This window comes from Alligator mississippiensis, chromosome 4, assembly GCF_030867095.1.
Source record: "Alligator mississippiensis isolate rAllMis1 chromosome 4, rAllMis1, whole genome shotgun sequence".
Taxonomy (NCBI): Eukaryota; Metazoa; Chordata; order Crocodylia; family Alligatoridae; genus Alligator; species Alligator mississippiensis.
In genome coordinates this window covers 99,330,039-99,613,382 of record NC_081827.1, presented here as the reverse complement: position 1 = coordinate 99,613,382, position 283,344 = coordinate 99,330,039, and the positions used below count along the sequence as shown (strand labels likewise).

Here is a 283,344-nt window from a genome sequence, read left to right as displayed (position 1 = left end):
GGTGTGATGTGAATCTGTGGTGTGTATGTCTGTGGTGGATATATGTGTGCTTTGAGTGTGTAGCATGTATCTTTGTCATGTTGTTTCTGTATTTGAGAAGGGACTGTGTGCTCTGTCAATAGGAGCATTTCACCAGGACACTGGTGCACTGTACTTGCAAAGCATTCCTGGTGTGGACATAGCTACATGGGCACAGCAGTGCTGGCACACTAAAACCACAAGCAAGGCAAGCTATTCCAGTAGAAACACAGCTTTGCCAGTATACCTCCAACCACAGTAGGGGCTCCCGCTAGCACAGGGAGCATGCCTTTCTCATTCCTGGCCAAAACAGCTGAGGTCCTTTACATGCCACCAGAAAGTGAGGCTTCCAGAAAAACAACTAATTATGAGGGCTGCCAACATTGTGTGACCAGGACAAGGTCCAAACACTCTTGGTTTTCAGAGATTCATAGTCACCCTGCCCAAAGGTTTTGTGAACTGGTCCAAGGGTTTCCTCATAAGGAAAAGGATGACAGTTTCCTTGGCCCCATCACAGGCCAGACCATGGGAGCTCTGTCTATTTATCAGGCCATGAAGTTCCTGTGAACTCATTTTTATGGGCTTTAGAATCCCAGAGCTAGGGCTGTCTTGCAGCAGTGAGACATGGGGGTTCAGAGCTCATGTCCCTGTGACCTCTGTAGGAAGAGTGCTCCATAGGACATCTCTAGCCCTTGGGATTGCCAAGAAAAACTGAAAATGTGACCAGAGTGCAGCAACAAGGCTCCAAAGGGAGAAAAGAAATAAAACAAACCCCAAATGATTTTTTTTTCTTTCTAAATCTCATAATTTGAACCTCATCTCTCTATTTCTTCAGGCCTGAGTCATCATTTTGAAGTGCTAGGGGTCGGCAATGCTGGTGTAGCGAGTTGTGTGTTGCTGTTTGCCCCAGTGTAGCCCTCTGCACACATCTGCCTCTCTGTCTTTCCATTTGCACTGCATTGTGCATTTGCATTGCATTTTATAGGTATACCTGTATAGGAGCATAGTGACATTTTCCTAACTGTATATTTGTACATGCTCCTGTGCCTCTATCCTAGCTCTGTATATGTATACAGGTATAGCCTGGTACAAATGTGCAAACCAACCTGGTGGCATCTCCATACCTGTGCATTCAGATTACAGAGCTTTGTTCACATCTAGGGGTATGTGCCTAGCACCACATTTGCATGTGCAGCTCCTTGCATACTTCCTTATTTCTGTGTATGCAGAATCTTCAGGGTGCCCACATGTCTACACACGAAGTCACAGAGCAAAGCCTGTGTCTGCACAGTCAATACCTTTTCTCCGGTGTACACTGCTAAACGGCCTCTCTTCCCTGTGCCCACATCCCCTATCTGAATACATCCTGGATTTCTGTGTCCTCACACAAGAGTCCTTCCTTCTCGGTCCATTTGTTGTTTCCAGTACAGTGCCCCAGTGACAGGCACCAGCATCTGAAAACTGTAATAAAAACCAGGTCAATACTGGCCTTCATTTATGCCCTCAAGGGATAAAAAAATTAAATGAAGACTTCATTAATTAGCAGCTGGGAGGGGACGATGGGAGAGAGGGGGGAGGTAGGGGCAGAGACATATATATGGATCAACAACTGAGACTGCATGTCAAGCCAGCGATGAGAAAAACCATGGGGCACAGTGGTCTGTGTGCTGCTACACACATGTACTAATGTGTCTTTCCAATCAGACATATGGACGCCTCAGTACCAACATAGTTAGGGGGAGATGAAGAACCCCTTACACCTTTCTTCCTCCTCCTCTTGCTCTGGTGCAGCTCTCACCAACACTCTTCTTACCTGCTTTCCCTTTCTTCTCCCCTCCTCTGCTCCCAACTTCTCTCCCTTCCTCTTCCTTATTCCCTCACCCCTTGTTCCCTCTCTTCTCATTCACTTCCTCCTTCTCCTACTCCTGCTTTGCATCTCCTATTCTTATTCCCTCCTTTACTTTCCATTCTTCCTTCCCTTCTCTCTGACCTTCATCTCTTGTAGTACTCACAAAATAATGCCATGAGACATGTGGATTTCGCTTCTGTTTCGTTGCAGGTGCTTCAGGAGACGGAGTAAGACATCATTCCCTCATGTAGGAGGGGCTGTGGTCCCATGCAGTTCAGTTGTTCAGAACCAAAAGCAGCTTTTTGAGCAATCTGATTTTTTTTTTTATCTACAGTTGTGGAGGATCATCCCCACCACCTCTGTTTCCTGGAGGAAAAGAACCTCCATGCTCCCCTTTTGGTTACACCTCACCCTAACTGGCAGCAAATGCACTCGCTTATTACAACTCTGGCTCAAGCTTTCTCTCTCTCCCCAAATTTTATTCACACACTTTTGGGCATGTATTTGCAGCTGTTAATAAAAACTATAACTAGATAATTGCAGTAACACCCCCCCCCACCCCCACCCATATTAAGAATATCTGTTAGGTACTTGATATTTAGAGTCCTTGGTCAGGCAAAACTCTCAGTGACTTCCATGAGAATTTTACCAGAGCAGAGACTAAGCTGAACTGAAGTATAATGACTCCAAGACTCAACAGTGAGAAGTGGAACATACATGCTTAGGGGCTAGGAAACTTTAGTGATTGTTTAGACCCTCATAATTATGAAGGGGAGCATTTTCCTGGCTTAAATAAATAAATAATTTCTGCACCAGCATAAATAAATCACTGGGTGGTAGGAGTGAAATGACTTCCAAGGCAAAACCGCCTTTAAGCCTTGCCTTCACAACAAATAAAAAGTGCATGCTTAACCTGCTAGTCAGTTTAGTTAACCTGAGTTAGTGAGTTAACTCAGGCTAACTAATTTGAGGTCAAATACCAGTAAAACAAGGCAGCTTGTAGTTTCTACATGAGGTAGGTGATCAAATTAAGAATTAATTTATTAAAATGATTGACTTCCTTGCCTTTGCTAGGAGTTTACATCAAGTTAGTTAACCCACGTACAGACACCGGTGCTAACTCCGGATTGCACCTTCCCATAGTAGTGTAGTCAAGGCCTCAAGACAGTTTGCTTGCTCACTCTTCTAATCTTATTCCTGCTCAAGTCACTGCCAAAACTCCTGTTGTCCTTCAGAGGAGCAGGACTGGCCTCCAGATGGGGACAGCTGACACTTCGTTTACAACATTTCCTAAAGCAAACAGCATGGAGCAATTCTTTATGGTTGGCTGTATCTCCACCCCACCCCTTTCAAATGCAACTTGTCTTCTTGCACTGCAAACTCTTTGGGGCAGGGGCTATCTTTGTATGGGTCTTCTCAGAGGATAATATAATATAGTCCTGAACCTGACTGGAAAGTCTGAGCAGTTCAGAAATATAAATGCCAGAGGATAGCAATAATAACCAGTCACCACACACCACGGCAGCCCTGGGGTCTCTCTCTTGTTTGCAGACCTCCCCCTGGGATATTATACTTTATTAAAAATAAATAGTTACAAATTCAATTTTACAGCTGATGATGGAGGGAGGATGGAGGTGGTGGAAGGAATTTGTAGCAGAACAGCTGCCCTGGCAGGCTGGTTGTCTGTCCTTTGGGGGCTGCCCCCAGTCCTGCACACACCCAGGGCTCTGTCTTTTCTATAGATGCCTCTGGAAAGAGGCAGGAATAGCTTTAAAAAAAGGACCACAGAATGGGTACGTGGACTCAGCCTGCCTCTGGGGGTGACGGATGCCAAGAACCAGAGAAAGAGAGAGTGAGAGAGAGTAACAGGGTTCTTGTCTCCTGGTCTGGCATTTTAAATGGAAGAATACGGATTTTGGTTCTTGATTTGTTTTATGTACAAAAAAAGTCATGTGCAACAAGCAATAAACATGCAAATAAACCCCACCCCAGATCCTTTCTGCCCTCCCTCAGTGAGCCTCAAACTCTTCTGTCCATGACAATTTGGTTGGCATTTATAACCTACATTCCCTCTGGCAACAATCTTGGCCCTTTTGGTGCCTATTAGCATTCCCCATGCTCACAGATGAATGGAAAGTCTGTCACTCCCTCAGCTGCAGAGACAAATGTTTTAAGTCCAAGTCTGTCTTCTCCTGTTTCCAGCCCTGCACACAGGTAGGGTTTATGGAGGGCATACCCTCAACGATAGCTCTCTAGGTAAAGGTTTGCAACACACACTGCTCTCCCACCTTCTTGCACAAAGCCTGTCCCAGGGTGGGTGGTACCCACTGGAGTGGTGAGCACATCAGAGCAGCTCTGTACCTGTATATGCTCAAGGGCTGAGAGGCAGTCAAAGGAGGCTTTCTGGGGACTTTTCCAACTAAGCACTGATGCAGAAGAGAGAAGGAGATGGTGGGTGAGAGATGTGGGATGGAAAGGCAGAAGGAGTTAGATGGCCGACTCTCTGCGGTATGAGATGGCGTCTAAGGGAATGGTAGCCTGTAGCCGTTCCAGATCCAAATGGCTACCAAATTCCATTATCTGGATGACTCCTCCATCCTCTTTGGTGCTTCCTCCTAACCCTGCCCCCACTTCCACCTCATCATCATCCTCGTCTTCCTCTTGGCTGACAAGGGCCAACTCATTCTCATAGCAGAAGGCACTAGGAGGTGGGGGAGAAGGTAAGATGGTGATCTTGCTCTCCTGCAGCTCCCGGGCTGAGCAGCAAGGGGTACCGGCTACCTCATAGGTCTTGTGGAAGCGTGAATAGTCCACCTTATAGTGGTTTTTCTCCTCAAAAACCACAGGCTCAAAACGATGGCCCCAGAGGATCTCACTGGCCAGGTAGGAGCTGCGAGCCTGGGTAGTCATGGCTGTGGCCTCCACCATCCCCTCCAGGATGACAACAATCTCAAAGTCCTCTGACTCCAGCTCTTCCTTCCCAATTCCATAGAGTGGGCTCTCCTCATCAATCTCATGGACGATGATAATGGGGGACACCAAGAATATGCGGTCAAGGCCTACATCATAACCCACGTTGAGGTCCCGCTGGTCCAGTGGTAGGTACTCACCTTCCTCTGTCATGTAGGGCTTGATCAGCTGGGCTCGGACATGGGCCTCTACAATGTGGCTCCTCCGCAAGTTTCCCACTCGCCACATGAGGCACAGTTTGCCATCGCGCACAGAGATAACAGCATGGTGACTGAAAAGGAGGGTCTGGGCTCGTTTCTTGGGCCGTGCCATCTTGGCCATGATGGTGCCAATCATGAAAGAGTCGATGACACATCCCACAATGGATTGGATCACTACTGCCATGATGGCCAGTGGGCACTCCTCAGTCACACAGCGAAAGCCGTACCCAATGGTGGTCTGTGTCTCCACTGAGAAAAGGAAGGCTCCTAAGAAGCCATTGACATGCATGATGCACGGCTTTAGACTGGTGGGACCACCTCCCACGCTAGGGGCATCCAGGTCCCCATGGAAGAAAGCAATGCACCAGAAGAGGAAGCCAAAGAATAGCCAGGAAACCAAGAAGGTCGCTGAGAAAATCATAAGCATGTAGCGCCAGCGTGTGTCTACACATGTGGTGAAGATGTCGGCCATGTAGCGCTGGGACTTGTTGCTCAAGTTGGCAAAATAGACGTTGCATTGGCCATTCTTCTTCACAAAGCGATTGCGGCGTTTCCGTCGGGGGGCATGGCCCTGTCCATTCCTGCTGTGTCCGTTCATGCTGCTCAGGGCAGAGACCTTGTGTCCATCTTCTTCAGTGGAGACAATGCTGTACCTGTAAGAGAAAACAAACGAATTCAGTGAAAAGGAAAAGAGACCTGGGCACTTAGAGGGTCAGTGGCTGCTTCAGGAGGAAGCTCGCACCTCTTGAGGCTTTACGGGCACTGACTCAGCACTGCTGTGAAGAAGCTGGAGTTGTGGCTTACTGAGCTCTTGCCAAGTGGCGCACTGAGGTAGCACACGCTGCCAGCATCCTGGGTCTGGAACTATCAGGATGCTGCTATGTGGGAGCTCAGCATATGGTAGAGCTGGCAGGGCACCACTGTTAGGAAGTTAGCAATGCTGGGTTCCTCAGTTGCTGCTACCATGACACTGCCCTGGGTCCCTGCTGCAACACTTGAAGAGATTTGCTCCAAGAAACCTCATCCTCCCTCAAAGTCAAGACAGGGCACAGACATGAGGAACCTTACAGCACTGAACTTGCAGCCAGTCTTAGCTCTCAGGGAGACACCCAAAGCCCTGAGTCCTGATTTACACTGTGAAGCAGCAGACTGAGATAGCTGGGAAGGCTAAAAGCCAGTGCCTAGGATCTTGCAGCATTTTGGCCTTGAATTACATAAAGCTGGAAGTTTCTATTTTCTGTTCTATTCTCCTTACTGATCTCATTGTGCATCTGTGACAATGTTTATACACTTCCTGAGTTCAGGACAATTCCGTTGCCACAGCAACAAGAGTGGCTCCCAGCATCCTGTATCCAGAGCCAAAGGTGTAATTTAGAGATCAACAGCCAAAATGCTGGCAGATTCCCTGCAAGAAACTCCCTCTCTCCAAGAGCTGCTTGCCCAGCCCTCGTACTCTCCTCCTCCTCAGAACATTCCAACTTCTTGCCTTCCCCCTGCCAGGAAGAAAGCTGCTCCTAAGAGGTCACACAAGGCTCTGTATGAAGTCACAGTTATTCCCTGATGACTTAATTACAGCAGACACTCTGACCAGTGACATAATTAAGATGACACACTTTCTGCAGGAAGAGAGTCCTGGAGGGGGATTCTCCTCACCTAATTTCCAACCCATTTTGTTCAAGGACCCTCTTTGCAGGGCAGTGACCTGTGCCCCCACAAGCCACAAGCCAAGGTTGGGACACTGCCTGAAGTTCTCCCACACAGACCTCTTGACCCTGTTTTCAATTGCTCTTGACCCTCTCCATGGGTTGAACATGGGGGTTCCTTCAGAGCTTCCTCACAATCATCTCCAAAATCCTTCATCCTCCTCATTCTACTTGGAAAAGGGAATTTGAGGAACAGGTAAGGTTGGGATTTTATCTCCTGATGTTATGGGGTCTTGCAGTGCTTCAGAAATCTATTAGTTATCTCCCCTCCTGCTGGGACCACTGACTCAGCACTGCACCTTCCTTTCATCTGCTTCCTCCTCCCTCCCAGCTGCTGACCCTGCTGAGAACTGGCAGTTCCTCACATACAGGTGGTACATGCCTGATACATTGGGTGGCAGCAGCAGAACTCAGAGTCTTGGATCCTAAACTCAGAATAGAAAAGTGGAGCAGGAATGTCCTGCCAGCTGGTGACACTGCAAGGCAGGGTTTTTGAGGGTCATGGAGACACACAAAGCAGAGTTAGGTAGAAGGGGATGGGCCAGAATCCCAGTGGCAATGACAGCCCTTAATAAGGGGTCACTCACCTGTTAACTCGGACGCTGCCCATGGCTTTTTTTATCATCGGGGTACCTCAGCTCACTGGGGGTAGTGGGAGTTGTACACGTGTGGCGTCTCACACAGAGGAGCTCACACGGGAACAGGTGGCTCTGGGGTTCACCCCTGCTGGGCTCTGGCACCCCCCATACCTGAGACAGCTTCTGGGCATGCACACTAGAAGCAAACAGAAGAAAGAAACACAAAGGAAAATCCTGTCAGTGCAACAACCAAGGGGACAGGTCCCAGGCCAGGAGAAGGGAGTATGGAAATCCCAGCTCTTTGTGGCCACTGCAGAAGGGGACCTCACCGTCTTGGTGTGTTGCCAAGCACTGGCCCAGATACACACTAGGTATGAAGGGAACAAGGGTACACATACAGTAGAGCAGTTCTCAACCTCCACTATCCTTGCAACTGTACCCCAGACTCCCACTATATTTAGCTATAGAGGAAGGGGCAGGTGGGGTCAGAAAGCCCAGTGGGAGGACCCACCATTTAGTACATTTGTAAGGCACCTAGCATTAGGCACGAAAATAACATAAAAGCTTACATTGAGACTAGAGATCAGCCAGTCTAAATACATCACAAACAAGGGCTAAAGGAGCTTGGGCAGACACAGTATCCTTCAGGAAAACCACCCAGCCAACCCAAGGAAAGAACACTCTCCAGTGACCACAGAACTCCTAAATCCTGCCCCCTGATCCTGCCGCACAACAGGGAAGAAAAGTGGTGAATACATACAAAAAAAGAAAAGTGACAAAAAGGAAGGGCCCAGAAAGAACCAGGGAGAAGCCTGCTAGAATAAACAGACCTTGCAACATGCCGCCAGATCTGCCAAGGAGGGATTCTGCCGGACAACCTGCAGAAGAGGTTTCAATGGACTGAGAAAGTTATGCCCCTGACCTGGTCTTGAGTGAACCGGAGGACCAAGAAACTGTAGGATCAAGAGCCGACTTGCCCTGGCTGACCGGAGCAGCTGAGAAAGGACATGCAGGAAGGGGTGATGACTCATAGATTATGAAGGGCTTTGTATACCAATACTAATCCTAAACTGTATTCTTTGGATTACAGGCAGCCAATGCAAATTGCCGAGTGCAGGCACAATGAACTGATTCCCTCATTCCCAGCCTAAGGAGCAAGTGAACAACTGTTGCAGCCTCCAGGTTAAATACAAGAAAACCCCAGTTAAGAGCACCTTAAAGTGCTCTTAGAGTTGGATGTGCCAATGGCACAGAGGAGGCCATGGGAGATGATGTGTCAAGGTCGACATCTGAGAGAAATAGTTGCATTCTCTCAGATAAGCTGGGGTAACAGCCAGATGTGTTCCTCATTGCAAAATGACGCTCCAGGCTGCCAAGGTTGAGTCCATGTTCTCGCTAAATTATGGTGGTCATGTTACCAGATTAGCACACACAGAAAAACAACAAGCGGGGTCTTCAAAATGCCACCTCCTACTGACAAACCTCACCTGTCTCTTGCCTCTACTTCCTGCCTAACACATGCTCTAAAACATAGCATGCAAATATTTGTGAATTACATTTGTGATTCAGTGATATTTGTGATTGTGAAACATACCATGCAGATATTTGTGAATTATAGAGAAAATGTGTCTGCTTTTCGTCATTGTAAAATGGCAGTTATGTTAAGCACAAGAGGTTGCTCATAAAGCTGGGCTATTCGGAACAAGGAATGCGGCTAAATGTCCTGCTTATAAGAAGGAGGAGGTAGCATAATAGAGTCATAGCAAATGAGCGTTGAAAAGGACCTGAGGAGATCATCTAGTTCAACCCCCTGCTCAGAGCAGGACTAGCCCCAACTATATCATCCCAGCCAAGGCTTTGTCTAGCCAGGTCTTAAAAACCTTCAAAGATAAGATTTCACAACCTCTCTGGGTAACCTATTCCAGTGCTTTACCAGTTGCTTTTGTGAGGTTCATTTAACCCTGAAGGTTAGTGTACATGAAAGATAAGTAAGGCAATATTAATCTTATGGAAATGGATTGTTCCTGGAATAAGGAACCATTACATTGTTTCCAGAAATTACTTAAAAAGCAAACATAGTTAGAAGATGATTGGATAAGGTTTATCCCACAAATACAGGCGGATCCAGGATTTTTTAATGGTAAAGACAAGATATTGCCTATAATTCCTCTTAGTTCCCTTGAGAACAACCACACCCAATCTCATTGGAGACAGCAGTTTCTCCACCCTCCCCTGGTGGCCAAATTGCTACTGAAAAAGATCTAAAAAAGTAGGCAAGGCCTTACAGGTAAAAATGTAATTATGCAGCTGCTTATGTTGCAGCAGACCTATGGCTGGTAACCTAAGACCAAGGAAACAAAAGAGAAAGGCTAAGGGATGCACAGGAATGATTTCCCCTCTTGTCCCTTGATGTGGTCTCTCCGGAACAGGCTGACGCATATGGGCATGAGGGAAGCTTGGACTTATGTCTTATGTTGCACCTGTTATTTGGCAAGTCAGAAAGCATGAGAGATTCAAAGTTAAGGCTAGTGCAGCTAGTAGCCCCCTTCTTAAGAGAGCAGAGCTGCTGCCAGAGCCCGATCACAACACTTTCCCTTTCTACAAGGGGGCAAAAACAGGAAGGAAGCCATTCACAATAGCGGCAGAAAGAAAGGGACAGGACAGTGCCTCAGCTCACATCTGGGTTTTTAACAGTTTTATAATTAAACATTTTCACAAAGCTGATTGAAGAGGCCCCTCTCTTCCCTGGCTCCATGCGTGGAGAGAGGAACCTTTTGCATCTAAGGGGCCAGACTGTGGTTAACTAAGTTGGAGGGAAGAAGCAGGAGGTCATGAATAACCTTGTACTAAAGCACCCAGGATTCTTGTTCCTTACATCTTTTGAGCCATCAAGGAGGGGACACAGAAAACAAGTGAGATGTGAAGAGCACTGTGTCTCAACCATGACCTGCACTGGCCAGCCCTACCCAGTAAGGAGTATAGACAGATCCTGTTAAAAAAATAACACAGCCCTTTCTGGTTTCTTCCCAGCTCTTATAAATGAAATCTGTCAAGTCAACACCTGGAGGGACTCCTGATGGTACACAGCTTCTGTGCAAAGCCTTCCCAGTGGAAACTGTGTCTGGTAGCCCAAAGCCAAAAAGCACTCAGACACAGGCTGTCTGGGGAGGACATGGCAAACTTACTGGTTGTCCATGTCTCTAGGACTGCACCTTTGAAGCAGAGCACCAGAGGCTAATACTGCATTAGTACACAAAATTCATATTTAATGACAATAAAAGGACTTCTTTGAAGGGGTAATGGTTGTGTATTGGAAAACAAGCAACGTTTCAGCAAATGAAAGCAAGTTTTAAGTGCTGATTCAAGGATGGGAGCAGTTGCTTCAGTCTATCTAGTCATTGTTGGGGAGCCACCTGACTGCTGTTTCATAGATCATCTTCCTTGTTCACTTCTGAAATTTTGTCAATGGATTTAAGGAGATCAGCAACAAGATGCAGCAGTTCTGCTCCAGAGACCAGCTGCTTGATTGATAGGTTGGCACCGACAATAATCCTGCGGAGATTCTGCAGGGCAACTTTTATGTTTTGTTTCACAGCCCCCAGGTCAGCAGACTGGTCCGCTCTCAGGTTTTCATTCTCCACCTTGCAAAACTCCAGCTCACTTTGGAGAAAGGACATTTCCTGCCTCAGCTTTCCAGCGTTACTTTCTGCCCTCAAAGCCCGTTGCGTCATCAACTGAAGGTTATGTTCTGCCTGATGTAGTATGGATTCCAATCCCCGAGCCTCTTTATCTTCCTTGATTGCAGTAGCTCTCAGTCTCCTCTCCAGGCTTTTCACCATATGTGTCTGACTTTCTGAGAAATTCTGGATACTTTTGATCTTTCTTCTGAGCATGGAATTTTCCTCTTGGAGTTCTTGGTAGCTCAGCTGCAGAGACGGATATTCCCTGTCTCCTATGGATTCTTCATGAAGAGCACAGTTTTCAGGTGCCTTTTCATGAGCTGTGTATGCAATACAAGGGTCACTGGCATGGGCCCATGGAACAAATACCTCATTTCCTGATGTTCTGGATGTGTTTTGATGCAAAGAATCATATGGGCTACACGCTGCCCCACTGGTAACCCTGGGCATATGGCCTTTTTCACGCCCAGGGCAATAGTAGCTCCTGCCCCAGCTCTCCTCCTCCTCATCTGCTAAGTGGTCAGCCACCACTGGGTCTTTGTAAAATGGTTCTTGAAGGTCCAAGGACTCCTCTTCAAAGTCTAGGCAGTGTCTGGCCAGTCTCCTCATGTACATTCCACTTTTCCCTTCCTCATCTTTTGCTACATAGCAATTCTTGGCTTTTTCAAACCCCTTTAAGGAAAATGGAGTGGGTTCATCTGTATCTTCCATGTGATCATCACTCAAGCTACTGTGGCTCTTGCCCTGGCCTGGAGGAGGTGTGGGGTGATGGATGTAACTGGATAAGGATTCTTCGCCATCCTCCTCATCCAGGTCTGGGGACTGTGGACAATCTCTCTCCGTCGTCTCTGAGGTGAGAAGTGGTCGTGGCATTTTTGAGGTGCTGCTGGCACTGGCAGAAATATTGGTTCCCAAATTAGCTCCAGCATAGGTCACATCCTGTCTGTGACAAGCTTGCTGACCCTGCCCACTGTTGCACCAGTCTCTGAAATAACCTGTTTGGCCTCAGCACTCTTCAGTGTGTGATGGTGGTTTACAGAAAAATCTGTACTTTAATCACCTGCATGTATGTATGCATGTCTGCATCCTTAAAAATGGAGGCAGAAATTACCTGGGTCTATGATGTCATTGGATGACTACATTTCATGCTGTGACTTCATAGCTAGAGAAGAGAGAAATGGCCAGAATAACATTTTTCACCCAATGAGCCTGAAGCATCCAAACAACTTGTGTCAAACTGGAAAGGGATCTTGGAGTCATTATTGACTCCAAGATGAACATGAGCCTCCAATGCCAGACCGCAGCCAGCAAAGCCCGCCATACCTTGTCATGCATCCAAAGGTGCATCTCAAGCCAGTCCAGAGGGGTGATACTCCCCCCCTATGCAACTTTGGTCAGGCTGCAGTTGGAGTACTGCATCCAGTACTGGGCGCTTCAAAAGGGATATGGCCAGCCTGGAGAGGGTTCAGTGAAGGGTCACCCACTTGGTGAGAGGGCAGCAGGACAGGCCCTACAAGGAGAGACTGAAGGACCTGAACCTGTTCAGCCTCAGCAAGAGGAGGCTGAGGGGGGACCTGGTGGCTGCCTACAAACTCATCAGGGGAGATCAACAGCAAATAGGTAGAGCCCTTTTCTCCCCAGCACCACCTGGGGTGACGAGGAACAATGGTAATAAACTGATGGAGAATAGGTTTAGGTTAGAGATTAGAAGGCAATATTTTACAGTTAGGGTGGCCAAAATCTGGAACCAACTTCCCAGGGAAGTGGTCCTCGCCCCTACCTTGGGCAAATTCAAGAGGAGGTTGGATGATCACCTGTCTGGGGTCTTGTGGCAGGGGGTCAGGCTAGATGATCTGTTCAGGTCCCTCCTGACCCTAGCTGCTATGAAACTATGAAACTATGAAACCTACAACAGGTCAAGTCCCCTCTGGTTTCCCAAGCTCACCCCTGGGCTTCAATGTCAGTTTCAGCACTAATGTTAAAGTTCGTTAATAGTCTTGATATGCAAATGTATGCATATGAAGCACACTGAAGAATTCCGCTTGATTGACTAACTAGGCTTATTAAAAGCTTAACCAGGCTGGTCTCGGGGCTGCATGCTTCACAGAAGGAGAGTTCATGACCCAGGAGCAGTCATGGGAGAAGGAGACTTGGAGTAAAGAGAGATGGGCCAACAGATGTCACAGCACAGAGACCAAGGCAAGGCAGGATTTAAAGTAGAAGACTCCAGGCAGAGGGGTCATGACCAGTGAACAGTTGGCAAAACCAAGGGTGGCCAGGCCAGAAGGATTTCATGGCAGGAAGATAAAGGGCTCAGAGTCTGGGTTTAGGGGTAGTAGCACTTAAACTGCTGAGTTTGGCATGTTCATGGAATAAAGGGAGAGGAACATGGCACGAGAAGATTAGGGGCAAGGAGAGAATTTGATTTTGGTTTTAATTAAACATGTGCCCTATCGAAATATGGTGATTTTAAACCTTCAGTTATAGGAAAGGTAACCTCAAGGAAATTGCAAATGACTCATCAGAAACTTCACAGGCAATGGGGCGTCAGAGTTTTGCTCTCAGGATTACCAGAATGTCATCGGAAACCCTCTCTGTGCATTCCCTGTTACCTGTCTCCATGGTTGAAACACTGGATTTGCCCAAAGATGGAATTCACTATCCTATTGGGATAAAGAGGAAGCAGAGGGAAATCGTGGGTCCTTTACTGAAATCATGGGTCCCTTACTGAATGGAGGAGGCAATCTAGTGATGGATGATGCAGAAAAGGCTGATGTACTCAATGCCATTTTTACCTCGGTCTCCAAAGGCAAGGTCGGCTCCCAGACTGCTGCACCTGGCAGCACAGTTTGGGGAGAAAGTGAGCAGCCAACAGTGGTGAAAGAACAGGTTAGGGACTTGATGTTTATAAATCCATGGGGCTAGATGGGATGTACCCAAGGGTGCAGAGGGAATTAGCCAATGTGATTACAGAGCCACTGGCCATTGTCTTTGAAAACTTGTGGTGATCAGGAGAGGTCCTGGATGATTGGAAAAGGGGAAATATAGTGCCCATCTTTAAGAAAGGGAAGAAGGAGGATCCAAGGAACTGCAGACCAGTCAGCCTCACCTCATTCCCTGGAAAAATCATGAAGCAGGTCCTCAAGGAATCCATAAGCACCTGGAGGACAAAAAGGAGATTATGAATAGTCATGCCTGACCAACCTGATTGCCTTCTATGATGAGATGATTGGCTCTGTGGATGCAGGGAGAGCAGTGGATGTGATATACCTTGACCTTAGCAAAGCTTTTGATACCATCTCCCACAACATTCTTGCAAGCAAGCTAAGGAGGGATGCACTGGATGAATGGACTGTAAGGTGGATAGAAAACTGACTGGATCATTGGGCTCAAAGCGTAGTAATCAATGGCTCAATCTCTAGTTGGCAGCCAGTATCAAGTGGAGTGCCCCAGGGGGTTGGTCCTGGGGCTTGTTTTGTTCAATAGCTTCATCAATGACCTGGAAGATGGGATAGAGTACACCCTCAGCAACTTTGCAGATGACACCAAGCTGGGGAAAGTACTAGATACACTGGAGGGTAGAGCTAGGATTCAGAGAGACTTTGACAAGTTGGAGGAGTGGACCAAAATAATTCTAATGAGGTTCAATAAGGATAAATGCAAAGTCCTGCACTAAAGACGGAACAATCCCATGCACCACTACAGGCTGGGGACCAACTGGCTAAGCAGCAACTCTGCAGAAAAGCACCTGGGGGTTATAGTGGACAATAAGCTGAATATGAGCCAACAGTGTGCTGTTGATGCCAAGAAGGTTAACGGCATACTGGGCTGCATTGGTAGGAGCATTGCCAGGAGATTGAGGAAAGTGATTATTCCCCTCTATTCAGCACTAGTGAGGCCACATCTGGAGTATTGTGTCTAGTTTTGGGCCCCCCACTACAAAAAGGATGTGGACAAATTGGAGAGAGTCCAACAGATGGCAACAAAAATGGTGAGGGGGCTGTGGGATATGACTTATAAGGAAACACTGAGGGAACTGGGCTTGTTTAGTCTAGAGAAAAGAAAACCGAGGGGGGACTTAATAGCAGCCTTCAACTACCTGAAGGAGGGTTTGAAAGAGGATGGAGCTAGACTGTTCTCAGTGGTGGCAGATGTCAGAACAAGGAGCAACAGTCAAGTTGCAGCAAGGGAAGTTTAGGTTAGATATTAGGAAAAACTTTCTCACTAGGAGGGTAGTAAAGCACTGGAACAGGTTACCCAGAGAGGCTGTGGAATCTCCATCTTTGATGGTTTTTAAGACCCAGCTCAACAAAGCCTTGGCTGCAATGATCTAGTTGGGTCTGGTCCTGATTTGAGCAGGGGGTTGGACAATATAGCCTCCTGAGGCCCCTTCCAACCCTAATTTCCTATGATTCTATAACTGATCTAAATACAGTTGTGGTGATGCTTCCTCTAAGGGAGAAGAGAAAGGGGCTCAGACTCCACAGGAGAACCAAGGAAAGACCAAGGTGAAAGGCTCTGGAACAGCCTCCCCAACTGCCAGGGCCAAGCCCAGAGCAGTGGTGCGGCAGAGTCTGATTCAGTGCCCTCCTGATTGGCAAAGGGAAGCATTAGTAATGCTCAGAGCCAGAAAACCTAGAGTTACACCAATCAGGAGACAAACTAAAATAAACCTATATGCCATTTTCACCCTGACAGGCTTCCACAAATCTCTCTTACAGTCTGAAAGAGATGGGAACATGCAGGGAGAACAGCTAAGGGGTGGGGTCAGTCATCACACTGTGTCCAATTTGCTCGTAAACGAATGTGGCTTCAAAGTATGTCATACCCCAAGCCCTATTGCGACCACTGCAGAGATCTCTCATAGACTGATTTCCACTGCAAAACCCCACCTGAGCCAAGCCACTTCCATCGTAATTCCCTAGGCCTTAGCAGGTGTATTATTTATTTGTATTCCAGTTGTATTTATGGGTTTCAAAGGAATTCAGGGCTGCATTGTACTGGACACTGAACAAACATGTATTGAAAGTCCCTGGCAGTTCAGAGGGAGAAGGCAAAAAAAAGGTAAAAGGGGAAACAATAGCACAGAGAAATAAAGTGACTTGCCCAGTGTTATCCAACCGGTCCGTGCCACAGCCGTGAACAGGACCCAGGTCTCCTGACTCCTAGGTCTGTGCCTTTTCCATCGAACCAAACTTCCTCTACATGTATGAAATCTCCCAACACACTCTTGTACTTCCTTCTTCACCATCACCAAAGTGTGGGTATGAGCAACCTATTGTGGACAATCACACCCAGCACAGGTGCAAGTAAACTGGAAAGGAAAGGTCGGAACAGTTCCATAGGGAAATCATACTGTGTGTTTCATTACTAGTGCTTTATCAATAGGCAGAAGCACTGAACAACACAGTTATCCCTGGTTTGGAGGCTTAGTAGCCAGCTGACAGTGTATCTATCGCACAACAGTGAAGAAGAAGAGATGTTGGTTGAGGACACAGAAATAAACTCCTCGCTCATATGAAAAGTGGCAAGGATTTTTACTGCTCCTGCACAGGGGACAGGACCTCCTTTTCAAGGTCCCATGTAAAACTCCCCCGCACAGTATATTTACCACAGAAGGCTGCCAGCAGGGGTTCAGAGCAGTGGCTGTGAAAGAATTGAGGTGACTCATACCTGATGCTCATGAGTGAGATGGAGGCCCACGCTCTCCTAGGCCCACATACATCTCTGCTAATGGAAGCTCATACCAAGCCTCTGAGGTTGACCACAGTCCAAAACCCTATGTTGGACATCACTTTTTTAGCAAATTCTTGTTGAACTGTGTATGGACCCCCAGCCCCTAAAAGCAAGAGCCTCGACCACATGAGCTGCTGAAATAAGCCCAACTACAGCTAACCCACTGACCTTTTTGGGGGGTAGGGACATGCAGTGGGGGGGGGGGGGGGCACATCAATAAAAACCTTATGCAGTGTGGGGCGGGGGCGGGTATCTCACTCTCCTATTACTAAAGCCATCCTTTCCATCCATAATTTCCTTCATAATCTGAATCCATAGATTCATAGATTCATAGATGTTAGGGTCGGAAGGGACCTCAATAGATCATCGAGTCCAACCTCCTGCATATGCAGGAAAGAGTGCTGGGTCTAGATGACCCCAGCTAGATACTTATCTAACCTCCTCTTGAAGACCCCCAGGGTAGGGGAGAGCACCACCTCCCTTGGGAGCCCGTTCCAGACCTTGGCCACTCGAACTGTGAAGAAGTTCTTCCTAATGTCCTGTCTAATCCCTTCATCCCCTCCAACCCCACAACTCATTTTCTCCCTCCTGGACCTTATGTTTGGTAGTACCAATAACACTATAATGAATGAATCCGTGGCTCACCAAGGCCCTCCTGGTTGTTATAACACCACCTCTTAGCTGCATCTGGGTGAGCAAACTTCATACCCATAATTCACCACCATCATCCCTTAGTGCTTCCCTCACCAGAGGGCAATAACACTACAGCAATAGTAGTAGCATTAATGTACACAGTTAAATCCAATCCCATCTGTGCCCCATACAACACTGTCCTTCTACCTCTCCTGCTGCAGTGGGAGCTGTACTGGTGGTGAACTCTGGGGATGATGTTCACTCACATAGAAAAGCCTGGGGGCTATTGGACCATCCCGGAAATGGTGGGGCTGGAACTTCAGAACTACATATAAAACTCAAAGCCATCCTCCCTCTAATGCCCCAGGCTCCTGGTATGTGCCCATGCATGTATAGACTACAGCAGGCTGTAATGGTGGTAACTGATTTGTATTACAGTGACATCCAGAGGCTCCAAACAGGATGAGGGCTCCCCTGTGCCAGGTGCTGTACAAACACATATGAAGACACAGCCTTGGTGCCAAAGAGCTTGCAGCCTAAGAAGGAAAGTGACATATGGAAGGTGAGGGGAAGAAGCTGTAATCAACTATATACCATTTTTATATACACACTTATGCCTTTTCCTTCAATAAGTATAAATAGATCAAGTGAGTGCCAGCAATCCCCATCTGCCCCACAAGACTGAGTCACTGACCGATTTCTTCAGGCATTCCATTCTGTAGCACCCAGATAAGGTTTTTATTGATGTGCCTTTGCCTGGTTTATATTTTGGGACAGGTTGAAGTTGGGGGGGGACTTTTTTTTCTTTGAAGCCCTGGAGCTGGGGCTGGGTAAGATGAACACAAAACAAAATGATTTGAAGTTAAACCATTTCAGTGTGTGTGACTCAGAGCTATTCATAGCTCCCTGAAGCCAGCTGCAGCAACAGAACCAGAAGGATTCTGCCCGTATTATTATTCCAATTACCATCTGAATTAAAAGTTTGAACAGTGATCAGCCCACATACTGAAGGGAGGGGGAAGGAGAGAGAGAGGGAGCAAGAGAGAGTAAAAGAGAGAAAGAAAACAGATTAAAATGGGATGTACACAAAGGTCCCCTGGATGACAAAGTCAGAGGGGAAGATGCACGATGATGCAGGCATCTCAGCCACCTCTGGCTTCTGCTGGCTCCCACGCCTCCCCTCCCCAACACACGCAGCCCCTGTCAACTGATGTGTCTTTTGCATGGTTCACGTAAAGATCACTGCAAGGGAACTGTATGCATCCCCCAGAACTCCCTTCATCTCTGCTCTGAGAGGAGAGGGACTATGCAGGAGAGCATAGGGGCTGAGGGAGGGCCTGAGACAGGTATTAAAGCTGGTATTAGCATTTTTAAGTTCTTCAGAAATGGAAAGAGAGAGAGAAAAGGGAAAGAGAAAAAGGAGTACAGCTGGGAAGGGCAGAGATTGACAATGTTTGGATGACAGAGATAGGGAAAAGACATGATTTCTGTTCTCTTATTCAGAGCCAGAAGCAGTTTCCAGAGGGGTCACTGGGAGATTTTCCACTGGCATTGCTAGACAGTGGACCAGGTCCCCAGTGCACAGTGTTCATGTCATTAACGAGTTCCACCTAGGAGCATCCTGAAGATGGCAACAAGGGACAAACTGCCCAAGGACATCACCCAGGCCATCAGTCAGGTCCAGAAGATGGGCAGGAAAAATCATGATAGCTTTAAAAATACCTTTAGGATCCTCCGTATTTGCTGACTGGTTTCTGAGCTCTTAGGAGGCACTCAAATCACTATGTCAAGCTTTTTGCCACAACCATGGTCACTAGAAACCTGAGTCTGTCACCTGATCACTTGACTCCAGGAGCTGGGACTTAATTGCAAGACTCATAATAAAAACTGCTACCCTACCCTCCCAACCTGGCTCAGACAGAGACAACTAACTGCTGCTCAGTGGTACCATCAGATCCACAGAAGTCCCTGCAAGCAAGAGAAGGTTTTGGCCCAATGTATGGTACCTTGGTTTGATTACTGCTTCACCCATAAAACAGAATTCAGGTTTTGGTGGTGGAAAATGTGACTGAGACCTTTTAAGAAGGTGGTGTGGCCTAAAACAATTCCTTTATTTCATTCTTCCCCACCCTCTATCCTTAAAGCAGATTAAAAATGGAATGTCATGCTGTTCAAGAGAACTATAACACACACCAACTCTGCTCCACACATAAAGGAGCACAGAAGAGACTGGTCACCTGTATCACAGTAAAGCCCAGAGGCACTGGTTTCTTGGTGCCAGGTGCTCTGCAGACATGTACCAGAGACTATAAATGGAATAGAAGACTCAATTGTAATAGGGACATCAGGCTGATAAAGAATATGAAGAAGTAGAACCACCTCAGAAGTAAATCAGAAGAAATCCATCAGCTTCAATTAAGCTCTGCCTGTTTACATCAAGTGAAGGACTTGACTCTATCCTTAATATATCCAGAAGCTTTCAGCAGGCTGGTCTCTGCTTGACTCTAGAAATTCCTATTTCTGTAGACCTAGCCTCTTGAAACTTAACTCATTCATTGTGGCCCACTACATTGAAATTCCCATGGTGACCTTTCCATAAAAACCTGTTACCAGGTGACCCTTTATTTGCATCTTCAGAGTGGTTATGTCAAGTACAAGGCTCCAGTTTGAAGTAACAAAGGTCATCTAAGGTAATCATGTCTAGTCAATGTAATTTTGGAGGGTATGCAAGTGCCTACTGTCTTTTCTGTTGAGTTGTGCAGCTGTGTGTTTAAGCACACTTGCAGTTATATGTAGCTGTACAGATGCATTTGGGCTCTGTCGGGGCTCAGGAGATTGCCATTTCACTGTGCCCCTCACCTGCTGGCTGACCTTCAGCCAATCACTTTATTCCCCTGTTTCTCCACCACTCTTTTTCCATCCTGTCAGCACAATCTGAAAACCCTTTGGGGTAGGGGTTGTCTCTCCCTTAGTGTGAACTGCACCAGGACCTGCCACAACAGAGCCCTGGTAACAGATCATTCAAAATTATAAATAATATTTTTGGGTTATTAACTAACTATTGCACTTTTAGACCTCCGCTGCAGTCTGAGAGAGGAGGCTTTCTCTCCAGGCTGTCTGCTATTATACTAGGGTGTATTAGATATCAGCCTAGTATGACAGAAACTACTGGCAAAAAGGAGCGTAAGGAAAGCAGGCTCCCCCAATGCATGGCCACCTGCACTTCCATTTAGAAACAGGTACTAGTATCATTGTGGAACTTGTGAGATGAATATAACCTCTCCCGCACACTGTAGTGCTTGCAACTGGGAAACAGGAAAGTTACTTCAGTCAATTTTCAGCATGCATGAAACAAAAAATCAGAAGCAGTGTCACTAGGAGGCTGCAAAACCACACATTTCTGAAGAAAGGATCCATGATTAGAAACCACTGGACCCCTAGTGACCACAGGTTGCTTAGTTTAGTTAAGCAAATACAACCCAATAGTGTCACAACACAGAAGAGCTGCAGTTTGCTGAAGACAAAACACATCAGTCATACCCTTTAATGTAACATAAAGCATGTGCCCTAGCTGAGGGGATGTGGCAGCTATCATTGTGTCCTTCTCCCCTTACTGATCCACCCTGGACATGCAGCTGCCTGTGAGGTTGAATGCAGCAGACACACAGGTTGAGTGCAACCAGCCCTACAGAGCAAAGGCATCATTAAGATCTCTGTGACAGTGAGTCCAGGCACGCTCAGGCACAGCATCATTAATACTGTAAGTGCTCCACTGTTATAAAAAGCACAGAGCCACAATGTTTGCACACATTCTTCTTGTACACCTATGATTTACCCACTGTGTTCTGGGTTATTATCATCTCTCCTGTGATTCTGGACCACATTCATATTTCCAGCATGCTTATTGCCTGCCTACCTACATCTGCCAAAAGGCTCACCTGCTACTACTTCTGTTAGGCATAATGCTTGAGGTGACTGCTATGTTTGCAGGGAAAAAGATACATGTTGGGGCTTCACAAGCCTTTTGGGAGGATGCCAGGAGGTCACAGGGACATAGGATCTCCTAGGCCATCAAGTCTCCAGCAATTAAAGGTAGCAGCATGCTCTCATCCTGTTCATGATCTTACTAAGCTCTGAAAACATGTCAGAAAACACTGTCCTGTCATAAAAGACACCATCCAACCTCACAAAAACCACATCCTTGCACAGGTGCTCACATGATAAGCTCATGACAGGGCAATTTTTCCTCCAACGTTGGAGACACTTTTGAAGCCTCTGTCTCTGTAATATTCTCCTTTACTCCAGCTGGGATGATCAAAGGGGCACCAGAAATACTGGTGTCTGTTGGATGAAGGAAAAAGGGGAAAGGACCCAGAGGGCTTGATCAACTGCCAAAGCAAGGGTTGTGGCAGTTTGTAACATAACCAAATTCAGAACTGCTTGGTCATTGCCAAACGCAGTTTCAGAAGTGGCCTCTCTATGTCATTATTTGTGGAAAAGGATCAACACCAAAAAGAAAAGCATTTGATTAGGTGAACTTGAGTTCATGAAAGCTTATGCTCTCTATAGATCTTATCTAGTTACTCTATAAGGTGCATCTACTCTGCCTTCAAACAAAACTCCTGCCACTGATCTCATCTGCGTGTGTGTGCACACACACATGCATGCGCACACACACATGTATGTGGAGGGTCAGGGACATAAAAACATAAGAATTGACATTTATTGGGTCAGGCCATCTAGCCCTGCATCCTGTCACAGAGTGTGGGACAGTGAACAGGGTACGACCAGGATTTTTTCCACTGCTCCTCTCTTACTTTCAGCCTCCAGAATTTAAGGTCCAGGTCTAGGAAGTTCTAATTCAGAGGTTGCATCCCTAACTCCTGTGCTCAATAGCTACTGATCCCCCTTTCCTCCAAGAATTTGTCTAATCCCTTTTTGTAATGACACTTGCAATGGCCCTGAGAAGGAATGGGAGAAAGTGTGGAAGAGGTAAGCAGGGAAAAGAGAAAGAAAAAAAAAAAGAAAGACAGAGGGGTGGACTGGGCTGTCAGATTCCACACAGGGGGCATGAGAGAATGCAGAGAGAGATGAGATATCTGCATAACTTCCCTCCTGCATCCATCTGACCTTTCCAGCATCAGAGCTGAGCAAACATCACAACATCCATGGGATTGTACATGAGGAGCCTGGCTACCTGTCGCCTCTGTACTGCCTCCCATTTTCAGTGGGAATTTCATACAGAGGAGGAAGAGAAGTTGTCTTCTTCATGCCTCCACAGAGCTACTGTGTCTCTTGAGATGTTTCAGGAGAAATGCTGCCACAGAATTAAAGTGGAAGTCCAGATTCACAGCAGCAAGTCCTCACCTGGTGTCAGCTGCTAGTGCAGAGCTGCCCTGTTCTGCAGGCATGGAGAATGTGCTTTCTAAACACTGGGACTGTTCAGCTTGTGTGCCGGAGTCACTGCCCCTCTGCCTTTTGCTGCCCTTCTCCCTTCTTTCAGCCCTCTTGGAACTGACGATGATGACAATGCCTTTTCAAATTAGTGTTATTCCAAACTACAGACTATATTGCAGTAATCCCTGGCAGCTCCAGTTAGGGTCAGGGTATTGCCACACGAGGTACTATATAACCACAACATACATACACCATCTACTCCAGGGACCCTGCAGCCCTATAAGTTTCTCATCAGATTAAGTTGTTTTGTCAAATCCAAAACATGTTGCAGAGACAAGCTGATGCCAAAAAGGTTTTCAGCAGGAAGATAGGAGGGTTTCTGAAGTGCAGGCCTGTTTGGTCATTTCTGATGAGGCAGAGAGGGGAGATTTAACTCCATAAGAAGCAATGGCAAACTCCCATTTGAGTTCAGTGTGGTCAGGATTTCACCCATAGAGCTAAGGCCAGAAATAACTGCAGTGATCATCTCTGACCCTAGAATTTCAGCCAGTGACAGGACCAATAACTTATAGTTGAACTAAAGCATACCTGTTGATTTGAAGTGGTGGAGAAGCCCCTATATGCCTGGTAAGATATTTCACTAGTTAATTACAGTCTCTGGTTAAAAAATGTGTCTTGCTTCTGTTTTGAATTTGTCTAGCTCTAACACCCAGCTGTTGGATTTGCTGTGTTTGTGTGTGCTAGGTTAAAAAGCCCTCCAACACTGATAAGCATGCACTAGCCATGCTTTCAGATGATACTAACTCAACCTGCTGTCAGACAATTTTGCAGTGCTATGAAGGATGGCAAGATTGATTCAATCAACTTTTACCATTCACAGAAAATCAGTGTTAGTAGGAGGCTGGGATGCTACATATTTATGAATAAGGGATTGATTGTCAGGACACAAGTAGTCAACTATTGATCACAAGCTGCTCTGTTCAATTAAACCTGCGCAACTAAATCATGTCACAACACCAAAAAGTTGAAACTAGCTGAATGCCAATGATTATTAACTAATCTAGACCACATATGCAGTCTAGCCCCTGAGCATAGGGTTCACAGTCAGGTATCAATTACAGCTTCCTTCTTCTTTTTCCTAGTAGTTTCCACATACCACCACTGAACTATAGCTGTCTGATGTGGTATGCAACAAGCACTCTGTACCTGTAACCCTGTTCAACAGAGCCATAGATGGAAAGCAAGAAATCATTTCTCCAAGTGAAGCTGTAGGGGTCTGGAGGGGGAAATTTGTAGTAGTTTAACAAAAAAGTTAGCTGGCTTGAGAGTGGATCTGCACAGGGTGCATAGCAGGAGGGAGCTCCCAGGATGGGATACTGTAGGAGCTGTGGGCTAAAACTAAGGATCCTGGACAGGGCAGTTGGAGAACCTGGTGACAAAACAAAGCTGAGGTGCATTATCAAATGGGGTGAGGGGGCAGTGGGGTGCACTCCCTGTGCCATTAACCCCTTGCTTTCTTGAGCACTGCAGCACCTCTCCAATTCTAAAAGAATGTTTTCATTTTTAGAAGTGCTGTTTTTCTTGCAAACTCATTCTTGGCTGTCACAGGTGGGGCTTGGGGCCTGTGCCAGTCTCAAAATTGAAACAACAGATTGTTCCAGTCAATTCTGGCACCCAGAAGAGAGAGGAGAGGGTGGGGGAAAGGGTGGAAAAAGAAAAAGGTAGAAACAGGAGAAGGAGAGAGAACTCCACTCCCTCCTCACCAGATCAACTCCCTCCTACTTGGCCTTTGCATCCCCTTCCTCTCCATCTCCTCCCCTTCCTCCTCATCTCTCATCCCCACCAGGAATACTTTTTCTGTAATGTATGTGTTCTTCCTATAGTTATTATCATTGTCAACAGCTACAAACAATAGGTCACATGTTCTGATGATTCATTCCTTCTGGAGGCGCCATTTCCACTCACTCATCAACAAAGGGGGCACAATTCAATTCCTTCTTGACACCTAAACTCAGCCATAGGACCCTGCCCTCCCCAGCCCACCACTCCCTGAGGAACAGTTTTTACAGCCCAGATCCTCATATCCCAATGGACTTCAAAAGATCAGATCTCCCTATCCTTTGTTCACTGTTACCACACACAGTTCCCTTACCATGTCCCCCAGGTCCTCTTGCTTCCAACATACTGGCATGATGAGTTAGTCACTATAACTGATGGAAACAAAAAGAGTCTAATGCCTGTGTCTGTACAGCACAGTGCATCCCGGTCCATATCTGTGGCTCCTAGATGTTACACTAATCTGTTATTATTATTATTAATTATTATTATTATTATTATAAAAATAAGACTACACTAACCCTTTAGACAGGAAGTTAAGGAACAGAGGTTTGCACAAGTGCTGGATGAGAGGAATGGATCCTTGGCTGAAAATTCCTGACTGTCCACCCTTGGCTTCTTCTTGCTGCAAGCAGGGATCTTGTCAGTAGGGAGTTTAAGAACCCAAGAACCTACAAAGCGCCATACCGGGTCAGACCAATGGTACTTTTAGGCCACTATCCTGTTTCTGACAGTGGCAAGTAGAAGAAGAAGAGTATATGAATGGGGCATGTCTAGAGCAATGCATTCCCTGTCATACCCTCTCTGGCAACCATACTGGATGGAAGGGAGCTACATACTTAAGGACTCTATTAGCCTGTTGAGGATCATTTTCAAGATTCTGTCTCAGTCACACCCCTTCTGCATGAACAAACTGCCCCTCTTTCTGTGTGCATGAGCTCAGACAAGTGCATCTAACCTTTCTCTCATTCACTCTGGAAAACAATAGAGATGGCTAATGGACACAAAGGGCAGTTGAGTATCACCATTGCCGTTCCTGGATGTTTTCGGGAACTGGCCCTGATTCTCTCCATCTCAGACCACATGGGACACCCATTTTTACATCCATTATAGACTGTTGCCTCCCCCCCCCCACCATCCATGGATTGATGTCCATTTGAGAGAGCAAGAGCACAACCCATTTTGGTCACACAACCAAAAATTAACCAGTGAGAATTTAAGAACAAATTCTGTCTACATTGCACCTTGTACCAGAGTGGTGTTTGATGGCATGAGCAAATCCTAGATGGAAACTATTCTGTTTCCTTCCTCTTATTGAAGCAAGGACTCTTCTGGATTGGAGGCATCAGTTTCACTCCACTGTTGGCTTGACCACCAACAGAGCTGCACCCCAAAGATTACAAGATGGTGGCTTTGCCAGCTGTATGCCACCCACTTCAACATATATTTACAGCCACATATTGCTCTTATGCAAGAAGTTGCACTGGAGTCACTGTAAACTCACTAATGTCAATGGAACTGCTCAGCGAGGTAAGGTTAGTGAGATTTGTCTCTATAGCAGCTGGTCTCTGCACAGGTTTTGTACCACTACATCTATATCCATTGCAAAACTGATTGTTGGGTCAGTGCAATCTTTACCGTGGAAGCAGCTGTTCCAAGTGACACTGAACCTATTTGGTAAACTTACAGGAATAAGCCTTTTTATATGCATATACCTGCATCCTAACTAGTGGGGGTTGTACTGCTTTAACAGTTTCTACACAGACACAGCTATAGCAACACTAAACCAGTCCATGGGACAGCCCTTGGATGGCTCCCCTTCTGCCTGGGACCATGAACTAACAACGCTTCCTGGGGATGTTAAAATGGACAGATCTAATGAGCTTGGTCACATCTTATCACCACCATGTAGGGTGGGGTGATACAGTCTCTGGCGATGGGATACTTCAGCCTCCTTGCAGAGAGAGCCCCACAATGCAGATGTGCCTTCCTTCATGTGCAAGAGGCATTTCCAGGGTCAGAGTGACACCCAGGAGTGCACATCTGACCTGCCCCTTCCACTCTTTCACACTGAGGGGTGCATTACATAAGCACACAGAGGAAGGAGCCCATGCAAAGATTTTCCCTGGTATTTGGCTCCTGAGCTCTGTTGAAGAAATGCAAGAGCCTGAAGCCTGAGGATACATTTCTGCCAGTGAGATCAGCTAAACAGACAATCAATGACCTAGAAGGGGTTGAACAGAGGGGAGAGGGGCATTGATTGCCGATTCTGACAGGCTCCGCACAGAGGGAGAACTAACGTGTCTGTCTCAAGCCCTGATGTGCCCAAGCCTTCGAGAATGGGCGCAAGGTTTTCAACTCCTTCATCCTTTCTAGACTTGGTGAGGAAAGTGGGTTGGAAAGGCACGCATCAAGAGGGGCTGGTGTGAGCTGCTGGGGGAGATAGAAGATGAGGAGGAAACAAAAACCAGCCACAAAAAGAGCAGAAGCTGACCAAATACTTGAAACTAAAAAAATAAAGAAAAGTTACACAAAAGTAACTGAAGACAGCATGCCAGGGCAAAAGGAGGAAAGTTTGTAGCTTTACAAATGTGTGTGTGTGTGTGTGTGTGTGTGTGTGTGTGTGTGTGTGTGTGTGTGTGAGATTGCAATTTTTCATAAATACACATACACATATATACACTTTTCTATATATATGTATACATACATGTGTATACACACACTTTATTACTCACAAGTGCAGGCACATACACACATATAGGCATGCGTCTATCTAAATGCAGCCATTCAAATACAGTTTTCAAAGCAAATTAATTTGAAATTATGCATTATTATTGCCACAGCAAACACATCATCATTGTCATCATAAAACACCTTCCCTTACCTTAACCCTGTTTGCAGTGACTCCCTGTTTGAGTCCTGAAGAGCCAAAATCAGGAGAAAGGAAAAGAGGGAGATTTCTCCATCCCAACATGAAATCAGTCAGCTCTCCTGGCTCTCAGGAGCCTGGGGTGTCTCTCTCCTCTTTTAAGTCTCTTTCCGTCCTCTCTCTCGGCTATTTTTTCAAGCAGCTACTTCTTCCTCCTCCTGAGAATAGTCTCTGGCTTGCTCTTTTCCTAACTTTCCCTCATTCATCTCAGTCTCCCCCTCTTTGTCTCTGTATCTCCCTCTTTTTAGCATTTTTTGTGTTCAGGAGTTTCCATCCTTCAGGAGCTTTTGTCTATGTTTGCAGCTCGGAGATGAGTTATTGGACCGGTTTCTCCCTTCTGCTTGTTTCTCCCCCTCTCTTTCTTTATTTGTCTGTGCCTGTTCTTTCCCCTCCTCCCTCAGTTTGTCTGTATTTCACAATTTCTCTGGTGTTTCTATCACTCTTTCTTCCATTCTCTGTCTTCCTCTCTCTTCCCCTTCCTCTCCCTCTCTCCCTCTGCGATCACTGTGCAGTCTGTAGCTAAGAAGTCAGTAACTCTGTGGTAGAATCCAACAGCTTTCCCCTACTTTAGCCCATCCTTGCATGTGATCTCAGATACACACTGCAGATGCAGCAATGGGGAGATGAGTGTGCAACCAAAAGCAATGGAAACGGGAACGTATGCAGCTGGCGCTCTGACACCCCAGGCATGATCGCATGGAGAATGGTGGCCAGCAGAGGCTTGCCACGCAGTCCGTTCCAGGAAGTGCGGCAATCCTGGTCCATTTTTTTCCTCCTCCCGGGTACTGCACCCAAAGTCCCCTCCTGGGAGGTACAGACATCCGCCTCTAATTCACTAACCACCACACTTTTCCAGAACCTTCTCCACAGGTGCCATGTGATGTCACCATCTTAGTTTTGTCCTCACTGGATTTGAAGTAGCCCTCAACGTGAGGGTGGCCCTGCTATCCGTTTCCAAAGGGTGTCTTTCTCAGGTGCCACCTACGAGCCCCGAACAAAAAAAATGCATGGAGTTATTTCAAGGCCTCGAGAGATGCTGTTGAACTGACCCGCTGCGAGATGCAGCCAGGACACCTCTCTCCTGGTGTCATTTCCTTGTAGTGTCTTAGTTATTTTTAACAGGTCTATTTCTTCAGCAAGAACAGGGTTTTCTGTGAGAGGGAAGCACAGTGGGCTGCCCTAGTTTGGTATCAGAACAAGGTTTCAAGTAGCAAGACTCCCATTAACAATTGGGACAGAGAAGTTCCTGACCACTTTGGTAGGGTGTCAAGTAGCAAAGCAACAGGTCCTCTATCCAACTCACTCTGTGGACATATTTAGACCCTTGTGTGAGACCTCTCTCACCCCATCCTGAGAAGGAAGCTAGCTACTTCTGCACTTTGCATGCACTGAAAGGGGAGTTCGTGTGGTGTAGCTTGTGCACTGTAAATTCACACCAAAGCACAGGTTCCCTGGATAGATTGGCCTGTGATGCTTGCTAGGTACTGACCACTGGGGTGTCCAGGGCCCTGTCCTTGGGAGGTTATGGTCCTCATTGAGCCAATGGTTCCCAAACCTTTTCACAACATGGGTCACATCCTAATAAAGAAGATGTGCTGATGACCACCGACATTCCTCAGTCACAGAGCCCAGACCAGCACCCCTCCAATGATGATCAAAGAACATCTCTGTGACATGCATAGCAATCATGTATCTGGAAAAGTCACATCAGGAAAGCATGGGGGGGTAGCTTCTTTCAGCGTGCCAATGAAGAGAATAACTAGCACCATGCGACCACACAACCCACCAGCAAGTGCTCCACAGAGCACAGCTCAAGAAGTACTCAGGTAGGAGACCTGCAAGCAATCTCAGGTGCTGCAGAAAGTGGTATTCAGTGTGGGGCACCTTCCCCTCTGAGTCAGTACCAAAACGCTCCCAGTAGAGTGCTGAGAGGATGCCATACAGCTGTAAGCATTATCTCCCCCATGAGACCCAATATAAAGCTGGGACCCTGGTTATCTGTGATCAGAAAGGTCCCATGATGCTTCTCCTAAAGCTCCAGGTGATGTGTTGGCCAACTTCCAGTCCATGTAACTGTATATTGCCACTTATTGTTCCCTCCAGAGTTTCAGTTCCAGAGGGCAGCTTCTTCCGTCAGCAAATGGTTGTGTTGTTACGCACTGCTCCATCTCAAAGACAGCATCATGCCAGCACCACCGAGGACGGCATACAAGGTACCTTGGGATTCTTCAAGAAATTCATGGCCGAATTTAAAGGTGCACTGTGGCTCCTTTAATCTTGCAGGTTTCCCCACGCCCTCCTCCCCCCCCCCCCCCCCCCCACTCACTCCTGATAATCAGGGAGGCGAAAGCTGCGGTTTTAAATATGGTGCTGTTTTTGCCTCTTGCAACTGACTGGCTGAGAGACCTGGGATGGCCCTACTGTTTGCTGCTGACTGGTGGGGAGGCAAAAATGGTGCCAAGTTTAATACCATGGTTTTAGCTTCTCTGCTGATCAGGAGGGAGCGGCAGGGTCCTCCAATAATCAGCAGTTGGGAGGGGGGAGGAAGGCAAGGGGCGAGGTGTGCATGGGGGTATATGCAAGATTAAAGGAGCTGCCATGCATTCCACTTCCACCATGAATGAGGTAGGTCCCTATTCAAGAGGAAAGGTGCTAGCAAATAAAGGGCAAGGCCATTTTGATGACCAAGGCCTGCCTTTTCTCATAACGACTCTTTATTGGAGGGTGCCTCAGCCATGCTGCTCAGGTCCCTTCCGACGCTACCACCTATGAAACTATGCTTCCCTCATACAAAACCAGCCCTTCTGATGAGAAACAAAGGCCATGCAGAAAGCAAGGCACTGAAGTGGACTGAAGACACATGGGCTCTTTTCTTGACTCTGCCAGTGATTTCCCACGAGGGTCTCTTCATCCCTTTCGGCCACAGGTCCCCATCTGTAATGCGAGAACATTTCCTAACCTCACTGAAATGTCCAGAGAATAAACTCAGGAGGTTACTACAGTAGTGGGTAGGCAAAGAAATACTCATGTAGAATGAGAGGGCACCATTGTCTAGGGGAGGAGGGTTACAGGGGACTATGAGTCTACTCCTCCGCCTCCCTGCACATGACTCACCCCAAAATCCCGATTGGGAATGATGGGTAAAGAAGAAACTGGCCACAGGGAGATAACTCTCCTCTCTCGTCGTTCCAACAAATGGCTAGATATGCCTCCTGTACAACACAGGTACCATTCTCCCTAGACTTCTCATGATGGGACAGAGACTCTCAACAGGAGGGGATGTTGTGTGCGTGTTTTCTTTTGAGAACATGAAACCATAGTCATGCCTCTATTTAGATACTTGACTTCCCTCTCACCGTCTGTCCGTCTCCAGCCAAGGTCAGCTGTACCCAAGTTGCCCGTTGTAAGTTGGCTGGTTAAGGCAGCAGGATGGCTAACAACTCCCCACCCCCGCCACTCTCCACCAGCCGCTTCTTTAATAAGCAGCATAGAATATTTTAGCACCTATGGAAAAACCACCACAGACGGTGGTGGCAGCCGTTGCTAGGGAGACGCTCCCAAAAATAGCCCCAATCCGCCAACCTTTCCTGCTGCTGCTGTGGGGATGGGGGAAGCGAAGGGAGGGAGGAGAGGTAGGAGCTCCCTGGAACGTGAGCTAACTCACGCCCTGTCCCAAGCTGAAGTTAACAGCCATTTGTGTGAAATGGCCTCTGAGTCTGGGTGCCCAAGCTCAACATACCATGGCCCAAATTGTCAGAGGTGCCATCTGAAGTCAATAGGAGCTGTGGGTGTCCTGCACCCATAAAAAACCTACGTCTTGAGTTGAACACCCAAAATTTTGGCCTCCAACAGCAGCAGGCTGGCCTGTCCGAGTGGCCCGCTCCATGCTGAGAAGATTCTTCATCATGCTTCCCTCTCCTCTGCCCATAGGCTCTCCTGCTCTGGCCTGTTCTCTCAGAACATGTCATGGCAGTGCCAGTGGTCTCCCAGAATTGGAGCATGGCATTTTCTGGGGCAATGGCAGTCTGGGGGGATGGAGGCATCCAGAACAGGATAGGGGAGAAAGGAAAAGGTGCCCAAAAGCTCTGAGTTCTCATCTCCACTCACTCCACTAGTGCGTGGATAACACTGTCTTTGCTCAGTACCAGCTGAAATCAGCTCCTGCTCCAGAAAGCGGTGATACATGAGGTCCACACCTATCACATACCCAAGCTGCATCCTGCCTCACTCTCCACTCCCTCTAGTTGGAGAGCAGGTCAACCAGCTCAGTCATCCTGCTGCAGCAAGTGAAAAAGCTCCCTTCAGGCTTAGATCAGCATCGGTCAGCATGCGATGATAACAACAGCCTGGTATGTGCTGATCTGCTCGCTGGGGTCTGAATCTGGAGAAGGTAGGAGCTTTTTTTTTTTTTACTTGAATTTGTATTTGAGGCCAAATTAGCCAAAACTAATTCCAAACCCAAGAGTCCAGAACCAGAAGTGGCCCTACTGCCGGCAAACATCCTCCACCCGCACCTGGGGCTTCAGCTGTTTCCAAAACCTTTGGCAGGCATCCTACTTGCAGGCCAAAGCCCGGAGGCTTGGGGTTCGGACTTTTGCTTGCCCTTAGCCATAAGGCCCTCGGAGCAAGCAAGGGAGGAGACTCCCATTTCCATAAACTGGGCTTAAGGCCGCTGCACCTCGGTGGGTACCGAACCATGCCAGAAGAGCAGTTCTCCTGCAAAGCGGTTCAGGAAAACTGTCTTCTTGGACACATCTACCCTGGGTCCTCCACGCTCTAGTGTCTGTAGGCTTAGGAAATGGGTGGCATGGGGCAGCATGTTAGTGCAAACTCGTTTCAAAAGGGGCGACTCCCCTTGGCTGGCTCAGGTGTTCACAGTGGAGTCCGAAAGGATTGGCAGGTCCCATTTCTCCCCGTCTTAAAGCGGATCAGCTTCAGCAGGCCCTATGCGCTTCTTTCAGCTCTGGGAGCTCTGGGTGAGAAGGTCTTCCCAACTGCTCAGCCAACACATGGGAGGAGCTTTCCAGCGACTGCCTAGGATGGACTGGGCTTCATTTTGTGCACACGAAGTTGCAGCCCACAGGAAAATGGAAGTCACTGGCTTAGTGGGCAGATGTCACCTCCCTGACAGTCCCACACAGGCAGCAGGGTGCTCACTGGGGAAGGCCCAGCAGTCTTGTCAGGACTGTGTGACAGAAAACATGTTTTAGGTGACAAGACTAGACAGTCACCTTGTTGGGGTCACCTGAGCCCCAGCTGACTTTCCTGCTTGGTGCAGGGGGCTGGACCCAATGTTCTTCCGAGGTCCCTTCCAGCCCTACAATCTCCAAATCTCTGAATCTACGAGATGTTTCTTCGCCTCCCATGACCCTGCATTACCTCACAAAATGGTGGAGGGAGGGAAAGGGCCTGTGGTGGAAAATTGGTCTTGTCAAAGTTACTGCTGCCTACCCTTGGGGAGGGGAAAAGGCCCCTAAAACCAGGAAATGGAGAGAAAATAAAATTTAATTTAAAAAAGAAACCAATTCCTGTTTTTATTGCCAAATCCCAGCTCCCTCTCCTCCTTGTCACCCTGGTGACATTGCTTGCAGTCACCATGGAAACCTGAGGCATGGAGAGAGAGCATCACAGAGAAAGACAGTGGCAGTGTCTTGGATTATTCTGGGAGGCAGGGAGACACCTGGTGTGAGGCTTTTTATTTTGTGGCAGGGAAGGAGGTAGGGAGGAGAGGAGGGTTATTTTTACTTGTTCCCACTTCGTGTGCCAGTTTTCTTTTTTAAGTGTTCCAAGTTTGGATGCCTCTTCCCCCTCCTTGAGGCCGCTCTCTTCGCCCACCTCCTCCCTCAGCCTTCTTGGTGGCACTGCGCTCTCACATCAGACAGTCACAGAGCTTCCACTGCTCATTTCCCAACCTGCCCCCTTACATCAAGTCCCAACTGGTGACAGGAGAGAGATGCTACCACCACCCTGAAGGTTTCTCTCCTCACTTGCCCCCGAGCAAGTTGTTGGCATCCCTGCCATAACTCCAGTCTGAGATTTGGATGTCCACTTGGGGCCACCTCCATGAAATTCCTCTTACTGTAACTCCCCCGCCAGCCCCAAATGGGCAGCAAAGCACCACAGAGGAATAGGAGTCAGACTGAGGGAGGCAGATCCGTGCCAGATCTTGTGAAGACAGAAGTTAGAAAGAATAAGCCTCTCTGTAGAGGAACAGGTGTTTGCAAAGATTCATGGATTCATAGATTGTACAGGGCTGGAAGGGACCTCACAGATCATCGGGTCCAGCCCCCTGCTCTAGGCAGGAAGACAACTGGGGTCAAGCAACACCCCAGCGAGGTGACCATTCAATCTCCTCTTGAAAACCTCCAGGGTAGGTGACTGCACCACCTCTGGAGGGAGTTTATTCCACAGTCTGGACACCCTGACTGTGAAGGAGTTTTTTCTGGTATTAAGCCTGAAGAGCATCAATGAGGAGGAGAGAAGCTCCCATCATTTTTTAAATCAAGAAGACTAATTCGGTTTAGAAACTCAGGAAGTGACAGGTCAGGGCTAAGGTGAAAATGGCACTCCATCATGAGAACAGGACAATTAATCACTATCCCACTGTCTGTGTCCAAGTTAACTGAATTAAAGGCAACTCTGAGCACCTTTCATGGCTTCAGCTACCAGGTTTACCTCTAAAAGAAGAGCTCCCCTCCACTTCCCAATGAGGCTGCTTTCTACTACAAGTAGGTGCTAATGGTTGATTCCATCTGAACTTGGAGTCTCTTGCTCTGGCTTTCGGAGGAAATGCAAGTTTGAAGGTGGAGGTGGCAAATGCATAGATTTCTGAGGCTGGATCAGCATTGGACATGCATAGGTACAATTTAACTAGCTGGAGGTGATATAAGGCATGTCAGGTCAATGCATCATAAGGACCCAGGAACAATGGAAAGCTGAATCAGACCCTGAAACTGCATAAGGTTTAGAGTAGACCATCAGAGAGGCCAAGCATTCTCCATTGAATGGGTAGGTCACCTATTTAGCCAGCTTCCCTCTTTCAATCAACACTGCTTCCATCTTAGATGAGTCAGTCTTCATTCAGCTGTCCCTCAGCTGGGTCCTGCTTCACTCAAGCACTGACCACCCTGGAAACTGAGGTGGGTGCATTTGTTAAGGTCATAAGCTAGGTACTGTCCATGTGCTGATGGCGAATTAATCTGTAGTGTCTTCCTACAACCTCACTTGGTACCTTCACTGGGCAATGAGTGAGAGGGCAACAAGAGAGATTCCAGGCAAAAACGGCTGCTATGAGAAGTTTCTCTCAAGCTTATCTGAAAAGAACAGGCATAGCTGCTGAGACAGTTTGCATGCACTGCTCGGGTGCCCCATTAACGGACAGCACTTTATGCTTCAACGTAGGACAGGTTACTGAAAGCTCTAGCAGAAGTAGCCAGAATGCACAGCCTCCATCTATCGCCACAGCCAAGGGATCTATCCACATTGAACATGCAGCCTCCTGAAACAGCTGAGACTAACGCTGAGGTGGGTAGATGCTGCTGGAGATTTTCTACCACATCTTTCTCAATGACTTTTCTTTGGGAAGAAGAATGCAAATCCAAGCAGTATTTTCAGAGATGCCTGGTGCTATGTGTTTGTTCCTTCAGCCAAAGAAGGTTGTTATGTGCTTCAGGGCAGCCACCAAGCCTTTCCCAGAGTGATTTCACAGGTCATCTCTGAAAACAGTGGGGTCCAATATTCTGTTGCTCAACAGTGGATAAAAAGTTAAGTCACCTATTATGATGCCATCTAGGGACTGGTGGGTCTCATTGCTTCCTTGTGATTCCTTCCTTCACCCAGTCTTCCCACTGCCCTGCTGATTCACTCTTTCACAAAAGACAATATGGTTGTATCATGCCCCTCTGTACCTATTTGTGTCTTTCAAAGCTGGGAAAAGAAGATCAGAGAGCAAGGCTGAGAAATGCAGAAAAGTAGCAGTGCTGCGGATCTCACTCTGGAGAACGAAGGTTGGGGGCTCAGCTCACAACTCTTACAGTGCAGCTGCTTAGCTTAGGGAAAGGAAAACAATTCTCCAGGTTGGGCAGGTTGGTGGCACGCCTTTCTCCCAGGAGAAGGGAAAACTGGGACTGTCTGAATGTAGGAGGGGAAGTTATGTAGGTGAGGGAACCGTTGGGTTACATAGGGAAAAGGGGTTATTATATTATATGGGAGAGATGGGTGCTTAAGAGGGCGGTGAGAGCTGTTAAGTCATAGAGGGGACCTGACGATTTCCTCATTGATAACTCCCTTAGGCACCCATGGAGGATTTCTTGGCTACTCAGAAGGTAAGAGCACCTGACAATCTCTTCCTTTGCTAATTTATGGCCATCTCACTCTTTTCTGGATGATGCAATGAAAAGGAAGGGAAAGGGAACCCTGGCCTAGCAGATGCATGAAAGGCATCAGGAAATGAGGAAATGATCAGGGGATTATAGAGAGAGGCAGCAATAAATAATTACAGCAACCTGTCATGGATGCTAATGTTGTCCTGTCCCAGTCACTCTCCCTACACCAGCTGAGGAAACAAAACTGAGCAAGGCAAAATGCAGGGTGTTTCAGGGCCCCTTCTCTGAGAGCAACCTCTGCTAGACTGGGGAAGAGTTCGCCAAGGAACGTGGTGCAAACTCCACCTCTGGAGTCACTGAACATAGGTCTGAACAAAGCCACAGGGAATACAATGCAGGGAGGCAAACTTGCACAGCTCAGACCAAGACAGGCAGCTGAGGTGACTGAACCAGACTTTTTGTCTCTAAAGGGTCCACTTCTGACGCTGCCAGCACTGTGATCCCTCATCCTGACAAAGTTTGATTATTTCCATCTGTCTTTTCCCCTTTAAGGATATTTTCTGTTGTAATTTGAGAAGACCAAAGGGGGAAAAAAAGGCAAATAGCTCAGTTATTCCCGCCTCCTCCTCTTCCCTCCCTCACCCTCCCCATCCAGACAGGAGCCACGTCACCCATTGCCTGTAGTGGAATAGCTAAAGCGAGCTTGGACTAGGGCTTTCTGGGGGATAAGACCCTACTTTGGACTGGAATAGATCTTCCTGGGAGGGGAGGGAGGGCAGAGATTCCCTTTAGGAACTGCAGGGAGAGAAGAGGCTAGGTAGGAAGCGGGTTTGATAAAATAGACATTAAATATAGCAGGAGGAAGGAAGCACATCCTGGGAGAGAGAGCTGTGCTGGATAAAGTTTTAGCACTAGGCAAGAGAGTTATACTTCATCTCTGCCAGAAGACAGAAAAGAGACCTCAGACTTTGAGAGAAAGAAGGTTTAATTAGGAGGCAGAGTCAGGGGCAAAGAAAGATCCACTGTGGTTTTAACAAGTGAAAGAGAAAATTGGTTAGGAGAAAGCAGGGCAGTCCCCCAGCCTTCCCTGACATTCAGAATTAAACTTTGACAAGTTTTTGGGACAATGAATGTCTTCCGGATCCTGGGAGACATCTCCCATTTGCTGGCTATCATCATATTACTGGTCAAGATCTGGAAATCTAAGTCCTGTGCTGGTGAGTCTTCCCCACTTCCCCACCCCACCCGCAGTCTTTTTTTTAGTGTACTTGGGAAGGAGAGTCCCAGTTGGCACCCTTGGTCTCAAGAGCCATTGAGGGAAATACTCTGTGGAGATTTGGGGGCCTTGGAGAGACATTGCTGCTACCAGGGCTGATAGCAATCTGTTCAAACTTTGCCTGACCATTCCTTTACTGGGTTCCTGAAAAGAATTAAATGCAGCCCTCTCCTCTTTTCTTCTCCCTCTCTCCCTGACTGGAATCTCTCTGCTCTTTCCCCACCATTCCCCTTCTCTGCTGATGCACCTTATTTTATTGGTGGGTGGGTCTCCCTTAGGAGCTTTCCACTCTTAGCAGACCTAACTCAACCCAGCATTATTTCCTGGGGCAGACCCAGACACAGGTATGGGCAAACCAGGCGGCTGCCCAGGGCCTAGACAGAAAGGGGGCCTGAAAATGAAAAAAAAAAATTTACAATTGCATAACAAAATTTTAATAGTGCACATATACCTATACCTAATCCTGTGTTTTTATTTCCACAAATTTGGTTTATATGTATATATGGGTTTTTTTTCCCCATTGCCCGATTATTATCATCATTATCTCTGGTGAGGGGGGGCCCAATACTTAAAGTTCACCCTGGGCTGCCAGGAGTCCAGGTACAGCACTGTTCTGGGGAGGTGGGAAGGGTGGTGGAAAAGGAAGGGATGTGTGTGGAAGAAAGGTGTAGCAATGTGGCAAAACATATTTACTCTTAGCACAGGTGCTTAACTTGGTGATAGCACTAGCTGAATTGTGGAGGAGCTGGGTGTGTGTGCAGGCCTTTCTTCTCTTCTCTGCCTATTAGGCTGTAGAAACATTTCCAGGCAAGAGAGAGAGAGAGAGAGAGAGAGAGAGAGAGAGGCATTGTCGCTAAAGGGCGGCTCAATTCCAGAAGGGTAACACTGCAGGCAGCTGATAACTTCCCCTCCCACTACACCTCCCTACTGCTTGAGTTTGTTTGTTGACCAGACAAGAGAGAGGAAGCTGTAACAATGTTCTGCATCTTCCACCTCAGCATCTGAAAGCACTTTGCAAGCCTTAATTTAGCCTCAGCACCCCGTGAGGTGCTTTTTACCCTCATTTCACAGATGAGGAAACTGGGGGCCTGGTGAGGCATGATACACAGAAACGGTTTGCTCCAGGGAGATGAGTTGAATCAGGAATAGAACTCAGAACTAATGTCCATTCCCACATGCCAAGTGCTAAGCTATGCAAGCTACGGAAAGGTCCCCCCTGCCCCTGCCAAGCTGCTCTCTGCAAGAAAACATGATTGCTTATTTGCAGAGGGGTTATTTTTAGAGTTTATGCTTTAATTTTCTAATAGACTTTAGGACTGCTGAGATTAAATGAATTTAAAGCCCTGCAAACTGGTGCCTTATCATCACCAGCATTTCAAAGCAGGGTCATCATAGGCAGAAAGAAAGTGGGTTTCCCTCCATTCCACCCTCTTCATCAGCCTCTTTCAAATTGGATACCAAGCTCACTCCCCGTTTGTGGGCTGCTCTGTGATCTCTCTGGTGAGGGAGGTGCCACATCATCATTGCCAAAAAGACATTGGGAGAAAGAGGAACAGCAATTTGGGGCAGACAGGGCCTAAATTGGCCACAAAAAGTGAATTTCCTTGTCACTATAGGGGTGTTCCCTCCAAGTCAAGCCTGCTGCTGTGCATGCCGGGCCTGCAGGCACCAAGGCTGTCATATAGCAAGGTTTACAAATGTCCAGTACACTCAGTACAATCAGACAAATAGGTTTAAAGATACAGGCTCTGTCACTCCTCCCCTCATCTGCCATCCCTACACATTTTTTCTCCAGTGGTACTATGCACTTTAGTCCCCAGGCTACTTTGCTCTAGCAATGATCTACCTCCAGTTCAGGAAAGACACATGTCAGAGTGAAGTGATCAGTTACTGGATCAGACTGGGCTTAGCTGGAGATGTGTTCCATCCCATCAGTTTTAGAATGATTTCACTCAGAAAATGAAGATGCGTGTCTGTCAGAAGATTAACGGCAACAGATATTTTTCATCCAAATCAATTCTACATGTGCTTAGTGAACTAATTTTGATTGTGTATACAAGCAATATCCCAAGAGCCACTAGGGCACTAGGTAAGAGTCCCATTTATTCTCCCAAAACTGCTGTTGTCCCACTTTACACTCAAAAAGTAGTACCAGCTTAGGATTTTGAAGGATTTATTTTGTCCTGGAGCCAGTTCTTCGCTGGAGAAGGTATCCTTCCAGCAAGAGGATAGGGTGGGTGCACAAGGAGTGGAATTTCAATGGTGATGATGCAGAGGATGAGCTTTGAATACCTTTTCTCTCACGTCTGTCATCTCCCCTGCCACGCAGGTATCTCCGGGAAGAGCCAGATCCTTTTTGCTCTTGTCTTCACAACCCGTTATCTTGACCTATTCACCACCTTCATCTCAATTTACAACACCGTCATGAAGGTAAGGTTGTGTCAGGAATGCCACTGCAAGTGACTGCTTTAGCTCCTTTGTGGAGTTACCTGACAGGAATAAAGGAGAGATTTTTATTGAATCAGTGCTTCCATTTTTGGGAGAAGGGGGTGATTCCATCTTCTTTACCTCCACTTTCTACAAGGCTCCAAAGTTACACTGGACTACCATTTACACCAAGAGGGCCCAGCTAAGGTTCCCTTGGAGACCCTGGTCTCCCACTGACCAGACACACTAAGGAACAGCCTGCTCACCACAAGGGCTGAGCAAGTTGCTTCTATAGTATTGCTAGTACCACTGAGACCAGGAGCAGAAGAGTGGGACTCAAGCCTGGATGGTAAAAGTATTAACACCTCGAGCCACCAGGCCAGCACCTCCTGTAGGGCTTTATTTAGCTAGAACAAACCTGGATCTCCTACACACCAGTACCAAGCAATAACCCCTTGAGTCACTGGCTCAGCCACTGCAACACCTCTAGCACCAGGAGGGAGAAGAGATCGTCATGGAATCCATCCAAGGTCTTCAACAAGCTGGTGCAGAACCATAATCCCTAGCACCTTGCCTCCAACCAGCATCAGCACTGCCTTAAAAGCAGGTCTTGACAGCAGGTGTTACTGTTAGCACTACCTTAAAAGCAGGTCATGATGGAGGTGAGCATGCAGCAAGTCAGTTCCCCATGAAGTGGGGAAGGCACAATGGAATATGAGAAAAATATTTTGTTCCTCTGCCTACCTCCACAGGTCATTTTTCTGCTGTGTGCCTATATCACCGTGTACATGATCTATGGAAAGTTCCGTAAAACATCTGACAGCGAGAACGACTCCTTCCGTCTGGAATTCCTCTTGGTCCCCGTCACAGGCCTGTCGTTCCTGGAGAACCACAGCTTCACTGCTTTGGAGGTATGGAAAACAAAAAGGTGGAGGGGCAGGGGAGGGAGGGAGGGGAGAGGATTAGATAGTGCCCACTTGGTGGAGGCTTAATATCCTCAAAAGAGGATGGAAGAAAAGTTCTTAAAGCAAACCTTGTGAAGGAGAGGCCCAGATGGGCAGCTTTTGAAGGTAGATGCTTGTCTCTACTTCACAAAGAGCAGGGTAGGCTTCTGCTGACTTACGTCAATCTTCACTCAGAATGGCTACACCTGTAGGTTTGTGCAGCACAGCTCCAGCTGCATCCATAACCTTCTGTCCAGAGGGCACTAATGGGGATACCAGTCCATCCCAACACCGACAGTGGTTTATTGACCACAGTCAACCACTTCTAGTCCCAAGGAATTGGAACAGCAGCTGCACTTGCTTTCAGCAGGACTTGTTTTATTAGCCAGAAGACCTGTAAAGACAGTTGCAGCTTTTTTTTATGTAAATTCTTCCCTTTCCCATCCCAAACAGAAGTCTAACCGACTCAGAACCATTGCCAGGGGCACAGGGCCACAGCCTACATGCACCCTCCTAAGTACCATCACCCTCCTCCTGCCCCTTTCCATCCCACTGCTTGTTTCATGCCCCTGCTAGATCTAGTCTTAAGATAGGATGCAGGTGCCTATGGGCAAGGATGGTTCATACAACAGCCCACATAAAGAGCTGCAATTTCTGAATGAAAATGTTGAAGGCTCCTGGAAATTAATGCTATTCTTCTAAACCTGGAGTGTCAAACTCATCTGGCCCCATAGGCAAGAGAAAGGTCACTGGATTTGGTCTGTAGGCTGAACTGAGTCCAACTCTCTGCGCAGTGCCCGGTCTAGCCTGTGCACCACAAGCACCAGCCCTGGGGCTTGCTGGACACAGCGCGTGGGCTGGACCCAGTTCTGCAGACAGCACCAGGGATCCATATGAGGCACTGCATGCAGCCCATGCTCTGGAGCCCCTGTGCCATGGGTAGCGCTGGATCCAGCTTGCGTTCACAGGCAGCACATACCATGTGCCAGCCCCAATTGCCATGTGTACACAGTGCCAGGGCCAGAGCCTGTGCATGGGATTGGTTCAATAACCCATAGGTCGTATTATAAAGCATCATGGGCCCAATCCAGCCTGTGGGCCAGATCCAGCCTGAAGGCCATATATTTGACACCTCTATTCTAAACCATTTGTCTTTTCTCATAGATCCTCTGGACCTTCTCCATCTACCTGGAATCAGTTGCTATCCTTCCACAGCTCTTCATGATCAGTAAGACAGGAGAGGCAGAGACCATTACAACTCACTACCTCTTCTTTCTGGGTCTCTACCGTGCTCTCTACATCGCAAATTGGATCTGGCGCTACCACACTGAGAACTTCTACGACCAGATCGCTGTGGTTTCTGGGGTGGTACAAACCATCTTCTACTGTGATTTCTTCTATCTTTATGTCACCAAAGGTAGGTAGGGAGCAGAGAGAGGGAGGGTGGGACCTGGAAGAGAGGTATAATCTACTCAGCAACAAAAATAGTCTATGGGAGGGAGGGGTACATGTGATTTTTTTTTATTTTTTTTTTTTAACAGACCTTAGAACAAGTTATGTTGTAGCAGGTTGTATGGGTCTTTACCCTTCTGCATAGCTGCAACTCAAACAGCTATTATGATGCATAAAAACACTGGAGAGAAAGTTACGGTTGTAAAGTCAGACAAGGTTCCCTGGGTGAATTTGATATCTTTTATTAGACTAACCCAAATAGTTGGAGAATAGTTATTAAGCAAGCTTTCGGGTTCAAAAACCCTTTGTCAGGCTAAGGAAGTTTCAGCAGTTGGTGTGCTCTCTTCCTGGATGGAATGAAAAGTAAATAAGCCAGAGGCTGGGCTGGGGAGTCAGTTGCTTATGGCTTCTTTACTTTTCATTCCATCCAGGAAGAGCACACACCAACTGCTGCAGCTTCCTTAGCCTGACGAAGGGTTTTTGAACCCGAAAGCTTGCTTAATAACTATTCTCCAACTATTTGGGTTAGTCTAATAAAAGATATCAAATTCACCCAGGAAACCTTGTCTGCCTATGTCCTTAGACCAACACAGCTACAACCTAAACCCCTGCAAGGTTGTAAAATCAAGCATTCAGGTTCAGAAATTCCAGAAGTGCTGCTGTCTGCGCAGCCCAGCCTGCTGGCGTAAAAGCATTACATGAACACAAGCTATTTTTTTCCACTGGTCCCTTCATCATTCTATGCACAGGAGGAATAGTGCTCACCAAGCAGCTGTTTGCTATTTTATCTTCCTCATTCAGTATGGGGCCCCAAGCTTTTACTGCATACTATGTAAATCCCATTCTAAATACAGAGTTAATGCCCTCATGGGTTTTTCTGTGGCTCTTATCCAAGGGCTCCACAGCCATTATCAACACCTCTACAAGGTAGGGATTTTCTTAATTTCAAATGTAGGGAAAATGAAATTTAGAAATGAAAGCCAAAATTGTCAAAACTGCCTACTGATTTCACATTCACACTTTAACATGCCCCTGGCCTAATTTTTTAAAAGAAACACTTCATTTTTAGTGTTTCATATGTTCAGAGAACAGCCAATGCTGCTGTGGATGCTTGGGGGCATTAGCTGTATTTGGTTATAGCTATGGGTACTTGGTATTTCTGCAAATCAAACCCCAGGGTCACAGGCTGGGCAGAAAGTAAGGAACACAATTAGCCAAAAATCACTGAAAAGCATAGTTTAAGTGACTTGCTTTGCCCCTCATAGGAATTCTCTGGCAGAATGTAATCCAATTTTCCAGGTGTTACTTAACTACACGTATCTCAAGACCCTCTTTTCTCTTGCTTTCCCCAGCCTCATTCACCACACTTTCCACATTCTGCAAGAGGCACAGGATTTTACAGCCTCTTCCAGAATACCATCCTGAATCACATATAAAAGCAGGTCCACCCTCAGGCAAGAGTGCAAGGGGAAAACTCATATAAAAGCTATTGTAGTGCACATTGTATAGGCACTGGCAATTAGGACATTACTTAACTTTTGAGTCTTTGAATTTGCAACCTTAAAAATGTTTGGGTTTGTTGTTAGTTTTGTTTATTAATGTTTGTAATTTCATAGGCTTTGAAAATAGCCAACTGAAAAAAAAAAAAATCATATGATCCTCAGCATCAGCCATTGGCTTGAAACTATTAAGTCCACAGCACAGGCTTCTGCTGCTGTAGCTAAGGAAGTAATCTGATAGCAACAGCAACATATCATCCTCTGTGCAGACCAGCCACTAGAGGGGATAGCAGATACTTTGCCAGTGACTTGTGCAGCTACACAGCAATACAGGCTGGAGCAGTGGTGTTTGTGATTCAGAAGTGACAGATTTGCTCCTAGACTCTGGAGAGAAACATGCCCAGTGGCTTTAGATCCTTTCCTCTCTTGTCACTCACAGCCTGTCTATTCCACACTACAACCCATCTCTGCTTCTCCCCCCTTTCGTCCCCAACTCTCTACTCAAGAATTCCCCTCCCCCCCTCACCTCTGCAAACTAATCAAATTTTCTCTTTCCATGGTACCTAACCAGCAGCAGGGGCACCATTAGTAGCATATGGAAGTGTCATTTCAGCTCCTGTTCCCCAGGAGGGGGAAATGGCCCCAGGCTTGCAGGAAAAACCATGCTCAGGTCCTGCAGCCTGGAGCCAGAGCACACATGTCTTTGAATTGCAACTGCTGAACATGGCTCTACTTGGGGTGCTGACAAGTAATGTTTTATCACACAATCAGCCCCTTGAAAGCACTCTAAATCTGCAGAGTGCTTTAAAAAAAAGTGCCTGATCACACAACAAATTAACCATCATATAAATGAGGGTTCAGATGAAGGCACTCCAAAGCATCTTCATTAACTTCTGTCAGTCTGTGTAGGAGTCTGTAAGATTGGAGGGGAAGGAAGCTGTGAGCTGGGGTTTGTGCGGCCTGTGCTGGAGGGGGAAGCAGGTGGATTGGCAGCCCCTCACCCAGGCAGGGAGCTCCAATCCACCTCCCCCCCTCCCCCCCACAGGCTGGTCAAACTCCAGCCCACAGCTCCTTCTCCCTTCCCTTCTCCCCCTCCCATCCTGCAGACAGCACTGGGGGACGGAGCCCTCTGGGAGAGAGGCTGCAGACTAACAGCCTCTCTGCCTCTACCAAACAGCAAAAAAAGGGGGGGGGAGCACTAAGTCATGGCACTTTCTGTAAAGCGCTACTAGTTACAGTGGGGAGCTAAATGTCTCGCAGCACCCTTTGAGAATACAGACTCCAAGTTCCAGGGACTCAATACAGCCAATTTTAGGCAGACTTTCATACAACAATGCCACTACCACATACACACCAAATTCCAAGCCCCAAAAAATCCATGGAAATGCTATACTTTTTCAAGGAAGTTGCACTGTATAATTTTAAACGTGCATTTTCCCTTAATCTTACTCTCAAACAGTCAATTAAATGACACTTCACAAGGTGTCAGCCTGAGGGGGATGCACAAGCAATTTCAGTTTGAAGAATTAAACTTCAGAAAGTGTTTAAGACCCTGAAAACAGGGTCTTCTAATGGAAAAATAAGTGAAGCAACTTTAATGTGTCACTACCAGTTCTCTTTAGAATGTATGCTATCATAACATTGCTGGCCACTAGAAGACAACCAAGTGAGGCCAATGTTGTTGAATCCAGATTTAAAAAATACCCACAATACAAAGTTTGTGTTATAAATTTACAGAAGCATTCATTTGTGTAAACATTAAGAAGTTATTCTCCATCTATATAAAATGTCTGAGCTGCTGTCAGGTTTGACTAGAGCCTACACACTGCATGGCTGAATGCAATTCTGAAGAAATTAGGGATTTAAGAGCCTACACATGACTGTGAATCACTATCCAAGTCTGGATAATTCACAAACTCTCCTGGTTCATGAGTTAATCTGAAGTTTATAAAGCCTCTTTCCCCAAAAGCAGTTTTGCAGTTGCTGGCTCCAACCAAAACAGTTGAATAGGAATGATTCCCTCTTCGCAAACTCATCAGTTTTGCACATATAAACACACTAAACCTATGCACTGCTTTCTCAAGCCATTTCAAGCAGTACCAAAGTTCTTGGTAATACAGCTTGGCACTTCCACTCCGATCCTCTTAGCTGATGTTAGGTTTGCTCTCCTGGCCTTTCTAGCAAGCAGAACAAGTTGACAAGAACATGCATATACCAGAACATTTTAAAATAACCATCTAATTTCTAGCAACCTTCTGCCACCATTTCTTGTCACTCCCTGTAGTTCTGCAAGCTGCCAACCTTAACAGTTATCTTGGACCTTAAGTGGCAGGGTGTGGGGACTTGCAGAAGTGAGCAAGTTGCCCCAACATCCATTCATTCTCTTTTCTTCTTTGTACAGTCCTGAAGGGAAAGAAGCTAAGTCTTCCAATGCCAGTCTGAAGACACTGCCATTATGCATGAAGCTCCTGCAGATGCAGCATCAGGATGACAGCTATTCTTTTCTGCCCCTTATTGGATTTAAAAACAAACAAACAAACAAAAAAACCACACACAAAAAAAAAAAAAGGCTCAGCTACAAATCTCCATCCAGTATCAGGAAAACAAGAGGCTTGGATAGCAAAGATTTTATTTTCTTCATGATTTTCCTCTCAAATGTTTTTTTGAGGGTTTGTTTTTTTGTTTGTTTTGGGTTGGTTTTTTTGCTTAAGTGAATTTATGCTGATAAATGGTACTGGCTATTGACTAAGTCCTCTCTTCTCACAGTAGGTGTAGCAGTGCAAGCTCTCTCCCTTCCAGCTCCTATTTTCAAAGTCTGAATTAAGGGATCACCTCAAAGGATGAGGCAAGATTTGTCTTCACATCCATTCAGTATTCTTTGTTTAAAGACTGCCAACAGGAATGCAGTTGGGTGACATAGGGGTGTTTGCTAACAACTAAACAAAGAATACCAATCTATTTCACAGCTGGTCCTGGGCAACAAGTGATAGATTGACTTTACAATTAATACCATATAAATAGATATGAACTGGCAACCCAAGAGGTGGGAGTCACCAGTTCTCATGTTACCTAAGGCCTATAATATTAAGGGAATCTCTTGGTTTCAAACTCCAAGGATGACCACTGAGGACCTTTCAGTACTGGAAGTACTCAAACATTCCTCTCCGTTCAGTGTCTTCCAATGATAATAAGTTTCTGATGTTTTACAGAGAGTAAGCATTTTTTATCAAGTTATACTAGCTTACTGACAAGTGCTACCCTAGACTGCATCTTTTATACAAATTGGGGAGGGAATGGAAAATGGGGGCGAAGACAGTTTGCACTGTGTAAATAAAGACAAGTTCAAAATTTTATTGACAACAGTGTTTTTATTTATACCTACAAAAGAAAACAAGATGGTATCAAAAGGACAATTTACAAACTTAGAAGAGTAACATAGCTCTTAGTATCCTGTGTCTGAACACCACAGATCTATGAATCTCTCAATTCAAGTCTTCGTTAATACAACAGGAATGTGTTCAGAGACCAGCAAGGGTGTGAAACAGAGCACTGATCCCACACAAAAGCCACTTAGCCTTCTGTTGTCGAGAGAAGTCCACACAGTACATTGTTTCAGGAAGTGGGAGGGGAGGAGAGATGCCCAACTCATTTGACACTCCCACAAACATTTACAGATTGAAAACAATGCCAACTATAGTAGACAATAATGTTGTCACAAGGGCTCTTTAGCTGGTACATGGAACAGAGCAATAAGCACCAGGTGGGACAGGGGGCAGCAGCACGTGCCACTGTGTATAAAACAATCAGGTTAGCACTCAAGGTTGGCCATGAGACTCTGGACTGCAGTTGACCTCAAGTTACGTTAAAACACTGCAAGATTTAGCATAATTGTTTTACACCTGCGCAAGTCCCTGAAGGAAGTGAAAGCTATAGCAGACCACAAGGCAGTCCTGGCAGTCCGGAGAGCCTTTTAAAGCCAGGTGAGCAGTACATCCCATCCCCAAGTCCCTCCATGCCCATAGATACATTTCTGCATCTAACTCACAAATGAAAAAATAGCTCCACACTTGCTAGTGGGGGAGGCAAAAGACAGACCAGTCAGTGCTTGAACAATGAAGAATTCCTTTCTGGCCTTCATTTTAAGACAAGCGCCAAATTTCTTTGCCAAACCAGTAATTTTATTTTTTTTTAAATAACAACCTTGGTTTATTTTAAGGAAATCAGAAGATGGGTTGAGGGGGACTTATGAGGTCTAACAGTCCACTCCACACTCTCCCCTCGGATTGTGCCAATAACCTACCTGTACGCTCCACACAAACAAATTACTAGTTCCCCCCAATTATACTGGGGGGGGGGGAGGGGGCAGAGAAGGGGGAAGCACAAGGGGGAGCAGGGGAGAAGAAAAAAAAAAAAAAGAAGAGGGGAAGGAAGGGAGGGAAGCAAGGGGAAGGACTAAGAAAAAGGTTTTCTTTATAAAAGCAAGCTCTTTCCCTGGACTATACAAATTCCTCTGCCACAAGAGGGTTGGTCTGCCTTTGTTTGTCCATCCTGAACAACTGCAACAAGACAAAAAAGCACTAACTCTTGTGTGCCCTGCAAATCAGGACATGTATCTGATGTTCCACAATGTTATTCAAAACACAAGAGCAGCCAACTCATGATCTACTATATTCCTCAACTGTCTGCTAACGGAAGTTACACAGTCGACGACACTTTGCTACTAAAGGGAAAACCCTCAAACCTACCTTAGCCTGTAGAATAAACAGGATTGAATTAAAATATTTATAAAAGTTCCACTCTTCTCTACCATTTTCTAGAATGCTACCTACCTGCAAGAGCTGAGCTCAAAGGTTCTGCTGGACTAGGGAAATGCACTCAAAAGCCAAGACAAGCACTGATCAGACCAGTAATGAAGGAAATGCAGCTTCAGAATCAGAACATCCTAACCAGCTCTCCCCATCTTACAAGGGGATTTTCCAGCTAGTCCCCACCCCTATCTCCCTTAAGCTTTAAGTGAGAAAACCCTAACGTCACTCAGCACAGCAGCACTCTGCACCTGCCTCATGGCCAGAGGTGTCTTGGGACATACAGGCAAGACAGGCTGATCATCTTGATTCTTATCAGTATTTCTGTCATCTGATAAGCTCTTCCTTCAGTTAACCCAGCAACAGGAATATGGGGGCAGAGACTGATATAAGAGGTCTATAACCAATTTAATCCCTGCAATGTAATCAACATAAGGAAATAACTTCTTCAATGAGTTTTTGGTTTCTGACACTTGGGACTTTACTCTCCAGACCCTACCACATGCTGCCAGTATCAGTGAAGCTACTTCAGGCACTACAGAAACACGAATCAGAACATGGAGTTCACACTTAACCCACAGAGCAATTCAGAATGCCTCCAAGCTGAGCCAAACAAGCAGTCTTCCTGCAGAAATCCACCCAAACCAGGGTAAAAGCATCATAATTCAGCTGTTTTAAAAATGAAAAGGTGAAACCCTCCCAAGGGGAGGGAAAGAGCACTGTTTCCTTGAATTTACATTAAAGGTAGTACTTTTGGCTCCCCAAAAATTCTCCACCTCTTGATACCTCCTGAAATGAAATGAGCACATTATAGCACAGAGGCTTCCTCCCAGTTAGAGTGTGTTTTCATACGCAAGCCTCAGACACCAAGAAGATTGGGCTGGGACTTATCTGCCTTTTACCCATATTCTTCAGAGGGGTGAAAAAACTGAAAAGAAAAATTGTCTCAATTTCTTCAACATGCAAGACAAAAAAATTAAAATAATAAAAAAAAAAATCAATTTTCCAGTCAACTGTATATAGATTTTTTTTTTTTTTTTTTTTTTTTAAAGAAAAGAAAAGAAAAAAGACAACAGCAAGATCAGTCATGTGGACCAGGGGTCATGTTTTGGTGGGCAGGAGGATTGCAGATAGTGAATTCTAAATCTAACCTGCATGGGATAAACACCACAATGGGAGAAAGAAAGAAAGAAAAGGTTCCTTTAAATGTAAGAAGTTTACACTGGTCACCTGCAGTGAGCAGTCTCATTTGCGTGTAGGAGGAGGGGGTGGGGGAGGTGGCGGATACTGGTAGGTGGCAGTCTGTCCCATGTAGCCTATCATGTTAGTGCCTGGAGGCTGAGGAAACTGTTGTGACATGAGAGGCTGAGGCTGCTGGCCTGACCGACCTATCCCTGCATATTGCTGTTGAGTTGAGCTTTGTGAGGTTCTCCCGGCAGCAGCAGCAACGGCAGCAGCAGCAGCTGTAGTGGTGGCGCTATAGCCACTAGCAGCACTGTATTCTGCAGTGCCATAACCACTTGTGCCATAGGCGGCAGCAGCTGCTCCATAGCTCCCTTGGGTGTAGCCATACTGGCTCTGGGCTGCCCCAAATGCAGAATTTGGGCTTCCATAGGCACTACCATAGGTCTTGTTTGCTCCATTGGTGTAACTGTCACTACGTTCACGGTCTCTGAAGCTGCCAGAGTCTCTCCGGCCTTCTTTTACTCCCCGGAGCCTCCGGTCACACTCCTCCTGGTACATCAAATTAGGGTTGTTGGAGGAACTGGTGGTACGGTAACGAGACCGACCTCCTGTGGGTGGAAATGAAGTTCAGTGCTGTGCTTAACTCGGTTACAAAAGGTCTCCAAAATCCTGTTTTTTTTACACAAACTGCTCTCCCACCCACCTATACCATTCCACAACAGGGCCAGAAGTCACGGCACAAAATTCTTTACCAAGTCATTATTCCTACACAAGTTTGTCTATGGCTCCCTTTTTCTTCATTGAAGCTCAAATTCTGTACCCTGGACTACCTTATAAATAGAGCAAAACAGGAAAGAAAAAGAAACACAGAAGAAATACAGCACTGACTTGAAATTCACTGGGCCAAAAGTTTGTTTCCTTGCAGACTAGAAGCTAAAACTCTCTGGAAAAAGGCCAAGTGTAACACACTGCTACCTAGAATTCTGCTAGGCAAGAAACAGGAGGACAGTGCTGCTGGAGACTCTCATCAGGAAAAATAATCTGAAATTAAAGCACTGAATCTCCTTCAGTTGGTTAAATGGACTCTAGAATGAATGTATGCTCAAGATTAGCAATACATATTTTATATTCAGCCTATCTGTAGAAGAGTAAAATGGCAGGAGTTTGACATTGATTTATTCTGCTCAGGTTCTTTCCAACTTCCCTCCATGCTGTGGGACCTATTCTTTCTACACCCTTTCAACATCCATTTACCTCCACCACCTCCTCCTCCTCTGTGGTCCACAAGCTGCATCAGTTTTGGATTGATGGCCTGGTTAGCTTCCTCCAACACTTTGATCAGCTCCCTGGCTTGTTTCAGGTTCCCTGGTGTGAAGAATGTGTAGGCAGTACCCTTGTTGGTGCTACGGGCAGTACGGCCAATTCGGTGCACATAATCCTCAGAGCTGTTTGGATAGTCGTAGTTTATCACAAACTTTACGTCTTCCACATCTTGTGAGTTTCCCAGTTGGCGAAGCACAGTGAAGGGGTGGGGTTGAGGAAGGGAAGAAGAAGAGAAGGACGTGCCAACGAAAGGTGGGGAGCACGAATGCAGGTGACAGTAATAAGAAGAAAAAAGTCAAAGTTAGTAATTGCATGTAATAAAGATAAGACAGACTCATCCCAAAAGAGTATATAGTCTGAATGCTAGACATGCTTGAGCAGAGAAAAATGCCCTGAAAACTGATTGCAAATCTTAAAGCATGTTTCCCTCCATTCAAATCTATCCTCCACTTACTGAATCCTCTTATCACGAGGGGTTCTTGCACACTGCCAGTTTTGAAACGGCAAACTGAATTTCACTCTTTCTGTAACAAGATTAGCTGCAGCAAGTGAAACGCCACCTCTGTTGTGGACTCAGCAAGTTAGAGTGGAGGAGGGAGAGATCTGCCATAGCGAGACTTTTACTCTGTTGGGAGAAGTCCAGGAAAGACTAACAGTAATTAACTCACTTACCTTCAAATTAAACACAAGGGAATTAAAAATCTGTCTTAATTTTACTTTACAGAGTTTTTAAATTTTACTTTATACTGCATAATCTCTACAAAACTCAGCAACACTTTCCCTTCTCTTGACATTTAAGCAATTCCTGACATGAAATAGTATTCACATTCTGCCAATTTAAAAAAAAAAAAAAAAAAATGCAGACCACAACTAAAACTTCTTAACCTGCCTTCTTAGTTATTATAACACATTGCACTAACATTTCACCAGCTTACTCCTGACAAACTTAGGGGTTTTGATAATCTCCCACTTCAGTCTAACATTTAAAGCTTTTAGATATTCTGCTTAAGTGCTCAAAATTGCAAGTTGTACTATACACAAAAATGCTCTTAAACCTTAGCAGAGATTAAAATCTTGCTTTTCCAACAATAAATTTTTCCTTAAGTGTATGGGACAAACTAAGTAAATGTTAGTGTAATGCTTTAATTAAAATATCTTTAGTAACATACGCAATATTAAAAGAAGCACAGTATCACAGTAAGAGTCCTAACAGCTCACAAAAAAAAAATCTGCATTTTAAGAAGAATATTTAGAAAATATCCAAGATAAAACACAGATTTTTGTGATGTTGTTGTTCTTGTTAAAAGAGAGAAACATTCTCTGTTTTTTACCAGACCGATGCACACTCCCTCCTCCTGTGGGAAACCGCTGCAGCCGATCCCGTCTCTTTGCCTTTTATTTTTGGCGGCCTCCTTTCGAAAACTCCGCCTTCTGACACGGGACCACTGGAGCGCGGGGAGCATGCATCAAGGGTCCATGGCAGCGAGAAGTCCCCACACACGCTCGCTCTGTGAACTGGCTTAGACGCTTCTCTGTTGCCCCATTTGGTTGTGAAGCGCCGGAGAACCTGGGTTCAGGTAAAAGTTTCAGGTCCTCCAACGCTTTCTGTGCCCCACCAGGGGTTAATATGGGCAATTGTCAAAAAAATGAAGGTACAAAAAAATGACATCCAAAGGGTCAGACTGCATCTATTGCCCAGACTGCATCAATTTCAAAGAGGGGCTAAGGGGTGAAAATAAAAATGAGTGTCGTGTCAAGGGGGACTTTATGTCTGTTTCTTATTACAGCAAGGGTGGGAGGGGGGCTCCTCAGTCTTTGCTGACTCCCAAGTCCTGAATCACACCAAAAAAAAGGAAGTGAAAAGGCAGATTTCACAGGGGGCTGCGCGAGTCTCCAGCTAGGGTCCTTGGCACAAAGATTTTTTTGAAAGGGGAAAATATAAGTTAAGAGATAGGTAAATATGAGACATCTTCACAGCCAGGGTTTAACTAGAGTCTGACAAGCAGCAGGCTATATGATCCTTTTCCAATCCCATTCTGTACATCCATTAGCAGCAGAGAGTGGATTACCACAGGGGTTACAAGAAAGTGCTTTCCTGAAAGAAAGCACGGGGAACTGTAGCTAACAGCATAGATGCTAATGACTTGGTTTGATTTGAGGGGGGTGGAGATGGGATGGGAAGGAGAAGTAAAAGGCAGGAAGTGTCTTCCAGACTACGTGGGGTCCTGTGTATGCACATAAGTGGCTGAAGAAAGACCAGAGCAAGTTCTTTCCAGTCTGCCATGCTCCAATGTATTTGTGAACAGTCACAATTTTCCTGCACTTTTAGAAGATAGTGTAGCAGGATCAAGAACTGAAACTGTAACAGCTATTTGGACAGCTGCTCAGGCAGGGCCCTTTGTTAGACCACCAAACCACTTTACAGAACAGACCAAGTCTCTGATCATTACTTGGGCGGGAAATAACTAGCAAACATGCTGTCTATGGAGCTGCTTCGACCATCAATGTAGATATGCCCCCGACCCTGCACTGAGAATGATCTGCAGCTGATATCAAAGCTTCTGTTAAAGAAAACAAAACAAAACAAATTCAATGTTTTTACTTTAGCAGAGTGAAGTGTAACCAAAAAAGTAATTAAAAAAAAAAAAAAAAAAAAAAAAAAATCAGTGCAGAGGGAGGACATCTCCTTCAGGGAATCATTACAAAGAGATTATGGGACTCAGAACTTACCTGGAAGGAGTTTTTTTATGAAAACCTCGTTCCATTGGGAAGAAGGAAAGCCCTGGTGACTCAGCCAAAAAGCGCGCACCCCTGTTTTATGTTATTTAGGTAGAGCCTTCACTTTCCAGGATCTTGGAGGAAGTCGTCCAGGAGTTTGCCACTTCAGTGACTTTAAAGCAGCAAACTCAGGGCCCCAATATGAGCAGAGATGTTCAGTAACAAGAAACAGACTCTGGTACCCTTCCCCCACAGCTTGAAGTGGGTGAGGAGCAGTGGGGAAACTGTTTTCTGAGGTGGTAACCAATTGAGTAGTTTTGGGAGAGCATTTTTTGGGGTGGGGGGGGAAAGATGGGGGGTTCTGTTTTAAATGTCTAGGCAAGATGCACAAAGAAGCTACCAGCACATAGCAAGCCTGTTTAAAAAACAAAAAAAATGCTGCTACAGAAAGCAGCTCTTAAAAAAAAATAAAATAAAAAAAAAAAAAAATAAAAAAAAAAAAAATTGTGTTTCAGGCCTCAGTCCCTTCTCCCAACAGGCCCAAGCTCTAACTGCACAGGTCCAGACATGACCCTAGAGGGCAGAGACTGAAGTCCATCCAATCACCTCTCAGAGGAAGTGTTGGACAATTTTTTTGGTGGGGAGGGGAAGAAGGGGTGAAGGTTATGTGAATAAAAGCTACCAAGACTAATATTGGTACGTCCACACTTAAATGGCACTGAGATGCACAGCACACAGCCACCCTTTAAGCATATGAAAAAATGGAGGGGGTTACATAATTTACACTCTTCAGTAATCTGAAAACTTTTTTCAGTACTACTGGATTGATTATACTCATAAAGCTTTTTACATAAAGTCTGCCATAATGAATCAGACTACTCTGGCATCAACTCTAGTATACCTCATGAGTTTGGAGAGTGTAAAACTGAAGAACTGCTTTAAAAGTATTTCTAAATTTATACATTTGCCAAATGCAAGGGAAAACGAATGTTTAAGCATCTTTCATGTTACAAATATGCTCATTAAAAAGGGGGTGTTTTAGCTCATGCATCCAGACATTTCATTTCCATATCAATGAAATAAAACTATGGAATTCTGATCCCATGCGTGCTTGGCTAGGATATGTAGTAAAAGGCTCAATATCACTTCAGTGGTCCTGCCTAGGAGGAACACAGAATAAGAATGGCTAAATGCATAAACAAAAAGTCTGGAGCAGTGCTTTCCCAGACGAGAGCGTCTATGATGGGCACATTGTGTCTATGTAGAGAACTGCCTACACATGAGCAATATGTTGAAAATAAAGAATGATCTGATGTTGAACTGCTCTCCCATATATGTTTTCTCTAGTGCATCTTTCTCAAACCCCCCATAAATTGGGAGCAATCCAGCCCTACTATCCAGCCACAAAAAACTGGATTTGGGAAGGAGGTGGGTGTGGTGAAAAGATTGGGTTGCATAATTGGACGTCTCTTCTCCCTCTTGGCGATCGATTAGTCATGCCTAGGCCTTGCTGCAGACCAAAGCCTGTTCATTAGGAGCAGGAAGAGACTTTGAATATGAAAGAAAAAAAAAAGATTAACGTTAAAAAAGGCATTTCACATGTGGGGGAAAATCACGCTTTGAATTTAAGAAAATACATGTTTCAGTCCAAAGAAGAAAAAATATGGAGCAGCAGGCAAGAGAAGCCTGTTTGTACAAACCTAGACCACGGGATGCAACATCTGTAGCAATGAGGATGGGAGCCTTTCCAGAACGGAATTCTGCAAGGTAAGAGTCCACTATGAAGTAAGATTAAGAGTCACACGAAGATAAATCCATAGACTCTAGCAAGAAGTGCCATCTTTCCAAAACCCAAAATTTGGCTAAGTTTTTGACAGGAAAAACATAATCCACAAGACTGCATGGAATTTGTCACATCTTTTCTGAAGGTTTCTACTTCATTTCCCATGAAAAAGGCTTCAGTACCGAAGTGATCAAATACAAAAGCCGAGTTGGTTAGAATAAACTAGATATGGGGTTGGCAACCCCCTGCACATGTGTTGAGCAACAGCATGGCACGAGGCCATTTTGCTTAGCATGCCACAGCTGGCCTGGGTGCTGGGCAGCTGCCACCAGCCACAGAGCCTGGACTGCTCACAGCAGGTAGCAGGGAGGCTGCAAGCCCTGCTGCAAGCAGCCTGGGCTTCATGGCAGGCAGCCAGGAACCAGTGCACCAGGGTCTGGAGCCTCAGCCCGGATCCATGGCCAGCAGTGACTGCATGTGCACCTCAGGGTGCATGGCGGGGAAGGGGTCTCAGGCAGCACAGCCCCAGCCCCTTCCCCATTGTGAGTCCCGAGGCATGTGTGCAGCTGCCACCATGGAGCGGGGCCATTTCTCTGGACCCAGGTGCAGCTATCTGCAACCTGCCCGCCACCTGCTGCAAGCAGCCCAGACTGTGTGGCTGGTGACCCAAGATGCACGTGTAGCTGCCACACAGCAGGGATGGGGCCGGGGCAGCACAGCACCAGGCCCCTTCCTTGCCATGTTCTGAGGCACATGCACAGCCACTAACAGTAACAAGCAGAGCCAGGGCTCTAGTCCCCGGTGCAGCCACTTGCAGGCTCGCAGCTGTTTGCTGCAATGAGCCCAGGCTCCGTGGCAGGCAGCAGGAGCCTGCCCAGAGCCCAGGCTACTTGCAATAGGCAGCAGCAAGTCTGTAAGTGGCTGCACCAGGGTCCAGAGCCCCAGTCCACCTTGCTGCCAGCAGTGGCCGCACACGTGCTTCCGGGAGCATGGTGGGGAAGGGGCCATGGCTGTGCTGCCTCAACAAGGTCCAGGCCCCTTGCGACTCCCTCGCCATCCGCCCCAGCACGCTAACATCTTCCAAGTCCAGGTTGTGGGGGGTTTTTGGCGCTCGGCCCAAAAATGCTGCTGACCCCTGAACTATACTAAGATGTGCAATAGTTCCAAATGCCCACTTCCCAAACTTGGACTTACCATTAAGCACCCAATCTCTTTCTGGCTGACTCTTGTCTCCATGGATACACATAGCTGGCCAACTGTCAAGTGAGAGATGCGCATGATTTTAGACAGCAAATGCATATACTAGATATAAAACACGAAATTTTATTGTTTAGAGGGAAGTGGGCATGTATTAAAAGCATTCCAAGCACCACACACTGCATTCCTTCCCTCTTCCTTTTCTTTTCTCTAGAAAGTAAACTTGTTGAGAAGGCTCCAACTCCATACAATTTGGGAGAATCTGGCAAGTTTTGGGTCACTTCAGAATTAGCTTTTAATGTAACAATATCAGTTTTATTGACAGGGCTCTTTTACACTATTAGTCCTAACTGGATGCTGTACTGCACATGGAAGATGCTGTCCCAAATCCAGACCAACATACTACCCTTTCTGAGCCAGCGTTTCATAGATTCATAGATTGCAAGGGGCTGGAAGGGACCTCACAAGATCATCAGGTCCAGCCCCCCTACACTAGGCAGGAACAACTGTGGTCAGGTGACCCTAGCGAGGAGACTGGACAGTCTCCTCTTGAAGATTTCCAGGATAGGTGATATGACAGAACCTTTCTGGAATCTCAATACTAATCTGGCTAAGGAACTGAAGGAACAGATCACTAAGTCTAGTAATAAACTCCCCCAGTGAGTGCCATTTTGAGTTTCTCCATGAGAATTAAGAACTAAGATGCAAGAAAATAGTTACCCATCTCTACGCATTCTTCGAGTGAGGTCATCACATCTTCTCTTGGTCTCCACAAAGATTATAGTCTTGTTTTCTTTCTCTGCCATGATTTCTTCCATCAACTGTATTAGTCTAAAAGAGAAGAAAGAGCTATGATGTATGAACAGTAATAAAAAAGTAAGTTTGCAGCTTATTGAAAGAATTCATATAATAAACTACTATTTAAAAAAACTGATTCAGTACCAATTATGCAGAATTAAATTATTGTAGTTTTTCCAATAACATTGTTAAGTACTATATAAGCAATTGTGTGATTATGGGGCTAAACTGTTTAAATTCTGGAGGTTAAATAAGTGACACAGACGCTGGTTAATTGCTCTGAACCAATTATTTTTAAGACATATTTCTGTACAATAAAGATTTTATATTCCCAGCCCTGCAGGAAGATTAGAATAGTAGAACAATGCCCATACTTGTGGTCCTTTTCACTCTCCATGCATACATCCACTATCTGCAGGATGTTGTGGTTGGCACTCAGTTCCAGATTGCCCACATTTATCTGAACATATTCTCGCAGAAAATCTTCGGCAAGCTGACGCACTTCCTTTGGCCAGGTAGCACTCCACATCAGAGTCTGTCTGTCAGGCTAAGAGAAAAAAAATAAAAGGATGTTATTTGGACATCATATTTTGAAAAGAAATTTGAAGAAAATGGTACTTCAAAGATGTCACACCCTTATCTGGTCAACAATTTTACGAATCTGAGGTTCAAAGCCCATGTCCAACATTCTGTCTGCTTCATCCAACACTAAGTAGGTACATCGACGAAGGTTGGTTTTTCCTGCTTCCAGGAAGTCAATCAAGCGGCCAGGTGTGGCAATGCAGATCTCAACACCTTCAAATACACAACAAGGGGAAGAAGTAAGAGGTAAAATATTGAACATGTAATGAAGCACTATCAAAATAAATAATCATCAAGAACAACTTCATTAAAAAGTCATCTGCTCTCAGATGGCAAAACTGAGTCACTACTTTTTCACTAGCAATCCTAGATATCCCCTAATAAATAGTTGCATTACCCATTCCAAATTACTGTTATGGTACTAGAACCTTGAATACAGTAGTCCAGGAAATGAACACCTACTGTCAGAAAGCAGGGGAAGACAGATGGTTTAAGGACTCAACCACAGCAGAGAGGGTAAAAAAACAAAACAAAACAAAAAACCACACCTTAAACTTCTAGCTGAGCTCCACCCTGTGCATCTGACTGCTACATATAAAGAGTTCTATATCAAAAGAGGGAAAGCATGGATAAATAATGAATTTATACTAGTTGGAGACCACATCGGTACACATACCCCGATCTTCAGTAACTACTGTGTGTACACACAACTTTGTGGCAAGTGGACCCTAAATCACAATGACTTTGTTCCATTTCATTCAGGAGTAAGTTTTCCCAGTTTCCACTTAGCAAGATAGCAGCGGACACTTGAAAGATACCACAGAACAGCTAGAAGTCTTCTTTGACCTTATTCGTCTGTCCGTACCCTAAGAAGTTAGACAAAGTATGAGCTAAACTGCCAAGAGCACAGGAAGCCATATTTCTACTCAACAGCTACTAGGTAAGTCAAAGCTTTCACTTTCTTAGCTGGCTCAAGATAAGGAAAAGAATATTGCTTCAGTTAGGCAATTACTGTGCGACTACCTGCTACTGTAAGAGATGGCATACAAATCTGGATAGAATGGTGATTCTTATGTTCCTTCCACCAATTTCTAGTTGAGTCTCACAGCTGAACTTGAGAGGCATAGTTGTACCCACATAAAAGCAGCATATAAACAGGAGAAGAAAAGATTCTCTAACATACTCCATATCCAACAGCTTGAGTAAGGTATTCCCTTCTTTCCAAAAGCTGCCAGCAGCTGCCTGAATCTGCTAGTTTGGGGCCCTAAACTGAATTCTTAGGGCAGCTTACAAAACAGGGTTAAAAACAACCATCCCCCATACACAACTTACTGCATCTAGAATGTAATATTTCTATCAGGTGTCCCAAAACCAAAAGGTCAGGGAGATTTTTTCAGCTGCATCTTTGAACACGTGCTGATATTAAACAGTCCTCCATAGCAAGGTAAAGCGCTTATAAGAATTCCAGAAAAAGGTTTGCTGCTAGAAACAGTTTTCCCCTTTCCCCAGACTCTCCATATCTGAGAGGCTTTACAGTTCTTATCAACTATTTACAAAGAGCAGGACAATTTACCAAATTTACTCAAATAACAAGACGAGGCACCCCCCCCCCAAACAGTATGGAGGGCATGGTTAAAACTTACATTCATGTACAAAAAAGTCTCAATAAATATACTGTCTATTATTAAACCACTGCCAAAAGCAGCATGTGCTCAATAATGGAAACAAACTATGAAGCTGATCAAATGCTAGCCAACATTTGAGTACAAGTATAAAACACATGGCCCACATTGAGCAAACACACTCTTAAATTAAATTGCGTGTCCCAGGCCAAGTTAGCCAAATCAGTTTTGAATTCTATCAGCTGAGCAGAGCTCAGTTATTTAAGTCTGTGTGGAGCTACCATTAGCAAGTATCCTACCTCTCAGATTCTTCAGATACTCCCAAATCCATGGCAGGCATCTTACATGTAAGCCGTAACCCTGGAGGCCTTGGGGTTCAGATGCCCCCTAGACTCGCTTGCCCCTAGCTAAGAGGTCATAACAGCAAGCTAGAGGGAGAACCCAAGAGCAATCCTCCATTGCCATCAATGGTGAAGCAGAGATTCTCCTTTTGGGAGGCTATAGTGAAGTCTCGCAGGAACACCTGCCTGCAGTGCAACGGACAGGCCTCCACCCTCAACTATGCCAAGTCATTCAAGGCTGGGAATAAGAGGATCTCCCCTGCCAGTTGCACAAAACCACTTATGTGGTATCTCCCCTGCCAGGTAAGATGAGAACCTACCACAAGAACAGGTAAGTGCAGCTCATCTGAATAAGATCTATGGTAGTGCACGCTGCGCTCATTCATGGTGAGCCGCTACAGTGACTACTTTTCAACTTCCTCTTCATTTCTACAGCCAATTTGTGCCTTTCTTTCCCATTTCTAATGATTCCCCTTTTTCCACCAACCTTCAGTGTCTGGCAAACACCAAATGGGGCCCCCCAAGCAGTTCATTCAGAATCCCTCCGTCACCCCCGTCTCTCAGCCTATTGCATACAATTAGTGTGGCCCTGCTACACACCAGGTTGCTTTGCACCTAAACTACATATACATTTTTGGAGGATCCCAGAACTTGTGCATGACAAGAAAACCCAGTTCCAGTCATGAATGGGGGTTAATTAGAACATGGCTGCTTTGGGTGGGAGGGGGGTGACGCGCGCACGTGCACACACACATGTACATGCTGAGCTATGGGGTCACAACAGCTTGAAACACTACTGACTAAGTAAATCATGAACAGGGATCCAGGTTTTCCTTTTCCCACAGAAAAAAAAACAGTAAACCACGGATTCCCTGCTTTTAACGGAGAAAATGCAGATCTCCCCCTTTAGCACAAAAATCCGCAGAATCTCCACTTTTGCAAAGAGCTCTTGCAGGCTGGCACAGTTTCAGCTTACAAGAGCTGATTGCAGAAAGGGCGGGAAACCCCCAGCCGTACCTGGAGAGGGAAGGAGAGGGGGAAGGGCAGGGCCTGAGCCTCTGAATCAGCCAGGGCTGGGCTTAGACTCGCCCTTCGCCCCTGAAGGTAAGTGGAGCTGAGGGAATGGCGATGCACTGGGCACCGTCAGCCCCAGATGACACAGCGCAGTGTAAGGAGCAGGATTGGGGGGGCAAGGGCAGGGGTGTCCCTCTGCGGACCACGGTGGTAGGCCACAGGGTAAAGCAGTGGTGGTGCAGTGGTGGCCATTGCATGTGGGCTGCACACATGCTGCCTGGCCGGTAGGGGGTGGCTCGCATGCAGCAGCCACCCTGCAGCTAGCCACATGGGTCCATGGGGGTGAGGGATGGTGGCTGTGGTGGCTGTGTGCAGAGCAGGGCTGGGGCTCACACACAGCAGCTGCCACTGCTGTCACTTGCCTGTGGAGCCATGCCTGCGGAGATGTGCGGCCAGCCACAGGGCTGCAGTGGTTGTGCAGTGGCAGCCACCACATACAAGAGCCCCCCCTCCCCCATCTGCATGCATGGCTCCTTAGAAAAGTGGCAACGGCAACGCAGGATGGTGGTGATGGCGCCTGCGTGCCACATGGCCAGCCAGCAGGGGCGAGGGGGTTTCCTCACACAGTGGCTGCCACCACCTCGCACCACTGCTGCCACTTCTCTGCAGAGCTATGCCCATGGGCCGGGGGAGGGCAGCGCCGGGCCTGGCATTGCCCACCTCCCTGGAGAACATGTCCAAACTTCCTTGGACACTAAGAAAGCAACAAGACTCCAAAAAAACAAAGAAATGCAGCCAAGACTCCTGAGAAAACTCTAGCCAAGAACCCTTCAAAAAGTCCAGCAAAGTCACCTCAAAGAAGTCCTTTCAAATCAATACGATTGCTATTTACAGTACAAATCCATTAATGTTCCTATATTACTCATCTATAATTGACTGAGTACAAAATTCTGGGTTATTTTTGGTGAAAATAGGGTATCAGGCATTGGTTCAGAACCCCATCCCGCTTTTATAACATTGTTTCCTATGGAAAAATTGGTTTGGAGTTACGATGTTTCAACTCAAGCCTGCGTTTTCAGGAACCAATTGGGTCATAAGTCTGAGGACTGCCTGTATTTGGAGCGCAGGGCACATTTTAACATTCTGGGTGCGTGGTTTGCGGCACCACAACGAGGTTTGCGGTGCCACAACCCATACGGACCTACATGTCTGGACACGGCCAGGGAAAGCAGGATCTGACAGTAAGACAGGGGGGTGGGGTAGGCTGCAGGGAACAGATGGCAAGGTAGCCACCTGACACCCTCCCTCCAGATTAATCTTCTCTGCTGTAGCAGTGGGAAGGGGACAAATTCAAGGTGCACCTCCAATAATTAGATTCCATGCCTGGAAAACTAACAATTTTATGTTTTCCATATATATATAGGGGTGCACTGATGGAGATTTTGGGGGGCAATACCAATAGCCGATTTTTAAGGAGGCTTAATTGGCCAATACTGATCTGATTTTTGATACCAGCTGCACACAGCAGCTGTAAGTCCATTGTGGTAAAGGGGGCGAGGGGAAGGAAGGGGTGCTGGGGAGGCACGTCAACGCATTCTGCTGTGAGGGAGGAGTAGGGCAGGGACAGACTGCCCAGCCGGGGTGGGACACAGGACAGAGCGCTTGTCCAAGAGTTGGGGAGGGGGAGGAAAGATCTGCATGGGGCAAGGTGGGCAGGCTGCAGCTGTGGGCTGGAGCCGGGGCTGCACTGGGCTCCTCTCGGCAGGTGCTGGGCTCAGGGCAGGCAGCGGTGGTGCTGGGAGGGGGCCTATGGCAAAATCTGGGATGGCTGCAGCTCCCTTTAGCCTCCCTCCTAGCGCCACCACCTGCCCTGAGCCCAGCCCCTGCTGAGAAGAGCCCAGTGCAGCCCCAGCTCCCCCCCACCCATGCTCCTTCCTTACCCCCTCCCCTTGCATCATAATGGATCTACCTGCTATAGACAGCTCTCCAAGCTGTCAGGCTCTGATCCTTGCTGCCTACGTGCTGAGTTGCGGCTGCACACATGCACGAGCATTTACCGGCCAAACTATGGGCTGCATCAGGTCAATTTCTGATACAGCCAATTTTCTTTATATTAGTGCCAATCTGATATTGGACCGATGTATTGGTGCACCTCTATATAGACTCTAATTATTGGTGGGTCATATTTGAGCAAAAATGGTAAGAGGAGGGGGGGAACAGGGGAATCACGTTTTACAATACCTTCCAACCATATGCTACAGTTCTGGAAGATAAGATGTCTATTTTGTAGAACCTTGACTGTGTACACAGAGCACCAAGTTAAGACCCCACAGATCAGCATGTGTAATCTCAACTTCAAATTCCTGCTCCTCTGAGTGCACTGTAATTTTCTTCAGGAAAAAGCTGCCCTGTTGACTTCCAGGATACTTTATCCACTGAACTACTGAATTTTTCAATAATGTTTTCCCCCAGCAGCAAAACACTGTATGAAGAGAAACATGGATTTCCTGATAAGATGCATGTAATTTAGGTGTGAAAGGCTTTCAGAACGTACTTTATTCATGCCATGCATTACATTAAAGTTCCTTGGTTTGGGCTATTGTACTTTAACACTGTACTTTTTAACATATAAACATGAACTTGGCCTTGGATATGAATGATAAGTCATTTGAGCACTTATTTTTATTACCCATGCAAAATTGTGAATCCCTCAATACAGTAAGCCTACCTCTGAACCCTTCTTAAGGGACTGCAATAGCTGCAAGAGATGGAACAGGCAATAGTACACAGGAAGAAAAGCTTCCTGTAAAGCTATACTCTAGCTTTTCTTTAAAGCTATAAATAAAAAGAATTTGAAGTATATTAAGAGACTTTTAAAACAAGATTCTGCTGTAACAGAAATGGGGGTTTACTATTTGTATACCTATGAAGGCAAAATGCTTAAAGTTCAAACTGTGGGGGTGGAGATGTAGACATCACTGAAAGGAAGCAGGCAGGCAAGCAAGGGGGGCAGGCTGCTTACGCCACTGCAGTGGTGGTGGGACAAATATAAATAAGACAGCAAACATGGTATTGTACCCACATACCAAGCAGAGGTGAAAGTTACACTAAATTACTGTAGGTAGGTCAATACTCACCCTTTGCCTCTTTTCCTAGTGACTTTAAACAACAAGAAGAACAAGACTGAGATTCTATAATCACCTTAATGCCAACTTTTGAAATACAAGGGATATTTAAAGAAGCGAGAACACTATTACCTCTCTCCAAGTCTCTGATCTGGGGACCTTTGGGTGCTCCTCCATATACGCAAGTACTCTTCAGTCTTGAGCATTTGCCATAATCATCAGCTACCTGCTGCACTTGTTGTGCCAGCTCTCGTGTAGGAGCTAAAACTAAACACTGTGAAAGAAATGAATCCAGGATAGAGCTTATTAGCCTGTTAACACTCTACTGCCTGAAAAACACTGCACTACATCAAACTTGCAACATAACAAATTTCCACGGGTACAAGACATGGGCTGCCCACACTGTCCCAACAAACAGTTCTCCGCTTCTTTTCTATGCCATATTCATGAAAATGCATCTGTAAGTTTCCAGATAGAAAACTGAGTAACACTTACAATTGGACCATCTCCCCTCTCCAAATATGGCTGGTGGTTGATGTGAACAATTGCAGGTAACAAATACTGAAACAGAAGAAAAAGGTTTTTGAGTTAAAATGAAACAAAATTTCAATTATATCAGGTCAATGATTACAATCTTGGATCAAGAGAAGGACACATTTATAAAGCCTTATATCTTTGCTAAAGCAGCCAATATCCCATACATCAGAACAGGCAAGACACCTCTACTCAACACAATACAGTTTTCAAATTTGGATGACCACATCTAGGCATCTAAGAAAACAAACCAATTTTAAAAAAGTATTAAGCATTAGAAAACAGATAAGATCAGGCTTGCAAAGTATACTCATATGCTACTTGCTTCTTAAGTCTTTACTCCATAATAAAACAAGTATTTTTAAAACATTACCTCACTCTTTGCACTTGTCTAAATGGCAAGGCAAGAGCAACCACAAACCAAACAGAAATTCAAATAAAGCAATAGAGAGTGTAAAACATACCGCCAATGTTTTCCCAGAGCCTGTTTGAGCAATGCCCACCATGTCACGACCACTGAGGGCCAGTGGGAAACCCTGGCATTGAATCGGGGTGGGTTCTGAAAAGTTCTGATCAATCAAGACATCCATTACATACTCTGCAATTTAAAGAGACAGTGAAGGCAAACTACTTAAATAAGAACAGAAGAAATCAAATCTGAAGACAGATGCAGGGGAAGTTGGCCTAAACAACCTGGACTGAGAATAATTTCAGGTTTCTCACTTTTAAGTCTCAGTGACAACAAGTCAACATCTCTCTTAAAAGTTTACTTTTCCAATTAAACTGTACAAGGCTACATGTAGATCTGAAAAAACTCCTCCTAAAACTAAACAGGCTTGATTAGCAACATGTCTTCCCAGGACTTCCTCCCTTTCCCAAACAGAACTATTAGTATCTTGAACAACAGAATACTTACGTGGGAAGTTACACTGGTGGAAGGCAAACACAGGCTTGGGGCAGGCTTCTGCCCCCCTAATTGTAATCTCCTTCTTCCTTCGCAGCTCTTCAACCTCAAACTATTTATGGAAACAAACAAAAAAACCCAACCAAGTGATGAGCAACAACTTGGTGCAGATGCTTCTGATAGCAATTGTCAAGAGACTCCCTAACAGTTTCGCTGACAACTTGGTTTCAGAGGTCTCAGTCATTAGGTAAAGAGGGACAATGGAATAGATTACTGACTAAGGATGGGAAGGAGGCAGGGTAGCCCCTCCCCTTATATTAATGCAATTAAATTGGGAGCTAAATGCAGAACCCCATGCTGTAGATCATAATCTAGAACTGCTATGCAAGGAGCACTTATGAATAATTTTCCTGTCAAAAAGTGTTGAACAATATAGAAGTGATGCATTAAAGTTATAGGAGACATCTTTTCAGTTTCTAGAACAGAACCAGAGGACTGGGGAAAGGGAAAAACCAAAAACAAATGCACCAAAAACAGGAAGATGGGATTAAAATATTACCACAGGACAACAATATGTTATAACTACCTTTTTTTTTTTTTTTTCCTAATTACTCATCCACTAGCAGCAGTGGATTGGGCTGTTTCAGCAAGTTTTCCCTTAACTTTCCAGCTTGCCTCAAATACTATTCCAGGAAAGTTTCTGAACAATGCAGTTTACAACGATGAAACATGCCATATGTGTAACTCTGAAAGTAACTGAACAAGTAACCAAAAGAAATACTTCTGTATCTAACATACATTCATAACAGGCTGTGGAGAGGGAAAATGCAATTATCCCAATAAGTTTTGGAAACTGTTACCACCTTTAAAAGTTTCTCCCGGTGTACCAAAAATGAAAAGAACAGAAAAAAAAAGAAAAAACTTACTGCAGTGAGCCTGGCCACTTCTGGATGTTCCACATAAAAGTTCTTCTCAAACTTGGGCAACTCACTGAGGTCCCACTTCTTTTTACGGAGACGCTCTCCTGGATTACCAAATTTCTTTGGAGAAAGAAACCTGAAGGGAGGGGCAGGGAACAACCAATTATTAAAAAAAAAAGCAAGTTACAAATGAAGTTCACTTCTCTTGTATTTTCAGATCTCAAACGCTTTCAAAACTATTCTTCAATTAAGCTCCTGATTTACAAACAGGAAGACCATCCCAGGAAAACCCCCAGCTGCAGGGGGGAAGGGGGGGGGGGAGGGAAGGGGGCTGTTACAATCACATGATGCTACTACCCCCAAACCAAGGTAAATACATGATGCTACCCCCAAACCAAGGTAAATCTACCCTAATCTAATAAATTTTACTCTAGATCCAATCCAGTGTAATTCCTTCCTAAGACAGCTCTTATCTTCAGGCTCCTGACTAGAGCAGTGTTTCTTAACCAGGGGCCCATGGCACCCTTGAGTGCCATAAGAGCCTCTGAAGTGTGCTACCAGGACAGATAAAATAGGCAAAATAAGCACAGGCTCTGGTTAGGAGATCAGTGTAGGCTCTTTCCTTCCAAACATTCCTCCTTACCCCACTCACAGAAGTGCAGGCCAGACCTGCCAGCTGCTTCTACTCCTCCCAAGCCCTTCTTTAAGCAGGTAAGCACGGTTATAAATAATCTTTTGGAATGCTCAAATAATCTTTTTTCTGCTCAAGTCACAAAAGTTATGGAAGGATATCTTGAGTCTATAAAAAGGTTGAGAACCACTGGCCTAAATGTTTTCTGTCTCAAGACAATTCTGTTAGCATATGCATGACATTTGTTTTAGTTCAGGGGTGACCAACCTGAAGCACATGTGACACAAGTGGCAAGGGCAGTCTCTGTATGTGCCTCACAGTAGACCAGGGAGAGGACATGCAGCACAGCAGCAAATAAGACAGAAAGTGCAGGAGACTGGACAGGGGAAGAGAATTAAACTGGCACTCAGGAAAGGCACAAAGCTAATTTGTAGCATGTCTGCAAAAAGGTTGGATGCCACTGTTTTACACACAAGATTTCGTAAAGTTTCTTCAAAGCTTGTTCCATCAGTGCAGAGCATGCCACAAGACCCACCTGATAATCAATTCAATACAAAAATAATGAGTTTGTTTCCCACCTGTTCCTTCCTTCTTAAGATGTACTTGCCAGGCAGTCAACAAATAGAAGACAATGGAATGCAATGTGCAAATCGGAAGCAAACAGGTCTCAAAATTATGGCATTTTCTCTTGGTAGAATTGTATTAGTTACAAAGCAGCTAGAACCTTCCCTGGGGCCAGAGTAGAAAGATCTGGACACTGGAAATTGGGCCCTGTCTCTTGGATCAGGGGTTAACAACAGTCTGCAGGCTGGATCTGACTCTCAAAGGTCTTACCCACTCCACAGGGACAGGGATCTGCTATCTTGCCCTGCAACACTTACCCTTGCTGCAAATGGGAGAGCTGGGGCAGGAAGGGGTAGGCCTGCAGCCCAGGAAGAGACAAAAGTTTGCTAACTCATCTTAAACGTTTCTACTGACCATTTCAAGAAAAATTGTGCAAGAACATGTCTAGCAGAGACATTCAGAAATTAGTACCTCTTACTTTCTACTTAAGTCTTAGTTTTAGGAAGCAGGGGATTCATATAAATATACAAAGTAATTTCTTAAGAGAAAATGTGAGCTGTTGCAACAACTGCTGGGAGTGAGTGAAGACTACAGCACTGACTGACAGTACCTACTCTAAACGCTGACTTAATAATACAGCTTCAAAATTGTTTTTAAAACAGTTACTGGTTTAATTACTCTGACAGATCTATGTAGAAGCTGCCATTCTAAATACTGTCAGTTGAAATTTCACCCTAAATCTAGGATTAGTTTTTTAAAAAGGGCATTTTTAAAACCCGCAACCAAGAAAAGCATTCGATTTGTTTACACTGCTCATAAAAGGACAAGATTGCTACAGTGCTTGCCCATAAACATAGCACCACCCTTGTGCATGAGTGCCTACAACTGAAAATCTAAAAATTAAAAACTAACAACTGAAATGAAGCGAGTTTTTTTTTTTATGTTGTCCAAGTTCACTGAAATGTAAAGTTAACAGCAGAGTAAAAAATCTCATTTTTAAAAAACAATCCTAGTTATCTGTAACACTTCAAATGGGCTTCCATGCTGATATTAACTAGGTGTGCCCTCAAACTTTCCCAACCCAAGGTACAGGGTAGGATTCAAAGAAGAAAGCAGAACCTATTGTCTGACTGGAAAAGGAATTATACTGCTAAATGTCAAATCTAATTCACTACTACTCTTGAGAGGAGTTAATCCACTTTTCATCCAGGGTAAACATTAAAAAAAAACCCAAAAACAAAACAAAATACAATTTGCATTTTTGACAGCCCCTTTCACTTTAAACAAAAATATGGCTTACTTCTTAGTCCCATTCTGTATCAGCTCATCAACATGACAGCTTCTAATTGTTCTATAATTTTTAACAAAAGATTCTAAAAGTAATTTACAACTAATAAATTATTATTTTTGTATTTTATTATTAGTGACTTTTTCTTTGGGCCAAGATCTGAAGCCAGTCCAAGTTACTATTTACAGAAGTATTCCAGAAGCCCTGGATCTGTCTCTGATTGACAATGTGAGTTAAGGGCATGACGTTCCAAATGCTTATGGCACTTTAGTAACTTTACTGACATGGATAGCCCCAGGGAGGTCAAAACTACTTACAAAACAACAGTAAGCAAAGGCAAAAAAAATTGTGACTAAAGTATTTGGTTATTAACATCTGCTAATGACCACCCAAAGGGAATATATACAAAATTATGCTATACCATATTTATATGCACCCCACAAACCTTTCCCCCAAAGATAAGCCCTGCAAAATTGGGCTGTATGTCTTAAGCAAGGAAGCTGATTTTCTGTCTAGAACAGCACAGTAGCATTTCTAGTCAGGTAGTTCTGAGGGAGTCAACTGACTTAGTGGCCCATTATAATATACTTGATTCCTACTAACTGCTCTTCACCCAACAGGTGTTAACAACCCTCTTTCCTTTCTCCATGGTCTTAGATATTCCACTATTTATCTGGGCTTATTTAGTCTAGAGAAGAAGAGAGTGAAAGGAGACATAACAGCAGTCTTCAACTACCCGAACCGGGAGGCTACTGTTCCAAGTGGTGGCAGATGACAGAACAAAGGAGCAACAGTCTTAAGTTGCAGCAAGGCAAGTTTAAGTTGGATATTAGGAAGAATTCTCTCACTAGGAGGGGAGTAAAATACTGGAACAGGTTACCCAGAGAGGTGGTGCAAGCTCTATCCTTGGGGGGTTTTCAAAACCCAGATAGACAAAGCCTTGGTTGAGATGATCTAGTTGGGGCTAGTCCTGCTTTTAGCAGGGGGTTAGACTAGATGACCTCCTGAGGCCCTTCCCAACCCTAATTTTCTATGATTCTGTGATGTGTTATGTTGCAACTACAAATTATGTTTAAGATTTTCAATTTGAATTATACCAGTATAAAGCTAGATTAGGGTGACCAAGATATGGTCTGCATACCACAAGGCTCCTCACAGGTCCATACATTTGGTGGAAGAGCAAGCAGTGGCAGAGCAAACCACAGCGGCAATTAATGCTGCTGCCTTGCCACTCGCAAATTTCCAGACCTGTGGGGAGTCCCAAGAGTCAGATCTGGAGTGCAGAGTGGTATCATTAGTGTGTGTGTGTGGGAGGCGGCAGCTGAGCGGAGCCGGGCCAGGTCAAGCCCCGCCCAGGCCCCTACTTCGCCCAGCCCCCCAGGGAGCCACGCGACCGGAGCCACACGAACAGGCTGCACAAACAGGCACGCTTCTCTGCCGGCGCGTGAGTTAGCGTGGAGTTCGCACGGGAGGGCTGCGGGAGGGCGCCAGACCCTGCCTGCGCACCCCCCAGGGTAGACAGTCCCAGCTGTAGCCAGCCTACCAGAGGCATGACACAGATGGGCATGCGCCGCACCCCGAGGGTCCCCTCGGGCTCCGCGGCCCCCCCCTCTGGCACCTCAGAGACGGCCACCCAGACGGAGCCCCTGGTTCCGGGCTCCACGCAGACAGAGCCCCTGGCTCTCGGCTGCGGGGGCTGCCTGTCCCTTTTTCAGGCTCTGGGGCCTGGGAGCATGGCGACCTCCCCTTGCGGGGTCTGCTCCCTTTTGGGGTCTCTGGCACGCCAGCTGGAGGAGCTCCAGGCCACAGTCCACAGACTGCGTGCCATCAGGGACTGCGAGCAGGAGATAGACTCCTACTGCCAGGCCCTTCTCCCCCGGGAGGCAGAGGGTAGATCACAGTCTCCCTCCAGGCCAGAGGAGGACTCTGGGACCTCCTGCTGTGTCCCGCCAGGGGCATGGATCAAGGTGGTCAAGGGCCCTAAGGCCTGCAGCACCAAGGCCCCTCCCCCGCCAGAACTGAGCAACAGGTATGCACCTCCTGCTGCCCCAGCAGAGCCTGCTGAGTTGCCGGCCCCCACAGGCAACATGGGCCTAACTGCAACTCCCGCCCCTGCTCTCCCCAAGACAAAACGTAAGGTGTTTGTTGTGGGAGACTCCCTCCTGAGGGGGACGGAGGGGCCAGTCTGCCACCCTGACCCCTTAGCCCGGCAAGTCTGCTGCTTCCCAGGGGCCCGCATCCGGGACATTGCGGAGAGGATCCCCAAGCTCCTCAAACCCACAGACCACTATCCCATGCTCCTTATTCATGTGGGCACCAATGACACGGCTCGGAGCACTCCCAGCCAGGTCATGAGGCGCTACAGGGACTTGGGAGCGGGGCTTAAAGGTCTGGGGGCACAGGTGGTGTTCTCGTCGATCCTCCCAGTCTCAGGCTATGGGCTGAGAAGGGACAGGAGGATCTATGTGGTCAACCAAAGACTGCGGCGCTGGTGTCGTCAGGAAGGCTTTGGCTTTCATGACCACAGCCCGTTCTTTGGCGAGAGAGGCAGCGAGCTGCTGGGAAGAGATGGTCTCCACCTCTCTCCCCTAGGGAGGAGGCTCTTCTCAGCCAGACTGGCTGACCTGCTCCACCGGGCTTTAAACTAAGCCCGCTGGGGGACGGGGGGACTACCGCCACTGCTGGCCCACTAATCAATCCTTTCAAAGCCAGCGGATCACGGCACTCAAGGGAGCCCACCCCAGCCCCAGCCCTGGTAAAATCTGTGGGCAAGGAAGGAGCCCCCCAGGGGGCGCTTGCCTGCCTGTACACAAATGCCAGGAGCTTGGGGAATAAGCAGGAGAAGCTCATCCTCCTGCTCAGTGCAAACAATCACGATGTCATAGGGATCACGGAGACCTGGTGGGACTCCACCCATGACTGGACCACGGGGATAGATGGCTATACCCTGTACAGGAGGGATCGTGTAGAGAAAAGGGGCGGCGGTGTAGCTCTCTATGTTAAGGAAAGCTACGCGTCCCTGCAAGCCAATATTGGCGACCAGGGTGGACGGCTGGAGACCCTCTGGGTTAAAATCCGTGGGGAACACGGCACAGGGGACACAATGGTGGGAGTCTATTACAGACGTCCCACCCAAAGTCCTGAGCTAGACCAGGAGTTTGCCCAGGAACTGGCTGAGGCAGCTTGCTCCAGGACCATGGTTGTCATGGGTGACTTCAATTACCTGGACATCTCGTGGGAGGATCGCTCAGCAAAATCTGAGCGGTCGCAGAGCTTCCTCTCGTGCGTGGATGACCTCTACCTGACTCAAGAAGTCTATGGCCCAATGAGAGGCAAAGCGCTGCTCGACCTGGTGCTGGCTACTGGGGATGACCTAGTTGGCGACCTAGTGATCGATGGGAAGCTGGGTGACAGCGACCACGAGCTGATCGCCTTCACCATCCGCCGAAAAGCTGGCAAGTCAGTCAGCAACACGCAAGTCCTTGACTTCAGGAAAGCCGACTTTGACAAGCTCAGGAGGCTTGTCAGTGAGGCCCTAAGGGACTGTGACCACAGGGAGAGGGGAGTTCAAGAAGAGTGGTTGCTCCTCAAGGGAGCGATCCTCAATGCACAAACTAAGTCTATTCCATCTCGGAGGAAAGGCAGCAAGAGGGCACAGCAGCCCCCCTGGCTCTCCAGGGACCTAGCAGACCTCCTGAGGCTAAAAAGAAAGGCCTCCAAGGAGGATTATTCTGCACTGGTCCGGTCCTGTAGGGAGCAGACCAGGAAAGCCAAGGCTGCAACTGAACTCCAGCTAGCTTTGAGCATCAAGGACAATAAAAAGTCCTTTTTCAGATATGTGGGGAGCCGGAGGGAAAGCAGGGGCAACGTTGGACCCCTGCTGAACCAGATGGGGCAACTGACAACTGACGCCCAGGAAAAAGCCAACCTATTAAATAGGTACTTTGCGTCGGTCTTTCATCAGCCCCATGGGACGCCCGTGCCCGCTACAGGGCCAGGAAGTCCAGGTGAGGGTGATCCCCTGCCCTCCATTAATGCTGACTTTGTGAAGGAACATCTTGAGAAGCTGGATACCTTCAAGTCAGCCGGCCCTGACAATCTTCACCCCAGGGTACTCAAGGAGCTGGCGAGCTTCATAGCCCAGCCTCTAGCGCGGATCTTTGAAAACTCTTGGCGCTCTGGTGTAGTGCCCGAAGACTGGAAGAAGGCCAACGTGGTGCCTATCTTCAAGAAAGGGAGGAAAGTGGATCCGGCTAACTATAGGCCCATCAGCCTGACTTCTATCCCAGGGAAGATCTTAGAAAAGTTTATTAAGGAGGCCACCTTAATGGACTGGCCGACGCCAACATCTTAAGGGATAGCCAGCACGGGTTCGTTGCGGGTAGGTCTTGCTTGACCAATCTCATTTCCTTCTACGACCAGGTGACCTATCACCTGGACAAGGGAGATGAGATTGATGTCATATATCTTGACTTCAAAAAAGCCTTCGATCTGGTGTCCCATGATCGTCTCTTGGAGAAACTGGCCAATTGTCGCCTTGGGTCCCCCACGATCCACTGGCTGGAAAACTGGCTCCGGGGTCGGACCCAGAGGGTAGTAATTGATGGAAGTCACTCATCGTGGTGTCCTGTGACCAGTGGGGTCCCCCAGGGCTCTGTCCTTGGACCCATACTGTTCAACATCTTCATTAATGATGTGGACACTGGAGTCAGAAGCGGACTGGCCAAGTTCGCAGATGACACCAAACTTTGGGGCAAAGCATCCACGCCAGAAGACAGGCGGATGATCCAGGCTGACCTGGACAGGCTCAGCAAGTGGGCAGATGAGAATCTGATGGCGTTCAACACCGATAAATGCAAGGTTCTCCACCTTGGGAAAAAAAACCCACAGCATCCTTATAGGCTCGGCAGTGCTATGTTGGTTAGCACTATGGAAGAAAGAGACTTGGGGGTCATCACTGACCACAAGATGAACATGAGCCTGCAATGCGATGCTGCGGCTAGTAAAGCGACCAAAACGCTGGCTTGCATCCATAGATGCTTCTCAAGCAAACCCCAGAACGTCATTCTCCCCCTGTACTCGGCCTTAGTGAGGCCGCAGCTGGAGTACTGCGTCCAGTTTTGGGCTCCACAATTCAAAAAGGATGTGGAGAAGCTTGAGAGAGTCCAGAGAAGAGCCACGCGCATGATCAGAGGTCAGGGAAGCAGACCCTACGATGACAGGCTGAGAGCCCTGGGGCTCTTTAGCCTGGAAAAGCGCAGGCTCAGGGGTGATCTGATGGCCACCTACAAGTTTATCAGGGGTGACCACCAGTATCTAGGGGAACGTTTGTTCACCAGAGCGCCCCAAGGGATGACGAGGATGAATGGTCACAAACTACTACAAGATCATTTCAGGCTGGACATAAGGAAGAATTTCTTTACTGTCCGAGCCCCCAAGGTCTGGAACAGCCTGCCACCGGAGGTTGTTCAAGCGCCTTCATTGAACACCTTCAAGATGAAACTGGATGCTTATCTTGCTGGGATCCTATGACCCCAGCTGACGTCCTGCCCTTTGGGCGGGGGGCTAGACTCGATGATCTTCCAAGGTCCCTTCCAGCCCTAATGCCTATGAAACCTATGAATCATCTGGCCTGCACAGCTGCTGCTGTGGCTTCAGGAGCCATAGTTATCAAGACTACTGCCACCAAATTCAACTCCTCAGGCCAGATGATGCAGCTCCATGCTCCTGATGCTACCCATGGACTGGCTCCATGACACTCACCTGGCCCACAGGACCAGACGTGTTGGACATTTGCCTGGAGTACTTCTACTGATTAGCATAGATTTATTCCACATTTTTACTAGTTCAATAGTAACACTACTGACTGATATTAAATATTCAGCTATCATGTCAACCACTGTAGTGAAGCCACCTCTAAGACAAAATTAAATAACAGATTATTTAGTGCCAAAGCAGCACAGCATCACTTCCAAACCTAAAAAGTCACCTAGTTTGTTCAAGATGGGAAGTAAGGAAGACTTGCATAGCCAGCTGACCATACAAGGGGAATTGACAGCAAGCAAAATGTACCATCCAGCTGAAATCTGGCCACCCTGCTGGGGGAAATGCCTGTTATCTTTCAAACCTCTTGTGCCATCTTGATGACAGCAAACCATTAAAAATGGCTTTGCATCTTAAAAGATGAAGTTCATAAAGATACATCACTGAAATACTTTTTGTTATTACAACACATGGCAAAATAAGTGGATTACTCTGAATGAAATCAGGGTTAATATACACTGTGTGTGAATGGAACCCTAAAAAGAGGGCAGGGGCAAGTAGTTCTCCCTTTCTGATTCTGCACTTTTCACAGTCTTTTAAACTGCTTGCATTCAAAATAAGAGAGGTGCAGAACATTTTAGTTAAATAAAAATAACCTTTTCTTTGATTACTCCACTCATCTAACATTTATTGAAGTAAAGCGTTTCAATATCAGTCTAATACCCAAAAAGTACAGAAGAGTCTAGATTAGTGAGTCCTATGCCTACAATGGCTTAAAAATAAATCTCGTAAGTAGAATTCTTAAAAATAAATACCTATTTAGAATCAAGAAAAAAAATTAACCCCAAATAAGAGGTTACAAATGGAAATACATCAAAATGGGGTGTATTAAGGATACAGACTCTGGCCCTTTAAGTACAATTCTGCACACTACTATTCACTCAACTCCAAAAAAGAGCAAGGCCTCCACTATCAACAACTTGCAGATGTGTTTACCCCAATGTCCTTGCCTTGAACCAGCTGGAAAGCTCAGAGTGGAAAAACACTGAGGCCTGCTTCTCTGTCAAGTAACTAAAAGGATCTTTTCATTTCTGAAGATGTGTGTGGAGAATGTAAACATAAAATGAGAGTGCAGCTCTGTGCTCCCCCTACTCTTCTGAGGGAGATAACATTAATAAGCACTTCAATGTACACAAGAAAAAAAAATCCCCTGAATCTCACCAAGGCAGGAGGAGAAAGTAAACGCAAGTGTAGCAAGCAGGCCATTCATTTCCTTCTTACCAATCTACACCCCCCTCCCCGCCCCCCCCAGTCTTCAGTTTTCAAGGAAGGAAAAATAAAGGTGTTTCCTCATTTCTCAGAAGCCAAGTTCTTATATGCCATTTAAACTTATTTTATGTGCAGTTTTAACTTTCTGTGGAGATTTACAGTAGAACCACTGTCCTGCTTCAATTCCCTTCCCTTCCCCAGGTAATTCGGGTTTGTTCGCACATTTCCTATCAAGTATTTTGGAGGTACCAGATTGTTGTGAATAATCACGAGACCAACTCTCCTCACACTGAGCTGGGTCCCAGGAGAAGCGAGACCTGGGGAGCTGCACGAGAAGGGGATCAAAATGTTTTGTGGCCTTTGCAGAGAAGATCCTGGTTGCCGAAAGAGATGCAGGCTGGAGACTGAACCGGGAGCTACTCCCCACGTCTAGGAGAGTCCCTACAACCTACCACAGTCGCAGACAGGGTCACCCAGCAGGGCTTGGTCGGGCCGCCCCACATGACCCTCTCGGAGCACTTCCCCAGAGGCGGGGGCTCCCTGGGGCACCCAGGCGTTGCCATGCGGAGCGAGGCCAGGGCCGAAGGCTGCAGCCCCCCCCCCCAAGGCGAGGGGACCCGGGGGGAGGACACCAGGCCGGGGGGGGGGGGGGGGACTCCCCGCTAGCGGGCCCCGATGGGGGAGGGGAAGAAACTCACCCTCCGCGGTCACGGTCGCGGCCGCGGTCCCCAAAGCTGCGCATGGAGTCCATGGTGCCGGGGGGAGCGGGGCTGAGCGCGCGAGGGGAGGGCGGCGCGGCGGGCGGCGACGGCTGCTGTATCCCGGCGGCGGGGCGGCAGCCGCCTGGCTTCCCGAGGGGGGAAGAGCGGCTTCGCAGCAAGAGAATGACCCTGCCGGGACCGGCTGGCGAGGGCCGCGGAAGGCTCGGGGCACGGCGGGGCCCGCTGGGCGCGGACACCGAGCGTCTTCCTTCTCCGGACTCCCGGCACAAAATGGCCGCCGCCACTCCAGCCCGCTCAGCTTACGTTAAGGGCGGCCCGAACATTACGTAGGCTACGTGTCCGAGGAGCAGCGCCTATTCTCGAATTCCGAGTACGCAGGCGGCCCCTTGCGAATAAGCGGGCCAGAACAACAGGCCCCTTAAGAAAGTGACGTAGGGTTCTCCGGCGGAGTGAGAGCCTCGCGTAGGAAGGTAACGTTCTCCCTATTCCTAAAAGTCGGCTACGCAAAGTGCCAATCGCACAACCTAGCTATGAAGCAGGGAGACGGCTCTGGCCGAGCGGCACGTTACGTAAGGACGAGGCGTACGAAGATTGTGTAGCGGCCGCTGGCTCTGAGTTGGAGGTGCTGCGGGAAGGAAGTGCCGTCCATTTTGCGTAAAATTTTTCAGCGGGTCTCGCTCAGCCGGCAACGGAGCGGGGCAGGAGGGAAAGGGCAGTAAAACCACGTACAGGGTGCAGCGTATCGTGGTTGAAGAATAAGGCCCTTTGCCTTAGCGGGCTGCAGCTTCAGGAGGCCGCATTGCACTGCGGAGACAATAACCCGTGTCTGCTGCGGCTGGAGCTGCGGCGCTTGGTGGGGGTCTCCCTGTGCGGCTTTCTTCTGCAGCCGGAAGACCGTCCCCTGCCCAGTGTCACAGCCCGCCCCGAGCTCGGCGTGTCTGCCCAGCAGGCAGGGCCTTGCGCGAGCCTGCACTTCTGGCCTGCAGGCCTCCCAGGAGCGATCGTGGTGCAGTGCGGGGGGCAGCCATGACGCTCGCTCTTCCCCTGCTTCCAGGAAATGGAAAGCAGACAGAGATTCTGCCGGACTAAATGAATGTGCCTCTGTGCAGGCCCGGCAGTTCTCCGAATCGTTCGCGACAACCTGGGCAAAAGCTACGTGAAGTGATAATGTGCAGGGCACTGTTAGACTGCCCAGATGTTTCTCCGTGCCATGCTCTGCAATATGCTAGGACCGAGTCTCCAGGGTTGAGTGGAGGAGCCCCCTCCTATTGCGGCACCAGTAGCATATACACTGTTCAAGGGCCGTTTTAAAATTAGCTCTCCCCCCCCATCCCATAATTCCAAGTGGCCCCATAATTAGATTATACTAATTGTTAGGGTTTTCTGGTTTCCAAACTGAATTTATTTGCCCTCTATACCTATTTGCTCTTGTACCAAGGCTGCCCTTTAGTTTAAAGTGTTTCCCTACCTGCCCCCTTATCATGTATTTATACAGATTAAACAAATCCTTTCAGCCTCCATTTTGCTAAAATAAACGATCCAAGTTATTTTAGTCTCTGCTAGAACTGGCTCTACTTAAAAGTGTTCTGTTGCATCTAACTGGTTTATGTTTTAAAAGAGATTAGTCAGATAATGTTTTGAAGTGTTAAACCTAGTAATAGTGATTGGTTAAATGCTGCTTTCAGTCATAGATGTGTAATTCCACTGAAATCAATAGGATTTCATAGGTTTGTAACTGAAATTAATGTTGCTTACAGTATTGGATTTCTCTGATTCTTGTAGCTTCACAAAGCCCAATGCTCTCTTGGCCGTAGCAAGTAGAAGTTGTGAAGCCCGGCAGGTGTGTGAGAGTTGGGGGAACTGGAAGGAGTAATATCAGCTCTGCAGTTTCATATCAACCACAGAAAAAAACACTTTTTTAAGGCATGGTGGAGCGCTAGGAGACATCTGCTCTTTGCAGCCTTGTTGCCCCACAACATATCCAGAGTGAGTTTCTTGTCCTTTGCAGAAGTCTTTGCCCGCTCACAGAAGGGAGGATCTGGCCTACACAAATACTACGCCCTTACTTTTGTAAAAGCTGACAAAAGATGTTGCAAACAAATACAATAGAACTTCAGTTATCCCAAATGATTAGTGTCACTATAATTCTGGATAATCAGTTTTCCTAGATGGGGGTGTCAAACTCAACAGGCAGCGTGGGCTGGATGAGTGGCATGGGGCTGGTCCACCTGCAGGATTGGACCCGTGAACTCCCCTCACCCCCATACTAGACCAGTACCCACGGTGTCTGTTCTAGGATCTGCGCTGCACACGGTGGCCCCTCCCCCGGGCATTGGTCTGGAATCTGTACCACACGTGGTATCTGGTCCAGTTGGTCCACAATCCATGCTGTACGCGGTGCCCACACCACTGGTCTAGGACTGCACTGTGTGTGGTGCATATCCTGGACTGGCTGGGGAAGACACAAGGCAGTGGGAGAGGAAGGGAACCTGTGTGGCACAGTACTGGATGAGCTGGGGCTGGCACCAGGTATAGCGCAGATCCTGAAGCCAGCATGGTATGTGGTGCGCATCCCAGGCCTTATGTGCAGGGCCGGTCTGGCATGCACTATATGGGTTAATTTGGACACAGGAGCAGCACTGGAAGCTGGATGATGGAGTTCTGCAGGCCAGATGCAGCCAGGTAGCCTTATCTTTTGGCCCCTGTCCTAGATAATCAAACACCACAATATGAAGTGCACTTTAATTACTGTTCTGTGTAGTAAGCTAAAAAAAAAAATCAAGGAATGAACGTATGGTATTATGTAATGCTTAAAGATCTCAGAACATTAGTTAGTAAACAATACACAGTTGTCTCACCGACAAGCAAGCCAACTGTGGACTGGTGGTTTTGTTAATACAACACTTTCTAGTTAACTGACTTCCCAAATAGTTGATGCTCCACTGAAATCATTTTATTCAATAGTCAGGTATTCCTCAAGACTAAAAATGGGCCTACCTCCTATTTGACAACTAATTGAACTATGATTAAATCTGAGAGCGATTTTGAAGATTATTCCCTGACCCATCCATAAAACAGTGGGAAATACACTTTTCTCGTGTATTAAAGCTTATTTTATTGCTTGTTTATGTGCTACATAGGTGAGTGGCCTGCCTGGTATTTAAATTCATGCTAGACCAGGTTACATTTATTAAATTCTTGATTGATCATCAGTATTTGTATATGATGTCAAGATCTTATATTTTGTCCACTTTGTGATCAAACTGTGTAGCTAAGGGGTTCTCAAATGTTTTCTGGTTGAGTCCACATTTTAATAGAGAAGTTATCTAAACTATCTGCAATGTTATACTCAAAGGGATGCCTCTTTGGCATTAAGCTGGGGCTTCTTTTATCCTGTGTTTTAGGATGTGTGTTGTCATCTACTGGTCACATGATGCTGGCAGCCTTCCCTGAACTGCATTTAAAGAATTCAAACCATACATTATATATATTTCTAATGTTCCTTTCCTAAAAAGAAGTAATTGTTCGTGTTGCCACATAGGTATTATGTAACTGTGAATGGGAAGAGAAATGGTTTATAAAATAATCTCTCTCTTTTCACTCTGAAAAAGTCAGGAAACGACTGACTGAGCAAGTCATGAAAAGGGTATGCCTTATTTTTTCTCTAGATCTGACTTAACTTTTTAAAAAGTTTTGTTTCTTGCCTCAAAATAATTGATGACTATGACCTATCACAAGGTAAATACTATAGTGAAGAGGACGCACTGTAGTCTCACTGCGAAGCAAATACATTGAAGTCAACATCAAGAAAGAGTAGTCAACCACAATGAGTTCCTTGCAGTAAGACTAAAGTGATTTGTCATCTCTGTGCTTTTGCCTTATGATAGCACTTGTACTTCAATTACTCTGTTAAAAATGCACCTTTTTAGCGGTGAACAGAAACCCTCAAGCCAGGCGCTAAAGTTGGCTTCCCATTCGGCTCTTTTTTTGGCTGCAAAGAGGGTTTGCTATTAGGTGCTAAAAATCCCTCAAAGTGTTAAACATGGACTGTTTCTTTAATTTACACATTTTGTTTTCTGCTTATTTATTTGAAATATTGGGCTACATCCTGTTTAGTTTGCCCACTGAAGTTCTCACAACAAAGTTAATAGGCCAGTTCAGGTGATCAGGTTTTGACTTAAAGTATATGTATTGCACACAAGCATAGGGAAGAGATGTTCTAATTTGGTATTTTCCATTAACATGAAAATACATAACATTGTTAAATATTCTAAAACAGAATTAAATACAAATAAATCACTAATTAATCAAGATTAAAATTTCTAAAAATTGTCTTCAAGTAACTATCATTCTTCTATTCTCAATGAGATCTAGCAAGTTCCTGTATTCCTGTTGCTGTCTACTACATTTCCCCTCTATGTATTAACCACTCATTTTTTTAAACCATGTTTGTTTCAATGCTGTTTTATTCCATGCTGTGTACACCCTATCTCACAGACATTCTCTTTCCAAGAAACTATGAAAGGTCCCATTAAGCCCATAAGATAAAACAGCTTTACTTCTCACAAACCCTAAAGAAGACATTTCTTGAACGAGTCACAAGTTTCTTTGCTTTGTAAATTTCTGAGTGCTGCAAATTTCATTTAAAAAAAAGAAATAACATGAACCAGTTCCTGTTTAGATCATTGAAATATGATCTTCTAATAACTTTCTAGTGTGCTCCCAATTCTAAATATCCAAAACTGAGCCTGAAAAATACAAAGTAATCAGGGAGTCAGTAACCTTGGATACTTTGGCTTTATCTGGGCGGTTTTCAGATGGAGATTTTTGCCAGGTTTCTGCTTATTCTTTGGCATCCCCAATTCCTCCAGTAGTTATGGCAAACGTGGCTTCATTTTCAGGCATCTCAGGGCTGGTGGGTAAAATAAGCAAGGAAGTGTCTCTCTTCTCTGTTTCAAAATGCAGTCCCCAAAATGTTATCAGCACAAACAAGCTAAAATATTCATCAAAGCCCTTGTGCCCACTTGTACATTGTAGACATTTTCTGTCAGGATCAGTAACCAAAAAGTGTGAAAACCTCCTTATGAACAAGATAAACCCAAGGCCTGCATACTAGTTAATTCCTCCTTAAGCCCTTCACAAATAAAGACTAATAACTGTCACAAAAAATGCAGAGCATGATTTAGGTTTCCTGTTTGGAGGTGGAAGGGTGGAAAGGGAGGTGGTTGGTTAAGAGACATGTCACAACCATAGAATCTGGCTATCTAGGTTTTCATCCATGTATTCTATTTTTGCCACACCCCTGATTCCAGGAATATCACCTGGAAATCCCTTTGCTGTTCTGCTAAAGCGAATTAGTCCTTATCTATTCTTTCTGTAGATTTATATAAGCTGTTAATATAAATCTTGATCCATGGAAGCTCCTCTTATTCCAGCCTTGGATATTTCCTGGGAACAGACCAGCAATTATACCAATTTGGAAGTCTACTTAAGACAAATATATGGTAGAAATTATGCTAACTGAAATTCCAGTTTCATTTGCTTGTGAGAAAGTTTAAAATTAGACTGCCTGGTTAATTAATTTGTCTTTCTTTTTTCTCAAAATATAATCCAAAAACACGTTTAATTTGAAATTCAACTATCAGCTCTGAGGCTGTCACGTCCCAGGAGCATGGACTTTGTCTCCCATTAATTGTCCACATAACACAGGTCCTCTCCACAAAGAGGTAATTTACCTGTCATATATCTTGGCAATGCGCAGCTCCCCCCTCCCCTTCCGTAAACTGATCCTTGTGGTTGAAGCATGGGCCAAGATGTGGCCACCAATGGGCTTTTTAGGGTCTGCCTGAAAACTAAATTCAGAAAAAATGATTAAGTGTCTCTATGAATTCCATGGAATAACTACTATAATTGTCAGACAATGTGTGATAGTCTCAGGTAAATAGATGTATTACAAAGGATTTAGCTAAGTTTTTGTTACACGTATGCCTTTAAGTAGGATTGTCAAAGTGCTCAGTGTTAGTCTAATTATTACTGCTCCCATGGACTTTAACAGGATCAGAGTTAGGTCACTGCTGAACATTTTAAAATCGCCACCCTTCATCTTTGCCTATAAACTACTAAAAATGTTGGTCAGCACTTTTAACATGGCTTATTTAGTTAAATCTGTAAAAATGTGTATCTACCCTGACTTCTGTCTTAAATTCAAGCCAGTAAAAGGAGCCATCGACAACAAGCAGAAAATGAATGGCCATAGAGTCATATGAATGTATGAGGGCTAACCGCACTAGGAGGGGCAGTGATAACCCAGACCTAATCCTATTTAAAAATAAAAATTGTATTTTGACACGTGTGCTTGTCCTTCCCCATGCAACCCCAATTTCCATTTCCATTAAGTATACAATATGAAAGGGGCAGTGTAAAAGAAAAAGAGGAGGGTAAGTGACTTACGTCATAGTTGCCCCTGGATCTGCAGTCATCTGATTGGTCACAAACACAGCCACATTATATTCTACAACAAAGGACAAGAGAAAGGGGAAGATATCCAATTGGAATTCAAACATATATTGCAAAAATGGCACAAAAGAAGTTATTGCTTGCTAAACAGTTCTAGGGCTTCACAAACAAGAGAGTGTCTCTCTGTCTCTCTTCTGGTATGAATTACTTAGGAATAGAATTTTCAAAAGTGATCACTGCTGGGCTTTGTTCCCATTTAACTTCAGTAATAGCAGAGGTAAGTTAATGCTGAGCAGTAGGGCTGTGCAAAGCTTTGGTCCCTGATTTCAATTTGGCGGAGATTAGACCCAATTTGGTGGCTGAATCTCCGAATCTGAATCGAATCAGGAGACCCTTTAATCTCTCGATTTGGAGAGATTCCGAAAGATTCGGCGATTCGGATATAGACACAGCTTTAAATGTTTTTTCTACCTACCTCAGGGTAGCAGGCGGCTTGTGAATGCTGCAATGCTGGGGCGGATGCAGCGTCCCACAGGAACACGGGGGGCTCCCCAGCACATTTGGCAGCAGACCTGGAAGTGGACCAGAAGCACTTCCGGTCTACTTCTGGGTTTGCTGGGGAGCTCACTGGGGGGACCCCCCCACACTGCCCTGGCTTGGCGACTGGTGGGTCTGGGGGGACACCCAGGGCCAACTGCCAAGCTGGAGAGGTGGGGGGGCTCCCCAGCATGCTCCCCAACAGACCCGGAAGTGGACCAGAAATATTTCCGGTCCACTTCCAGGTTCACTGCCAAACACAAAAGGGGACCCCCATGCTCCTGTGGGATGCTTCATGCACACCAGCATCGCAGCATGCACAAGCTGCACTGGTACATCAACGTATGTAAAAAACATTTAAAGCTATGTCTAGGGCTGAATTGCAGATTCTCCAAATAAGCATCGAGTCTTCAGGTTCAGCCAAATCGAATCAGGGACAGCGATCCGAATCAACAAATCAAATCACTGTTGCCAATTCAGGCTGAATCCGAATCGAATACAATCCACTTCGCACACACCTACTGAGCAGTTTTGAAAATCCAATTTTAGAAGGTTTTTTTCTTTTTTTTATTTTGCAGGAAGAACACTTCTACAGGAAGAATTTACTGTTCTGAATCACTCCAAAGAGAGGAAAGAATGTATCCTGCTACTTATCCAGTCATAATCCCTCATGACATTTTATAGTGCTAAGAGAATGCGAAGCTGAACAAGCTACTTTACTTCTCTGGGCCTCTGGTTTACCTCCTACTTTCATCTTGTCTATTTAGAATATAAACTCTTTAGAGCAGAAGCTGTCTCTTACTATGTATTTACAAAGTGCCCCAGTTCTTTCAGTTTGGGCTTCTAGACACTGCTGTAAAACAAATAATAATTCTGAGAAACCTCTACATTTTGAAGAATCCTGGAGAGTTTTATACTGGTCAATTTGAAGTTAAATGATTTAGAGGTATAATTTTCTGGTGGTGGGTGATATAAGGCAATGAAGGATTTGCTGTATTTGATAAATACATTGGAGATATTTGGTGGTAGTGTTAGGCAGTAACTAGCAACTGCCTTTTTAGTAGCTTCCATAGATTTTCACTCTTTTTTGCAAAGTCTTCCTTACCCTCTGAGATTTTCTGGAGCCTTGATAACATCTGAGCAAGTTTCTGTTGCCGTTCAGCCAACTCCCCACGGCCACTAAAATCCACACGGAAGAGTGCCATAATGGAGTCAATGATCTGCATTATAATGATACAAAACGAATAAGTATATTATGAGCAAATAGGGCAAACTATTCTGAAAGCACAAGGCTGATGCAGAAAGTAAAATAATTAAGGGCTTATACCAATAGCTTGAAGATGCCAGCTTCCTCATGGAACTTTGCTGCTACATAGTCAAGCAATTCCATCTGATGTTCACCTAGTGGAGTGTATAGTTGGAGAATGAAACTGGGATCAGAAAGCATCAGAGGGTTGAAGCAGATAGAAGGCTAGGTTTTTCCCATCACATGTTGTTAATATAGTGTTAGTTCCTATGCAATTGCTTTGTGATATCTTTATGCCAGAAAAAATAGTCTAGATTTTGTTATAACAGCATAAATGTGTTTTGCTAACTGAATTGTTTTGGTTAGCTATTTTTGCCAGTGTAAGCTATATGTACACTAGCAAGTCTTGCTGGTAGAATTATATGAGTAAAGCCATATCACTTCTATTCATATTGAGTAAGTGTATAATGGCTTAAGTGCCTAACACAATTTCAGTCCCAATTTCTTTGCCACTTGGCAAATATGCCATTGTTTAAATGCATAGATACTCTCTGACTACTTTCTAACTTGTATATTTCCCTTAAATTATATATACGGGCAACTGTCAATTCTCTGGATCGCTGGGTAAGAGGTCTAGTCAGATGTCTGATTAATCCACTTGTGGCTGACAAGCCCAATTCAAAAGTGACACAACTTGTTACAAGTTTCACAGATCCATATGTTGTCTGAGTTGGAGTCCAAGTTTACAACATGCTGCTTCCTTCTTTCTTGCTTTTCTTCCATCCTCTGGATCAAAGCCACTTCATGTTGATCTGTACACAATTCCAGATGTTCCTTCCAGATTGGATGGGATTCTGCCTACTCCTTTCAGCTTTTCATTGATGTTGAACAACTTCATATAATTTTTGCACATGTCATGGTAGTGCCATAAGGGGCGACCCTGCTTTCTAGAGCTGTCCTAAATCTCTCTGTATGAAATACTCTTGGGGATACAGTCTCCTCCCATTCTCCTAATATGGCCAAGCCATTGCAACCTCCTCTTCTCAATAGTGGTTTCTAAGTGTGTCAGTCCTACATACTCTAGCACCTGTGTTTGGCATTTTGTCTTTCTACTTTATTTGTTTCCCCTTAAATTAGTGATTAATGAAACTGATTAGGAGAATCAATTTCAAGACTTTTAAACCAGCCTTAATCATTTCTGTTGCTAGGTTGGTATTAAGTACATAAGGTTTCTGAAATGGTAACAAGCCTTAATAAGATGTGAAAAAGTTAGTGCAGACCTTGTTAATGAGCACTGTTTACACTAAATGTAGGTAAGTGCATGCTTTAGATAAGGATATCGCTTATTTTCAGTTCCTGGGCTATATACTCATGCAGAATATAAACTGTACCAACAATTTTTTTTTCTGAATATGGTATTAGCTTAACTATTAAGATGATGGAAGCAAGTCAGGAAACTGAGAGTGTATATAAGCAGGGTCCCATGTATTCCATGATTCTGTGGCTTCAAAATGTTTAGTGTCCACTCACTACTTATAGAATTGTCCATCAAAAAGCTCTGTATGGCTCAAGGCAATGCCATGCTGAGACATACCGCACCCTCCAGCTCCCAAATAGAAAGTAGTGTCATTGCCTTAGTGCAGTGATGTTTATGTACCAATAAAGTCAGTCTTATAGAACATCACTCAGCAGAGCTTTTTGGATCACATGTGCCACACATGCAGCAGCACTACTTCTGGTTCAGAATCTACCTGGGTTGGAGTAAGCATGCCATATCTCAGCCTAACAGCAACATGCTTAGCATGGCACTCCCTGGCACAATATAGAATTCTCAGTTTTCATTCTTGAAACATTAAATTTTGCAGTTTGTAGACAGCTTGAAGTGATATTTCTGAGATGTGTGAACTGCCTCATTCATAAAGGGGGTGCTGTGAAAGTTAAGATGATAGATGAAATGTCACCATTGTTTACTGCATCACCACCAATAATTTTTATAGCAATATCAAATTAATGTGTTTATCTCACAAACCCTAAAGGCTTCTCTGGCATCTGTGAGTTCCACCTACCACCTACTCAACTATCAAAACCTTTAATTTTCTCATAATAATTTATAGAGTGCAATTATGCAAGACAGGTTTTGATGCAGATTTTAAATTGAAGGACAACATACAATGAATTGAATTGAACATAAAATTAAGTAACACAAGGAACATTGTATTAAGCACATTATTAATCTCCATAATTAATTCAGGGAAAAAACCCTTCACTTATAAATTTACCCGACGCTGCACCACAGTTTTCAATCTGCTGTTCCATAGTGCTTCAGGCTATAAAGAGCTCACCTCAGAATGAGTGAAGCCTTGTCTATAAGGTTCCTATTCACAATAAAAAATCACCTATTTTTACTGTTGGCCTATACTGAAGCACTCATGACTAGTCTTCATAGGTACCAGTGTGCTATTTCCCATAGTGTTTCAAAGCAGTCACGTTCAGATGATACGGTGATACTCAGATATCAAATAGAATTTACTTTGCATTGTTGGAATTTAATTTATAAAACATTACTGACCAGGAAATACTGTCCTGAGAAGATCTGCTACAGAAGACAATCACACAGAAAAATGGAAGCAAGCTTCCAACCTTTGCCCCAGTCTCAGAAAATTTTAGTGATCATGAGTGGGAAGTCTCAGTAAATAAACTGAGAACTACAGAAAAAAATAGGCTTCTGTGCCTATTCCAATGATGATCTTACTGGTATATGCACGAGCATACAGCACATTGTCAAGAACTGCATCATGGTTCACACTGAAACGATCAGCAATGTCACGAAGACGATCTGGACGGCTACAGTATGTCACAGTTAAGGATTCTATTTGAATAAACAATGCAAATCATGATATTTAAGTTTGAATTTAGTATGGAAACTACATTAATATCTATTTTCTTCCCAGACAAGGCCCCATAATCTCTGCTTCCACTTGAATAAAAGCACAAATCGCAGCTCAGGGCAATGTTATTTTTTATGATATAGACATATGGCTCCTAGGGACTGGAAAGAAAGCCAAAAATAATTTTACACTGTTCATCAAATAGATAACAAGTGGTGATAACAAGGTAATAACAGCAGGGATTACTACTTACCTGGAACCTAGTGTTAAATATGAAAAACTTTTATTATAGTTGTTGTAGAGATGGGCATACTAGAAATACAGAGAAGATGTAACTAGATTTGTATTGTGCCTTCAACCCAAAATTGGGATGGATTATTACTAATGACTGAGAGATAAGAGGCACTGCATAAGAACTTCCGTACCTGGAACTATTCAGCCTTCTTGCCTTACTTATTCATAATAACAGTAAATTATACTGCTTTATTTTTTCTCATGATGCCATAGGTCAAGTTCAATAGACAACTCCATACCTTTATTCATGCAGTGCTTTTCAGTGTGTTTTACCTGTCTTGTCAGACAAAATGTAAAGAGATTATGGGGGCGTTATGCTTACTGCAAAATGCATCACTATGCCATGCCATCAAACTTGCAACTTGCTTCATTAAAAAGATACAAAGTGTTTTCAGTATCAATGAAGATAATCTTCCCTCCTGTGTAGCCATCTGCTCCTGGAAGCTGAGCTGTCACTGGAATGCATCATAAAGAAAGGATCAAACTGAACAGAAGGGGGGAAAGTCTCTCCCACTCTTCCAGCTCTCTCTACTACTATTTGTAATAAGTGGCAATGATCCACCATTTTGTATACAACAAACAAATGATCTGATACCAACAGCTAATGTTGCATTTATAGCAAGGCTGATTTCTCTCTCCAGCTGGCTTGAGAAGATTCCAAAGTAACTTTTCTCTACAGGAGGCCATCCTAAATCAGAGGTGTCCAAATGCTGTGACACTGAGTACCAACACTAAATTTGCATAATTGCTATTAAAGCACTACATGTAAATAACTAGTACAGGTTTCCCTGGCTTTATGCAGGTTCTGAATGTGCAAATTTGCTCTTATACAAAGACCCTTTTTATACCAAAAATTCATTATAGGCAAGGTAAATTCACTCTTATGCGATTGGTGTGGTGGAAGCCCACAGTCAGCTGCTTTGTGCAGTGCATTGCATGAGTGATGCACACCAAAATATAGTCTCCTGTGTGAATCTGTGTTCCTCGTTCATTGTCTGAGACACATGTTTCTGTAGCTGCTATCCCCATTATGATAGTGTCCTGTGCTTTTGTGTACTGTCTCTGTTGGTGAGTACCAAAATTGTCTTGTAAAAGTGGTAGAAATGGGCCTGGGGGTCAGTACAGAAAAGGTCTTGGAACGTATCCCTATTTGTTACATTGTAAAGTGGGTTCCCTTTATGCAAATTTGAGTTATGCGCCGTTTTCCATGGACACACATACAGCATAAAACGAGGGAAACCTGTAATAAGTAATGTGCAGAGATACCTTGGACTTCTGGGTGAATGTAATGGTCTTAACCGATATGGTTTTTAACTAATAGGACTTTTCCATCTTTCTGTACTATGTTATCATACTTTATTAATCTTGCAAGAAAGATACATATCCAACAGATAATGATCTTTTCAATTTCCCATCAATGAATAAATTCATATGATTAGCTCTGTCCATATACTGCATGCACAGGATATTGCTCTGCTGACCAAATTTGGCTCTCCAGCTCTAATTTGCACACTCCTAAACAATACAGAAAACTCCCCATTTTTGAAGAAACAACCTCAACATATATCATAATAGGTCAGACAACACAGATGTTAAATCTCCACAATATCTGGTAATGAAATCCCAGTACAGATAACAGCCCTTGAAACAAAATTAATAATAAATAACAATCCATTAAAAAAAATCTATTCAGAATTCACTTGAGCAGAGCTCAGTAGTCAAGTTCCAAATGTCAGCTGAGCAGGACTCAGTCATTCAAGTCTGTGAGACTTCACCACCCGGCAAGTATCCTTCCTCCCAGACCCATCAGTCTGAGACTTCAGATACTCCCCAAGTCCATGGCAGGCATCCTAAGTGCAAGATTGCTGATGGTTTTCCCAGGGTGAAGCCTGCTCACTGCACTCCTGGTGTGCCAATTAGGCCTGTACGAAGCGGCAAGTATTGGATTCGGATTCAGCTGATTTGGAGGGACAGTGATTCAATTCAGCGATTTGAGTCACTGTCCCTGTTCGATTTGGCCAAATCGGATTCCGAGATTCAGCACCGATCTGGAGATTCAGTCATAGACTATAATGGGGAATCACTAAAATACCTATAACTTTGTAATTCTGTTGCTGATTCAGGTGAAAACAGCAGGGATGGTAACCCCTTCTGAGGGCATAAAGCCTTCCATGTTTCAAGGAGCAGGGGGTTCTGTGAAAGTGCCCCTCAAACTGTTGAAAGCAAAACTTGTATCACCTGTGTGTGTTAAGGCAAAGCGGGATGAAGGCAGCGGGTACGGTAGCCCCTTCTGAGGGCATGAAGCACACACATCAACTGCAAATGCTTCCTCAGCCTGACAAAGGGTTTTTAAACCCAAAAGCTTGCTAAGATATATTTCTCCAGCTATTCAGTTGGTCTAATAAAAGATATCATATTGTCGCAAAGAACCTTGTCTGCCTTGTGTGCGTTAAGGCAGAGCAGGATGAATGCAGCAGGGCTGGTAACCTGTAACAGCGGGCCTTCCCAGTGCCAGTTAGATCCTGGCCCGCCCACCTGTTTCTGGGCCAACTGCCCACCCCTCTTTCACCTGCTACGCCTTGATGGAAAACTGATTCAGATGTTAACCAGGCAGAAGGGTGCCCATTTAGGCCCCTGATATCTAGGGCTGACATCCATTCCTTAGCTTTATACCTTCCCTACACTGTAGCCCATGCCTCACAGATTCCATCCTTCACCCCCTCCAGCTGTGGTCCCCTCTCTGGGAACTTTGGCTCCCCCTTAGGCCCTGACCCTGCCTTCAGGCCACTCAGAATCCCGAGCCTCTTGTTCTGGACATTCCTTGCAGTGGGCCCCTGGCCCTTCTCCCCCCCTCTTCGGGTCCTGGCTGCAGCATGGATCAGTCAAGGGTACCTCAGGTCAGATCTGAGCCGCCTGCCTGTTCTCAACCTCACAACTCCACTGCAACCAGTAAGCCTCAGGCCTCTCAAAGATCTTACAGGTCTGGGCTTTACCCAGCCAGGACTGTGAGTGCATGCGGTGACTGGAAGTTATCAGGTGCCCCTAACCACCTTTCACCAGGGAGGTTCATGGTCCTGGCATTTCCTAGGGCTGCCACGCCACTGGCAGTCCCATCAGTTCTCCCTACCCTGGCAGGATGCAGTTTTAGGTCATGCCCAGGACCTGGGGCCTCCACCTTCCCCATAGCCCAAGCTCATATCTCCAAGTTTGTCCTGACATGGGAGCTCAGCAGGGAGATGTTCTTCCTCTGCTGGCTGGTGATAAACTAAACTGCCTCCAGCTCTGAGGCAGGGCATTAAATGGTTTGGAAAGCAACTAAAAAAAGGAAGTAGACGCGGAGTGAGGAGGCTGGCACTCACTCCGTCTGCATGTGGAGCTTATGGAATCCCAGCAGCAGGAGGTTCACCTTCAGGAACACCAGCTGCTCCGCCAAACCAGGATCCAAGGAGGTGTGGTGGGGTGTCACAACATCACCAGCCATGCTGAACACCCTCTCACTTGGAACACTGGTTGGTGGACAGTTGTTCCCGGGCAACTGTAGCCAGATCCTGCCACACCTGGCTGCAGGTTGCCCAATAGGCCAAGGGGTCACAGTGCAGTGGCTCCACATCCTTGGTGAGATAGGTAGCCACTGAGGCCTCCATGCTACCTGCCTGAAGGTGGGGTCTGGTTCCTCTGCACCCCAACACTGAAGCCATGCCCTTGGCCCACATTGGCAGCGGCTGTGGTGGAGGAGATTGGCTGGTGCTTGGAGTGCTGGCAGGGGAAAGTGGATTCCCCTCTTCCATGTTCCCCTGCCTCTGCCCTTCTGCCTCCCTGACTCTGTTCACTAGCACCTCTGTCCAATGATCAAGGGTTTTGCTGCTGCAGATGCTCCCCTTCACCCTCGGGTCGCACATGCCCACCAGCATGTGGGCCGTACTGGACTGCAACAGATCCAGCCGTTTCTTGATGCCCTGCTTCAGCCGCTTCATCGGTGCCTGCACCTCTGGGGGAAGTGGCTTGCCCCAGCCAGGAACATTGATCCCCTGGAAGTTCTCCATTTGATTCTCAAGCTCCTTCACTATGGGGATCACCTGGCTAAGGAGGACATTGCCAGCACTGAGGCTCTCGGAGGCCTCAAGGAACAGCTTGAGAACCACCAAGATCTGGGAGATGGTATCACACTCTGTTTTGTTAAGGGGACCGCTGATCTCAATGTCCCTGACAAGGCCATCTCATGGATTGCCTTCTATCGCTTGACCAGCCTTTCGAGCATTGGGTATGTAGAGTTCCACCGAGTCTCCACATCCTGCATGATTTGTGCTGTGGGATGCTCAGCTCTGCCTCTTTGTCCTGCAGCATCTTGCCCCCCTTGATGCTCCAGTGAAAGTAGCCCACCACCTTCCTGCATTTTGAAATGAGCTGGCTGGTAGTGACAGCACCATCACCAGAAGCCCTGTCCCCCTCCAAGGTGTCCCTGACTATGAGGTGGAACTTGTGTGCCACACTGTGGATGCCAACAAAGTTGGCATCATGCACCGCCTTCACCATATTGGCCCTGTTGTTGATGACCACGAACCCATGGGTGAGCTCGCACTGCCCAACGAGCCACCCCTGCACCATGTGGTTCATGGCCACCATGATCTTCCTTGCCGTATGGGACTCATCCATCACTTCCGCTTGAAGGAGAGCCCACCGACGGCCTGACTGATCGCACCAGTGCCCTGTGAAGGAGAGATAGGCATGATCTCCACTCCAGCTGCTCCAGATGTCCAAGGTGAAGTGCAAAGCTACCTGCAGCCCTGCCTTCCACAGCTCCTCCCCCAAGTACTCCCTGCATGCCTCATACAAGGAGGGCAGCACCATGCTGAAGGTGGTGCATGAGGGTACTTGGTAGGATGGGGCCATGAGCCGCCTGAACAAAGGACAAGGGCTGGCCATCCAGAGCAAGCATCTCCCCAATGCTTTGGGTGACCTCGCTCACCTTGAGAAAGTGCTTCCCTTTGTCTCCACCTTTCCCCCACTGGTCCAGGGTGGTCTGCCTCTGCTGCTTGGGGACAGGAGCTTTGGAGTGAGAGGGGGACTTATTTTTGGGCACACTCCCACTGGTGCCAGGCTGAGGAGGAACAAGGGCAAGGGGGTGCTGCCTCCTGAGATGCAGCAGCATCGCTGTGGTAGTGAAGTGTTTCTCGTCCTTGCCTTGGCTGATTGGCTTTCGGCAGTGCTGGCAGGTAGCATACCTGAGATCATCTGCCACCTCAAAATGATCCCATGCTAAACTACCCACCTGCTTCTGGGTTGCGGGTGAGGATCCTGCCTTATCCCCCTCCTCACCAGGCAGAGGCACAACAACAGGAGGAGCTGAGCCACCTGCCCCCACAATCTTCTCTGAAGTTCCTTCCAGAAGAGACCTGCCTCTAAGGGAACTTTGAGGGGTGTGGAGCACAAACTCAGATTCCCCCTCCTTCCCCAGAATTTCCTTTGCTATAGCACTCAGCTCTGCTGCTTCCAGATCCAGCTCCTCTTCTGGCACTGGAAGGCTTATGCTGGGAACTGAAATTGGGGTGAAGACTGTCATGCTGGTGCTGGTGTTTATTGCTAGTGTTAGTGAAGGTGGTGTAGGTGCAGACACTGCTCCCACCTCCTTGCTCCCACTAGCAACAGAAGACTCATTGCTGTCAGGAAAGAAGGTGTGTCTATGTTTGGGTCTGGGGGGCGGAACTTACAGCTCTCCCTCTGCCCCCTCCCCCTCCCCGCCAGAAAACCTGGCACCTGCCTTTCCAGCATGCTTCATAAAGCTTGGTGTGCTGCAAAATGTGTATGTGTCTGTAATATATGTTGTGATTTTCTGCATTGCACAATGATGACACTGTCAGGGAAAACACAGAAGAAGAGAGACTAGCTTGCTACCAAGAGACTAGATAGCAAGCCAGAGCCTTTCAGATGCTGCTGGTCCAAGAAAGACAGATTACAAAAGGCACAGATCACTTCAGACACAGCCTTATACTTTGTTTCTATGTCCCTCCCCCAGAGCACTGTGATTGGAAGGGAATTCAGGGAAAGATCACAGTCACTGACCAGCTACAGATGTCAATATCAAAGCAGTCTTCCCCCCACCCCCAGCTCCTCTCCCTCCCTCTTCTCAGTTTCTGTTTCCTGCATGTCTGCCTTCCGAATCTCTGAATCTTTCCAAATCTTTCCCAAATTGATTTGGACCTTTTAATAGGTCTCCCAATTTGATTCAGATTCGGAGATTCGGTTGCCTAGTGCACACCTCTGTACGCTTCGATTGTGTGATAATAGGAAACTGCATGTATGCTTTCCCCTGCCTTGCTCCGTGGCCTTTTGGCTAGGAGCAAACAAGACTAGGGGGCATCTGAACCCCAGAGCCTCCAGCCCATAACTATTAACAACTTAAAAAAATATTAACATTTTGTTTCCAGGGTCAAATCAGTTCTGAATTAAGTTCCAAATTTCATCTGAGCAGCGTTCAATCATTCAAGTCTGTGTGGCACTACCACCAGCAAGTATTCTACCCCCCAGACTAGCCAAATCAGTTTCGAATTCCATCAACTGAGCAGAACTTGATTGTTCAAGCTACCACTGGTAGGTAACCTCCGTCCCAGACTCTTCAGCCTGGGACTTCAGATACTTCCAAATCCATGGCAGGTCAGATACCCCTCTAGTCTCGCTTACCCCTACCACTAGATACTTGTGCTGTGATAGCACTAACCACCCAGGATTGTACTTGGCACCACACAGTTATAGTGATGAAAATCTTAATTAATGCTGAGTTAGCATTGCACAGTGATGTATCATGCCAAAATGTTATGGCCCAGCAAAAAATCAAACTTCTGAAAACTAGGATAAATAGAATTAAAATATATGAACACAGAATCAATTCTGTGCTCTTTGAGTGATGCACCAATCCAAGCAGAGCACACAAACTTCCACTCTGTCTTTCCAAACAGAGCATCTCATTCAGTGCAAGGGCATGTGAGTATTGTAGGGCGATGTCTACCACTTCCTGTTTGCTGAGGCAAAACTCGTGCTTAAGCATGCTGCATCAAACAGGAGCTACTTACATCTGTTCTACCTCAGAAAACATACAGCTGCTATTCCACAGTTGTTACATTTTACAACTTCCATCATTTTACAGCCCCTACATCCTTACCTACAGGATTACATCCAATACTGTATTTTCACTTACCTATCATGAAACCCACAGTACCCCTTCACATCTCATCTCATTGCTGGTCATCCCTACACCAGGAAGACTGATGTACTCTAGTAATGAAACCACCTGCACTCAGAACTCATCACTGAAACAAGACATATTGGATCCCTACAGGTAAATATTAAGGCTGTGCAAAGCTTCAGGTGCTGATTTGATTCAGAGATTTGGCCCAATTTGGTGGCCGAATCTCTGAATCTGAATCAAATCAGGAGACCAATTAAAAGGTCCGAATCGATTCAGAAAAGATTCGGAGAGCTTTGGAGATTCGGGCAGTCCCTGCTCGCTGCAGCAGGGAACTGTACCTGGACTCCATGCCAGTAAGTAGGGGGTGGGGGAGTAGGGGCTGGAGTAGGGGGAACGGAACCATGGGGGGACCCCTGCCAGGCCCCATCCCCTGCCTGCTCCCCCAGCCACCTCCATGGCTGTCCTGCTCAGCACCAGCTCCCGGTTCTTTAAATAAAAGCCCGAACTCGGTGGCTGTTACTGGGTGAGGGGGCAATCCCTGCTACCCCATGCCACATGGGGGGCTCTGCTACAAGCCCCCTGACCCTGGCCTACTCTCCCAGCCCCACCCCACCCCATGGCTGCCCTGCACACCCCAGCTTCTGGCCCTTTAAAAAAACCCAAAAAAATCCAGACTCACCGGCTGCTGCAGCAGCCTCAGCGCTTCTGGAGGCTCGTGACAGAGCACCCCAGGCAGCGTAGGGCAGTGGGAATCACATACCCCCTCCCCCTGCCTTGCAGAAGCTGGTGAGTCGAGCCTTTTTTTTTCTTTTTTGCAAAGGGTTGGGAGCTGGAATGGGTGGGGCAGCCATGGTGGGGGCTGGGAGGGCAGGCAGAGGTCGGGGAGCTCATGACAGAGCCTTCCACGTGGCATGGGGTAGTGGGGGCAGCAGGGATCGCCCCCCTACCTGGCACCAGCCAGTGTGTGTGGGCTTTTTTTTAAAGGGCTGGGTGAGTGAGCTGGGCAGCCTTTGAGAGCAGACAGGGGATGGGGCTGATTCGGAGATTCAGCCAATTCGGCTGAGGTCAAATCTTTGAATCAGATTCAGCCGAAGCAATTCAGGACAGTGATTCGAATCACCAGATCTAATCACTGTCCCCCGAAACGGCCAAATCTGAATCTGAAGAGAATACTAGCTGCTTCGCACAAGCCTAAGTAAATATGATTCTTTCCCTTGATTAGACATATGGGAGATGTACTGAGAGAGGCAAAAACCCTTTCTTGAGGAGCAGGGCCTCTCCAGTTGTGTCATCTCACTATCACAGCTCTGCTAAACTCCAGTTACTCTGTCCCTCATTTAATAGAGATACATATGGCACACTTAACTTGGTTGCACGCAGATAACTCTCTGCATGCAAGTATGGAGGGAGTCAGAGTTAAGATTGCAGCGATCTTAACTCTATCTTTCCTGTTTTTCGGGAATTTGTGATGGTAATTATGTATTTATTAGTTCATCTCTATTTCAGCTGGGAACTCTGTCTCCACAGCATTTTGAATTTATGTGAACAGCTAATGCCATCAACAAGTTCTGAAATCTAAAATAATAGCAAAATAAGAAACAACTTTCCTATTCATCTTTATATGAATTAATAGATATAATAGTAATTTAAATCTACATTTCTAGAGATATGTCATACTTCCACTTTCCTGGGACAGGCTGTTTCTCTCATATATCCTAAAGACTTATTTACAGTCTTGTGTTAGTTCCTAAATACTATTTACTAGCTTGGCACAATTCTCCTTTTAAAGATCAAAGCCTGAGATTTCCATAAAGCTCTTAGCTGAATGAGGTTACATAGGAATAAAATTATCAATATTAAGACTGTGTACCTACCACATAGAGTGTGGGAAAGTTGGGTTTTACCTGTTCGGAATTCTGTTAAAGATTAAAACAAAAAAGGGAGAAAAGGTTTTTGCGGTTTGCCAAATCCTAAGTTATTGCAATAAGAATGCTCTCTCATTTATAAAACTTCAATCATCCACGTGGGTTTTTCTGTTTTTCAGCCCCAACTCATAATTCATATAATGCACATATAATACCTATATGAAAAGTGGGTGTTGGAGATATTGCACTGTGAAAAGTGTTATACCTGAGAGATTTTAAACTGAGCTCACATCTATTTGTCTACAGTGGCTGCCATCCTTGTTGAGTTAAATATACTAGGACGTTGGACTAGATGACATAGGGACAGACATTCAAAAAGCCTGAGCTTGATTCAGTCTTTGCAGGATAGTCTAACTTGACTAGGCTGAACTGGTTTGAAACTGGACATTCTCTCTGGACTGAGGAAATTCAGGCACATGCTTGCAGTGGCTCAGGCTAGAAGCTGGGGAGCACTAGAGCAGCCCTCCCTTCCCTTCTGCAGGGAGCTGAGCTGAGTGGGGGCATGGCCAGGCACCAGGACTTTTTCATTAGGGATGTCTGCCTACACGGTCGCAGGCTTTTCCCCACTGGCTACTCAAGGAACGGGAGTGTTGCCAGCCCCCAGCCCCAGGCTAACACTCTGAGGCAAAGTGGGGTGAGCAGTGCATGCATCTGTTAATTATACAGAGCTTTTCAGTCTCCCTCCCTGCTTTGTCATACTGTCTGCAGCAAACTGACAGGCAAGCAAGCAAGCGAGCCAAGGGGCTGCTAATAGCTTTTATCACTCAATTAGCAAAACAATAGCCTCTCTCCACATTACTTCAAATTTCTTAAACAGCTTACTGGCTGACCTGTTGATTAGCTCCAAAAGCCCTAAGCGATCACTGTTCTGTTTGCCTGTCCCAGTGAAACTGGAGAGAAAGACGCACACAGACAACTCTCAGCATTAGCTAGCATACCACATGCTGGCTACGGTCCATGCTGTGGCAGAGAGGAGGAAGGGATTTCTGCTTAAGCAGCAAATGGTGAGAGGGTGGGGAGAGCAGGGCACAGGGAAGCCAGCAAACCCTGCTATGCCTGCACATCTGTGCCAAGCTCCAGCCAGAGAGTGAAGGGGAGGGGCCAGCCCTGTTGTGGAGCAGAGAGCCCTGCCCAGCCCAGAGAGCATGCCAGGATGCTGAGGGACTCTGATTTAACTTAAACCAGCAAGGGGTCTGAGACAGACATTACATAAACCGGTGTGAACCAAATCAGTTAAGTCTGATTTGGTTAAGTCTACACTTAACCGGGTTTATCTCAGACCGGTTTCAGCCATTTTCAAACTGGTTTATGTGCACTGAACATCTGTTCTGTTACAGGTTTAAACCAGTTTCTGATCACTTAAAAATGGTTTATATGTAATGTCTGTCCCTAGCCCTGCAGGTCCCTTCCAAACCTACTTCTCTATGACAGTTATGGACAAGTGCTGATTTTATTATTTGAGAGTTTTGGATTAATTCCACTGACCAGACCCATCAGTGTGGTAACACTATTCAGTAAATGAATTCCAATAAAAGAAGCTGTGACAGAAATCCCACATCTCACTTCTTTTGCATTCAAAGCAGTATGCCACTACAAAACTGTATCACTATAATTTACTCCAAAGGAGAGAAAATTATTTTAAAATGGTATTCTAAATTCCTAAAAATTAGAAGTGAGACTTAAGGGAAGGTGTGACACTTTAAATTCATTTTAGCAAGATGTCAAGTTGACCAGGATGCTTTAATTAATTATGTCTAGAGAAATCTCACTGTATCAAATTATTCAAGCCTCATAAACACTTTCAAAAGGGACGACTACATATCATTTGATAAATGTGGTCATTGGTGTTTAGGTGTTTGGCCCCAACATATTATCTTTTACTGTAATAATAACTTATTTGTGATTTCTAAACCTTATATGAGGGTTACTGAATGATTTACCCACATCTTGTTGTTTGTATGCTAGCATCAAATGACACAAATCCTATATCTGGGTAGCCATGCTAAAAGGTTTATTGCTATATCTTGTATGCTATTCCTGTAGTAATGCTAGTGAATACAGAGGTGGGTGCAAACAGCTCTTTGAGTCACAATAGTGCACTCCTGTTGTAGACTGAATTTTGTTTTGGTTATTTTCTGAGAATATGCATATACACAGTATGTACAAGTAGCAAAATCCTCCATGAAGTTTTGTCTCATTAGTGGTAAGAAATGAAGAGCACAGTGGAAACATGTTTTCTGACTAATACTTAGTTACAGTATATTACTGTTATTAGTATATATTACTGAATATTAGTATACTCTAGTGGTAGAATATACTAAACCAGCTGGCCTCTAATTGTGAGAGCTGCCCAGCTCAGTCCTCATCTGTCAAAACTGAAAAAGAACAAGGTTAGAACGCTCATAAAGATGGGTCTTTTTTGCTAACATTTACTTTGAAAGGAACTGTCCATTACACTTGAGCCAGAACCACCATATTTACAGATACTGTGATAAGAGTTCAGAACAAGTAAATTAGATTGAAACATGTGCTGTGGCTCTCTATTGATAATTCACTCCATAAAGCAGTTTAGTATGGTTTACTCACCACCAAAGGCCTCTGTGATAGCCATGCTTTCAATCCCACCACCCAGCAGTTTGCTGGAGAGAGAGAGAAAGTTAAAAGGCAGTTAGGCTCACAAGTGAGAGTAATGAGGAAGGCAATCTTTTGTCCAAAGGGCCCTGCACTTAACGCATGAAGTAGCAGACCAAAATATGAGGGCACTAGATGGCCCTTGATGTATAGGAGTTCACTTTATCTCATTTTTTCCCTTGCACAGGTAGGTGCTCAGGAGGAAGTTTGTAAAAAGTGGTCATTTGGGAGAGAAATGAGAGGAAAATGTATCTGGGAAGATAAGATTTAATAACCAGTAACTGTGGGATTACTTTGAAACTTAATCTATTTATTTATCCAATTTTTCTACTCCTTTTCTGCAAACATTAAGTATTTTTATCTGTCATTGAGTGCACCATAACTTTGTCCTCAACAAAAAGAGTCAGTAAGACCTTAGTAACAAGTAACTTTTAAAAGCAGGACATAATACATTGATTCAAGTGGTTGGCCAAAATTCAGGGCTCTGCTGGTATTCTCCAGTAGGTGGAGATGTTGAAGTAGTCAGGTATCTTTGATACAATCCTGGTTATTTACAACAAGTGTACAAAACTTGGTTTTCCTCAACACAGGAGGTAGAGTAGTTTCTTTGGTCACAGCTTCAAGTTTCTTTCAGACAACACTGGACTCAAAGCTCTCTTAACATTTTTTCTCAGGGCTATGATCAGTGCTTGTTCTGGTTGTGGCTGGAGCTTCTTACCCTGCAGATCTTGTTTTCTCTGGTGTTTCTCTTCCTTCTCATTCTACAAATACACTCTAGCAGTTTCATATGCACTTTTGTTATGAGTAGTGATGTGCATACATTTTGGACAAAGATCCTTACTGTATCATTAAGGAGCTCATTTGTTTCTCACACCTCTCTTTTAGAGGAAGGATAGGAGTTACCTCCATCAGCTTCAGTAATATTTCATCAAACCCACAAGTACTTTGCCAAGCCAAGGAGAAATGCATATTCTGCACCACTAAACTTGAGACAAGTACAATGTGCACTAGTCAACACCCTACTTCCTCTTTGTTCCTTCTGTAGATGCTTGAAGCAGCAGCCCCTGTAATTAGGAGCATGCAGGGATTTTAATTGTACATTGCACTTGTGCAAAGAATACAAAAGAAGACAGCCTTTTGTGTTCTCTCTGCACAAACCAAATAGCCTATTCCTAATGAAGAACGTCTTGCTTTTAAAAGCTTATCTAACTCTCTTCCAGCTACAGTTGGTCCAATAAAAGATATTGCCCTAAGAAATCCTTACCTCACCAAATGTTTGAGAAATAGTTCTACTTCTGAGTAGGGTTTTGCTGGTGAACCATAATGCCATCTTGCACACAGGCCTGCATCATTTCTGGAAAGGTGACTTAACAAAATTCCCCTCACAATTCTATTCTCTTAGGATGTTCCAGAACAACTGAACAGGTCTGATTTTGGATAGTAGACTTTCTTCATTCCCAGAATTGAAACTTCAGGATTTCATCATCACCAAAGTGACGTGTTTCCCTGGTATAGCATGGTGCTATAATGACGTAGAGGCTAAAAACAACCATGTGCTTCTTGCACAGCATAGTAATGGCTGGTACTGCACCATCATTTAGTACTTCCAAAAGGAAGTACCAAATGACAATGCGGTAATAATGGGGCTATAGGGGCACATGTAGACACACCCAAATGGTAGCAAAAATGGAGGCTGTCAGATAAGTGGGAATCAGGCTTTTAATAATTGTGCCATTGTGCCTTGCTCAGCTAAAGGTTAGGTGACTGACTTCCACTTGCTTTCTTGAAGGTAATCTCACTGAGCATCTATACACGATCAGCAAGGCTGCTCCAATGTGCTGTAATTGCAGTGCATCGGAGCAGACTCAATTAATCGAGTTTGCTGGTACAAGGTAATTACCACGCTCCAGCAATCTCCAGCCTCTTGTGTAACAGCATCCTCGTGCTTAAAAATGGTGGTGGGGGCACTTTATCTAAAGTTCATTCAACAAGCTTAAGATAAAGCACCCCCGCTGCCATTTTTAAGTGCAGGTATGCTGATACATGAGATGCTCCAGGCACTTTAATTAGAGGATAGGTATGGATTAGATAGAGGCTATACAGATGTATAGTTGAAGAACTCCAAATTCCACTCCATTTTAGAACCATTCAGATTCATAGCACTTCAGTGTATGCACCCTGCCAGAGATCCCCAATAATTCACCCTGCCACAGATCTTCAAAACTGTTGTGACAGCATGCAAAAGTGGTGTTATCCAGTCAGGGGATGCAGTAGGGGTTATTCGGACCCTCAATATCCCCAGTCATGTCAGGCCAGGCCTTTCTTGGTCTGCTGTCTGGTACTATGTAAACCAGTACAGCCTGTTCCATGGTCGGGTTGTCGGCAACTAAACTGGTGCCCCCACCTGGGCTAGCCTGGGTGAGGAGTGTGTGTGGACACCCAGCAGGACTAAAAGGGTAGATGAGCTCCCTGTGAGCCAATGGCCATCCATACCCAGAGAGGAGATGGGCACTGCCAGGTCACCTTTCCCAAAGAATCACCAATGATATAAAGCAACTCAACTAACCTCATACCAGATCAGTCGAGGCCCAGGTCTACAACAACTGCATCCAAACACAGGGTGGAGTCGAGTAAGGTTGTTACAACATCTAAGGTGCCCCAATGGTTGAAGCGGCCTAGGGACTGACTTGACTCGACTATTCCTAGTTCTTGGAGTGGGGTGGGGTGGGCAAAAGTGGTTGGACAAACAATGCTCTCTTGTGCGCTCAGTGATCCTCAGTAGCCAAAGTGGCAAGCAAGAAATCCTTCTCTTAGGGCAGGAATCCCCGAATGCCTCTTGGCCTCTGTTCTCATAGACAGAGAACAGAAGCCAAGAGGCATTTGCTCTTGGGAAACCAGAGGCCAAGAAGCAGGCAGGGATTCATGTTCTCTAGCACAGGAAAGTGTTCACTGGCTGACTGCCCTGGTCCCTCCATGTTTGTGGGGGCAGGAGGCAGGGGGAACAGACTACTGTGGGACGCCAGGGGACTCAGCAGCCCTCTGCTGTGCTCTGTGGGCTCTATGGATTTTTCAAGAAGCAGTTCCAAAGAAAGTGCTTCAAAGATGTTCCTCCTTTCTTGAGGACTGTTTTAAGCACTTCTTTGACCATGCACATCTGCACACTTCCAGTTTAGAGCACTACAAATGTTGTGTCTGTTCAAGGCCAGAAAAGATACACATACTCAAAATCTTGGCTCCCAGTGGTGATGTGAAATACCATCTTCCGCTTCTCACTGTATTCAAAGGCAGTCAGGAATCCCGGTTCCTAGGGAACACCAAAGGAAATACAAAGGGATTATTTAGTTTGACCTGAACCTCAAGGAAAAATGCAATATCTTCAGTCAGTTCTCTCTCTCCTGCTGACCTCACTTACCTTACTGAACATACCAGGGGTCACCACACTTTGGCTGCTGGTGACTACAATGTAGTATCTCTGACCTTAGACTAATGGGCACAATCATATTAGTAAAATTGTTTAATGCCTGCAAAGGATTCCTTGAAGGGACATTCTCCAAAGGATCTTAAGAGTGGCATTCTAAGTTGAAACTGTTAGGAGTCTGATTTGCTTACAATAAGCTTGTTGGCTGCTTCTTTGATCTTATCCACTTTGGCCTCTGAAAGCCCTTTCACATTGCACAATGCCCGCCTGGTTGTCATCTGGATCCCTTTGATAGTGCAGATTCCCACTGATTTCAGTTTTTTAATATCAGCTACATTCTGTGAAGAAAATTTACATTCTGTCAACACTATCTCATGAAATGTATCTCTAGGAAGTAAAAGTTCCTGAAGCTCAGTTACACTGTACATCCACATGTATACTTATATTTATGGATGGATCTAGGATTTTGAAAATGGGGTTGTAGATGTTGTAGTACATCATTCCTTATAACACAAGATACATTTTTCTCCAGGTAAGAAGAAACTAGAAGCTTTACTGATATGCTGGAGGCCTAGGGCTGTATTATTCTGTTTAAAATTGAAGCAAAAACAAATATAACTTTTTTGGAATGAGTTAAAAACAGGGATGTGAAATAGGAGCTACATTATTGGAGAGTGGGATGAAGAGTTTAAGAGGAGTCAGGTAGGTTTTAATGAGCCATAAATTCAATTGATGCTCTCACTGCTGCCTGAACAGAAATGCTGCTGCCACTGCCAGGCAGCTGGTTTTAAACTTTGGGTGAAGTAGGAATCAAAGCAGGTTGCAACTGCACCAGCTCCCACCTCCTCCTGGATCCACCCCTCCATATATTTATAGATTCAGAGATTCAGAGATGTAGGGTCAGAGGGGACCTGAGCAAATCATCAAGTCTGACCCCTGTCCTGGGCAGGAATGAATACTGGGCTCATATGACCCCTACTAAGTTTAAGCTCATATGACCCCGGCTAGATAGTTATCAAGCCTCCTTTTAAAGACCCCTAAGGTAGGAGCCAGCACCACTTCCCTTGGAAGCTGGTTCCAGATCCTGGCCGTCCTGACTGTGAAGAAGTGCCTCCTGGTGTCTAGCATGAACCTACTCTCAGTCAACTTGTGCCATTATTCCTTGTTACTCCGGGAGGCGCTTGGGGAAACAGGGTCTCACCCATTCCTCTCTGGTCCCCCCTGGTAAATTTATAGACAGCCAGTAGATCCCTTCTCAGCTTTCTCTTGTGAAGGCTGAACAGGTTCAGATCCCTAAGCCTCTCCTCGTAGGGTCTGCCTGCTGCCCCCTGATCATGTGAGTGGTCCTCCTCTGGACCCTCTTGATGCTGGCCACATCCCTCCTGAAGTGCAGCACCGAGAGCTGGACACAGTACTCCAACTGTGGCCTGACCAGTGTCGCATAGAGGGGGAGGATCACCTCCTTGGACCTGCTTGTGATGCATCTGTGGATACATGCCAAGATGCAGTTAGCCTTACTGAAAGCATCCTCACATTGGCGGCCCATGTTAATTTTAGAATCAATAATGACTCCAAGATCTCTTTCTGCCACTGTGCTTTCAAGAAGGGAGTTCCCCAACCTATAGCTATGCTGCTGATTCTTCCTGCCCAAGTGCAGTACCCTGCACTTGTCAGTATTGAATCCAATCCTATTCACATTCGCCCACCTCTGTAACCTGTCCAGGTCCAGTTGTATCCTGTCCCTCCCTTCTAGCGTGCCCACCTCGCCCCAAATCTTGGTGTTGTCAGCAAATTTGAACAGGGTGCTTTTCACCCCCTCATCCAAGTCACTGATAAAGAAATTGAACAGTATGGGCCCAAGGACCGAGCCCTGGGGACTCCACTGCCCACCTTCCTCCAGGTCGAATCTACCACCCATCCACCACCACTCTCTGGGTGTGGCCCCCTAGCCAATTTTCCCTAAGAAAAAAGTAAATGCAATTGTTTTATTGCTTCTATATGTTCCATGTATATCCAAAGGAGAATATGTCTGGCACATTGCCAGATATTATGGCTAGGTGGAATGAATTAACTGTTTCTGAAAATTTAACAGAACAATGGCTGTGCAATAGATTACTTAGAAGAAAACAGCATGGACAGATCTATTGAATGCTGTTTCAAGCTATCACGTCCAGCCAAGATCCTTTTTGTGGTAAAATCATGATCTGGATTTGTTGTCCAGTTATGTACAGGGTTATGGGTACAACTAGCATTCAAAAGAATAATGAAGAAATTAATCATTTCCATGGGACATTTATATCTTCTCCTGTAATACGTCTTGTTAGCATTATTGTGACAAAGATAAGTGTGAGACAAAACCAGTTACAATTACAAATGTATTCATACTCCCAAAGGGGCATAATAAACTCTAATTTAATATAAGTCACTGAGGGGGTTTTATCCATTGTGAGAGAAGAATAGGCTTCAACAAATATAATTTTACCAGCTCAGACAAGGTTCCTTGGGTGAATTCGATATCTTTTATTAGACCAACCCAAATAGTTGGAGAATAGTTATTAAGCAAGCTTTCGGGTTCAAAAACCCTTCGTCAGGCTAAGGAAGTTTCAGCAGTTGGTGTGTGCTCTTCCTGGATGGAATGAAAAGTAAAGAAGCCAGAAGCAACTGACTCCCCAGCCCAGCCTCTGGCTTATTTACTTTTCATTCCATCCAGGAAGAGCACACACCAACTGCTGAAACTTCCTTAGCCTGACGAAGGGTTTTTGAACCCGAAAGCTTGCTTAATAACTATTCTCCAACTATTTGGGTTGGTCTAATAAAAGATATCAAATTCACCCAAGGAACCTTGTCTGCCTATGTCCTTAGACCAACATGGCTACAACCTACACCCATTTTACCAGCTCCACATTTTGATCATGCCTCCTCTGCACTTTCTCCCTTTCTAGTGCATCCAACCTATGATACCTGTCTTAATTTTCAATGCCCTTCACAACCTAGCTCCTCTCCCCTCCTATCAACTCTCTAGCCATATATAGGTTGACAGTAGCCTCCAATCAGACCATGATCTCAGCCTCTATTACCTACTTGTTGAATTTTCAAATAAGAACTTTTTGCTTTCTTACATGTTGCCCTTCACTCTTGGGTGGAGTTCCCTTATACTTTTCACAAGGAAACCACATCATCCTTCTTCAAATCCCTCCTTAAAACTCCTTTGATATGATGCCTACAAAATTTGGCAGTGTTTTTGCTGCAGATGTTCTGAGACCACTGCCTGATGACTAATATTGTCTCACTGTTTCCTTGTCCTCCCGTATCTGTCTGTATCCATCTGCTGCCTGTTATTTTAGACTTAGATTTTAAGTTCTTAGGGGAAGAGACAATCTTTTTGTATTATGTTTAATATAACATTTGAGGTCCTTGTCCCTGACTAGGGGCTTGTTTGTAGATGCTACAAAAATACAAAGAAGTAATTATGATGATTTATTGGGGGATATTTCAGAAAGAAGAAAATAATTTCCCCGATTTCTAAGGCATATCTCCCTCCCGCACTTCACCAGCATTCCAAGAATAGCATAACAAAAAGCCTCATCATATATTATGTGAGGGGCCTCAGGAAACATTGGAATAATTATAAATAATGACTGGCTGGTGCAGAACGTAATCTATCACAAGATTTTCCAAAGCTGAGCAGGTTTTAAGAACTGTTGGCATAAAGAACTTCTGCAAATTGTCACTTTATTTAGGTGCCCATCTGGGAGCTGGTTCTTTTGAAAATCTGGACTTTTATATCCAAACCAGCAAAGACAAAACTTGTCCCCAACACATTTCTTCCTCAGTAGCTGTCATGGGGAGGAACTTAAAGTATTAATGTCATTAAGGATAAATGCTGTTGAAAGCACCCCTAAAATAACCTTACCTGGACAGTTCTGCATGGTAGGGCTATTACTTATACTTACAATTCCATGCTTCTGTAACAGGTCAATATCTTGAAAAAAGGATTCCTAAAGCAGGCAGAGAAGGGGGGAAAGCAGAATCTTAAGATAGAATTCTTGTAACTACCTCTATATTACTTTTGCTAACTGCCTAATTCAGTAGTAAGTGTCAGTTTTAAATCCTTAGCAAAGAGTGAGTCAAGAAGTTTTAGGCATGTCCTATTACCTGTGTAGACAATCGAGATACAGTAACAGAGGTTGTTTATAGACATGCTGAGGGTTCGGGGGTGTGCTTTAATTAGAGTAGCTCCAAGGGCACCTATACACATGCAGAGAGGCTGCTCCAATGCGCTGTAATTACAGCATGTCAGAGCAGACTTGTTTAATCGAGTCTGCAGGAGTGTGGCAATTACCATACTCCAACAGACTCCAGCATCACATGTATCAGTATCCCTATGCTGAAAAATGGCAGTGGGGGCGCTTTTAGTTAAAGCTTGTTCAACGAGCTTTATTTAAAGTGACCCTGCCACCATTTTTCAGCTCAGGTATGCTGATACATGTGATGCTGGAGTATGCTGAAGCACAGTAATTACCACGCTCCAGCAGACTTGGTTAATCAAGTCTTCTATGAAATAATTACAGTGCATCAGAGCAGCCTCTCTGCACATATATAGGTGCCTAGAGTGGTTATGGTGTTTTGCTACAGATCCGGAGGCATGGAATTTAAACCTTGCTTCAGATTTACGCTGAAGTTTACCTCCAGCTGTACATGACTAGTATACATGGTTCTTTGGGACAGAGTTAAAGGCAGACACATGTGATTTTAGCTAAATCACTTCTTCCTTGTGTGCCTTAACCTCACAGGCTTGATGGGGTGCAAGGTTCAGGTTTGACTTTTGCTTCATACTGTGTAACCAGCTAGATCAGAAATTCTCAATCAGGGTTTTATAAAATCTTTTCAAGTGTGCCATGGAATGCTGCTTAATTATTAGCACTATTAGGTATGGAAACACCAACATATGATCCACAAGATAAGCCCAGAGATTTCAAATAAGAATCCATAGTTTCAAAAACATACTGAAACATTCATAATGTTTGAGTTCTTTGCAACAAAAGAATTGCTCTCTTATTTTTCTGTAATCAAGAAATGAGTGAAAGCCAGGAGCTTGCATTTTCTGAGGAGTGCCTTGAGTCTTAACAGGTGGGCCCTTAAATCTAAAATAGGGTGAGAACCACTGATCTAGATAAAAAAAACCCTGAATCATGCTCAGGAACCCTACTAAGAAAACCTGTATTGTGTTTCTCTTCTTCTCTACTATGTTTCAGGTTGATGACTTCTTAATGTAAGATAAAAGGTTTCGTAATCCTCTTACATTTGCTATAAAATAGTAAACAGTGTATCAATTATAATAATGACCAGCCTATATAATTAATCTCTGTATGTGCTTCAAGAGGTTAATAGAAAATAAGGACCAAGATAGGGATAAGATTGATAAGAAAGTAAGGAAATGAGGTTTCCTTTGCTTTCAATTGTAATAACATTTTCAATACCAATTACATGTCTTTGGTGATTGCTCCCCTGCACCAAGGATATTCTGCTGAACTACATACCATTCTGTGTGATGCCCTTTGCCAGCATTTGTTATGTTATACATATTTTATGCTATTTATAAATACCTCATCATCCTGGTATCCTGGTTCTTCCTGTACCACCTGATCTTCCATGGCTTTCATAGCGAAAAAGCAATCAGTAAGGCTTAGTCAGTACTGAAAAAAGCAAACAAATACAGTATTATGGTGGAAACAGGTAAAGCGATTATTTATTTATTTATTAATATATTTTATTGATAAGCTGTCCTCCCCAAAAAGGCTGAGTGGCTTACAATAAAAACAAGGTAAATTATAAAAGCAAATAATATTAAGATAAACTAGTAAGTAATAAAACAACTCTCTAAACAAAACCCAGAACTGTACCCCAAAATTTAACCTGCTAAGAGTCTGCCAAAAGAAGGTTTTATGGATTATATGGTTATACTTTTAAAACATATCCTCTCCTAGCAATGCAGCTTCTCAAATCTAAATTCAGATTCTAAGATTGGTCCTTCATTGCCTGAGTTAATAGGGGCTGGATGTGTTGCAGTAGTACTTGGCACCCAAATAAATGATAGTACCTGTTGTGTTATTTTGAGATCACCCACTCTTGCCAGAATGATTTTTAGCAGGTTCCAAATAGACCTCATCCCTTGCAAGGGACATGGATCCAGATTTGAGTTTGGCCTGGGAAAAACTTAAATTATAAATTGAATTTGTTCTGATAGAAATGTAAAAATGAATCATTAGAGTAAGGTGTTATCTTCTATTAGCAATCCAATTCTCTGTCAGTAAAAAGTATGAATATTTTAAGAAAAGCTGATAACAATGAAATAATGACAAGAAAAAGAATGTATGCTTGGAAAAAATATCCTAATTAGGCTATTTGAATTTTTACATAAAAGACTATTTCTACTGTGTGTGGATCTAATGACTTCAGCCATAAGATTGATATTCACTTATAGCCTATTCTTCATATTTCTGGAAGAAGTTCTCCTTGCTACCAACCTAGCAGATCTGGAAAAAGTAAAGTCAGTGACAGGACTTTCCAGATCAACCTAAAGAGACTTTAACAATCTTGTCATGCCAAATATTGGAAGAAGACAAAAACAAAGGTACGAAATATTAGGGATGTTACAACCTCCTTCCCCACTTTTTTTTTTTAAGAATTAATTTCTTCTCTGTCCTGAAATGCATGATTCTGCATTTGTTGCATAACCAAAAAGTCCAAAGACTCCCTTTTGGCCACATGTTATTCTATAGGGAAGAAAAAGCAGGGAGAGCCAGGGCAATGTTTTTGCTCCAGTGGGAGATGTGGAACTATTCTGCACCCTTCAAAATCATATAGCAACGTTCATATTCCCCCTTTTCACTAAGGAGCCTTTCACTGCTCCTAATGAGGCAACATAAAGCTTCACCACACCATACTAGTTATCCCTAAAATTTTAAACAGAGCAACTCCACACATTAGACACAAAATGCATCCTGCTAGCTAATTTATTTTAAGGTGTATCTTTTCTTAAACGTGCATGATATGGGTTGTTTGCTTGGTAAACTGAGATCAGGAGAGTTCCAGGATTAGGGAGCAAAACAGAAATAAATAGAGAGGAAGGTGGGAGCAGACAAAAGCCTGAGACAGCACGTAGGTAAGTGCACAGGTGGGTAGTTTTGAGAAGAAACATGAATGCATGGGTATTACCACTGCTGATTGCCCCACACTTCACAGGATGTCTTCAGTGTATTTATTTATGTCTATATTTGATTTATATGCCACCCTTCCCAACAAAGGCTCACAGTGACTCATAACAAGAGATCAGAATAACTTAAAAACAGGAGAACAAGAGGGCAAAACCAATTTAAAAGGGAATTAAAACAACAGAACTCCTCCCCGCCCCCAACCTCTTGTCCTAGTGTTGTTTGGTGAATGCATGCCCAAACAGAAATGAAGGGGCACATCCCATATTTCCCACTTAGATGCAGGAAAGTATGGCATTATTTACTTATCGGTGTGAGAAAGACTGGCTTAAATACATAAATTGTGCTTGATGCCACAACTGCGATTAAAGCAGATAGAAATGTTGCCTCTCTTTTTTTTTGACAGCAGGGTCAGGCCCCTGGGGACCTTCCTCCTCTGGGTTGCCTTGAGATTTATGGTGATTGATTCACAGGGGAATGGAGGATGATGAATCTTTCCTTGGGCAGGGCAGCTTGCTTGGCTCTTATTTTCCGGAAGAGAGGGTAGATATGCACCACTGTAGACATCCTTAAATAAGATACATAGAGCACATACTTTGGTGAACCCACATTACCCTTCATTGGGAGCTATGAACATCTCATAAGGGAACATTTGGTTCACCAAAGCTTGTGCTCTGGAGATGCCTCTTACTGAGTTAGTCTGTAGGTAGGTGTGCACACCTACACTGCCCGCTGACTGACTGCAACCTAACACGCTGAACTACCTCCCTCTTGTTTTCCAGTCACGCCGCCACGGGCTGCCATTGACTTCCGTGTCTAACTGTCCACAAGCCCCAATTCCCGTTTAAAACAAGGGGCATCAGTGACCGACGCCTGCTCTACAACCCCGAGGTGGCACGTGCCTCTTGCTTCCCTCAGTCAGGGACGCCACCCCGCAAAGCCCAGAGCCTGGTCACGTGACTCGGAGCCGAGCCCAGCCCCCTCCCTGACCGTTGATTCGTTTTATTTCAACTGCGAAGACAAACTGAGAACCCTTTTCCCGCCAAGAAAAAAAACCCACGAAAAATCGCCTAGTCGGCGATTTACGGCCACTGCCTCCCGCCCTCGAGCCAAGGGGCGGAGCCACAATGCCGCGCGGGCTCTGCCCCGCCCCACCCCCTGCGCGCGCAGCCCACCCCTGCCTCCGCCCCCCACTTGTGTCAGTGAGCGGGCGTTGGTTTTTCCCCGTGTGGCGCATTCCCTGCTGGAGCCTCTCCTGCATCTCATTAAGGCGCGTGGCTGGCTCCTGTTGAGGGAGGAGGGTTGTCGTCCCTTCCACGTTATGCACGTGTAGAAGAGCCCTGTCAGACCTTGCTTCAGAGAGTGAAACAGACAGCCGGTAGTCAAAACTGCAGGGACCTCACCATTGAAAGACCCCATCTGATCTTTGCATTTCCAAGAAAGGCCAAGGCATGGCAGGAGGGTACCTCAGGGGCTAACAGAGACCTGGTGGGATTCATCCCACGACTGGGCGGTACATATTGAGGGCTATAGATTGTACAGAAAGGACAGGTCGGGGAAGAAAGGGGGGGGGGTTGCACTTTATGTCAGTGAGCAATATACATCAGCCCTCATCAAGACAGAATCCAAGGTTGAGGAAGTAGAAGGATTGTGGGTTAGGCTACATGGGGGGCAAGGAGAAAGGGATTTGGTGGTAGGGGTCTGCTACAGACCCCCACACCAAGGGGAAGAAATAGATGCGGGGCTCCTGAGGCAACTCTCGGAGACCATAAAAGCTAAAGAGGCGGTAGTCATGGGGGACCTAAACTACCCCGACATCTGCTGGGAGACACAGACAGCAAAGTCCCACCGCTCACGCAGGTTTCTAACCTGTATACAGGACCTCCACCTGACACAGGAGGTGCATGGTCCCACTAGGGGGAATGCCATACTGGATCTGGTATTGGCAACGGGATGACATGATAGGGGACCTCCAGATCGGTAGCCATTTGGGAGACAGTGATCACCTAATAATAGAATTCAACATAAGACGTCGAGTGGGTAAGGTAACTAGTAGGGTGAAAGTGCTAGACTTTAGGAAAGCTGATCTCAATGCACTCAGGCGATTAGTCAAGGACGCACTGCAGAGTAGGAGCTTTGAAGGGATGGGAGCCCAAGAAGGGTGGCTGTGCCTTAAGGAAACGATCCTTTGGGCACAAAGCAAGACGATCCCCGAGTGAGGCAAAAAAGGGAAAGGGGCCAGGAGGCTTCCATGGCTGACCAGAGAAATCCAGGGCAGCCTAAGGGCCAAAAGGGGAGCACATAAAAAGTGGAAACAGGGTGAGATCACTAAAGATGAATATACCTCCTCTGCTCGTGCTTGTAGGGAGGCAGTTAGGCGGGCCAAAGCTACCATGGAGCTGAGGATGGCAACCCAAGTAAAAGACAACAAGAAATTGTTTTTTAGATATATTGGGAGTAAAAGGAAGGCCCAGGGAGGAATAGGACCACTGCTAAATGGGCAGAAACAATTGGTGACAGACAGGGGGGACAAGGCTGAACTCCTCAACGAGTTCTTTGCCTCAGTGTTCCTAAGTGAGGGGCACGACAAGTGTCTCACTGGGGTTGTAGAGAGGCAGCAGCAAGGCGCCAGACTTCCATACGTAGACCCTGAGATGGTGCAGAGTCACTTGGAAGAACTGGATGCCTTTAAGTCGGCAGGCCCGGGTGAGCTCCATCCGAGGGTGCTGAAGGCACTGGCCGACATCATTGCAGAGCCACTGGCGGGAATATTCGAACGCTCGTGGCGCACGGGCCAAGTCCCAGAGGACTGGAAAAGGGCTAACGTGGTCACCATTTTCAAAAAGGGGAGGAAGGAGGACCCGGGCAACTATAGGCCAGTCAGTCTCACCTCCATCCTTGGTAAAGTCTTTGAAAAAATTATCAAGGCTCACATTTGTGAGAGCCTGGCAGGGCAAATTATGCTGAGGGGAAACCAGCACGGGTTTGTGGTGGGCAGATCGTGCCTGACTAATCTAGTCTCTTTCTATGACCAGGTTACGAAACGCCTGGACACAGGAGGAGGGGTGGATGTCGTATACTTAGACTTCAGGAAGGCCTTCGATACGGTATCCCACCCCATACTGGTGAACAAGTTAAGAGGCTGTGATGTGGATGACTACACAGTCCGGTGGGTGGCGAATTGGCTAGAGGGTCGCACCCAAAGAGTCGTGGTGGATGGGTCGGTCTCGACCTGGAAGGGTGTGGGCAGTGGGGTCCTGCAGGGCTCAGTCCTTGGACCGATACTCTTTAATGTCTTCATCAGTGACTTGGACGAGGGAGTCAAATGTACTCTGTCCAAGTTTGCAGATGACACAAAGCTATGGGGAGAAGTGGACACGCCGGAGGGCAGGGAACAGCTGCAGGCAGACCTGGATAGGTTGGACAAGTGGGCAGAAAACAACAGGATGCAGTTCAACAAGGAGAAATGCAAAGTGCTGCACCTAGGGAGGAAAAATGTCCAGCACACCTACAGCCTAGGGAATGACCTGCTGGGTGGCACAGGGGTGGAAAGGGATCTTGGAGTCCTAGTGGACTCCAAGATGAACATGAGCCGGCAGTGTGACGAAGCCATCAGAAAAGCCAATGGCGCTTTATCGTGCATCAGCAGATGCATGACGAATAGGTCCAGGGAGGTGATACTTCCCCTCTATAGGGCGCTGGTCAGACCACAGTTGGAGTACTGCGTGCAATTCTGGGCACCGCACTTCAAGAAGGATGCAGATAACCTGGAGAGGGTCCAGAGAAGGGCCACTCGTATGGTTAAGGGCCTGCAGACCAAGCCCTACGAGGAGAGACTAGAGAAACTGGACCTTTTCAGCCTCCGCAAGAGAAGGTTGAGAGGCGACCTGGTGGCTGCCTTTAAGTTCATCACGGGGGCACAGAAGGGAATTGGTGAGTATTTATTCACCAAGGCGCCCCCGGGGGTTTCAAGAAACAATGGCCACAAGCTAGCAGAGAGCAGATTTAGATTGGACATTAGGAAGAACTTCTTCACAGTTCGAGTGGCCAAGGTCTGGAACGGGCTCCCAAGGGAGGTGGTGCTCTCCCCTACCCTGGGGGTCTTCAAGAGGAGGTTAGATAAGTATCTAGCTGGGGTCATCTAGACCCAGCACTCTTTCCTGCTTATGCAGGGGGTCGGTCTCGATGATCTATTGAGGTCCCTTCCGACCCTAACATCTATGAATCTATGAATCTTAGAGCAGTGATTCTCAGCTCCAGGGCACCCCGGGGTGCCTCGAAGTCCTTGTAAGGGTGCTGCAAGAGTGTTGCACTGTGGTAGCACTGTTGGGTGTGCACACACACCTGATTCACAAAATAAGCCCAGAGATTTCAAAAAGGAATCCATAATCTTAAAAGCAGCCTGACCCCTTATGATCTTCATGAGGTCTTTGCAGCAGTAGATTTGCTCTTTTTTTCTGTCATCAAAAAATGAGCAAAAACGAAGAGCTGGAGGAATGCCTTGAGTATAACAAGGGGTGACCGCCTTGAGCCTGTAAAGGTTGAAAACTACTGTCTTAAGGGCGTGTGTAGACGAAACGGCGGCCCTAAACTGAAGCGGTGGGTTTTTTCAAACAGTGCCCTTAATTTAGTGCCCTTTAAACACTTGTGTTGCGCACACACTGATTTAGCTGCTTCTTTGGTAGCGGGGAGGGGAGGGTGAGCTGCCGGCAGGCAGAGCAGTCCCTGGGCTGCAGGAGGGGGCTGACGTTGCCCTTTATAGTAGCAGCGCCCTCCCCACCATGGCCCCTGCCTGCAGGCACTCAGCTAGGGCAGCTCAGGCAAGCAAGCAGGCTCCAGGAGGGGGGGAAAAAAAGATCAGGCTCGCCACTTTCCTTGGGCGGAACCTGTCTTCCCAAGCTGCTGCCGGGCTGCCTGCAGGACATCCTGCAGAGCTGCACGGAGCCCAGTGCTTCGCTCCTTTGCTGTAGGGGCAGCCGACTAAAACTCAGGCCTCAAGTCATTTAAGGCACGTTACATGGCCGAATTTCCTACAGTGGCTGGAATTAATGCACAATATGCCGCCAATGCATACAAATACCGATACAAAGCAGTGCGAAAGCATTTAGCCGGCTTTAAAGTGTCATGTACACGTGCCCGTCGTTTCATCTACACACAGCCTAAGTGCGTCTACATGTTGCCTTATGTCGCTGTAGCAACGCGTTATGGCGATGTTGCGATCATGCGAGTCTCCACATGATCAGCAGCTACTCTGCTATAGCAGCGCACTCCCCCATTTTAGCCCGCTTTTGCAGTGCTGTAGTGGTGAAAAATAACCGCACAGTGTACAGCACAGTACAAGTAGTTACTGCATTATTCTTTAGTACTTCCAAGAGCAAGCACTAAAGCATGGCACAGTAACAACAACAAAGGTGACATGTAGACACCCCCCCCGGAACTAACTGGTTCAGAGACATGAGCTTTTATAGATAGCAACCTGTTTCTCTGACAAAGCAGGTTGTTGCCTAGCAAACCTCATACCTTACCTCTCTGTTAGTCTTGAAGGTAGATAGATCCTGCCCTGCCTTTTGCCCAACTTCAGATTAACACAGCTAACTGCCTTCCCATTTACAGGAAAGAAATGGATTAGTCCCATTTCATCCTATATGAAGAAGTAAGTGTTATAAAAAAAAGCCAAGGGAGGATCTGACATCAGGCCAATTATATAGGAAAGTCAAGAGAAGTGAAAGACAAACAAGAAAGAAAGGAAATACCCCTGAAACAAGAAGAGGGATTAATATAGCCAAGCCTGGATATACCTAGATGTTAAAAGTACGAACACTATTCCGATCAGAAGTAATTTGTTCAATAACATGAAAGGGCTCATTTGGAACCAGATGAGACAACCATTCAGATTAAGCTAATTGGGAAATGGCCACATTTAAAGAAAGTCATGGAAATGCTAGTGCAGAATTGTATGCCTTGCACTAGTTAGCGCAGATTCAACTCCTTGGGCAAATCTCATGAAAACATGCTCCTATATATGGTCTATGGACAAGGCTGCAAATAGATTTTATAAGACCACTGCCAGAAACAGTGCTGTTTAATACATTCTGTTTAGTTATTATAGATTGTTTACCAGGCAGCTAGAAGTGCTGCCCTGAAGGGAAAACACAGCTAGGAACTTGCTAAGGCACTGGTCGACAAGATTTTTCAAGATAGTGGAGTTCTTGAAGAAAAAGAGTCAGACTACTAAATCCCACATTTGATTAATGAAGCATTAAAAATAAATTTAAAGGAAACTCGATTTCAGTAGAAACTCCATATAGACCAGAGTTCAGCAATGTTTTTGAACAGAGTGCCAAAAACACCCGCAACCTCGACTTGTAAGATGTTGGCATGCCTGGGGCGGATGGGGGGGAGCCATGAGGTGCCCAATCCTTGTTGAGGCAGTGCAGCCCTTCCCCCTTCCCTGCCATCTGCCCTGAGACACATGTGGCAAGCACAATGCCCTTGAATGCCACACTCTGGCACCCATGCCGGGGGTTGCCTACCCCTGATATAGACCTTAGTCTCTTGAGATAAAAAGAGCCTGATACCTTTTACATAAGCCTGCCAGGATTCAGGTGATTTAGAGGGGTATATATGTAATTTAGAAATAAATGTAATATTTACCCCAATAATCAAAAGGGAATGAAATAGTATGTATTTAATGAAAACTGTGAGTATTTTTTTGGTTATAGAAACAAAACAGTGGGTTACCAAAAATTATAAACAATAGTATCAAATATTGCTGCTAGATTATGGCCAAGCTAAAAGGTGTATACCTGTGACTCGCCTTTACTGTTGATATTGTGGATGTTATTAAAAATTTACTTATTAGGGTAAAATACAAACTTGAAATGCTAACTATATAGTCTATGCTGGAATCAATATATAATGCTTTGATGTAATGAATGACAAATGACATTAACTGAAATAATGACGTATAAAAATAATATCAAATTGCAGTGGACAGTGTGATTGTGATTAAATCTTTAATTTATAATGTGTCCTTTGATACAGATATAAATATAAGATTTAGTGATAAAGATGTAGATTTACACAAAATGATTAAAATTAGTATTCAATAACGGTTTTTCTTCTTGTGTCCTTCTCTTAAACTAGACGTTTTTCCAGAATCATGTAAAAGTGATAGCTGTTTCCGTTGCTGCAGCAATGTCCTGCTTTGTGCAGGTCTCACCAAGGAGTTGGCAAATGATCATGTGCTCCATAGTCTGCACTTCACCACAATCATATATATTCATGTCATTAGAGTAGTCCCATTTGGTCATGTTTGCTTTTGATCTTCCAGTTTGCACGCACAGGAGATTCAGGCATCGCCATGTTGGCTAGTCTAGATCCACCCCTCTTGGGAAGGTCCTCCTCGAGTTCCAGGTCCATTTCAGAGCACCTGCTTGCACATAATTTTTCCTAAGTTCAGTCGCGTCTTGTCAGCCATCATATCCAACAATGCAACACTGGTCACAAAACTCTTTCATGTTTTAAGCCATTTAGTTATTTCTGTGTGACCATACAGTGGATGCGTGAGGTCTTCTATCTGCTGTAATCTTTCTTTTTGGCTCGCTACTTTTCTTCTGATATCAGATGGTGCAATGCCAGCCAGTAAGTACAGACTATCCTTTGGTGTTGGCTTTAGACATCCTGTTATTTCACAACAGCTGTTGTTTAGAACTGGGTCTATTTTCTTGGCATGAACTGATTATTTCTATACTGGACATGTGTACTCTGTAGGGGAGTAACACAAGGCAATAGCAGTGCTTCATAATGTAGCTGGTGACAAACTTTAAAAGTATGATGTTGCAGGCACTGATTTTTCCTTTCGTCTTCTCTACATGTGTTTTGAAGGTAAGTGTTCAGTCCAATGTAATCCATGAGCACACAAGGTTCAAGTGATTAGTCAGTGGGATTTAATTCCAGATGACGTTTAATTTCTGCTTGGTGTCTCAATGGTGTAGGTGACAAGCTGTGACCTGCATCTTGATTGGGTTGGCATGACTGGTTCTTACTGTGATCTGGGAGGTTGCTCAGTGTGCATGTCAGTCTGTTCTCAACAGTGGCAAAGTCCTTCTCTTGCGATGTGATATATAGATCTGCAGCATATATGAAGCTTCTCATATTACTTTGTATGGGTTGGTGTGACAGGGGGCCTTCCCAGGGCCGGTTAGATGTTGGCCTACCCACCTGTTTCTGGGCTAACCGCCTGCCTCTCTCGCCTGCCACACCTTTATGGTAAATGATTATGATGTTACTCAGGCAGGAGACTGCCCATTTAAGACCCCGATGACTAGGGGTGATGTCCCCAGCTCCAAATCTTCCCCTACACTGGGGTCCATGGTTCGCAGATGGCATCCCAGGCAGCTAAGCTCACCTATACCCTTCTCCCTCTCTGGCTGTGGTCCCCTCTCTGGGACCTTTGGCTCCCACTTAGGCCCTGGTCCTACCTTCAGGCCAGTCAGAATCCCGAGCCTCTTGCTCTGAATATCCCTCACAGTGGGCCCCTGGCTCTTTGACCCCACTTGGGTCCTGGCCCCAGCATTAGCCAGTCGAGGGTCCATTCAGTCAGGTCTGCGCCACTTGCCTTCTCTCTCTTACAACTCCACTGGATCACAAGAACCTCAGGCCTCTCAAAAATCTCACAAGCCTCGGCTTTCCCTAGCCAGGACTGTGCAGGGGCTGGAGGTTATCAGGCACCCCCTACCCGCCTTTCACCAGGGAGGTTCACAGTGCTGGCATTTCCTGGGGCTGATGCACCACCAGCAGTCCCACCAGGCCTCCTTACCTTGGGAGGGTGCAGTTTTAGGTCATGCCCAAGACCTGGGGCCTCCTCCATCCCCATAGCCCCAGCCCATATATCTCCAAGCTGTTCCTGACACAAGGAGGGAGATGTTCTTCCCCTGCTGGTTGGTTTCAAACAGCTCTCTCCGCACAGAGAGCTGGGCATTAAGTGGCCACCCCCATAAGACACCTGCCATCTCCCTGTCCTAGCCCTTAAAGTGGCAGATACCCACAGTGCCGTGCCACAGTTGGTTGTTATATATGTTAAAAAGGATCAGTGCTAGCACGCTATCCTGGGAGGCCATTTTGTTGTTGTTTCCAGCACAGTTCTACCTAAAAATGTTTATTCTCTAAGTGTTGTTTGGAGACTCCAAGAGCCAATTAGAGCTGCACTCAATTAGCCTAATTAGCCTCAAACCTCTGAATTAGGAGGTGGGCACGATCATCGCACTCAGAGTATTCACAGATCTATCACTGCACTGCTCTGAGCTAACTGGCAAACTTACATAGATTAACTATTGAGACTCTGATATTAACTGAAACAAATGCATGGTTTATTAACTAACTGAACAAAACTAACAGACAACATCACACTGGAATTACCATATACAAATATTTACTTACAAATTTTTAAGATTTTGTTGTCACTTACAATCCCAAACCCAGGAATTGGGTAGTACTTACAATAGAGGGTGGCAGCCGCTCAAACCGAGGGAGAAAGATTCTCAGGAGCCAACTGACTTCAGCTCTCTTTATGCAGTGATGGAGACTTGAAGGTCACACAGCTCAGCTGGTTGCAACGGAACTCAGGCACTCAGCTCAAAGCACGACCACACTGCAAAGGACTGCAGGCTCAACTGGCCAGGTCGGACTTAGGTCCCTCAAGCAGCTCCTCAATTTCTACATATTAGGCTCATGCTCTCCATACCCTTCATGCTCTCTTCATTTATACCTCACTCAGGTTCCTGAACACTCAGGTAAGTGACACCTCACTCGTATGTGCTAATGGACACATCCTTGCACCTTCTTCTCAGTTACACATGCATTCACACCATAGGTCAGGAGTTCAGAGTTTCCAGAACTTGCTAGGTTCACTGAGCCTGTGCCAGTGACCTACTTACAGCAGAGGGGATCACACAGAGGGCAGCATACGCACAACTTATATCACACTCATTCGTGGTCACATGAGGTCAACTTAAATTATGCAACTGGCATAATTTAACATAATTGTTACAGTCTACTCTGAGGCAAGGCAGGAGATATCAAATCTCAATTTACCAAAGAGATCAGATGAGCGGCACTAGGCAGTAGTCATGTGTGATATTGTAGACTTTGGCAGGCAGGTTTTGGTGGTTGACTGTTATATGCTGCTAACAGGTCTACAAACATAGCACCTGTTATCACCCCTTTCTCAAATCCATCTTCTATATGTTGCATGATTAGTATTTGGCTAGTGCAGGACTTGCCTACTCTAAATCCAGCAAATATAGTAATATAACCAAGATGTTTGCTAAAGTAACATCTAATGAGAAATTAAGAACTAAATGGACCTCATGCTAAAGGTCCACCTAGCCTAGCATCCCAGGTTGCCTTCAGATCTGTTCAAGGGTGCCACAGAGTGCCACGTAATGTTAGCACTGTTGGGTATGCAAACATAATTCACAATATAAGCCCAGAGATTTCACATAGGAATCCATAGTGTCAAGAACATTCTAATCAACCTGATTGCCTTCTACAATGAGATGACTGGCTCTGTGGATGTGGGGAGACCAGTGGATGTGGTGTACCTTGATTTTTAGCAAGGCTTTTGATACGGTCTTCCACAGCATTCTTGCAAGCAAGCTAAGGAAGTATGGATTGGATGAATGGTCTGTAAGGTGAATAGAAAGCTGGCTGGATAGTCAGGCTCAACAGGAAGTGATCAATGGTTTGTTGTCTAGTTGGCAGCCGGTATCAAGTGGAATGCCTTGGGTTGGTCCTGAGGCCAATTTTGTTCAATACTTTCATCAATAACCTGGATGATCGGATGGAATACACCCTCAGCAAGTCTGCAGATGACACCAAGCTGGAGGAGTAGTAGACACACAGGAGGTTAGGGTTAGGGTTAGGATTCGGAGAGACCTCAACAAATTGGAGGACTGGACCAAAAGAAGTCTCATGAGGTTCAATAAGGACAAGTGCAAAGTTGCAGGACCTTATCCTGAAGCATTTAGAATGGAACAATCCCATGCACCAGTACAGGCTGAAAACCAGCTGGCTAAGTAGCAGCTCTGCAGAAAGGAACCTGAGGGTTACAGTGGACAATAAGCTGAATATGATCCAACAGTGTGTCCTTGTTGCCAAAAAGGCTAACAGCATATTGAGATACATTATTAGGAGCATTGCCAGCAGATAGAAGGAAGTGATTATTCCCCCTCTGTTTAGCACTGCTGAGACCACATCTGGAGTACCGTGTTCAGTTTTGAGCTCCCCATTACAGAAAGAATATAGACAAATTGAAGAGTCCAATGGAGGGCAATGCAAATGGTTAGGTGGCTGGGAGAAATGACTTCTGAGGAGAGGCTGGGGAAACTGGGCTTACTGGCTACTTGTACGTTAAAAAAAAACAAACAGCACTTTGCTTTAACTCTGTATGTTCCCATGCCAAGCCCAGCACATGCCCAGAAGAGGCAGTGCCTTAGCTGGACCCAGCTCACCTGATATCTGCATAGATTGGGCTTTTTAGTGGAGCTTTTTTGGCACTTCTTTCTAATAGCTGATTGAATCGGCTTTAGCTGAAAATGTCAAAAAGCCCTGATGAAGCGCCTGATCTATACAGATGCTGCAGAGCCAGGTTGAAGTAATGTGCTGCTGCTTGTAGTGAAGTGTGGTTTTTTGGCTTTTTTTGTTTTTCTAATGTCTGCAAGCAGCCATTTAGTCTGGAGAAGAGAAGACCAAGCGGGGATTTAATAGAAGCCTTTTTCTACCTGAAGGGGGGTTCCAAATAGGATGGAGCTAGACCAGGGGTGGGCAAAATGCGACCCGTAGGCTGGATGTGGCCAACCAGACCATTCCATCTGGCCCGTGGGGCCCCTAAAAATTTTAGAAAATTAATATTTGTCTGCCCCTGGGCTGCCTGTCATACGGCCTTCAATGGCTTGCCAAAACTCAGTAAGTGGCCCACCACCTGCAATAATTGCCCGCCCCTGAGCCACACTGTTCTCAGTGTGGCAGATAATAGAATAAGAAACAATGCTCTCAAGTTGCAGCAAGGGAAGTTTAGGTTAGATATTAGGACAAACTTTCTCACTATGAGAGTAGTAAAGCACTGGAACAGGTTACCCAGAGAGCTTGAAGAATCTCCACCCTTGGAGATTTTTAAGACCCAGCTAGACAAAGCCTTGGCTGCAATGATCTAGTCAGGGGATGGTCCTGCTTTGAGCAGGGGGTTGGACTAGATGACCTCTGAGGTCCCTTCTAACCTTAATTTTCTATGATTAATTCCAGGCCATAAAGGAAACCAGTATCTAAACCAGTCACATGGTCAATCTATCAGCTCACCTTGCCTCTTCACGTCCCATAAGTCTCTACAAAGCTTGGAATCTTCTATTTCTAATACAATATATAAATAAAATTGACTTAAGTTCAGCATCAATAATACAATAAATATAGCCTTTCTCTAATGACATGCTATTTCCCCCCTATGATTAAAGAGAAGGTATAGCCATGTATCAGGGATTCCTGCTTTATTTATAGTGAGATTTTCAAATCCACTTAAATGACTATGGCTCACATCTTAATGAGTTTTCCCAGGTACTTCTGAAAATCCTATCCTCAGTTCTTGGAATGCATTTAGGCTCATTTTATACTGACCAGCTCAGAAAATAAAACACAGAACGATATATCCTTCCACCTCAGTGGAAAAGTTGGAGTGCTCACAGCAGGTTTGAAATTGAGCCAGATATTTAGATACTTACATACTGGCTTGATATCCTAAGGCCTTGTCTCCACAGGGAAACTGTCTAACATTACTGCAGAACAACCTGTCCCACAACAGTGAGTACAGAATAGCTCCCACATAGACAGTCTGTTCCAAAATAAAAATGACTTCATTCTCGAATGTCAGTTTTGGGAGTACCCTTTTAATCCAGAATAGCATTCAGTTACACCAGAATAGCTATTCCCATCAATTCACCCTATGTAGACAACACTTAACATTAGCTTCCTAGTTTCAGAAGTCCTTGCTTCTGTTTTTTCCTATTTAGAGACAGATTGATGAATGGACATAGCTGGAAAGAGTGCTACCCATCCTGAAGTGCAGTTAGGATACATAACACATTCCACCTGATAGCTCCAGAATGCTATCCACACACTAGGCTTCACAATACCCCTGTCCAATGGATAAACATATTGTCTTGATTTCACAGATGGGATAACCAAGACAGGGCTGGATTCATACTAGGTTTCACCAGAAGAGAAAACTAGCAAACTTCCTTCCATCTTGGAAAGTCTCCAGCTGGCCAGTGTTGCTTCAACCATAGGTGTAGTTGGCAAGGAGAGGCAATGAATCTAAGCTGCATAGCCTAGGATTAAATGAGTTCAAATAAAACAAGACAACTCAAACCTCTGCAATAAAAACAAATTTTAAAAAGAGGCAGCTGGCTTTTTTCATCACCACGTATCACTTTCATTCAGTTCTTACTCAATACACATTTTATGAGATTTTTTCCAGTCTAGGTTTATAGACCAAAGAAGTTATAACTCAAACATTTACACTCTCCAAGTGCTTCTGTGAACTGAATCGACATTTTTTTCAGGTTTGACTGTTTTTAATCCGTGGCAAAAGCTCTGATGTTTAGGGTCGACTGCCCAAAGCATACTGTATTAGGATGCAGCAGAGTTGCAAACAGACATTTATGCTCAATAAATTTTAGGAGGATAACATTCTTTTTTGCTTAGGGTACAGTTTAATTTAAGGCTGGTCCTGAGTGATGACATTTCTTGATGCACCCAAAGTCTTGTCAGAACTGCAAAGTACATCTAGGTGAGGGGGCAGCAGTTGGTTCAGTGTCTTCATCTTTCCTTTTTCCAAGAGCAATTGCTTCTCTTTCCTGTGGAGTTGTGGAGGCAAGGAAAAGCAGGAAAAGTAATAGAAATCATTCAAAAACGTTTAAAGTATTATTACACACATAAAATATTTCTTAAATCATCTACAGCAGGCACCTAAAGCCCCCAGCCCCCTGTGCTGGATCTGGATCACTGGGCTCTTCGCAGGCCAAATTTAGATGTGGTGGTGGCAATGGGGTAAGCAGAAGAAGCAGTGGTCACAAGGGTTAATGCAGCTGTTGCTTGCCCATGCTACAGACAACCATCCCCAAAAGGGCTCCATACCCAGGAGTTTGGAAGTGGACTCTGCCCCTGAATTCCAGGTCACCTTAGAAGCCCTGTAGACCAGACTGGCTCTGTGGGCCAAATCTGGTCTGCAGGCCCTATATCTGACACCCCTGACCTAAAGCAGTCAAAGGAAAAATCCAGCAGTGGATTCTGTATCACTTTAGAATAAATTCTTCTCAGCTAATATACAAGTTCACAAATCTTGGTAGCACTCAGTGCTCCCTCCCACTGTTTTAATTATGCTGTTCTCTTGACCAGAATTCATGATCACCATAATCCCTGCATCCAAAACTGTTCTGAAATGAGCATTGGTTCAGATTTTACCCTAAGCTATGCTACATGCTTTTGCCTTATGGGAATAATTAACTAATGTTACACCACAAATTATCTCCCTATTTTGCCCACATCCACAACTCCTTCAGAATCAATGTTAGCTAATAGGTTTCACCTACAGCAGGCTCAAAGAAATCACCAGTTGGATTCTGCACATCAAAATATGCTAAAAATGAAACTGAACACTTAATTTTGTACCTGAGGAATTCTTGCTTTTCCTTCTGCTGCTGCTTGTCAAAATCCCTCATTTCCCTGCAGTGTCGCTGGTACATGTTTTTGAAAGTGCTTTCTAGTTGGCGGAGATGATGAAAACTCTGTTGGATTATATCTGCATAAGTTGGAGAAGACTCTGTGATTTTAAATGTAAAAGAAATACACGGTGTCTTCTCTTTTCCATCCTCTTTGCTAAAAGGTATCATGAGGGGAGGCTGCAGGTCAGATTGCAAGGACTGGCAGCCCTCTGCATATGGGGGAGGTACTCACAGTTGGAAAAGAAGAAGCTATTTGAGATCAGGATTGGGATGCATGGACAGAGCTGTAGGTGTGTGTGTGGCAGGGAGGGCAGTGGTCAAGGCTGGAAAGCTGCATTGTTAGGACATGGATGCATGGCTGAGGCTCTGAATATGTTCTACCTCTCTCTACCTATTGCACCCAGAACCTGAACTTTCATGAGAACAAGAATTCCCTGATAGAAAAATGCTTTATTTTCAGCCTCCCCAAATTCATGCCATTCATTCGTCTATTATGAAAGGATTTTGGTTCACCCTATATTCTAGTGCTCCCTCTTACCACATCTGTTTTCTTAAACTTCCCATTTTGTTAGTGGGAATCTAACACTCTAACCCTATTCTGTGACAGGCAACTCCTTTAAGAGTTGTCACCATTGCAGTGACATCCATCCAATATGTGGGAAAACTGCCAACATGTCTCTTCAACCTAGCCACACAGCACAAAACATCACCTGTAGCAGTCTGGTCCCCAGCAGCCTGAAACCATTCTTAACTTAAGGTTCAGTTCTGCAATTGAACAAAGTTCTGCAGCCATGCAGATTAAACCAGGAATCCACAGACTTAGGAGGGAGGGTGAACAAAGAAATGCCTACAAAAGATATTGCAAACAGAAGCAAGGGAATACAATTGGTTTACAAAAAGAGATTGGGGGAAAAAAAAACACTAAATGTATAACTTGGCTAGGCACCAACAAGCAGCATGAGAAGCAAATGTGTTTCAGTTGCAAGTATATGACGAATGCAAATACTGAACAATTCTCTCTGTCATTGTATGACCAACAAAGACAGAGACAGGGGTGATACAATAAGAGGAGTAAATTGGGGATGGCTCTTGGGAAACTCTTCCCAACTAAAACATCAGTTTGTGGAATAGTTTTCTATGGGAAACTGGTGGAAGCCTAACACTGTAAGACACCTGCTGAGAACCAAGATGGACAAAGTATTCAGATAACAGACTGCAAAGAATAATTCTGTGTTGGTGAATAGGCAGGCTTTTCCCTTCTCTAATTTCTCTGAACTGTTCATAAGGATATGGTATAGGCTTGTAGATCTCCCTCCTGTGAATCAGGATATCCTGTCCAGCCTGTGGTTCAGCCTTGTAGCTCTGGAGGAAGTGCTGAATTAGTGCGCTGTGCCCATTGATGTTAAAAAGATGCCAAGTGAATTCAGGGCCCCGACAAGCTGGGTGTGACTGGGGGAGAGAAATACAAAAAGAGAAGAGGTTAATACCAAAAAGGAGTCCAAAAAATAAAGTAAATTATTGCCTCTAATGGTTCATAACCTGGGTGAAAGATGAGTAATTTCTAAATGCTTAACAACTGGAAACACTATGATAACTTATAATAACTAGCAGCAAGGAATTCCATCTCCTGTGGACTATTTTAATAGGTGGTTGTGAATGAAGTAATTCTTCATATTTAATAACTGATGTTATCTCAAAATAAAATACAAACAAATATGTATTAGGTAGAAGTTTGTTTATAATACTGCACAGCTCAGATACAGCATTATGGGACATGTGTATGTCATACAAATAGGACCAGATAGAAAAGATTGTTTTCTACTTTTAGAAAGCACAGAACAATCATCTTAGTCCAAAAAAACCCCCGCTAATTGAATGTACGCTATACTTCTGTTAGTGAGACTGCACAATGCATTTTGAGCTTAATTTCTCTTAAAAAAACGTATTGCCCCAATTCTTGGCTGAATTCTGAATGCTTGTCCTGTTCCACTGACACCAAACAAACCTAACACTAGAGTAGCCAACCCAAGGATGATCATTCTTGCAAAAGGGAGTTAGGGCAGGGGGAGACTACAGAACTTATGTAATAGCTCCTCCAATGCCCACCCTTCATTGCAGCCGATGCAGGGTGCATACTCCAATAATCCATCTACTCCTTAGCATCACTATTGGCAGCTAGCTTAATTTAGAACAGTCCTCAGGGACTGGCTCAGTGTACATGCAAACCAGCACCAAACAAATGGAAAGATGACGTAACAGCATACACTTTTCACTATACACACTTGCATGTGGCCCTAGGCTGTTCTGGGCACTTCTAGGCTACAATCAAAGTTTGGAGCCCAGTGCTCAGTGCATTTTGATTTAGTATACATTAAAATTTTTTTTTAGATATGACAGTGCAAAAACTCACCAATTTTCTTGAGTTTTAACACAAACTAGATGCTAGATTGTTTACAGCTTATTGTATGCTAAATTGAGGAGGGTGGTACCATCATATGTTGTAATTTAGCAACCTCAGTAAAACTCTGTTCTGTAGAGAAATGCAGTGTAAGTTATATTTGCAGGAGGGAGCATTTAAATCTCTCTCTCATGTTATGCAAACTGAGAAATATAAACTTGTCTATAAAATGGAGGGATTCTGGATTAGTTATTTAGGCACAGTTATTCAAAACTTGGGACTACGCAAACACACTCATTTCAGGAAAAGGATGTCCAAACCTGTTATTCAGGAATAGCTACTATACTTTAAATTCATCCTCCATTTTAATCCATAAAGTGTAATGAGCCCTATACAGCATTGCTTTCTTGCTCTTTGTTTGTACCGTCTACAAGATTTTCATCTGTTTTTTTAAATTGACCATTTTGCTGAATGAGATTAATGGCTGCCATCAAGTGTGTATTTATAGGTCAATCTCAGACCTGGTTAAAAATCTGTGGGAATAGTAGACACCTTTCCTGCAGGTAAATGGAAGGAGTAATTACCTGTAAATAATCTGTATGTATATTGAGCCCAGGGGTACTTAACCCCTGGCTCATGGGCCAGATCTGGCCCATGGAGCCATGCCATCTGGCCCATAGGTCTCCCCAGGGATCTGGAAATTTGGTGGTAGAGGAGTGGTAGCAATTAACACTGCCAAATTTCCAAGCCCTGCATGGCTGGGTTGGGCCAGCACTGTGTGCCAGATCAGGCCTAAAGACCAGATCCAGCCCATGGACCAATTTAGCATTGCTAATCTGACCCACAGAGCAAAAAGATTGGGCACAACTGATTTTGTCAAAACAAGAAACACCCACCAATCAAAGTAATGAGCAGCACAGGAAAGCCAATCAGAAGCTAAGACACTGAGCCAAGGGCCGATTGTAAATGCAAGGTATAGGACTCTGGTTGTAGCTGTGTGTGAGAGCAAGCGGCTAGGGAGAACAGCAGCGTAGGGGTGCACCGATAGAGATTTTGGGGGCTGATACCAATAGCCGATTTTTAAGGAGGCATATTGGCTGATACTGATCCAATTTCCGAAACAGCTATGTGCAGCTGGTAAGTCCTTTGTAGTGGAAGGGGAGATGGGAAGGAAGGGACATAGGGGGGCAAATAAACACCCCCCACAGTGAGGGAAGGAAGGAGTGGGGCAGGGGTAGACACTGCCCAGTCAGGGTGGGGCAGGATGTGGGACGGAGCCATGGCTCATCTGGAGGACGCAGAGGGCACAGGGGGAGGGGGGTGGTATGTGTCCCCAGTTCTGTGAGAGGCAGGGTGGGTGGGCTGCAGCTGTGGGATGGAGCTGGGGCTGCGCCAGGCTCTTCTCAGCAGGGGCTGAGCTTGGGGCAGGTGGCGCTGGAAGGCGGGGCTACAGCCCCCACTGTAGCCCCATTCCTAGCATTGCCACTGCCTACTCCAAACCCAGTCCCCACAGAGAAGAACCCAGTGCAGCCCCAGCTCCAGCCTACAGCTGCTGCCCACCCACCCTGCCTTGCGTAGATCCAGGGGCACACGCACCCGCCCCCCGTGCCCTCCCGGGGTGTGCGCAGCTGCAGGAGCCACCCCCCCTGTGCCCCCCAGATGAGCTATGGCTCCATCCTGTGCCCTGCCCTGCCCCACCCTGGCTGAGCAGTGTCTACCCCTGCTCCACTCCCTCCCTCCCTCACCATGGCGGGTGTTGATCTGCCCCCTCACGCCCCTTCCTTCCCCCATCCCTGTCCACTACAACAGACTTCCCAGCTGCATGCAGCTCTCCAGGCTGCCAGGCTGTGCTCCTTGCTGCCTGCGTGCTGCGCTGCGGATGCATGCACACATGGGCATTTATCAGCCAAATTATCATCCGCATCAGGCCGATTTCCGATACAGCCAATTTTCTTTATATCGGTGCCGATTTGATATCGAATCAATGTATCAGTGCACCTCTAAAGCAGTGTTAAGGAGGAGGAGAGGTAAGGAACCCCAGTGTCAAAACCTCTTTTGACTACATTTCTTGCTGGAAAGACAGTCTTGTATTTCTGAACAAGGAAACTGCCTCCCATTTGTTTCCCTGGACATTGAAAAAAGACTTTGTGAACACTTTGTTTAAACAAAATGTCAATGCCGAAACTCTTGGCTCTATAGTCACTCTCCTCTACTAATGGAAACAACCCTGCAAACCCCAAATACTGGCTGACCACTTGGTCAAAGAAGAGGGAATATTACTCTGCCTTCTTCACAGGTAGACAATCTGGAGCTGACACACAATCCACAGTGGATATATGACTAATTAAAAATGCTGTATTGTATCATCAAATTTCTGGATCTATGGGGAGCCCCACAGACTGGACGATGTGATCCCACAGACTAGATTCAGCCCACTGGCTGGAGATTGAGCACCACTGAAATGCAGTCAGTAGAAGACTTGAAACCTCTGGATTATTCTACAATTCACTGGTCACAAACAGGATGTACTAGTAGTGTAATTAAGGGTTGGGGGAGGAAGCCAACTGGGGCAGCAGCTGTAGATGCTGCCTTTATTGCAGGAAGGGTGCAAAAGCAGCTGTTGCTACAACTGGCACAGCTGCCCCAGGTGCCCTGCTACACCTCTGGGATGTGCTGTTTACAAGCTTTTTCATATTTGCATTGTGGTATGCTCATCAACAGATCAGAGACAGTGCTAACAAAAACATCTTTAGAGCTTTATCTTGAGAAAAACCTAAACAAAAGAATTTATTGTGGTAGGTGCCAATCAGGCATTTGTATTGCATCTCTATGTAACTGGCAGGTCTGGAAAATTCTAAGTTACATGGTGCTCTCAATTAGCAGGAGTATTTCTTTCTAATTGGTTATGTCATAGTGCTGCAAACATCATTCTTTTATACAGTTTTCCACCCTTAGCTTTGGCCTGCTGCTTCAGCAAGTGAGCTTATGTCCAAACCACAGAAAGAATCGTGTTTAATTTGTTTTCCACACACTTGTCAGGCTGATGGCCAGAAAAGATCAGGAACAGCTTTTTGTACAATTCATATAACTCTCAGACCTCAACAGCCTCACAAAGTTTACACTGATTTTCTTTAATTCTCAGTGGATAGGTAGAGTAGCATGATTGTAAAATTTATTTACCGATTCTGCTACCTCCAGGTTTTAACTTTACAACAATGACTCACCCGAGAAGAACATTCTTTAATTTTGTAGCTTTAAACCACGTGTGATAATTCATTGATGGTTATTTTTCTCCCTTTCTTTTTAAAAGTACCTTGCATTGCCAAGTCTGCCTATTTCTTAAAACCTCCAGTCTGTATATGATGAAAACTGTTATATTCTTGTCATTTATTAATTTCATGGTTATGCATGACATTAATTGGCTTTTTAAATTCACAGGCCAAATCAGCCTCTCAGATGCAAATGCACAATTCCTATAGATTTCGATATGCCCCAGTACTTTCTATCTGATGTTTTGTTCTGTTCCTTTATCCATGGTCTGTATCCATTATCACTTTTTCTAGGATAAGGTCTGAATGGCACCTGGCTGCTGTAGTTGCTACATAGGCTGTAGCAGATGGATGGGTCAGGCGGGCTAAGAATACATTTCTCAGACTGCCCCTTTACATAGGAAAATGAATATGCAACAGCCACAAGGGGATTCCAGGCCCAGTTCCCCAACAGAAGATATTTCAAATCAGTATGTATTGGAAATCGGCCTGATGCGGACGATAATTTGGCCGATAAATGCCCGTGTGTGCGTACAGCCATAGCGCAGCATGCAGGCTGTGAGGAGCACAGCCCGGCAGCCTGGAGAGCTGCCTGTCAGAACACTTGGGAGGAACAACAGAGTGGTCTCAAACCAAATAAAGGCAGATGTTACTTGTGAGGCATCTGCAAGTCAGATTAAGAATTTGAACTACCTGCTGGCTGCTGTCTGAGTAGAGACATCCATGTGTCTGAAGAGGAGCAGGAAGTACCACAGAAAAGGACAGGGAAGGAAGCTGCAAATGCAACTGGACAAATGTGAATGGGAGTCTGGAGAGAGAGCTACTCGTTTGTATGCCAATGTAAACAGCAAGGAAACCACCTCCTGTTGTTTAATCCCTCCTGTACTTAGGGAAAGAGGAATTTTTACATTCTTAATAAATAAACAAGACTGCATTGAAGGAATGCTTGACTCTACCATCCATTTCTTCTCCTCATTCCTCTCCTCTATGCAACCCAAGCTGGCTACTTGGGTTAACAGGGGTAATATGCAAAACAAAATACATCCCCAAGATATAAGAGGTTGCCAGTTTAGTGAGGAAGGAAAAGTGTTTGACATAAGAAATTTCCACTGAGAAAGTGATGATGAGACCCTTTCAAGGAAAATGCGGAACAACTGATGTCAGCATTATCCTGACCCAAACAGGAAAGACAGAAAATAAATCCAGACTGCCATAATGTGAAAGTGAGGCTCCCAAATAATATAAATGTGTTGAGAGCTTGATTAAGCTCTGCAGTAGTACTCCTCCTAGAAGAGGGTACTAAAGGAGAAAATAAAAGGCTTGCCATCCACTCTTTGGTTGCTATACAGATTATAGAGGCAGGATATGTGGAAGTGAACTGGGAAGCAAGTCTTAGTCCATGTTAACTAATGCAAGATACCCACATCACCACTATTACATAAATAAAGCAGCTGGTGAGGACCCCCCAGATTTCTTTCTGGAATTAAGAGGGCATTTTGGCATCAGCAACATGGATTAGGTTGTATTTCAGCAAGTTCTGCGCTGTACATGAGGTGAGGAAAACTATCACAACTTTTCCCACTCCCTCCTCACATGCTATATCACCTCTTTCTGAAGCGAAGTGATCTTTGGCCGTCTTGTCTCCAGCACATGTTGGGTCTGCTTCAAACCACTTTCTTCATGATTCTTTTTAAACTGCAGATCACATGGCAGGGCCCTGCCACCTGGGACAAGACACAAACACCAGTTGTCTTTGTCTCGTATCTCCTTACCATTTGACACAATACTTCTTGATCAGCATAGTATGGAAACAGCACCACACAAAAGGAAACAGTGGCGCAAAAGAGGGTAATAGATTCTGCCACTTTATTGAAGCAGATATCTATTACTTCTGTGGAGTTTTCCCTGCTCAGCCAGACCTGTGCCCCAGTCTGGCTGGGCAGGGAAAAAGTGCGACACATTACAGAACAGCTGGTCTGCTTCATTCAGCAATGACTATTTCTAACCAGAGACAGACAACACTGTTTCAGTAAAAATAATAGGAGGCAGCGGCAACACACTAACAAACTTAATCCTTCAAGAAGCAACTGCATGTGTTCAGCCACCAAGAAACCCTCAAAAACCACAAAACAAAACAAAACAAAAACAAACACAACCTGTTACACATGAGCACTTCCAATTTATTAGGTCAACTAATGTCAATGGGATTTTCTCTCTCACTTGTAATGTATGTTCACCATAAGACACCTATTACATGAGACTCACGAGACAGGGAGTCCCTAGAAATTCTAAACAAAACAGGGAAGGTTTCTCCTTACCTCCCAATTCCTTACCTTTCAAGGACATAGATCCACGTATAGCTTCCCTGGATTCAAGGTGTAGGCTTCTTTGACCAGGCTGGCACTTGTTGACAACTTGTATCAAAGGGTTGGGCTTCACAACAAAGAGAAGGCAGAAAAAATTATCAATGGAGATGTATACCACGGTGGTAGAATTAATGTTAGAATTCTCTCTGTCGTCTTAACCTCCTGAACCTTTTTGTTCACCCCCAACCAAAATATTACTGCCTCTAGTGTGAAATGCAGCAGACGTTTGTACAAGGAAAACTGGACAGCAGAGTCACAGGAAAAGAAATGAAAACCAACTCTTTAATTGGAAGTGGCAGAGAAATTTTAGGTTGTTAGGATGTAGTTGTGGAAATTGGAAAATAGGTAAGACAAAGCTAAAGCTGCTATGGATAAGGAAAAGTGACTGAGACCATCCATAAAATGCCCTAGCCACCCCTGAAGCCATCAGCCTTCTTCTGAGGAAAGCCTGGAAGTGGCTTCCTTCAAAATTCATCAACTCCTTAAATTTCCTCAGTGCAATAGCTCAAGAGCAGGATGTTGGCATTTCTAGTTTCCTACTTGCTTATCTGGGACAAAAAGGTTTGAGAATCACGAGGTCACTATCTCCACAGACTGATGCTATTTTGTAACTCAGTGAATTTCCTTTAGACATCACTCTACCCCATAGTCCCTTAGTGAATCATGATATCCCTTTGCCATCCCACAATGAGAGGGCAAAGAATACTGCAAAGCGAAGACCCCAGGGGGTGCTGAGAGCAGTAGGTCCTGTTGAAATATACATTTCACTTTGATGACTTAAATATCATGATACACACAAAGCTTCTTCTAGCACATACGCTGGGCAGACACCAAAGAAGAATAAAGTGATCTGGAGGTTGGAAGGGATGATTTAATCAGCGATATTAAAAGAACAAGATACAGTACTCTGTATTCAGCTTGATCATGGGGAGCGGGGGCTGCTATAACTGTCTACAAGTGTTTGACAGCATGAACTCTCATTAAAAATTAGAGATGAGCAAGATTCAGCCCCCATGTACAAATTATGAAAGAGGGAGGTAAAAGCCTTTGCAGGGTCGGTAAAGTATATTCTTTCCTATGCAAATGTTTGGCTAGTCTATCCCAGATGGTGGATTTCAAAGGTAAAAGCCTACTCTTCTGCTAACTTTGCTTAGTTAAAACAAAACAGAATTTTACTGTTTACTAAGGAATGGGCAGACCTGAAAAATTATCCCCATGTCATCATGTCTCCCTCTTCCACAACACCCCTTTCTAGTGCAGGGGTGGGCAAAATACAGCCCGAGGGCTGGATTTGGCCCACCAGGCCATTCTATCTGGCCCACAGGGCACCTAAAAAGTTTAGAAGGTTAATATTTATCTGCTCCTCACTGCCTGTCAAAAATGAGAGGAGCCAGGGGCAGTAGGCCCCAGGGGAAGCCAGAAGGACTCACCAGCCTGGCCCCACCCCACCCCACTCATGCCCTCCAACCAGAAGCCTCTGCCTGCAGCTGCTCCAGCACCACGTGGCCCACAGGCGACTGGTAGGGGGTGCATGTGCCCCCCCTGAGATTGGCCCCCAAAAGTGGGGCAGTTTTTTTGTCGCACAGACTGGTGGTGTGTTTGGGGGGGGGCATTAAGCCACGGCACAGAAGTATGGGAGTGGACATGGGGCTTTTGGCTCGCCTCTGGACCCACCCACAAATGTTGCCCCCCCAGACTCAGGAGGCATGAGTCACCCCTGACATGGCCCCCAGCTGCATCGCCTAATCACAGGGCCATGCCAGTACTCCGGGGCCAGGAGTGGAAGGGAGGGGATGTGTGTGCATGTGTAGTGAGAGAGGCACACTGTGTGTGTGTCTGTGTGTCCACGTCCATCCATCCATGCAATGAGGGATGGAGAGACGGTGTGTCTATATTTGTGTCTGTATGTGTGTTTGTGCAATGAGGGAGGGGGAGAGAGAGATAGAGCAATGAGACAAGGACAGTGAGTGAGCGTTTGCGCGTGTGTGTGTGTAATAAAGGAAGAAGATAGAGAGTGCGTGTGTGTAGTGAGGGAAGCAGTGTGTGTGTGTAGGGAGTGTGTGTGTGTGTAGCGAGGGAGGCACAGAGTGTGTGTGTTCAATGAGAGAGGGAGAGTGTGTGTGTGTGTTCATAGGGTGAGTCTCACAAGCACACCCCACCATATACATGCACCCACATCTCCCTTGCACTTCCATACACGCATACCCGCACCCGCCACACACCCCAGCCACCCTCCCCCATACATATCCCACACAAACCCCATACCCACCCACACCCCACATATCCACACACACCTACATGCTCCTTCACCCCACACCCACCCCCCACAACTATCCACCCTCCTCCACATACCCACACACCCACAGCCCCCACAAATCTATACCCACCCCCACAGCATACAAGAGTAAGACTTCATTTTAAGCTGTTGTCCAATCACCTCTGTGTACACTACACAAACACATGTAAATCAGGACAAAAATATTTTTTGAAATCAAATCAATGAATGTTGTAAATGTTTGCTTTTTTGAGTAAAATGTGGTATTTTTCTGGTTTTGAGATGGCACAACTCTTTACTGAAAGGAGTATTTCCAGGGGCAAGAGGAAGGACTTCTGGTGGCAAAGGGCAGGGGTTAGGGGTGGGACTTCCAGTCCCAAGATGGTGACCAGGGGGCAGGGCACCTGTCAAGGGGTGGGGCTGCCCATGGGGCTCTTGACAGCTTGCTAAAACTTGGTAAGCAGTCCTCAACCCAAAGTAATTGGCTGCCCCTGTTCTAGTGCAATAAGGATTAATAGCCACAAACCTACAGGCAAATTGTTCATATATGCAATTCCCCCCCCGCCTCCCCCACCTTTACTTGAGCAAATATGCTATTCTGATCCCATCAGTCCAACTGGAATCCTTCTTCTGCTTTATCTCTCAAGTTCACTCTTCCCCCTCATTCCATTCAAGGTTTGGCCACACTCAAGCCATCCCTACAACCTGGCTTACAATTGTCTGCCCCGACCTGCCTGAGCTTTTTCCATGCCCACTTTCTAAATGCCATATTTTGTATCCTTCTCATCTACCAACTTCCTTTACACTACCTTTCATACTTACAACTCCATTCCTGCTCTGTGTGAGCCAAATGACTGCTCTCTTCACTGCTCCTCTGCAAAGCTCCTCAGTTTTAGTCTACCAAAGGATGCATTATCAAAACAGCTAAAATAGTCTTATTTAAGGTAAAATGTCTCAGATACCCATCACCCCGTATCTCAGTACAGATAACATCAGATAACACTGCTTTGACATCAGTCTATTATTTGATCACTGGGAGCAAGAAATGGGAACTTAACCATGCACTCATAAACAAGTAGCCATATTTTCAAAAGAGCTGATCCCCTATCAGTTGCTGCTGATCTCAGCAGAAGATACTAGCTGGCAGTAGCATAACTAAGGTGGGGAAACCAAGGCAGCAGCCCTAGATGTGACTTAAGGGTGTGGGGGAGGGGGATGAAAAAGTAACAGCTACCACCACAGCTGCACAATTACAATGACAGCTGTTAATCATTTAATAGACAAGGAGACAAGAGAACTTAGAGAAGCTATGCAGGAACAGAAGATACAGAAGGATAGAGAGATGCAAAATGGATCCTCTCAGGTCTCAAATGTTTCAGGTTCTAGAGCATTCCCTCTTTCTTTGTTGCATGCCTTTATGAACAAGGTGCTCTTTACCTTCCATGGCTGAATGGAAGGCCTATGTGTCTTCTCTAGACTGCCAGAAGTCTTGAAAGAAGCAAAGGGGAAGGAAGTGACTGTAGGGAAAAAAAAAGAAACAATGTTTTTCAGTCTTGAACCTATAACCAATCTAAGTAGAGAGAACCCCTGCACCTTCCCCAAAAAGCCTCTGTGTAACTGAGGATTCAGTGCTTCAGCCATACAAGATTTTGGTACTAGGCCCTACATTTACTACGTTTGTAGGTCCTTATGGGATGATACAGATTTTCTCCCTCCTTCCTAAATACGGCCCTCTTGCAGACCTACTTATGTATTGATCACAGGAGGAAACTGCCCTTTCAAATAGTCATAGCCACTTTTAAGCCAGGACAACTTGACTAGATTTCTTGACTTGACTAGAGTCGGTACCGATCAGTAATATGAACTGGTCTCCGATATTACTCCTTCAAAAGAAAAACAAAAAACAAAAACACCACCAGACATGGCCATTGCAGCCCTCCCATTCTGTCTGTATGTAGCACAAGAGACTAGGACAGGCAAGTCTTCTGCATGCCAGGGAACAGCATTAACCCCAACCTAGCTCAGGTCATCTCATCTCTGATTACTCAAAAGTGATTTAGCCCAGATGCCCTGGTAGTAATTAAAGGAACACTAGACTGGAAGGGATCTCTTGAGTTGTCAAGTCCAGTCTCCTGCTATTGTAGACACCACATCATATAATCTCTTCCGTATTTATCAGTTCTTCCTCTGGCAAGCAGCAGCTCACAGGCATGACAGCCTGATAAAATGCTGACAGAGAGCTAAGGTTGTGGATCATGCTGTGCCTTTTTCTTAGCTACACAGCAGAACTGTTATTGGTCCTGACCCCAGTGCTCTTTCCTGCCCAGGGCAGGGAGTCGGACTCGATTACCTACTAAGGTCCCTTCCGACCCTAGCATCTATGAATCTATGAATAAATGCAAGGCATTTTCTATAGAACAGCAGCTGCCTGGTTTGGGGCACCAAACCTTTGTTGAGCTCAACAGGGACCTGACAGAAGCCTTTTGTATCAGGACTCTTTACCACTCTGTTTCCTTTTTGTTGACAGCAAATCTTCTCTTCTGAACCTTTCTGGTTCCAACTGGGAGTAGTCCCAGCTTGTGTAGGTCCCTGGGACAGGCAATGTTCCTAAATGGGAGAAGGTGGGGGGAAGGGTAGATGAAGATGAGAGGGAATGAAAGAGAGAGAAAGGGAAGGGGAGAGAAATGGAAAAGATATAACAACAATAATAATAATACAGCCCCAAATAAACATGTAACGTATGTGCCATCTTTCATATTCTGTGTGCACCACAAACATGAATCCTTGCAACAGCCTAGAAGAGTATGGGAAGGACTGCATCCTCTACAACAGGTAGATGGCACTTGTCCAAGATACAATGGGAAACTAGGGTGAGGACGGACTCGCAGTTCAGGAGTTGTTTGCTTCCAACCCTCTGTTCAGAGCATGACCAACAATTTAGTGTTTGTTTTGTCTCTTAAGAAGAGAGCATAAGAAAGGATCAAATAAACGGAAACAAGGAGAGAGAGTGAAAGTAAGAATCAGGCATGTAGTAGAATCAAGAGAAGGGTGAAAATGGAGTAAAACAAGAATGGAGGGGAGAGTAAGAACTGACTGAGGACCCAGTTTACAGGGAGTATGCATTGCTTCACAGGCTGAAAACATCCCCTGGATTTCTATCTCCTCTTATCAAAGAGGGCCTCATGGATGAACTCCAGCAAGAACACGTTCCGGTCAAGAAATGACTTGATTCACGAAGGACTCTAAAGCGAGCAGGATGATGGAAAAAAGGTCATTTAGAAAATTCTCAGGGGCAGGCAATTGCAAACATCCCAGGACCTAGCAATTCCCTTCTTGTCTCATGGAATTACAGAGTTGAGAGGGTTAGATACATTTTTAAAGAAGTCAGGGAAAGAAGACAGAGAAACTGGTCTGCACTTGGGCAGCAGTGATAGCTCTTTTGGGCAGGAAGCAGACTGTCTTACCTGCCATCCACTCTGACAGCACATTACAGAGCTGGGACTTGAACTCATCCGTATTGAACCAGGACCCTGGGAAGCTGGAGCAGAAGCAGGTGTACAAGGCTTGGCTCAGCAAGGAAGGGAAAGCCTAAGAATTAAGCAAAGAAAATATAGAATTCCATAAGTTTGACATGTTAGATAGGAGTCCCTAGGGATAAACTGGTGTTTCTAAGGGTATATCTACCCCATCAACAAGGGTACCAGAAAGTATAGTCACAGCAGTACAGAGCTCAGCATGGGCTAGATGCCAGGTAGTTACTGAGATTCTTAAGACAGGTTTTGCAGCCTACACTATACTGAATGTAAACTGCATGATTACACTCTTCTCAGTACCCAGACAACCTAGTTCAAAACTACCCGACTGCGGTGAAAATATATCCCTGTGTGCGCCAACCTTTTCCTCAGCATGACCCCATTTATGACCCCTCACTTCCAACCTGCAGCACCCCACCCCCATGGTGTCTCTCCCCACTGTGGTGCCCCTCATTCCCAACCTGCAGCCCCCTCCCCCCTCCCAGATGTCCCTCACTCCCAGGGCTACAGAACCAGGGCCAGGACCCACAGGCCCCTGCCCACACCCCCCCACAGCACCTGAGTCCTAGGTGCTGCCCATGGGAAGTGGCAACTGCTGTAGCCAGATCAGAGAACCTGGCAACCCCTCATCCCCTGTGGACGTCATGGCCAGAATGGAGCCTGTGTGGGTCTCCATGCCCTGCTGCCCTCCACCTGGGGGCCTCCGCAGTGCAGCAGGCAGGACCTGGTGCAGGAGGGTGAGGAGGCTCAGTCCCCCTATTGGGCACCCCATGCCAACTATGCATTCATGGCTAGGCACCCCCTGCCTGCCCAGCAGCAGTGGCGGTAGTGGCGTGGAGTTGTGCTCCCTGGTACTGCCAGGCAGGCAGGGGGCACCTTGCCATGGTTGTGTGGCTGGTGCAGGGTTCCCAGCAGTGGCACCAAGCCTCCATGTGGAGGCCTCGCGGGGAGGGCCCAGAGCCCATGGCAGGCAGCCCGCATCCACCCCCACCCCGCACACAAATCTGGGATCACATATACCCCCAAGGTGCCCCACTGGGAGTGCACACAATGGCAGGAAGCCAGCCCCCTTGCCACCCCCTGGACAAACCTCACCATTGAGGCCTCCCCCCACTCCAACAGACTTACCTGGAGGGAGCTGCGGGGGCTGCTCTCCATGCTTCCTGGCTGCCATGTGCATGTCTGCACACATGTACGTGGTGCTCTCTGCCTGATCGCCCTCCTCCCACTCCCCCCCAGGCCCAAGCAGCCCTTGCAGGCTGGAACTCTGCCGGCCTGCAAGGGAAACCAGCCATTTCCCGCTTTTTTCTTCTTTCAAGGAGAAAATTTGTGATTGTCTTGGCAACCCCAGTTTTTACTGGGATGATCCCAAAAGCATCGCTACCCCAAATTTGGGAACTGCTGTCCTTAATAGCTTAATAGGGATGTTGACATTCCTGTCCCACACAGTGAGTGTCCAAGTACCAATCCATCGAAATTAAGTAATACTAGAATATTCTCCAACATTCACTTATCCAGAGCTGCACAGCAAGAAAAATGGGTGGACAAAGAACATTTTGCATCAGTGGGAATTTTAAAAGGAAACAAATGTTCCCCATCTCTCTCGCTCTGAAGGTCCTACCAAAAAGGAAGAGGCAGAATGATCTGATGGCTATCACCAGGGAAATTCAAAATCCATCAGATAAAAGTAAAAAGTAAAAAATTAAGAAAAAAACAAGTTAGAATTAAGAAAAGGAGCCAGAGGTGATGACTAAATAAGTAGAGTATAAAGGGCAAAAGTAAGTTGGAGGAAGCAAGCCTCAAATGAGGCAAAGGATGGGAGCAGAAGAGAACTGAAAGTCTGGAAGACAAAGAGGGGTTTCCTTATTTTATTTTATTAAAAGTCAGTTGCAGAACAGCAGCAAGCATGAATCACATTTGTCATCATGGGGCATTCCAGACAAGAAACAAGTTCAAGTCCAACTGGACATTTTGAGCCCTGGAAGAATTAACTGGATTGGCCAGGATGGTCTAAGATTTCAGAGGCCAGTCTCAGCCTGCCTGTGAAAATTAAAATAAGTGTCCAGGGCATTAGTTGTGAAATAGAAAGCCCTAGCAGACAGCAAAATTCTCCTAATAAATTAGCTTAATTAGTGGAATGGCCATTAAAAAGGGGAGTGTTAACACCAGTGAAGTAAAGAACAATGGGCCATTAATGGGCCACTGACTCATAGTTACCTGAACAGTAATACCAGTGGTGCTTCACCCCCATCTCTGCCTGTAAGGGTAGGGGGCAGGATGGGGGCAGTGTCCCAGATTTCACATTGTCCTCAATGGTCATCCTATCTCTAAACTTTATTATACTTACTTTAATGAGGGCCTCCTGGTGGCGGAATTTGTGACAGTCAAGTAGGAGAGAGGCATAGTTCTTTGCAATGCGATCAAACAGCCGTGCCTGAATCTCTTGGTTTGGCTACAAAAAAAAAAAGGAAAGAGAGAGAGAGAGAGAGGAGGAGGAAAATGAATGAATAACTAGATGAATATTTGCCTACATATCCAACCACAGCTGACATGACAGACTACCCACAAGGTGTCTCACTGGGCCTGTAAGCAGTGCTATTGAGCAAAAAAAGATTCCCGATACAGTTTAACTTCTTTAATTTAGCTTCTCCATGAGTTTAATGAATTGCAAGCAACAGTAAACATTGTACCACAGGCTCTCTCAGTAACAAAAGCATAAATCTGCACTGACTCTACTGACTCCAGTCAATGGAATTATTCCACATTTGTACTTGTGTGACTAAAAGCATAATAGTCTGGCACTGCACATGTGAAACAGCAATGGTACAATGCCTCCACTGAAATAACCCAGAAGGCAAAGGGGCCTTGTAAGAGGGTCACTCACCCAGATTGCTTATTATGGCCAGTTAGCACCATGTCCAAGGTTTCCAGACCGTTTTAGGTTGGAAAAAATTTTCCCCGCAATATGAGAAAACAACAAACCAAGCAAACAACAAACAAATCCCAAATCTGTGGTCTTTCTTCAGACCTTAGAAGGAGTGAAACAGGCTCTGTGTTTCAACTCCAGGCACCACTACCATGTCCTTGCTCTCCCCTTTTCTCCTTGCTCTCTCCCCGTGGAAGCTCTTAACTCTCTTTGTAGCCCTACCCTCATTTACTGACCAATTACAACTAGCCCCCAGGTTTGCAGCCAGGCAGACTCTTGACTGCTAACTACCTGCTGCTGGGTCTCAGCCCTGTGATGGCTGAACACTGAGCACTTCCTAACCATCCTAAAGGGGTAAAGATGGCAATCAGTCTGTTTGTGCTCATGATTCTAGGCTTGTTCATGGACTACGAAGAGCCCAAAGGGGTGCTCCAGGTTTTGGCAGCTACTCTGAAGCTATATCCACAGACAGCTCCACAATTTGGAGCTGCTCCAGAATGCCATGCTGCTCTATAGCACAGCTTCATCTCCTGCTCTGCCTTGGTACACCTCTATACTTGGACTTCCAGAGAAACTTTCGTTGGGCAGTGTCCAGTTGTCTTATGCAGCGGCTGTGATAGGAAAATTCTTCCTGGGGGATTTTGGGGTTTTATGAACCAAAAACACTGTTTCAATGGGAGAGAGAAACCTTCCTTTGTGTCACAGGGTACTGGCAGTAGTGGGCGTAGGTATTCATTACCCTAGAAGGGAAAGACAGGATGTGCTACTTTGCATTACAGTAGTGAAGTGTCTAAATTGTTTTCAATATTCTTCTAAGGAATCTCAATCCTTTATTCAGTGAGACAGTGTGAAATATTAGGAGGAATGCCAGCTACATTAGCCAGCCCTTGTCCTGGTCTTTTCCTCACCTGATACAATTGGAGAAAGAACCACCAGAAGCTATCCAGCAAAACAGCCTGGGAGAGTGGAGCTGTGAGGAACATCCGTAGCTTCTTTTGAGGAAAGCGAATCTGGCAAAAAAAAATGAAACTGTAAGATCCAGCAGGTGGAAAAAAAGACTTTTGGAACAAGTCACTCTGACATTCACCCACTCCACACCTTGTTTTCTCAGCCTCCACTGGGGAATACTCCTTGAAGAACTGTAGCAAAACCCCCAGTTTTTCTTTTTTAAATTTATTTTAAAATACATTCCCTCCCCTTCCCCAACCATTTCTGACTTTTTCTCTCCCTCTATTCCCAATAGATAAGTATAAGTGAGCTAAGACACAGGATAAGCTTCAGCATTTTATTTTGGTAGCAAGTTGTATTTGTTTTGTTTTTTCTCCTTTATATTGTATAATTATTATGTTTATATTGATTTTTACTGTTCTATATTACTGTTTTACTGATACTGTATGATCTAGGCCTACATATGTAAGTTATCATAAGTCATGACAAGTTTCCATTTTGTTTGTCAAGTCTCTATCCTGTCCTCAGGCCCAGTTGTGTAACCCATGACTCACACCTGCCCCACCTATGTAACTTGGTTCCTGAATGAATGGGGATGAATAAGGGTGCTTGAGAGACAATGGCAGGTTTAAAAATAGCTCCCTCTGAATGACCGAATCATCAACACCAATACCTGGACCAAAGACCCAGCCCTTAGAATCACCCTCAGCATTCAAGAAACAAAAGATGAGGCAACCCACCACTGTGCCAGGCTGCACATGCTCAGTAAGAACACCTGGAGCCCTCTGGAACAGGACTGACCTTGCCTGGACAGGCTCTTCCCATAGGAGATCAGAGGTAGTCTGTCCCATGAAAGGGGTAGTGAAGACTGACTCCTTGGGACGCCCTCTCCATCTGGACCAGCACCATGCCACACCACCTATCCACCCAGAGGCACTGCCAGTGACCCCCCTCTGGACAACACCTACTGGACAAAGACCCCTTTCCAGCTTGAATAGGTAGCTATCACTCCCCACCCTCTCTTCAACCAAGAACTTGGACTCTGCTTCTCTTCCCCACCTGGACTTCAACCCTTCCACTGAGTCTTTCTCCTGCTGCCATTGTGAGTGTGTGCATGCGTGTGTGCATGCGTGTGTGTGTGTGTGTGAGAACCAATAAGTTCATGTGGCTGTGTAGTGTGCTGTCTGTTTAATAAAACTGGTATTTGGACCCCTAAGTTGGGTTTTGCTTTACTATGGTTTGGCCCTACTCCAATCTCTGCTCCTCGCCCCTCTAACTCCTGTCTCATTTTTCCCTCTCCTGCTTCTGGCTCACTGCCACCTCCAACATCTTTGATGAGCTCCTCTCTGCCTCCAACCCCGCTGTTTCTTTGCCACTGTCTTATCCCCACTGCCTTTTCCTTTTCCCCTGAGCAACCAGGTTTCTGGTCCCTCCAGAAGTTCCCTGACTAGATCCTCACTGACCCTAGGCCTGGGTGCGTCTACCCCGGGGCCTGAGGGGGTCTCGGTGGATGGGCTGATCTGGTCCCTGCTCAGGAAAATGGAGGCAAAGAAATCGTTAAATAGGTTAGCCTTGTTGTCTGGTGCGACAACCAGATTTCCTAGCATGTCTTGCAGAGGCCCCACGTTACCCGGTACCTTCTTTTTGCCCGCTATGTATTTAAAAAAGGACTTCTTGTTGTCCTTGATCCAGGTAGCTAGTCCCAGTTCCATCTCCGCCTTGGCCTTCCTGACTACCCCCCTGCAGCCCCGAGCAACCGAGGTATAGTCCTCCCTGGTGATGGCCCCTCCCTTCCACTGGGTGTATACCTCCGTTTTAGCTAGGAGACGTTCCCGTATGCTTTTGGTGAGCCATGGGGGCTTTTGCGCCCTCTTGCCCCCTTTGATCCTAGTTGGGATTACCTCCCTTTGGGCATGGAGGTTCATCTCCTTAAGGAATGACCATTCTTCTTAGACACCTGGCTCCCCTCCCCTCCGGGACCTCAGTACTTCCCCAACTATTCTTCTTACCTCATTGAAATCCACCCTCCTAAAGTCCTGAGTGTGTGTGTGTGTGTGTGTGTGTATATATATATATATATATATGTCATTGTGTGCATGATATATGAATTAGTGATTTATGTATGTGTACTGAGTGTGTGGGTATGGACAACTGATTTTTGTCTAACTTTTGGGGTGTATAGTGTATGTGCTTGAATTGGTGATAGGTATGCATGTGCCTAGGCTGGTTTGGATGTGTATGTGCCTGAGTCGGTAGTGTGTGTGTGTGTGTGTGTGTGTGTGTGTGTGTGTGTGTGTGTGTGTGTGTGTGTGCGCACCTAATTGATTTGTGTGTTTGTATATGTGCAATTGTATATGTGCAATTGCACCCTCCTGTCTAACAGTGCAATATTGAGATCCTGAGAGTTGGCCTGACCCCACAGGGCAACAGAACCTTTGAATCCTTTATTTGCACAGCCCTCGAAATGGTCATATTCACAAACAAATGCTAATATTCACACAACACATATAAGTATACCTATCCATCCACAAAACCATCAGGCACATATACTCAGATGTTCACCTGTATGAATTTACAACCATGGCATGGAAACATACTTGCCCTCTGAGAGTAAGTAGGGTACCTTTCCGCTTGCTGGCTTTCTCTGGGCACACACAACTTTCTCCACTACTTCAGCTAGATTTGTCTCATTAGGCAGTGCTGTTGGTTCATGCTCATTATACCCTGGGTATTGATACAGTTCCACCAGCTTGTCCTTTTCTGACATACTCTTTGGACAAAGAGAGGAAGAGAAGGGAAAGGAACAGTACAAACAGAAAAACAGATACTGTAATGAATCTCAGCAAATCCTCCAGTTTGATGTTTTCTGTTTTGAGCATAAAGCTTCTGGAATTAGCTGGTCCATGAACTACTGCTGCAGTGCTGAACCTGTGGGTCATGTGACCCCAACAGGGAGAGAGAGAGAGAGAGAGAGAGACTGAGTGTGCATGTGTGTGTGAGGGAGAAAACTGCAGCATCACCAACCCATTTTCTTCCATTGTCTCCAATGAAGTCAATTTCTTTAGCCACTTAGGGTATGTCCACACATGCAAGCATGTGCGCTTGCAGCAGCTCAAATAGAAGCAGTGCAAATTTGAGCTGGGGCTTTTTGCCTCAGCGCACATGCTCGGACATGCACTTTGGTGTGGAGCAAACTGTGCCACTTGGGGCAAAATAACCCTGCCTGGCTCCTCCCGGATCTGCAGCCAGGGAGAGCTAGAGCCCAGGGCCAGCACCTGTGCTGTCCCCAGCAGTATAAAAAGCTGCCCTGTCCTGGCCCCATCCATACAAAAAGCTGCCCTGGCAAGCAGCTCAGGGCTACTCACTCTCTGGAGCTTCTGGGGCCCAGCCAATTGATATCGGGGGACCCTACCCCTTGTGCCAGCTGGACTGCTGCAGCAGCATCCCAAATCCATTTTTAAAAATACCCCAAAATCCATGTTCCTCCACATTTAAAACAAAAAAACACTCTACACACACACACACACACACACACACACACACACACACACACACACACACATCGAGAGAGAGAGAGAGAGAGAGAGAGAGAGAGAGAAGTTGGGTAATGCTTTATTGGTATATATACAATGTTAAAGCAATTTGGAAGCCTACCAGTGTCCCTATCATCATGAAAAAAAAATTCTAAATACCTATATGTGTTGATGTGTACTTTTGGTTTTCTTTATATATGATGGGTGTGTGATGAGGGGATGTGGTGTTTGAAGAAAGAGGGTGAGAAGGGGTGTGGGGAAAGGTGGGTGGGTGGATGTGGAGGGATGTGGGTTGGTCTGTGGGTAGGAGTGGGGCAATTGCTGGGGGCACTGTGGGTGTGGGGGACCTTGTGTGGGGGCTGCTCAGGAGGGGTGGGTTCCCTGGCCCCAACAGGGTGCAGGCCCCCCCAAGCACATGGAATGCCCCTCACCGACCAGGGTCCCAGCTCCCCGCTGGAGGGCCACAGCCCCTATCCCCCACAGGGCCCCAGCCCCCCTGCCCAGGATCTCAGGCACCCTGGGGGCCCCCCCCACCCAGGGTCCCAGCTCCCCCCTGGAGGGCCACAGCCCCTATCTCCCCCAGGGTCCCAGCTCCACCCTGGAGGGCTCCAGCCCCCCTGCCCAGGGCCCGTAACTAACCTTTAACAGCAGCAGCGGGGGGACCATGTGCTGAGCCCAGCCTGGTCCTGCCCACCCTGGGGCTGCTCTTGCTGGCCAACTGGGCTGGTCTTGTGGTAGCAGGACCTGGCGTGGCACATAATGACCAAGTGCCAGGCCCAGCCAGGTCCTGGGCCCCCTCTCCAGCCCAGTCAGGCTGGGCCCATGCTGACAGGACCCAGTGCGGCATGCGGGGACCACGTCCCAGGCCCAGCCTGGTCCTGAGGCCCCTCTGCAGTCTGGCCAGGCTGGGCCCAGATCCCTGCAGCTCACTAGTCCGGCTTTGCACTGAAGTGCGTTGCATGGCTCCAGGAGGCGCACACAGGAGCTGCGCCTCCCGGAGCCCTGTGACCCACTCCGGTGCAAAGCCGGACTAGCGAGCCACATGGGGCTGGACCAGGTCCTCACCCCCCCCCGCAGGCACAGGGGGCAGAGGTGGGAGCTGGCTCTGGGGCCTGGCCCATGCTGACAGGATCCGGTGCGGCATGCAGTTCCCGCGTGCCGCGCCGGGTCCTGCCACCCAGCCAGGTCCTTCCTATAGTGGCAGTACCTGGCCCAGCATGCGGGGACCACATGGAGCTGAGCCAGGTCCTGCTGGCCCTGGGGCTGCTCGTGTGGTGGCATGAGCAGCTCCAGGGCCGGCAGGACCCGGCTCGGCTCTGTGGGGTCCTCGCGTGCCGGGTTGGGGAGCATGAGCCAGCTGGGGCCAGCAGGACGCAGCTTGGCTCTGCACGGTCCCTGCATGCTGGTCCGGGCCAGGCACCATGAGCTGCATGGTCCCTGGACAACTCATGCTCCCCGGCCTGGCCCGATGTGCGGGGACCACATGGAGCCGAGCTGGGTCCTGCCAGCCTTGGGGCTGCTCGTGACGCCTGGCAGCCAGGCGGCACGAGCAGCCTCAGGGCTGGCAGGACCCGGCTCTGCTCCACGAGGTCTCTGCACACCAGGCCAGGTCCTGCCACTATAGGGAGGGCCAGCCAGGTGGCAGGACGGTCCTGTCAGCATGGGCCAGGCCCCAGGGCTGGCTCCCACCTCTGCCCCATGCCTGCGGGGGTGTGGGGAGGGTGGGAGGGGTGAGGACCTGTCCCAGCCCCATGTGGCTGGTTAGTCCAGCTTTGCACCAGAGCAGGTCACAGGGCTCCAGAAGGCGCAGCTCCTGTGTGCGCCTCCCAGAGCCTTGCGACCTGCTCCAGTGTAAAGCCGGACTAGTGAGCCTCAGGTATCTGGGCCAGGTCCTCACCCCCCCACAGCCCCAGGGACATCCTCCCTGCCACTTTCCAACTCCACCCACCCCCACATTCCCCTGCCACCCCTCACCCACCCACACCCATGCTCATCTGGACGCGCCCTTAAAGTTCTTACAGTCCTGTCCTACTGCACCCAATGGGAGTTTTGCCATTGACTTCTATGCCAGTAAGATCAGGTCCCAAGTATTGTGCCGATTATCACAGTATCTCCCAGACATCACTAGAACATGCAAAAGAACCTAAAGTTTCACTCCTGGTAGATTGGTTGCAAATGGCTGAGTGTCAGATCATAGCTTGAAAAATGCTAAGAATCACCGGTCCTGCCATCTGATGCCCAGGAGAAGGTAAAACAAAAGGAAAGGAATAAGTAAAGCATGCTGTGATCTTAATGCTAGGCACTGTCTCTTTTGCCTGTGTGAATGCCCCTGCCTTTCACAGACTTGGGGAAGAGGAGATCCGGGCTGTTATATAGAACCTGAACCTCTTGGCTCCGTGACTGCCAAGCCATTATTGGAAACAGGTTCTGGGAAAGAGGCCAGAAACAATAGTGACAAGAGGGTAGGATTTATGCATGAGAAGCCAGAACCGAGATTAGTTGACTGAAAAGGAAAAGTTAGAAATGATCTGACTGAAGGGTCCAAAATGATGACGAGCCTAGGTGACATCCTCATCCTCTCAGGCCTACAACAGGACATAAGACAGACTTGTAAAATTAAAACACAGAAAAATTTAGAATAAAAAAACCCATTTACATAGCATAAGTTACAACTATCCTATGGAACTAGTATGAAACAAAACACTGTACAAGAATGGATGGACACATGGTCTGCTCCAGTTTGGTAGAAGATGGGACAGTGGACCAGACAGGCCAGTTACCTGATACTATATGGCAATTCCTATACTCCAGTATACCAATTCCAGAAATACTTTAAAGAAACATCACCTGTTTCTTTTATGATCCCACCAGTCAAGGGAACCAGCTTTTGGCTCTTGCCCTGCAATATAGCCCTTCACAGAAGTGATTTTACCTTCTTATGGGTGGCCTTGGTCTGAGGCAGCAAGTCAACATCCACTGTAGGTACAGAATGCTTGTGTTTGTGTACAAAGGCTTGAGACTCCTTCCTGTCTTTGTCTATAGCAAGAAGAAAGAAGAATGGGAATACTGAGGGACTGATGCCAAAGCAACACAACCAGAGAGCATGTCAGCTGAACTGGACATGAGGCAACATGCTCCCGCTTTTTGTTCTATGATGTCTTGTAACTGACTTTGGAACACAGAGGTGAAAAGGAACACAGTGTATCTCGCTACTGCAAGATATCAAATAAGGGATCATCTCAAAGAAGTAAAAATAGCAAAGGTGATATCATGGTTATATATCAAATGAGAAATATTATGTTTAGGGGAAATTACCTTTCCTTAACTTAAAGAAAGGATGGTCTTGTGACTAGGAAATTTGAGTTCTATAAATGGCAACCTGTGTGAATTGTGACAGGTCACCTGAATGCACATTGCCTCAGTCTCCCCAACAACAACTATTTCCCTACCAAGGTGCTCAGTTACTGCAATGATGTGTGCCACAAACACCAACTGAAAAATAAATCCATCAAAATCTTCTGCTCTTTGTAGCACAATCACACTTCATTTGTATTCCAGGTTTCTGAGGGCTCCTTAAACCAAATCAGTGAGATTTGCTGGTTAGTTATGTTCTCATCAATTTTACCGCTCGAGTCCACACCGTCAAGCTATCCACCCAGTATTCACTGTGGTCTTAAATCTGCAGACACGTATGTCCCTGAACAGCCCCAGTGAACCTAATAGGACTTTTCATGGGCTTCAAGTTAAGCATGGGTATAAATATTTGGAAGACCAGGGCCTAAATTCCCCACACCTCTTCCAAGAGATTCACTGGACTCAAAACTTGGGATGAATTCTCTGCAAGCAAAGTAAACTTTGTTTCAAAGTCCCAGTCAAGAACCCAGAGCTATATCCAGGATGTGAAAAGATGAACTACTGGTACATTCAGAATCTTTCAAACGTATGACAAATTCGTTTTTTTGATATCCCAAGTGCAAGACAATACTGAGTGCTGCTCAAGATATTGGTGGGTTTTATACCCCAGTCTGGATAATCCCAACAGAAAATGTTCTAATTTGAGACTCCACTGGGAAGGCAAATATGAGTATACCCAGTATTAACTGGCAGAAAATAGTCTAATCTGGAGCTCCTTATGTACTCATCTACCCAGCAATGATGCCCAAACTATGTGCATATAAAACATGTATGCCTCTGTCCGTGGCTGCCTGGTAGTGTTTTTTCTCTCTTCTGAAGCTCTTCTGTATTGAGTGTGGCTTTGATGACTCCAAATCTTCGAGCACCTTCAACGACAACAACAACAACACACAAAATATGGTGATGGGTGAAAGGACCTCATTCCTTTCAAAGTTATGGAGTTTAGGAACAAAAGGTTCTGTAACACTTTCAGCAGCTACTTGAGCTTCCATGTTTTAAGTTTTCAAACAATATAATTCTACAATCAATTAACTCTATTTTTTAATTTTCTGCAGCTCCTTTTTGTATTTTATTCCTTACAATTGTTCTTTCATTCTCTTCTCTCTAAAACACACAATTAGTATATTCACTACATCCCCACTTGGAATTGCAAGACTGCTCTAATTTTGCAGTATCCTTCCACTAATTTCTTTATCACCTTTAATACGGTACATTATTAATTTCCAGTACCTGGATTCTCCCAAAAAGGACCAGGACCCTATGATTTCTGAAGTACCTACCCTGATAGAATCATGAATTGCCTAACGTTGCATCAGGAGATACTTCTGTGCCCATGCTTTTCCTTGCTGTGTGATCTCTACTCACCAGGCCAATACCATGGTATCTTTTCAAATTCAATTCAAAACGAGCGATTTTCTTGTTCACTTCCTGCATGCTGCCAATGAGGCACTCTGAGAACGAAGGTATGTTAAGGAACCTCTTTGGAGAGTATTAATAGCATAATAAACTACACAAAAATTCTGCTACTACTCTTTTTTCTCTTAATTTACTTTTCCTCCCTTGTATTTCTTTTCTATTTTTATCATGTTCTCTCTTGTTCCCCAATCACCCTGTCCTGTTATCCAGTAACTCCATACTCCAAACCTTTCAGGAAAGCCCCACTAACACCTTACAGGGGTATAGATTGTAGCCGTGTTGGTCTAAGGACATAGGCAGACAAGGTGCTTTGGGTGAATCTGATATCTTTTATTAGACCAGCTTAAATAGTTGGAAAACAATTTTTAAGCAAGCTTTTGGGTTCAAAAACCCTTCGTCAGGCTAAGGAAGTTTCAGCAGTTGGTGTGTGCTCTTCCTGGATGGAATGAAAAGTAAAGAAGCCAGAGGCTTGGCTGGTATGCATACAAGATAGGCAGTCAGTGAAAATGTAGACTGAGGAGTCAGTGGGTGAGAGACAGGCTGGGTGGTGCGGGGGGGGGGATGAATAGTGGAGAAGTACCTGGGGAGTCAGATGTCAGGCAGGTTATAATGTGTCATAAATCCAATGATTTCCAGATCTTACAGCTGCGCCTCCAGAAATGTAATATATCTCATCCAATGCACAAAATGCCCAGATGGAAAATACATAGGAGAGACCAAACAACAACTGCACACCAGAATGAACACACACTGGAAATCTATCAAAGGCAAGAATACCTAATTACTTGTGGGGGCACATTTCTCACAAGAAAATCACTCTCTCCAATCTCTCAGTCCTGATCCTCAAGGAAGCTTATAAAACACTTCCCAGTGATGAGCCTATGAACGCCACTTCATCTACCTCCTGGATACTAGAAGTCATGGACAAAATATAGACATTGGATATATGTTGCATGATTTTTTTTTAAAACCACGCAGTCTATTTCAAAATCTCAGGGAATATTCCAGGAATTCATGGGCAGAACATGAATGATTTTGATCAAGTCAGGCTTTTTCCCATTTTCCAGTTTTTGTCAAAAATCAAAAGGGGTAGAAGGGTGGTGAGAGAGGCCTAGATGTAGTAGATGGTAAGCTGATGGCAGGCACTTTCCTGAGTCTATAGCTCAGTCTACGTAAGCAAGGAAAAGAAGTGTGTGACCATCTAGTGTCTGCTGTCCACTATACTGGCAAAAGATATTTGAAGGTTTTTCATCCAGGCCCTGCTGGCTGGTGTCAGTCTCCTCTGCATGCTTCAAAGGCAATATCCCCAGGAATTCTCCAAATGAGGTCATTGATGCAGCGTGGTTAGCCATTTTTCCAGTGCTAAATACCAACTAATTCCTAGCAAAGGGGAAATAGACAAAGCATTTCCATTAAAAATTAGGGTTATCAATTAATCACCATTAAAGTGTGCAGTTAAGGAAAGAACCAATTAACATGTTATTTTTTTAACCTGTTAATCACACACATGATTTGGAGCCTGTGCCTGGGCTGTCCTGCCCCACTACCGTCACAGCTGCATCTGGGCTGCCTCTGGGGCAGCGGTGGCAGTGCAGAGGAGCCATATGGCAGCCCGGGCACAGGCTCCAGGCAGCTGCAGCAGGAAGGTGGAGGAGGGGGGCACACCTACACACCCACCCCCCATTCAGGGCCCCGAGCAGCTGGGCTGGCAGTGCCAGGGGTTCATGGAAGCTGGCACTGGGCCATGGCAGGGCTGCCTGGCACCCTTGGGCCCCATGGCTTGGGCTTGGGGCAGGTTGGGACTGCCTGGGAGCTCTGGCATCAGTTGCCTCCAGATCTGTGGGTCCCTGTGCATCCCCGGTCCAGGCCCCCAGGGAGTGGTGGTGATGGTGGGTCTGCACCCCTGCGGAGGCAGCCGCAGCTGGTGGGTGGGGGTGAGATTCCTGCAGAGCCACCTTCCCCAGCCCCCAGCCCACACCACGCCACATGCCCAGCCCCAACCTGGTGCCACTGGAGCCTTAGCTGCGCCCAGTGCTGCCACCACCACCAAGCTAGGCAGAGCTGTTGCCCTCCTCCCTGCACCGCACAAGCTTCTGCTGGTACCCGGTGGGTCCAGTGGCTCCGTGCAGGTCCTGGCAGGACCCTAGACAGCACAGGGAGGAGAGCAGTGGCTCTGCCTGATGCTGTGATGGCACTGGGTGTAGCATGAGCTCCAGTGATGCTGGGCTGGGGCCAGGTGTGCAACATGGTGCAGGCCGAGGGCTGCAGGAGGTCACTCTGCAGGAATTTCGCCCCTGTCTGATGGCAGCGGCTCTTTCCACAGGGGCACAGGGCTCAGGGCACGGGGCTGCCATTGCTACTGCTCACTGGGGCCCTGGACCAGGGATGGGTGAGGACCCATGAACCCAGAACCAGCTTGTGCCAGAGCTTCTAGCAGTCCCAACCTGCCTCAAGCCCAAGCCGTGGGGCCCAAGGGTGCCAGGCTGCCCCACCACAGTGGCTCTGTGTGGGTCCTGGCAGGATGCAGAATCTGGATGGCTGCAGCAGGAAGTGAGGGGAGGAGAGCACATCCAGGCCGAGGGCAGCTCTGTGGAGACCCTGCTCAGATTAGGCATCCTGCCAGGGCATGAGGGGGTCCCCCCTCCCTGGGCTCCAGACCCCCTTGCAGGCTACCCCACTCCCCAGGCTCCAAACCCCACATACAGACCCACAACCCCCTGCACCTTTACAAATTCCCCCTCCATACACAGATTCCCCCACACCCACACAAAGTACCTGCATAATTTTGAATTTAACTGTACGATTAAAATCTCGATTAATTGTAACTAATTTTTTTAATTGCGCAACTAATCATGATAAAAATTTTTAGTTGTTTGACTATTTTTTGCCTCTAAAAACAAGCACCCTTTGAGAAGTATTGAATGTTGTTCACAGTGGGTTCATACTAGAATTTCTCTTTTTGACCCAGGTACAACAGACAGCTTACTTTATATGGAAACCTCAGGACTTTGGGGGAGCCCAGGGGAGAGTATCCTCTGTAGATGATTCTTACCATAAACAACAGAAACAGCTAGACTGTGTTAGGCCAAAGGAGATCTCAGTAAGCTCAGGTCTTTCCAGAATACTTAACAAAGAGACTGACAGAGACTTATTTTGGGATGCCACCAATTCCTTCCCTGCCATTCTGGCTGTACGTACTTATTATACTTTTATAATTTTTGTGGCAAACCCTTTATTATAATTCAGCAGTGCTTTATACACAGGAAAATATAATAAACAGGAAATACAAGATACAAGGTAAAAGAAACACTGAGTCCCAGGCTGACATTAAGTTCTCTGGCTACGTTAGCATTTTAGCATAGGAGGCAAAACCCATAGTCCTTCTTTTGGCAAATGAACAACAACCAACCCTAGCAAAAGGTCTTGTATGAATATATCAACAAAGATCCCTTTGATTTCGGAAAGCATTGGGATAGGAGGGAAGAACCAAAAGCTGGGCCAGTCCAGATGGTCATACAATCATAGACAATGAGGACTGGAAGGGACTTCAGGGGCGCAGACAGAAGTGACTATTTTTGCCTGATCTGGCCCCCGAAAGCAGTCTACAGTCATGACCAAACAGAAGTGCATGGCTGCAGACCACTTTAAAAGGGTCCAATTCCATGAAAATCTGAACCCTCGTTGCACGAGGGTTCAGATGAACACGCTCCAAAATGGAGCATGTTCTGTAAGTTGTGTCTGCAGAGCTCCCAATGTGTCAATGTTTTCAGAATAGGAACGGGAGGGAAGGGAGTAGAGTTTGGTTTGGGGTTTTTTCAATGAGTGCTGGGTGGAGCAGGTGGACTGGAGCCCCCCAACCAAGTGCCAGCTAGGGTACCCCAAGAACGATCTTCCTCTGCTCCCCCCCCTTCTAAAAACAGTGTGGGGGTCGGGAGGGGGGAGTGGCAGTGCTAGAGACCAAGCTTCAGCAAGCAGCTGGAATCCCCAGCTCCAGGGCCTGACTTCTGTTTGGGTCCAGGGCAGGGGCAACCCGAGCAGGGTGTGGGGCCCGGGACAAATCAGCCTGCGTGGGACCCTGCCTCCGTAGGCGAGGAAGCTGGCAGCGGATTTGGTGGGGGAGGGTGCCAAGTAGCCGGATGTGAAACCGACGGCAGCACGGAGCTGCTGCAGTCGCTTCACCTGGCTCCACAGGGTCCCCCCAAAGTGCGGGGCTTGGGGCAGTCGCCCCAATTCACCGCCCACCCCCCAGGATGGCCTCGGTCCAGGGGGATCGCTGCAACTCAGAGCGCTTCCTGCAAAGCTATATGAGCTGTAACAGGTAGTTCCTCTTCTGTCTGCACCAATGACGTCATCTACTCCACTGGTTCTCTACCTTTTTTGTACCAGGACCCATTTGTAAACATCAACGGCCAGTCCCGACTCAGCACCCCTCACTGCAGACCCACTTCCTGTCACCCCCAAGGCCCCAGTCCCACAATGTGTGGGGCAGGAGGTGGGTGTGGGGCAAGGGGAGACCCAAGCAGCCCCTTGCAGACTGGATCTCCACCAGCCTGCACAAGAACAGCCATGGTTTCCCATTTTTCTCCTTTAAAGGAGAATCCATTTTGTTGATCCACTTTTAAAGTTTGTTTGGCCACTAAGTAGACTCGAGCACCAATGGGACTGGTAATGTATACCAGTGCAGAACAGAAATCACGGTATGTGTATGTACTAAGCACTTAATCAATAAATGTGGTGTTTTGCCTTGTCCCCTCTTACAAAGGTCTCTATTTTGAGCTATTGGTTAACAAGCCCCCCCAGTGTGTGGGGCAGGGGAAAAAGGGAAAAGCCACGGTTTCCCACATTTTTCTCCTTTAAAGGAGAATCCATTTGCTGATCCATTTTTAAAGTTTGTTTCTGACCCTTTCATATATTCTTGTGACCTAGGGGTTCAGAAACGCTGATGTAGTCCAACCCCCTGCTCAAAGCAGGACCATCCCCAACTGGATCATCCCAGTCAAGGCTTTGCCTACCTGGGTCTTAAAACCCTCTGAGGATGGAGATCCCACATGGGTGCCTTAAGGCGTTAATGTACCCATGCCGTTTAAAGGCCCCTCACATCAGGAAGCTGGTCCCTTGATGCTGCAGGGGCCAACATACCCGGGCAGGGGAGCGGGTGCAGACCGTCTGCACCTTCAGACCAGGGCCTGACACCAGCCAGCCCCGGAGACGTTCCACTGTCAACTTCCTCTATGGTCCGTTTGCCGTTTTCTTGCGTGCCAGCCACCAGTCTGACGCGTGGGACAGCGCTGCCCCCAGGCAATCCCGCGATAAAGGTCACGTCTCTCAGGGCTTTGGGAGCGACTCTGCAGCGCCCCCTCCCGCGTCCTCTCTGCCTATGACATGATGCTCACGGAGCTCGCGTGGCACCTCTGCTACCCACGCTAGAGGCCCCCACGGGGATGAGACCCAGGCTGCGCGCGCACCCCCGCCCATACCCGCCCAGTGGCGAGTCTCCAGACAGGCTTCATACCTGCCAGTCGCGTGGCGTCTCTCCGTGCCCATGGCAACCGAGCGGAGCGAACCATTCGCCACAACGGTCGGGTTGGGGGAGGAGCGGCCGCTCCCATTATGCGGTGGAAGGGGGGGATTAACCAAGTGGTAAATCATTAGAACGAGAACGAAGCTGACCAACATGCTAAGCATATACCCCCTCCCCCCCAGGATCCGTACTAATGGTACAGTGTCTTAAAAACTGTCCCTTTCTCAGCCGTTCCAGTCACTACCAAGCTGGAATGTGGGGGGAGGGAATCGCATCTGATAGCGGTGCCTATCGTGAGCACGTATACACACGAACCGCCCCATTCGTGAGGAGCCCCTTTGGGCGCAAGCAGATTTTCATGTCTATCCGAATATAAAATGACTTTGACCTACCCCGTTTCCAGGACTCCTCCCTGCACAGTGGTAGGATCCTAGCCGCCTCCCTCGAGATGGTACATTCCACTCCCTAGCCGCTGCCTTCCTTGGCGTTTCAAGGAATCGGAGCGACTGCGCCTGCGCAGGCCTGGGCTGGAGTGGAGGACGGTTGCGGCTTTGGGCTTTGGTGAGGCCTGGCAGGACCCGGGGGGATCCCGAACATATCAGCCTCGCTCTCTATTTAAAGGGCCAGTGCCTGCAGCGCCCGACACCCCAAGCCCCGCTCCTCCCACGCGCCGCGGGTGGCTCTGCACCCCACCCCCCTCCCCTGTCAGCGTGAGGGCACGTGACGGCGCCAGGCCCCGCCCTCCAGTGCTTTTCAGCCGGGTGCAGCTGCCGGGTCCGGTACCCAGTACCATTGCGCGAAGCCGCCCGCTTTGGGGTGTACCATCTGCACGGGGGCTGGGGTGGGCAGAGCTGGACCAGAGGAAGCCACTGGGCTCAGGAGCGGGCTCTACTGCCTGCCTGGGGTGTGTGGGAGCCCAGAGGCTGGGGAGCGCAGGCAGGGCTCTGGTTGAGAGCCCCTGATCTCGACTTGGCTCCGTGGGAAGGGGCAGGTGCTGTTGCCCATGGTGATGGCAGTGCGGTGCTGCTTCAGGACCCCTCCTGGGACAGCAGGTGGCTGCCTACCACTGCCAACACCTCCCCGCTAGCCTGTGTCTGAGGTGTCGCCCTGCCCTGCCCTCTGCCTGGCCACAGCTGATGGGCCCCCCGCCTCTCTCTGCCCACACACACTCTCAGGAAAATCAGAGCCACCCCTAGTGTAGTCTCCTCCCCACACTCCCAGCGCAGCCCCCACCCTCTGCCTTCTCTGCAGGGAGTGGGGCAGGGGGCTGTGCAGGGATGGGAACTGTACTGGGGGCAAGTGGGGGCTCAGTGCTCCAAGCGGGGGGCTGTGCTCCGGGTGGGGGTGCTGTGCTGAGGGCCTGGGGGAGGAGGCAAGGGGACTGTGCTCGGGGTGGGGAGCTCACTGTGTCTTCTCTTCCCTCCCTGTTCAGGGAACAGGTGGCCACCATGCCCCTCTTTGGGAACACTTTCAGTCCGAAGAAGACGCCCCCCCGGAAATCAGCCTCCCTCTCCAACCTGCACTCGGTGAGTGCTGGGGCTCCGGGCTGTCTTTCCTCTTGCCTCCTGGCTGCTTGGTAACAAGGGGCTGACTTGCCTGAGACAAGTTAATGCCATCATTGTGGAAGAAGCGTTAGACCCCTCACCTCTTCCCTTACACCACTAATTCTTATCCAGGGTGCTGGGAGATCTTTTAAGAGTGCTGCATTGTTCAGTATGAGCACTGTTGGGTGTACAAACACCTACACCTGGTTCACAAGATAAACCCAGAGATTTCAAGTAGGAATCCACAGTGTCAAAGCTCATTCTGATCTGGTGTGGGCTCTCTGAGTTCCCTGCAATGGGAAAAATGCTCTATTATTTTTCTTTAGTCAAGAAACAGTTGAAATCTCAGAACTGGCATTTTTCTGATGGGGCGGGGCTCAAGTCTAAAAAGGTTGAGAACCACCACCTTATGTCTTCCCTACATAGAGAGGTAGTTAGCTATGTAAGCTTGAAGTTAGGTGAAAGGTGGGGCAGGGTGGCACCTTTATTGTTTCTCTCCTGGTATGGTTCAGGCATCTATGCTTACTGGCAACTGGACACTGAAAGTCAAATGTTATGTCTCAGGTCAGATAAGTGGTATTGTGCCTCACCTCATTTGGAGTCCAGAGTCATGGTACCTGAAATTTCTAACATGCTCTTAATCTAGACCCCATTGAGACAGGTGCTTTCATTAACACTGGCAGCAGAGACAGAATGGCTCATGGAGAATGAACTCCTTTTCTGTACCTAGAGGTGGCCTTTTTCAGACTGAAGTATGTCTGTGTGAGAGAGAGCTTATCTACACATCTGCCTCTGCTGCCAGAAAGTCTGGCAGCTGACAGCAGCTACCACGTTGCCAGAGCATGTGAAGACCTGTGCACTTCCAGCAGTGCTGAATGGATTGCAGTAATTGTCTGAAGGTCCAAGATCATGTGCACTCACTTGGCTACCTGCTAGATGGTGAGAAAGCTTTACTTAATTCAACAGGTGTGGCTTAACTCTGCCAGCAGAGAGGACAGTTCTGCCACCACAGGGGAGCTTTGGGTGTGAACTCACACCAAGTTTTGCCTGCAAGAACTGAAGTTCTGCTACCAAAATGTTAGTGTAGACTAGGCCAGAGGGAGAAACTGGGGCTGCAGCAGTTTAGGTGGTGGTAAAAATTGAGATTTCAGACTTCGGGATTATTAATCTGGCACCCTCCACAATAAAACCTGTCGCTTTAAGAAAAATGAGGCTGCAAGGGGGGTGAGGGAGACAAAAAATGGGAAACCCTTCAAGCCAAAGTTTGTCTTTTCTTTCACAGCTGGACCGATCGACCCGTGAGATAGAGCTGGGCTTGGACTATGGCATTCCCACCATGAACCTGGCTGGGCAGAGCCTGAAGTTTGAAAATGGCCAGTGGATAGCAGGTGGGGAGAAGCTCCTGCTGCTATAGTTTTGGAGTGGTCCAGAAGTAACTTCATGACCACAATGTTGGCCCCTTTCTCTCCTAGAATCGGGAGGCAGCAGTGGAGATCACAGGGAAACACAGCGCCTGCGCAAACGGAACCAGCAGCTGGAAGAAGAGAACAATCTCCTGCGACTGAAGGTGGACATCCTATTGGACATGGTGAGGATAGGAAGGCCTGACTGACATTCATCTCCCTGTGGCAATCAGAAATGCTCTTGAAACAAAGTGAAGAGCTCTGGGAGAAAAGGCAGGTACCAGCCTGTGTACCCTGCTCCCTTTGAGAGTAAGCCTCTCTTCTCTACCCTGGTATGAGAGAAACTAAGCACTAGAGTGATCATGAGCATGAACACTGACTTTCCCAAAGAGAAGGTCCTTTCAACAGAAGAGCTGAAAAATTGTGAACACCATAGTAGAAAGGAGCTGCCCCCTCCCCACCCGAGCACCTGGATGATGTGGGAAGACAGAGCTCACAAATTGGTGTTCATTTCTGCTGGTGGAAATGTCTGAAAATGTCCACAGGTAGAAATCTTTATGGAAGAGGAAGTGTACAGACATTCAGATTGTGCCTCCCTGCTTCCCCCCACCCCCACCCTACCCCACACACCTTCCTTGAGTGGAGCAGCAGGGAAGACTCACTGCACCTGCCCCAGACTGCAGTGTGGGGAGCAGACAGAAAACATCTCCTTCACTATTGACTTGGTCTCCAGGAGCACAGCAGAGGGAGCACTGGGCCAAAGCTTCCAACCCCATCCTCAGGTCAGGCAATGCCAAGTTTGGGGACAAGGAAGGGAACAGCAGTGGCTACTTGGATCTGTGCATCTGTGTTCCCTTCCTCTCCTGGACTAGTCTAGAAGTGGAGAGAAGAAGTGTAACGAAGTAGCCAAATCATTCCTCGGACCTGGGATTACCCAGCTTGGAGAAGAGGTGGGAAGTAGTAGCTGCTGCTCCTCTTCCCTGTCTGGTCTGTGGGGGAGGGAAGTCATGGAGCAAAGCTCCCGGCCCAGAACAAAGCCCCTAGCCCACTTTTCACATTGGAGTCCCCAGAGTGGGAGAACCTGACAGGGAGCAGTTAGTGGCTGCCGGTCTATGGGAGGGGCTGGAGCGGCTGCCTGCTGCACCTTCTCCAGACTGAGGTGACCCCAGTCCTAGGGAAGGCACAGGAGCCTTTCCATTGGCTCTAATCCTCCTGTTCCCCAGGAGGAGTTAAGTTGGGAGAAAAGAAAGTGTACAGACATTCATTTGTCTGGGAGAAACTCTCCTAGGACCAATTTCCTTCTGGTTATAGTTAACTTATTTTTCTCCTTCCATGGGAGAAAAAGTGTGAGTGTTTGTACACTTTTGGTTTCTGCTCAAAGTAAGGCAGTTCTCCCGGTAGAAAATGAATGTCTGTACACGACCCAGAGTATTTACCCTCCTGTTAGTGTATTTCTGCTTTTCTGAGATTTGATTTTTCTGCAACTGGTCTGTGTACCATCAGTGAAACCAAAGCACTGGCCATTTGTGGTCACCAGAAATCTTAGGCTCCTTGAGGCCTTCCTGGTAGCTAATGTAACTATGCTCCTCTTCTGTTTGATCTTCATAAGAATGGAGGCAAAAGCTCTTTATGAACTGAAATACAGCTAAACCCAGGGATCACAGCTTCCCTGAGTAAGCTTTCTGAGTCACCTTGACAACTTGGTGAACCAACCACCTGTGTTTCAGTTCTCTGTTCGTAAAATGGGAATGCCATTTCTCCTCATGTAGGTAACAGCTTATTTGTTAATGTCTGCGAGGTCTTTGGACAGTGTGTGTTATGGAATTCAAAGTACCCTTTGGAGAAGTTCCTTGCTGCTTCTAGAGCAGGGGCAGGAAAAGTCCAGCCTGTGGGAGACCCCAGCAGCGGTGAGGCATGACAGCATGGGGCCAGGGTTTCCATGGAGACCAGCCCTATCAGTGCTGGCAGGATTATGGCTCTGCCCCAGTTCCAGATCACACTGTCACTGCCACAAGATCCCAGCCCCAGAACAGCTCCCTGCCCAGCCACCTGCCATGTCAGCACTGCTGGGACTGGTCTCCATGGAAACCCTGGCCCCGCACTGTCGCAGCCCCACTGCTGCTGGGGTCTCCATGGAAACTGGCTGCAGCAATGCAGGCAAGGGCCGCTGGGAAATGGAGTCTGGCCGCCAGCCAGATCTGCCATTTTACTCACTCCTGTTCTAGAGTCTTGCATAGCATGTTGCAGACATGGCTGCTGTTTCACCCCAAAAGTGTTGGCAACATTTCTGCAGTGGGTGGGTGATCAATCTCTACTTGCACTGACTGTAGAGTCCTTTGTTACCCTGCTTGGTGAAAGGCATTCCATAGATAAGAGTTAGATCAAGGGCATCAAATACATGGCCTGTGGGCTGGATGTGGCTAGCAGAGGCAAATGAGTTTGACAGCCCTAAGTCAGATGGTACTTTCCTTGCTCTAATACTAGCTATGCAAAGACACTACGCTCTGGGAAAGCATGGACCATTCTTACACTTTTTGCTTGGTTGTAGCTCTCTGAGACCACAGCAGAATCCCATCTGATGGAGAAGGAGCTGGAGGAACTGAAGAATCACAGCAGGAGGAGGAAGTGAACACAGTAAGGGCGACGAGCGTTAGGGGATCGGAGAGCTTGGGAATCTGGTTTGAAATCTCTAGGGCTCGCAGAGCTAGATCCAAGCCTGGTTGGCCTGACTTCACTGTCTCAGCACCATGTAGCAGTGTGTCATTCCACAGGATGGGCAAACAAATTCCAAGGCTTGAAATGTTAGTGGGGCCTCCAAGACCGTCAGAAGTCATCTACTCTGCTTCCCCATAGAGCTTCTGTATAACTGCTGTCTCAGTGCTCTTAATAAGCTGCCTTGGTGCATGTTCTGTTATAAGCAAAAACCAGTTTTGCCCAAACCACTTTACTCAGTGCAAAGACCTTTCACTTGTGGCAAAGAGCAGGCAGTGGAGGCAGTTAGCAGTGCTCTGGTCTGCCTGAGAAAACAAAATGTCCTTGGTGTATGTGAATGGATGGTAAGGAAAATCTCTTCATATACATGCCAAGCATGGTCTACAACTTCTGTTTGAGCCCCCTTACTGTTACCTTCAGCCTCACGACCCCCGTTGATTCCACCCCTGACTTAAGTTCTGAAAATCAGGAAGTAGGGGAGCATTTTTAAAGCTGTCTTTTCATTTCAGATATTTATTATTTTTCTAAATAGGTTAGCTCTGCCTTCTGCTGTTGGTAGACAGGCTCCTGGTGTTGTTTATTCTCTTGAGTGTTTCATATGTTTTTATAAAGTTAAACTAAACCAAATCATGCTGCTGTTTCTGTTCCGTTCTTGTGGAGGCAGGAATCTTACTGCAGAAGTACATTAAATATTATGGTGGCACATGAAAGTCTCTGCTCAGGTTAGGGTCCCTAACCTAGGCGGCAGGATGGACCAAAGGTGGGAGAGGGAAGTGATAGCAGAGACTTGAAGAGATTCAGTGCAGTGATACAGGTTGGGGGGCAGAGTTGTGGGAACACAGAGTATCAACCAGAAGTGGGGACGGGAAGGACTTCCAGAGGTCATCTAGTCCAACTGCTCACCAGAGGCAGGATCATTCCTATCTAAACCAAACATAAACTCTGTCCTGAGTCTCATTACAGTGTGCTGCCCCCCACAACGGCATTTACCTCCCTATCATTGTGAAGTGCTTTGCGCTTCCTGGACCAGGCTCCAGCTCTGGCCACCTGCTGCAGCAGAGGAGATAAATTTTTCTCCTGCATTGGTGTTTGTGTGGGTGCATATGGGTAAAAGCTGCCCTTACAGATGCACAAACTAGAGGACAATCTAGCTAGCATGGCAAAAGTAGGCAAGGCTGGCAGCCACAGTGGGGGCATGGGCAAGCAGTGTGTGTGTGTGTGTGTGTGTTGTGCCCTCCAGTTCCTGGGGTTAACCTCATGTTTGGGGGGGGTGGTGGTGTCCTATCTTCTAGTTACTGGTGTCAACCTCCTGTTTGGTGGGGGGGAGTGTATATTGTGCCCTCCAGCCTCCTGTTTGGTGTGTGCTGTCTCAGCACAATTCCTCTAGTGAGATGGTGTAGACAGCTCCAACACCTAATATAACTGAGTGGTGTCCAGGAATAACTCAGTGGTTCTATTTGAAGCAGTTTCCTCTAAGAATGCTACAACTTCATGCCAAAGGAAAAAGAAAGATTTTTGCCTTGGCACACTGTTATAGAACAATCCAGCTGAACACACAGAAGGGGTGAGGCGTATGTAAATGTGTGTATGCACGTGTATATGTATGTATGTATGTGTACATGTGCGTGTAAATGTGTATGGATGTGTACATATACACAGGATGGGGCAGCAGAGCTCGGAGAAGCACAGTCGCAAGCCCCGGGGCGACGAGCAGCGGCGCCCTCCAGGCCGCCGGGGGCACTCATGCGGGGAGCCCACCCCCTTCTTCCGGCGCCGCTCTCCCGTTCGCCTCGCCTTGCCTGCCCTTCCGCTTCCGGCGCTGCCTTTCCCCCGCTCTGCCCTCAGCGCCTGGTCTCTCAGTTATGGCGGCCGCCGCATCTGTGAGCCCCGAGGACCTGCTGCCCAAGGGCGGCGCGGGCAAGGCCGAGGAGCTGGAGGAGGAGCTGGACGATGACGACGACGACGAGGTGCGGGGGCCGCCACGTGCTGCGGGGGGAGGGGGAGGGGGCAAGGGGCTGCTCGGGCGGGACTGAGCCGTTGTCGCCGCCCGCAGCTGGACGAGACGCTGAGTGAGCGCCTGTGGGGCCTGACCGAGATGTTCCCGGACCGCGTGCGCGCCGCGGCCGGCGCCACCTTCCACCTCTCCCTCTCCGTGGCCCAGAAGATGTACAGGTGAGGGGGCGGGGCGGGGCTCGCCTGTCCCCTCCTCCCCAGCCCTGAGCTCCATCCTCCTCACTGCTGGGGCAGGAGGGAGGCGAGCCAGTGACTGTTACTGTCGTCTGTGTGCGCATGTGTCTGTGCATGCCCATGTTCCCCAGATTCTCTCGAGCGGCGCTGTGGATCGGCACCACGTCCTTCATGATCCTGGTACTCCCCGTTGTATTTGAGACTGAGAAACTGCAAATGGAGCAGCAGCAGCAGCTGCAGCAGCGACAGGTGAGGCACACAGGAGCCCCCCACCCTGGGGCACGCTCCTGTTCTCTTTATGGTGCAATCCTAAAGGAACTGGGTGGGAAGGGGCCTGCAGAGGTCATGTCTAGTCCAGCCCCCTGTGCAAGGCAGGATCATCCCCATCCAGAATCTATATGCTAAGACTGTCAGGTCAAGTTGCAGGTAAGATGTTTAGGTTAGATATTAGGAAAAACTTTCTCAGGGGAGCAGAGCACTGTAACAGGCTTTTTAAGACCTAGGTAGACAAAGCCTTCACTGGGATGAGATACCTGGGGCTGGTTATGCTTTGAGCAAGCGCGTGAACTAGATGTCCTCCTGAGGTCCCTTCCAGTTCTCATTTTCTATGGTTCTCTGACACAGCACAGACATGACATCCTCACCTGCCACAGGCAAAGCAGAGGAACCACAGCAGCCAGTGTTCTGCATCTATAAAATGTCAATACAGGCTCAAAAGATTCTGTGGAGAGGTCTACACCCCTGACTACAGAGGAGTGTAAAAATGCCCACAGTTCCTACCAGTGTGATCATGGGAGAAAATAACTTGGCAGATAGCAGATGCCAATGGGACTTGGGAAGAAGCATGAATCTTGTGCATTGGTTCAGTGCATGGGATTCCCTGTACCCCATTGCCATTACACTAGGAACGCAAGACATGTTATGAAGAAGTAAACTGGCATGGTTTTGTATTTGATTATGGTCTGTAGGCCAGGAGATAAATTCAGGATGACTTGATTTTTCAATCAGTACCTGAAATCCTAGTGACATCAGTGGGAAAATTGTCACAGATTAAAAGGAAAGCACAACCCCTTTGTAGTAACTAAACTTAGTTTTTCCTGTGTTTTCTTCTTTGGTGCATCTCCCACCTTGTTTCCTGTGCTAGTACAATCAATTAATGCTGACACTGGCATGCTGTTAGTGGGTTTTGTACCAGATGCTTCAGTAGGATTACTAGGGGCAAGGAGTTAATCACTGTAATACCCTATTATAGGCTGGCTACAGACTCAGGCAGACATGACATTGGTTTACGCTTGGTTCAGTTGGAAGATTCCCTCTGTAGCTGTAAGAGTCAGAAATCAACCTTCTTACTACAAAAAGCAAAGTTTGTTCTGCACTATTAGCATGATGTATTTGATATAGGCAACAGAACATACATTTGAGATCATTGACTAAGAGTATTGGGACATCTTTCTGCTTGATACATTTGAATAAATAAGAGAGTTGTCTACTGCAACAAAGAAAATGGTATTGAAAAATGATGTGCAAGTGTGTGTGCACTGCACTCCCACCTCTGTAGAATGAGACAACAGTAGAGCAGAGGTCAGGAAACTTGGCCAACCTGTAGGACAAAATCATGCAGCCCAGTCCAAGGTAGACTGGTGCTTCTGACATGACTACAGCTGCTACTGCTCCTCTCTGGTGCTGAATCACTGCAGATGCACACACAACCCAGCCACTACTAAACACAGCAGAATCTCCCTGCTGAAATGCCACCAGTTATCTGGGCTTTGTAGGCTGGATCTAGCTGGCAGGACTTAGGTTGCTGGCCCTTAGACTAAAACACTCAGTGGAGTAAGCCGCATCCTTAATCATCTGTCTGTGAGAACAGAATGGTGCGTCTCTTGTCTTTTAGCCTTATTAATATGAATAGATTCTTAACTTACTGTTGTTTCTTGCAGATACTTCTAGGGCCCAACACAGGACTGTCCGGAGGAATGCCAGGGGCTCTGCCTCCACTTTCTGGAAAGATTTAACTTTTCAGAAGCTGCACTGGATCCGTATCCTATTGGAAGACCTTGAAATTACATTTGAACTGTTGAGTTGTCCAGCCAGGGCACTTTTTTTTTTATTTTGGGACACTGACCTCTCTACACTGGGGTAAAAACCCCTCTCTGGACCTTTTTTGATAGCATCTGTCCATACTTTCCCCTGAAGAAATCATGAATCTTTCCTCTAATCTTTTACAAAAACTCTAAATGGAGGAGCTCCTCTTCTGGACTCCTTGCTTCTAGGGAAACCACCCTGGGGCATAAATTGGGCTCTGGTCACTTTTATCCAGTGTTTTCTGCAATCAAAAGAAAATACTGTATTTTTTTTCCTGGCTAAAGCAAGGTTAGGAGAGATCTATGATAAAAAGCAAGAGTGAATTTCTCTGTGGGGGAGTGAATGAGGAAGGGTGGCATAAACATCTGTGCCCTATGGAGAAAATTATGTACAGCTTGCTTGCAAACATTTTCACTGTGGTTTTTTTAGTTTGGGGAAGAAGTGGGGTAGCAGACTCAGTTGAGGATTGCATCTGTGCCGATTCTGTATTTGCATCATAAAGCTACACTTCAGAAGTCAGCTGCATAATTTTTTTGTATTGAATATTAAATAAAATTCAGTCTAAACACTGTGGCTTTTGTAATGCCCCTCATGGAAGGCAAATTCTTTTTGTGTCCTCTAGCTGCTGGAGTTAACCTCCTGCTTGATGTATGCAGTCTTGGTGCAGTTCCTATATGAAGATAAGATTTGACAGGTGAGGTACCTGAATAGTGTCCAGGGATAACAGAGCGGTTCTGTTCCAAGTACTTTTCTTCAAAAACAAAACTTCATACCAAAGAGAAAAAATTTATTTTTCCTTTACATACTTTGATACAGAACAATTCAGCTGAACATACAGAAGTGATGAGACATGTATATGGAGAATTTTCCATTTTCAATATTTGGTTAAACAAAATACATCTTTGTAAACAAACTCAAGACAAGGCTCTAACAAAACCAAACAAGCAAGAAAACAAAAGTGGGCTTCCCCACTACCAAGCAGTGGGATTGGGCTGCTTCCCTTCCCACTCTGTCACCAAGGCCCTGTTCCTCAGGATGTGATCATACAGTTTCCCTTTTCCTGAGCAGCTGGATCACATGATTTCCCTAAGGGTAAAACAGTGGTCTTTAGATGTAAAGAGAGGGAGGTAGCCCCAAAGTGTTTTTAAAATGTCTTTGCATATTGTGCACTGATCCATTGGCTTGCGGCTTCCATACAATAAAGGGTCTCTTCAAAGTGCGATTTTAGTCAGCATAGAAAATTCCTTTGCTGTGGAGAATTTTTCCCTCTTTCTTCTTGGAAAATGGCTTCAAGTCATAAGCAGAACTCCTGCAGGCCTGGTGCTCTGCTCATGAAGTGTTTCAAAATTCTGCCAGCTGGTTTTGGTCATTGGAATGTGTCAAGGAGTTGGACTTATATAGAAATGCTGAATGTAAAAAGAAGCCACCGCCCATGTGTCTTCAGAAGACTGCAGCATGGTGCCTGTGGGATGTCCAAAGGTTGTTAAAACACCACTCTTGTCCTGTTGTCTCATGGCTACTGCTTTCATTTACAAAGGGCTGGCTTTGGTGGTTTGAATTCAGCTTCACACCGGCTTATCCAGAGTGCATCTTGTTCACATTTACAGCACCCTGCTCAAGGGCATGTACAGGGGAAACAAACACTTAAAGTGAGAGGAGATGGTTGTGGCTCACAGCCCTTTTTTCAAAGACTCCAGCCTTCCCACAACCTGGAGTGGCAGACACCTAGGTTCCAGCGCTATTCTATATTTGCTGCCTGAGTGGATAGCATATGGATCAGGAAATGTGATAAACAGCATGCCAGCCACAAAGAGCCAATTAGCTTGAAATCCATCCTCGACTCGCTGTTTCCTTATTCTGCTGTAGAAGGAATGATGATTGAACTATACCCAGCACCTAGCTGAGGTGACAGGAAAAAAAAAATGAGTAGAAGATTCCCATTGGAGTCTCCATGTCTTAGTTCCTCCTCCCTTCATGAGGGAGTGATGGACAAGGTGGTTCATCAAGAGGGGAATGTCAGTCAACACTGAAGGAAAAATTTGGTTCAATTATCATCAAAGGACGTTCACATGGACCCTGTACACATCTCCCCCAGTGGCTGCTTGTGACTACAAAAGGCAGAGATCTTAACTTGCAAAGCCCCTTTTTGATTTGTCTTTAGATCTTAGTTTATTCATAGGCAGGTTTACTTAACACCTTTTTTTGCCTTAGCAAGCCACAGTCTGAAAGAGAAATAAAAGGGACTGACTCCCTCCCTCTTAAATACCTTCAGTTTTATTCCCCTCTTCCTCACCCTTGTAAGAAGCTTCTGCACTACCAAGTGAACATGCAGGAACAGTTAAAATAGCATTATGTGTCGCAGCAAAGAAAATCCTGTACACTTCTCAGAAAACTCTTGACTTTTCTCTCTAGACACTTGAATTCTCCGAACCAGCCTAGTCTTGCTAGCGCCTCCTTCCCTGACCCAGCCAGCTTCACACCAAACAAGCACTAGGCCATGTGAAACATCATTGTTTCATAGTAGCTAGGGTCAGGAGGGACCTAAACAGATCATCTAGCCTGACCCCCTGCCACAGGCAGGAATGAATGCTTGGTTCACAAGACCCCAGACAGGTGATCATCCAACCTCCTCTTGAATTTGCTCAAGGTAGGGGCAAGAACCAACTTCCCAGGGAAATCATCTCAGATTTTGGCCACCCTAACTGTAAAATATTACCTGCTGATCTCTAACCTAAGCCTGTTCTCGATCAGCTTATTACCATCGTTCCTTGTCACCCCAGGTGGTGCTGGGGAGAAAAGGGCTCTACCTGTTTGGTGTTGATCTCCACCTGATAAGCTTGTAGGCAGCCACCAGGTCCCCCCCTCAACCTCCTCTTGCTGAGGCTGAACAGGTTCAGGTCCTTCAGTCTCTCCTCATAGGGCCTGTCCTGCTGTCCTCTCACCCAGTGGGTGGCCCTCCTCTGAACCCTCTCCAGGCTGGCCACATCCCTTTGGAAGTGTGGCGTCCAGTACTGGACGCAGTATTCCAGCTGTGGCCTGACCAAAGTCGCATAGAGGGGGAGTATTACCTCTCTGGACTGGCTTGAGATGCATCTCCTAAGTGACATTAGAGAAAAATCCCCTACCTAACCAACAAGTTTCCATAAAGATGGCCCTCACCTTCTGTAGCTGAGTTGGCACAAGTACTGCTAAGCAGCAGGGGATTCTCCAGAGCACTGTATCACTGCTAGTGTTGGAAAGTTTCCTGAGAGACCCTTATGTGTAATTCCAAATGTCTACAAAACTGTTATGGAGGGAGATACTGTTGTACAGTGGAGGCAGAGTGCTTGGCCTCTTCTCCCCCTGAAGCCACCTTCCAGCCAGAGCAGCTTTGGTAAGTTCTGAAGGGAGTAGTGTCCAAGCACATGCAGTCTTTAAGGTGGGCTGGGGGGTAAAATAGAACAGTGGTGGGGTCCACAACACCTTAACCCCAAAGCCTGTTTTATGAAGCACTATGCATACCAATTAGCTGGAAAGCACAGAACTTGCTTTCCTCACTTCTCCATTAAGAAGTGACTAGCTTCCAAACCCCTCCACTCTGCCCCCACCCCTTATGTCACTGCCCTATTGCACCAAAAGAGAAAGAAAAAAGCCCAACAAAAGGAAGTTCCAGAGGAGAACTGGGGCACCCATTATCCAGGTTACAGGACCTCAGGGCAGTGAGGGAAGGGACTGGAGCTGTAATGGGAGAGGGCACATCAAAGTCACATGTCAGCTCTCCAGCTCTGATGTGCTTCCACCTCTTCTGGTACCACCAGGAGAAGTTCACAGTTCTTTCCTCTCAGCTGGTGTTTCAAAAATTTCCTGTGGGAAGGAGAGGAAAAATGTAAGGGCAAAAATGGGGAGAAACTTTCAAAATAATCTGTCTAAGTAGCAATGGCTCCACAGGGACAAGATACCCAGGAAGAAAATGGGGAGAGACTAATTTCACCATTATATTTTTTACAGTAACTACAGATTAGAAGTTCCCAAACCAAATTAAATCACTAGCACCTATTTCAAAACTATACAGGTACAATCTTAAACTCACTAGTATAGTTACACAAATTACTCTTACCAGCCATCCAAAGTCATTTTAGTTTTTTGACTCGGCAAGAGACAGTGCAACTGAAAGAGATTTGATTTCTTTATGTTTCAGAGACCAATGGTCTGGGGTGTCTTAAGAAAAAACAGAATGCCAGGGATGGATGGGTTCATGCCAAACAGAGTGGTGCAGAATTTGCTGGCAGCTTATGAACTGAGATCTGATACAGTTTTTCAGCTACTCTTTCTGGAAGATCTCTCTTGGCAGGAAATTAGGGAGTGACCTTCAAATAATATGAAAATAAAAATCTTTCATTTCTCTAGTACCTTTCAACCTATTCCCAGAAAAGTTACATGCAGGAACCACAATGCATTGATGAAAAGTGATGTCCCAAGATAAAACCCAGCACCCATCCTGCAAAAGCAATGGTCATAAGAATGAAGAATTGCTTTTCCACTGAAAGTTACACACAGGGAGCTTTAGGCTAAAAAGATGTCATTCAATTCACTAATATTTCAGCAGCATGACGAGCTCCATATACACTGCCCACAACTGTAATCTGTTTGTCTGGGACATCAAGATAATCATCAATGTTTTGAATGGCGAAAGGTGCAGAAGACTGTGAATGCTAGGAATGACAAGAACAGCAGTTTTACTACCCTGTGAAAGACAAGGAAGACAAAATGGAACTCTAAGATGCAACTTGGGAAAGGCTTCCCACCACTGTAGAAACTGTCTGCTAAAAAGAAAGACTTTTGCTGCACCACACAATAGTTTTGCCTGTCAAAGGAACCCTGTCATACCCTTTCCATTTGATGCTGTATGATGGGTTTGACTGCAGGTCTCACCAGGTATGAGACTACAGGCTTCTACGTTCATAACTGGTGATTACCTTAGGAATGAAGTTCAAGCTCTCAGACTCCTAAGCTATTTTCCTAGCCTCACATAAATGGATTTCATGGGGTAAGATCCAGGAAGGGAAGAATGAATTTTACTCTCCTTCTTCAGCCACTGCTATCAGAATTAACACTTATCCATAGGGACGGCAAAACATGAACTAAGTTATATAGAACACCTAATGCTTCATGACAGATGTTCCATCTGTAGTAGGGGCTGGGGGTGAGGATTAGGATAGAGATGTACCCACCTGAGCTCACTTTCACCTCCAATCCACTCAGGCACCTTGAGTTTGGAGTCGAGATTGTAGTAGGTGCCTCCTACCTCTCGGACGCAGATCCAATGCTGTCGTTTTAGGGGGAGTTTCAAGGGACCCCAGCAGAGGCTGGAGGGCAGATTCATGATAAAGCCCATCACATTAGAGAGAGCAATGACATTAACGTCCCTGAGCAAGGAGAGAGAGCAAAGATGGTGATCATGTTTTGCTTAGTCACTTCACTTGCTTCCTTTTTTTTAAATCCCAACAGGAAGCAGTCATCTCCTGTACCACAGAAATAAAATGCTTCCCCAGATACTTCATCCCAGTTCTTGTACCTGCGCTTGTCCCACCAAACTGCTTCATAGCCTTTGGTCTGAAGCGCAGCCATGATGACATTCACATCATAGTTCCCATTTCCCAGCATGCTCTTCTTGTGTGGTGTCACCATAGTGTTGGGAGACAATCTGCAAACACAAAGCAAAAAACTGTTGTTGCAGGTGTTCATTATGCCAGTATTCCAGCCACATGCAATACAAGTATCTGTAGCCCTGTGGGAGTGGCTACAGTTGCAGTATCCATACCCTGGCAGTTTGATTTTTAAGCTCAGTTCAACACTGAAAGGTGTCTATCTAAGAGGACCCCTCAATACCCTCCCATTCATTATCCGTTTGAAATTCCAATCAGTTGGCTGAGAAAGACATCTTTGATTGGAACTATTCTTTTAGTTCCCTCAGGCAGCGAAAATAACAGGGTATTGGTTCTGCCCTGACTCACATGGCTAAATACTGCATTAATAATATTTGAGATAGGAAACTTCCAAGAGGTGCTAAGGTATTACACTGGATCTGACCCCACTAAACTCATGAGAACAGAGGAAATCACAGTATCTAGCGTGACGTAGATGCAGGTCAGGTTTTGTTTAGCAAAGAGTGGTTTTCCATTTAATTCTCATCATTGTTTTAGTAAGTTCCAAAATGCTTAAAGAAAAGTATGTAACAGTCAAAAGTTATTATAATAGCCAAGTCTGCAGTCTGGTAGATCACTGTCATTAAAACATCTGCTCAGAAGCATGCCTAGATGCTATGTACTGGTGCAATCATTGCACTATGCTGTGTCCAAAGACATAGATCTCTGCACCAAAATAGCAAAATCAGTAGAGGCCAAATTGAAGAAAAAAAGTCAAGTTTGATGACACACCTCTAGCAACCAAAGGTCACTGCTACTATTGTCACTCTACCTATCTCCCAGATTACTCAGCGAGTGCCTGCACCTCTCCCACAGTGTTGAGAAACAGAGATACCCCAGTCCATCACACTACTTTGAAGGCTGCTGAACAGCTGCATGGGGTAAGTTGTGCTTGCAAAAGAAGCCTAGTGAAAATGTACGGACCTAATGCAGGGGTGGCCAACTTGAGCCATGGGTAGCCTGTGTATGTGGTGCACAGCCTGCCCCCTCCTCAGCCAGCTATTATGAGTAGTCTTTGAAATTGAACTCCGTTGAACTTGTGTGAAGTGGCAGATAGAGAGGAAAGAAAGCAGAGGAACAGATCAGCTAGGAAGCACAGGGCTGATAAAAAAAATAAAGAACAGCATATTGAGCAAGGGAAGCAGACTGGAGTGGCACTTAGGGAGGGCATGGGGCTACCTTGCGGCATCCCTGCCAAAAAGGCCTCCACTGACCTAGTGCATTCCATCTCTGGCAAAGTGAAAGAGACCTGACAAAAGGAGAGGAGAGGAGAGGCATCTCTTCAAGTAACTCGGTCCCATCAACTGTTGAGCACAACTTCCAAGGGAGAAGTTGTGCCCAACATTTTCCACCTGGTTAAATTTCTGGGTGGTCAAGGCAGTCACAGCAGAGTGCACTGGAACAATCCAGCCTGATAGTTATCTTTCTATAGAAAGGGAAACAGACATTTGAAACAGGGCAATAATGGGAGAGGCTGTTAATATCCACTGGTGTGGCTTTTGAGAAAGAATCAAACTGCAATTGAGCCTGGTCAGTATCCCACTGTCCCAAAGGAGGTGGTACCATTCACAGGAAGAAATAGGCCCCAAACTAGTCACAAAAAGGTTCACATCATAGATAGCTGCCCACAACTTCCTTAGATGTGCTGGAAGGTTACTCACCACTAACTAATTCTTCAGGGATGCTGTCTCTGCATATTGACATGTATGGGGTACTCACACTGGCACTGCTCAACTACAAAAGTCTTTTATGTAAACAATACCCACTGTGGCTGCACAAGCCATTTAGAGACAAGTTCCATAAAGAGCTGTAAGGCTGTAACCATGCTGGCTCTTCCCAGTAAACCTTAGAGTCCTAAGGTCTGACAGAAATCAAAGGAAAAAGGGAGGGCAAGCATGAATGTACATGCACAAAGATCTGTACATTTCCTTTTTAAGAATTCCCTCTATATATTCCTAACTGTGTTAGCCTCAATGAATGGTACAACCCCTAGGAAAGTGAACTGAGGTCTAATCACCCAAGGAATGCAGAGTGGTCCTTCCCAAGTGAGTACCAGGGCTACCTACTAAGCTGAGAAAGTAGGGTCCTGTAAACATATGCAAAGAATTCCTGATAACACTTCTACAGTGGAAGCATTCTGGTATTATGTCACTGATATGCAAAAGACTTTAATGAAGGAAGTCCTGAAGACCCTGAAGTCCTGACTAATCAGGATGCCACACAGAGGCCAGACCACTGTGATGTGGGGAAGATGCAGCCAAAAGAATCGCTGAACATGCAATCTAACTTTCTGTGGAAAGATACAAAGTCTGGGGAAGAATCCCAGGACATGGGAGGTCTAATACAGGCAGAAGCTTAGACTCAGTACTAACCATCACCAAAACCATTTGTGATAGAAATATTTTGACATGCGTTTTCTATACTTCATAGCAAAGTGATTCTGAATCAGGATCCATGACAAGTTCATCCATCTTGATGAAGAGATCAGAAAATGTCAACAGATCTCTTGTAGAAGTCTCATACTGATCTACCAATAGGCTCTTGCCCATACCAAGTCAAGCATGTTGACCGAGCCATCATTACTTATGACTGGTAATCAGAAAGGACTGTTTTGCTTCAGTTTAACAGAAATCCTTCTATGACTGAGTTTTTGTCCGCTATTACTCTGTTATCCATTAGCGCTTAGGAGCTATAGAAATCTTGATCAATGACAGAAAAGATATTATAGTTGGCCTGGGAACACAAAGTTCCAGAACATTTACATGCAGTCTGGCTTCCCACTTTTGGCAAAGACATAGATAGCCATGTCAAATTCTGGTAACAGCCTAAGTGAGAAGCATCTGTGATGACTACAATGGCTAGTATCTGTTGCCTTGGCTCCATCAGTGAAGGGTCTTAAGGAATATTCACAAAAGTAAATCCATAAAAATGTGGAAACAGCACAAAACTATTTTGGTTCCATAGCACAACAACAGCTAACTGGAGTATTCATTTTCATTTCATTCAGTAAAAAAACCCCTTTAAAAAAAAAAAACAGCTGAAGCTGCTGCAGAATTTTCATCAGTGTTACAGGACACATAGATCTAGCTGCTTAACTGAGGTCCAGCTTGCCAGAGTACACAAAGCCTTCTTGTGTGGAAATTACAGAGGCAGTACTTGAAGATTTTCATTCACAAATCTGGGCGAACACAGAAGGTCAAACCTTTGATCAGACAACAGCCTGGGAAAGACACAGGCTCTAAACTGCAGCTATTGAGGTTTTTGGACCACATTACACCAAAAAAATCTATTTCCTCTCCTCTCCCAGGCCAATCACATGACCCGAGTTGTTTAGACTAACTTGATAGGAATAATACACTTTCTATGGGAGAAAGATAAGAGGCAGAATTTGGGAGACAAGCAGACACACTGAAAGGCAGGTAGGAGGGAAGAGACATGGTGCTGACCTATCACATAGGGATGTCCATAATCAAGCCCTCACATCCCAAATTGGCAGCCAGAACAGTTGGATAGACTGGAAAGGGGGAAGAGAAGGTAAAGACTTTTGCATCACTGATACAGAAGTCTTAGTGACATAAGAGAAAAGCAGGCATGTCCTCAGCACTGTTGGATTCCAGACAAAACCCTTCTCTTCCCTGCTACCTCACCAAGGATGGGAGGGTAAAAAAGAGCAAAGGTGAAGCAATGCTACCAAACAGTGCTCCCTACCTCTGGAAAATCTCCTGCAGTGTTTCCCGTGTGAAGGCATTGCTGTCCTGGAAGACATTATTGAGGGCATGGAGGGCACACAGCTCTCTGCGCTGCTTCTCATGGTATATACGCAGTGGGGCCAGCGGAGGTGGCTCTGGTGATTCTGATTTGGTTTTGTCACCTTTCCATGGCACGCAACTCATTTTCTCATAGGGCAGTTGAGGAGGAAGGTGGTAAGGAATAAAGAGGTTTGAAGTTTCTACCCCTGCAACCAAAACAGCAGCCCACTGTCCTCCTCTTTTGCACACTAATCCAGTTTCCAGGTGGCAACACCCCCTGCAACTCTTGGCTTCAGTTTATTCAGCAATCGTCTCCAACGGCCGGGTGCAAAAATCACGCGAAGATCTGGAATGTTTTCCCCCTTTCTTCCCCTGCTCCCCATAAAATGCCCGCTGGGGGTGCTCCCCTCCCCACCCCCCTCAAAAAAAGTATCAAAAGCTTTGAATTTCCTTGGTGTCAGAGCAGCTGGAGTTTGCCACACCGCTCCTTCTCTTCCATCTTCGCCAGTGCGGGGTGTCCCTGAGAAAGGATCGGGGGCAGGCCAGGAAGGCTGGTTCACAAGGCACGGCCAAAGCTGAATGCGCTGTCTCGGATGCCGCCAGCAGAGGGGAGGGGAAGCCTCAGGGCTGTATTACAGCGTCAGCATCCTGATGAGGGGGGCGACTGATGCCAGGGAGGCAGAAGGCAGCTTGGCGCTGCGGGGAAAGCTGTGCCCTTGCACTGCCCTGCACAGAGACGGGGGAGAAGTCCTGTTAGCTCCAAAGTGAGACCCGACCCAAGGCTGAGGGGTGGGGTGGGGTGGGGGGGCACTAGACCCCAACCACCCCAGGCTCCCCCTTCCCCTGTAACAAGCCCACCCCAAGACCTGCCCACTCCCACCCCACCCCCAGGCCCATCACAGGCCCCACCCCAGACCCCCAAAACTCACCACAGGCCCAACCCCATAGAACATCCCTCCTCAGGCCCCGCCCCCAGAGCCCCCTGCCGAAGTGCGCATCGTCCCCCCGGGAGCGGGGAGAGGGGCGGGCGGGCAAGGGGAGAGAGGTCCCTAAGCGGAGTTGCCGCTGGCGGGGGCCGAGCCGCGGAGGGGCGAGGGGGAAGCCTCCTGGCCCGACTGCGCGGGCAAGCGAAGCGGAAGTGGGGCGCGGGAGGCCGGACGCGCCCTTGGCGCCCCCCCACTCACCACTCGCGGCCCGACCTCCGCGGGCCAACAGCCACTCCGGCTTCCGCGCAGGCGCAGCCGGGCCCGCCCCTGGCCTGGCGCGTGTACTGGCCCCGCCCCGCACACGCCGACGTCTCCGAAGCGCGCTGCCACGTGACGTCACCGGACCCTGCGCCCCTCCCACTGGGCTGCAGCCGAGGACCCACCGCGCCTGTGCACTGCCCTCCCCAGGGCCCGCTCCCCGGAGCTTGGAGCATGCGCAGAGCCCTCCTGTTGCTCAGGCGCAGCGAGGGGCCTGCGCAGTGTTGCCTGGGGTAGGGTAATTATCGTATCGAAACGATAACTTCAACCCTTTAACGATGCACGATCAAGCAGAGTGAACGTGTTCAAAATGCACGGTCCTGTTTGAGGCAGCTGATTGATGCAGCATATGCAAAACCCCAGTCACTCTCAGGCACTCTTCACTGACTTGCGGGGTGCTGCCAGTAGCACTTTCGTACAACAGCTTGCCTCGAAATAAAGAAATGCTTCAACTCCGATGGCCCAGCTCTCAGTCGCTGGCGATTCAAGTGAGCAATTTAAAGTCAATAAGAAGATGTATTTGCATGGTCATCTGCATATTCATTTGCGTATTTTAGTGTGCGATAGCTGTTCAGCAAATAGGATAATTTCGAGCTTCCAACACAATAATTGCATATTTAAGACCTGGCAATGCTGAGCCTGCCTGCTGGTGTGAAGCGGGGGCTGCACTGGGGCAGGGGCAGGAGCCATGCTGCTCTTTCCTTGGGGCTGCTGCTAGGCAGTGCCCTACGTCATCCCTGACTGAAGCAAATGCCTCGAGTGCCCAGGGCTCGGAGCTGTCCTGGAGCATTTGCAGGGCATAGGGGGTGCACATGGGTGTATGTGCACCCCCTGAGCGTGGCGGTGCACCCCCTGCGTAAAGGTGCCACTGACACTGTTGATGGCGCCTGCAGGCAGTCTCCACTTGCCACTACCACCCCCTGCCCCGATGCTGCCAGCGGCTTCTATGGGCGATCTGTGATTGCCATAGGCTGCCACCGCCACTACCAGTGGCATCTGCAGATGGTCGCCGACCATCGGTTGGTGCTCACCACCCCCACCGACAGCGCCTGTGGGGGAATTCCCATGGGAATTTCCATAGCTCAGTCTTCCAACCCGCGCAAACAGTGGCAGAGACGTTCGAGATCAACACTGGGACCATCACCTTTGACTCGATCAGTCAGAGACTGAGGTCGCGATGAGGATCACACTGGACCATGCCTCACCGGTCAAAGTCAGCTCGCAGACGCAGGGACGTCTGACTTGCGAGAGGCTAACGAAGCCTAATTGGACAGAAAGTGCACACACTTGGCAACCGGCTCTGACCAGTAAGTGCCATTGATATATGTTTATGTTTGTGGTGTTATTGTATGTTATAGTCACATTTGTGTTTTATTGTTATTTGTAACCATCCCTTTGTTGTTGAACACAGTTGTTTAAATAAACCTTCTCCATGATCTAACCCAGAAATCTCTAGAACCTTCTCTCAAATCTGGCCGACTAGTAACAGGCCGCAACAGGCGCCACAGCTGCCTGCAGGAGCTCCCTGCTTACTGCCACCATGCTCCTGCTGCTGCCTCCAGCCGGAGCTCACCATGCCCAGCCCCAGCTTGCAGGGGCATGCAGCATTCATGCCCTGGAGCTGGCCTGGGGGTGACGCTCTTCCCCCAGTGGTGCCCACCCTGCTTGCACTCTAGGCACCTGGGAACAGGCCAGCTCCCAGCTTCCACCTGGCTTTGGTGTTTTGCCTGTAGAAAAACTTATGGTACCCCCCTCTCCCAACCAGGCCCTACCGCCAGAGCCCTTCCCTCCCCCCACACTGGGCAGTAAATAGGCCTGCATTTTGCCCACCCCTGGTGTAGCTGCTGGGACATAAAAGCAGCAGCCTAGCAGCACCTGCAGCCAGGCAGGCAGGTTACCCTTTCCCTGCCTGCATCTTGGGACAGGCATCCACAAGTAAGTAATACCCTGGGGGTGCCCCTAGAGCGGGGGGGGGGGGTGGGAACTAGAAGTCACAGGGGGCAGGGAGAAGCCCAGATTGTGAGTGGGGGGTGGTTTTTCCTCCAGGCCTGTGCTGGCCTGAAATGTGAGTGCTCCAAACTTGACCTAGCACTAAAACCCATCAACATTTGTGCAGCTCACAGTATAACATGTAACAAGGCCCTGATGATACTGAATTAATGGCCTATTATAATTTATCAAACTCCTGAATACTTTCCACACAAGGAAGGTGAACTGCCACCCTCTGCTCCCCCCATCCCCCTTGTCCTTTTTGATAGGCCTTGAGTTCCCAGGACTCCACTTCTTTTATTTTGCTAATTGTGTGTCTGCTACTCCACCCCTTCCCTATGACATTTCACTTGCTGTGCCTAGCTTCCTGGATTCAGAGACCTAAGGAAGAATGCCTGACATTCGAAAGCCTGTCTAACTTTATCCCAGCTACATAGTTGGTCCATTCAAAGAGATCACTCTAAGAAATCCTAATCCTAGGCCAGTGATGATCACACCCAATGCTAATAAAGGTGACCCCAGGAAAGAACAAGGGTCACAGGTCATGACTTAGTTTCCCTGCTCCCTACTCAATTGCCCAAAAGCACATAATCTCAGAGAAATGGGCATGAATACAGAACTTTGAATCTGAACTGTATAAAATGGCTCCAAAGGCATAGGGGTGAGAGCCTGGAACTTGCCTCAGTCATGAGAATGGATTCTGGGGGGGCATGAGCCCTTGCCACCCAGTAGTGAGTACGTCTGTTTATTCTGTGCTGTACATAGCTGCTCTTGGTAATGTTGCCCGATTGATAATATTTCAATAAAGCAGGGTATAGTTCTGAGGAACTAGTTTGGGCTTCTCTTGTGCTTCTTTGGATAAAATAAGGACCCCCAGAGTAATTCTGGGTATAACAAGACTTCTTTGGCTGACTAATTCTTTAGGTGGGGAACATGTAAGGCGGTGGGTCTGAGTCTTTTTAGACCTGAGGCCCTCTCAGAAAATGCTGTCTCAGAGCTTTCACTTGTTTCTTGACCATGTAAAAATACTAGAGCAATTCTTCTGTTGCAAAGACCTTGGAAACACCACAGCAGCTCAGAATATTTTGGACTAAGTAGATTCCTATTTGAAATCTTTTGCGAATTATGTGTAGATGTTTGCACACCCAATGGTGCTAAGATGGTGTGGCACCCTGCAGCAGGGATCCTGAGATCCCTGCAGAGGATCTCACATCACGCTGGTTGAGAAGTACTGTTTTTACCCCCCAAATCTGTCCCTGTTTACAGAGGGAACAGCACAAATTGCCAAGCACAGCCTACACATGTGGTTCAGCCTCAACCTGGAGTGACCTCTGCCATTGTGAAAGAGTTTCAATCTCCACAGGAATGTACCAGATGAGACCTGGGAGTTCCTTATAGTGTAGCATCCTGTCTGTGTCATCAGCCAGTGCTTGATGTCTCAGAGGCAGGTGTAAAAAACTCCTCCATGTACAATAATGAACATCCCATAAAGAGAGTTCCTTTCCAGCTTGTATCTGCCATTGGCCTTATGCCCTGAATCATAAAGGTTTATATACGAATTTTAAGCCTTATGCAATAGAACTATTAATGTTTTAATTAATCCTATGGTAGCTACTCAGTGCCTATGCTCCAGTTCCTCAAAATACTCAGTCCTCCTGAGATTGAACTAGTTCTACAAATTCATCATATTTGTTTTCAGTGCCAATCATGTAAACATTATAAAGCTGCATAAAGGCCTTCATCCAAGATCAAGACATACTTAAGTTTGATGACCTACAGGCATATATTAAAAGCATTCCTAGATCTGAAGATATTGTATAGTATTAGCAGATAAGTAAGACAGCGTGGGAGAGGAAGTTACAAAGCGGTGAAGTGACTTGCCTAAGCTCATTGGCAGAGCTGGGGAAAGAGTTTATGGGTGAAATCATGGCTTAATTAAAAACAGTGGCAAACTTGTTTACTTCAGTGGCGCCAGGATTTTACTGTGGTATCTAGTGGCCTACATATTAGACCATGCTACCCAAAAAGTGCACCTCACAACTATGAAGACAAAGTCCTTAACCCAAGGAGTGTATCAACTTAATTTCAGCATAATACAAGAAAGGGACTAACAGCACAGTAGGTCAGGTTTGGGAATGAGGCACTGATATGTTGCCACAAGAGCTCTGGAATCTGCTTCTCTCAGCAGATATATAACTTGGAAAAGATGTGTCTAAAGGATAAGACAAGGAACTTGGACTTGGAAGACCTGAGTACTATTCCCAGTTCTGCCATGGAGCTACTGATTGACTTGGACAGGTTTCAACATACTTCCCCTTCATTCTTGCTTGTTTAGATCATAAGTGTCTGCATAATAGGTCCCAATTAGTAACTGTGCCCTTTATATTCCAATACAAATAACAAATAAGGACACAAGTCTTTGAAGAAAAATATTCTGCATCCTATTTTCCAAAACCCTGAACTCCCATTTTCTGGACACCTAGCTAACTTCTATTCACCTTGGTTGTGCCATAATATCTACAACCATTTTTAAGATTGAGTAGGATTAGTAATGTCATTTTGGGGCTGCCAAGCTTAACTAACTCCTAGAGGAAGAATGGTAGACAATAGCCTCCTGCTGCAAAGGAGGTGTCCAGCTGCATACGCTAAGTGGCATCATCCATACTTGGTAATATCAAGGGTTTTATTGAGGAACATTTGTTCATGTATCATAGAATCATAGAGAAGTAGGACTGGAAGAGACCTCCAGAGGTCATCTAATTAAACTCCCTGCCTGAGGCAGGATCATCCCTGTTCAAATCATCCCATACAAATCATAACTAAACTCTACACAAGATTACCATCAACCCTAACACAACATAGACCTAACACCCTAACCTGCCACAGGTAAAGCAAGGCAGTTAACATTCTGCTTTTATGAAATGTTGTCAAAATATGCTCAAGAGATCTCGGGTAGATCTGTGTGGCTTGGATGAGTGAGGCTTCCAGCCTCTGGATGGTTATCTGTATATTCTGGGAAACATTAACATTTGTACAAAGCACTTTATGAACACTCAGCACTTGTCACAGGAACCTGGGAAAGCAGGCATTTTTACCTCCCTTTTAAAGTTAGGAAAAGTAATGGCCTGAGAGCCCATGAGCTACTGAACACCTGCAAACTCAGTGGAAGGCAACAGGAGTGATGAGAACTCAAAATCCTTCCAGATGTACCAGGAGGTTAAATGAGGCAGAGTAGATTTGCCCCTTATAGACTAACCAAACTCTACATATCACAAGGTTTCACAGCTGAAGCTCACTTCCTCAGATCTTATGAAAAGACAAGCACAAAACAATGTATGAGGAAGTTAAATGAACCAAAGCCATGAATGGGCCCTTATGCGCTGACAAAGGTAGTTAGCTGGCCTAGTCTGAAGTCACCAGATGGATCTATATAAGCTGTTCTGTAGGACACAATGGATGCTCAATGGAAGAGCTGGTTGTGAGGGAATTGGCAGCGCTAGCAAGGCTGGTGTTTTCACTTTAAGCATTGGCCATGAATCCGTAGACTTGTGGGCAACCTGTTGCCATGTAATTGTAGGGGGAAGAGTTTTGATCCAGTATGTAAATAATTAAAGTTGATATTGTTGAGCCTGTGCAGTAAGTGTTGCCATCTGCAGATTCCAGAAGCTGATCTTTTGTATTGCAGCCCCAGCTACCAGTTGGGCATGCACAGATGATACAGTGCTTTTGGTAGGACCCTGAAGTATATGTTCTGGGGTAAAGGTGAGAGATTGCTGTGATTGACAGGTGAATGTATCTAGTGGAAGAGTGAGTTGAGTAAGAAGATTGGATGCTGTTTGATTGGCATTGAGTGACAGACCCTTTATCTCAGATGACTGGTCAGTGAAAATGGAATGATTGAGGCCTTTAAAATCTGCAGCTTGGAGCTGGTGTGTGTGGACAACATGGTTGTGTGTGGGAGTTGGTTTGTTGAGATCTGTTCAGATTGGGCGTGTTTGTTCAATAGCGGGTGAGATTTGTGTTTGGCTATGCTGCTGTCTCAACGAGACTGGCTCAGAAGCCCAATCCCTTGAGTGACTTCCTGCCATCTGTAATCAATTTTGACTTTCAGAGTACCTATTGGATTTGTCATCAGATTGTCCTGCTAACCTATTTGCCACCACTGCATTTGCTGTTACTGGTTTGCTGCTTCTACAATCATCTGTTCCTACTTTGGTAAAGTATATTGCTTGTTTGTTGTTGGTGTTTGTTCTCACCTTGGTTTCATTAATATTCCCCTCTTCCCTTTGTTATCCATTTTGCTAATAAATCCTTTGTGTTTATACCCATTAACACTGCTTCCTGGTTATTCCATTATAAACTCAAGTTAGGCTGGGAATCCCACTTGGCAGCGTCGCAGGTGTTGCTCTGTCCAGTGGCCTGATTCAACCTCCCAGAGAAACCACCCAACTACCTACCTTAGGAGAAGTCATGTTTTGAGATTTACCTGCCTTAAAATGTGTCCTTGCAATGTTATGACTATGCCAGCCCCAAAGCCCCAGAAACTGGCACCAGAAACAGGGGGGAGTTCCCACTTCTTATATAGAAAAGTCACAGGACTTAGTGTCACAAGCCAATGGGTCAAAAGGAGGGAACAGGTAAAAAGTTAACATCAACAACATCTCCATCTTGAATAGCGACCATAAGGGGACCTGCAATTACTCTTCATTCCAACATTGTGACACCAACAATCACCATCTCTTCCTTTGGACTGGTGTCTGGTAGGAGTGGATGGGACCCTTCCCATCGCACGCCTCAGTTTCCCTGCCCTGAACGCCACCTTCTCTTTGGGCAGTCCCCTCCAGAAACGATCACGGATGCCACAGTGCGAGCAACCATCACCATTCTCTCGATGAAACCGCTGCCGCTGTGGTCCAGGAAGATCTTCCCTTGCATGCCTGCTCTGGGACTGGGTTTCCATAACCTTCTTGAGCTGGTCCAGTTCACCTCAGACCTCTTTCAATGTCTCTGTCACTGTCTGCAAGGCTGATGACTCCTGGGTTGGGGTGTGTGCTCTTGATTTCTCCTCCAAGGCCCTCGCTATAGTGCTCTGTATATTCAGGGCCTCCAGTTTTCTCACTACTTCTATTTCAGTGGCTAACTTTATGGCATCATCCAGGCTATTAGGCTTCCCCAGCCAAAGCTGCACCATCTTATCCCCACTGAAGGCATTTCTGATGAACTGGTCTCGGGCCACCAGGTCCTGCATCTCTGGGCTGACTTGTGGAAAGGCCTTTACAGCTAACTGTCTTAGGACAATGCCAAACTCTTGCAGTGACTCCGCTGAAGTCTTCTTACGATTAAAGAAAACGGTACGGGTCCATTCAGGTGCTAAAGCATAATGGCAGGCCCCTGTAAGATCCCTATAATCCTGTTTGGCTTCATTGCTGAGCCCATGGTAAGCCTTCCAGGTACTTATCTTCCCTGCTCAAATGCCCACACAACAAACAAAATCTATGCACTGGATGCAGCAGCCTGCCCTGCGCCCAATGGCCTGTGACCACCAATTACCGTTTGCCTCACTTGTGTGATAACCCCCCTGCTCCCTTCAGATCCCACCACTCCCACCAATTTGTGCCAACCCCACAGCCCCAGCAACCAGCACCAGAAACAAGGGGTAGTTCCTACTTTTTAGATGGTGCACCATAAGAGGTAGGGTCACAGGCCAGCCAGCCAAAGGGAGGGAATAGGCAGGATCAATAAGGTGGTAACATACACTTAGTACCTTAAATTTCCCCCACAAAGGTGTCCCCAATCGCTCCTTTAGTCCCAGAGTGCTCAAACAGCAGCAGCCCGCAACTCCCCCCTGCAAGTCTGAGTCCAAGTCCTTCAGTCCAACTCCTCTAGTACCCTCTGTCCTGGCTGGCCAAGCCTGTGGGATCCCAAGCCGCACTGTGAACTCCTCCTAGGCAGGGTCTCCTCGATAGGGGTTGCAAACTCCGTGCCTTTCTCCTGGCTTCGGTAGCACACGCTTCTCCAGTCTGCCGGCCTCCCCTCTGCTTCATGCACAGGGCTCTGGGCAATAATAAAGCGATCCCCAGGACTCAGATCGGTATTAGAAGAGCTGCCTGCTCAGCCCTTGCAGCCATCAAGTGCATTGGTCTCAGCACTACCGCAAACTCCCCCCAGCACATGGAACCTTCCTGCGGCGCCCCCTCCAAACCATCCCCAAGACAATGCACAAATGGCGGCTACACCCTACCCCGGCGGGTTCTGGGAGTCGTAGTCCCTATTCGCAGAGTCCTCCCAGCTCTGTAGGCTGCCCACTGGTCCCGTCAGCTGTCATTCAAGGGTCGGCACCAATCCAATCCAATCAAAGGAGCCGGAGAGCGAAGGGACAGAGCTAGGAACTCCGCCAATCGGAGAGCAGACTCAGGAAGTGGGCCAAGAAATTAAAATAGGCAGTTCCTTTTGCTGCTACCCAATGAGGGGGTAGGGGTTTCCGATCGACGGGGGTGGGAACCAATCGAACTGCAACCCTTAGATGCAGGGCTGAGGTGGGAGACAGGGCCCCGGGTGCCCAAGAGCAGTGGCTTGCTCAGAGTTGCTGCGCTGGCCCAGGGTGGACCGGGGCGCAGCGGCCCGGCGCTGAGTCCCTTAGCCAGGCGCTGATCTGGGGACTGCTTCCCTCTACACCAGCCTTCCCAGGGCCCAAGTGCTGCCGGTCAATGCCGCCCCTGGGGCCAGGTGCTAGGGCGGGTCGTGCCAGGGCTCGCCCAGACATGCCAAGGCCGGGGCCGCTGAGCTGGCTGGTTTCACCCCTATGTCATCATCCCCGTAACCCAGGCCGCTGCCCCCGCATTTAGCAACAGCAGACTTTCTTCTCATCTGATTGGTTCCCTCCTCCGTCCATCGGGAAAATCTGCCCTCTTATTGGTTAGCCGCCCAAAAGGAAGGGCCCATTTTTCTTTTTTCTTGCCCACTCCCTGAGCCTGCCCTCCGATTGGCGGAGGTCCTGGGCCCGCCTCTTCGCTCTCTGGCTCTTTGAATGTGATTGGCCTGGAGCCTTGTTTATCATTCCCTTGGCCTCTAACCATTGGCCGCCACCTCGCGGACACGTCGAGCGGGCTCTCCGAGTCGAAGCGGCCAACGACGGGGGGCGTGGACTCGGAGTGGGCGTGGCTCATGAATATAAATCAACGGGAGGGCGGTTGTCACGGTGATAACTAAATTATTCGCAGCGCCGCGCGGCGATTGGCTGTGGCTGCGGCGTTATGCAAAGCTACAGGGCGCGGGGGCGGGGCGGGGCGGGGCGCCCGGCGAAGGGGGCCGGGGAGGGAAAATGGCGGCGGAGCGCAGCCGCTCTCCGAGCGGGGGCTCTCCGGTGCCGGCCTGCATGTTCGCGCCTGAGCCCGGCTCCCCGCCCGCCGCCTTCCCCGCTCGCTCCGCCGCGCTGCGCGGCTGTGAGGCGCTCAACGGCGACACCGACATCGACCTCACCAGCAAGGTATCCCCCCGCCCCCCCCAGCCACGGGGGCTGCGGCAGTGCCCCCTGTAGGTACCCGTCCCTCGCCGCAGCCCCCCAGGTAGGTACCTGCTGTAGGCCCCCACCCCCCCGTAGATATCCCCCGCCGCAGCCCCCCCTCTGGTAGGTACCCCCCTATTGCAGCCCCCCTCGTAATTCTCCACCACCGCAGCCCCCCAGATAGGTAGGTACCCCCCATCTGCTGCTGAAGAGGACTTGGAGGCTGCCTCACAGCTTGGGTATCCTCGGGTGCCAACGTGGGAGCCCTAAGAGGCGGCCGGGAGCAATACCCCCAGCCTGGTGTGCCCCGGACTGTGGCCCCGGTGAGTATCTGGCGTGGATCCTGGTTGTACAGGATGGTTTGAGGCAGGATCATCCTTGCCCTGCTGGGCTTGGCGGCCTCTGGAGCTCCCTCCCTTCCAGCCTGGCTTCTCTAGGGCTGCCCTGGTCTTCCAGGCAAGTGCCACACATTCTAGACAAGCTGCGCTGGAAGGGACCCAGCTGCAGGGGTCATGTCCAGTCCCTGCCCCAGCTTGTCACAGGGCTGTCACCCTCCCAATCGCCCCTGCAAATGGAGGGTGTCTTTGTGAAGCTGCTGGGGGTGTTTCGGCTGCTTTGGAAAGGGATCCGGAGAGTGAGGGAGTGGGTGTGCGGTTTTGAAGCAGGCTTGTGTCAGGGATGATCCGGGCTTGTGTCAGGGATGATGGTAGCCTTGTGTAGACTTCAGGTTGTTGATTTGCATGGGATGGTTTGGATGGGGATGATCCTGCCTGAGGCAGGGGGTTGGGCTAGATCAGTGCTTCTCAACCTGTGGGTTGTGACCCAAAAGAGGGTTGCAAGAATATACAAAAGGGTCACAAGCAAACTTTAAAAATGGATTCTCCTTTACAGGAGAAAAATATGGGAAACCGTGGCTTTGCCCATGCAGGCTGGAGGAGTTCCAGCTTGCCAGGGGCTGCTTACCCCTCCTGCCCCACACACTGGGGGGCTGGGGGCAGGGGGCAGCAGGTTGGGAGTGAGGGGCACTGGGTAAGGACTGGCCATTCAAGTTTACAAACGGGTCCTGGTACAAAAAAGGTTGAGAACCACTGCACTAGGTGACCTCTGCTTCTCTATTAATTCTATAAGATGCTTGGCTGCATCATTCTGGCCCCCTCAATTATGGTCTCCAGTCAAAATGGTGACCGCATTTGACAACAAGATAGCTCACCTGCTAGCTGCAGCCCCTCTCTTTTCTTTCTCCTCCTCCCTGTCTTATTTTTTTCTCCTCTCCTTCTTCTTGGGCCACTTGATAAATCCACAGTGTATCCACACCTTGAATGCCATGCCCAGATCTGGTCCCTGCACCTCAAAAAGGATATGCAAGAATCAGAGAAAAAGATCTGGGAGGCATTGGGGACAGTTTGCTGACAACATTGACTTGGTACTCAGCAGCTGTCAACAAGGCAAACAAAATGTTCGGGGTTATGAAGAGGGGAATAGGAAAGAAAACAGAAAGTATCATCATGCCCCTGTATAAATCCATGGTGTGTCCACACCTTGAATACTGAGCCCAGGTCTGGTCCCCACACCTCAAAAAGGATATAGAAGAAGAACTAGAGGTCCAGAAAAGGGCACCAGTGATGACTAGTGGTATGGAGGGGCCCCTGTAGGAGGAAACATTAAAGAAGCTAGGCCTATCCAGTTTAGAAAAGAGAGGCTTTGTGTTTGGGGGGGGACATACACGTGAGAAGGGTTTACAAAAGGCTACATGGCAAAGAGAAAGCAACTAGGGATTTTTTATTGACTTTTACGATGCAAAAACTAGGGGTCATTAAATGACACTAGCAGGCAGTCGGTTTAAAAAGAACAAAAGGAAGTTCTTTTTCACACAACGTGTCATTACAGTGTGGAAATCATTGCTACCACATGTTGGAGAAGCTGAGAGTTTAGCCAGAATTCAAAAAAGGATTTGACCAATTCTTGGAGGAAAGGGGCATCAATAGCTGTTGAGCCTGGGAGTAAGGGGCATGGCCTCTGAATCAGAACTTCCTAGACCTTGAATGCTGAAGGCTGCAAGTGAGAGAGGAACAGTGGGGTAAACCCTGGTTGTTTCCAGTTCACTCTCTTTCAACATCTGCTCTCTGCCACTGTGACATGCAGGAAACTGGGCAAGATGGACCTGGCATCTGACCATAAAATGGCAGTTTTTATGCTCCTATGTTCTCACGTCTCCCCCTATCAACACCACTGCATGCTCAAAATAGTATCTCCCTACTGCTGCTTCACCAGCTGCCCCACCTGTCCCAGTGCGGACTCCCCCATCCCACCCACTGTTCAAGATTCACTTAAAGAAAATAAGGACTTGTTGCAGACGTGCATTCTACAATTCTGTTATCAAGTACAATACAATCGTGGCTTTTGATCAAGCCACTGAGTTCAGTGCAAGTTTCTTATTGGGACAAATCTTAACATGGACTCCCTGCCCCTGCAACCCTGGTCCAAATCTATTGAATGCATTGTAGCATTAAACTACTTACAGCTCAGAATCATATTGCCTAATGCTACAAAAAGGGCAGCATGTGTGCCTTCTGGTATGTCTAAAATTCATGGCAAAATACTATTAGTAACACGGGGAACTTAAAGCATATTTGCAGATGATTTAAAGTGGGATATTTAGAAACAATGTGCTTTCATTGGGCTTTAATAAAGCAGTGCTCCCTTGTGGTCTCTGCTTCCCAAATATGCAGCTGTGCCCTTCTGGCCCAGCAAAGTGTCAGAAGCATCAGTCCAGTAAATAATAGTCATGCATACTATATCTTGCTAGATTCTCTTTAGCATTCATAAATAGGCAGCTTCTTTGGTGTTTGGTTCTACAGATCAGGGACACATCCTCTAGTGCAGTGGTTCTCAATCTTGTTAGACTTAAGTCACCCCTTTGGATGTCAAGCTCACTTTTTGACTGTGGAAAAGTAATAGAGCATTTTGAATTCTGGAGGGACCACAACACTGAATAGTTTTGACCCTATGGATTCCTATTTAGAATCTGTTGGTTTATGTTTGTGAATCATCTGTAGGTGTTTGTGCACCTAACCATGCTAATACTGGGCAGCGCCTCATGGCACTTGTAGCAGGATCTTGTGGCACCTTGGTTGAGAATTGCTTCTCTTGTGCTTCTGCAAGGTGTCCTAACACAGTCTCTACTATGACCTCATCAGGTCCCCTCCCTTCTTGTTCTGTGTCTTGAAATTGCTGGTCTCTGGCTCCCTAACGTACAGTGCAGCACAGCAGAACCAGAGTCTAGAGTGTAGCAGCCAGCCCCCCAGAACTAGCATTTTTGAGGAACTGCCATAGATCATAGTTTTGTGGTTCCAAAGCACACAGGAAGAAAGGTAGAAAAGGGCCTGGGAAGAGGCACTGTGGAAGGTATTTCAAAATTGTTGGGTGCAATTTTTACCTTGTAGCTATTGAACCTGAACAATAACTGCCTGTTACGTTTCTTGCCGCCTTTATAGGACCTGCACCCAAGGCGTCCAGATTCTCACGGACACCATTTAACATGAAGCCAACATGTGGCAAACTTGCATGTGAATCAGGAGAAAACAACAGAAGAGGAAGTATTTGACTTCGGAGAAGCTTCTGAAAAATAAGGGAAGGCAGTGCAAGAGTGAAAGAGGTTTTTATGGGATGAGAAGCAAGAGCAGTGGTTTCCAATAAAGGACCTGGCAGAAAAGGGGCTCTCTGTCACCAGGAAGCTGAATGTTAAGAGATTTGCTGTTCCAGGCCAGGGCCTTGCTGTGACCTGAGAAACTATAGAAACAGACAGGATGAAGCAGACAGCTGACGGAGCTAAGGAATGGATGGATGTTGCTGATGGACTGTACTTCCTAACAAAGTTGTTGCTTGTCTCCTGCCTCCTTAGTCTTTGATGCTTCGCTGCATTCAGAGCTGCCAGCTTTTTATCATCCCCAGCTCTACAGACTCTGGAGAACCTCAGCCACAGCTCCTCCCATGTGGCAGTGAAAACAGCAGCCTGTGGCAGCAGAACTTCATTGATCCTTCCAACCCAGCCTTGGGGTTGGTACCATGTCATTCCAGCCACCAGGAGGAAAGGCCAAGGCAACAAAAATGTCAAATCCAAGCTGTTCTTCCAGATTCTAAGCATTAGCAATGTTTCCTGGCAGCAAAAGGCTATGTCCTTCTGTTTTTCAAATGCATAGAGATATGCAATGTATGTGTGATGAGTGCTGTCTATAGACAATAACACCCCTACCACCTTCCCTCCTGGACAGTAGGCAGTGGCACTGAAACAGACCATCCACTGAAAGTATAACTACCCCATTCAGAAATTCATGAAAATATACAAAACCACACAATATAGACCTTGCTTAATGAAAATACAGCCTCCCTCACAGGGGAAGTGCACTGTTACCACTGATATTTCCCCTGACAGTAAACTTAAACCCCACATCCCATTTAAAGTTAGCAAAGGCATGTAGAGTATACGAGCCATGCTGCTTAGCTAAAAACCAAAAAAAAATGCACAGAGCCCAGCAGTGAATTGCAAGCACTGTTACTAGTGCATCCCTACTACATAAACCTTGCCAGGCGCCAGGCAACTAAGGATTAGGCAGGGGTTCGTTACTTCTACGAGCCTTCAGTTAGCACCTGCTCCCCCTTCCCTCCAATCTCACAGATGCATGCTGTGCTGTCATGCTGCAGCTGCTTAGGTGGTACTTAAACAGTTCTTTTCTGTCATCCATGCAGCCAGTAAAAGGCTCTCAGCCATTGTAGCAGAAGGCAAATGGATTCTCCCAAGATAAGGGGAGAACTCTGACTACCATAGTGCTAGCCAGGCTAGCAAATCAGCTTTTTCTTTTTTAACCCCATTATTGGAGACAAGTGAGAGTTCCTGTAGAGTTTGTGTGCCAGAGCGTGGCATGCAATGGCATTTTGCTTGGCCCAAACATCTCAGGGTGGGAAGGGGCTGGGGCTGTGCTGCCACAACAAGGATCAGGCCCTTCATGGCTTCCATGGCTAGGTTCTCCTCTGGCACACCAACTTCCTACAAGTCAAGGTTACAGGTATTTTTGGCACTCTGCCCAAAAACACTGCTGACTCCTGCTGTAGATTCTGGCGTTGTGAACTCTTCTAGACCAGGGGCCAGCAACCCCCAGCACGTGTGGCACTAGAAGCCATTTTTCTCAGCACACCACAGCCGGTCCAGGCTTTGGGCAGGCTCCTGCTGCCAGCCACAGAGCCCAGGCTGGTCACAGCAGGGATGCTGCAAGCAGCTGTAATGGGGTCCACAGAGCCCCAGCCCAGCTCATTGCCAGAGGGCGGGTGCGCACACACCTTGGGGCGGACGGTGGGGAAGGGGCTGGGGCTGCACTGCCACAATGAGGATTGGGCCCCTCATGGCTCCCTTGCCATCTGTCCCTAGCATCCCAACATATTGCAAGCTGAGGTTGTGGGGGGTTTTGGCACTCTACCAAAAAAACTTTGCCAGCCCCTATTCTAGATCATCTTAAATGGTGGCCTGATGAGGCCTTGAAGCACAACTGAGTTCTGTGTATGAACTCTCAGGTCTGTACATGAGAACAAATAGTTGGAAGATGGATTTGCTCTAATGCTGTTGACCCCGCTTGTGTATGCAAAGCTATCTAGAGGATCAGGAAACCTTGCCACAAAGGCTGACAATACCTTTTTAATAGCAGTGTGCACGTAACAGCTCCAACTGCCAAACTTCCTGCATCAAGTTGGTTAGCAACTGAGTGTTAGCAAGGGGAGAAGGTAGTAATAGGTGCCAAGCTTTCAGGTGGCAATGGCCCACCTTTCTGAATAGATAAGGTGGCACTCATCCATGGGTGTACTGCTGCTATGGCTCTGGGGTAAGCTGGGTGCAGGTCTCCAGGGAAGGGAAGAACCCTTGGTCATCTGAAGGGTGTACAGCACGATCTTGTACAGTCCGATCTTGTATAGCCAGTTGATGCTCAAACCTCGATATGCTGTTGCATTTAAAGGAAGCATTCCAAGAAAAGTCCTTCCGGAAGCAACTGCTCAGTCTCCTTGTTCTCCTGCGCTTTTCTTTTCCTCCTCATCCATATTCTCTTTCTCCTTTTGGTGCAGCTGTTGCTGGGTAACATGGCAGTTAGCACAATACGGCTCTAAGCACATTAGGAGTTTGAAAAAGGATGCCAGCTATCCAGAAATGTCCGATCATGGAATAGCTTAATGCGGTTTTAGTGTTTGATCCCTGGATGTGCATTGCAATGGCCTGTGACTAACTTCTGCTAGGTATCCCACTGCACATCCTAGGAACAATCCCATGATGCCTGTGGCTCAACAGCATAAAGGGATGTGGGACACCTGGTCACTCTGCTGAGCACATGCTTGGAATTTCCTCTGCATATCGGGGGAGTGGCTTACTAGTAAAATAAAAGCCAGCTGTTCATTTAGATGAGGCTGTTACTTGTCTGTAACTATGAAGCAATTACAATGAAGCATCTCACTTCACAGTAAATTCCTACCCCACTGAAGACAAGCCCTCAGCCTCATAAATCCCCTTTGCAGTGTGGTGAGGAATAGGCCTTTAGCCTGGTTAACAGCCATTTCCAAAGTGATTGAAAAGGGGTCTTTGCAAGAGAGCCCTGCTTCTGTATGACACACATTGGTTGTACTGTTAACTGTTGCTGCTTATGAAACTGCCCCATCTGTGTGTAAAATGGATGTCTGATCTTTCCTATAGTTGGTGATGGTGAGTCCAACATCAGAACAGTATGACAGCTTGCTGCGGCAGATGTCAGAGAGAATTGATGAGGGCTGTGGGGAGACCATCTATGTAATCGGGCAAGGATCAGGTGAGCATATATTCCATCTGAAAGCAAGAATTAATGCTATGAAAACATTGGTTTGTTTTAGCCTGTCTATTGCCAAAGTTAGTACCTGGTGTTTCAGAGACACCTCCACAGCAGGAACACTAAACAGCATGCAGGACAGCTTCTTCCCCACCGCCTGGCTGTTTTGCAAGATGTGGTTTGTTTACAATATTATTGTCTTGTCTGGCATAGCTCTAAATATTATTGATATGAAATCATGCAGACTCTTTGGAAGTAAGAATGATTGGCATTAGAGCACATTACTGCAAGATGAAAGCTCTGCAGTTGTATCATCAGTCTTGATACAGACTCCCTTCCTGCTCAGGAGTGCTCACTTTATCTGTGTACTGTAATTTTTTTATAGCTGGTAAAAATGGGAACTCCTCACAGGAGTACTTCAGAAGTGTTTTAATCTAATTACAGGTTTTAACAGAAACATCTTCTGACTTCTGGAAGTGTATGTCATAGGTTGCCTGTACTATATAATGGCTTTAATTTGATATATGTTAGGTGTGGCAGCAGTCATTTATCTTTGATATGTCTGTCCTTTGCCCTCTTTTGCAATTCAGTTTTTTGAAGGCACCTCGTACTGGCAAGCAGTGTTGCACTTCCTTAGAGAAATTTGAGGCACAGGAGCCATGGTAGGGGAAGGTGGGGGGGATTCCCTTTTCCTGGCAACTCATTCCTCTGGTGTCTTGGCCAGGGATTGAATCCAGGTCTCCCATGTGGCAGGTGAGAACTCTACCACTGAGCCATCAATGCCTGGGCTGTTGCCTGCAGCTCCTGGGCTCTAGTCCCTCTAGGATCCTGTGTGTGCTGCCTGCACACCAAGCCAGCTGACCAGGGATCAAAAGAAAAAAAGGGCTCCAAGCTGCCGCCTTTAGTTCGGGGCTTGGGTATCTCCTGGACCCACTCTGTGCTGCCCTGGGCGCTGAGCCAAGCTGCTGCTTCGGCTCCGAGGCTTCAGTCCTGCCCAGACCCCTCAGCGCGCCACCCTGTGCGCCGCTACCGTCGAACTGCCTTCTGTGGGTCCCAGGCTTGGCGTCCCCCCGCTGGAGACTCACTCTGCACTCTGGGTCCTTGCCAGAGACTTGCCACGCACTGCCCCATGCGCTGAGCGACCAAGCCAAGCCGCCTCCTGCGGCTCCCAGGGCTCATCTGGGGCAGCTACTCCGCCCCACTGGCCAGCTCTCACCAGCTCTTCAGGACTCCTCTCCTTGGTCCCTCCTAGTCTTCACCAGAGCCAAGTGCACTGCCCCTTTTATCCTGCTGCCCCCCCCGGTGGCCAGCAGGAACAATCAGCAGAAAAGAAGTGAGTCTTTGCTCAGGTTCAGTTTCTCTACCTGGCTCCTGGGTGGGGGGGGAAGCCTTCTCCTTTTCCAGGGGTCTTATTGGTGAGGAAAAGGGAATCCCACCCCCACCAATCATTTTTTAACTTTTCAAAATCCCTGGGCCAAGCCACTACTGGCTACCCCGTCACATCCGCATCTTAATTTCTGTAGCTTTTACTCACAGGAAAATTGATTGTAAATCCAGTCAAATTTACAAAATGTGTTGTTTGTATTGTTGGAGACTGCACTGATCCCTGTATCTACTTGCTGATTTTGGTCGTTATATAGCCGCGCTTCTCCCTTTTAACACATTCCTTTGTTGCAATATCAGAGATGACTAGGGGGGATTGGGTATGTGGTATGGGCTGTTATGTACACAAAATAGGAAAACGAGGTGGGGAAAGCAGATCTCTTACTGCCCTTTCTGTGATCTTTACAAAGTCTGTCTTAATTTGCTGGTGCCCTTTTAATTTCTTTAAGTCTTAATGTTAAAATCAAAAATTTTCTTTAGGAATAGGATGTTTCTCCTGTTTTCTTGGGCTTGTGTTTTTTCAATATGTGTAGGTGTCATTCAGTGCTAAAGATGACAGCTGTTAGGAAAATAAAATTCCCATTTGCTGTAGGCTAGGGAGCAACAATAACTTTTTATTCTTTCCCTTCAACCTCTTCTTAGATGGGACTGAATATGGGCTAAATGAGGCAGACATGGAAGCATCTTATGCCACACTGAAGAGCATGGCAGAACAGATTGAGGCAGATGTGATCCTCCTACGGGAGCACCAGGAGGCAGGAGGCAAGGTGCGCGACTACCTTGTTCGCAAGCGCGTGGGTGACAACGACTTCCTGGAGGTCAGGTGAGGAGATGCGTGCAGGTAGGGTTAGTCAGCAACACAGCCACATTTCTTTTATCTGAGCAATGGGTGGTGCCAAACCAGTGACACTGATTTGCATGTGGGTGTTGCAGGCACTCAAGAAAGGAAGCAAGTCGACCACTCCTTGCTAATTAAATCTATTTTTTCCCCTTTGATATACAAGAGAGTCTACAGTGACCTATGGCAGGGACTCCTGTATCTGGGTAACAACTGCTCAGTTTGGGGGTTTCTTTCTGTGGGCTGGAAGCACTTCAAAGAATCTCCTGTGTGTTTAGCAATTTCTATGGGGGCGTTTGGGACTCTTGCAAGGAGAGAGCTTTCTAAAATAAAACAGGTTGTGGAATAAGATATCCTTTGCTCTTTAATTAGCAGTTCAGTTTTGCCCAGATTTCTAGTGACCAAAGTTCTCTTTTGATGTGTGCCTAGCATCTTCTGTAAAACAGCTTGGGAGTCTGAGCACAGTTCCAGATGCAGCAAGTTTCTGCATCTCACAAATGGCTCCCATTGGTGGTGCTCATTATCCATGAAGATGCCCATATGTGAATTGAGTCTTGCAGAGTATTTCCCGTACAAGTGGTTCTTTGGGTTAGGGCATATGTTGCTGCTCCAACTTTACCCACCCACTCTAAAAACAGAATGTTTAAATGTCCAGGCTAGCCCCAGCATCTGTTGCTAGTAATGAATTAACATGAAAAGCTTGGAGGAATTCTAAGGGAAAACCAAGTTGAGAGCTGTCTCCTTATTTTGGAGTGCTACAATGAATATATTTGACTGAGTGTCAAGTTTTGGGAAACAATTATACTGTGAATCTCATCAGGCTTTCCTGGATTGGTTTAACTTCCTGTGTCCTTGCTTGGACACCAACAAGAGACTTCCATACTTTTGATCCAGAAGTTATGTAACCCATGGACTTTGGGCTCCTCCTCTGTAGACTAGAAGCTACAAAATAGATCTCTGCTCTGTTTCTGATGATCTAATGCTCTTTGAAACAGCTTTGGAATGTTACTGTTATTTCCATGTGAGTCAGGAAGAAAAAATGCTAAATTATTGTCTCCTCTCCTCTCTAGGGTAGCAGTAGTTGGCAATGTGGATGCAGGAAAAAGCACGTTACTGGGAGTCCTGACACATGGCGAGCTGGACAATGGCCGAGGCTTTGCGCGGCAAAAACTCTTCCGGCACAAGCACGAGATTGAGTCGGGCCGTACCAGCAGTGTAGGCAATGACATCTTGGGTTTTGACAGCGAAGGCAATGTGGTGAACAAGCCTGACAGCCACGGAGGCAGCCTGGAGTGGACCAAGATCTGTGAGAAGTCCACCAAAGTCATCACTTTTATTGATCTGGCTGGGCATGAAAAGTACCTGAAGACCACAGTCTTTGGTATGACTGGCCACTTACCAGACTTCTGCATGCTTATGGTAAGTAGTGCACATTACGGCTAAGAGTAGATGCTCTTCAGAGTTGTAACACATCCCCAGCTTCTCTTCTACTGAAGAGCCACAGCAAAAGGGAAATGACAGGGTCCTCAGTAGGAAGAATATGATTGCCAATATAGAGGCATGGCCTGAACTCCATGGCTAATCCATGAGGCAAATACTATTGCATCTTCAGCAAACCTAAATGGTCAGGATTTGTTTAGTTTTAGTCTGAAAACAAGCACTCTGAACACATGAACACTGTATAAGCAGCTAAAAGTGAGGATGAGAAGTCAGTTCATCAACTGGTTAGACAGCCATTGGTGGGTTTAACATTCTTGCTTTTTTTTGTGGGGAGGAGTCTGTTCCACACATGCATGATCCATGATTTCTGCCATCCAATTACAGCCTGTTGAATGGCTGGTTTTCTGTGTCATCTAGCTCTTCATTGTTGTGACTCTTTCTTTACCTCCTCCCATGTCCCTGATGTAGGTTGGTAGCAATGCTGGGATTGTTGGGATGACCAAGGAGCACCTGGGCCTGGCATTGGCACTCAATGTTCCAGTCTTTGTTGTGGTGACCAAGATTGACATGTGTCCTGCCAATATCCTGCAAGGTAAATGAGAATCTTTCCAGCCAACTGCTCTTTGCTGTCAGGCACATTTACTTTCTCATGGCTTACCATTCTTCCCTCAACTGGGCTAATGTATAGCTGCTGAAGAAGTAGTCTTGTACTTGGTTTGCTATGCTTACAGCCTAGATGCATTCTAGAAATGCATGCTTTTTCTCCGTAAAGCTTTTCTCTTGCTAGTATTACAGCTACCAACTTCCAAATGACCATTATTTGCATTGAGTAGATGTGTAGAAGAATTCTGCTTGACCAGGCTTTCTAGAAAAGAGGCAGCCAACTGCTTTTTGCTGAGGTTGAATTAAGCCTTTTCTTGGGATCTAAGTATGGTAGAGGTCTCTGGGTGTTTTTCTGAAAGTTCTTGCTTTTCCTTCTGGCCCTTCCCTATGTTTGAATGCATGCCCTGGATGTAATTAACCCTCTTTCTTTCATAAAATTCCTCTCCCATTTAATTTTGTTCCAGTGATGCCAGGGGCATGTTTCTGACCAGAATTGCTTAGGTCTTAAGAAGTGAAAAGGCTAATGATCTCACTGTTTTCTATAGCTAGTGTTTTTTGTAAAAAATCTGCATCATTATGCTTTCAGTACACAGAAGGCAGTGAGCAGTAGATACTCTGAGTCTTAGGAAATGGAAGCATAACACATGTTTGACAAATAATAAAGGAAATCCCAGTCATAAGGCCAGTAACTGGGCAAGGGAAGGAACACCCTTGATATGGATGAGGAATTAGACATTTTTAGCAAAGGACTTTGATCTCTGAGCCCACTGCGGCATCAAGTAAAGGGTATTAAATGTGGAAAAACTGTCCCTTCACTTTGAGTTTTGTGTATGAGCTGCAAATTCCTTGAGCAAAGCTGGTGCCTCCATACTCAAAATGTTGTGCTTCTACCAGTTGACTTTTATGAACAGGGAGTTATGGTCTCTCCTTAGATAATAATTGGGAGGTATAAATTAATGGCTAGCTTGGACATTACTACCTCTTTGTAAGTGGGTTGCTTATTTGGCTGGCTTCTGCAAGCAGGTTTGCTCCCCAACGAGCTCCTCAGCCAGTAGTCCCAAGCAAAGCATGATCTTTTAAATAAATAAAACCAAATCGTTCTGTCCTGTCCTGGACATGAGGAAGGGAAGCCCCATTCGCTCTAGCTTCAGCACAGCAGCCTGGTCTCTCTTGCAGCCTGCTGTTCTGCTCACAGCTTGCTTCCTCTTCCTGTTGCTTACTCTTCTGGAGCTTTTAAAGCTCCCAGAGGAGACTCCCTTCTTATCCAAATGACCCACAGCTGGGTTTTCTCAGTAGGGCTGACTTTTCCTTTGTAAAAGAACAGATCACCCAGTTATACGTTTCTTTTCCTGTCTGTAGCACTACACAGTTGGGAAGATATGTTGTAGGGGAATCATTTTCTGCATCCAGCAATGACTACTGCTGGGTCCAGGATACTGGCCTGAATAGGAACTGGCCCGCTCCAATCATAGGGGAAGAGGGGAGCCAAATTATTTCCCATGGACATGTCTACACCACTGCAGCAGCATGCCCTGGCCAGACATTTCTGACCATGTTCTGGTGATGGCTCTGAGGTTTCCACTAACTACTTCCCAGGTCTCAGTTCCTGGTGTGCTTGAGAGAATCCATTGGGAACAAGCCCAAAGTAGCCTCTCTGGTCTATTTCTGGGTTTGGAGCATGCCCTTGGGAAGGGAAATGAGCTTTGCATATTTGGAAACATTATCGCCAGGGTACATTGCTGGGTAGAATGTGTGTGCAGCGTAGCCATGCCCTTAATGTGCCCGCAGATTTGTGTTCTCCAGCGCCATTTCGTTTTTGGCATTGTGTGCTACTCTTTAAGACCCTCTCACTTCTGAGGACTTACAGCCATGAGTTCTCATTGGCAAGGCTGGCTTTTTGTCAGAGAGAACACTACGGCTTGTCATGGCAAAAGAAGCGAGTCCCAATTCAAATACATTTCATTCCTGCCTTCTCACCAGCATCATTTGTCATAGGAAACTGAGGATAGTCGAATGTGTATCAGCATTTAAAGCTATTTGTTGAACAACCTTAACTTCTTCTCTTCTGTCAAGAGCACAGAGGCAAATCCATGACAGAACAGTGGTAATAGAACAGCTCAGCAGTATGTTGGCCAGCATGAAAAACATGACTCTTTGAGCGAAGATGGAGGGAAAAGGCAGGGGCCTACAGTAAATTTGAACAGAAATCGTGACTGCGCTAAGCACCAGCCTAAGTCCTAAGTCTTCAGCCATTGTATCCTCTTTGTTCAGTGACAAGCATGCCTGTCTCCTTCAGGAAACCCGCCAAAGACAGCTTGTAAAGAGGGGAGATGTTACCCTAACTATGTTCATTTTACTCTTTAAGAAACCCTGAAACTGTTGCAACGACTGCTGAAGTCTCCAGGGTGTAGGAAGATTCCTGTGTTGGTTCAGAGCAAGGATGATGTCATTGTAACAGCCTCCAACTTCAGCTCAGAGAGGTAATGAGTGGAAGAGCATGGTTGGTCCTACAGTGCTGTTTGGGGACTGGGTGAGACAACATGGAATAAGAATAAGACATCCAAACCCGTAGTGCTGTTATGTCTGCTGTGTAACAGGTTGTGTGCGCATGCATGCATGCGCACACGCACGCATGTGCGTGCGCGTGTAGTAAAGGTTTCCTGTTGGACAGTTCATGGAAGAAGGAAGGGAGTACAGATTAGGGCACACAAGTCTCCTCTCTGAATGTTATTAGGAAGATTAGTTGTATTGCTGAATTTCAAAGATGTGTGTTCTGCAGCTGGGTTTGACTGCCAGGTTCCCAATGCTGTGTATTGGCTTCAGTCCAAGATCTTGGGTGCCTTCCTGAATGTGGAATGCAAATTGAAGATGGGGTGTGTGTTGTGGGGGAAAGATCTAACTACATATGTGTCTCTGTCTCCACAGGATGTGCCCAATATTCCAGATTTCTAATGTCACTGGTGAGAACCTGGATTTGCTGAAGATGTTTCTTAATCTCTTGTCTCCACGGACCAGTTATAGGGAGGAAGAGCCAGCAGAATTTCAGATAGATGACACTTATTCTGTCCCGGTAAGGAATCTGGTGCTGAGAAGGGCTATTTGCCATGTTTCTGAGACTGAACATCATGTGAAATGGGGATTTGCATGGAAAGGTTGGACTCCATTGCTGCTTTCATGTGGTGGATGACTCCATTTACTGGTGTTTCTTGGTGCAGGGTGTAGGAACAGTTGTGTCTGGGACAACGTTGAGAGGCCTGATCAAGCTGAATGACACCCTGCTTCTGGGCCCAGATCCCCTTGGCAACTTCCTGCCCATTGCTGTCAAGTCAATCCACCGCAAACGCATGCCAGTCAAAGAAGTCCGTGGAGGCCAGACTGCCTCCTTTGCTCTGAAAAAGGTGAGTGTATGACTTTTCCTGAAAACAAGGACCTCCCTTTGTCAGCATCCACTCACATCCTGGTTAAAGTAAGACCATCTCCCCAAACCCAAAGACTAGGAGGGAAGAGCTCTTCAGTTACCATTTTATGGTATCTCACATAAGCTTAACGAGACCCAGAAGGATCAGACTCCATATCCTGTTTTCCTTTTACCATAGGTCAGCACATTGTCTGTGCTCTTTTTTTTGGCTGTGATTTCATCAGATCCAAAATAGTAAGGCGGGGCTGGTAGGAGACTCAGAATGAAATATGGGTGTTTACAAAGTTGAAGTTGGCAGATGATGCCAAGCTGGGGGGAGTAGTGGATAACACTGGAGGGTAGGGCTAGGATTCAGAGTGACCTAGACAAATTGGAGGACTGGGCCGAAAGAAATCTCACAAGGTTCAACAAGGACAAGTGCAAAGTTCTGTACTTAGGATGGAACAATCTCATGCACCACTACAGGCTGGGGGCTGACTGGCTGGGCAGCAGCTCTGCAGAAAAGAACCTGGAGGTTACAGTGGACAATAAGCTGAATATGAGCCAGCAGTGTGCCCTTGTTGCCAAGAAGGCTAACAGCATACTGGGCTCCATTGGTAGGTGTGTTGCCAATAGGTCAAGGCAAGTGATTATTTTCTTCTATTCGGCACTGGTGAGACCACATCTGGAGTACTGTTCAGTTTGGGCCCCCTCACTACAGAAAGGATGTGGACAAATTGGAGAGTCCAGTGGAGAGTGACAAAAATGATGAGGGGCTGGGACACATGTCTTATGAAGAAATACTGAGGGACCAGGGCTTATTTAGCCTAGAGAAGAGGAGACTGAGAGGAGACTTAATAGCAGCCTTCAACTACCTGAAGTGGGGCTCAAAAGAGGCTAGAGCTGGACTGTTCTCAGTGGTGGCAGATGACAGAACAAGGAGCGACAGTCTTAAGTTGCAGCAAGGGAAGTTTAGGTTAGATATTAGGAAGAATTTTTTTCACTAGGAGGGTAGTAAAACACTGGAATAGGTTACCCAGAGAGGTGGTAGAAGCTCTGTCCTTGGAGATTTCAAAATCCAGCTGGACAAAGCTTTGGCTGGGGTGATCTAGTTGGGGATGGTCTTGCTTTGAGCAGGGGGTTGGACTAGTTGAGCTCCTGATTTCCCTTCCAACCCTAACCGTCTATGATTCTAACATCTATGTTCTCTTGCTTAGAACTGAGTGCGTGTCCAAGCCCCAGTCTACATAGTGTTTTGTATCAATTTAACTATTTTGGCCTGGGGGCAGGGCGTGTCCTTTAAAAAGGAAAAAGGCCAAATTAGTACAACTGCAGCCATGCACACAGTTATACTGGCATAACTGCATCAATGCTAGTAATTGCACTGGTTTCAAACAGCTATCATTAAAGTGGTAGAAAGATTCTTTAGACAAACTGTTAATATAGTGCTAGCTTGCACTATGCTGGAGGGAACGTCTGTTTGGATGCTACGCATTTTTAGCAAGGCAAGAAGCATTAAACTAAGCATCCTTCCCCAAATTCCAATTTTGATTACTCCTGACAAACACCCTCAAAAGTGCCTCAAATCTCTGCTTAATACTGTCATTGAACAGCCTCTGCATTGTGTTGCATTGGGTGCCAGTTAATGCCCTCTAAAACGCTTTGGAAACCTTCTGGGTGAAAGAAGCTGGAGAAATAATTTTCTTTCTTCAGTAGAGAATCATGGTTAACTGCATTTTGTCCTTTTTCCCCCAGATCAAGCGTTCCTCCATCCGTAAAGGCATGGTGATGGTGTCCCCCCGGTTGAACCCCCAAGCATCCTGGGAATTTGAAGCAGAGATTCTGGTGCTGCATCACCCCACCACTATCAGCCCACGCTATCAGGCAATGGGTGAGTATATAGCAGCTGTCTCTGGCTTTCTGTTTCCAACTGGCATAGCTCCCACCTGAGGTTTTTGCCTCAGGTGGTTTAATCCACTTGTGATGCCTGCCTTACCAGAGTATAGGGTTCAGCTCCTTATATTAAATTCCTTCCTCTCTTTACTTGCATTATGGTGAGCAAACTGATCTAGAAAAGCAGGAGGTGCTTCCAGTAGTAAACAGTGTGCCTAGGAAGGGGGTATCCTGCCTGAAGTCAGTGCCTCTGTAGTCTTTATATAGATGCCTAAGACATTCTGATAGGACTCCATTGCCAGCCTTTCCTTCCCCTCTTACCCCAGCTGTTTGTTACAGGGAATAAGCTTTGTCATGGCAAAACCAGATCACAGTTCAAACATGTTCTTACTGTTCCATAATGTGGCTCTAGAAAGCTTGGTAGAGGTATTGGCACTCTAGAGGTCCTTTGAGGCAGCCAATACCTGTGTTCTTTTGTGAGTATGAGACAAATGCAACTCTGTCAATTTTTCACTTTTCAGATGAAGCAGATTCCTTCCATTCTATGTAGAGTAGCACTAGCTACCTTGGACCCTTATCTGAGGCTTGTTCCACTAGTGGCAATGGCTCTTTGAAACCCTCTGCATTATATTTGCAGTGCATTGTGGCAGCATCCGCCAGACAGCCACCATCCTCAGCATGGACAAGGACTGCCTACGGACAGGGGACAAAGCCACAGTGCACTTTCGTTTCATCAAGACCCCTGAATACTTGCATATAGACCAGCGGCTGGTCTTCCGTGAGGGCCGTACCAAAGCTGTGGGCACTATCACCAAGGTAAAGGCCAAGTAGCCATACCTTTGCCATTTTGCCTCCTCAGTTCTCTTCCTTTCTTTATACTTCTGATAGGGGAGTTTGAGCAGCTCAGGGGAGACAGGGAAAAAGATGCAGATTTTACTTGATCACAAATGTCAAGCAAAACACAGGCTAATGGTGACCAATGTGCTTTTCCATTAGGTGGTTTGACCTGCATCAAACTAATTTGGTGGGCGGGTATCTAGTTTCTAGACAGACCGGTGTCTGTCTGCTAACCAGTGCTTAATTGATTGGTGGCACCAGGGACTGAGTAAGCCATGATGAAAACTGCTCTCTGAATCCCACAGAGTTTCTCCAGTACAGGACTGAGGCATGTTGATAGGCCAGTGTGGGAATTCTGCACTGCTGCTGCCCAAATCGTTTGTTTTATGATGACTGGAATTGATTTTTTGGGCCCTCTTTGCTGGCCAGACACTCGAAGGTGGAAACTTGCTTGACTGGCTGCTTGCTCTTCAGTCTCTCCTGTTTGTACCTGACAGTTACTCCAGACCACCAATAACTCCCCAATGAACTCCAAGCCCCAACAAATCAAGATGCAATCAACAAAAAAGGGAGCTGTTATGAAACGAGAGGATGCTGCGTCTCAGAGTGGGACAGCCCCAGCAGGGCCCCCAGCGGGGGATGATGCCACCTCATCAGGAGCAACACCATCTCTACCTTCTAGTGCCCTGCAACCACCGGTAAGCAAAAGAAATCCACATGTCTCTTAACTATTCACATTCTCCGCTCAGCTGTTTGTCTTGGCTTCTTGATAGCATCAATATAACTTCCCCTCTTTTAGGACTCATGACAGGAACAGGTTACAGGGGTACAACCAGCAATTCGTCTGATGGCAGCCAGTCTTTTCAGCAGGGCATTGTTTGTGTTCCACTAGAACCAGCGCCTAGTACCTCAGTCCTGGACTAGAAGCTTCCTGTGTAGGCACTTTACAAGCACAAAATGACAGTTTGTGCCCCAGAGCTTGTGATGTAGATATTCTGTGTGCTTCCTTCACATCTCTTCTGTCTTGTTCAGAGTTCCAGGCTTTTTTACCTTTCTCCAACTTTTAATTAACTTGACTCCCAACCTGACAGTACAAGGTTTCTTGCCTTCCATACTATTAAGGTGGGCCTAGATGGGGCATAGCTAGCAAAAGGACTCTGCCTTGAACTTCATATCCTTTGTCCGGGCCTCCTTTATTCTAGTTGTTTGTTCCCCATGATCATCACACTGTTGCTGTCCCTGAGCCCAGCTGGCTAGTGGGAGATGCTGTGGGGCCTGTGTCTGTCCTTGGTGCCTGTCTGAGGCTTCTTTCTCTCTGTGTCTCGACTGCAATATCACTAAAGGGCTATGCTGTAGCCTGCTGTGCATGCTTTGTGTTTTGTGCCCTGTCCCTGGGTGTTTGTGTTGCTGTGCTCTTGCTCATCTCTGCCTCTCTCTTCCTGCTGCTTTCCTTCAGACTGCACTGGATGAAGAGCCCCACAACCGTGAGGGCAATAAGGTATTTTTGCATCCCGATGGCCGGTTTGATGTGATAGTGGTCTTGTTGACCTGGGTCTGGGAACAGAGTCGTGTTAGCAAGAAAGCTCTGATTTTTCTCCTGCCATTACTCATGAAACATAGAAATCCAGACCCTGGATTTCTAAGATGCTGAATACCTTCAGCTTCCCTTGACTTCAGTGTGAGTGCAGAGTTCAGAACTTCTGAAACTCAGGAACAAAATTCATCAGTTGCTGCCTGGTTCCTTCTACTGACTGTAGGAATTTGATCCTAAGATGCTCTTCCCTAGTCCTCTCCTAGTGAATGTGTATCATAGTCCTGCACCAGTTGTACATGTGTAACTTTTTTATATTGGGGATCACTGCAAACTGATGCTTCTTTTCTTGTTTTCCAGTCGAAGGTTGGAGGAGGGGGCCGGCGACGAGGGGGCCAGCGCCATAAAGTGAAATCTCAGGGGGCTTGTGTGACTCCTGCTGGTGGCTGCTGAACATCCCCCTTAGCTTCCCACCAACCCCTCCCCTAAGGAGTTCCTCCCCCTCCTTCCATTTCTTATCCAAGATATCCAGAGCAGCTTAAACCAAAACACCCATCCCAGCTGATCAGCTGCAGAAGAGCCTTCCCTCCCAGAGGAATGACCAAGGGGTTATAATTTATAAGCTAATGAAGGTGATAAAACACCTGGAACTGAGCGACTGACATGCTCCTCCTCCCTCTAACAACACATTTTTGTACATCATGGGCTAAGTTTTTATTCTTAGTTTTTATTATATTTTATGTGCATGAAGATGACAGGAGAATCCAGATCTGTTGGAGAAGAGCCAGCCAGCCCCCCCCCTCCCCTCCCCCACAATTCTGTCTCATCAACTCACTACCTTCACCTATGCACTGTCCCAAATCCATTGGCATTAGAAGATCTGAAATTCCAGACCCCCAGGGGTTAGAAAGGTGTGAAATAGGTGGCTGGCTGGAGGGAGCTGTAATTCAGGCAAGATGCCAAATGAGCTCTGGAACCTTCTTCTCTCAAGCTGTTTTTAAATGGGTTGATTTTAATATGGCAGTGACTGCAGTTTTGGAGGAGGCCTCCAAGGAATTGACCAGATAGACCAGAAAGAGGAAGGCGAATCCCAGAGCGATCCTAGACCCTAAGCAGGTATATGTTGTTCTCCATACTTCTTCCCATTCCCCACATGCAAAGCTGAGAGCTGTAAAAGTTTTAGATCAAATCTGGGACCCAGCAGAATGTCCATCACCTTCCCTTCCTTTTGTCATGTCTGTTTGGTGCTTACAAATCTTACCTGCCCCTCAAGGCTGTGGCAGCCTAGTAACAGTATTACCAATGTAGTGCAGGAATGCTCGGTCAGTCCCTTGCCCAGGACAGAGCTGCCTCCCCCGTGACTGAACAGTGATTGCAGGGGGAATAAACCTTTTGGGACTGGAGACTGCCAGCCACCTTTGCTTGACTCCTCCATTTGCTCTGAGATCTCTCTTCAGGACTTGCTGGCTAGCCCATGCTCCAGGGCTGATAGAATTGGTCAGTTCTCTTTGTGGAAGGGAGGACATGACCAGTCAGTTTCAAATGTAGGGAAGCACTTTCAGCCTCAGGAGCACAGGTGGGCTTTTTATACCCACCCCACCCCACCCTTTTTTTTTTTTTTTTTTACAAAGTTCTTAGCTTCTTGGAGAGCCTGCAGGAGACTCTGAATTGACTTGCTTTATCAGTATCATGTCTTTTTAACTTCCGGCTTCGTAACTGATCAGCTTCCAGCTTGTTCTTATCTCTCTCCTTCCATATGTGCCTCTTCAGAGGAGCTTCATGGAGGACAAGGCTTATCCTCAGCTGACTTGTGGCAAGTAATGGGTGTGTTAGAGTCTTGAGGGAGGAAGTGGAGCTATCACCAAGTCACTGCTCCCCACTAGAAGTAAGGTCAGCCACTGGTCCCTTTTTTTTTCAGGGGCCCTCCACCTCTGATGGAAAGCTCCTTTTCCAGAGGCAGACTTAAAGCCTTAGCCCATCTTTAGAGGGACTTCCCTGGTTCTTTCCTTACTGTGGCTACTGCCAGGACAGAGGTCATTATGGGTCACCCTGTGATTTGAAGTCAGCTAAAGCAGAAGTGGGCTGTAAGTGTCTTGGGGAAGAGTGGAGCTGATGCAGGTATTGGCACTCAGAGCACGATGCTGAGAGGGATACAGGACAGATATGAGGGTATTTTGCCTTAGAGCCTCTAGTGGCCTGAGCATGGATGGGAGCGGGGCAAGAGTACAGCCCCTCTCAAGCTATGTGCCTAGCTCTCCTGAGGAGGACCCACATGCAGCTACAGCACTGATAGCACCCTCCTTGTGAAGGGGTGCGAGGTGTGTCTCGTCTCAAACTGCATCTGATTTCACTGCCCTCTGCTCCCAAGGGAGGCAGAGAACTCTAGGCTGACTTCTCTTTCTTCATTCTTTGAGCTCCCAGTGAAGAAGCCTAGGGTTGAGGAAGGTTTACTTAACTTCATGCAAAGGAGGTGTTGTGATCTCTCTCTTGTGACCAGGATCCAAGGATCACTAAGGCTGGTGTGATGATGTATAAAATAAAAAGTTTGTTCCAAGTTAAATGATGTCATGTTGCTGTGTCTTTCTCTAAACGCCCAGCACTTTGTGCTGAAGCCTGTGAACCCATGTGATGCACTGCACAGAGAGCTGCCTTGCAGCTAACCTTGAAACTGGTCTTGACAGAAGGCAGCCTTTGTGCACAAGCCCTACTGAGACCTTGAAGGGCGGAGGTTGTAGCCATTGTGGATACCTCCTGCTATTCTTCAGTCGAGGAGTGGAGTCAAGAAGCATGGCGCACCATTGCTGGGAGGTTAGACCCCTCAAGAACACATCTACACACTGGAAAAGAGATTGGAACTGGGAATGAGGTTTCTATCATTTGGGACAGTGTCTAGTCAAACTTCACTTTCTGGACAATTGTGATGCACGCTAGCTTCTTGCCCAAACGGGGCTGGATGTGCCCTAGGGGCATGAGGCATCTGATCCAGGCAATTTTCAAATCTGTTGAGGGCATTCCCTGTCACAGAGGTTGCCTCTTTCCTGCAAGATTGCTAAATGGCTGGTGGGACCTGCAGAAGAGTGCTCCAGCACTTTTACAGCTGGCCTCCTTTTCTCCAAAATATCCAGGGACTTTTGCCCCATCTGTTGTATTCACACACTGTTATCATTTTTTGGCACTTAAGAGCCACCATCATGTGCTAGGTGCTGTACAATCCCAGTACTCTGGGGGAGGAGCTAAGTGAACAGAGGGCCTACCCCAGCCAGCTTTTGTTCAGCACATTCCAAGCTAATTCAATTACTGTCTACTTCAATATAGGATGTTTCCCCCAACAAATGGCATGGGGGGGAAGCGCCTCCTCTTACTAATCACATATGAAGCAGAGGGGGGGAGCAGGTTGGGGCCAGAGTGGGATGCACAGCAGCCCACCTGCTCTTGCCCCCTGCTTCCCATCTGTAGCTTCTGCTACCCAACCAACCCCTTCCCTTCCTCTTACTGTCAGGTGCAGCTGGGATCTGGCTGGAACTGGGGTCTCTCCTGGGCAGGGAGCACATGGAAGCTCCTTTCCCTGCCCAGCCGGTCATCGGCCCTGAATGGCCAGACAAAGGTTGAGCTTCCACATGCTGTACTCCAGGATGGAGCATTTGATGGGGGACGGAGGGGAAGGAGCAGAAACGGCAGGGAACAGTTGGGGTGGAAAGGGTAGAAACTGGGGAGTTGGGAGCAAAGGCAGAGATTGGGGAGTTTGGTAAGAGGGGCAGAGGCTGGGGGGAGTGCAGGTGAAAGGGGCCAGAAAGGCTGCAGGGGAAGAAGGCAAGAGTGCTCTTCCAGCCAGTGCTGGGTGCCCCCACAGCCACTGCTTTCACTGCTGTAGCAGTGTATGTGGGGAGGGGGAGGATTCCAGACAACTCTCCAATACTTAAAAAGGTTGGAGATCACTGCTCTAAGTAGGAGATCACCTTTGGCATTTAAAAGCAACCCAAAATCTACCGTGCGCTGCCACCACCCCTCCCCCCACCCAATAAGTAAGTCTGTGGGGAGGGTTGGGGCGGCAGATCAAGGCAGAGGGAGAAAATATGATTCGGGGGGGTGTCTCCCCAGCAGGTAAGTCCCGACTGGGGCCCCACTCAATTTACCCCTGCTCCTGCAGCACTGTCTCTCACCGTGGGCACCTCAATCTAGCTCCCACCCCTTCCCTCCCCACGGACTGACCTGCTGGGCTGGGGTACATGTGTGCATGCACATGGGCACTCAGCCCCTCCACCCCAGCCTCGGATCGACTCCAAGAGACTGAGATTTACCAGTGGATTGAGATCCACTGGTTGGTGACCACTGATTTAGATATAACATTTAGAAGTTTTCCAGATACAGAATTTAATTATTGGGAGGTCATCTTATGTTCAGGGTTATCTTACAGTCAAGTAAATACGGTAGCATTATTATTACCCCAAACAGAAAAGTGGTATCCCCTCACAAGAATCCTATATTGGGTGCCATGGGGTACGACTGAATGACACCTGCTAGGCATGGAGATGTGAAGCAAAGAACCCACCCACTTGGGAGCAAAGCTTTCTTTGGTATCGCAGAGCTAACAAGACAGAAGGCGGGGGTGAGCCGCACTGTATAGACTTACTAAGTCAGTGATATAAAGGCAAGTCTGTAAGAAGGGCAGATCTCCTGCTCCACAGAATGGGCTATTTCCAGCTCTACATTGTGGTCAGCAGCATAAATAAGGAAGCTATGCTCTGAGATTTGGGTGCCACATGCTGTAAAGCTTTAGTTTATTTCTTGAATTGGGATAGACAAAGTAATGCAGGGGTCAAGAGGCAGGCATCATCTATACTAGTTCTCAACCTTTTTTAGACTGGAGGGACCCCTGTGAAAATGCCAGCTCTTCATTTTATTTTTTGACTACAGACAAATAAGCAGCTTTTCTGTTGCAAAGAACTCTGGAAGATCACAACAGCTCAGGAACTTCTTTACATTATGAATTCCCATTTGAAATCTTGGTTTTTCTTGTGAATCATGTTTGCACAGCTAACATTGCATGGCACCCTTCTAAGGATCTCAAGGCACTGAGTGCCCCAGCAACTGGGTTAAGAGTCACCAGTTTACTAAAGTGAGATGAGTTAAACTGGTTTTCTAAGGTGAGCTGGAGAGGATGGGAGAGTGACTCTTCAGCGTTGGGCAGGAAGGGGAGTGGCAGGCAAAATTGTACAGGAGGCAAATATTGCTCGAGCATCTGGAAGTGTTGCCTGATGTCTCTGACTGCAGAATCACCTCAAGGCACTGGAGCAAGCCAGGCTCAGCAAGAGACTTAGAGCTGGACTGAACTAAAGCTCTGGCATAAGCCCGTACTGCTATGAAGAGGAAAGGGATTAAGGTGCGGGGTGGGGAGGAGGGTGTATATATAAAAAAAAAAGTCCATTCCATCCCTGTGCACCTTTCCCAACTGGCAACCCATCTGAGAGAGCATTTCCACAGCTCCTACCTTTTCACAGAACTCATTTTTCATTAAAAAACACACAACAAAAACCTTTTGATATAATTTACTGTCTTGGGTTTTTTTGCATAGGCATAAATTACAATCTGTAGATTAAAAAAACCAAAACAAAACAGTGCAGCATTTGTAATAGGCTACAGAATTAAATACAGCTTGATCTCCTGCCTGTAACCATCTGTTTGCGCAGGGCTAATTTGTAACACTGTTGACAGACAAACATGGAATAAGAGTGAGACTAAAGTGAAGCAGTCCAAGGAGAATAAACAAGGAAGCTCTGCCTTGGCAGATATTTCCCTCTTATTACTGTCTTGCTGTGCTCACGCTGGGTATTTGTACCAGGATACCCAGCCTCATGATAAACATGGCTAAAGTACCAAATTTGAAACGTCTTGACCCTACAGATGGGCAAGAAATTCCAAAGCAGAAAATCATGATAATTAATCTCTTCCCAATTCAGTGCTGCGAGCTGGAGAATGGGCAGGGTTAGCAAACACTATACATCCTTTAAGGCCTTATAATGGATCTGGCTATAGCCTAAAGATAAACACAGGTGCCTGTCCCAGGTGAGCAATCCACAGCCTGCGTTAGACACAAGCTACCCATGAACAGCCCTTACCTATCAAGATGTCTTATTTTACGTCACACAGGTCAATGGATAAAACAATAGCCCTGCTAGAACTGGGGCAGCTCTGGCTACACACACAGGCCCAAGAAACTGCTGAAGTTAGAAAGCAGAGGTACCTCTGAGGTTAGGACAGCTGGTTAAGATCACCATTTTGGATACAGTTGTTTACATGCTGCTTTATGCCCCATTTTAGGCACCAAAATGCCTCTGGATCTGGCCCTAGACCCACTGCTCCTAGCAGGTGGCAAGGCCCTGCAGCAGGAAGACCCACTCTCTGGCAGGTGGTACCACCACCTATGGACTGGTGCCTCACATTTGCATGCCAAAGAACCAGTGTTCTATTCCCAGCCCTGTGGTGCCTCTTTGCTACACAGGTCAACTACAAGAGCCTGTCGCCCTCTGTACCTTGTGAGTAGCAGTGACCAGTTCCAAAGGGAGATGCCACCCAACCCTCCTCCCTTAGGGAAATGGGGAGCTGTCCCGCCAAGAGATGTTGACCACAAAAAACCCACTGCTTTCTAGGTGAGGAATCCCCTGGCCCCTCCCCAAGTCAACATCTCTGGCCCTTCTGGGCTTCAAAGACTGAGGCAACAGGGCACAAGTCAGTGCTCCATGACTCCCAGCTCAGAGCCCGTATCTACTGGGATGGGTGTGTGCCAACTGTGGCCAGACTTGGTGCCGCAAAGCAGGGGCCCTTGCCTTTTCCTTCAAGTGAAGGAGACATGGATGATTAGATATGCAAACATTAAACACAATACAAATGTAAGCAGAACTAAAAGTAAAGCACGCTGCACAAAACCAAGCACAAGGCAGGTCGTCAGCCCACGGCAGCTCCTGCCCAAACCAAAACAGGCTCCAAGCCTGCCGCTCAGCTCTGAAACCGTATCCTCAACACAGACCCAGGCCAGCAATCCAGCCAGTTTATAAACCCTTCCCGCCATCCCCACCCCCAGCCAGCTGGTAACTGCACTCCTTTAACCCAGGGGAGATTGCTTGTGGCTGAAGATGAGTGTTGCTGCCTCTCTCCTGCCAGGTAAATCCACCCGGCTTTCCCTCCAAACCTGCCAAACTCTGGGATTGGTGCTGCCAGGCAGGGAAAGGGCCAAGTCCTGGGCATGGGACAGTGAAGCCGCCTGTTGCGTTTCGCAGGCCTGGCTGGCTGCAGCTCAGGGCCGTGCTGCCGGTCTCCAGCAGGATGGGAATGGACACTCGGAGAAGCGGAGGCGAGACCATAGTTGGGGGGAGGAACAATCCCTTCCAAATAAAGTAGGTCACAGATAATTAACCATCTGACCCTGGGAAGAGGAGAGGACAGGTACCAGAGTGGCACCAGCCCCCAGATTACCAGTAATTAACAAGAGCATTGTTACTATCATCTGGTGCCTGAGAAAGCAGCAGTAACCCCGGCTCATCCAGGGGCCCTGTCAGCCTTCCCCCACGCTGCCTCACCTCAGGCAGCCGTGAGCAAGGGGGAAAGAGGAGGTTGGCCCTAATATATCCCCCAGGGAAAGCCCAATCCCAGCTTCAGCCACAAGCTCCTTCCTGGGACCTTTGCTACTGCCACGGTTAATACTTTTGCAGGCCCACCATCACTGGGGCCCTTGTCTGGCCAAGCCAGGTGCCTGGAATACTCTGAATCAGGATCCCCCTGGCTGCAATGAGCCCTCAGGCCCAATCTACCCTCCAGCTTTCAGCATCCTCTATAGCTGGGAGCCATCAGGGGCACTGCCAGGAGCCTTTCACCCCAAACCCTGTATAATACTGCCTCATTGCCCCACTACCCCGTGAGGCTTGTGCGATCACGTTAATACCCTCTTGACCACCCCATACCCCCTCCCTCCCAACACACACCATATATATGGGTAACTACAGCACAGAAGCTACCTTTGTCCATGGGTCCTCTATATACAATTGTCTATATACAGATGCACACAAACTGGTATATGGGTACATTCATTCCCTGCCCCCCTCAAGTACCATTTTGGCTAGGGTTTTCTACAACCAGGAAGGCAAGAACTACCAGAACATGCCCCTGGTCCCTTTTTTTTGGTGCCCCATCTCCATCAACAGTCAATGACAGATGCCAGACAGTGGCACCTCACTGTACAGTAGCTGCAAGAGGAAGTTTTCTTCCACTTCCTGCTGTTGATCAGTTTGTACAACAAGGCCTGGGGATTAAGTAGCCCTGCTAATATCACTCCAGCTAGTGTTACTGCCCAAGCTGTCTTTGTACCAAATAAAAGGTCTATCTGAACATCAACTGTTAGCCTCAGTGGTTCTGTGCAGCAGAATGTTCTACAGGTTGGTTACACGCTGCATGGAAGGCAAAAAGTTTCTCATTATTATGACAACAGAAAATCAGCAGGTGGGAAGAGGCTTCAGGGGCATCAACGTAAAGATATCTGGTGTGAGGGTTTTGCAACCATGTGAGGCTGTATGAGTGAGTGACATAAGTGCATGGATTATCAGAGACCCCTTCCTTTCTTAGCCAACAGCATCACACATCACTGAAAACTAAGAGCATTGGCCTGTGGTGGAAGGGATCTGCATCTTAACAGGTACATAATACACTGACTAGACCAGGCAGTTTCCAGTGCAAGGGTTGGCTTTACTACCCCAAGGAGAAGAGTCTCTTCTCCCACAGTTGTTAGCTTTGATATTATCCCTTCAGCTAGCACCTCCCTGCCCCACTTACTTTCCTCTGCAGACATGCCTACTATCTCACTTTCAGGGTCATGGGATCCTCATTCAACCCACAGCCAGTCAGCCCTTGAGTGGAAAAAAAAGCAAGCCCAATACTGGAAGAGAATGGGCAACTGTGCAAAACTAGTTGGTGATATAACACTCCTCCCCTAGCCCAAAACTTCATATATGCTACACACCCAAACCAGCATACTATAATTGTGCACACCTTCCTAAAGCCATTGGGACACTATGTTGTAGGCTTCTTAGATACCAGGAAGGTGTGGAAGGGAAAGGCAGATGAATAGATCCTGACTGCAGAGACCCATTTCAAAACTAGATTAAAAAGTTACAAAAGTGTCCCACGTGAATTGAAAAGAAAGCAGGCTGCATCCAAGCCCATGGGTGGCTTTCTTCTACCCTGCCACACCATCCTTTGAGACACTAAAATCCTTTCCCTTCCTCCCCTCCTTAAATGCAAAAAACTCTCTGGAAGTGGCAGAGCAAAAAAGCTTGGGGGCGGGGAATATATTTCCCAGGGAACTTGTTTCCTCCTTGAAGGATTTATGAGTGAAGCCACAAAAAAGACGACTTTCCTTGTTCTCCTTTCTGGTGACGCCTTCTCTCTGCCGTCCTCACTCACGGCCTCCATAGAGCCTGAGGTAGCCAGCGGGGGTGGGGGAGCCGAGGTGGGAAGGTTAATGGGCCGGCTCCCCATGCACACGGAAGCGATAGATGCACGTGTACTCTGGATGGCCCCAGTTACTCAAGACCTTGAGCTCCACCACCTGGAAGACGCCCAAATCTTCCCCCTTGAGAAGAGAGAGGAGACCTGGTCACTCCCAGCAGACAAACAAACATCAAGGGTCAGTGTTCTCACTTGCGTGGGCAGGGGGCATCCCAGAGATGTAGCCCTGCAGCCCCTGACACTCAACAGCACCATCACAATCCTACAGAAATTACCCAACACGCTTAAAAAACAGAGGGCAGAGGGAAGGTGGCTTTAAACCACCTTTGCAGGCCCTGTATCTGGGGGCTGTGTCTGTGTTGTGCCCAGTGTGAGCAGCCAGGAGTCAACTGGTGCCCAAGTCATGTAAGGCTGATACTGGACACAGGTCTCTCAGAACATGCACACCCTACACCAGGAAAATCAAAAAAGGAGCAATGGCAACAATTTTAGGGGCAGGGGATCCTCCAGTTAAGCCAGCCCTTGGCTTGTTTTGGACTGTAAAAGCAGCAAGAGCCTAAGGATTTAGCCTGTAATATTGAGCACAGAATGACCTGGGTACCTCCACAAGGGATCCTGTAGCAGGGGGGCTGGGTCTGAGGGAGAAACCCATTGAAGATATTATATCATCCTGCATTTGCTGCCGAAGGCCTTCCCCAAAAGGGCTGAGCCACATCCAGTGCTAAGCCAGTGTCCAAGAAGGGAGGTTAGTTGGGGGTTTCCTCCAGAGCACAAACAGCTTGTGCTTTGCAAGGGCACATGCAGGTGAGCTGGGGTGGGAGGGAGGGGAAGAGAAAGGTTGAACAACCCCTGCTGAAGGATACAAGATTAGTTTCATAATCAGCCTCAGCACCTATTTCCCAGGCTGAGGAGCTGTTTGATCAGATTGTTGGTGCATCAGGCCAAGGGATCCCCTGACGCCTTCCCATGTTGCTGCCCTGGATCAGACCATCATACTGGCTACCCAGGTCTCCCTGCCCCAGCTGCACTGGATCAGGTCATTTGCTGACTGCCTGGTATCCTCCTCTCTCTTGAACTGCAGCCAGTATTTTGAGCTTGAGGAAGGCTGGAACTCCTCTAAGAATCAAGCCACCTGAGTGGCACCTCTCAGAGATGCACTGGGCCAGAGCACCCAGCCCCACCGGCTCCAGGCAGACCAGTGGGAGCTGAATTTACAAGAACACAGCCTCTGCAAGAAAATGCTTTGGCCATTTCTAAAGCATGAGAAGCAGGGGTCCGGTGCTCCCAGGACTCTCCTCTGTAGCTCATTGCCAAAGAGTTCTTTTCCCACCCTCTCTCCATACCATGAAGTGGAACGTTTGGATGGGATTGCCCTCCTGGTCGTACATGAACCGTCCAAGGAGGATGCCTTCTTCTTGTCCTTCCTCTTCCAAGCCCTAGGGAAACAAGTCAATGTGGAAAGGAAGGAAGGGAGGAGAGACGAGAAGGCAAAGAGAGAAAGAGGAGGAGTGTGGGGCAGGCAGAGCACCCCGAGGGGAAGTAGGAGGTGGAGACAGAGGTACAAGTGCAGTTAAACTCCACTCCTCCTTTTCCCAGCAGAGGTGGATAGGGGCACACAGGAGCAGAGGGGGAGAAGGCCAAGAGTTATACACACTCACTTCCCTCCCTCTTGTCTCCCCCACTATTCTCCACCCCAAGTCATCCTTCCAATATTTATATGCCCCCAACAACAGATGCCTTACCCTTGTACTGCCATTCGTCCCCCAGCATCCGCTCTTCCAGGGACTCTTCCTCCCCTCAGAAATACTCCCTCACCAACCCCCAATCCTAAGTACCATCTCCTTCCTCCCCTCCCCTGCACACCTCCCCTACCTCCTACCAACCACATTCAGATCTCCCACCTCAACCTCTGCTCGTTTAGAATAGCCCCACTTCTTGTGCCTCATCTCTCACCCCCATTCCCAAACAACTCAGGCCTTTGCTCAAAAGCAGAGCCCCTCCCAGTCTCAGGCAGCCCCCTCAGGAGACATCCATTTTCAGCCTATGAAGGGAGGAAGCATCTGTCTCTGCAAAGCCAGTGGTGACACCTGATGGTAAGAGAGACTGAATCCCCTCCCTCCTATTTTCACCTTTTCCTTCACAGGGCCGGGGAATCATGGGCAACTCAAGACACTCACATAAATGGCGAAGTCCTTGGGGGCGCTGGGGATGGTGCCCATGGGCGAAAGGGACTTGGAGATGTGCTCCAGGGTCACAGCGGTAGGACGGATGCGGCTGGACAAGCGGATGACAGCAAAGCCCAGAGTGCCACGGAACGCCCAGCAGTTCCCAGGGTGAACGTCCGGCTACACACAAAGGAACAAGACACCGTCTGCTCTTCAGTAAGTGGAGTGATAAGTGGCCATCTTCCCCTGTAGTATGCTCTTCCCTTTCCTCCCAAAGCACAGTACCGGCTGCTAGACAGGGCTCGCTCACCCGCCAATGAGGGCAGCCACCTCTAGCAAGCAGCACAGCAGCTGACAGCAGCACACTGAGGGGCAAGTCAAGAGAACGCTGCAGGGGCAGGGGAAGAGGGTGCTTGTTTCTCAACCCTCCCCGCCAGGTCACACAGCCCCACTAGAGCAGCCAATGTGTGCTCTAAGCTGTAAAACATCAATGCAGGGGGAGAGGAGAGGAGAGGATATGCCAGGGTGAGAAGGGGTCATGGCCTGCTGCCAGCTGTCAGAAGGACTAAAGGGACCTGTCCCTGTCTAAGAAAGTGCATAGAAAGAACATGGCTGTAGCAAATCACCTGGCTCAACACACAGGGATGCTACCCTACTAACAGTTACACAGCCTCTGGCATTGGGGCAAAGCATTTGCTGGCTGGGACTGGGGAGAAAGTTCTTCTGCCTGTACTATTGCCCTGAGACATTACCAGCTCTTTACACCTGCCCTGAATGCTCTGGCGTTGTCAGAATCAGAGTAACAGTTTGGCTGGTGCAACAGCCTCATTTTCTGTGGTGACTCCTATGACAGGGGAGACCAAATTGGCAGCTGCACCCACAAGGGGGCAGGCACACCAACTATGAGTGCACTGCTATGACTACAGCTGGAGAAGACAAATGAGAGCCTGCCTGCCAGAGTCTCACCACTTGGTGCAAGCAACAGGAAGAGTTTGCCTGTTCCACAGGGCATCAGGGAGATGCAGACATCCCAGGCCACTATGTTTGTTTCCAAACTCTGCCTGAGGAGAAACCAGAGACTGGGAACGAGAAGGAAGTGACAACCTGGGGGTGAGAGAGGACAGTTCCTGAGTGTCAGGGAGAGATGAATAAAAACTGGAGTGAGGAAATAACTGAGGTGAAGTATCCAGCTTAGTGCCCAGGGGAATACAAGGAGTAGCCCAGGGGCAGTTCTGACTGTGCTCCTGGAAAGGTGTGGACACCTTTGCTTAGCATGGTCTTTACCTGCAAAATGGCACGGGGAGACTGGGAGTTGTACCACAGGGGGATCCCAAACAAGCTCAGCAGCGCTGTTTTCCTCTCGTAGGTCTCTGAGCACCGTGTGTTAATGACACTGGCCCCTGGGAGCAAGAGAAACAGAAGCCGTGAGCCCCCTACAGCCTGCCACGTATCACAGCAAAGCTCTCCGCACATATATCTTGGGGGCTGCTGGGAGATGGGGGAAGTGGATGTGCCAAATAGAACGTGAGGGAGGTATCTCAATCCAGCTCCGAGTCACTGGTGACATCTCGGGTACACCTCCCCTCCCCCCCAGATTTCTGTGCTGACAGCAGGGTGCAAGGTACAGGGCTGTAGCCTGGCCAGTCAGGGCTTGGCAGCAGTATGATTTCTGTGCCAATGGCATGGGTGGGGCTGCAGCCCGGCTGGACCCAAAAGCCAGCAGCAGCAGGAGCAGCAGCAGAGGTGTGGAGTTGTAGCCCCCACTGCGGCACTGACGTGGAGTTGTGCCCCCCCGCACTGGCAGCACTAATGTGTTGCCTATGCTCCCAGGGTGTGATACAAGGAGTTTCCCCATGGATCCTGTTGAGCTCCCTCCTCCCTTCACTATGGCATGCTCAGCTTTACAAGGATTCTTGTGGGCAAGATCAGGCTACCTGCTGAACTACACTGTACTGCAACACAAGTGTGCTGCATCCTGTCAATGCCTCTTGGCACAGGTACAAGCCACTGCCACACGCTTCCTCCCCTCTCTGCCCCATGACAATCTCATACCCTCCCTCTTAGTGCATCCAGGTGCTTAGCCATGTGCTCAGCTACTAGAAGTCTTCTACAAGGCCTTCTGCAGATCAACAGAGCAGTAGCATTTGCTGCGTGATCTCCCTTCTCAGGGGCCCTCACAGGAGGAAGGTGATAAGGCAACAAATTCACTTACCTGCGGACTCAAGGGCATAATCAACCATGCCAATGCGATCCTCGCTGTAGCGCTTCAAGGCTCGGTTCACAATGAGATGCACTTCCTGCAACACAAACAGAGGCTGTGACAGAGCTGAATACCAGGGCAGGAAAGTCCTGCTCTCCCCTCTGCTGATATATCCCTGTGCACACCAGCAGATTCAGCCTTTACATACATGCCCAACACTGTGGTGGGGAAGCAAACGCACTACAGTCATACCATCAGTGCAGTCCCTCATGTGCAACCCCATACCACATGTTTACATACCTGCACCTTCATCTGGTCTCCCATTTGTACCGCCACTGCACGCCATGGCCTTCTGCACATTTCCCTTTGTCTCACAAAGGCAACTGACTTGAACTTTCCCACCACTTCTTAACTTGTGCGAAGTAGAAGAAAGGTGCAAAGACCATTCTTCTCCCTACGCCCACTGTACAAGACTCAGGCTGGGTGCTCACAGGACAGCACCAATGCCAACTGCATTTGTTAAATTAAAGGGACCGCCAAGGCCATTCTGTTTCTATAGCCAGAAGACCAGAATCTTCTTCAACTGAAAGGCAGTGCCCAGACATCAGCCACCTCTGTCTTTGGTGGGCTGGGGAGGCGGGATGGGCTGGGGCAACCACATTCTCATAAGCATTTCTTCTTCAGCAAGATCCCATCAGCTTGTTCAGAGCAGCAGGGAGCACCAGCACCACCACATCAAGAACAGGACCACTATGGTTACTACCTTGACATGCCAAGAGCAACAAATACCGCTGTTCCAATGGCCTTTTTGGCTCATGATCCTACATCTTTTTTCAAGTCCCTAAGGCAGGTGAAGCACCTCCCTCTCTTTGCTTTTCTGCTCAAAGGCATGCTCTCTCCCCTGCCTGCCTTTCCCTGCTGTCCCAGGATCAGGGAAGTACAAAAGCCATTTCTACTCCCTACACAGGGGCTGGGTTCAGCTGGGGATGGAGACAGTGGCAGCGTGCCTGCTCTGGGACTGAGCAGGGTGTTGGGGGGAACTATTCCCCAGCTGCCCTGTTGCTGCTGTCCCTCCCCCAACTGAACCCAGCCCCTGATCAACCTAGTTGGCTTTGGCGCTTCCCCAGCCCCAGACAGAGCAGCAGCTGCAGGCAGGGGAGGGGGAGAAGTAGGAGAAAAGGTGAGTCTCTGAGCAGGAAGGGGAAAGGAGGGGGAATTTCACCTGCTTTAAGGACTTAAAAAAAGGTCCCAGGAGGTTCCTGAGGGGCAGTCTGCCTGCACTGGTGGGACAGCAGGAAGCTGGGAGCAGCAGGTGCAACCACCCCTGCAGTGAAGACTGCTGCACCTGCATCCCACTTGGGGAAATCCTAGATCTGACACCCTGACGATGACCTACATGAGATCCTCATCCCCATGGCTGAGTCTTAAAGACAGGACCCTATGGCTCCTACTTCCTTCTGAAAAAGGCTGGATCCACCTCCTTACTTCCACCTCTTTCCACTTGCTGTTTAAGTGAGTCTGATTTAGCTGGCCAACATAATGCTGACTTTACAACTTTTAACTGAGTCAGTTTGCAAAGCCAAAACCTGCCCAGTCTCAAGGAGGTTCCTGCCACCTCCCACAGATCAGTAAGGGGGAAATGAAAGCAACCCAGCCAACTGCCCAGCAGGGCCATGATGGGCTCTGTAAGTCTTGTGCCAAAAGCTCTTTCTGGAGACATGAGAGGAGATGAGATGGAGGCTGTATTCTCCTATCTCCTCCTGGCCTCTTCTCTTCCCTCTTTGCATGTGTTCATAAGAAACAGCAGGAGGCACTTCAAATACCACATCCTAGCACCACTGGCTCACTTTATCCTCTTAAAATACCCATAGGTTGTTATTTGAAAACATTTCTGAGACACTCCTCTTAAAAACTAATATGAATAAAGGAAAAGTTTGCCATTAACTGTGTTACAGTAGCACAGTGTTGAGATTCCCTGAATATGACCTGGCTCCCATTGCACTAAGGGTGGTAGACACACACACAAAACAGGGCAGTGGTAAGGGAACACCAGTACCTTGCTACAGATGGGGAATGGAGAGACAGGACAGATAGCATTACTTGCCCAAAGCCTTGCAGGTCTGGGATCTCTCCCCAGCTCTGCAAGCCCTAGTTTGGCACTAGGCCTGCACGGCCTGTCCTTCCAAGTCTTCACTGAAGGGAAGTTTAGGATTATACAGTGTCTCATCATCAACAGTGCTGAATCCCTGAAGCTCCAAATGATTTCAGCAGTACTACGAGTTCTGAGTGCTTTGGAGAACAAGCTGTAAATGTTCGAAGCTGCCACCTCACTTCCTTTCAAAATCTGTGAGTGCTCAGTGAACTCAGAAAAGGGCTTCTTCTGGATTTGCAACAAGCAAAACCGGATCCTAGTGAAAGAAGCCCAGACTCATGTCATTATTGAGGTTTTGGCAGTAACAAAAGTCACCAAAAGGGCAGCAGGAAATGCCTGATATCCCATAACCCTGATCCAAACCTCTTTCTACAGTAGCCCCATCTGCCCTAGTACATGTCCACACAGAAAGGATGGGGCGTCACCCCGCAGAAGCACACATTGGGGTGGTAGCGTGACCATATATACACTGCCTGCAACCCCAAACCATATGCACACATACATCAGCTCCCACATATGCCCTGGCATGCCCTAGCCATGTACATGTATCTGCACACACAGACACACACTTGCCTGTGTATACACTAAAGCACATGATGGCTGTCTAAGCCATGCATCTGTGCCAGCAAAGACAACCCTGATGCAGGCCGACGCAGTTGTGACATGCAAGTGAGAGACATTCACATCCCTCCCCACAAGCCATGAAGGCTGCCCTTGTGAACTATCAAGGGGGCTGCCCCTCACCTCCTCCGTCACTGCCATGACTCCTCCTTGTTGCAGTGCAACCCTGACGCTGGCCCTGGCATCCTGTGCAGACATCTGCTGGTCTTCAGAGATCTTGGCGAGGATTCTATGCTCCATCTCTTGGAGTTGATCTTGCAGCTCCTCGCGCTGGAGGAACAGGCTGCCCACACCATCCTTCCTCGGCTGTGACAAGAACTGTTCGATCCACAAGGGCAACTGCGCCTCCACCTGAAAGCACCAAGGGAGAAAGCTCAGGTCAGGTGAGGGGGCTGCCCTACAGGGCAGAATGACCAATGGAGGGGAAATGGCACAGGGCAAGAAGCTGCGGGGACCCTGAATGTGTGGTCTGCTGGAACCCACCATTTCTGCAGATATCCAAAGTCCATCCAAAGATGTCCAGGTTGTAGACACTGAGTGGTGGTCAGTGCAGACAAGGCGTTACATAGTGGGACTGGACCAGAAAGGCCTGCATCCCCCAGACATGCCTACTGCCACACTGAGAAGGGGTCAGACTCGGCTTTCACAGTGGGAACTGACTGGGGTTAGAAACTCACATTGTCCCACACTCCCTTGATCTGTCCTGGAAGTGACTCCACATGCTTCACTACCGCCTGCTGCTCAGATGTCAGAAATTTGATCTCTTTTCTCAGGCCTGCCAGTTCCATCTCCAGCTTGCCCACCTCCTGCAGGAAGTTTCCCGTCAGCCCCTCTTTTGTTGAGCTGAAGAACAAACCAGGAAAAGTAATAAGACACAGCATTAGTAGGAGGTCATTGTGGGTCCTCCTACCACCCTTTCTATGGACCCAGATCCAGGCCTCCCCTCCCACAGACCAATGGAGGACTTTGTTCAAACCAACCAAATGTTCCCCAAGAGCAAGTACTCCTTCCACTTGGGAAATTTCTCCACAGCCTGGGAGACCTCCCTCTATAGGAAGGCTCTTCCAATCTCCAGATAGGGATTGCCTTTGCTCAGGTCCATCCCCCATGTTGTAGTGAGACCTCCTTAAAGTCCCCTAAACAATCCCTTCCCCCAGGTGTTAACACACTTCACCAGCTTGTAGATTATCAAGTTCTACTGAACTGAGCAACAGTTGGCTTCTTTACACTACTTTCAATCCATCCATCACTCCAGCCTCCTGTCACTCTTCCCTGAACTCCCTCCAGGAAGGGCATTTTTCTGGCATCGTTAAAGCCAGATCTGAGTTGCAGCCTTCCTTGGCACAGTCCCAGTGGGGAAGACCAGGTCTCCTTTTTCCACAGACATGAAGCCAGAGATCACATGAGCTGCATCAGCTCCCCTCTTGAATCTCTAAGTCACAGCCAACCAGCTGCCTAGTTTCTGTTCCTGCCCCATCCCCGTCAGCATCACTGTTTCTCAAGTTTGCCTTGCCCCCACCAATATCATTTCCTTTCATGGATGATAGTGTCTCTATCAGTTCATTTTCATTCCTGCCCAGGTTTATTCTCCTGGGCACAACAGAATCTCAGTCACACACACACCCCCATGCACCCTCCCCAGGAATATCAAAAACACAACAGGACTCCAGTTTTCCAGATGGTGAAGGAAGGTTCTGTATGATCACATAAGAATCCCTGTGGGTTCCCAAGAGATGTTCCTCTCCACACCCAGGTTGCTAATTACTCACTCCATTAAAAGCCCCATTAGCCCACACATGAGACACCACATCAAAGTGACAGGCAACCCTTTGAGAAGTTCCAGATTACCTTTGCCAGTCTGAATTCAGCTGGAGCATCCGGACCTCCATGTCCTGCAAGAGAAGCAACATGCGGAAACAAATGTGCAAGGATGAGATCCATCATGTGGTGAGGGGCTGAACAGAGTTACATAGGAACACAGGACCTGCCCATCTGGATCAGGTCCCATGGCCATTCAGCCTGTATCCCATCTCTGATAGCAGCCAGCACCTGAGGCAGGTGTAAAAACCACCCCCTCCCCTCTGCCCTCCTACACTAGGTCTCAATCCAATCTCTGGTGGCTACAGGCCAGCATAAGGTACAGCATCCTCACACCCCTCCCTGGATCCTAACAATACCATTTCTTTTAACTCTAGATGTTCCCCTTATTTAGTGGTGTTCAACCTTCTAGCCCCACTACTCCCCTGCTGCCAAATTTCTGGACCTGTGGGGAGTGCCCACTGGCCAGATGACATGGTTCCACAGGCCACATCTGGCCCGTAGGCCCGGTGTCTAGTATCACAGCCCTTATCAAGAGAAGCACCCAACATCTTTCTAAACTTTGTTAAGCTCTCAGACCCAATGATTTCTCACAGCATGTTCTGCCTCTTCATTACACACTGACAAAGGACATCTCTTGGTTTGAAACATGTCACCTTTCAGGGAGGCAGAGTTGTGTGCACACACCTGCATATGCTCGAGATGCATAACACAGTGCAAGAGGAACTCCCAGCCAGGACCACAGCATGCATTGCTGGGCTTAGGAAATGGGCCCTATAAGTCTGTTCCACTTAAAATATGGAAATGGCTCCGACTTATGCATGCTTACTCGTGCCTCCGAATTCAGGGTCATTTAAGTCCATGAAGCACACAGTCTATAAACAGCATGCTCTGCCCTGCATTGGCCACAAGGTACGCCATGCTATTAAACTGCTCACCTTCAGGGCAGCAGGTCTAGACTTGGCTCAGCATATTTATCCCCCACTTGCTGTACAACACCCATGTTACATCCTGCAGGGCACTAGGTGGATCTCTCACCCCCCAAAGGAATCTAAAAGGGGGCACTTAGGGGAGCAGAATGCGATTCATGCACTGCGATGGCGCTTGTAATCTCTGGGTTACACTCCCCCTTTTCAGCATGTTATATTGGTCTGTGGCGCTCCATTACGGACAAGTAAAAGTACCAGTGTTTGTGATGCTCCATTACAGACAAGGAAAAGTACCAATGTTTTCTGTCATTACAACTACACTGAAACCTCTCAGACAGCCTGGGAGATGAGGCAGAGTTGTTCTTTTTGCTCCATTTATATTCATCTTTTTCCACCTCCTACTTATCCTGTCCTTCATACAGGGCACGTGAGGGAAGTCTGCAATGTACCCCCATGGGTCAGTGAACTTCAGTTTGAGAAACACTGGTCTAGCACACATCAGGCCAAAAGTCTGAGCAACCTCTACATAACTTGTGAAGGATCTTAACTCAGCACAAGTGGTCAGAGTCTGGGCTTTGTGTCTCCTACAGCAGTAGGGGACAGTATTTTTGGCCATTAGTTCAGCAATAACTGCTGCTAAGCCTTTCCTACAGCCTCACACTTTTCCTTGAGAAGCTCTAGGACCAACCTAATGCTACCAGATTTACCCGACAGAAGCTAACAGACCCAAAGAGCCATGAGTGGTTTAGCTGCAGGCTGTGAAGGAGAAAGTGTGCTCCATCCCTGGTTCTCTTAGAGACATCTCAATGGGGAGATGCAACACCCCAAGCGTGCAGTGTACCCAGTTCTGCTCTCCCAGGGGAAGGCCCGTTTACCTGAGAATCTTGCGTGATCTTCTCTAAGTGCCCATTTAAATCCTTCTGCAACTTGGCTTGGATGGTATCCAGCTTGTTCTGCAGGGAGGCGGGAGGAGGATCAGAGATTCACCTCATACTCCAGCCACCTTCAATCCCACTACTGAACCCCTGCTGGGCAGTCACCCACAGGCCTCACCTCCAGCCATCTCTACCCTAGCCCATCCAACCACTCCCTGTGCCCAACCTCCTCCCACACACTCCCCTTCCTAACTTCTCTGCTAGCACCCTCACTTCACCCTGCATGATACCTATCATCCCACATTCATGAGATACCTGCTTCATGTTCTATCTTCTCTCATCCCACCACTGAACTAGCATGGCCCATCCAGAACGATCCACCCCAGCCTGAACTAACCCCCCAGCATGTGGCCTCATGCTCCCCATGCTCTCAGACTCTACACAAACACAGCAGAGGGACTGAAGCAGTTGGGGTATTGTTATGAAGCAAACAAGGCAGGCTAGACTCTGAGCAGGCTCCCCTACCTGGACATGTAGGTCCAACTCTTTGTGGAAATCCTCCTTCAGCGCTGCCTCACGACGGCTCACTAGCCCCTCCAAGAGCATCCGGATGTCATCATGGGATAGGCCTCCTCCAGCTGCCACCCCTCTCTGCAGCTCCATCCCCTCCAGCTGTGATGCCTCAGCCTCCAGGGCCTTGAAACGTTTCTCCAGGGCTTGCAACCGAGACAAGATATGGTGCTCCGACTTGTATCACCAGAGCAGAGCCAAAGGAACACAAAACACAAGAGTGGTAAACACAGGCCTAGCACTGCACCCCTGCTGTCCCAGCTGCATGGATGGCCTCCGTTCTCCACCAGGGGGCAGCAGCATACATACAAATCCAAGGGCAACCCAACCCGAGGGTTTGGGGCAGCTCTCCTAACTCAGCCCAGGGGGGGGACAAAGGCACATGAGTGTCTTATGCTTCAGCAGGGGGCAGTGGTGCACATGCCCACCAAGCCCATCGTATGTTCTGCCAATAGGCACAACAACAGTTTGGGTTTGTTCCTTCCAACAGGGGCCAGCGATGCACAAACCTAGCCCCAGACAGTCACATACCTCCCTTGTCCCCATTTCTCTCATTTTCAGGACACAAGGAGAGAGGCAACTGCTCTCATGTGGACCCAGCCTCCCATCCACTCTGTCTACAGCACTCTTCTGGCAGGTTTTTGGGGAAGGCGGGGGAGGGAGGGGCGGGACAAAGCTGGGTCAATATGCGGATAACCAGAAATGCTGGAGCTTCTCTCCACACTGCACTCTTGACCCTTTTGTCACCCACCTGGTCAACCGCAGCTAGGTCCCCAGCTCCAGACACCTCAACTTTGCCAGCAATAGGGGTTGAAATCTTTGCAGCTCCCCAGGAAGACATGGAAGAGTAGAGCACCGGGAGCCCAAACGGGTAGAAATACCAAGCACCTGGCATCACAAAGAAGGACCAGTTGGCAGGAAGACAAAGACTCCAAAAGGGACGAGTTAGAAATGCCAAGACGGACTGGCTCCAGCTCTTGGCTCACATTTGTGTGCAGAAAGAGACCACCAGCTTCGTGGCTTCAGCACAGTGAATAGGACACGGACAGCTCTCTCACTCTGGGAGCCAATATTTTGACTGCCATTTTAGCAGTGATGGTCACCAGAGGACCCCTGCCAACGCTGGACTCTCAGTGCAAACTTCCCAGGGCTCCACACTTGAGACACACTGGATAGGGGGTGTCCAATTCTACCCTGCTTAGAGACAAGGACTTGCAATATCATGTGGGACCACCAGGACTCCCTCACAATTTGAGAAAATTGGGAGCCAGGGTGTGGGTTCAGCAAATCCTACAGAGGCTAATGAGTACAAAGCTGACAGAGGATCTGGGCCAGCCTCACAGCATCCTCATTCTATGTTGACCCATTTCCTGCCTGCCAGGACCAGCCCCCAGGCATAAAGACAGCCTGCTTCTAGGCATGCACACAGGAACATATGGTTGGAAGGTGCCTCTTGGGTTATGAATCCAGTCCCCTGAGTTTGCAGCTTAACCTTAACCCAAGGAATCCTCCCAACCACCACTTCAAGCCCACACCTGCAACTACAAGGAACAATACCTGTGTACAGCATGGAGGGATGAGACTTCTCCTGTGACCTTGCAGGACCACAGGGTTACCTCAGAGCAGCCAGGATGCCACCCTGATCTTATGGGCACTGTGCCCAGGACAGAAGAGATGGGGCTGGAGGTAGTGAGCATTTCTGGGGTCTGGGCTGACTCACCATAAGCAATGGAAGCCAGGAGCAGGAGCAACAGGAGGAGGAGAAGGAGCTTCTTCAGAGCTGAATAGCGCCTGGACAGAGAGGAAAAAGGAAGCAGGCATTAGTGCAGCTACTCAGGCACTCTCACCGAGGGAGTTTCTCAGTTGCTGTGCAGGAGAAACCAGGTGGTCTCTGGAAGTCAATTACCCCCTTGGACACCAGCCCACACAGCCCAGCCTGGGACTGCTTACCATTCCAGCCCCAAGAAAAAGTGCTCTATATCCTCAGAGCTTTACTGCGGCCTGATACACATTTATCTCACAGAGTTCCCTGAAGGAATTCTGTATCCTCTCCTCCAGGTGCACCTGCCTGCTCCCATGTCTGGATCAGAGTTCAGACCCATGGCAACCCACTTCCATATCTCTCTGAGCTGTATTCCAGTCAGCACTGACCTTGTTAGGACAAAGACATCCAGGAGTGAAGCCATGGTGGTAAGGCGGTACCACATGGTTCCGATCCACCAGTAGAACAGTCCAAATATCCGGCCTGCAAAAGAACCTCACATGGCATCAGAGCATTCAGCTAGCCCTCCTCCTCCACTCCCCACCTCTGGAAGATGCATCTGCTCTAGTTCACCCAAGCACGTTCTAGACCAGTGGTTTTCAACCTTTTTAGACTCAAAGCAGCCCTCCCTAACTTTTCTGAATTTAGTAGCAACCCCTTTCAAAAACTAATTTCACTTGTCATTTAAATAACAGAGCAATTTTTCTGTTGCAAATTGCTCAGAAATACCACAACAGGGTAGAATGGCTTTGATGCTCTTGATTCCTACTGGAAAGCTATGGGTTTTTCTTGTGAATCACGTGTAGGTGCTTGCACACCTAACAAGTGCTAATATTGCATGACTCCTTGTGGCATCCTTAAACAAATCTCACCTCACCCGAGCTAAGAATCATTGCTCTAGACATACTCTGCAGCACACCTGCTGTCCCACTCTTGTGACTCATTCTCAGCCATGCCAATGTCTCTCTATACTGCCCTGCAGCAATCCCGATCTTTCTGGTACTGAGTCCCCCTAATGTACACAGATGTTTATTAACTTTAAAACATCCACGGTGGATTTTTTTGGTATTTCCATTTAAAAGGGCACATAACACAATACCTCTGCAAGCAGTGGATGTTGTGAATGTGTGGACATGAAACCAGTTTGTGCAGAGGAAGGCTGTAGCTGGGAGACACCCATTGCCCCACACTCACCTGGAGAAGTGATCACCAGCCAGAGAAATGACCCCACTCGGGAGGCTGCATTCCTGAAGCCAGAGCTAGAGCTGCTTTGGTCTGTGTACTGATGACCTGGAGGAAGAAGAGAAGAGCCCTAAAGTGGAGTCTCATGTCTTTGAGACCTTCTGGCTTTGGGTAGGAATTGATGGGATCCAGTGGGGCAGATGCTGTTCCTGAGCAAGTCAATATTAATCACTCTCTGCCCTGGTCACAGAGCCAGGTTGGAGTGAGGCTGGGCAGAATAGAGCAGCCTACTTCCCAGTCACAGAGCCGGATCTGAGGCAATTCTGTGAGAGAGGACTGTCTGCCTGAATTGAGTTATCTCCTCCCCAGGCAATGGAGTCAAGGCCAAGATGAGTTCTTTACTAGGAGGTCTCTTCCCCCACCAGTGCCGCTGGTGCTACCAAACACCTCCAGGGAAGAGTCGTCCACCTACCTGCATAGTCATCTTCAGAGGAATAGCCAGAAGAAGAGGCATAGGTATCGTAGATCTTGGTCTCTGCCAGCCCATTGATTTTACTGGACTCCGTATCTCCTGTGCCTCTTCTCCTCCTCACTGGGAGCTCCCTGCCTATCCAAGTAACAAAGGATCCCATTGAAAAAACAGCCAACAGCCTCCCACGCTCCTCTTCCTGAGGCCCACAGTGAGTCTCCGGAGCATGGGAAATGGGGTTTGCTGCTGGCATCTCAGGGCAAAGAAGCTCCTGGTGACCTTTGGGATGGCTACCCCTAAGCACCTCAGCAATCACTCCATTCCATTTACGTTACCTCCCTCCCAACCCCATGCCCTGCAATGATCCTGCTGCTTCAAAAGTGCCACTCAGAAGGCAGACTACCCTCCACCCTGGGACTGCTCCACTAACAAGAGAGGGTTGTTGGTGGGGTGTGTACTTGACTTTCCAAGCCACTGACCTGAGTAACGGGCAACCTGTGTAGGCTAGGGCTATTTCGAGGACTTGGTTCCCCTGTCATCTGCACCAAGGGGTTGCCCACCTCAGGCAGGTTTATGGTCCCTTTGGAGAAGCAGCTTGGAGAGGAAGCCCAGGACTCAGTTAATAAATCCATAGGGCAAAAGGAAGGCATTGCTCCAGGACATGGGGAGTTAAGGTGGGGTTTGGCCAGAACCCATGGGAGGAAGCACTCACCCCAGTAGGATTCACTATCCAGAGGATCATCATACGCAGTGCTATCCCCCACAGAAAACTCCCTGCCACTGCCCAGGTAGGATTCGCTGACAACAGATTCGCTGTAGTAGGAGGTCTGGGTGGTAGGGGCAGGTGAGACACGCTTCATGCTGCTCGACTTTTTCCTCAAGTTTCTATCAGGAGGCAAGAAAACGAGGGTGAATCTACAAGCCAGGTGCAATGTGAAGGGGAGAGATGGGGCCAGCCTTGCTCTCCTATCAGGGTTCACACTTCCTGGGGCCTTGACCTGTTCCAGCCCACTCCAGCATGGAGGAGTAGCAAGGAGAGGCTTGGTCCTCTGGTGCTCTACAGCAGTGGCATATTTTAAACAAAGCAAGTTGCTACCATTCCTCCTTGCAAAATATGAGTCAGGGGAGCAGCTATTTCCCCACCCACACACGCACATATCCACCTCTGGCCAATCACAGGCTCTACCATGCCATCGCCCTGCCTACTACCCCCATCTTTACTTCCTGTTTCCTTCCTCTGTAGCTGCTGTGGTTTCCTGCAGGTGTCTGTGACTAGGAGAGGCTGATAAGCTGGGTGGGCTTCCTTTTAGATATACACACATGCTCCCCTGCCCCAGGAGACCCCTAAGTATAGGCGTGAAGACTCAGGTCTTTGCATTACAGGCCTTAGTAACATGCAGAACTGGTCTTCGTGTTCTGGTGTGGATCATCACAGAGCTCCCCCCAGCAGTGCCAGGGGCAATGGCCTGGGAATGGTGAAGCGCATGTAATAGGCAGAAAGGCTGCACTCCCACTGAGGAGGAATGAGAACAGGGGGGCACACAGGGTTACCCACTGCTGCCATGGGAGGGCTTTGCAAAGAAGAAAACAGACTTATGAAGCCATGGAGTTAGTAGGAGCTCCTCTATGCTACCAACAGATGTAGTGGCCTGGGCTGATCATATTGCCCTTCCCTGGCAAGGGCACGTGTGGAGTACTCAGGAGACAGACCCTCAGTGACTGCTAGCCAAGCTGCAAAATGGGAAGGAGTATTCCCATTAGGGAAAGCTCCTCCCCTACCTCCAAGCTAAGCTGCTGAGAAACTACAGGTGCCAGTGAGGTATATAGCTTCCCCCTCCCAGCCTGCTCACACTCACCTGGTGGTAGTGTCCTTAAAGGGGACCTGCTGGCCACCCAAGAGTGAGGATATACCACTGCTGCTGCCAGTACCATCCTCATCACCCTGGTCATAGCGGGTGGCCCTGAGGCGCCGGCTGCGTTGAGACATGATGGAGGAGGTACAATCACCCCTCACCAAAGGACCTGGGAGAGCAGCAGGAAGAGAAGAGATGCAACATGAGAGAACTCCGAGGTCCCGGCCAGTCCTGGTACCAGGGGGCCTGCCCGGGACTGGGAAAACGTGTCCACACATGTACACACTCTTGATAACAGGGAGGGAAACACTGCAGGGGGACAGGAGAGGAGGAAAGGGCCTTGAGGAGGACCTGGATGCATGGATTCAGCTCCTACTCCCCCCCCCCCCCCCCAAAAAAAAACATCATTGGAATTTGGTGCCTAGAGGATTACAGGCAAATGGCTAGCCACACCTGAGAGCTGTGTGGGCTGGCAAAGCTGGAGAAGCAGCAGCTCAGGACAAGGGCAAGGGTCCGCCTGTGGCATCCTATCCTGGGCAGGGGGTGGGGAACAACAGAAGGGCTGAGCAAAGGCTTTTTTACTCCTGGAGATTCAAACACAGTCTCATGCCCTAAGCAACAATGTGCTGGACAGATCAGAGTCAGGCACCTCTCAAAGTCACCTAGGAGCTCAGCGTGACACTGCAGTCTCTGCCCAGCCAAGCAAATCCCGCCAGGGATGCCGAGGGTCAGGGCTAAGAGCAGTGGTGGGGGAAGGGTTGCTGGTGGACATCAGCATGGCTCCAGCAGGGCAGGTACACTGGGACAGTGCCAGGAGACTGACAGGACAACAAGCCTTGCAAACAGGCGCTAGCACTCCCATATCACATGCCCCCTGAGGCACCTCCAGCAGGCTGGAAAGGGGGAGCGGGCTCTCCTGGGCTCAGCACTCAGTTGTGCCCGTGTTCTGCCCACAGCAGGAAGAGAGGCTGCTTGGGGCGGAGCTGTGCCGGCGCAGCTGCCGCCTCTCCCCTGCATCTCCACAGGGCAGGCTGCCAGGCAAGAGGCGTCAAGGCCAAGGCCGTTCTCACTAATCCGCCCTTTATAGGGGTGCCACTGCCAGGAGGAGCCCGTGCCCGCCCAAGTGAAAGGCCAAGCAGAGGGACCGCGTCCAAGCGCATCCTGGGCCCATGCGCCCTCCCACCCACCCCCCGGGCTGCTAGGGCTCCAGCACTGGCACGGGGGCAGGGGGTCGCAGGGTGCCAAGTCCCCACAGCCTGCCTCTGCCGTCCCCCCAGCCAGGCGCGTGGGGACAGGGACACTCAACCGCCCCCGCCACACCCCGACCTCCAGGGAGCAGGGTGCACCTGGCCCCCGGGGGGTTAACCCCTTACCGTCCAGCCCGCCACCCCCCGGCTCCTGGGGCAAGCGGGGTTTCACCCCTTGCCTCCCCGCCCTTGCTCCCCGCACTCACAAAGCCACGTGGGGGTCAGCACCAGGCCCAAGGCTCCCCGGGCGCCACTTCACCTGCGCTGCAGCTGCGCTGCTGCCCCCCCCTCCGGGCGGGGCCGAGAGGCGGGCGCTGGTGGCGCCTCCTTGCAGCGGGCGGCTACAGCCGCTCCCCGCCCCGCCAATATGGCCCGGGCTGCGCGCGCTGTCAAACCCCACACGCCAGAGCAGCTCCCCCCGCCCCGCACCTTCCGCGGGGCTGCCAATCACCGGCAGCGTCGCGCTCCCATTGGCCGGTTTGAACACAAAGGGAGAGGAGGGGTCCCTCCTCCTTAAGGTCTCGCCCCTTTGCGTAAGCGGCGCGTGCGACGCTGGGGGCGGGGCTTGCGGGGGCCGCCGGAATCAGGCCTCGGCCTAGGTGTTGCAGACAGGAGCTCTCCAAAACTCGAAGGCTGATGCTTTGCATGTGTTTTGCAGCAGAGAGTATGGGATTTTGTCGTGGTGATGGTGCTCTGGACAGTGGGGTTTTGGTTTGTGCCTAGGGCTTCTAGGCGAAGTCAGTGCTGCTCCAGCCCAGCGCCCTGGGGTGCCTACACTGTTAGCACCTCTGGGTGAACAAAGGCCTGCACACAATTCACAAGATCAGCTTGGTGATTTCCAATAGGAATCCACTGTCCCCAAAAAGTTGTGCCCTGCAGTTCTTTCTGAGCTCCTGCGTGGGACTCTTCAGCCTGGAAAAAGCATAGGCTCGGGGGACCTGGTGGCTGCCTATAAGTGCATTGGGATCTAAGGGAACACCTGTTCTCCAGAGCACCCCAAGGGATGACAAAGTCCAGTGGTCACAAACTCCTCCAAGACCATTTTAGGCTGGACATGAGGAAAAACTTCTTTACTGTCCGAGTCCCCAAGGCCTGGAATACACTGCCTCCAGAGGTGATGCAAGCACCTACTCCAGACACTTTTTAAGACACATTTGGATGTTTATCTTGCTGGGATCCTTTGACCCCAGCTGACTTCCTGCCCCTGGGGCAGGGGGCTGGACCCAATGATCTTTCGAGGTCCCTTCCAGCCCTAGTGTCTATGAACAGAAAAGTGGCTCTGGTATTTTTCCATAGTCAAACACTGAGTGAAAACTCAGAGCTGGCATTTTTAGGGGGTGCCTTGGATCTGAAAAGGGTTGAGAACTGCTGCTCTAAGTATGTGGCAGGGCCTGCTGCTGTAGTATTTGAGAGCCTCTTGATTTCTTCATTACATTTATTTTCTCTCCTTACCCCCAAGAGATAAGGAATTGCCATCTAAAGTTGCAATGCTGAAGGGCTAAGTGACTTGGAGAAAGTCCCAGAGAAAATCTGTAGCAGAGACTGGAGGTGTTACTGCAAGATAAATGGTCATGATAAAAATACTCAACACTTATTTAAAAGGAGGAAAAAAGTTCATGATATTTGGACCTGACTTGCAATGTACTGGGCAGTGAGTCTGGCAGTACTACCCCAGTTGGCGCACACATCATTATAATACAGAAGCTTCTACCCCTCTATATAATCCCCACCAAGAAAAAGTGCTGGCCCTCACCCTGCCCTGTTCCCCCTGCAACGGCAGCTGCAGTAGCTGGATGCTAGCCCTCTCACGTGGCAGGGTATCAGCCTATTGCAGCTGTTATCTCTGCCAAATGACCAAGGCAAGAAATAAATGTCAGTCTCTTACAAGTTCAGCTGTTGCATCCTTATTACAACACTCCTCTGCTTTTGATAACCCTCAGCTTTACCAGTGTTTTCAGGAACGCCATGACCTCACCAAAGTTAAGGTTCCTACGGTGACCAGAAGCACTAAAGAAACCACAGCTATTAACAAATGACAATGAGAGCAGCACTGAAGAGCCCATCTCTAAAAGGCAACATCTTGCATTAAGCAACTACTTCATAACACCTGCAATTCTTCTCATACAGTTTGTTTCAGCTTTGGACAAACCAACTCTACCAGGCAAACAGGTTTTGCTGCTTATTTTTCTGATTGCTTAAGACATTTTTCCTCACAGTCTAATCATTCAAGATACTTTGGAACTGAAGCTGTAGAGGTTCAGAATAACAGCTAGTTATGCAGCATGCTGTGCACACATGGCAGGGAAATTTTCACCAAAGCACATTAGGGTAGCCACATGCTCTTAAGAAAAATACCCTCAGATCTTCATGCCCTTGCAAAACAGCTAGAACTGTGGAGACATTGACAAATTGGGACATTTTAATGCAAAACCCCTCCTACTTAATTATTTTGAAGTATAACAACATTCAGTGTCTCAGACATTAGAACAATGAAACTGAAAGAGGATATTTATAGTGTGCAGGAAGGAGTTGGCTTGCTATTCATATTTTAAAGGTAAAAATAAAATAAGCAAATTGGGGTGGGGAAACCCCTGCTGGCCCTTCTTCTTTGTACATTGCAAAATAAGGCACAAGTTAATTTTCCCCTTTGTCTCACCTTTAAGCCACAACACTGGGTGAAGCAGGTAAATGCGGTAACAGGATAGGATGTGCACTCTGAAATCTCTTAGATGTAGCTGCTAACTTTCCAGAAGAAAATGACAGTGCTGCTCCAACATCCAATTTGCAGAGCATTTAAGAACAGGACTTCTCTTGTGCTCAGCTACATTGCTGAATCAGGCTGTGGTCTCTGGATTGGTTGATCTACAGGCAGTCCTCGGACTTACGACACAATTGGTTCCTGAAACCCGCATTGTAAGTCGAAACGTCATAACTCAGAACTGATTTTCCCATAGGAACAATATAATAAATGGGTAATTGGTTCCTGAACCAAGGCCCGATACCCTATTTTCACCCAAAATAACCCAGAATTGTGTACTCAATTATAGATGAGTATAATATAGTGATATTAATGTATTTATATTGTAAATAGCAATCATATTGATTTGGAAGGGCTTCGAGGGGACTTTGCTGGACTTTTTGAAGGGCTCTTGGTTGGACTTTTTGAAAGGTTTTCAGGAGTCTTGGCTGCAGGTTTTTCTGAAGTCTTGTCTGCTTTCTTAAAGAACGTATCCAAGGAAGTTTGGACACATGTTCTCCAGGGAGATGGGCTATGCAGTGAACTCGGATCAAGCATCATAAAGTCAAAACTGACGTCAGAAGGTCGAAACAGTGTCAATTTATAAATGTTGCAAGTGCCATTTGTTGTAACTTGAAACATCTTAAGTACTCAGTCTGGGTGTAATTCAGGACCCTATGCATGGGATCCAGGCTGTGGGCCACAGCCCATGGGGCCAGCAAGTTGAGCACCATTTGCTCCTTCTTGAATAGTTAGTGGAAGGGATTAATTCATTTTGCCCCTGCTGTGCTCTGTAGATGGCCTGGCCACTTTAGGAGTTCCCCCATCTCCTAAATCTGTGGTGTTTCTTTCACTGTCAGGGATCAGACAGTGCTGGGAAGTCTTTCCCACTTTATGTAGTGCCTCAAAGAGGTAGATCCAACATCAGCTCTGGTGCAAGTGGGGCAATGCTGCTGACTCCATTTCATACTTATTGGCCATGTTCCTTGCAACAGATGTGGATCACAGCACCACTCTGTGGTTGAAGGAATCAACCACTGCTAAGCAGTACTACTTTATTTCCCTCAAACTATTTTTCTTCACCTATTCCCATCTTCTGCCTTTCTTTACGACTGTCAGAAAAAAGCTGGGCAGCACTTCATTCTCCCCTCACTCACAGACACCTGACATTTCCTCCTTTCTTTCTCACAAGAGGCACTCTGACCTCTCTGTCTCACACATGCACACACACATATTCACATATTTGCCATCCTTATATAACCAAGGCTTAGTTTTGTCCAATGTTGGCAGAGTGCAGTGACTGGTGGCCTTACAAAAACAGCAAAAAAAAAGTCCCTGGCAACTGTTAAGATTGGGGTGATAGGCAGGAAGCATGAATTTCCCATCTCCTGGAATTGGGACAGAATCACTTTCTACTGCTTAAGAACAACAAAGGCTGGGAAAGAAAACAGATACAGGTCTTTTATCTCTAGGAACCCAAGTTCAAATCCTGATTTGCCTGCACAAATGAAGCAAGTTTGGTGGGAGAGAGGGCATATCTAGTCAACGTGTTTCCTTGCTTCCAGAAAGCCAGTGTGCAGTGTAGATTCAGAGGTCTTCCCTATGATAAAGACCTCTTAGGATCCTTCTCACCCATCCCTGTCTCACCCTAAGCTGGTGGAAGCTGTTCCTTAGTGTACATTCCTCAGGGCTTTGTCCTATTACTGCCCTTGGGAAGCAATGCCATCATCTCACAGACCTTACAGATGAGAATGGTTACTGACATCTACTTAAGCGGTGTCTTTGCTCCACTTTTTCCTACAGTTTCTAGGCTGTGTCCACACTAAGCATTTCTTTAATGTTCCCCAGCATGGCACTACTCCTTATGCAGCTTTACTGGGGTAGCAATAGGGAGATACCCAGTGGAAGAAACAGGTAACATGGTAGGTAACATGTCAGCAGCCAGTCTATGCTAGAGCTCTTCAATTGCTGCTGATGGTAGGAACAGAGTGCCACTAGCTTGGTGCAACCAAAGCCTTAGTGTTTCTATATAAATCCCACCCTTAACTCCTTCTCTGCTGTTTATACCAGTGATATCATAGATGTATCATATCCCCCATTCACTGTTGTTGACCATTCATCACATATTTAAATTATTTTAATAACCCATTGTAATTCAATCGCTCTATTCCTAGAAGCAGAAGAGTGAGAGCAGAGGGCATCCTGGGTGCTACCACAGCCTAATAATAGCACTGACACTAAGGGCACCTGCCCCCATCGCTGCTCCTGTTGACATAAACCTACTGGAGATTAGTTTCTAACTCCTCCTGGAGGCATTAGGGATAATCCAGGTGCTGAGACACCAGGAGCTAAATATGGTGCTAGTCCCTGAATAGCTTTGTCCCCTTTAAAAGAGCTACTTTCACATGGGGTTGGAAGGACAAATTTCAAGCAGGGGGCATGTGAAGGGGAAAGGCAGATTATTAAGACAAAGCTGTCTCAGCAGGCCACTTTCTCTTTTTCTTCTCTGGATGGTGGGTGAAATGTAGCAGGGTGTGTGAGATGCTGGCTTGCTTTACTTCTCTCCTTACCATCACATTCCTCCTCCCTCCCCTATCCCATTTTTTTTCCAAATCATGTAATCCCATAAGGAATTAGACCAGTGATGCCTTTTCACTACCAGAGGAACTGTGGTGATCTGACTACAGCAGTCTGTAGCAGCAGAATGGACTTGGGGTAGATCTGAAAGGAGAGATGTGATCCAGTAGTGTAGACACAGGAAAGGAAATCTGGAGGACTAGCCCTATCTTTGTCAGTGGCTCTGTGTATGGCTTTCAGTTCCCCATCCATGTAATAAGGATTAACTACCTCACAGGGTTGTTAATTGTTTTAGCAACCCTCACTAACAGAGCATCTCCATGTCTTAAATGCATTTATCCTCACAACCCCCTCCTGAGGTAGAGAAGCAGTATTATGTCCACTGGGGAACTGAGGCGTAGAGTAAGATATAGCCAAGTTCCCATAGCAAAACCACAGAAAAGCAGGGACTTGAGTGCAAGTCCCCAAATTATTACACAGATCCTGAGCTGTTGGACCACCCAAGCCCTCCCCAGGGGGTAGGAGGATCCAGGGTAAAGTATTTTGAATGTGAGACATGCAATAGGTTGCTGTTCTCCAGGGAGAATTAAGAGGATGAGGTGGAAGGTAATTAATGAGATCTGCAGCCTTCTGCCTTCCAGTTGGAACCAGGTGGCTGTTCTCTATTGTTTAGTGGATTGGGGTTTGATCATTCCAGCTCTCTGGTGTCTTGTCTACATTAGACTTTTACTACCACAGGAGCCATTCCTTAGGTTGATGTGCTGAACCACTGTGCCAAGCAACCTGGCTCAGTAGAAGTTTCCATCAGTGGTACTCAATCTCTTCAGCCACATGGGCTGGATGAATGGTATGTCTCTAGTGCATGGCCTGGATCCCTTGCATGGTGTTGGTCCATAAAGCAGATTCAGCACGGGGTTGGCATGCAGGGTTGGTCTGCTGGTGTGATCCAGTGTGCTGGCCCAGCCTCATGCACCAAATTCAGCTGCACACAAGCCCAACACTGCATGTGGCTGGACACCATGTTTTGGATGCAGCCACAGAGTGACTCCGTGTACCGGCCTGCTTGCATGCTAGTGTGATCCAGTATGCAGGGGCACATTGGTCCACAGGGCTCTCCACATGTCCAGAAATTTGACAGCAGATAAGCAGCAATTAACAGTCACTCCACAGGCCAGATGATTTCACTCCACAAGCTGGATCTATCCCATGGGTCACAGGTTGAGCACCACTGGTCTAGATAACATACACCTTGCTTTTACACTGGAGTGGGGAAGGTGATACTGGTATATACTGAGCACAAGCCCAACACAGTACAAGTCAGCAATACTGGCACAGGCTGAGAGGCAGCAGAGGATATGTCACAAGAGATTCACTACTATGACCCTACTTAATAAGCAAAGCTCTTGATATGTACAACACTTAGATTCATAGATTCATAGATGTTAGGGTCGGAAGGGACCTCAATAGATCATCGAGTCCGACCCCCTGCATAGGCAGGAAAGAGTGCTGGGTCTAGATGACCCCAGCTAGATGGTTATCTAAACTCCTCTTGAAGACCCCCAGGGTAGGGGAGAGCACCACCTCCCTTGGGAGCCCGTTCCAGACCTTGGCCACTCGAACTGTGAAGAAGTTCCTCCTAATGTCCAATCTAAATCTGCTCTCTGCTAGCTTGTGGCCATTATTTCTTGTAACCCCCGGGGGCGCCTTGGTGAATAAATACTCACCAATTCCCTTCTGTGCCCCCGTGATGAACTTATAGGCAGCCACAAGGTCGCCTCTCAACCTTCTCTTGCGGAGGCTGAAAAGGTCCAGTTTCTCTAGTCTCTCCTCGTAGGGCTTGGTCTGCAGGCCCTTAACCATACGAGTGGCCCTTCTCTGGACCCTCTCCAGGTTATCCGCATCCCTCTTGAATTGTGGCGCCCAGAATTGCACGCAGTACTCCAACTGCGGTCTGACCAGCGCCCGATAGAGGGGAAGTATCACCTCCTTGGACCTATTCGTCATGCATCTGCTGATGCATGATAAAGTGCCATTGGCTTTTCTGATGGCTTCGTCACACTGCCGACTCATGTTCATCTTAGAGTCCACTAGGACTCCAAGATCCCTTTCCACTTCCGTGCCACCCAGCAGGTCATTCCCTAGGCTGCAGGTGTGCTGGACATTTTTCCTCCCTAGGTGCAGCACTTTGCATTTCTCCTTGTTGAACTGCATTCTGTTGTTTTCTGCCCACTTGTCTAACCTGAATTTAACCTAACTTATAACCTAACTTCTCTGAAATGTCCAATCCCTTTGTAGCAGTGCATAAGCATTACTTCTGTCATTTTACAGCTGAGGAAGCTGAGGCACAGAGAGAGAAAGTGGCCTAGTTAGTCACAAAGGGAGGTTGTGAGAGAGATCGAACTTGAATCCACATCTTCTGAGTCCCTAGCACAGCCCCTGTACCACAAGACTGACCTTGGACACCTAGTACCTTAACTGGAACATCAAAACAGGTGAGAAGAGTTGCTCAAGATCACAGGACAAACAGTGGAAAAGTCATAAAAGGAGCCCGGGTCCTCCTTGCTCCGAGACCTATGCACTGGAGTACACTGCCTTGATGACCCAATGCACCCCTAAGGTCTCCAGTTAGAGCAACTATGAGCTTCCAGCCTGGACAGCAAATTGCAGAGAAGGGGCCAGTTATTTATTTACTCAAATCTCATATGTGTGTGATCTCAGCTGGTGCAGAAAACACACAGACACTTGCAACATGGGAGAAGCAGCTGTTTTTTTAAGAGTATGTTATTACAGAGAAAGAGTCACTGTTAGGGGCTTTCCACCTGCAAATTATTCATGGATTATTTGTGTGGCAGCAATATTCAGAGGCCCCTACTGAGGTCTGAGTCCCATTGTGCCAGGTGCTGCATAAATGCATGGTCAGAGACAGTGCCTACCTTTGTAGGTAATATAAACTGTCATCACTGAGACCTTCGAGAAGTTGTTTCTCGAGGAACAGACTAAGGTTTTTCCCAGGATGACTCCTTGTCCCTGTAAGCCTCCCTTACACCAGACTCCACAGCTGCAACAGGAGAATCTTTGCCAGCTCCAGGGAGTCTCCCCTTGGGTCCTGCAAAACATATGGGTTCCTCTCCTCTGTAGAAGAGGCCTGACTAGAATATCACCTGCTCTGAGATCATGCTTTATCATGGGCAATCAGTAGGGCAATAAGACAGCTAAAGGATTTATTACATAGGAGAAAAGAATTGTACAAGAATAAGTGAAACAGTTTGGAGGCAGAGTACAGAACTGAAATCAAACAGAATTTCTCACCCTCTTTCCTGACTACAGCACAGTCCTAGAGATCAAGCTTTTTTAAAAATTTTGTTTCCAAGGCCAAATCAGTTCTGAATTAAGTTCTAGATTTCAACAGAGCAGTGCTCAATCAATCAAGTCTGCCTGTGTGGCACCATCACTAGCAAGTATCTTACCTCTCCTCCTGAGGCTTCAAATACCCCCAAATCCATAGCAGGCATCATATGTGCAAGCCCCAGGTGTGGAGACCTTGGAGTTAGGACGCCTCCTAGTCTCACTTGCCCCTAGCCAAAAGGCGAAAGGAGCAAGCTAGAGGGAAAGCCTGAGAGCAATCCCCCATCACTATAAATTGGGTAGCCGAAATCCTTACATTTGGAGGCATTTGTAGACTCTCACAGGGGTCAGCCTGCCCACAGTGCAGGGGACAAGCCTTCACCCTCTAACTATACCAAGTCATTCAAGGCCAAGAAGAAGGGTATCTACCCTGCCTGGGGACCTGGATTCACTCCCAAGACTTGGGCAAATCCATAGACAACTTCCTAAGTACCTTCCAGGCAGCCCCCACCTACCCCCCACCCCCTTCACCCCCCAATCTCTACTGCACTATCCATTTTCTGGGGTGTATCAGAATCCTCCAGAGATTTCTTTGCTCCCTGTGATGTCTGGAATTCTCCCCTGTACTGACCCATCTCCCTGGAATGCACTTGTTGTCCTGGGGCTGATGTTTCTCTTTGCAGGCAGATTAAAATCATCCCTATTTTGGGTGCCCATTACAACAATAGCCCTTTCTGCCATGTGTGTGGGAGTGGTAATTGCTCTTGTCTTTGTAAAGCAATCAGTCCCTAATACCCAGTAGTTTTGCCTTCCCCCTGTTCATTAGGCCTGCATACCACAGGCAAAATAGCCCTTAACTAGGGATCAGGCTATAACTTTTTGATTAAGTTATGACTTATGACACAAAATTGCAAGGACACATACCAGTACCTATAGAAGAGCATGTTCCACACAGTGATAAAAGTGATACAAATAAATGCAGCTTATCATTAGCTTTTGAGAGAGACTGAAAGGTAGTTAAACCAAACTGGGGACAAATAACGGTGCGTGAGACACTCTGAACCCCAAAATCATTCTTGCTTTTGGGGTGGGTTTGGGACACAGGGGCTACACCCCTGCTATAGACAATCAACAAGGGCTTTTGGGTTGGGCACCAGTCTTGCCTGCCATTTAGCGAGAATCCTGATGGCAGAGGCAGCCTTGGGGAGTAGTGTAGAGGCAAGGGGGTGCCTAACCATCCCTGTCACACTTGTGCTCGCCTCTCCTCTTTGTGCCGCTGTATCCTGTGTTTACGATTCCCCATGTCATCCACCAGCACCTCCTTGTGGCTTTCCTTCACCATACACTCCCTCACCGTGTCTAACACCTTCTGGAGGCGCCGGTCCAGTGCCTCCAAGTGAGGCTCTGATAGGATTGGGGAGAGGCGGTCGGAGGCCAGTGACTCCCGCATGACATCGCTGAGGCGATAGGCTTCCGTAGCCAGCAGCTGCAGGCGCAAGTATGTTGATTTCTTTATACTAATGGTGTTGGTGGGGGAAAGGGAGAGAAGGGGAAGAGATGAGAAATGTCAACTGGAGATGTGACCAAAACAACCCCAACATACGTGTCATGCCTCCCATCCTGAGTGGTCCCACAGCCGTTGGTAAATTTTGTATGAATGAATCACTTCATTCACCACCAAAATACAAAGAGGTGCTGATGGATTACACAGGGAAGTGTAGACATAGGATTTGGTGGCATAAAGAGGTGAGCCATTTCATGCCACATGACCAGTGTCTTAAATTTAGTCATACCAGCTGGCTCCATTTCCAAACTAAAAGGATGAGCCTGGATCCATCTCTGTAAACAAGGTACTTGGTAAGTATAAAGGTAGGATGGAGGGAGCAAGGAGAGCCATTACCTGCAGCACTGCTGGAGAGGGGCCAAGATGGACATTTCATCATGAGAATGTCTTCCAAATCTAAGAAGAGAAATGAAGGAAACACAAAGGGTCAATTCTGTGAATGGATCTGCTATGTCCCTTTGTAGACTGGGCACTGTCAACCCTGGCAAGTTGCATTCTAGTCAGACACCTTACAGTCAACATGGCAATGACACTAAATGTCAAGTAAGCAGTGGCTGGTAAATTCACACCATTCCCTGCATGGGAAGAGACCTCTCCTTATACAGAAATAGTACTGAGCTTGAAAGCCTTCCCTGCTCTCTCCACACACAGAGCTCTCCACATGAACAAGAGTCCACCTTCCCCACCCTACCCTCGCCCGTTGTCCAGGTGCAGCAGGAAGGTGTCGTTACCAAACTTCTCAAAGGTCTCATAGTGATGCCGATCCATGTTACCTGTAGAGAGGAGAGGAGATGGGTATGAATGATAGGCAAAAGGCAGAGGGTGAAAGGAAAGCAACAGAGTTCCAGGGAGAGAGTAGATATAGAAACTGTCTTGGTGGCTCACAGAGGAGAAGGACTGAGTCAGTGTTGTGCACCTGTGGCAGGGGAGACAAATAAAAAAGGGCCCTAAGGTCTAGTCCACACAAAAACTGTATCGCTGTAACTAGATCAAGTTAAATCAATACCATCCCTCTTGTGCAGGTCCAGTCATACCAGTATAGAGGTGCATAGCTATTCATACAGATTATTCCTGTAAAGCCAGAGCTACAATCAGAGAGCTTTCCAGTGTACAGGAATATTGGTGTACCAGTATAAAGCAGATGCAAACAGAGTAGCATGGTTGCATTTTGTACAGCAAAACCACATCCAGGCAGGAAAAACAAACTACACTGGTTAAGGTGTAGTTTGGCTGGCATATCTGTAAAACTAGGGGCTTTTACCAGCACAACTGTGTCAGTCAGGGATTGTACCTCCTCGCACTCCAGCTGGCATTGCTATGCCAACAGAAGCCTGTAGTGAAGACATATCCCTACTATAGTTGTACTGAAAATCTATCCATAGTGCAGTCATTACTAACACAGCTAACTGTACAGCAGGAAAGTTCTGTCACTGTCACACTAAATCCTCAGGCAACCCACCCAGTATCATCCAGTCACAGTGCTGATTGATGTGCTGAGTCCAAAGCAGTTGCAAAGACTACAAACATGGTATGAATGTTCTTTTGTAACTCCAGTCAGTTTTCACTAACAGACTTCAAAGTGTATATGGTGTGGAAAGTAAATCAACCAATAAGGAAATGGTGGTGGTTGTTTCTTACTTTGGGATTTAAATATTATTTTAGTCTGTTCAGTAGCATTATCCTAAATGCCTTCCCTTAGATTGACAGCAGTGTTATTCCTGTACAGCAGTGGTTCTCAACCCTTTTAGACTCAAGGCACCTGGACAGACTTGGGGCAGATCTTAGAACATGTCAGCTCTTAGTGTTCACTCTTTTTTTACCTATGGAAAAACAATAGAGCATTTTTTCTGTTGCAAAGAACTCAGAAAAATGAGAACTATGGATTTCTAGTTTAAATCCCTGGGTTTATCTTGTGAATCACTATAAACTTAACAGTCCTAACATTGTATGGCATCCCACAACACCCTTAAAAGGATCACAACACCCTTGAAAGGATCACCCTGGTTGAGAATCACCACACTATAATGTGTGAAAGCTGCTCACACTCCCTTTCTGAAACTTTTCCAATCTTCTGGACATCAACAGGTTTCCCAAGTCTTTGAGATGATGCTGTGAAGCCAGCAATCTAAATGCACACCTCCACTCTGCCACAGTTCTGGTGAGATGTTGTCAAATCCTGATGCTTTATCATCCCATAACTGTTTGTGTGCATCGCTGGCCTGTTTTCTGCCAAGGTCTTTTTTGGATCAGACAGCAGTTCACATCTTGTTGGAGATCTGCTCATTAACTCACAGAAATGTTCACACCAATGCTTTATCCTGCCAGTATTTTCCATTTTTATCCTTAATTGGCAGAAACTGTGAGAATAAATGTCCAATTAGGACAGTGTCTCATACACATTTCTGATCCTGTCTCTTGGAGACTTCCTCAATGCACTGTGCCATTTTTGTCCCAACCATTTATTATGAGCCGTATGACAAGCACTCCTAACTGTTCAGGCAATATATTTCTTTCATTCTACTGGTCATTTTTTCTTCTTTTCGCTCATTTGACTTTGTCCTACTAGTGCCTCCTTTCTATATTGTGCCTTTCTCTTTTCTCCCATAGTTTGATAGTATCATCTTTAATCCAATGTTTCTTCTTCATACTCTTTAAATCCTAACTGTTCTCCACCAATCTCTGCAATCAAAATCCAAAACAAGGTCCACTTTCCCTCTGCCAGAGACAGCTGGTCAGCCAGCCTAGAGAATTTGTTGGAGGCTGCTAGAGCACAACTGTTAGCTACTGCTTCATCATGCAGGTTTAAACGTTTTGAAGCATCAAGCATTCATCTCTGAGATTTTATGAGCTGGAATATTATCATTGCTACTAGAAGTTGATGATCAGATTCTGGGAAAAGGTTCAGATATGTTCAGTCCAAGCTTTCCAAACTAGAAAGCAATCCAAACGTGCACACCTAAGAACGCCTATGGTAGCTTCTACACTGAAAACAGGTAACAGTTAAGGATATTCGATATGTGGCAACAAACTCTTATCCACACTAGTAACTTCTACATGTCTCACTTTCAGACTAAAAGTGGTGGCTAACAGACATGAGGAGTAACACCACCAAACTAGTAGTGCAGACTGTGCCCTCAGAGGCAGTACCAAGGCAGCATATTGCACCCTTCAAATGTATCAAAAGTATATACGAGGCAAAAAGATTTGACTACTGAGAGTCTGGACTGTGCCTTTAGCATTCAGATTCACCTACTGCTGAACATTGCATCTACCAACACTCAACTGTTCTGATTCTTCAGCCAAGAGCCTTGCTCTTCTGACAGCCCATCATGGTCAACCCTTAAACACTAATATCTCTGTAGAAATAGATCTCTCATCTATATCAAGTATTCCCCACATTTCTGGTTTATGGAAAAACCATTCTGGTGACTGTAAGCCATCTCTTGTGGGTATAGTAAAAAATGTAAATGAAGCCTGAAGTTTAGTTCCAATCAGGAGAACACAAGAAGCTAACAAAGAATGTCCTTTTCTTCCATGTGTCAAGGCTAGAGGTGTTCTACAGAAAAGTCTTGCCAGGTTGTCCCTCAGCACTCCTGTCTTATCTGTTTTGGGGACCAGTGTGAGGGTAAGGACACAGTGATGGGGTTTACGTAGATGCAGCTTATATCAGCAAAAATGCACATTTGCAAGTCTAATGTATTGCAGCCGCCTCCCTTATTCTCCCTGTGGAACAAAAGGAATTTGTCTGGTAAAAGCAGAGTTCTGTCAATATAACTGTATATGCACAAAGAGCTCTTGCCATCACAGCTGTGTTGGTTAAAGACCACATTTCCTCACCCCCCCCCCCCCCATGTGGCTATGGCAACAAGAATTTGTAGTGTTACCTCATATGAAGGGCTCAGACACACAACACATTGACACCAGTGGAATCAGCCTTTACACCAGTGTAAAATAAAGAGTAGACACATGACATACAGTCCTTCACCAGTGTAGCTTCCTTGAATCTGGTAGGAAAAATCAGGTGTAAAACTACACAGGTGTAAATTACACTGCTGCATGTGTTTCATAGATTTCATAGGCATTAGGGCTGGAAGGGACCTCAGAAGATCATCGAGTCCAGCCCCACGCCCCAGGAGCAGGAAGTCAGCTGGGGTCATATAATCCCAGCAAGGTAAACATCCAAATGTGTCTTAAAGGAGTCCAGAGTAGGTGCTTGTACCACCTCTGGCGGCAGTCTGTTCCAGGCCTTGTAGGCTCGGACAGTAAAGAAGTTCTTCCTTATGTCCAGCCTGAAACGGTCTTGGAGGAGTTTGTGACTGTTTGACCTTGTTGTCCCTTGGGGCACTCTGGTGAACAGATGTTCCCCCAGATCCTGATGCACACCCCTGATGTACTTATAGGCAGCCACTGAGCCTGTGCTTTTCCAGGCTTAAGAGTCCCATAGCTCTCAGCCTCTCATCATAAGGCCTGTTCTCCTGCCCTCTGATCACACGCGTGGCTCTCTTCTAGACCAAGTATTTAGTTAAAAAATACCAAGTATTTTTCCCAGAGAAGCTTCTAGGAAGTTTCTTCTTTTTTTTTTTTTTTTTGAATCCCCCCTTACAATAGCTTGGGTTTTGTGATGAAAAAATGACATCTGAAATATTTTTCTGTTTGGAAAATAATTTTTTTGTCAAACAACTTTCAGGTTTTGCTACCTGGTATTTCTGCAAAACACTCAAAAATTTTCGACCCAAACAAGTAATGTTGTTTTGGTTGAAACGTAATATTTCACTGAAAGCAATGTTTTTACAAAAGATTAACCATCTCTACCCTCAATTCCAAACAAGGCAAAAAAATGCTTCACAGCTCCACATTGGACCCTGTAGAGCTACAAAAACCATAATTCAATGTCCCTTCTGGAAAGGAAACCAAAAGGGGGGGTCTTGATCTGTATGCCTTCTCCTACCCTCTCCATGTCTGGCAACTCTGTCCTGGCACAGGACTCTCCATTTCTGCAGGCCAGATCTCTGTGATTACAATGAACCCATGAAAAAGCTGCTAGGCTTCCCGTGGAACAAGCAATGTGGCTAGCTGTTGCCTTCTGCTCTCTTACTTGGTAATGAGCCTGGGCTTGCTGGGCTGAATTTGAAGTGACATTGCAAAGTTTGCAGCACAGGGGCTTACATAGTTCCTCAAGCACAGGATCCTGCTCCACTGCCTTTGTAAGCTCGTCCTCTTGTGTGCGCTGCAAGGAGGGCCCCAGGCCAAGAGATTTCTGCAGGGACAGTGGTGAGCTGGCTCTTGGCTTTGTGGCCACTGACATAGGAAGAGCTGAAGGCTTCTCAGGACGAGAATGAGGAGGCAGTCCTGCCTGCTGCAAAACAACCATTGGCCAGGAGGATCTCTAGCACAGTACAGCTGAAGGATGAAGTCTTCTTCAGATCTCTACAAGTCTTTTGGTTGTCTTTCCTTAGCTTATCTCAGGGTGCTTGATTGCTCAAGACCATTAGGGCTCAGCCTTCTGGCCATGTGGACAGGAAGAGTGGTACCCCGATGTTACCTGCTTCCCCACCACCTAGTGGTGAGGTGCTATAATAATTGCTTAATAAGCAGCCACTAAAGGTTAGTTGTACATCCTTTTGCTAAAGATCCCAGTGTAAGGGCCTTGTTACAGGTTCATTCTGGGTGGCTCCTGGAGCCCTTAACCCCTGGAATGTCCACATGTTAACACTTTTAAGTGGCTTAAAGCACTCATTATTTGGCTCAAAGCTATGCCACTCCAGGGCAGGATTATCTCTTGTTCCACATTACACAGCTCCTGTTCTATTAAGGTGTAGCTACTCCCTAAAGATGTGCTGCTCAAATTGAAGGTGTGACTGCAAGCTAGTACTAAGCCAATCAAGATTTGTGCGGCTCACAGTGTAACGGGTGACAAGGTCCTAATTTATATCAGAGAATGAAAGTGACATAAGTTACACTGGTACAAGTATGTCATATGTCCAAGCCCTAAATGAAGGGGAACAATCCTGTCTAAGGTCCTTTATACACATATAATTGTGTCCCCACTAGACATTGTACTGCTGTAACTGTTTCAGTAGGAAATCATCCCCCAACCGGAGTGGCTAAGTCAATACAAAACTGTGCAAGCCAGGCAGGAGGGAGGCTGAAAATGCATGCATGCAGAAAACAGCATAATGAGATTCAGCTTGGAAAACCTGAGACTGACTGATGAGTAGGCTGCAGGGACCAGAAAGACATAGCACATGGAGTCAAAATGCAACCAGCAAAGCAGACAGTGCCCATTCCCACTCCAACATGTGACTTGGATAGGGGAACTAATTAGTGGTTTACCATTTTCTTCACTGCCTTAGCAGATAAAACACAGACTGGAAAAGGGCCATCCCGAGGCTGCAGCAAGGGGTCTCCCATAAGGAACTGCCTTGAGATAAACATGGATTCCACTTTAATCAAAGCAAAATATATAATTTAAAATATTATTATACAGCACTGGTGCTCAGTTTTTCAGCCCTGTGGATTGGATGAGTGGCACAAGGCTGGTCTGTAGCCCAGATCCCTTGTGGAGCTGGTGCACAGGGTTGGGCCCTGCAGTCCCTAATAGGGCTCCACATGCCCGGATGGGACCCCACACTGCCTTGCCATCTGGATCAGGCCCTACGTCACCTCATCCCAGGCCTGCACACCTAATCTTGTGCATAGGGCTATGCTCTCCAGCCTGCCAGGCTCCCCATGGGTCCAGTAATTTGGCAGCAGGAGAGCGGCAAGTAACACTACCACTGCTTCCCAGCCTCCACATTTTCAGACTCATAGAGAGCATGGCAGGCTGGGTGACACAGCTTCATAAGCTAAGTCTGGCCTATGGAGCAGAGTTAAGCACCTCTGTTGTGGAGAATTAATTTTGACAGAATTGGACCAGTGTTTTCTGGGATATGGGTCAGTGCTACAAGAAAGCAAGCACCAGATTTTACTGAACCTGCTAAGAATGTTTGCCTTCCCATTTTGCTTCTTGCTTGAAAAGTTGGCTCACAGACAAAATACAAAACAGATCATGTTGGTGACCTGCTTTTCCCTACCCCACTGACACTGATGGAATAGCAGCATCTAGACTAAACTGTGATCTCATCTGCAGTGATCTCAAGAGTGTCTGATGGATTTCTGGTCAAAAACATGAACCTGATGGTAGAATTAGACACAGGAAGGCAATATAAATGGATTGGAGTTGCTTGTCTCTGGATACTAAAATTCAGTCTCCTGGAAAACTTAGCATGGCAGGATCCTGGGAACTGTCAGGTAGTGTAAGTGGTGAAAAAAAACAGTGTCCAGTGGAGATAAACTGCTAACCAAGATAACACCCATAAAAGGACAAGTGTCACACCAGTGGTCAATCTAGGCCAGGTTCCTGTTCTTAACCATGGCCAAAGCAATACTCTTTAGAGGAAAATATGGTACAACCCTGGCCTGAGGAGAATAGATCCGATAATATGCTCATGTGGAGGAAAAAAAACCGAGTGTGAAAAAGTTAACAAGGTAACAAGGTAATTCTCCTTGCAGGAGAATAGTAAGTATAACCAGCAAAAGCAATCTCAGGGACATGACTGTTGTCCAAGATACATATTGAAGGGTCAAAAAAAAAGCATAACTACTATTGTTGCATCTTGACAGACACAAGTTGTCAGGATGCAGGACAAAGCCAGCATCACAAGATGGACATGGGTCAGCAGAGCGACACAGGTCAAGATTTGCAGACTTGATAATTACTGCTTCTGGGTGCGCATGCTGGGATATTTTAAATGCTGTAGTTTACAAAGGGCCACTCCTCAGCATTTTCTCAGGCCCTATTAAGAAGTTGGGCCCCCAAATTACGAATCCCTTTTGATGATTTTGGCTCTAGTTCCTCATTCTTCAAGAAAAGGAAAATTAGAGAAGCACTGACTGATTTCAGCTCTTTCAGGTTTGGGGAAACAACATTTAGATATCTGCTTTGCAGAACAAACTCTGGGCATGTCTACATTGTCTCCAGCACTGGTGGGAGGGATGGGAGTTTGAGCATGACTCTCCTATCCACATCCACCAAACCCAGAGATGTGGTGATGATTGCCCCCCTGTGGCTACTCTCAAGATTGCTTCCTTTGATGTGTTTGAGAGCCGCTATATATATGTGTGTGTGTGTGTGTGTGTGTGTGTGTGTGTGTGTGTGTGTGTGTGTGTGTGTGTGTGTGTGTACCTGGAACTGTTTCATTGCCACAATTCTGGGTTTGGCAGATGGATGGTCAGGGGACACTTGGGACAGCACTGGGAACAAAACACAGACCCCCTCTTCAAACTCTAAGATCAAAGAGCAAATGTTTGACAATGTGGGTAACTGGAACAGAAGGGCCAGATGAAAAAAATGGCCAGCAGTTCAGCTGGGAACTCACTGAGAGAGCATAAAGTTGCAGTGCCCACAAATACATATATTAAAAAGCTGTATCATCCCACAACAGTTAACCCAGCTAATCCAAGCAATGGTATTTGATGGGCAGCAACATACACTATGACCCGGAAATGTTAGAGAGGGACTGAAAATCAGCAAGAGTGGGATAGAAGAGGTTGCCACATCCTAGACATTAAGTTCTTGGTCTAAGTTTAGAAGGCAAGAGGATCAACCTGCCCCCAGCATGGGGCAGGCACTGAAAGCTTCCAAGTCTCCTCGCTGCCATGGTCTGGGGCCATCTGAAAGCTGTTAAGGGACAATAGCCCTTAGCCAATAGCTGTTAGGGGACAAATGGAGCAGAAGTAACTCCAGTGGCACCAGAAGCAAATCAGCCAAGTCATTTACATCAGGGACACAAAACAGAGGACAAGGGAAGCTGTCCAAGTTATGCAATCTGTTAAAGAAACAGGGACTCTATAGTGACAATGAACCAGTGGTGATCAGGATCTACTGCTCAGATCCCTAAAGGACAGGAGCATCGTGAACAGCCCCCGGACAGAATGATGGAACATGCCTACAGCCAGCAAGAAGATAATGATAAAGGAGGGGCAAATCATTAAAGCAGTAAGAAAAAAAAACTTGTTACACTGTTAGCCAAAGTCTGGGCAATACATATCATTGTCATTTGACTGAATGCACCTGTGCAGCACATACTGTGAGGCTGTGTATTGCCCATAAAAAAGGATAAAATAGATCTCAGCCTTTGGTGGACTAGGGTAAGGTGGCAGGGTGGCTAAGACATCTTGCTACAGCTTCAGAACTGTGTGTAAACCCTCTTCTGGACTTGTGCCAAAGGCTGCCCCTGTTTGAAACAGCTGTAAATGGCAACCTGGCCATTTGCATTGGAGAGTCTAAGGCAGCTGGCAGGTGCTACTGGCAAGCCTTGTCCACACCAGCCTTATGGGTGGCTCAGCTGGAGTGCATTTTGGGCCTTCCACAGTCTAGAACTGCTTCAGGAACATCACTCAGTGTAAGCTCATGAGCCCCTTGGGGGCACATCTGTACATTTCTAGTGGCACTGAAAGGAATGTAAACTTTCCTTTCATTCTGTGCCTGGCATTCAGAGCCTGGCAAACTGGCCTCAGTCACCTGATGTAGGTCAGAATTAAATAAGATTGCTTTTCTGTCACATGTCAGGGGTCAGCACCCAATGCTTCCCTGAGCCACCCTTATTACATAGGGATCAAGCAACTCTTCTGCCTCTGTGCATCCCAGTAGATGGCACCATAACACTAGCTGCCCTGAATGCCTATTGTAGGCTGGGAGAAGTCTCATGTACAGCACAGCCCATAGACACTCTTGAGCCTTATTCCCTCAACTAAAAGGCTCCCAGGGACACAATGGTCCAAGAGTATGATATTCTTGACAATGCTATTTGCATTCATTGCTAATTATTGTGATGACTTTGTAAGGAAAACTGTGAGTCATTAGCACTAGCCAATGGGGCTAGCCACTGGCTTTGTACCCGAGGCAGCAGGACACAATCACATTCACGAGGACAACAGTAGACATAGAGAATTCTGCCCAGCACAGCGAAACAGGATGCTGATGTCAGATGTGTGGGTGCATAAATCTGAGCCCTGAGGAGATGAAATAGGCACCCTTTCCTAAAAGGAAAGTAGCTGTGCCAGCTTGGTATAGGCCAACAATGCAAGCACTTGTTCAGCAAGAAAGCAAGTTAAAAGGGCAGCCCAGCAGTCACTGCTTGGAACATTAGGCCGGAACATTTGATGAACCGGATTTCACATTCCCAAAGAGTGAGTTGAAAGTGTAGGCCCCGGGGCAGAGTCCTCGTGGACATTAATAGCAGTCAGGGAGCAAACCACTTCCTGGTGGTTATCAATCAAGTATCCATCTTAGTGTGATGCATAACTACAGTGGTGGCAGCAACATGTCGGATATGGGAAAGAGTGTATGAGCCCAGGGCCTGTTTGGTGAAAAACAGAATGCTTAAAAAATGTCTAGCCATTCAGGTTTAATGATGAGGCAGGGAATACAGTGAATTCTGGGATAACTTGCCACTAATTCACTATTATTCTGATTCCCTGCCACTGCCATCCCTCTGATTTACTCTTGATAAGTGATCACTGCTGGATAATTTACTTTTATTTCCACATGCCAAACTGCCTCTCTTTCCCCCTGGAAGTAGTGAATTGACCAGAGTTTTCAGCCCCCAACATGGTGTAAAGTGATAGTACAATACCAGAGCATGAACACCAGCAGGCATACCAAGGTTTTCATGGCCACTGCTATGGAGGGATTAGTTTGAGACAGGCAGCAAGGAACACACAATTACCCCTATCCCTGCCCTGTGCCATCTGCCTGTCTTATAAACAAAAGCATCTACCTGCAAGCACAGAACCTCTGTGCCTGTCTGGGTGTGTAAAAACATCAGCAGAGGTGTTGGTCCAGGGTAGGATAACATGGGACTGTGGGCCTGCCTGCTGGGAGAGGAACCCCACACTCACCCATTAGAAAGTCGAGCACAGTCATGTCAATGAGGTCAAGCAGGCGGGAGCCTCTGTCATAGGGTGGCGTCTCCCGCACTTGGGTGCAATAATTCTGGTTCAGCTCCCACCTTAGAGAAGCCACAGGAGGGAAAAGTGATGCAGACACCTGGGGCAGCCCCCTTGCCCCGAAATGCAGGTGCTTCCCTTTAACCCTTTGAGTACCCCAGGGAGGAAAATCGGGGATGCAATTATGCAATTATGGATACTCCCCAGACCTCTGGAACCAGAAGGTGTTGGCACCGTTTAGGATTGTAGAAGAAAAGGGCTAGAAGGAACCTCACAAGATTGTCTGGCCCAGGCCCCTGCTCAAGGCAGGATCACCCCTGACTTCCTGCTAGTGGAGATGTCTGAGTGCCAGGAGGCAGAGCTAATTTACCTGGTCACAGTAATGTGTGGACCTGGCCATACTACTACCTACTCAGGAGGCAGGGCAGAGCTAGTGGCAGTGGCCTGATCCAGAGGCAGTGTAGCCAAGCAGTGCCAGGTGATATTGAGCTGCATCCTTTCAGCAAACACACCAGGATGCAGTCCAGTGCAGTGGGAATGTTTCTGGTGGGTGGGAGGGTGCTGGGAGGGTGCTGGCTGATCTGGGACCAGTTTTTCAAATTCAAGGCCAAAGTCTCGCTTTAGGGACTTGCTGTGGACACTGAGGCAGAGCATGAAAATGTGGAGCTGTCTGGAGACATCTGGAGTGGCCAGGCAGTGGGGAACAGCTCCTCTTTTGACCTGTTCTCCCACCCAGCACCAAAACATCACAGTACGGTCGCCTTCCACTGCTTCCTCTGGACAGCCACTGGTCGGGGATGATCTAGGCATAGCTATGCTTATTTTCTACCATGGGCATTTCCCATGCTTCTGGGCTTTGCTGCTTTTTCCCACACTGTTCCCCCTCCCTTTTTTTCTGCTATATGTGTCAGGGTGTTATTAAGCTTCCCTTGGGTGTTGGCTACAACTAAGGCTGGGGACTCCAACCGGGGTGTGCTGATTCTCCTCCTAGGAGCACAGCTGGAAATTCCTGGCTAGAGGATCTTGCCCCTCCACTCAGGGTCAGACTGATCACCACATTTGGGGTCAGGAAGGAATTTTACCCCATGGTCAGATTGGTATGGACTGTGGGGTTTTTTGCCTTCCTCTGTAGTGGGGGGGTATGACCCTCCACCCAGGACCTCTTGAGCATCTACTGATAACATTTTCTAAAAGCAGCTGCTGTTGTTCCCCTGCTTTATCTGTGGCAGGTAAGGGTGTTTGGTCTGTGTTCTTCAGGGTTGAGGGTAGTCTTATGTAAAGTCTAGATTATGGTTGTATGGGATGATTTGAATAGGGATGATCCTGCCTTGGGCAGGGGGTTGGACTATGACTCTGCACCACATCTCTTTCCTCATGCAGATCCCAGCCATAACACCCTTCCTCACTTCTCCTGCACCCTCCCCTCCACCCTCCTGTACCCTCAGTCCTCCCTTGCCCCTCAATACACTCACTCAGCTTTCTTGCTCTTGTGGTAAGAACGCCTCCAGGGGCTGCGCCAGGAGTGACGTTTGGCCAGGGACTTGTCGGGCAGCAAGGCTGCCATGGAGCCCTCGAGCTGGTCAGGTTTGCCACACAGGGCATGTTCCGTGGAGCAATAGTAAGAGCACTCACCATAGAAGCAGACGTTGCCAGCTTCAGGAAGCCAGGACAAATCAGAGAAGAACTCAGGTTACCAAGGAACAGCAGTTGCAAGCCCCCCCGTCTGGTAGCTGTGAAGACACTCTGTGCTAAGGAAGGAGCTCACAGGCTGGACAAGCTCTATACTCTACCCAGTCACAGAGCTAGAGGAAAGTGGATCTGCTCTCACTGAGCAGGGAGTCCAAAGGGGCTCTGATGCAATGCAGCATCACAATGACATCAGCAAGGGCGTTTCTCCACTGTCACACCTGTAGCCTGAAATAACATGCTGGCAAGAGATTACTGAAGTAGAGGAGAGCGAGCCTGGCCCCCTAAGTAAAGGAAATGGGAACAGCCAGGCAAGTAACTCCACAGGGAGCTGGGAACCTGGCAAGGATGTACCCACTAGACAGATAAGCTGGCCTGAAGGGGACCCAGCATCCAGGCAGATACCTGGGGAGTGGCCATAGGGTGCTCTCAGACAGGTGATCTGCACCTGGATCACTGCTAATCATGCAAAGTTGTGGGGAGGGCTAGTAGGGGGTGCAGATGTAGGCCACTGCAGTTCCTGTTTAGTGCAGAACAGCCCTCCTGGGCTTGCCTGTAATGGACAGGCAGGTAGAGGGCACTCTCACCTGGAGAGATGAAGAAAGTTTTAGCCAGCTTCTTGTCAGTTGTGATGTCACGAACTTCATTGCTTATATTCACCAAGCGGCCAGAAACGGGGGGGATTCTCCGGAAATCCAGGATCCTTCCAGGAACAAGAAGAGCACACAAGGAACCAAATAGACGCAGGACTCAAAGCCAATTCATTCCCGAGCCAAGTCCTTGGTACCCAGTGCTATAGAAGAGGGCAACCATAGCGCATGGTACATATTTCCTTCACTCCAGCCCATGAAACAACATTAGCCATGGGCCATTGTCCACCACAGTTCAAGAGATAAGAGGGAGGGTCATGAAGGAATAGCTCTGCTGCTTCACTGTCACAGTATTGTACAAACAGATGCAAGGCAGGGTGTTTGCACCTTCCTCTGATGCTTTAGGTACTAAGACATGGGGCTAAGATAGCTCACTGCTCTGTTCTCTTGTGGCTGGAGGTCTAGTGGGAGTCACTGACTAGCCAATCAGTGGCCAATCCAAAATTCCTCAAGAAGACATTCAGATGAAGTCTGGGAATACATATAAAACTTCCTACTTTGCAAGGCAAGAAATAAAGAATAGGGCACACTGGGGTCTGCTGGCTCAGGGCACTAACACAATGAGTTTGGCAGATAGCAGCTAGTGTCATTGCATAGATTCATAGATGTTTAGTTCTTTAAGTGGACATTGCTTCACATCTAAAATTCTATTTACTGTGGCTGCTTAGGGGAATTCAGGACCGGAAAGGCAGAGGGCCAGCATTTGGCTGCATCAGCAGAGCTGTGTCCGTGACCTGGGACTGGCTAGAGCAGCGAGTGACCTCCTGAACTGGTTTGGGAGGGAGGGGTGAACTGTGGAGGGAGACTGACAGCTGCTTGTGTGAGGGAGTCTTAGAACAGCTGTACGGGAAATGCCATAGGTCAGTGCTCCACGAACAAGCACCGTGCCAGACAGATCTGATGACTGAATGGAGTTGGATTTACACAATTGGGCTTGGTGTCTCAGTGTGATAGACAAAAACAAAATCCTGTCCCCAAGGAATTTACAGTCTGAGGGAAGATTTTCCTCTTCCCCCAGAAGGTGGACAGAGTCCTGCGGCAAAGGTCTTTGGGCTACTGCCAGCTCCCTGTACAGTGGATACTGTTTCTCGGCCAAAGACGTGAGGCGGGAGTGCAAAGGGCTCTGGAGCACTCACCGGTCCAGGTGGAAGGCTGATATTTCTGCATTGTGCCGTTCAAAGTCTGAGAAGTAAAAAAAATCTGCTGGGGTCTCCTGGTCCCGGGTTTGCCTGAAATGAGAAGGAAGAGGGAGACACAGTCAGAGGCCAGGGTGAAATTAGAGCCTAAACTCCTAGGACCTGCTCAGAGCATTGTAGGAAACTTGGAGTGATCCATCCCTGATTCAGCTGCTTGCTGTCTTGTCCCTTCCCCTCCAAACTCGCCAAGGAAAGCCAGAGCGGTAGATACCTCTTCCCATCCCTGTTCTTTAACTGCACCCAGTGTAAGCAGGTCTCCAGAAGAGATGGCCTCCCCAGCCCCCATCCGCTGTGCCATATTCTTCACACAAGCATCCTGTGTAGCAAAGCAAGCTGCTCCCAGTTTTTCCTCCCTTTGCCACCTGAGGTCGCACCATCCCATCAAACAGCTGAACAGCCGGGCTCCTTCCTGCCAAGGAGATGCCAAGGGGGGGCGAGGGTTGCCTGTCCAGCTTGCTCTATGCAAGTAAAGTCCTGGAGTAATGTGAGAGTCACTGCTTCCTGGGTGCTGAGCCCAAGCCAAGGGTGTTGGGATGCTGTGGGGACCGTACAGGCCCATCTCCATGAGGGGCAGAGCCCCACCCCCCTCCTGCTGGCCTTACTCACTTCATGGGTTTGAAGAGCGCCTGCCCATAGTTTGGGAACGTCATGATTAGTTTCAGCTGGGTCCCTCCAGGTTTCTGGACTGAAACAGTACAGACAAGAATCAGGGCCAGAGCAGGAGGAGAGCGAGAGAGGGGAAGGAGACTCGTGATGCAGATGGGGAAGAGGCACAGTAGGACGCAGAGAGAAGGAAGGCAAATGAGGTGGGGAGTGAGACATGGTGCAGTACCTGAGCCAATGATTTTCTGCGTGGCCAGCTCCTCCAACAGGGTGTGGGTGATGGGGTCCTGGTGGGGGTATAGCTCGTAACGATTGATGCTGATATGGAACTTGAGCCAGGTGGGGTAGGTGTCGTATGGGGTCTTCCCTGTCGGAAGCACCATCTCTGCTTTACTGCTGCTGACCCTGCAAGTCAAAAGCCACCCCCCCCCCAATAACAACAGTGTTTAGCACTAGGGTCACATGGCCTCCATCTCCACAGCATTCCCCAGTCAGCAGACCAACATGGGAGCCGCCCTCCTCCCGTGACTGTCAGCACCCAGCGAGCGGGGTGGGAAAAGAGCTAGGAGGAACTGGAACACGAGAGAGAACAAGAATACACAATGCTGGTCATTGAGCCCTGGACTTTGGAGGAACCCCTGGCCTGACCTGCAGCAGCCCCAACCATCCTTGTTCCAGAGCCCCTCCACAGTGCTCCTGCAACATGGTCATTCCTAAATATTTTAAAGTAGACCAAATCTATGGCCCACAGCACCCACTGGGGCACAGCGGAGGGAACGAGTTAATGAGACATCCTAGAAGAACTCCACAACATCCCTTCAAGCCAGGTTTGATTGTATTGCATCTCCTGTGTTTGCCTGTAGTTTGTAACATGGGTTCCAAGCCTGGCTGAGCTGACATGGAGTGTCTGACACCAATGAGCTTAAAGGAAATGCTTGCATTTAAAAAAGGAGGTTAATTCCTGCTACAAACAAGCTTAACTCTGTCCTTACCCCAACCCAACAGCTTACTCTACCTTTGATCCATTTGTCATTTACCTCCAATTTGGCAGCGGAGAGAAGTTCACATTATCTACACTAAAACTGTTTGGCAAAGTAGTTTCTGGACACTTGCAATATTAAAGTAGTCTTGGAGGCCAAAGCCCCATTGTACTAGCACTTCACAGGGCTCCTGCAAAGACACAATCCCAACTGCAAAGAGTTTATCATCTGTGTTCAAATCATCCCCTGGAGGCACACTGAATCTACACCATTTCACTGACATAGACCCATCTGCCAGGGTAAATCAGGCATGTGATAGATTAAACTTCAGAGATGGAAAGAGTGAAGGTAGGTTATGAAAAATAGCTATCCATTTCCATTCTTCCTGCCTCTTATTTTTAACAACCCCAGCACTCTTCAAACATGCTTCCATTAAAGCAGCTGCTCTGTATTTACAGTAGTTACTATATCAATGGGTTTTATCCATCATCTGGGAATAGCAGTGAGGCTGATGACAGTATGTGGGGACAAAAATAACTTCCAGGTGATGGTATGATCATTGCATCATCAGATTTCACCATCCCATTGTACACAAGCTGGCAAGTGACACCACAGTTGCAGAGTAATCTAAATGTTAGTTGTTTCATTCCCAAAGGTAAACAGTGTGGAGAAGTGCACTAGGAATGGGCAGAGATGTGGAGGAGAAAGGGGGCTTTCCATAGTGTGGGAAAGGAAGGACTACAGCTATTGAACTGGGAAAGAAGAAGAGGAGATGAAGAATACCCATGGGCAACTGGTGTCTCCTGATACTGGAGGGGCACCAGCAGCTGACCACCAACTGTGGGTGGAGGTCCCCCAGCGGCCAATCGCCAACCGTGCCACCCCTACACGTCGCTTATGTAAATACCAGATATAACATGATAAATTGCATAGAAAAAAACAACCCAAGGCTCCTCTTTAACTGTCTCCTGTGACCATGGACAAGGAGACCCTCAAAGATGCATTTCAGGCTGACTAAAGGAAATGCCAACTGATATGACCCTAATTATCAGAAGCAACTGAGACCCGAGAGACCTATTTGAGACATGTTTCTAAATAGCAAGCCCCTTTGTCAGTTCTTCAAGTTGGATACTCAGAGTGGTGAGTCCAGTTCTGTCCCTGGAGGTCTGAGCCCATAAGGAAGTTTACTGCTGTAGTCAAATAGTTTAGTGCAGATCAGAAAAAGGCCCTGCATAATGCAAGGAAGAAGATCAGCACCGACTAGGGTCAAATTAAAAAGGCTTGTGGTCCAAAGCATAAGCTAATCCTCAGATGGCTCCAAAAATACCCATCTCAGGCCCACAGAAAACAGCGTAGCTTTGCACAGTTAGGTGCATCTTGGGAATTTCATACCTTTCTGGGAAGGGTCTGACATTGGCCACGAATAGAGGTAGGCTTAGGGCTATCTTTACACATGCAGGAGCAAACTCTTAGACTGCTGCATTAAAGGGCATAGTCCTGGGATATAGCACATCCCTTCAATCCTGGCAAACCAACCTTTCATCACAGCCTTTCAGGGACCTGAATCCTGAGAAGGTGCTGAAACCCTAAAACAATTCCATGCTCAGGGCACCAGTACACATCGGGCCAGCTGTGAACAGGATACTGAGCAGTACAGGTGACTAGTTCCTGTGTCCCTAAAAGAATATCATGGCCGGCAGGCTCTCACCATTCATCACTCCCGCTGTCTCTCAGGGTGAACTTCTCTTTGGGATTGACAGTGAACAGTTTGTCTTTCTCCAACACCTCTGGAATCGGGATCCTATAAAGGGGATGCTTAAAGAGCGCTGCTAGTTTTGACCCTCCTGCCCACACCGGCTTCACCCCTCCCCATTGGGGCTTGAAGTCCTGGTCTCCATGCACTGTCTTGCTCCTAGTGCCCACTACTGGGCGTGCCTCCAGCAAGTGGGAACCCTTCTCCAAGGAGCCGTTGCTGCCACTAAAATCCTGGAGGATCCGTAGACTCATCTTCCTTGGGCCTGGCAGGAATGGGCCAGAGGGACTGGCAGATTTCTGGGCACAGCCACAGGAGCTGTGAATGGTGGGCAGTGCTAAGTCCAGTGCCATGTGCATCAGGAGAGCCAAGAGAAAGAGGAGGAAAAGGAGAATTTTGAACTTCCTTTGAAACAAAGTCTGCAGTTGGCGTAGCATCCTCCCGAGCTCAGATCCTTGACCAGAGGCAGATGGCCACCCAAAGCCTGAATGGAACGAATATCTCTTCAGCTGAACCCCTCTTCGAAAAAAAGGAATAGAGAAGTCCCAAGCAACGTCTCAGATAGATCCCTCAGGGTTAAAGCTGTCCTGTGAAAAGCCCAGGGCAATGCAAGAGGTGGACTTGGCAGATAAAGGCTAAATTAGAAATAAATCTGTCGCTTTCCCTTCAGCTCCTCTTGCCATTGCCATACAAATGGCGATTGTGCCTGCCCACGTCAATGAGTTCAGTGCAGTCTTGAGGTCTGTGGTGGATGGGACCTCCTTGGTGTGGCAGCCTTCAGTCAGACAGAGAGCTGGAGGCAGGTTGCTGCTCCACTTATCAATGATGATAAGGAAAGAGCAGGCAATGCCAAGGTTAGAGTGAACGGGGCAAGTTCCAAATCAACAACAGCAGACAGTCCAGTGACAGAAGTGTCTGTAGATAATCCAGGCACACAGCATGACCCACATCCTGATTCCATCCCCCAGCCTCATAGCCAGCCTATGCTTCGACCCATCCACCCTGGCATACTCACTCACATAGCCCCATGCACTCACTCCTATATGCCCACCCAGGCATCCCAATTCTAGAGGTGGTGCCCACTCTGTGCTTCTACTCACCCACACCTACATATTCATTTTCCTACCACACTCATAGGTCCCCATATCCATGGCCTACATTTTCATTCACATATCCAGTAACGAAGTCACTCTTCTTTCCTATTCAGAATGGGGCATCCACATAAGAACAGGTTTAGGAGTGAGCATCTGGGGCAATTGCCTGGACCTGAGCCTACAGGGGCCCCCACGAGGCTAAATTAATGCAAGTCATATAATGTGTGGGAGGAGGAAGGGGCCCACACCTCTTCCTGGGGCTGCCATGAGTCTTAACTCTGGATATGCTCACACCCCCTTGCAAGTAAGAACTCACTCAGAGATATGCTAGCACGCATACAGGGCCACTTACATACACCCACCTCTCGGTTTGTATATACATTCCCAGAGACACTCCATGGATATGCAAAAAGGATTTGAATACTGGCTGAGGGGAAGGACTGACAAGCTAGCAGTGGCTGCAGATCAGGAGTGAGGTGCATTGGCCCTGCTGCTTGACAGTCACAGAAATCAAGCTTAGAACAGCAGAGGGGGTTGTATTGGTTCAAAGCATAGGTGCTGTGGGGCCCTCAGAGCTGGCACAGCAGAGAAGGCTGAGCAGTCCAAATTCAGGTGCATCAGCAGAACTGTGGCGAGACTCCAGGCACTGGGATATCAAGGATGTGCTGCAGGCAGGGCAGGCTCAGTGTGCTGGGAAGAGTTATGAAGAGACTGGTTTGCTGCGCCATATGGTACCTGCCTCTAGCAGTACTTCATTTCTGCTGAGTTTTTGCTTTACACACTGGGACAAACAGGGCCAGAAGTGGGAGAGCAAGCAGCATCTTAGATAACTTCCAAACAAGATTGTTAACCCCTTTCTGAGCCAAATGGTCGGGGAGGATTTAAAAACATTCTGAGGGGAGTCCTAGCCCTGGGAAATCTACTTCTCCAGGGGTAGCAAATGACCCAGAGATGTAGCCCCTCAGGTTTTGGGAAGGGAGAACTTCCTAGACATAACAAGCCTACAAGCTTGGGGCAATGTAGCAACCAATGAGGCCCAGAGCCCTGTGTGCCACAGACCAGAAAGTGGGTGGTAGGGATGTGCCTGGGATGGCTTGACCAACAAACCCCCTACTCTGGAGTGCATCAGACGACTCAGTGCCCACCCTGAGACTTGCTGCTGGCAGTTCTGGGAGCTGAGAAACCAGCTTTGGGACATGGGAGTCTGAGATTCTGGATCTCTCGCATATTCTCCTTTCACTTGGAAGTCTGGGGAAAGGAGAATGGGGGGCTCCAAGGCCTGGGGATGGGATATAAAGTTTCAGTGCCAACAGACCCAGCCTGAGCCCTGGTGAGGGGGTTGGATGGCAGAAAGGGGTACATTCTTGGACACACACCCCTGCCAGACACGTACATCCTGGCTCTCCTCCAATGCAGTCACACCTCTGTCCCTTTCACACATCCCTCCAACGTGCTGTCGCACACCATCTCCAACATGCACACACTCTCTCTCACACATACACACGGAGCTGCTGTTGAGAGAACGAGAAGTTCTCTGCTGCTCATGTCCCATGGTGCAACGGTTGCCTAGTAACTGTCTCCAGCTGACACTTTCTTCCACCCTAGATTCCGGCAACGTTCACTCTCTTTCCTTTGCATTGCAGCGATAACATGGCTGATGATGGGAACTGAACAGGTCTTATTTCCCCTTTTGTCTGGGTTAGCGTGATTAACCTTTAATTGCATCCATGCTCTAGGGTAACCTGAACAGAGCCTTCCACCAGAACGACTGACCTCATAGCCAAATGGCAGGGAACGAGTCCGTTCCCTTTTGTTTGGCTACGAGGGCAGTCATTCTGGTGGAAGGAAAGAGACAGAGAGCGGCCCACTACGCCAAGTACTGGGGAGGGAATATGGAGCTTTCCACAAGGAAGATGCTGGTACCTCTCTATCCCTAGTCATAGCGAGCAAGTGACTCAAAGGGATTATGGATGAAATACCAGGTCTTTAGCTTGCTGCTTACCAAATGTTTATAATTTCTTAGTAGTTCAGTGGTTTATGGCCAAGGTGGTTTCAGTGCTGTGAGGCCTCAAAATTAGGTTTCAAGGTTCTTTATCCTCTCCTGTACTAGAGACTATAAGGGGGTACCTCATGCTTCCCCACCTCGCAAAGCCAAGTTTGAGATTGGTCTGTGGATAATGCTCTCATACCCAGGCTCATTGCCACTACTGCCTGTGCTGGAGCCTGTCCTCTAAATAAGGAGCCTGATACCTGCTCTGGGGGAGTTTGCAATCCTTAAATGCCTAGTGAGTTTGCTGATTTGGTGTCACAGACAGAAGCAGAAAGTAGGCTGGGTGGGGTGCCCGCAGCCCTGCATCACTTCAGTGCCAGCATTAAATATTAACCAAATGATTTTTCATCAAGTCAGATCTGAGCCTGCAGTGAAATGAGAGCAAGAGATGGACAGCTTCAAAGCCAGCTCTTATCAGCTGGCAGCCTGTCAATGTGCCTTGTTGCCACGACATTTATTGCAGAAAAGCAATCACATTCCCACCTCCCGTTCCCCACCTGCCTTCTCACTGGAGCCAAGTCCCACCTGGGGTGTGGGTGTCCCAAGTGGGTGGTCATGACCTGTGTGGTCTTTTCACCCCTTTCAGGGAATCTGTACTCCCCACTACACCATCCAAGAGATTATTGCGTTCTCCTCAGCAGGAAAGCAAGTCACAGATGACACACTGTTTATCACTGGATATTGAAGCTCGGTGGCCCATCTCAGCAAGTAGATAGGAAGATTCATTCTGGTTGGTACCAGACCATGCCATCATGACACCTTCCACCTCCCTGCCTACCTGGGATCCAGGCACCACTCTTTGGTAGGATGATGGTGACAACACAAGGTGACAGTAAGAAAGACCTTTCTTCTCCCTTGTATCAGTCGCCAGGCCAATAGACCTCTTGCGTGGAGTACCCCAGCTGATCTACTATGGTTTTGCACGGCACAAACTTCAACAAACTGTGAAGCTGACTGCAAGTTCTGTTCCAAAGTGGGGAGGCACCATGTGAGGTCCAAGACAGCCAGCTGCAGAAAGAAGTACTTGTAGAAAGAGATGATAGGGAGCAAGGGAAATTGCCATGTCCAACTGCACGTGTTTTAGGAAATTGGAAGGTTTATCTTCCATCACTAAATCCTAATGAGAGGATTGGGGATCAGCCAACTTCAGCTGATTGCACTTGCAGGTCATAGAGACATGACTGTGGCCCTATGACCACTGGATAGATAACAGACTGGAAGTGGGGCCAAGATCTGTTTACTGAGGTAAACAGGTCCCTCTCCGTATGGTCTCTGCAGGTCAGCCTGACCCTTGCATGAGTACTCATGACCAGGGTGCATATGTGTACACACAGGACTGTTAACTGTTCATTAACATGAAAGAAATACAATAGAAGAGACTGCAGAAGTAGTACAAGATGCTCCAAATCCACAAGAAGCAGGACATTCCATAGCTCCTTGCCTTACCTTACTCTCTAGCCTTGAAGAAATGCATATATGGCATTGAGGAGATGAAAAGGCTTAGATCAAAAAAAGCTAATTTCCAGTTAGCTCCCACTGAGCACCTGTATCCAGGGACCATTGTTGGTGACACATTTTCAGTAATGCAACCTTTAATTTGAAGAAGTGATGGGTATCTACATGTGATGCCATAAAGTACAGTAGTTCGTTTGACTTATGAGAAAGGAGTACTTGGCTCAGGGAACCTTTCTGCTCAGTCCTCAGTTGCACATCAGCATGAGAGTAAAACTCAGTTGACATCTGAAGGGTAGGAACTCTGGGTAGGATGTGGGGTCCAGTTGCTACAGATAATCCAAGTTACAAAATCCTCCAGAATTTATTTTTATTAAATTAGCTGTTTACAGTAGGACTCACAATATGCCAAGAATTTTCCAGGTATTCAACAAAAGGATGGTCTCTGCTCTTAGCACTTGCAGTCTAGTCCCAAACAGAGGTTAAGAAACAAGCACAAACAGGGATTCATTTTTAATAGTCAATAAGATTCACAGTAGGCAGTACTGGCTGCAGGGCTGGAAGGACTAAAATGTGGACAAGCTTGGGGCCTTGCACTTAAGCAAGAACTGGTTCCGGCTGTACCACTTGTTGGCATTCTCAGAAGAGTCCAAAGTTCAAATGAGCCACAAAACCTGACCTTTTTAAAGGAGGTGCCCCACTTCTTCCCCCCTGCCCCCAAGACCAAGACTGAGGAAGATTGGTGGAGGGCAGAAGGTGGAGGGTCACTTGCCTTGTTGCTGCTCTTTATTCCAGGGATAAACAGAGGACCTGAGTTTCAAATACTGTTGATCTGGCAACTTCCACTGGGCACCAAACTCCTTTTACCAGTACAGAACCCAAATGAAAGAGGATAAAACTCCTTTCCCTATCTCTGCAGGTCACTTGGCTGTCCAAAGATTGAGGTGAAAAGGTATTCATAGCCTGACCCCTGAGATAAAACACCACTGGCAACAAAGAGGTCTTGACTTACCCTACCCGATCACATCAGGGCTACCCTCGCCTTGATGTTCCCCACCTGGATGGATTCTGAAATGAAAATGTCAAACACAAGTGACATCATTCTTTTTATTGTAAAAAAAAAATTCCCAAATGCATATAAATAAGCCATATATGTAAAATACAATTAGGTCCATTCCATCTCTTAACACACTTCCCAGAGCTTTAAAAAGATGAAGCAGACTGAACGGACTGAAGTACAAATGTACATTAAATCTCTGATGTCTGAGAGAGGCAGGTCACATGGAGGCCTGTCCCCACTGTGAGCCTCTAAGCCAGATACAGAGTACACACAGCACTGGCACCCATGACACTCCTGAGAGCTTATGTTCCTCTCAAGCATGAATCCAAATTTGGTAGAGTGTTCTCACCCACTCCTCCACTTGCCACAAACCGCCTAAGTTTCAGAGCTATATCAGTGCTCAGTGGGTGTGGAAAAGAGGAGGGGTCAATCTGGGCTACAGCCTTCTGCTGGGTTTGAACTGCCAAATCTTCACTCTGTTCTCACACCCAGGCAGCTCAGCTGTCATGTTCCTCTCCCAGTAAGTGGGAAAGAAGTGCAGAAAGGCAGAATTAGCTCCCGGCACTACCTGGGACAAAGGGGAGAGAAGTCCACATAGGACCTGTTCCAAGAGGTCACCAAAAATGCTGTCAACATTGATGGCCACTGAAGGAACAGACACTGGTCATGAGAGCTATTCTATACTGCAGGAAGGATTGCAGAGGAGAAGAAAAATAGTATGGAAGGATGGGAAGAGCAGATGGACAGCCTGGTTATTTTCTTTGTTGTTTCACACCCATTCCCAGTTCTAATGTATGGCTTCATAAACTGTGTCTCATGAGACTGCAAACCCACCAGAACCCCTTGCCTAACTTCACCCTCTCTGGAAGAGCCACACCCAAATACAAGATCATTGTGAGACCCCAAGAAGTAAGATTTGATAACTCAGCAGACTGACACATGTACACACACCATACGGACTATACATACCCTAGTAAACCGGTACGTAAATATGAAAACAACTCTCAAAGTTTTACTATTAAAAATAAAGCCCTGCTTCAAGATAGTACAAAACCCAGGAAGGGAATTAAAATATTCCTTGTGGTGACATGAACATGGATGTCAAGAGCACTTCCAGACACAAACAGCCAGACTGCCACCAAAGAACATGTACAGCAGGTTCTTCACTTCATGAGTAATCTCAAAGCCAAAGCCCTCGCCAATCACAACATGCCAGGAGGAGCCAAACTTCTTGTCCATTGTCTCCTTGATCATCTTGGCAGCACTCTAAGGGACAAAGAAAGAGAATAGTCCAGGAGGAGGTAGGGGAAGCAGCACGTGAAAAAGATGGGAGGAGGGTGTTCATGTGTATAAAAGCCCTGCTCTCCCCATTCTTTGATAGGCCTCTTCAGTGGAGAAGAACAAGTGAGACAGTTATAGCAGAGAAGCTGAGACCAAGACAGTGACACTGCAAGGGTCAGAGATTGCTTTGCTGGAGACTTCTTAAAATTCAGCAGAAGCAATGAAAGATTTGTACCTAGGGCCTGGTATATCTCTCACTTATCCCAAATTGAATCAGGACTGACCTGCTGAAATGAATGGAGTTATTAAGTAACAGAGTGAAGCTGAGTAGATAACTATATCCTTACTCTTGGTTATTTTTGAGGGATCTATTTTTCATCCAAGCAAATCCTAAGACACATCTCTTGGGATTGGTTGGACTTTAACTGCCTCCTCAAATAACCATCTGAGGTTTTCTTTGGTTCTTTCATCATCTGACTATTAGCTGTTTTCTAGAACAGCACCCCAGCTAGACAAGGGGGCCAAAGAGGTGGTAAGGGGATGGGCACTTTTAAACCCTGCCTGGGGACAAATGGCAGGTAGCAAAGACTTCCCTACTGTGAATCTCTTGCTCACTCCTGCATCAAACAGCTGTTGCAGCAAGCAGACTGTGCCCTGCTGATCATCCAGAGCTTATGTGAGAGCCAAGGGTAAAAGAATGCACTGGTCTCAGTGTATTAATTCAGGGAGGTTGTAGAACATCTCAGCCCCTAGCATGCCAACACAAGCATGTAATCTGTGGATCAAAGTCATCACCCCTTTTGCTCAGAAAACTGAAGGCCTAGTGGGCTGAGGAACCCAGCTGCAATAGGATCCCTCTGAAGGGTCAGAAGGCATACAGAAGACTTTAATTTACGCTCTGCAGGAAGATGTTCAACTCTCTTTCCAACTTTTGGTAGAGTTAACCCTGGAAAATACCTCCAGCACCTTCCAAGCTGATACAGAGTTATCTCAACAGCCCTATGCCAGCCTTAACCCTGCCTCCCAATATAGAGGTCATTTTGGGAGTAGGGACGAAGTTTGCTGGGTGCAAACCAGAATCAGAAGGGGCATGGCCAGAAAGCATAGCAAACCTGCTACTTTTTGCTTCCTGTGGCTGACAAGGAAAGCAGTGGGTAAGTCAGAGAGGACCTTCAGTTGTTTCAACTGACGCTGGGGACCAAATTGGAAAATCTGGTCATTTCTGACTTTGCTCCACTCCTTTTCTTCCTTTGCTCAATGCAGACACAGAGCACACAGTTCAAGACTAGAGTATCTGACCTCTTTTCTGTCCTCCCCTCCATCTTGCCTCAGAGTATTCCCTGTGGATGGAGCCACTGTCTGAAACCAGTTGAGTCAGACAGAACAACCTCCTTGGAAGTGGTTGCTACCTCATTGTTGGTGGCATATTTCTCACAGGCGGTGACACACAGTTCCATGGCCTCCACACGCATCTCCTCTGGCATGTCTGTGTGCTGGGAAGAGCAAACATATGAGAGAGAGCTGAACAAGAGCTGGGCATGAGATAAGGGCAGATAAGCAGGAGGGACTCTTCCCTCCATCATTCTACTGCTGTGCCCTTGTGTTGTCATGCAAATAGTCGTGCATGCTAGTTCCTCTACACTCTGTCTCAGTGGAGGCAGAAACATTGCCTCCAGGATCTCACATGTTCAGAAGTGAGAGCCTGAAGATAGCCCTGACTCAACAGAAATTAAAGATGGAAGTTTGTGATGTCACCTCTTGTCCATCCCTGCCAACACCACATTGTTCCCTTTGGATATTTTGATGATTCAGTGTTTTAGTTTACAAGTAATGATGTGGGATTACTTACCCCAAGGGGAATTAAGGACATGCATATGTATCCTAATTTTTCCTTACAGATCACAGTGTTTTATGCTCACGCTGTGGTAAGAAACACTAAATAATTGCAATAAACACTATAGGGATATCTAAATTGCACAGAACTTCCCCTGTTCTGGGCTCTTCTCTCAACTAGAAAAAAACCTCCAAGCTCTGCACAGCACTTTGGATGTGGTAGGACTGCTATGAAGTCAATAAGGTCAGCTCTGAGGGAGTGAGGTCAGAAAGGGACTGCTTTGTACCACCCCAGCTTGGCTTTGCTAACTGACAAGACACCACATGGGGTACAGACCCAGGGACAATTACTTATGGAGTAATTTCCCTTGTATATTACTCTGTAGTAAATGTAGTCAGTAGTAAGCAGACCCATGATGAGCTCAAGACACTTGCCTGCTGTAGGTGCTGTTACAGTACCTGGGCACTAGGTGGCAGGATAGTCAGTTTGGCTCCCTGGGGATGAAACTGTGACATGTAGATTTGGAGCCATTTCCAAAGAAGAGCTGCTGATCAGGAGCTCTATTCCCCTCTAAGCAGCACCGGTGACACCACATCTGGAGTACTATGTCCAGTTTTGCCCCCACCCCCCGACTATAGAAAGGGTGTGGACAAGCTGGAGAGAGTCCAGTGGAGGGCAGCTTGGTGGGGGCTGGGGCACATGACTTACGAGAGGCTGAGGGAGCTTGACTTATCTAGTCTGCTGAAGAAAAGACTAATGTGGATTTGATAGCAGCCTTCAACTATCTGCAGGGGGGTTACAAAGAGAATGAAACTAGACTGTTCTCAGTGGTGACAGATGACAGAACAAGGAGCAATGGTCTCAAGTTGCAGCAAGGGAGGTTTAGGTTGGATATTAGGAAAAACTTTCTCAATAGGAGGGTGGTGAAGCACTGGACAGGTTACTCAGAGAGGTGGTGGAATCTCCATCCTTGGAGGTTTTAAAGGCCTGGCTGGGATGATCTAGTTGGGGGATGGTCCTACTTTAAGCAAGGAGTTGGACTAGATGACCTCCTGAGGTCCCTTCCAACTCTAATTTTTTATGCTTCTAAGCCAGGAGCACTACAACTGTAACAAAACTGCTCCTGCTTTAACCTTGGATGAAGCAGTGTTAGAAATTGGAGCTCTTCTACTACAACTGTTTCACTCCCACCTTATCCACACATGTCTGTTAGAACAGATCTGCTACCATGTGGTTCAGACCAAGAGCTCCCCCTTCCCCTTTGTTAATGGCTCCAAATATGTGTGACCATACCCTAAGGGCAGTATTTTTCTCATGCAGTATAGCCTCTGCACATTTTTCAATAGGCAGTTTTACCCTGGATTTGAATGATTTACTATGTAGTAGATCCATGTCATGTGCTGATTCTACTTTTACTACATAGTAGAATCAGGTTTCTATGGAGTAAACATGCTGTGTATCTGACCCACTGACCAACTCTGGAAGGAAACTGCTTTTCAACTGCGTCACAGGAGAGATGGACAGTGGAAAAATGGCAGGAGGGTAGGGCTCCAGGCAGAAATGGTATTCTACAGTTCTGTTCTTGCTGCAGCTCAGTAGCAAGGGGCATACTGATTTGTGGGGAGCAGGTAGGAAGGAAAGACATTACCCTCCCATCCCTGTGCCCCAACACTTTTACACATGCCCACTCTTCTTCTTACCCTGATCAGTGGGAAGCTGTGAAGTCTTTTATAATCAGCCTCCTCCTTCTTTCCCTCCCCAGTGTCTGCCATGGTCCTTCCACTGTGACCCCAGGAAGGAGCGGAGGGGCTTGATTGGTACCAGCAAGGTGCTGTGGTGCCGGAGACTAAGTGGGGTGGAATTCTCCAGGATCAAGCAGAACACAGGTTCAGCAGAGGCAAGAGGTTCTTTGCCCAAGGGACACTGCTTAAAATAGGGAAAAAAGAAAGCAAGCTTAGACAGGCCAGTATAATCCCTAAAAGAGCCGGAATGTGGTCTCTTCAATTGTTTACTGCATCTTAGTACCTTTTCTACACAGAATATTATTAATAGGGTGAAATTAGAGACAAGGAGTTTGCAAAAAGTTATTTTTACAGCCAAGCCTTCCAGTGTGCTGCAGCTCCCCTGGGTACAAATCTACAAAGAGAAACAAGACTGACATGATGGTATGGGGGATTAGACACATACACATTCAAACAACACTTTCCGACACGGAACTTGGCAACAGCCAGCATCGGCCTGAGGTTATCTTCCTGTTCTTTTCAGGATATGGACTCTTTTACTGCTTGCAATGAGGCCACAGTGTGCAGGTGGGACTCAGGGTAGGCATTAGGACCACATTCTGTGTGCACTTCAGGATGGAAATAATTAATTGGATTTCTTTTCTGACTTTATTCCACTCCAAAGTTTGTCAGGCTACATCAGACTGCTGCACTGCTACCTGCAACAGGCCAGCCTCTCAGTCGTGACACAGTCGCCAGGCACTCCCCGACTGGCGAGCACATAATGTTTCACCTTGGCCTCTTCTTTGGTTCTCCTCTCTGGCACATGATCCCCCTCCCCGCCTCAGGATGATGGGGTAGCAGAACATATTTGGAAAAGAAATGATCCATCACTAGGCAACGATGCGCCAAAGACTTCTTTCAGGTTTTATTAAGCTCCGCAGACTGCAGAGATGCTGGCTCCAGCAACATGTACAAGGGCCACTGGTGCTCATAAGTGGGGTCATGGGATTTGCATACATCTTCCTGCTGCCCTTGGCACTAGCTAGAGACAGCAGAGGTCAGGATTTTGGGCTGGGTGACATCAGGTCCCTACACACCCAAGCTGTCATGCTCTTGCACACTTCTCCACCACCCATCTCCCTGGGTCCCAAGGCCTGTCTGACCCTCCCTGGACTCTGTCATGTATGGGGCAGTTCATAGGCAACAAGATGTGCACATGTATATGTGTATGTGTGCCTGTGAGTGTATCTGTGTAAGCATGCATACAAGTGTATGTATATGCACGTATCTTATGTGCGTGCGAGCGCGCATGTGCATCTATGAACGTGTGCACACGTGTATGTGTATGCCTGTGCATGTACATCGGGGAGCCAAGCTGCGGGGAGCCATTTCACCAGCACAGCTCTGCTCCCTGGAGGGCGCAGGGGGTAGGCCTCTGCTTGGGGGGCAGTGACCCCCGGTGCTGCAGGTAATTGGGGGAGGGGCGGTGGGTTTTGGCAAGGACGCTGTAAGGGTGGCCCCGCCCCTTGCGCATGCGCAGAAAGAGAAGGGCGCCCCAGGCCCCGAGGACGCGGGCCCAAGCGGTCTCCGCCCCCCCAGTGGCACAGGGCCCGCGGCGGGGAGGGGCTACGCTCCGGCCCTGTCAGACACCCGTAGGGGCCGTGGCCAAGGGACGGAGTCGGTCTCACCTGCGCCGCCTCCTCCCGGGCCCCAGGCCCAGCCTCGCTCCCGTTGTTAAGGAAAGAAACGTGCTTGTCCTAGCAACCGGCTCCGGAAGTCCCACCTCCCTCCTACCGTCCGTGTTTCCCCGCCTCCCATTAGTTGGAGTCGAGCGGGCCCCAAGTGCGCTATTGGTTCCTCCGGGTGTCGGTCCCGCGGTCGGGTCCTTCGGCTCCGCCTCGGGCCTGGGGCTCCCGTAGGTGTCTGTCCCGCTCCTGTCCCACGCGCTGCCCGAAGGCGGCGGGGTCTGGGTGCGGGTGGCGGGCCCGTGTGTCCCGCATCGCCCCGGCTCCGCGTCCGCGACAGCATGGCCTTGATGTGGTCTTAGCACGATGCCCCCCATGAGTGCGGGGCACTTGCGCCCTCGCTACATGGCACCGCCCAGGCCCACCACCGCTCCAGGACACTGCCAGGCACCAGCTGCCCCACGTCGTGTCACCCCGTGCCACACCACAGCGAGCCATGCCGTGTCCCCCTACACTACACCATGCCATGCCACACCACGCCACGACGTGTCGTGCTGTGCTGTGCTGTGCCGTGCCATGCCACGCCACATGAATTTGGGTTAGATATTAGGAAGACTTCTCTCACTAGGAGGGTAGTGAACCATTGGAGCAGGTTACCCAGAGGAGTGGTGGACCCCACCCTTGGAGATTTTCAAGACCCAGCTAGATAAACTCGGGATGATGTATCTCGGGCTGGAGTAGGGGGTTGGACTAGGTGACCCCCAAGGTCCCCTCCAACCGATTCTCTGATTCTGAGCCATGCCATGCCGTGCCACTCCTCGCCTCTGTGGCACCAGGAAACATCACACCTGGCACGTCCAGCGTTGCCCAGAACTCACCATTTCCCTCTCCTTCCCCTGCAAATCCTGACTTCCAGCAATGGTAGTGCAGCTTTGCTCTGCCTTTGGTGCTTTGAATGTGTCTTTCCCATGCATTTCCTGGGTCAGACCAGAGCTACCATTGGTCTGACCCAGTTTGTCACTGCTTCCGTTCTTATTTTTACACAACGGGTAGTTAATTTGTGAAATTCATTGCTACAGGGTGGGAGAAGCAGAGAGCATTGCCAGATTCAAACAGGGACTGGACACATTTCTGGATGATAGGCCTATTAATGGCCATTGAGCCAAACGGTTGGAGATGTTTCCTTTGGCATCTCTGACCCAGTAAATGTTGGATGCCAGGGAAGGTACTGAATAGGGAATAGATCACTCTAGAGATATCCAGTTCAGTGCTGTCACTGCACATAAAACAAAAAGCCCTTCTGAGTTGCTGCTTGATGACAGGGCAGCAGGGATGGGAGCATTAAAAAAGTGTGTGTGTGGGAGGGGGTGCCACTGTTGGAGATAGGCCTATTTGGTGCACAAAGGAAACCATGGGCAAGGCTCACAAGGAAATGGTTAGCCCCCCCGTCATTAGAGGGGGTCAGTGAGTGTGTGCCAACACGATTCGTCGGACAACTGATGCAAAAACAAGGACAGGAGTGAGGGTCAAAGTTTAATAACAAGTGCTCCAAGGGGGGACACCAAATAGAGCACACCAGCCAGCGCCCACTGGCCCTCAAACAAGTCCAAGGAGCCAGTGCCCACTGCCCAGTGAAATTCTGCCCAGCGACATGAATGGATGAGGGACAGGAAGACGGTCCCACAGTCACTGGTGGTCCTCTTGGCCAGAGCCTCCTTCCTGATCAGACAGATGGCCAGCTTAGCTAGGGCCAGGGAGATGTTTACCAGGATTTCCTGGTAGTTGGTGGGGTCATGGACTGGGAGTACTTGTTGGAAACAGGCCTATTTGATGTGCCACTTGGTCATGGGACAAGGCCCATCACAGGAAACTATAAGCCTCCCTTAAGAAAGGAGGCCACTCAGGACACATCAACTAAATGAGTGGGACAACAAAAAAGAAAACGGGAACAGGAGTGATGTCATAAGTTAATAACTAGGGCATCAGAAGTGGACACTGAACAAAGTGCACCGGCCAGCACCCACTGCCCCTTGAAGGAGTCAAGAGATTGTCAGAGAGGGGATACTGGGCTAGATGGACCATTGGTCTGACCCAGTATGGTGCTTATGTTCTTATGGCAATCAGGCTGGCCAAATGCACTGAGTAGGGTATTTGTGGTCCTTGTTGATGGAGCTGTCACTCCCACAGCTCCCTAATATTGCCTAGTGATTATTTCTGCTCCTCTACAAATCAGCCCTGCTCCCCAGAGCCTACATCCACTGTACCTGGCCCCTACCCACCATCCGTTCAGGTGCATTACCCTACATATGCCCAACACATACATTTCTCTAGCTCTCAACAGCTTTCCATTTTACCTCCATGACCTTCCTTCTTTGTGTTTGTCATTCAAGAGGCCTGGGGTGGGCACTTGAAGCAAGATCCCTGCCCTCATTCCATGCTGCAGGGTGGGTAACTCCCAGGTTTTTTTAGTCCCAGACTGAATTGTTGGGAGATATGTGGAGAAGCAAAGGAGCCATCCCTGTTGCTCACAGGAAATATGTAGGGGGTGGAGGGAACAGAGTAGCTCTGAGCTGTTTGGATCTTCCTGCTTCTTCCTCCTTTCTACCTTCCTCTGAGAACCATGTGAGGCTGCTGAGGGGAGGAGAGAGTTTATCTGCCCCCATCAGCAGCTTTGATAGGATGCTGTGACCCAGAAGGTGGTCAAGAGGGGCAGGCAGCCAATCTGAGAGGGTTTCACTGCCACCCATGCCACTCAGCAGACATACCACTGCCATACCATGATGCATCATGTCACAACACTGGCACTGTCAGACCACCATGCTATGGCTCTATCATGCCACAGAACTACCAACTTCACTTACCTCCATGCTGTGGCACTGTAAATATCAGCCATATCATGATGCCATGACTCTAACTTGCCACTGACCTTCTGTCTTTGTGACAAGGGCATTGCATTAACAGCAGTGCTGCAAGGACATTCTCTTCCCCTTGGAGCTGGAGAATCACAATGCCACAAGGAACAATTTTTCAAACAAGCCAGAGTAGTTTGGAAGCCACTTGACAGTTTTATGAGCATTCTGAAGAATTTGAAATTATTTTTGCCTGCTTTTCTTCTTTCTCACCCACCTAGAAAGGAGATTTGTGAGCCAGGCTTCGGCAGCACTGACTTTATTAGAGTTGTTCCTTGCAAAATTGTTAGCGTCTTGGCAACTATAGATCATTCAGTCACTTTGCTGAACAGTACAAGGGTTTGAAGGATTCTTTGTATTTTTTAAATTAAAATATACCAGACTGTAGCTCGTAAACTACAAGAAAATAGGTTTCAAGCAGGGACTTGCAGGAGAAAGTAGAAAAGTGACAGCTGGGGATTTGGGTGTGTTTCCCAAATAAGGCCTCCTGAAAGAAGGCACTGAAGAAAAGAAGATGAAGAACATGAAGGCCATGGGAGAAGGAAGTGAGGGGTATAATAAACCCTCCTCCCCCAACCTTTAGCAGTTGCCTGCCTCTTGTGCCTGTCTGATGGGCTGAGAGTTAAAATGGCACAAAGTGAAGTTTTGTTTCTATCTGGGAGAAATTTTACAGTCTTTGAATTCTCCTTTGCCTGGGCCTGAAAGCTTGCAAATAATAATTTTAAAAAATGCAACTATCTAGTTGGTCTAATAAAAGATATCACCACTACTCAAGAGTTTGGTCTGCCTAGTCTCACCATCTACATTTGAAAGTTAATGCAAATCAAGGTAAATTGTGGAGTCCAACTGTAGTAGTTCCTGAGTAATTCATATGGGAATACTGTCATTCCAGGATAACAGTACCTTGTTCCTGTTTAGCTTCACCTGTTTTCGCTCATTTAGGGCTTATCCAAAAAGAGAAATTGCCCAGAAATAGTGTCTACATCAATATTCTTATCTTGGAATAACACTATCCAAATTGGGAGTTAATCTGGACTAGCTATAGCATTTTAAATTCAGACCCTACCTCCCCTTAATATGGAATCACTTTCTCATGTAAAAATATCCTTTGTTTCTCTGCGGCTTCCTAAGCACAATTAAAGGCAGTCATGGGGGTAAGGCCCCTGGATCTCAGATATGTGCAGGGTGATCCATTTCTACTTACTCCCAGAATTTTGGATTGGAAACCAGTCTTTCCAGGGACTTTTATTCTCAGACTGATCTATATGACATAATTTTGCCAGCAGAACTCAGAGAGTGATAGTAAAACCCTTCTTTCCGCTGGCATAGTAACACTACCTTACTGAGCAAAGGAAGGCTTCTGCTCTCTCCTGGTAGCCAGCAGAAGGCCTGTACTGTATAGGCACCTTCTGTTAGCTGCTGCAATCCCTTCAGCAGCTCCTGCCTTCTCAAGGCACACTTCATGGCCTGTTGGCACAGCTCATAAAGTGGAACTGTGCGGAGCTCCCAGAAATCCTGTGAATATGAAAGTGCTCCATTGACATTCCTGCTCATTTACATATGAAGTCAGAACTGATAATTGACTTGAGCTACACCCATGTGCAGGTGGGGCCATAATATTTTTTTCTGATTAAAAAAACCTATTTGATTTTGGTTCCCTCCCACTAACCCCTGTAAATAACAAAAGCGATCAGAAAAACCTCAGGCTTTTCAATGTGTTATTGTAAAGAAGCCACCATCCTACCCACACCCCTTGGCTAGCCAATAAACGAGATGAATGAATAGCAAGCAAGTAATTAGCTCAAGGAGAAGAACAATATTTGTGTGGCATTTCAGTGGCATAATAATGCTACCATGGAGAAGAACCAATTAAATAATTTATTTTCTTTTCTGTTTTTTAAGAGACAGAAGTAAGTAAGAATGGGGCCACAAACAAGCAGTCTGAACCCAGGCTGACAGGACAGGCACTCTGGAAAGAGAAGCATGGTTTTGCAATTCAGGGAACATCTACACCACATTCTGAACAGTATTGGCCCTGATGGAGATGCTTCTTTCTACAGCCTCTCCAGAGTACTTTACCTCTTAGGCCCCATCTCCTGACTTGGGAAGGGGGCAAAATGACATTCCAGTTTTACTTCCATTGACACACCACCAAAGAAAGAAACTTTGCCTATGTGCACTCCTGCTCCATGAGTGCCTGGGCTCACCAATTTGTCATGTCAGTGGTTTGATGCAGCCCCAAGAGGCTTTCTGTCTTAAAAAGGGTAAGGCACTTGACTGCTTCCCAGCCTCCACATAGGTCCTCTTCTCTTCTGAATACCATCGGTGCTCCCTCTCTGCAAATCCAGTTCCTGATCAGCAGCAGGCACCTGACTCTTAACAATTTAACTGCTGCCTATGGGTTTCCAGTTTCCAAATAACATCAGTGACTACAGCCAGGACACACATTTCTGACTGGTTCAACAGCTGCAATCAGGAGCACAGAAGCAGACAGGAGCACATTGCAGTTCAAAAGAAACAACTACAATCTGTTAACATTTACACCCCCCAAGACAGGAAAAGACTTTAAAAGCAACCAGTCTCTCTAGTGTTCATTGTGCTCATGAATAGCCTTGTTTTAAATAACTACAAATAACTAATCAAGTGTAACTAACATGCTGTTTTAGCAACCTACTATATTAAATTACTCAGACACAGAGAGCTGTCTGATTCTCCCTGTCTGGATATTGGCTGGGTAGATTGAAAGAAATAGATAATGCATATGTTGCATTATTCATTGACTGCAGGAAGGACAGACCCAAGACGGTGGAGGCGGAAGCTTTGATAATATTTTTTGCAAAGAGCACAGGTGATACACTGAACATTTGCTTATGTATTAGAACGGTGGTCTGAGTATCATTAGACTAGAGCCTTGTTAACTTCACTTTCCTGACAAAGCAGCTGCACCAATGCTGGAGCTAACTGCCTGGAGACTCAGGAAAATGATACTGCATTGACTCACATTTGAAAACTTTTCTTTGCAGTCATAAAGAATAGATGGGAAGTACTGGGATTATTTAGCCTGGAGAAGAGGCACTGAGGTGGGATTTGATAACAGTCAGTCTTCAAATGCAAAAAGGGTTGTTACAAAGAAGAGGGAGATCAGTTGTTCCCTCTGTGCACAGGGGATGGGCCAAGAAGCAATGGGCTTAAATTGCAACATAGGAGATTTAGGTTAGATATTAGAAAGTGTTTTCTGGCTGTGAGGGTGGTTAAACACTGGAAAAGACTATCTAGGGAGGTTGTGAAATCTCTGTCACTGGAAATTTTGAAGAGCAGATTAGACAAACCTTTGTATAGGATCATTTAGACAGGGAGTAATCCTGCCTTGAGCAGGGGCCTGGACTAGATGACCTAATGAGCTCCCTTCCAGCTATACAATTCTATGAAACTTTCTTGGTCCTTTATTCTTTTACAGCCACTTATTTTTTTTCAAAGTTTTATGATTTGTAACCTTCTCCTTCCCTTTTTCTAACACCTCTGTTGTCTTGGAATGATGTAATGGAATGGCAGCATCAGTGGTATTTGTGGATGGTACAAACTGCAGCTCATCTCTTTTGCATTGAAGAGACAATTAGGGGGAAAAAAAACCTCTGGAAGGAAGATCCTCCTGTCATTACTTGGTCTCCAGGCAGCTACTCTAATCTCTGCAGGGATGATAGAGAGCCATACTCTTCTAAAATCAGGATTTCCACACACCCCCTCCTACACACACACTTTTTTAATGCACCCATCCCTGATGCCCTGTCATCAAGCAGCAACTCAGAAGGGCTTTTTGTTTTATGTTCATCTTTACTGTTGCTGAGAGAATAGATTCCACTGTGTAGAGGTTCAGGAAGTGACATATGGGACTAAGCACCTTTGACTGTTCAGAAATAATAGTCATAGGGGATGTTTCTCAGGGAGCCCTGGGGACTACTTGCAGGGGTTAGCCATCACCAGTATAGAGAGGTGAAAGTGGAGAATAGCAGAACCAAAAATCAGAGGCTCCCTAACAGTTTTTGAGGGTGGGCAGGATAATGGGACCTTAAAATGTAGATACTCCTTTCACCATATGTATACCCTGCCTGGCAGGGTGTGGTGAGGGGCAGGAAAATATGGAGGCTGCTTTTTTGGAAATGTTATTGGCCCTTTGTCAAGAGTTTTTTCTAGGTAATATTATGAGATCAAGTGCATGGTTGCAATAGATTTATTTGGGATCTAGCAGGAGAACCAGACCTAGATCATCAGCTCCTTCATTCGTCCTGGCCTTAAATGGACACTAGCTAGTGATAAATCAAAGCTTCTTATTGCTGAGGCTTTGGCTCTTACAGTGGTACACATTAAAAACATCCCATTGCTTTGAATTTCCTGTGTGTGCTAATAGCCTGTGATGTATAGATGAAAACTGACACCACAATAGACCAGAGAGGATCCTGTTACCTCGGTCAGTTTTACCACCCATCGTGTTACCACATTGCTTCAGGTTCAGGGAAAGGGGTGAGCAGTTTAAACCAGCATCGGAGGAAAGCAGAAACAAATAAGACCAGTGGTCAATGTAGTCAGGAATCTTCCCATCAGCAGAGGTCATGAGCAGATGTGTTAATTGTCAGAAACTTTGTAATGACCCCTGTTTAGCTCTTCAGTATGGGGACAGTCACTTTTGATATCTTGCTGAGTACAGCAGACTCACAGATACAGCTGTGGCCTATCAGACTACTACAGAACAAATAATGACTAAATAAACAGGGAACTTTTCTATGGCCTGATGCTGTGTATGTGGGGGGGATGTTATAAGTCAGCTGCACTAACCTTATGAGCGTTAGGTGTACCTTTTGTGATTGTCTTCCTGGCTCAATGAGTAAGCTAAAGAAAGGATGCTTCCTGCAGGAACCCGAGGCACTGGGGGGTAATTAGTACTAATCCTCATTGTTGAAACAAGGCAGGTAACAAGGCTTTTGAAATTTCACTCCCCAGGGAGGAAGCACAGGCTGGTTTGACCTGATTCAAGAGACCTGAGAGGACAAAGGACTTGAAACTGTGTTACATGACAGTCTTGATCTGCAAGAGAAAGTAACTCTCTGTCTGAAACCTGACAGGCTTGATGCTCCAACCCCACACGGGACCCAAAGTACTTCTGACCTACTATGATATCCATGTTGAGATAGGTGACAGGTGATAATTAGGCATGCACAGAAGCTGTTTGTTGTTTCAGTATATGATCTCTCTAAAATGGCTTTGTTCTGACAAAATCAAACTTTATTTCAGGAGAGCTGGCTGAGCACTGGACAGCCCTGTTCACTTCCCGTAGGAGAACAGAGGTATATGTGCTGGACTAAAGCCAGACCTACTGAGGTGCTCACAATGAATTGCAGGGGTCTCCAAGCTCAGGCCCTGGTTCTGTGCCAATACAGATGAGGGCTGGAAGCTGAGACCCAAGTGGGATGCCCTTAAGCAGGCCCCAAATGGTCCACAGCACACTTATGTTCAAGAGCTATGAGTCTGTTTCTTTTTAGCTCTGCACGGGGTTGGCCTAGGCCCTGAAACATCAACGGTGACTTTTGTTTTTAATGGATAGTCTCCTTATTCATAATTCCACTTTTTAATCTGTGGAGTTATGCTAAACTCTTGGCATCCTGATACCTTGTGGCGAGGAATTCCAAGGGCCAGTCAAATGCTAGTATAAACAAGTGTTTCCTTTGACCACATTTAAATGTGTTACTTTTCATTTTCATGGAACTTCCCCTTACTGGGAGAGGATATAGGTGAGAGTTAATTTTATCTTCTCTATACTATTCATTACTCTCTGTAGCTGTATCATGTCCTCTTATCTCTGAACTGAACAGTAGCAAGCTCTTCAGCCTCTCTTCGCAGAGAAGTCTCTCCATGTTTCTCTGATCATTTTCTATCTTAAGATATTTTCATATCTGCTATGTCTGTCTGAGGTAGGGTGACCATAGCTAAACCCATCATTCAAGGTGAGAGTGTGCTATCGATTTACATAATGGCCTCATAACATTTTTCAGTATAATATATATGTTCTATACTCTTTCTCTGCATCCTGAAATTTTATTTGCTGCATGTTAAGCAGAGGCTTTCACTGAGCTGCTCACAATTGAGCTAAATTTTCTTTCCTGTGTTGTTACAATTAATTTAGATTCCTGAAATGTGTACATGGTCTTCCAGTTATTCTTTCCAATGAGTATTACCTTGCATTTATTGTCTTCCATTGTGCTACCCAATCAGCTAATTTTTTATATCCTTCTGGAATTTTTTGGTTTTCACTGGACTCGATTAACCAAAAAAATTGAGTATCCCATGCACATTTTTCCACTTCAGCATTCACCTCCTTTCCTTAGTCCATGGGCTAACAATACTGCTTGTAGCAGAGAACCTTGGCATATTGGCCTGTTAACCTTTAATCATATTGAAAATTGACCACTTCTTCCTACACTTTTTTTTCTGTGTCTGAACCATTTTTTCATCTGTAACAGTATTTTATTTCTCCAGTCCATACCAATTAACTGTTTTTAATAGCCTTGCATGGAGGACCCTGTCAAAACCTTTCCATAAGACTAGATACATGATATCAGTCAGTTCTCATGTAGCTGCCCTTCTGTTGACCTACCAAAGACTTCTGATGGATTCAAGCAGTGGTTTTCAAACGTTTTTGGCTGTGCATGCCTTTACCAGCAAAGTATTATGTTTGTCAGTGCCATAGCAACAAAGTTTGGTGCCTGGGGAAAGGCCCACAGGAGCAGCCCACCCTTGTCCCACACATAGATCCAGGGAGCATGCGCCCACCCATGCTTGCCCGGGAGTGCACACAGCAGCAGGAGCCACCCTTCCCCTGTCCCCACGCCCCCCCCAAACAAGCTGCTCGCTACCCCGGCTGGGTAGTGCCTCTTGGCGCCCCTTTGCTTCAGCTCCTGGGGTGGTTGCCCCGCTCGCCCCCTCTTGCTACAGCACTGCTGTTTGTACACCCAGCGTGTCTCTGCATGTTCACTGTCATCAACATATGGCAATGCCATTACTCACTGCATGTTGACCAATCAGAAACTCCATTGTGACCCTTAAAATTTAGGCACATAGCCCTGGGTAAACCACTGTGCACCCACTGCACCCCCAGTTCGTAAACTACTGGATTAGAGTGATCTGATTTTCCTTCACAGACACAGATTTATTTCTATCATGAAATATTTATAGGTTTCTTTGTAGTTCTACTCTAATGAATATTTCAACCACTTCATTGGGAA

General features: G+C 47.1%; 13 protein-coding genes and 1 long non-coding RNA gene across 26 annotated transcripts; 4 read left to right on the top strand and 10 right to left on the bottom strand.

The window, feature by feature from the left end:
• Window positions 1-3,413: 3,413 nt before the first annotated feature.
• KCNJ4 (potassium inwardly rectifying channel subfamily J member 4) lies at window positions 3,414-5,688 on the bottom strand. The gene has a single exon (XM_014606823.3). The coding sequence runs from the start codon at window positions 5,633-5,635 to the stop codon at window positions 4,355-4,357; it is 1,281 nt and encodes a 426-aa protein (XP_014462309.2). The 5' UTR covers window positions 5,636-5,688; the 3' UTR covers window positions 3,414-4,354.
• A 5,039-nt stretch (window positions 5,689-10,727) lies between these two features.
• Window positions 10,728-11,871, bottom strand: LOC102574011 (endosome-associated-trafficking regulator 1). Its single transcript, XM_014606365.2, has one exon. The coding sequence runs from the start codon at window positions 11,869-11,871 to the stop codon at window positions 10,744-10,746; it is 1,128 nt and encodes a 375-aa protein (XP_014461851.1). The 3' UTR covers window positions 10,728-10,743.
• Window positions 11,872-36,520: 24,649 nt separating this feature from the next.
• On the top strand, window positions 36,521-46,802 carry KDELR3 (KDEL endoplasmic reticulum protein retention receptor 3). The gene is made up of 5 exons (XM_006258947.4): window positions 36,521-37,070; window positions 39,459-39,559; window positions 40,309-40,467; window positions 41,665-41,917; window positions 45,853-46,802. The coding sequence occupies exons 1-5, from the start codon at window positions 36,980-36,982 to the stop codon at window positions 45,891-45,893; spliced, it is 645 nt and encodes a 214-aa protein (XP_006259009.1). The 5' UTR covers window positions 36,521-36,979; the 3' UTR covers window positions 45,894-46,802.
• Window positions 39,286-40,387, bottom strand: LOC109283647 (uncharacterized). The gene is made up of 2 exons (XR_002090898.2): window positions 40,301-40,387; window positions 39,286-39,618 (listed from the first exon to the last, which is right to left on the bottom strand). It is a non-coding gene; the product is annotated as an uncharacterized LOC109283647 (long non-coding RNA).
• On the bottom strand, window positions 46,800-76,770 carry DDX17 (DEAD-box helicase 17). The gene is made up of 13 exons (XM_006258946.4): window positions 76,516-76,770; window positions 66,309-66,438; window positions 65,395-65,494; window positions 64,943-65,076; window positions 64,440-64,505; window positions 64,077-64,218; window positions 57,895-58,055; window positions 57,635-57,807; window positions 57,183-57,293; window positions 56,460-56,521; window positions 55,183-55,242; window positions 50,696-50,932; window positions 46,800-50,049 (listed from the first exon to the last, which is right to left on the bottom strand). Exons 1-13 carry the CDS (start codon window positions 76,566-76,568, stop codon window positions 49,502-49,504), a joined length of 1,977 nt encoding a protein of 658 aa, XP_006259008.1. The 5' UTR covers window positions 76,569-76,770; the 3' UTR covers window positions 46,800-49,501.
• Window positions 76,771-79,425: 2,655 nt separating this feature from the next.
• DMC1 (DNA meiotic recombinase 1) lies at window positions 79,426-111,452 on the bottom strand. The gene is made up of 14 exons (XM_019489289.2): window positions 111,023-111,452; window positions 108,724-108,813; window positions 107,071-107,115; window positions 103,309-103,455; window positions 102,921-103,003; window positions 99,655-99,707; window positions 97,018-97,059; window positions 88,343-88,415; window positions 87,531-87,622; window positions 84,860-84,933; window positions 84,638-84,752; window positions 82,990-83,050; window positions 82,275-82,391; window positions 79,426-81,451 (listed from the first exon to the last, which is right to left on the bottom strand). Exons 2-14 carry the CDS (start codon window positions 108,778-108,780, stop codon window positions 81,382-81,384), a joined length of 1,029 nt encoding a protein of 342 aa, XP_019344834.1. The 5' UTR covers window positions 108,781-108,813; window positions 111,023-111,452; the 3' UTR covers window positions 79,426-81,381.
• An 11,797-nt stretch (window positions 111,453-123,249) lies between these two features.
• On the bottom strand, window positions 123,250-157,180 carry FAM227A (family with sequence similarity 227 member A). 5 transcript variants are annotated; one of them, XM_059726397.1, is made up of 16 exons: window positions 157,097-157,180; window positions 152,421-152,563; window positions 151,133-151,218; window positions 150,543-150,633; window positions 149,286-149,389; window positions 145,444-145,590; window positions 142,781-142,882; window positions 141,294-141,398; window positions 138,878-139,001; window positions 137,916-138,020; window positions 136,851-136,930; window positions 133,106-133,205; window positions 132,378-132,496; window positions 126,398-126,554; window positions 125,053-125,206; window positions 123,250-124,238 (listed from the first exon to the last, which is right to left on the bottom strand). In XM_059726397.1, the coding sequence occupies exons 2-16, from the start codon at window positions 152,533-152,535 to the stop codon at window positions 124,100-124,102; spliced, it is 1,728 nt and encodes a 575-aa protein (XP_059582380.1). In that variant the 5' UTR covers window positions 152,536-152,563; window positions 157,097-157,180; the 3' UTR covers window positions 123,250-124,099. The 5 variants fall into 5 exon arrangements, with proteins under 5 accessions (XP_059582380.1, XP_059582381.1, XP_059582382.1 ...); XM_059726398.1 differs by lacking the exon at window positions 157,097-157,180 and adding an exon at window positions 156,696-157,038; XM_059726399.1 differs by lacking the exon at window positions 157,097-157,180 and adding an exon at window positions 156,323-156,615.
• A 5-nt stretch (window positions 157,181-157,185) lies between these two features.
• CBY1 (chibby 1, beta catenin antagonist) lies at window positions 157,186-162,990 on the top strand. Its single transcript, XM_014606807.3, has 5 exons — window positions 157,186-157,265; window positions 158,137-158,230; window positions 159,531-159,636; window positions 159,721-159,836; window positions 162,200-162,990. The coding sequence occupies exons 2-5, from the start codon at window positions 158,153-158,155 to the stop codon at window positions 162,278-162,280; spliced, it is 381 nt and encodes a 126-aa protein (XP_014462293.1). The 5' UTR covers window positions 157,186-157,265; window positions 158,137-158,152; the 3' UTR covers window positions 162,281-162,990.
• A 1,190-nt stretch (window positions 162,991-164,180) lies between these two features.
• TOMM22 (translocase of outer mitochondrial membrane 22) lies at window positions 164,181-167,206 on the top strand. The gene is made up of 4 exons (XM_006276244.4): window positions 164,181-164,330; window positions 164,417-164,535; window positions 164,682-164,799; window positions 166,491-167,206. Exons 1-4 carry the CDS (start codon window positions 164,226-164,228, stop codon window positions 166,563-166,565), a joined length of 417 nt encoding a protein of 138 aa, XP_006276306.1. The 5' UTR covers window positions 164,181-164,225; the 3' UTR covers window positions 166,566-167,206.
• A 201-nt stretch (window positions 167,207-167,407) lies between these two features.
• JOSD1 (Josephin domain containing 1) lies at window positions 167,408-185,897 on the bottom strand. Of its 3 annotated transcripts, none has more exons than XM_019489607.2 (5): window positions 185,066-185,897; window positions 176,028-176,794; window positions 172,190-172,318; window positions 171,846-172,040; window positions 167,408-170,478 (listed from the first exon to the last, which is right to left on the bottom strand). In XM_019489607.2, the coding sequence occupies exons 2-5, from the start codon at window positions 176,210-176,212 to the stop codon at window positions 170,379-170,381; spliced, it is 609 nt and encodes a 202-aa protein (XP_019345152.1). In that variant the 5' UTR covers window positions 176,213-176,794; window positions 185,066-185,897; the 3' UTR covers window positions 167,408-170,378. The 3 variants fall into 3 exon arrangements, with proteins under 3 accessions (XP_019345152.1, XP_006276305.1, XP_014463331.1); XM_006276243.4 differs by lacking the exon at window positions 185,066-185,897 and adding an exon at window positions 177,253-177,334; XM_014607845.3 differs by lacking the exon at window positions 185,066-185,897 and adding an exon at window positions 176,998-177,213.
• A 699-nt stretch (window positions 185,898-186,596) lies between these two features.
• Window positions 186,597-208,123, top strand: GTPBP1 (GTP binding protein 1). 5 transcript variants are annotated; one of them, XM_059726394.1, is made up of 13 exons: window positions 186,721-186,787; window positions 190,300-190,861; window positions 193,533-193,644; window positions 195,667-195,847; window positions 196,933-197,281; window positions 197,771-197,894; window positions 200,271-200,385; window positions 200,831-200,975; window positions 201,121-201,303; window positions 203,058-203,193; window positions 203,833-204,011; window positions 204,530-204,730; window positions 205,924-208,123. In XM_059726394.1, exons 3-13 carry the CDS (start codon window positions 193,539-193,541, stop codon window positions 206,014-206,016), a joined length of 1,812 nt encoding a protein of 603 aa, XP_059582377.1. In that variant the 5' UTR covers window positions 186,721-186,787; window positions 190,300-190,861; window positions 193,533-193,538; the 3' UTR covers window positions 206,017-208,123. The 5 variants fall into 5 exon arrangements, with proteins under 5 accessions (XP_006276304.1, XP_059582377.1, XP_059582379.1 ...); XM_059726393.1 differs by lacking the exon at window positions 186,721-186,787 and adding an exon at window positions 186,914-187,128; XM_006276242.4 differs by lacking the exon at window positions 190,300-190,861 and having other exon boundaries at window positions 186,597-186,787.
• Window positions 208,124-211,093: 2,970 nt separating this feature from the next.
• SUN2 (Sad1 and UNC84 domain containing 2) lies at window positions 211,094-233,285 on the bottom strand. Of its 2 annotated transcripts, none has more exons than XM_019489437.2 (18): window positions 233,161-233,285; window positions 231,658-231,823; window positions 230,514-230,686; window positions 229,805-229,939; window positions 229,345-229,440; window positions 228,540-228,633; window positions 228,109-228,179; window positions 227,140-227,276; window positions 226,344-226,565; window positions 225,819-225,896; window positions 224,045-224,088; window positions 222,874-223,039; window positions 222,320-222,547; window positions 219,436-219,520; window positions 218,508-218,623; window positions 217,236-217,403; window positions 216,402-216,494; window positions 211,094-215,182 (listed from the first exon to the last, which is right to left on the bottom strand). In XM_019489437.2, exons 2-18 carry the CDS (start codon window positions 231,786-231,788, stop codon window positions 215,069-215,071), a joined length of 2,151 nt encoding a protein of 716 aa, XP_019344982.1. In that variant the 5' UTR covers window positions 231,789-231,823; window positions 233,161-233,285; the 3' UTR covers window positions 211,094-215,068. The 2 variants fall into 2 exon arrangements, with proteins under 2 accessions (XP_019344982.1, XP_006276303.1); XM_006276241.4 differs by having other exon boundaries at window positions 233,108-233,284.
• A 9,202-nt stretch (window positions 233,286-242,487) lies between these two features.
• On the bottom strand, window positions 242,488-262,621 carry LOC102564776 (extracellular serine/threonine protein kinase FAM20C). The gene is made up of 10 exons (XM_059726392.1): window positions 260,937-262,621; window positions 258,478-258,653; window positions 258,252-258,330; window positions 257,586-257,678; window positions 256,387-256,502; window positions 255,586-255,766; window positions 254,066-254,175; window positions 243,816-243,897; window positions 243,461-243,520; window positions 242,488-243,077 (listed from the first exon to the last, which is right to left on the bottom strand). The coding sequence occupies exons 1-10, from the start codon at window positions 261,416-261,418 to the stop codon at window positions 242,804-242,806; spliced, it is 1,653 nt and encodes a 550-aa protein (XP_059582375.1). The 5' UTR covers window positions 261,419-262,621; the 3' UTR covers window positions 242,488-242,803.
• A 4,049-nt stretch (window positions 262,622-266,670) lies between these two features.
• DNAL4 (dynein axonemal light chain 4) lies at window positions 266,671-273,258 on the bottom strand. Of its 2 annotated transcripts, none has more exons than XM_006276240.4 (4): window positions 273,165-273,258; window positions 271,453-271,678; window positions 269,328-269,411; window positions 266,671-267,903 (listed from the first exon to the last, which is right to left on the bottom strand). In XM_006276240.4, exons 2-4 carry the CDS (start codon window positions 271,522-271,524, stop codon window positions 267,739-267,741), a joined length of 321 nt encoding a protein of 106 aa, XP_006276302.1. In that variant the 5' UTR covers window positions 271,525-271,678; window positions 273,165-273,258; the 3' UTR covers window positions 266,671-267,738. The 2 variants fall into 2 exon arrangements, with proteins under 2 accessions (XP_006276302.1, XP_019345215.1); XM_019489670.2 differs by having other exon boundaries at window positions 271,453-271,675.
• Window positions 273,259-283,344: the final 10,086 nt, after the last annotated feature.

Coding starts and splice junctions, on each gene's coding strand:
- GTPBP1 (XM_006276242.4), top strand. CDS start 186,623: ATGGCGGCGGAGCGCAGCCGCTCTCCGAGCGGGGGCTCTCCGGTGCCG. Junction 195,848..196,932: donor AACGACTTCCTGGAGGTCAG/GTGAGGAGATGC, acceptor TCTCCTCTCTAG/GGTAGCAGTAGTTGGCAATG. Junction 200,976..201,120: donor ATGACACTTATTCTGTCCCG/GTAAGGAATCTG, acceptor TTCTTGGTGCAG/GGTGTAGGAACAGTTGTGTC.
- JOSD1 (XM_019489607.2), bottom strand. CDS start 176,212: ATGAGTTGCGTGCCATGGAAAGGTGACAAAACCAAATCAGAATCACCA. Junction 172,319..176,027: donor CTGCAGGAGATTTTCCAGAG/GTAGGGAGCACT, acceptor TTGTGTTTGCAG/ATTGTCTCCCAACACTATGG. Junction 170,479..171,845: donor GGAGGTGAAAGTGAGCTCAG/GTGGGTACATCT, acceptor TCCTTCCCACAG/GAAATTTTTGAAACACCAGC.
- LOC102574011 (XM_014606365.2), bottom strand. CDS start 11,871: ATGCCACGACCACTTCTCACCTCAGAGACGACGGAGAGAGATTGTCCA.
- DDX17 (XM_006258946.4), bottom strand. CDS start 76,568: ATGGACTCCATGCGCAGCTTTGGGGACCGCGGCCGCGACCGTGACCGC. Junction 65,077..65,394: donor CCACCAGTGTAACTTCCCAC/GTAAGTATTCTG, acceptor TTTAAATTGCAG/AGTATGTAATGGATGTCTTG. Junction 64,219..64,439: donor AGAGGGGAGATGGTCCAATT/GTAAGTGTTACT, acceptor TTTCTTTCACAG/TGTTTAGTTTTAGCTCCTAC.
- KDELR3 (XM_006258947.4), top strand. CDS start 36,980: ATGAATGTCTTCCGGATCCTGGGAGACATCTCCCATTTGCTGGCTATC. Junction 37,071..39,458: donor GAAATCTAAGTCCTGTGCTG/GTGAGTCTTCCC, acceptor CCTGCCACGCAG/GTATCTCCGGGAAGAGCCAG. Junction 40,468..41,664: donor ACAGCTTCACTGCTTTGGAG/GTATGGAAAACA, acceptor CTTTTCTCATAG/ATCCTCTGGACCTTCTCCAT.
- DMC1 (XM_019489289.2), bottom strand. CDS start 108,780: ATGAAAGCCATGGAAGATCAGGTGGTACAGGAAGAACCAGGATACCAG. Junction 103,004..103,308: donor AAGCAGCCAACAAGCTTATT/GTAAGCAAATCA, acceptor GGTGTTCCCTAG/GAACCGGGATTCCTGACTGC. Junction 84,753..84,859: donor CTGGCATCTTCAAGCTATTG/GTATAAGCCCTT, acceptor ATTATAATGCAG/ATCATTGACTCCATTATGGC.
- KCNJ4 (XM_014606823.3), bottom strand. CDS start 5,635: ATGAACGGACACAGCAGGAATGGACAGGGCCATGCCCCCCGACGGAAA.
- FAM227A (XM_059726397.1), bottom strand. CDS start 152,535: ATGGCTAACCACGCTGCATCAATGACCTCATTTGGAGAATTCCTGGGG. Junction 138,021..138,877: donor GCTGTCAGAGTGGATGGCAG/GTAAGACAGTCT, acceptor TCTCCCATTTAG/GAACATTGCCTGTCCCAGGG. Junction 136,931..137,915: donor AACAAAAAGGAAACAGAGTG/GTAAAGAGTCCT, acceptor TTTTCCCTACAG/TCACTTCCTTCCCCTTTGCT.
- LOC102564776 (XM_059726392.1), bottom strand. CDS start 261,418: ATGCTACGCCAACTGCAGACTTTGTTTCAAAGGAAGTTCAAAATTCTC. Junction 254,176..255,585: donor CACAAGAGCAAGAAAGCTGA/GTGAGTGTATTG, acceptor GGCTTCTCTAAG/GTGGGAGCTGAACCAGAATT. Junction 243,521..243,815: donor CACCTGGACAACGGGCGAGG/GTAGGGTGGGGA, acceptor TTCTCTTCTTAG/ATTTGGAAGACATTCTCATG.
- DNAL4 (XM_006276240.4), bottom strand. CDS start 271,524: ATGGCAGACACTGGGGAGGGAAAGAAGGAGGAGGCTGATTATAAAAGA. Junction 269,412..271,452: donor ACAGCTTCCCACTGATCAGG/GTAAGAAGAAGA, acceptor TGCTCTTCCCAG/CACACAGACATGCCAGAGGA. Junction 267,904..269,327: donor AATATGCCACCAACAATGAG/GTAGCAACCACT, acceptor TTTGTCCCTTAG/AGTGCTGCCAAGATGATCAA.
- TOMM22 (XM_006276244.4), top strand. CDS start 164,226: ATGGCGGCCGCCGCATCTGTGAGCCCCGAGGACCTGCTGCCCAAGGGC. Junction 164,331..164,416: donor ACGATGACGACGACGACGAG/GTGCGGGGGCCG, acceptor CGCCGCCCGCAG/CTGGACGAGACGCTGAGTGA. Junction 164,800..166,490: donor AGCAGCTGCAGCAGCGACAG/GTGAGGCACACA, acceptor TGTTTCTTGCAG/ATACTTCTAGGGCCCAACAC.
- CBY1 (XM_014606807.3), top strand. CDS start 158,153: ATGCCCCTCTTTGGGAACACTTTCAGTCCGAAGAAGACGCCCCCCCGG. Junction 159,637..159,720: donor AAATGGCCAGTGGATAGCAG/GTGGGGAGAAGC, acceptor TTTCTCTCCTAG/AATCGGGAGGCAGCAGTGGA. Junction 159,837..162,199: donor TGGACATCCTATTGGACATG/GTGAGGATAGGA, acceptor GCTTGGTTGTAG/CTCTCTGAGACCACAGCAGA.
- SUN2 (XM_019489437.2), bottom strand. CDS start 231,788: ATGTCTCAACGCAGCCGGCGCCTCAGGGCCACCCGCTATGACCAGGGT. Junction 229,441..229,804: donor CTCTGAAGATGACTATGCAG/GTAGGTGGACGA, acceptor TTCTTCCTCCAG/GTCATCAGTACACAGACCAA. Junction 224,089..225,818: donor AGATCACGCAAGATTCTCAG/GTAAACGGGCCT, acceptor CTTCTCTTGCAG/GACATGGAGGTCCGGATGCT.